Genomic DNA, 228,071 nt, shown 5'->3' with positions numbered 1-228,071 from the left:
ACAATTTAGATTGAAGTTATCAGGCTAACTCTGTACTACAACAAACAAATATGGAGAAACCAAAAGTTTTCAAAATCACCAAAATAAAGCTATAAAAAACAATGTAACGGTGATCATAGGAACTGTGATTCAAATTTAACAATAAACGATATATATAACATGTACGACCAAACTTTGCAGCCATAGCTGGCTACATGAGTCACTCCATAACAGCAGGAGTATCAGTAGCAGTATCAACATTTTTCAATACACCTTTAAAGATCAGCACACTATAATCAAAACATACGAGGGAGTAACGCTCATCACTGGCATCTCCCCGTCCAACACCTAGCAGTCTCTTGCCTACAACGGCTTGCAAGCTCCGACGGTTGCCCATGCAAGTTCAGATCAGGCTTCTGAGATCTTACGAAGTTGGGATCATTGTGGAACTTTATCGGGAGGAATTTAACGCTAATTAACAATTATCTGACGAGGCGGGGCTGTTGCCAGAGCGGCCGATTCAGTCAGTGGGTTGCGAGTTGAAATCCCGTCAGGGGTTGACCAGGCCTATCACGGATATCACGTTGTGGGAAGTCAGCAGTGGTCAACCGATTAACGACTACTCCCTGCCATGAGAATGTGGAATGGCACAGGGCGTTGGACAGATGTGCATTGCCCTATTGCTTGCTTGAAGAGAGAGGCACTGACTTGTGGTGGTATTGGCCATGACATGCATTTTAGATATAAATTATTTACACAATGAATGTATTATTCATGCATATCGTTTATATTGTAATTCATTTTGCCATTTTAATTGTCTTATTCCAATTTGTGAAAATTAAACAGAAAACCTTTCCATATTAAAAAAAATATAGCAATTGTAATTCTAACATGAAAAAAAATCTATATTAGAAAATGTCAGGCTGCAATATAAAATAATTAATGCGATGTTATTAATTAAATTTCCTATTGAAAAACGTATCTAGCCAAATTTAGACACGAAGCTCATTCCAATTTTAAAGTAAAAAAAAAATCCACACAACACGATGAGAACGAAGAAGCACTCAATTCACATCTAAAACTACGTCCATAACAGATGCTCAAAAAATAATTCCTTCCCAGATTAGTTTTTTCCTCCCCACCCCACTCAATCAGTGGCCACCGTTTATAACCAGGTGACAGCCCATTGAGATAGAGGTCGCCTTAGCAAAGGAGACCTGGGGCGATAACAGCAGAAGTGCAATACACGCCCATGCCAGATCTTTTTTTTAAGAAGTTCGCTTTTTTTAATTATTTCTAAAAGTGTCAACTGCGTAAGTTATGCTCCCTGAATGTTCACCTTGGGTAGAAGTGCCTTCTGCATTTGGGGGACTTCACAGCCAGAGTCATTTATCAGCCACAGTCCCGGCGCAGAGCGCGGTCGCCTCTCAGCCGTGGCTCAGGTGCAATGCGGTCCGCGTGCGGTCTCCACAAAGTCATGAGCCACGTGCGTGTGTGGGCAGTGGTGTAGTCGAGCGGTGGCACAGTGGTTAGCGCGCTGCGCTTCGAACCAGCCCAACCCGAGTTCGATTCCCGCTCGCGAACACGAACACAAAATGACGATTTCTGAACCGGTCCTGGGCCTCCCCTAGGTTGACTCATCCTCACGTGAGTACCTTGTGTGGTGTAGAAACATCGCCACTGGGGAGACAAAGGCGGCCGGACTTGGTGCTGACCACCCAGCCCCGCGTGTGCTGTGCCGGTAGGTCGTCGCTAACAGCAATTGACCACAAAGTCTGTTAAGGCTACACGGGGGATCTTTGTAATGGAGATGATTGCCATCGTCATCAGTTGCATCTTTATCAAATACTGGCAGTGATTTTAATGTATCCACCACAACGCTAGCCAGCATCATCATATGTACATTGGCATTAGCACGGTTGGCTAGATACGGTGCAAAATAAGTTCAACATACATTAATTAAGTATATACGATCATCGTCAACTAAGTACAACCACGTTCTCAGGGTGCAGCAGTGAATTGATCATGGACGATTATGATGATCGTGCATTATCATTTTCCTTTCCCTATAATCATCATCACGAGTTCAATAACCCGACCACCATGACCCCTTCGTCATCAAACGTCCATGATGAGGATTACCATCACCAGATGCATCATCATTTTCATCATTATCATCATTATTTTCATCATTATCATCATCATTATCATCAGTATCATCATTATCATCATCATTATCATCATCATTATTATCATCATCAACATTATCATCATCATTATTATCATTATTATCATCAACATTATCATCATTATCATCATCGTTATCATCATCATTATCATCATTATTATCATTATCATCAAGGATATCGTCAGTGCAACGTCAAAGACGTTGTACTGACGATATCCTTGTCAGCTTCGATGTGGTCTCTTTGTTCACCAAGGTCCCAGTACCTGATACCATTGAAATAATTGAAAATTTGGTCCAACATGGACTAGACCCCGATACACCTGCACTGGTTAGGCACTGCCTCAACAATACCTACTTTACTTGGAATGACTCCTTCTACAAACAAAATGAGGGTACCCCCATGGGATCCCCCTTGTCACCAGTGATAGCCAATATTTTAATGGAGAAATTTGAATCAGACGCCATCCAGACTTCCACCCTCAGACCTTCCCTGTGGAAGAGATATGTAGACGACACTTTCGTCATTTGGCCACATGGCCTCCCGGCTTTGAACCTTTTCCTAGACCGCATTAATTCCAGACACCCCGCCATCAAATTAACCATGGAAGTGGAGAAAGATGGCAAGCTGCCATTCTTGGATGTTCTGTCACCTGACCAGTGAATTAAAACATGTACATCTGGCCCTAAAAAGGAATGGATACTCTGACCGTACCATCCGCCAAGCTGTTTCTCCCTCCATACAGAAACAACCACTTGATACTCCGATCAAAACCATCACACTACCATATATAGCAGGCGTTACTAAACGATTTCCAAAATTCTAAACAAACACAAGATCCTGGTCCGGTTCAATACAGTACACAAAATCCGTGACTTGATCCCTTCCGTGAAGGATGTCATTCCTGACTTACAGTACCCCGGAGTTTACAAATTGATTTGCACCTGTGGTGACTGCTATATCGGGGAGACGAAACGACATGTCTCTGACCGAATTCGCGAACACAAATCAGATTTGAAACACGGCAGAATGAATTCTTCTGCCGTAGCTGATCACTGTTACAACACTGTGGGTGATCACGATATAATTTTCTCCGGTACCAAGGTTCTTTGCAAACCCACGGGTTTTTATCAGAGATTTGTTCACGAGGCAATTCAGACACAATTTCAACCGAGAGGATGGTTTCAAATGAAGCAACCATTGGAAAGATGTTCTGAATCAAACCAAACATTAAACAAATTTTCAATGGTACAGTATATTTTTTCAAGTAGTGGTATCCCAAACTTTCGCAGCTGCTTAAATTCCCTTTTCACACCATCAATATGTAAACTCCCCCCTACCCTCCCCCCCTCGCTGGTCTGCATATGCTCCCCTCCTGTACATCGTTCATCATGCTAAGTCCGCCAATTAAATGCTAATTTTTATGCTAATTCCTTTGTCAAGGCGCTCTGCTTCCTCTCACACAGCTTAAAGGTCGCGGTCTGAGCTTGGCTGTGTTCACTCCAGCGCTGTCCTCTAGACAGTCTGGTCCCTTCACCTGATGAAGGCCACTTGTGTTGTGGCCAAAACGTCGTGAATTTTTTTTATTTTTTGTTGTTTTTTACGTGACTTTACCGAATAGAACCAAAGAGTATGGATCCTTGCAGTCACGAAAGCTTTAAATCTAGAATTATCATTATCATCATCAACATTATCATCATTATCATCATCATTATCATCATCATTATCATCACTATCATCATGATCATTATTATCATTATCATCATTATCATCATTATCATTATTATCATCATCATCATTATCATCATTATCATTATCATCATTATCATAATTATTATCATCAATATCATCATTATCATCATCATTATCATCATTATTATCATCATTATCGTCAGCATTATCATCATTATCATCATTGTCATCATTATTATCATTATCATCATTATCATCATCATTATCATCTTCATCATTATCATCATCATCATCAATGTTATCATCATCATTATCATCATTATTATCACGCATTGTTAAAATGCCACTAGAATAATCTTCATCCTTTATATACTGTATCATCACCATCTTCTTGATGTACCTCCTTAATGTTATGCAGCATTAACATTTTTACAAAATGCGATTAACAAAATGCGATTAACAAAATGTTAATCGCATGCACCACGATAATCAATCTCTATCGATCATCATCTCCATCAGCAGCAGAAGCTACAACAGTAGCCGCAGCCACATCGGCATCACAATCATGTATTATGCACCAGTAGTCTAATCATCAGCCTTCGTGAGCCACCACCATCATCCATCCATCATGATCATGATGATCATCATTATGCACGCACCAACATCATCACGCACCACCATCATCATGCACACACCACCACCATCATCATCATCATCTGCCTCCATACATCATCATGCACGCACCACCATCATCATCATCTGCCTCCATACATCATCATGCACACACCATCATCATCTGCCTCCATACATCATCATGCACACACCACCACCATCATCATCTGCCTCCATACATCATCATGCACACACCATCATCATCTGCCTCCATACATCATCATGCACACACCACCATCATCATCATCTGCCTCCATACATCATCATGCACACACCATCATCATCTGCCTCCATACATCATCATGCACGCACCATCATCATCATCATCTGCCTCCATACATCATCAAGCACGCACCACCACCATCATCATCATCGTCGTTGTCCTGTTCGTACCCCCTGTCCTTGAGCGCCGTGAGTCGCATTCGCTCGGCGTCAGCTGCGTGCCGCGCTCATACAAATCAGCCGGGCAGCGCCGCCACCACGGTGGTGCAGTGCGGAACGTGCAGCTAATACCACGCGCACCATGCACGTTTACGCGTGTGTGTTTGTGTGTAAATAGGTGCTCGCTAACAGCACTTGCCCCTACAGTCTGTTAAGGCTATATGGGGGATCTTTGTCTTTGTTTGTGTGTGTATGTTGAACTTGTTTCGCGCCGTACGTGTAGCCAACCGCGTTAATCGGAGGTGCGGGGGAAGGACACAACAAACTAACACACAACAACAACAAGAAGAAGAAGCAGTTCTGAAGAAATTTGTTTGTCAATCTAGGTGATTTAATAGTGCATCATAGCTCACGTGGCTTCCTAATATCGGAAAGAAGAGCGTTCCAGACGGCCGCAGAAGCGCATCTGAACGCTGGTCTCGGAATGTTAGCATCCCACAGTCATCCCGCCTTATTATGTCACGTTTTTGTTATTATTATTATATGATTATAATACAATAATATATATTTATTATGGATAGGCATATACCTGGGAACTCTAGTGATAGGGCCTTACACCGAAAATCCCTACTCCGAGCCAGCCCAGCAGCAGCATTTCGAAAAACACCGAGCCCTGCACGTCATTAGAAACTAAACAATTAAACCATCTATTTTTACCAGGTAAGGGCCAATGAGCTATTTAGCTATTTTTCAGAAGCGACCTGGCCACAAATGATTGCTCACCGAAGTGGCTTATCACGTGGAAATAAATATAAGCCAAATACTCTTAGCGCACGTTTGTTCTAAATGTGGAGGGACAAACTTTGATGTTTTTCCTGGATTTTTCTGTTACGCGTAGTCACTTTAAGATGCTTCTTGTTCGTGTTTTTGTTTGTTGCGGTTGCACCCGAGTCAAGAGCCGCATGGCTCACAGGGTCATACCTAATAAATGAAACTGACACGGAATGCGTGGCTTCTATCCAGGGTCTCCAGTTGAATCCCAGCTGAAGCAAAGAGCCGCATGGCTCACAGGGCCATACCTAATCAAGGAAACTAAAACTAAACTGAAACCGGAGGACCCGGATAAAAATCCACGCGACCACAGAGACAGAGAGACACGCAAACTCCAAATACACAAGGCGTCAGGGTAGGGCTCGAACCCACGATCGCCTGTATACCAGGCGAGGTTAGTTAGCAGCTCGCCACCGTGCCATCATCATACCACTCCCGCGAAGCCCCATCCTTCCTTCCTGCCGTGGACCAACTCGCCCTGTGGGCCCTCTTTGCACCAACTGTGGCAGAGGAGGCTCAAAGGAACGCCGAGACGAGCAAACGATGGGCCGGTTTCAACCCTCGGTGTCTCATCAGCCGCGTCGGGCTTGCTCGCACCAACGCTGCTGAAAGTGCGCAGCTGCCCAGAAGTCCGAGTGGCTGCCGGGATGTGTGGAAAAAAAAAAACATTATTGCGCCATTGTATGTGGAGGAAAAGATATGTAAACGGGAGGCGTTCTGTCTCTCGATGTGTTTGTTCACACTCGTTCACGCGTACGTGGGTGACGCGTATGCGTCTGTGCGAATGCGTTTTGCATGTATCGTACGCAAATGCACGTGGACACGTGGAATGCCAGTAAGTGTGTCTACGTATATGCCGTGCATATACACGCGCTTGTGTGTGTGTATATGCGTGTGTGTGCGTGCGTGTGTGTGTGTGCGTGTGCGCGTGTGTGCGTGTGTGTGCGCGTGTGTGTGCGCGTGTGTGTGCGCGTGTGTGTGTGCTTCAAATTGAGGATGAACACCGGCCAGCAGATGGGCTGTCAGGACCCTCTCTCCGCTTTGAAATACGAATCCCATGGCGCTAATAAAGGAGGGTGATTTATGACCTCAAATGCCCCGGTGCATTTGGCAAGGATGGATACAGTGGGACGCGATGCACTGCTGTTTGTATATATAGCCACACACTGTATACTCACAAAGACAAAGACCCCCCCCCGTATAGCCTTAACAGCCTGCTGGGGCAAGTGCTGTTCGCGAGTAGCGCCTATGAAGGCCGGCACGGCTCACACGAGGGGGTAGGTGGCCAGCACCATGCTCCACATACTTCCCCTTGCAGCCTTGGAGACTGTAGGAATAAGTTCTGTTAGCGAACACCTATTAAGGTCAGAGTCCTCTATGCACCTCTGCAACTATCAACATCCCCTACACCACCGATTAGCACGTTTGGCTACGTGCGGTACGCAAGAAGTTCAACATACATCCCCTACACATCATGGACATGCATGCTGGCAGTGGTGGTGCTGGCCCATTTGAAGCCCGAAAAAAAATGAAAATTTTAGGGCCCAACATTTTTACTTTATTGTTTTTGAACTCTCGTGAAACGACAGAAGAGATACAGACGCCAGATATATAGAGACCTATGCAGCGAGATGAAACGATAGCGATACATACCCAGGCGGGATTGAACTGCGCAGATGAGAGAGGTTGCAGTGATATAAGACAATACTATAACGGCAGCTAATCGAAAGATAACGTCGCTATTTATTCACGAATCAGGGTGGGGGTCGGGGGCTCATTGAGCTACCCTGGGTGCCATAAACTTTCGCTCTGTGTCGTGTGTACATATTACACACCGTCTGTGTCGTGTGTACATATTACACACCGTCTGTGTCGTGTGTACATATTACACACCGTCTGTGCACACAGGGCGCTGATTAATCGCGGTGACGCTTGGGCAGATGAATCGCCCTGTCGTCGCCGGGAGCAGCCTCCTGCTGCTGATGTGGAAACCTTCTTATCGGCCTTCCTCGTGGCTGCCTGCGCAGCAGACACAAATGAACCACAATACCTCGCTGATCTCGTAAAGGAGCATAAACCACCACGCGAACTCCGCTCATCCTCGCAGCTGACATCGAACAAAATGCGGCGGTCACCGCATCGCGTGGCGCTTTCAGATGCGGTTCTGCGGCCCTCTGGAACGCCTCTGCCTTCACATATTAGGAAGCCGCTGGAGCTATGACACTTTTAAATCACCATCTAGATCGAAAACTCATTTCTTAAGAACTGTTTTTTTTTTGTGTTGAGTTTGTGGTGCATACCCCCGAACCTCCGATCAGCACGGTTGGCCATGTACGGTGGGAAAAAAAAAGTTCAACAGACATACGTACAGCGATGGGCCCAGAATCCCTATAGATCCTGTCTTTGCTTTGGGGACCTGTGAAGCAGCGGCCAGAGACTGAGGTCTGCACGAGGACCTCCTCCTGGGCAGCAGTGAAGAGCCCTGTCGCTCAGTCCTCCAGTACAAATGAAGATTCTGATTGCGAGGATATTGTGCAGCGTGTATTATTTTCGGAACGGGGACTCGGCAGTCAGGTTGAATGGATGAAGCAGGTTTACCTTGCGCCGTAGAGGTGGCGGGACAGCCGCGGATTGTTGAATTTGTGCGGAAGATTAACACCGACTCGTGGAAAGACGTCAGACGGAATAATTCATTCGCGTGCTTGTGGAGAATAGAAGCAAGGACATCGCTGAGCGGACAATACGACTTCCTTCAAATAGTTGTCTCTGCACGCTAAAAATAAAAAGTACTTGTACACATCCGACCAGACAGATAGCCTTCGGGGAGTGCATGATTTCAACAGGATCGGTCGACAGTGGAATAGTTTCAGCATCTATTATCTCATCAGCAGAGCAAGGCTTTACTCAAACCGACGCGTGTGCACGAATAATACTAATAATGCCCTTAGCTATCATGCTAACAATTCATATTATTTATAATAGTGCCAATTATTTGCTCTCGAAAGCCTCGCCGAGTCTCAAGACTCTTCGGAATGGGGGTCCTGCATTAGGACGCAGGGCATGTGGGAGGAAACCAATTGCAAGAGGGATGGTGACACTCCGAGCTCCGCACAGAGACATTAAAGTATCCTTGACCCTCCTGTCATCTCCTGGCCACACCGACGGCAGGCCCCGTTGGTCCCCCAACGCGAGCGTTAACTCGCGTTGTCGGTCTGGGCCACGGTGCAATAAATGAAATGCCCCTCCCTCCCTCCCTCTTTCCCTCCCTCCCTATCAACTGGTTCAATTTCTCCTCTCTTCGTAGCCAAGGCTGGCCGGGGCCCTTGCTTGCCCCGTGGGCCCTGGTCGTGTGGTCGCACCGCCTGCAAACTCACTCGATAGCTTTTGCCATGATGGGTTTAGTCTCAAACCCCCTGCTGAGTTTTCCGCGCTCCCACGAGACCGGGCCATTTGGTGGCAAGGCAGCACGCCACCCTCAATTCTCACGTTGGCTGCCCGCGCTCCACACAAATGGGCTATCAACCCTCAGGTCCTTGGGGACCACCACTGCAAAGCCCTTCGCGAGTCAGCCTCCAATCTATTCCATCCTGTGATGGGATGGATGCCCATTCATGTGTAAAGTATGTTCTCTCCATTCATTATCGTGTAGATGTGCTATTACAGTTGCAATGTGCGCGGTCCCACTCGTCGCTTTTGCTCCGGTCTCGGAGGAGCGGATGTTCGAGGGTGATCTGTATTCTGCAAACGAAGGGGCGTGTGCACACGCATAGGGAAATATAAATTAAAATTATGTATCGCCTCAATCATGATCAAAGACAACGTTGTAAATGAATCAAATGTACGCACCGTTGGGTAATGTTTCAAGGCAGCGGGTTGTTCTTTGTTGATAAATAGATCAGTCGGCCTTCTTCGGAAATCTTGCGAACATAGACTCCACATGTGGAGCTGCCCTCGGAGGACGATGGCTCGCGCGCGCTGGTCTCGCCGTCACGGGAATCACCGGTTTGATCCCCTGCCTCTGTCGACGTTTCAGCACAGAGAGTTATAGCACGGTCAGTCGATCAGGAGTTGGCACGTGGTGGCAACAACGCGTAGGTCTCATGAGATCTCCCTCTAGTGGAGCCCTTTCCCCCATGCAGTGCCATGAACAAGAGCCAGAAATTCCAGGGCTCCGCCTTTACATCGACAGGCTCTACATCCCAGCGTTGTCCAAACTGCTCCTCGGGACAACCTACAATTGAGCACTCTCTGTAAACACGTCTTTTTCACGTTTACCAGTCTCTTCCACTTGGAATACGAAGTGAAGCCGTTGGACACTACACGCGCCGGATGATTGCCAAACATGTTCCGCGCGACGCAGAGAGAAGCTCTCTGCGTCAGCTACACGGAAGATCTTAATCGTTATTTGGATCAGCGATCTCTATGTCACGTGACAAAGATCCCCCGTGTAGCCTGTAACAGACTGTAGGGGCGTGTGCTGTTAGCGAGCACCTATGAAGGCCGGAACGGGACACGAGGGGGTGGGTGGTCAGCACCACGCCCGACCGCCTTTGTCTCCCCAGTGGCGATGTTTACACACCGCACCAGGTACTCATTTGAGACTGAGTCGACCTAGGGGAGGCCCGGGACCGGTTCAGATAATTGTCACGGATGTTGGCCGTGAGCGAGACACGAACCGGGGTCGCTGGGTTCATAGCGCAGAGCGCTAACCGCTACACCACCGCTCCCCACATGAACACACTCACACACACAGACACAAACACCCGGATGATATCTCGATCGTAATTTGGATCAGCGCTCTCTTACGTCACGTGGGGCACGTTTAGCATTCATCAGGCGCGGTGCAGCCTGAATTGTAATGACAGAATTTGTCTTTGAATGGAGAATATTGGTCAACACGAAAAGGCTCGACTGTGCAGCGCACCGGGCAGCGTTTGTGTTAACTTCGTGGAGAAATCGTTTGTGAGAACGTCGTTGAGCTATCGTTTGTGGGAACTTCGTGGACAAGTCGTTTGTGAGAACTTCGTGGAGCTATCGTTTGTGAGAACGTCGTTGAGCTATCGTTTGTGAGAACTTCGTGGACAAGTCGTTTGTGAGAACTTCGTGGAGCTATCGTTTGTGAGAACGTCGTTGAGCTATCGTTTGTGAGAACTTCGTGGACAAGTCGTTTGTGAGAACGTCGTTGAGCTATCGTTTGTGAGAACGTCGTTGAGCTATCGTTTGTGAGAACTTCGTTAAGCTATCGTTTGTGAGAACTTCGTTGAGCTATCGTTTGTGGGAACTTCGTTGAGCTATCGTTTGTGGGAACTTCGTTGAGCTATCGTTTGTGAGACCTTCGTGGAGCTATCGTTTGTGAGACCTTCGTGGAGCTATCGTTTGTGAGAACTTCGCTGAGCTATCGTTTGTGAGAACTTCGCTGAGCTATCGTTTGTGAGAACTTCGTTGAGCTATCGTTTGTGTTAACTTCGTTGAGCTATCGTTTGTGGGAACTTCGTTGAGCTATCGTTTGTGAGAACTTCGTTGAGCTATCGTTTGTGAGAACTTCGTGGAGCTATCGTTTGTGGGAACTTCGTGGAGCTATCGTTTGTGAGAACTTCGTTGAGCTATCGTTTGTGAGAACTTCGCTGAGCTATCGTTTGTGAGAACTTCGTGGAGCTATCGTTTGTGAGACCTTCGTTGAGCTATCGTTTGTGGGAACTTCGTGGAGCTATCGTTTGTGAGAACTTCGCTGAGCTATCGTTTGTGAGAACTTCGCTGAGCTATCGTTTGTGGGAACTTCGTTGAGCTATCGTTTGTGAGACCTTCGTGGAGCTATCGTTTGTGAGACCTTCGTGGAGCTATCGTTTGTGAGAACTTCGCTGAGCTATCGTTTGTGAGAACTTCGCTGAGCTATCGTTTCTGTTAACTTTGTTGAGCTATCGTTTGTGAGAACTTCGTTGAGCTATCGTTTGTGTTAACTTCGTTGAGCTATCGTTTGTGAGAACTTCGTTGAGCTATCGTTTGTGAGAACTTCGCTGAGCTATCGTTTGTGAGAACTTCGCTGAGCTATCGTTTCTGTTAACTTCGTTGAGCTATCGTTTGTGAGAACTTCGTTGAGCTATCGTTTGTGTTAACTTCGTTGAGCTATCGTTTGTGAGAACTTCGTGGAGCTATCGTTTGTGAGAACTTCGCTGAGCTATCGTTTGTGAGAACTTCGCTGAGCTATCGTTTCTGTTAACTTCGCTGAGCTATCGTTTGTGAGAACTTCGTTGAGCTATCGTTTGTGTTAACTTCGTTGAGCTATCGTTTGTGGGAACTTCGTTGAGCTATCGTTTGTGAGAACTTCGTTGAGCTATCGTTTGTGAGAACTTCGTGGAGCTATCGTTTGTGAGAACTTCGCTGAGCTATCGTTTCTGTTAACTTCGTTGAGCTATTGTTTGTGTTAACTTCGTGGAGCTATCGTTTGTGTTAACTTCGTGGAGCTATCGTTTGTGTTAACTTCGTGGAGCTATCGTTTGTGAGAACTTCGCTGAGCTATCGTTTGTGGGAACTTCGTTGAGCTATCGTTTGTGTTAACTTCGTGGACAAGTCGTTTGTGAGAACTTCGTTGAGCTATCGTTTGTGTTAACTTCGTTGAGCTATCGTTTGTGTTAACTTCGTGGAGCTATCGTTTGTGTTAACTTCGTGGAGCTATCGTTTGTGAGAACTTCGCTGAGCTATCGTTTGTGGGAACTTCGTTGAGCTATCGTTTGTGTTAACTTCGTGGAGCTATCGTTTGTGTTAACTTCGTTGAGCTATCGTTTGTGTTAACTTCGTGGAGCTATCGTTTGTGGGAACTTCGCTGAGCTATCGTTTGTGGGAACTTCGTGGAGCTATCGTTTGTGGGAACTTCGCTGAGCTATCGTTTGTGAGAACGTCGTTGAGCTATCGTTTGTGAGAACTTCGTTGAGCTATCGTTTGTGGGAACTTCGTGGAGCTATCGTTTGTGGGAACTTCGTGGAGCTATCGTTTGTGGGAACTTCGCTGAGCTATCGTTTGTGGGAACTTCGTGGACAAGTCGTTTGTGAGAACTTCGTTGAGCTACCCCCGCCTCCTCCCTATGGAAAAAAAAAACGCATTTCCGGTCTAGGGCTGTTTCATGGCTACAAAACAAAGACATCGTTCCACCTGTGCGGTCTGCATAGCTCGCTGGGGGCAAGTGCTGTTCGCGAGCACCAAGACGGTGGTGACGTTTACGCACTGGTCCGGGTACTTACTTGAGGCTCAGTGGATGCAGCGAAGGCACATGACTATTGCAAATATCACTCGCCACTGATGTTAGCCGTGGCTGTGGAATGAAACCCGGGTCACCCGATTCATAGTATGGTATGCAAAATGTCACCACACAGCCCTTCACACACACACACAAGTGTAGCTTCCTATTAGGAGATACATTACGGCACTTATGCAGTTCTATTTTTGCTGCTCATAGGTGAAATTGGCCAAATATTCCATTAGAAGGCCCTCCTGGTTCAGGTTTTGCTGGATAAATAAAAGCCATTACAACCCGCGTTGCCAGTGTGGCATGGCAAGCCTTCATCCAGCTGTGATATAACAAGGGCTGATTTAATATAATTTCACCTTTTCATTCCCTGTCTCCTGAATGAATATATTTAAATGTAAAAAAAACCCCAATGACGTGTGCATGTTTGCTCTGTCCTGTTATCTTTTATCACAAGAAAAGGTTAATGGACAAAGCCACTGAGAGACACGTGCACATACATTGGAATATGGAATTTCCACACGTGGAAATGGTCATCACCCAATGCTCATAACTACATCACGCCACGCCGTGCTGATGAAACTCCGAGACTTTGAAACAAATCCAGATGTTTGTTGCTCAAACACCGCTGGAAAAAAAAAACACAACAACTGCGTTCCGCAAAGTCCCGTGGTCGCGTGGATTTTTCTCTGCGTCCTACGGGGTTTTCCCTCCACATTTAGAACCAAGAGTATTTGACTGCTGATATACATTTCCACGTGATAAGCCACTTCGTTGAGCTATCATTTGTGGCTAAGTCGCTTCTGAAAGAGAGCGAAATAGCTCAGCGGGTCTTACCTGGTAAAATAAACATAGCAGTAGTCGTAATTATATTACATTTTTTTTGCCGATGATGATGAAGAAGGCACTTGTTCATTTGTGAATTCGTGGACCCATCGGTGCAGTGCACTGGTCACGCCGTTGCACAGTTTTCACAGATACGTGAATGCGTTCGCTGGCTCGGGCTGAGAGACACTGCCAAGCTTCAGAGATCAAAGCTGTAATGGGGTCATGCATCCGTACATCTTCACCAGAAAGAGGCTCTGACTCATAAAGAGTCAATAGACTCCCTGCCAGTAAAGGACCGAACCTGTCTATCCGGTGGTGCGATGCTATCGTTTTAATGCCCTTGTCCCTGTACGCGGTAGAACAGTGGTGCAGGGGTTCACACACTGCACCCTGAAGCCGGCAACCTGAGTTTGATTCCGGGCCTGGTGACCGATATTCTGGGTACCCTCTTCACCAACCTGCACTGATCAGCCTGGTGAAGTAGGGTCAAACAACCCCCACGACCGACACGCTATGGCGTGGCTTTTATCCATCAGTGGATTGACAAACACCTGTAAATTGCTTTAATTATACTGCTCGCATGCACCAGTATCACATGCGGTGTCTTTGCCCGGTGGTTAGCATTGCAGTCAGAACACTAAACTCTCAATTGGAAGGTCGCGAGTTGAATTCCCAATCGGTAATCGACTGGGTCATCAAAATGAGTGACACTTTGTGGTACTATCATTTGGACGAAGCATGGGGTTCTCCCGGTCATTTTAATTGGGAATGTTCAACTCTGGCTCGGATGAGTGCCGCTCCACAATCGTTTGTGAGGCACCGTGAGTCTTTGTTGTTCCGTGAACGAGCCTCACGATTGGACATCCGTCTTACCGCAGGATGAATAGATTTGGAGGCTGACTCGCTAAGGGCTTTGTGGCGGTTGGTCCCTGAGGGCCTGATGGTTGATAGCCCAATTTCTAGAGCACGCCGACAGCAACGTGAGAATTGTGGGCGGTGTTGCTGTCTGACACCAAAGTCGCCCTCAATGCACCCGATCCCGTTGGATCTCAGACAGCTAAGCAGGATGGAACCTCGATAGTGCATGGATGGGCGACCCCCATGCAGAACAGCTGTTACAGGCAGTGGGGCTAAGTCGGAGGGCATCAGAGGGCATTATAGAAATAAAATCGGTGTGGATTTTAAGATCATGCTGTTAACATACAGTGAGGGAAAAAAGTATTTGATCCCCTGCTGATTGTGTACGTTTGCCCACTGACAAAGAAATGCTCAGTCTATAATTTTAATGGCAGCTTTATTTGAACAGTGAGAGACAGAATAACAACAACAAAAATCCAGAAAAACGCATGTCAAAAATGTTATGAATTGATATGCATTTTAATGAGCGAAATAAGTATTTGACCCCTCTGCAAAACATGACTTAGTACTTGGTGGCAAAACCCTTGTTGGCAATCACAGATGTCAGACGTTTCTTGTAGTTGGCCACCAGGTTTGCACACATCTCAGGAGGGATTTTGTCCTACTCCTCTTTGCAGTCATTAAGGTTTCGAGGCTGGCGTTTGGCAACTCAAACCTTCAGCTCCATCCACAGATTTTCTATGGGATTAAGGTCTGGAGACTGGCTAGGCCACTCCAGGACCTTAATGTGCTTCTTCTTGAGCCACTCCTTTGTTGCCTTGGCCGTGTGTTTTGGGTCATTGTCATGCTGGAATACCCATCCACGACCCATTTTCAATGCCCTGGCTCAGGGAAGGAGGTTCTCACCCAAGATTTGATGGTAAATGGCCCCGTCCATCGTCCCTTTGATGCGGTGAAGTTGTCCTGTCCCCTTAGCAGAAAAACACCCCCAAAGCATAATGTTTCCATCTCCATGTTTGACGGTGGGGATGGTGTTCTCGGGGTCATAGGCAGCATTCCTCCTCCAAACACGGCGAGTTGAGTTGATGCCAAAGAGCTCCATTTTGGTCTCATCTGACCACAGCATTTTCACCCAGTTGTCCTCTGAATCATTCAGATGTTAATTCGCAAACTTCAGACGGGCATGTATATGTGCTTTCTTGAGCAGGGGGACCTTGCGGGCGCTGCAGGATTTTAGTCCTTCACGGCGTAGTGTGTTACCAATTGTTTTCTTGGTGACTATGGTCCCAGCTGCCTTGAGATCATTGACAAGATCCTTCCATGTAGTTCTAGGCTGATTCCTCACCGTTCTCATGATAATTGCAACTCCACGAGATGAGATCTTGCATGGAGCCCCAGGCCGAGGGAGATTGACAGTTTTTTTGTGTTTCTTCCATTTGCAAATAATCGCACCAACTGTTGTCACCTTCTCACCAAGCTGCTTGGCAATGGTCTTGTAGTCCATTCCAGCCTTGTATAGGTCGACAATCTTGTCCCTGGCATCCTTGGAGAGCTCTTTGGTCTTGGCCACGGTGGAGAGTTTGGAATCTGATTGATTGATTGCTTCTGTGGACAGGTGTCTTTTATACAGGTAACGAGCTGAGATTAGGAGCACACTCTTAAAGGGAGTGCTCCTAATCTCAGCTTGTTACCTGTATAAAAGACACCTGGGAGCCATAAATCTTTCTGATTGAGAGGGGGTCAAATAATTATTTCCCCCATTAATATGCAAATCAATTTATAAAATTTTTGACATGCATTTTTCTGGATTTTGTTGTTGTTATTCTGTCTCTCACTATTCAAATAAACCTACCATTAAAATTATAGACTGATCATTTCTTTGTCAGTGGGCAAACGTACAAAATCAGCAGGGGATCAAATACTTTTTTCCCTCACTGTATATGGTTTTAAAACGGCTGACCCCACATTACTTGCCGGAACTAATACATTTATATATTCCATCAAGGTCCTTAAGATCTTCTGATCTCCAACTGCTCAGCACTCCCATGTCTACAGGTCGCGCTCTTGTGGTGCTCGGGCTTTTGTTTGCGTGGCAGCCAAGCTTTGGAACGCCTTGCCACTTGAAGTCAGGCAATCAGGGTCGGTAGATAGATTCAAGTCTGCTGTGAAAGCCATCTCTTTAAAGTGGCCATCCCTCTTTAGTTTGGTCGGTTGTCCTGGTTCTGTTTGTGTTTCCTGCTTTTCATGCCATGCGCATTAGAATCCCAACATGGAATGTGCTTTATACATTTTAATTGTTATTTTATTATTTTATATATATATATACCCTTTGCCTTCCCCAGGCAGCGTGGTGAAATATAGTCAAGTCACCCCCATGGCTTATGGCATTGCGAGCCCCGAGTCCAGCAGTGCATGTACGATGTTCCAATTGGAGATATGGCCTGGATGTGACACCGGCATATGCAAACGTATGCTGCTCAGTACGCATGTATCGCACGTGTTCAGGGAATGTTTCGCGGAATGATGTATCGCTCAGCTACTTCCGTCGTGTACAGTATGCACCTTTAAATCTAAATAGAACTGCTTTTTGTGTTCAGTTTGTTGTCCTCCTCCCGCACCTCCGATTAGCACGATCGGCTACGTACGGTGCTAAATAAGTTCAATATGCATACTCACCTTAGGCTGAGTAGACATAAGTTTAACGCGTAGGCTGTCGCGATCAATGATTCATGATAAAGGTTTTTGGGTTCGATCGCGTTCGTATAAATGTGTCGTGACCCTCCACCACCCGACACAGCGAGTAAGGTTTGTCATGTAAACAAAACGTGCCAATTAGTTTACTACTTAAGCCCACCGGTGTGTTGGAGAGTAAATCCACAACATTTTCATTTTGAGCAGTACGACATTTCGCTGGTAATTACATCCAGCATCATTGGGCGATTTGGCAGAAGAGTGAAGCAATCCACCTGCTTCCGGTCTTAAATAGAGAAAGACGACGCCTCTCATAGAGACCTAAGACCGTTTTAACGATCATTCGACACTGATGTTAGCCTTGGCCAGGAATAGAACTGGGACTGATGCGTTTGTAGTGTAACGCGCTAACTACTACGCCATAGGCCCACCGCTCCCCCCACAACGATATAGACAACGATCCGCCCGTATAGCCTCTACCAGATTGTTGTTAGCTATCAGTATCAAATATTTGAAAACGTTTCCTGGGCCTCACCTATGTCGACTCAGACTTAAATGAATATCTGCATTAACATCAGCATTGGAAATAATAAAAACATAAAACGCGGTCGGGCGTGATTTCGGCCACGCGCCGTTGCCGGCCTTAATAGGTGCCGGCTAACCGCCCTGGCCCCAACAATCTGTGTCAGCTACACGTGGGGGGCATCTTTGTCCCTTGTCCCACAAGGACAAACGCACGCACGCACGCAAGCAAAGGGGAGCTTGCCGCCTCGCTTTGCCCACGTGGCCAACAAAGCCACGTGCTTATTATGATGATGATGCGTGCCTCTGGCGGATGCACGTTATGGTCACGTGATGTTCACGTTATGGTCACGTGATGTTCACGTTATGGTCACGTTATGTTCACATTATGGTCACGTTGTATTCAAGTTATGGTCACGTTATGTTCGCATTATGGTCACGTTATGTTCGCATTATGTTCACGTTATGGTCACATTATAGCCACGTTATGTTCACGTTATGGTCACGTTATTTTCACGTTATGTTCACGTTATGTTCACGTTATGTTTACGTGATGTTCACATTATGTCCACGTTATGTTCACGTTATGGTCACGTTATGTTCACATTATGTTCACGTTATGGTCACGTGATGTTCACGTTATTGTCACGTGATGTTCACGTTATGGTCACGTGATGTCCACGATATGGTCACGTGATGTTCACGTGATGGTCACGCGCGCAGTGGTCGAGTGCCAGGGAAGCAGGAGGCGCTGTGAGAGCTCGAGCAGTCCTTCGATGGCTTCACGTCATAGCGTCAACCCTCAGGCTACCTGGGAAGTTCTGGGAATTCTAAACGGCACTTAACGTTCCCAGTCAGCCTGGCACGAGTCACTGCGTGAGCCAAGCGCACGTGTTATATGTGTGTGTGTGTTGCCCTCATAGGTGCTTGCCAACAGCACTTGTCCCAACAGCCCGTTAACGCTATACGGGGGATCTTTGCATCGGATTTTTTTGCTTGTGTCTGCTTTTTTTTTTAAACAAATGACAAGAATAATCTTAGCTCTTTCGGTAAAGTCACGTTGAAGGGAAACAATAAAATAATAAAATATATATAAAACTATAAAAATTCTCACGACGTTTCGACCATCAGGTGTGCCGGTTCGCATTAATTAATTTATTTTTAAACGGTTTATTTATTTATTTATAAAAAACGCCAGCGCCACGCGCAGCGATTTGGCAGTTTATTTAGAAGGACTAGTCCATCTATGTTCTGAAAAGAGGAGGGGGGAGACGAAAAATTAATGTATGCTGTCTGAAAGCCACCATAAGCGTGAACAATCAATTAAGACCTGAAATGGTTTATCAAATCTTTCCAATGATTGCTAAGCCAGAATCCATCTTCTCGGTTGAAATTGTCTCTGTGCTTGTATATGTGGATAGCCTCATGAACGAATCTCTCATGGTAGCCAGATGGCTTACAAAGCACCTCTGTCTTGGAGAAGTCAGTGTCATGTGAGCCTACTGAATTAAAACAGTGATCTGCCACGGCCGAGGTGTTGGTCCTACCGTGTTTAAGGTCTGCTTTGTGTTCACGAATGCGATCCGAGACATGTCGTTTGGTTTCTCCAATGTAACTACTACCACAGAGGCAACTTAGTTTGTAGACACCAGCTTTAAATCAAAATTTAAAATGACAAGAAATTCAACTGCCGTGTCATCGAACCGGCGATCTCTGGATGGCAAGTCCAGTGTCGCGAACGAGTGCGCACACCGGCATCGCGACTTTAGAATAAGTCTTGCAGCTTGATACCTTTGTCCGAATTGTCACGTGGGTACATTAGGGACCGTCCATAAATGACGTCACGCACCTGGGGGGGGGGGGGGTCAGACATTTGTGACGATGTGTGACGAGGGGGGAGGGGTTGAGAAATGTGACGTCATATCAAAATGCCCAACTTTAAATAAATATAGACACGTTCTACTTAATTCAATATACTTTTTTATGTTTTCTCCTACAACAGAGTGCAGCGCCACATTAAATACGCACTACAATGACAATAGTTTAAAGCGATATGAAGCGTATATATTTTTTGGGGGGAGGCAGAGCTTTGTGACGTCATATTTGAGGGGGGTCTGACTTTTTGTGACGCCCTGTGACGAGGGGGAATCGTCAAAAATCGCGTGACGTCATTTATGGACGGCCCCTGACTTGATACCTTTGTCCGAATTATCACGTGGGTACATTAGTCACTTGGAATTGTGATGTTTGTGGTTCAGATGAAGATATAAACAACACACACACACATCGCGCTGTACCTATGACGGGCTGGTACCGGGGAGTTTTATAGGGCAGCGAATTAATTAAACTTTGTCACGCTAATGACGTTGGGTTTTATTACTCAGCAGTAACAGAGCTCGGGGCAGGGTAGCAGAGTGAGCATTAGGGCGGGCGGATGCATGTCCATAAATGGGCATTGCTCTTCGAAACGAATTCTCACTTGGCATCGTGCGCCTTCGGGTCTGCTGTGTACACGTGACTTGTGTGTGTTGTTGTACACGCGTGTCGCTGGTGTGTACACGTGACTTGTGTGTGTTGTTGTACACGCGTGGGGCTGGTGTGTACACGTGACTTGTGTGTGTTGTTGTACACGCGTGGGGCTGGTGTGTACACGTGACTTGTGTTGTTGTACACGCGTGGGGCTGGTGTGTACACGTGACTTGTGTGTGTTGATGTACACGCGTGGAGCTGGTGTGTACACGTGACTTGTGTGTTGTTGCTGTACACACGTGGGGCTGGTGTGTACACGTGACTTGTGTGTGTTGTTGTACACGCGTGGGGCTGGTGTGTACACGTGACTTGTGTGTTGTTGCTGTACACACGTGGTGCTGGTGTGTACACGTGACTTGTGTTGCTGTACACACGTGGGGCTGGTGTGTACACGTGACTTGTGTGTGTTGTTGTACACGCGTGGGGCTGGTGTGTACACGTGACTTGTGTTGTACATGCGTGGGGCTGGTGTGTACACGTGACTTGTGTGTTGCTGTACACGCGTGGAGCTGGTGTGTACACGTGCCTTGTGTTGTACACGCGTGGGGCTGGTGTGTACACGTGACTTGTGTTGTTGTACACATGTGGTGCTGGTGTGTACACGTGACTTGTGTTGTTGTACACATGTGGGGCTGGTGTGTACACGTGACTTGTGTGTGTTGCTGTACACGCGTGGGGCTGGTGTGTACACGTGACTTGTGTCTGTTGTTGTACACACGTGGGGCTGGTGTGTACACGTGACTTGTGTGTGTGTTGTTCTGTACACGTGGGGTTGGTGTGTACACGTGACTTGTGTGTGTGTTCTATACACGTGGGGCTGGTGTGTACACGTGACTTGTGTGTGTGTGTTGTTCTATACACGTGGGGCTGGTGTGTACACGTGACTTGTGTGTGTGTGTTGTTCTATACACGTGGGGCTGGTGTGTACACGTGACTTGTGTGTGTGTGTTGTTCTATACACGTGGGGCTGGTGTGTACACGTGACTTGTGTGTGTGTGTTGTTCTATACACGTGGGGCTGGTGTGTACACGTGCCAGTCGTGTTTCTCGCGGGCGGCACGGGGACTGTACCACTGTGACATCGGATGGGGGTGCTACTGAGAGGTGTTGCTGGAAGCTGCACGGACTCTCTGCGTATTTTGTTCGTGTGCTTCCCGTATATTTGCACACCTAGCCTGGCACGCAGTGACGACGTCACCCCGGTTTGCGTGCGTATTAAACGTGTTTGTTTTGTATGTGTTTTATCATCAACGTGTGTCTGTTTTACGTATTTATTTGTCATCGTGTGTGTGTCTGGGTATGTCTTTGCGTATGTAGATCCACTCAGCCTTAAATGGCATGGTAGATAAATACTCTGGCATGATTTGAGGCTGAGTCGACCTAATGGGTGCTCGCTCACAACGAGTCTACGTAGGCTATACGGGAGGGTCTGTATTCGGTACGTGTGTGTTCGTTAAAACAATGTTGTCATCATCAAAGTCGCACATCCACACGTCCTTCAACGTCTGATTTGCAGTTCAGTCCATCTCATGAGTACAGGCAAGAACACACACAACATAAATACATACATGCATGTTGAACTTCTTTCCCACCGTACGTATACATACACATGCACTCAAATGCATACATATACATTGCCCTTACAGCCCCACGTACAAAGCAATATACGACCGTCATTCGCCAGCAAGTGGCGGTGACGTCAACCCGCGGCGCTTGTACCAGGCTAGGTGCACGTTGGTGCCACAGGAAAGTGTCCAAGGCAAGCTGGTGGCGGGCCAATTGCCATGCCCCAGGTGTTATGGGTTAGCTGAATGAAATTACTGGCAGATGTCAAAATTGTGTCTTGCCAATATACAGGGTGGCCCAAAAGTCAGGACACATTGTTATAATTATTTTAACAAATAACTACATCTGGTTATGTCATATATTTTTTTACAAATGTTCAAACTGACTACCATTAACATGAACGCACGCGTGAATTCAATTTTAATTCCCAGTGGCGACGTTTACACACCACACCGGCTCCTCATTTGAGGCTGAGTCGACCTACAGAACCGCCGATTATCACGGTTGGCTATGTACGGCGCGAAAGAAGTTCGACGTACAAACATGCATCGGTCCTTTGGGATGCAACGTGGCCACCGAGTTGTGAACGACGTACAACCCATAGGCTATCGGACAGCAACACAGCCTCGTCTCTGCATTGACTCCCCACCGAGACCCCGCATCAGTAAAACATCCGTGGCAGCAATCATCACGATCGTCGCCATCACCATCACGAGCGTCGTTATCATCGTCATCGTCACCACCACCACCACGGCACCACCGGCGCCGTGGTGGTGGTGGTGATGGTGCCGTGGTGGTGACGATGGTGCCGAGGTGCTGGTGACAATGGTTCGTGGTGCTGGTGGTAGTGACGATGGTTTCGTGGTGCTGGTGGTGGTGACGATGGTTTCGTGGTGCTGGTGCTGCTCATAGCGGTCACGTGCACGCGAGCTCCAAAGGCAGACGTATATACATCCGTGTCGCGTGCGTATGCATGGTTAGTGTGCGTGTGTGTGCGTGTGTGGGTGTCTGCGTGGGTGTCCACGAGAGTGTGCGCTTGCACATGTGGGGAGCGGTAGTGTAGCGGTTTGCGCTACGAACCTGGCGTCCCGGGGTTCGATTGCCGCTCGCGGCCAACACCAGTGACGATTATCTGAATCGGTCGTGGGTCTTCCCTAGGTCGACTCAGCCTAAAATTAGTACCTGGTGCGGTGTGTAAACATCGCCACTGGGGAGACAAAGGCGGTCGGGCGTGGTGCTGGCCACCCACCCCCTCGTGTACCGTTTCGGCCTTCATAGGTGCTCGCTAACAGCACTTGCCCCAGCAGTCTGTGAAGGCTATACGGGGGATCTTTGTCTTTTTGTGATTGCACATGTGTGGGTGTGCGTGATTGATCGTGCGCGCACGTGTGTGCGTGTGAGCCTGCCTCTGTGCATGTGACTATCTTAACCGGTCCTGGGGTTCCCCCTCGGTCTAATCAAGTCTCAAAAACGAGTACTCTGTGCGATGTGTAATCATCGCCACTTGGGGAGACAAAGGCGGCCGGACGTGGTGTTGGCCACACGAACCCTCCTCGCGTGCCGTGCCGGCCGTCGTAGGTACTACTCGTTAACAGCACTTGCCCTCCCAGTCTGACAGGCTATACGGGGGATCTTTGTCCTTGTATGCGTATGTGTGCGTGCGAGTGAGTGAGTGCGAGCCTACCTACCTATGTGTGCCTCGCTACATCATCAGCACGTCCCGCCTCCTTTTCATGGAGGAGGCTCGGAATACGCGGCGATGATGGTGTGAACAGACGTGACTCCGTGCCATCACCTCTACCACCACCGCCACCATCATCATCACCGCCACCATCATCATCACCACCATCATCGCAGCAGAAAAAAATAAAACTCAATTGCAACGACTCATCGGCTAGCAAGCAAACGTTGCGCGCGTGTGCGCGCATCTCACGTCGGGAGTGCGAGAGGGGGGGAGGGAGGGAGGGAGAGGGGGAGAAGAGCGAGCGAGAAGGGGGAGCGCGAGGAATACGCGAGAATGATGGCGCAGATATCAGGGGCTCCCGTTGCTGGCGCGGTGTGGCGCACAGGACGCCCGTGAAAGCCAGGCCGAGGCAAGCGAGCCGAGCCAGCGAGGGGAGCCAGCGAGAGGAGCCCAGCCCTACGAATGCCTCTCTGCGCGCTATTGCCCACGGAAGCCGCCGACGCCGCTGTTGTGATGTCTGCCGCTTCGCGAGCCCAGTCGGCGGGACGCGCCGAGGCAGAGGCGCCCGAGTCAGGCCGGCGAATTCCATCTGCGGCAGCGGCGGCGGCGTTGGGGGCGCAACTGAAGCGCGGCGGGGATTCCTCCCGCATCGGAGACTGAATTGAGCAAGCAAACGTGCACGCGTACATACACACACGCACACACGCGTACGTAAAAACACACACGCGCGCGTTACACAGACGTACGTAAACACACGTCTACACGCATATATCCCACACACGCTCTCAAACAAACACGCGCGCACACAAAACAAGCAAGCGAGGAGCCCGGGGCTCGCATCTCAACCCACGGACCGAGGACATCCAAAGCACAACGGGCTCGACTCCCTCTGCTGCGTACACGCGCCGCTCTCTCCGGGCTGGAAGGGTTAACTCGGGGTGAGATAGGGGAGGCAGGCCAGCCGGCCGGCCAGGCAATTGAGGTGGACCTGGTGGCGAGGTTGGACTCCAAAGGTTTGTTGACCATCTCCGTCTGCAGGCGGCTAGCTTGCACGGTGCGTGTCTGTGAGCGAGCGTGCGCGCGTGCGGTTCGTGAGTGAATCTCCGTCGCCGCTGCCGATATGGGCAAGGATCAGGAGCTCGTACAAGCCGTGAAGAACGAAGACATCGCCACCGTCCAGCGCCTTCTGAACCGGAGCAAGGCCGGGCGAGCGAGTGAGTAGACGCTACGGTGTTTGCGAGCGGCGCTCTAATTGCGTCGTCATTGGCCGTTGAGTTGGCACGACCCCTTCCTTATTCCTCCGCCTTCTTGTCGCTTGCGGCGTGATCATACTACAGGTGTGCAGATAGGCTGCCACTACTCGCGGTTATCTGGAACGGCACCGCAGCTGCTGCTGCTGCTGCGCGTTACGCACACCGACGCGCAGGCGACGAACACGTTGTTGCATGCATGCGTCGTGTGCGCACAGTGCGTTTCCGTATGTCGGTTGGTTCAAAGCGGATGATGGTCATTGAATGTGTGAAGTGTTTGGTTGTGACACTTGTAGAAATGTGGAACTCCGGGCTGAGCCAAGCGGATATGGAGGGAAACCCATCAGCCTCAGTCCACAGGTTCTCGTGTGTGTGTGTGTGGGATCAAATTCGAAGACATTTGGTTCATGTGTGTGTGTGTTTTTTTTCCTCTATAGATTTAAGCACAGTAATTATATATAGCTACCACGTCGTAGCTTTCTAACCCTTCTGGAACATCGTGCGACTTTCCACCCGTCACTCGCTCGCTCGCTCAGCGCCGCTCATCCCCCAGGCAGGCGTCTTGGATGTAAAACGTCGTGCGTACGTAACACGCGAAACCTTCACAGTCGGAGCGATTGCGTCATTTGCGAGTGAAGCTACGCGTGGGTTATTAGCGCACGTGCGCCCAATACCCAACTGCGTTGTGCGCTCATCCCTGAGTGTGTGACCATTCATGCACTCGGGTTGGCGTTGACTCTGTTTAACAAACGCACGACGGTGTTGCGGATTACGTGATGTTTTCCGAAATCATAACACGTCGAGGAAAGTACAATTCAAAAAATTGTTAACGTCCTTCATTAAAGCAGGCGAGTGACAATTATAATTTATTTTTTTATTTTTTTCGTCTGGGTAAGTGACCCCAACCCCCCCCTTTCCCCGCCCGGCCGTCTTTGTCTCCCCACTGCTCTTCCCTTCTTGCTTCTGGCAATACGTTCAGGAGCTAAATGCCAATGGCCGATGTCTGCTCGCCACGACGAGGAGGGCTTCGGTAGAAAGCGGCTGTGGAGTTGTTTGCTGTTTCCTCCTCCGTCGAAGGGGCCCAGATTGCGGTGGTTCACGATACGGAGTATCGACTCCAAAGCCGATGTTGACCATCAGCCCGACTGCCCATCCACGGCAGGTGCCACGGCTCTTCATGTTCCCGACGAGTAAATCTCGCGGTGGCTTAAACCGCGTTCTGCTGCGTGTCGACGTGTACGGTCACGAGTCGCGTCTGGGCGTTGGGGGCGGTGTCGTGCAGAGAGCGAACGCTACGCAACCGATTTCCATGACATCACGCACACACACACATCACACACACATATCACACACACACATCACACACACATCAGACACATCACACATACAGCACACACATATCACACACATCACACACAACACACACAACACACATTACACACACAGCACACACATTACATACACAGCACACACACCACACACATTACACACACAGCACACATACCACACACATTACATACACATCACACCCATTACACACACATATCACACGCACACGTCATATGCTACACACACATCAGACAAAACACATCACACACATACACAGCACATAACAGAAACACAACACGCATACAACGTATCCCTCGCAACACGTGAAATAAGACACAGACACGACACATGATCGCTCCCATAGCACATCGAGCACGGGACGCTCAAGCTAACACCGCTCAGTGTACGCACGCAAAGCAAATGCACGCCACAAAAGCATCGCACATTATGAATATCGCGCACAGCACACATCGTACTCCCATCAGGCACAACACGCAGCAGCACACTCATAGCATCGCGCAGTGCTAATTGGTGGCTGTGTTCAACAAAGCGGGGACCGTGATGTGAACTGACAAATGTTTGACGTGGCGCCGAATGTTATTTCTCGGTTGGCTACGTACGGTGCGAAATATGTTCAACGTACAGGCAGCCGGAGGAGGGGGTGTTGAGTCAGCACTCCCCTTACCCTCCATGAAGAAGGGCCATTGCCCGAAACGTCGCCTACATATTATTTTCTGTTAAGCCCACAGCACGGCGGCTTAAGTCACCGCGTGGTAAATATGCCTTGGTTTGTCAGTGAAAAGGTATACGTGCAACCGTGCCAGTTCCTTGCCTGCTCGCGTCACTGCTGGTGGAAGACCCTCCGCTAGAGGGAGCACCAAAGGGTATTTGGCCTACTCTTCCACGCGGGCCAGACGTCTTGAAAGAGGCTGGCGTATCCACAGTGTGCTCGCCACGAAACCGTGGCCATTCCCTTCGTTCCTAAGTTTTAAGGTAAACATGTTTCGTTTGTCGCTAGACGTGGCTATATATACACACGTGAAACCAGCAATCGTTTTTTTAATCGTTTATTTTCAATGTTATTTATCATGAAAACAAATCTACGTTTACCAGCCCGAGTATACATGCATTGAATGATTCTCATATCCACGGTGCATTGAATGCGCTATCATACAGCCGAACGAGAGAGGCATGCTATCAGGAGGACTTAAAATGATGAGTACCTGGGTTCTGATATGCCAGGCCGTGAGTAATCTGAGTTCTCATGCGTTGTGAGTTGATTGTCTCGAGCGATACAAACGCCCCTTCCCCAGAAGTTTTGCCGCACCGAACAAGTCCCATGGTGTTCATAAAGTGGTCTTGCCAATAATAACATCAGGCAACACGACAGCATTTGTTTTAAACAGGCCACAGTCGACCGACGAGCCTCGGGATATCCAAAACCGGGCCAGAATTTCCATGCAAACAACAACGCTGCTGTAGCACATTGATGGAGAGGGTCTCTCAGAGAATGTTGTTCAAATGTAGCCTGGCGCAACAGACTAACCGTCAAATCATTATTCCCGATCCACGTCGCATCATATTTGGCTTTTCACAAAAAAAAATATTCTGAATATTCTCGCTCCGGAGATTTCAACTCGGTTCGATTGTGAAGCCAATTAGTGAGAGGCCGCTCGACATGAATGTGCCCAAGAGGCAATTGAAGCGACCTAAGCACTCATCCTGCGACGTCACCTTCCAGAAATCCCCTTTCCCTACGAACAAGGGGCGATGTTGAGCCACGCTGTGCGAGAGATATCCCCAACAAGAAACGTATCCGTCTAAAGACAGGCTGATGTCAACATCAAAATTCTAATTCAAACGGAAGAGAAAAACAATCGTAAATATCGTACATTATGGGTTTCATTCCCAATTTAATTCATTCATCGGGTTAACTCCAAACCTGTTAGACTCAGATTGTAGAGAGTAGGATTGTGAGTGCGATATAGGATTCTATGTGATCCGACTTGCCACTGTTTGTTATGCTCTCATAATCTCATTAATATTCAATTGGATTCGGTAGACAGAGCTCCTTTAGCATTCAGATTTACCAGCGCTAACAGCGTTAACGCGTAATCGGATTCGAGCTGGATAGGATGGCTAGCACACAGATTAAACCTTTGTTTTGTATGCCAGGTCTCACTCGCAAAGGGTATTTAGTCTCAAAATGCTCTCACCTGGATATACATGAAATTAAACCACGCACGATGCATGTGAAATGTGGAGACGCAGCCCTGCAAGTTGCTTGCTCACGCCAATGCTGGTGGAAGGGCCTCCACTCGAGGGAGCTTTACAGTGCCCCACCAGATGATATTTGGTTTCGTCTTCCACGCCGGCTTTACCCCACCACGTGTGAGCAGTTCACGCGCGCACGCACCTGTGGTGTACGCATCTGCAGTGTACGACTTTCTGTTATGCATTTGAAGTTCCTTAAGCAAATATTTCCACCATCCACTGTGATTCCACGTGGCTAGGCGTGCCAGCACGCAGTCGGATTCCATTAAGACATTTAGGCCCCCTTTCACGCACTGGCAAATGCTCCTTTTCCTTTGCTGTTTTTTTTTTGGCAGAAAATAAAATAAACACGCCGACATCTCCGTCAACGACCCTGGGGTGAATTGTCAAAGTGATGTGTTTAGTTTTTTTTTTTTCCATTAGTCTCGTCCCACGGGCTTATTATCAATATTCGGATTCACGAGCGCCAACGTTGTCACACGAGGTAATGCGTTTTGATTCCACGTGGCTGGCCTCGGCGCAGCACGCGAGCTGAATCCGGTGAGCGCTAAGTGGATCGCGACACTGATGCCCCCGTGTGTGTCAGAGCTTGGCGCGCCCTGCGTTCGATACCCGGGTGCGACGTGCCCACTGTGGAAGCCCGGCGTTGGAAAGTCACCCGGCGCGTCTCGCCGACTCGTGTGTTGAGATGCAGGTTGCAGTCATCATCATCATCACAATCCATGGCCGAGATACCCCGTTGGTGTCCACTGCACATTTCTTCACGTATTTCCACTTTCCTTTGTCGTGTTCCCAATACATCCACAATGCAGTCTGCTTTAGGCTGTTTCGATGTCACTTGTCCCAACAGAGGCGACAAAGTTGAAAAAGGAAGTTGCCGACAACTCCATGGGACTGACCCCTCAAGAATCCCCCTTTCGATCGGACTGCCGTTTCTCTGAAATTTCCCATCCACGAACGTTTCAACAGAGAAAGAGCAACCTCCGCTCCCAAGCGATCGCACTCCACAGGGTCAAGACTCGTTAGTATGCGCTCGCGATCCGGAGGCGAGCGCGCTGGTAAATTCAGGGCACACTCGCAGGGACAAAACGGGGGAGGGTGGTCGGGGTTTGGTAGCTGCGAGCCCAAAATCCCTCTCATTACCTCCAGCGTGCAGTGGCACTGGCCAATACCTGTGAAGGAAGCACGGTGCAATGTCTCTGTGCGATAACCACGCTCTGACAGAGCAGCCGGTGGAATACGGCTGCGCTGGGTTTTTTTTTTCTCTCTCATGACCGTTTTGTCTTTTACCTTTAACTTGCCCTCGGGCGCAATGCTCAGGTGTCAATGTGGTCACGTGATCAGAGTCGGTGTCAGTCTCCCTGCTCAGGTGAGCAGTGGGGCAGCAACTCTTGTACAGTACAGTGATTGCGCTGAGTGGGAATTCTACGTTCCCATGACGGGGGAAATGATTAATAATCAGAATTAAAACAAATAATGAACAGATGTTTGTCAATGCACTCTTGGATTGGGACCAGACTGTCTGTGACTGACACAGCATGAGGCGGTCTGCATCCAGCAGTGGATTATTTGTACATACTCTGCATGGGTAGTGGTTTGACACACCGCATCAGATACTCACGCAAGGCTGAGGCAACCTAGGGGATACCCCAGACTGGTTCAGATATTACACTCCACTAATGTGAGCTGTTGCCAGGGATAAAACTCAGGTAGCCATGTTTGTAGCGCAGTGTGCTAATAATTGTGCCATCACTCCACCATCAATAATTTGGAATGTGTTTACAATGTAGGTTGACTTGTCATCATAATCATCATTATCATCACATCAATCATGATCACCCCAGGATCAAAACAACCAGCACCAATTTGTAGGAATGACAGTCGTATGAACTGAGACATTCCATTAATAAAGTAGGAGAATAACCATATTAATAACGTCATAAATAATTCACAGCCATTTTACAACCAATGCTCAACGAAGGCCTCCCCGCACCATATCAGCCGTGGAGGTTGTTTGAGCATACTTCACCACGCTGGTCAGTGTGGGTCGGTGAAGGAAGGGGTCCAGGACCGGTTCCAACATTACTCGCCACTGATGATAGCCATGGCCAGGAATTGAACTCAGGGTTCCAACATTTAGCGGAGGAGGCCTTTTGTCCAACAGTGGACTGTCAACAGGTTATACATTATTACTTTATATATTAAAAATATATATTTAATTTTATGGCATTCCCTGCAGTGAACAACACGAACAAGACAAAGGGTATGGTAGCAAACATCAGATCAACTTATCTAAAAATCGATGTACTGAGTAATAACAATTTGATAATTAGAGATAATAACCAGGGGGTTTTTACAGTCATTGAGAGGACAGACAGAGTTCAGCGTTGCAGCTGATTGGGTTTGTCGCTATTCACAGCGCACGGTCAGTAACAGCGAACAAAATAACACCCCAATAATACTGAGAGAGAGAGAGAGGAAGGCGTGGCCTTTTTCTTTAGCCACGATAAGGCCTCACTGAGTCTCCAGACTTTTTTTTGTTTCAGAGGGCCCTGCTTTTAGATGTTTGGCCAATACAATCCAATGCACGGATGGCACGCGGTAGGAGTGTGTGTGTGTGTGTGCGTACGGTGACAGCACTCAAAGATCTGGACAGATGATTGTCAAGAATATGTAGTTTGTTGTCACGAATGCAGCGAGAACAAAAACGCGACGATACCTTACACATTTGTGTGCATACACAACATACATACACAAATGCATTATGCACTTTTTGTGGAGCGTTATGGGTAGTAAAATAAAACCTCTCTTCGTACCGCCACATAAAAATGAAATATTTTTGGTTTATTGGGGAATGGGAGGATGGAGTATCTGGCAACGCAGCAGTCTTTTTCTCAACAAGCCAGACTTGGCTGATGAGACCCAGAAGGTTAAAACCACGGAAGAAGTTACTGCCCTAAACAAATACTGCTGGATAATGTTAGTCCACAAGGCACGGAGGTTGATTGACTAAAACACATTTTAATCCAGCAGTGGATTGACTTTGGGACGTGCATCATCACCATCATCATTATTATTATGCACGCATACATGCACACATATGCAAATTGCACATCACTCGGTGCACCGTGCCGTTCTTCATGATGAGCAGACGAAAAGGTCGCATTCACCCGGACGTCTGATGATCCCACGTTAATAATGAGAGCGACCTCAGCCAATGATGGGGGCGAGCGAGAGATGGGGTGGAGAGAGGGGAGAGGGGGCCCTTTAGGCTACAGTCGCAGGAGTCAGCGTGCTCCCAATTCATCGCAATAACAATAAATCCTGCCTGACACTTAAGCCATCAAAATGCATTTATAAGAGGCTTCTCTGAACCGACGGGATTCCACATCCGGGCCCTGCATGGACCACGGTCCTAAATCTCAACCTTACAAAACATATCGGAGTAACTACGTGCTTAAACGAGAAATGTCCCTGTTTTTTTTGTGAACGTTTACAATCTCGGCATCATTCACTGTTTGCCGCAGGCAGTAGTGCAGTAGCTGTCCGTGAGATCTTCATTATAATCGATAGCTTAATTTTGGACCCATGATCTCATGTCTGCTGTGCATTGCTGGCTCCTTATTTATTTATGCATACATTTATCCCACCAGGGTGCCACTTAGGCCGGCGCAAAAAATGCACATGTCACCCCTAATTGCTGGAACCTGTTGTAGGGCACGGCTGCAAATTCCCAGCTAACCACCGTGGCAGGTGAATGCTGATTGATCAAGTGTCGTTCGGTGTAGGATTTGGAATTTAAAAAAAACGCCATTATTTACATTTTGGTTCGTACAGTACTTTAATTAGACAGAATTACCCGCCGTTTTTCATGATTTCCGACGAGTTATCTCGTTTATCTTTACCATCTTGACTTTGAGAGCATTTAATCTGACATTACCGCACGGCCTCTGTTTGCATGGCCTCTGGAACAGCAAGACGTAGCCCTGACACCACGTGGCTCGTATCTTGTGGACACACAACGCAGGTTGCACGTTCCTGGCTGCTCAACACAACTCTGGTTGCTGTCCTCAAATCATCACATTATTCGTACATTGGCATTCGCGCCATTCTGGACTGGACTTCCATGGTAAAACTGGACTCCCATGGTCACATCGCTTACCACCGTCATCATCAATCCCACCACAAGCCTATCACCAACACTGCTGCCACCATTGTAACTCCACCACTAAAACCACACCATCCCCATAGCTACCAAGGTCACCATCACAACCATAAACACGACCACACAGCCACCACCATCACCACCACCAACACCGTTAGCGCTAGAGCACTGAATGCCGCGCTAGATACACCGGGATTTTAGTGAGTGCGGTCCTGTTGAAGCCTGTCGAAAGTATCACCACCGACACACAAGTTAACCGTTATTGAACCATAAATTCGCATCATTGCACCCTTGCATCGTCATTACACTATATAAATACGTAAATAAAACCTTTATCACAGGACCCACGTGGGCTAATGACATCATTCAAACTTGTTAAGAAAAGAGAGTGAGTGGGCTTGGACAGGGACACGTCCGTCGCTAGAAGGGATTACGGCAGAGGGTCACATATAATAACAAGAAAGGCAGCCTAGGGATGGAACACATCCGAGAATACGTCAACCCGGGAGATGGAGCGACGGAATCGGCTCGTGCACACGCGTAAAGTAGAATGTTTCATCGAGAGATAACATCGGCTCCTGGGAGGCCTTCATCCAGCAGTGGATTGATCAATGCAATGATGATGATAATGCACTATCAAATTGGTTGTGATGCTCTTTTTATGCAATCAGGGGCGAAGCACTTATGCAATCAGTGAGCGAGTTAGAGTCACGTGATCACGTACGTCGTATTGTGACCGTGTGTGTGTATGGAGAGCTGTGATGTAGTGGTTAGGGCACTGTTCAACAAACCCGGTCACCTGAGTTAGATTCCCGCTCGCGACCAATGACAATGGCACATATTTGAAACGGGTCCTGGGACTCCCCTAGGTCGACTCGGCCTTAATCGAGTACCCGGTGCGGCGCGTAAATGTGGCAGTCTTGTTGTCTGGGACAGCCGCCTGCGCCGGATCACCGCCGTACGAAAGACGGTGACCACAATGTGACATCGGCAACAACTTTGTTGAGGTCACGACGACGACAACAGCGACGGTTTCGAGTCAATGCCCATGACTCTTCACGGCCCTGCTGCACCGCGGCCCTCCATCGTGTTTGCGGGTTGTGCCCGGCGCGCGTTGTTTCCATCGTCCAGGTCATTCACAGTTATCCTCCACAGCGCAAGTGGCCGGGGTCCGAAGAGATCGGGGCAGAGCCATCGGACGGTTATCCTTTTCTTCATCTTAGGCCACAATGGAATTTTAGTCGGAGCTCTCCGATGTGTTTACCGCGGGGTTTTTGTTGGTTTGTTTTCGAGGAGCTATTCATCTCGTGAACCAATTCAGTCGCAGAAGAAGTTCCCAGCATGTGGAGCTGAAACGTCTGACATCGTGGGGGGGGGGGAACAGAGCTATTTTGGGGGGGCCACCACAACCACGTCGTACCAGGGCCCCGCCACACACACACACACACGTGCACTCTCTAATCCTATATTGAAAACTGGGGTTCAGATTTTCAGTATTTCCCTTCGGGAAAAAGCTAAAGATAGAAAGTCAATACAAGTTGCAACACAACGAAAAAGCTGGAAAAGGCTTATGTTGCAGTCGAAGCATTGACCATCTCAGGTTTTTAACCTTCCAACCTCCGATTCCCTTTCCTTTTTCTGGCTCGTAGGAAGTAGTGATGTAATATAGAATTGAAGCTTTCGTGACTGCATAAATTACTATACTCACCTCTGCAGCTTATTTCAGCACCGTTGTTGTCCGGGTTGTTTGCTCATCCATGTGCTATTTCTGCGTAGGTTCCCATTGTCTTCAACAACCCTATATCCTTTGTAGCTTATTTAAGTCTCTGTCCGTCATCCGTCCAGTCCTTTTTGTCTCTTGGTGTGGTGTTACTCTGGTTGTCCATCTGTGCTGCCCAATATATCTTTCCTTGGATGTTCTTCCCTATGTATGTATCTCTGCTACCTTGTACCTCGTATTTGTTCACTCTGTCTATGCTGGTGTGTTCAACCCAGAGGATGAACACGAAATTTAGCAGTCTTTCTGAAATTCGTGGTTAACCAGGTCAGTGTCTAACTGTGTTGTTGGCCGACTGGTTTTGCATCGCGTTATTTTTCTTAGGGTTGTTGAGTTTCTCGTCTCTCATCTTCTTGTTGTATTTGCCTCCGTACAGTTTAACGTTCTCTATGTACGTGATGTCCCCCTATGTGCTCCCTCACTATTTGTTTTACACCTGATGATGATGGCTTGTGTTGCGTTCGAAACGTCGTGATTTATTATTATTTTAATATAATTTTCTACATACATGACTTTACCGAAAAACCAATGAGTATAGTAGCGATGTACCCGAATTCCAGTGCGATCCGAAAATCCTTCCACCGCGAAAATTAAACATCCGGCTTCATTTTGATTTAAAGCTTTCGTGACTGCAGTAATTCATATTCTTAGTTTTTTCGGTAAAGTCACGTTGAAGGGAAACAACAAAATAATAAAATATATATAAAACAATAACAAATTCTCACGACGACCGTTTGAGTTATGGTCGAAACGTCGTGAGAATTTTTTATTGTTTTATATATATTTTATTATTTTGTTGTTTCCCTTCAACGTGACTTTACCGAAAAAACTAAGAATATCCGGCTTCATGTTGTACAGGCGCAGTTGTGTCCACTAAAATCTCCTGAGAGTGCACTGTACTGAATTACAAATTGGTGTTCTTGCATGTATTAATACGTAAGCAGCTGAAGCGATGTCATTCAATTTGCTTATATATATTAAAAAAAAACGTCAAGAAAGTGTGAGAGGACAGGTGTTTTCATCTCTATATGTAGAGATGACAAGCGTGGTTCACTTCTCAACAAACTGGTAGAAATGTTTATCAACCCTGGGGAGGAGGGGGGGGCGGTGATGGGCTGGGATTTGAATTCACGACCTTCTGATCGTGAATGACGCCCTCTCCTGCCGTGCCAACTTCTCACAGAGTATATTCCCTGTTACTAGATAATGATAATAAATGAATATTATGTTCGCAGGAAATCTCCACTGAGAGTCAATGCTCTTTTTTTTTCTTCAGAAAGGTGCTTGGCCAATTCCATTGCACGTATGTACGTAAGTAAGTACATACGTAAGTAAGCACATACGTGCAATGGAATTTTTATTTAGCACCGTACGTAACACACCGTGCTAAACGGAGGTGCAGATGTAATACTCACGGTTTAATTTGAATGCGTCGGGTGCTCATAATGGTGTGTGCAGTAGCAGTGGTTGGGGTAGTGGTTGGGGAGGGTAATGAGTGTCTTGCATTGGTGCGAGAGAAAATTGCAGAATCTGGAGAAAACCCACACACAAAGGAGACAACACTAACCGATCTGCACAGATGGATTCTGTTCACAGACTCAGGCGGCGAATGAGTGGATGAAATCTATCCGTGGACCACACCCATTGCCCGTAACTTCTACATCCTAGCGTCTTGCAGCCCTTGCAACAACCACGCCTCCGATCTCTGGAAAGCCCGAGATGTGACCCATCCAGCCTCGAATGAGGTTAAAACCCTGCTTAGCTTCCGAGATCCAGAGAGGTCGGGCATATACAGGTGGATTTGTTTTTGCAGTTATTTGTAGAGCCCGCTGGAAAAAAAAAACATGAATGCACTATGTATGTGTATAGCGTGTTGTGTATACCTATACGTATATTCCTAACGTTTAACACAATGTATATGCATTAAATATGCCCTACTGTCCATTTAAAATACACAGGCGAATGTGTCGTTGTATGTGCACACACAGGCGTGTGCCTGTGTTGTCAATGAGTTCCGTGCAACGCGTGCATTGTGTGTGCGCGTGTGTATGCAATGCACTGCATGCATTATGCATGCACTGCGTTTGTTACGTTGCACGTGCTTGTAAGCGTACGTGCATTGTGGTGAGCCCTGTTCTGACTGTAACTTGGAGGCGGATATGCAAGGGCTTTAGTTCATTACTAATGCATCAGATTTTGAGGCGCATTTATTTATTGCTTTAAGAGAGGACTGCAGTGGGCGGCTGGGTAGGTGGCTAGGTGGGTAGATGGTTGCCAGAGTGAATGGCTGGGTGTGTGGCGGGTGGGTGACTGGCTGGTTAGCTGGGTGAAAGCATGACTGAATGGGTGGATGGCTGGCTGGCTGGGTAGCTGGGTGTATGGGTGGGTGGCGACATGTTAACTACCTCGCCTGATATACAGGAGGTCGTGGGTTTTATCCCGACCCTGACGCCTGCTGCTGTATATTTGGAGTTTGCGTGTTCTCGTGGTCGCGTGGATTTTTCTCCTTCAGTTTTCCCCTCCATATTCAGAAACGTGCGTTTAAGAGTATCTGTTGACTTAAAGCTTTCGTGACTGCAGGAATTAATATTCTTTGGGTCTTTCGGTAAAGTCACGTAGATAGGTTCAAAGAAAATAACCAAAAATGTACGACAAACGGTGTTGCGATCGAAACGTCGTAGTTTTTTGTTATTTTCTTTGAACCATTCTATGTGACTTTACCGAAAGACCCAAAGAATATAAGAGTATCTGCTTTCTAGAAATGTCCATATGATGAGCCACTTCTTTGGGCTATCATTTGTGAGAGCCAGGTCGCTCCTGAAAAATAGCTGTATAGCCCAGTGGGCCTTAATTGGTAAAATATGAAAGTAATTGAATAGATATCCAGCTAGCCAGCTATCTGTGGGCCTCCGTAGGAGGTGTTAGTATGCTTGGGGAGATGGCCATCATCACCACCACCACCACTCTCTACACCAATCAGGTTGGAATGAGGCATTGCTTCATCCCTTAATATCGATCCTTCTAGCTCACGACACACACGCATCGAATGACGTGTGTAAGAATCAATATTTTTTCAATTCGAATATGTGTTGCATTCAATGTTCTCATGGCCCCTCCAGTCAATAGAGGCTGCTACATTTACCACAACTGTTACAAAAAAAATCATCAAATCTTGAATCGAAGTGATGCCTACACCACCAGCACCAGCAGCCCCAACACTGAGAGGCAACCTGCAGTCGTGAAGCCAGCCCTGACGTGCCGTTCACATGCTTAGGCTTTGATAATACTTCCAATACCGCCAACCACACCAGCGACACGCTTACCAACTCCACCCAATTAGAATGAATGTCACCGCCAGCAACACGACCTCCAATAGCCCCACCGCTTACACGATCGGCAGTGGCCACGCTGCCACGCGTCGATTAGAATGTGTTCTCCTCGCGAAGTGGCACGTGGATCGAATCACGTGAATAAAGAAGCGGGTCAGGTTGATTGCTCATAGTAATACTGATGTCAAATCGTAACGGGCCACAAAGGTGCTCACGCAACTCCCGGAGTGAGCAAGCGATTCGGTGGCGGGCGCGAGCCGGAACCACAGACAAGCGGAAAGGCAGCAGCCCAGCTCTGCCATCCTCTATGTACGCAGTATTAAGATGTTTTCTGCCAATCGGTGAGTGTTTATGCACGCGGGAGAAAACTGGAGCACCCAGAGAAATACCACGCATGCGAGGGTGCAACCCTCTATCCCATGCATAATGGTCCACATTTTCCCCATACCGCAATGACAAAACTGTACAAATGAGGCGGAAGAAATGAGCAGTGGTACAACATGAGACGCTGATTATGAAGCTAAACAGGTTGATGGACTGCCACTCGCTCACAGACAACTCTTCGGGTACAATGTGTTTTTGGAAATGTCATGGGAAAAATAATTTCACAATACCGGAGGAGGGGAGAACTACGTGTGAATGCATTGTCTTGGGTGCGGTGTGTTGTAGCAATTATCATGATTACTACTACTTCGCAACTGGCAACAATCGGGACTCGTGACGTCTCGGGAAGACTTACGCAGATTTCCCGAGAGAGCTACCTCAACAGTGGAGGACGATTCCTGGGGAAAAAAAACCGGGCAGGTGGCGAACCAAACACACGAACGCCGCGCGCCCTCACACTGCCGTGACCCCCTTCCTTGTTTTTGCCGACCCAGTGGGAAGTGACTGGGCTTCTTGACGATCCTTGGGACGCCACGGATCCAACCACAGCCGCCCCCTGCGCAGGGAGTGGAGTGGAGCCGCAGTAGACGCGTGGACTCCACTGCCTCTTTGGGGGGGGGGGGCAGCTGCTACCCAGCCACCTAATTAGCATATCCCCCAGGCCCACCCCGCCCCCCCCCCCAATCCGCACACGAACGCCTTATTCCTCATTTGGCATTGACTGACAGACCTCGGGCATCCGTCCATTTAATCGGGAGCCTGTCCCCACCCCCCGCAGGCTCAGCGATTGTCTGACGGTAATGTCCTCAACCCCTAGATTTGCCGATTTGATTCCTATATTTTTAGCCTCTTATATATTTAAAACGTTGTTCCATTCACTGATTCTACTTTAAACTTTTGTTGGCAGCGTCATGCCACAAGATGACGATGAGCTCGTGTGGACAGCGCCACGCCTGGCCGCCTTTGTCTTCCTGGAAATTCGACATTCATGCGGCGTAGGATGCACACCTTCCGGTGTCACACAAAGTGGTTCTTAAAGTATTGACCCGAGAGGTTTGATGAGATGAGTTGACCCCCAAACAGGACGAGTGAACAAATGATGAGAATGATGAACTCAATCATGAGTGTGCTGCCTTTGTCACTTGGCTGGCCCATTACATCAACGTGAACACGTGGTCAATTATTAATTCCATTATGAATAAACTCATTCGAAATCTCGATAATCTGGTGAATGCATCTTTAAGAATTACGGACTTAAGATGTGTATCATGGTTGCTGTGCGCTGTCATTGGTGACCCAGCTCAGACCACGGAGTCTAAACCACCATTACATGAACTCTGATCATCCTCGCAGCAGCGGATTTTTGCTGTTAGCCATTGAACAAAGACGGTCAACCGCATCGCGCGCTTTCAGATTCGCTACTGTGGCCGTCTGGAACGATCTTCTGATATTAGGAAGCCACTGGAGCTGTGCACTTTAAAATCTAGATTGAAAATATCTTTTTTTAGAAGAACTGCTTTTTGTGTTTAGACCTGCTGTTCTTCCCCGGCACCTCCGATTAGCATGGTTGGTTACGAACGGTGCGAAATAAGTTAATCATACATACGTACATACATCAAAATCACTGCGTTTGTCAAATTCGTTACTCTCGGGTCGGGGTCGGGAGTTGAACCCAGGTTCTCAGGGTTCTGGCTCAGTGCTATGGCACAGGCCCAGCATCGTCATCTCAGCCACCACGCTTGTTTTATTAGCGCAGCGCCTGCATGAAAGCGGTAACAGCTTTAGACATGAATCAAGAGCACTCCTCCACCCACCAAGTACTTAAAGCTGTGAGTGCCTTTTTTGTGGTCTAAGTGGTATGTTTATGCCACCAGCCCACCCACTTCCTTCTGCCTGCAGAAAAAAAAGACATCTTCCATATAGTCTGAACAGACTGTTGGTGCAAGCGCTGTTTAGCGAGCACCTCTGAAGGCCGGCATGGCACACGAGGGAGTGGGTGGCCAGAACCACACCCGGCTGCCTTTGTCTCCCCAGTGGCGATGTTTACACACCGCACCAGGTACTCGTTTGAGGCTGATCGACCAGAACACACATACACGTCCACATATGCACATGCATTTACACAAAAACAGAGGTCCCTTTGTTTGCTGTAAAGGCTATAGAGCAGTGGTTCTTAACCTGGGTTCGATCGAACCCCAGGGGTTCGGTGAGTCGATCTCAGGGGTTCGGCAGAGCCCCCGCCACGGAGGTCCGGACACACTTGAATTATTGTGTAAATTTGTGATGACACACACGGCCCACTTGGCCATCACTGGCTGCAGATGATCATGCTACACTGCTTGGCCAATCAGCGCTGCGGGGAATTTAGTGCGTACTCAGTAGTCAACGTGTGACTGTTGTTGTCGTACGTCGTGTGATTTCTTTAATATTTTATCCATACTAACTATGTCGGGCAAAAGAAGAAAGTGGTCGGACGAATATGTACAACATGGATTCTCATGTATCACGGAACGTGATGGGAGTGAGCGTCCTATCTGCATGATTTGCAACGCCAAGTTGAGCAACTCTAGTCTTGCACCGGCAAAACTAAAGGAACACTTCTTGAAGCTGCATGGAGACGGGGAATACAAGAACACAACACTTGCTGAATTCAGGGTGAAGAGAGCCAGATTCGATGAAAGGGCCACTCTGCCTGCTCTTGGATTTGTACCTGTTAACAAACCGATCCTGACAGCATCGTACGAAGTTGCTTACCTGATCGCAAAGCAGGGCAAGCCACACACCATTGGTGAAACACTTGTGAAACCAGCTGCATTAAAGATGGCGAATCTGATACTCGGAACAGCGGCCGAAGGTAAATTATCCCAAATTCCCCTTTCAAATGACACTGTCAGTGACAGAAAAGAAGACATGAGTAAAGACATCTTGGCTCAAGTAGTCGCGGATCTGATTTCAAGCCCGGCAAAATTCAGCCTTCAACTCGACGAAACCACAGACGTTTCTGATCTAAGCCAGCTTGCTGTTTTTGTACGCTATGTGAAAGACGACATGATAAAAGAAGAGTTTTTATTTTGTAAGCCTCTTACAACAACAACGAAGGCAGCCGATGTGAAGAAGCTTGTGGATGACTTCTTCAGAGACAACAATCTTTCATGGGATATGGTTTCTGCAGTTTGTACGGACGGAGCTCCAGTCATGCTGGGAAGAAAGTCTGGTTTTGGTGCGCTAGTAAAGGCCGATGCACCACACATCATTGTGACGCATTGCATTCTGCACAGGCATGCGTTGGCAACAAAAACCTTACCTCCAAAAATGGCAGAAGTATTAAAAACTGTGGTGGAATGTGTGAACTATGTGCGAAAAAGTGCTCTGAGGCACCGCATCTTCAGTGAGCTGTGTAAAGAAATGGGCTCTGAATTTGAGGTACTTCTGCTCCATTCTAATATTCGGTGGTTATCCCGGGGACAGGTGCTGAATCGTGTTTTTGCCATGCGTGTGGAATTAGCCCTGTTTTTGCAAGAGCACCAACACTGCCATGCAGATTGCTTCAAAAATCCTGAGTTCATTCTCATTTTAGCGTACATGGCTGATATATTCGGAGCTCTCAATCATCTCAATCAGCAGATGCAGGGTGGTGGAGTCAATATCATGGAAGCGGAAGAACACCTGAAGGCTTTTCAAAAAAAGCTACCGTTATGGAAACGACGAACAGAGAACAATAACTTCGCAAACTTCCCGCTTCTGGACGACTGTGCAAGTAAGATCGAAGATGTGTCTGGAATCGGAGATATTTCTGTATCCACGGAACTGAAGCAAACAATTGCCACGCACTTAGATGAGCTTGCAAAGTCTCTCGACGGATATTTCCCTACAAGAGAGTCATATCCAGCATGGGTGAGACAGCCGTTCACGTTTGCTGTTGAAACAGCAGATGTCAATGATGAATTCCTCGACGAAATCATTGAAATTCAGCAGAGCCAGGTTCAACAGCAACTCTTCAGAACAACAACGCTCTCAACGTTTTGGTGTCGACAAATGAACAAGTATCCAGTTATTGCTAAGAAAGCCCTGGATTTTTTTATACCATTTGTTACAACATATCTTTGTGAGCAATCCTTTTCGAGGATGCTGGACATAAAAACGAAGAAAAGGAACAGACTTTGCTGTGAAAATGACATGAGAGTGGCACTTGCCAAGGTGAAGCCACGCATATCTGAACTGATCTCTCAAAGGCAACAGCAGAAGTCACATTGATTTCCAGGTATGTAATTTGTTGTGAGTTTATGCATTGTGTTGGTTTTATTCTTTGAACAAGGTAATGTTCATGCACGGCTCATTTTGTGTACCAGTAAAAAACATATCTATGTCTTGAATTTTAAAAAAATCACATTTTATTTTTCACTAAAGAGGGGTTCGGTGAATGCGCATATGAAACTGGTGGGGTTCGGTACCTCCAACAAGGTTAAGAACCACTGCTATAGAGGCACGTGCTCATAGCTAGCATGTATTTGGGCCATAACAATGCAAGTGGGCGTGCTATGGCCAGTGCCATGATTGACTGCCTATGTCTCCCAAGTCGTCATGTTCATAAACTACCAAATACTCATTTAAAGCAGAGTTGACTTAGGAGAGGCACAGAACAGGTGCGGATGCCACTTTCCACTCGCTTTATTTGCGGCTGGGAATTGAATGAAGGTCGCTTGATTTGTACCACAATGTGTAAACCACTACACCATCACTCCATGCAAAGCAATAACAACAAACATTGTCTGTGTACCCTTTCCTCCGACTGTTGGGGCAAGTGCATATTATCTTAGAATGTACTTTCTTACATGTTTGTCCTTTTCACCAATGTAATCCCCATTGTGTCATGAAATAAGGAATATATTTGGAACTCTCACGGAGAAGTGCAACCTCCCCGTGTTGGAGAACGGCCCACAGAAGTGGATACCAGAGAGCTGTCTTTGAGATCCCTTTAAGTTACACAATACAGGGTGGCACTTTCGCACGCACCCTTGGAGTTATGTTGCTCGCACGACACCGAAATCGATATTTTCATACTCGGAGCAGGAATTCGTCTGAATTAAGCACGGAGCCAAATTGTGACGAGACTGTTTTATTTTTTTTTCCGCGTGCGGCTATCGGTGACCTTAGTGGCCGAGTGCACGGGTTCGCCAACAACCCTTGCTTGATGCACCGGGACGAGTAAACGGGCCCCAGCACAGCATGTCGATGGCTGTGGGAACGTGGCGTAAGCCCTGCGCGCGGTGCTGGTTGATGAGTGACTCCGGAAGCTCGCGCGGTGCCGAGCTCGCAAAGGGGCACAGCGGCCGTGCCCCATGAAGTTGCTGTGGAGGGGGAACATGGCGCCTGGGGACCACGGTGCGTAATGATGACTAAGTGGCAGCAGCGCCAGGGGGGTGGACGCGAGTTGGGAAGTTATTTCAATGAGTGTCTGGTTTAAAAAAAAAGAAACGTAGATTTGTTTGTGTTTGTTTTAGTGATTTGTTTACCTTTCCTATGCTTTGGGCTTTGCTTTGTTTCCGTGTTGTTTGTCGTTGTGGATTTCTGACCCCTCTGTGCCCCTGCTGGACATCTTTGAAACGTTGCTTTGTAGCTCATCCGATTCCTCCAGTATGACGACATATTCTGACTCGGAATATGGAGTGGCCGTAATAGCAGCGTGTTCGCGCACCGTGCTGATGATTCACAACGTCACACCAAAGCTCCTCATTTTGGGCCGAGTCAACCTAGTAGGGGCTCACGCCAGACTCAGCTGCCACAAGCATCGGCGATCGCGGCCGGGAGCTGAACTTGGGTCACCGGTTAAGAGAATGGCGCGACTACCCAAACGACCCCATCGTGATTTGATTCAAAATGACGTTCCGCGAGTTAACGAAAACACAAAATATACGTTTAGTTAAAAAAAAAATTTCTTCGACAAAGTTTCGTAGCGAAAGAAGCCGGCCGTGCGGTCAGCTCAGGCGGAACGATTGTGCGCGGTCAACGGGGGGGCTCCTTCAAACTCGCCATCAGACCCGAGGCAGGCGTGACGCTGGAGCGGCGGGGGTCCCTCTCGGTCTTGCGGGGGGGGGGGGGGGACTCCCCGTGGGGGGCGATCGCCGATGGATCGCACAGCGCGCGTGCGTGCGTTTAGCCGGGCTCTCAGCTGCGATTGTGAGTGTGCGCGGAGCAGGATGAGCGCGAGGAGCCACGGCCCACGTCTCGCCGGTGAGGTCGCCATCGAACGCTCGGGGCGCAGGAAGAAGGGTCAGCGGTCTGCGTGACGCAATGCCGCATTAGCGCTCCGGAGCGAGGAGCGATCCATAACTCTCTCTACCTGTCAGCGCTCGGCGGGAGAAGTGCTGCCCTCCCTCCCTCGCTCGCTCGCTCGCTCCCAGCCCGCCCGCCTCCCAGGAGGCACGTGCGAGTCTCGAGATGGCGAGCAGTGGTGGCCTGGAAGTCGTGAACGAGGCGTCGTGTCATTCACCTTGGCCGGTTTATGCAGTGTCAGCAGCAGCATCATCATCATGATTATCGTCGCCGTCGTCGCTGTCGGCGCCTCCGATTATCACGTACGGCGGCAAAGGAGTGCAACAGCCATCCATCCATACGGCGGCGGCGTAATGCAGCTGCGTCGTTGTTGTCGTCTGCAATCGGCGGGTGCAGCAGCAGCAGTTGAATCAGAGGAGCGTTAGCCGCTGCGTCGCCATCGTTATCGGCGGTAGCCAATTTGGTGTCAGCATCAGCGTTAGCAATTGCATCAGCAGCACGATTCAGCGTCGTCGGTAGCGGTGGCAACGGCAGCACAGCAACAACAACAGCAGCAGCAGCAGCATCGCCATCGTGAGCAGCAGCACAGTTACATTTGCACCGCATTGGGAGCTTGGTGACCTGAGTTCAACACCCCCCCCCCCCCTGTTTTTTGCGAAACATCAGTGCTAATTGGCATCAGAACCAATCCTGGCCGCTCCTCCCCCCAGGTCGCACCTCCGATTAGCAAGGTCGGCTACGTACAGTGTGGAAAAAGTTCGGCATGTGTATACATACAGGTCGACTCAGCCTTCAAAGGAATGCTGCTGTACCTGGTGCGAGGTGTAAACATCGGCACTCGGGAGAGAGATGTTTCATGCAGCATTACTGGCATGGTGCTCCGTGATGAATGGCTTGCGTTTACATTAGTGTCCCGAATGTGACGTTCACTGCATCCCAAATGCATTCATTGAAGGAAGTAAGCAATACTCTAGATGGAAAACTCATTGATAGAGAACTGCTTTTTGTGTTTAGTTTGTTTTCCTTCCCCCGCGCATCCGATTAGCACGGTTGGATACGTACGGTGCTGAAGAAGTTCAACGTACATACAAACTTAAATAACGTTTTTGTTTTTGCAAGGACGTTTACGCGTTTAATCATCCCGTCAATCGTATGAATGCATGGGACTTATACGAATATGAATTGTAATTGTGAATCACTCTTGCTCATCAAACACCAGTCTCCTCCCGTTGCAACTTCAAATGCATTACAATGTCTTCATTAGGAAAATATTTTTTTTCCCAATCTGGATGCATTCTTCAATGACTTTCCTCTGATGACCAAATCACCGTCACTGCACCTAGATATTTAAAGCTAAGCAGGCGGGGGGAGCCTGGTTATCAGTGCTTCGGATAGTTGACCACCGGTGGATAACCAGGTGTTGTATGAGTGGGACTGGGAGTGCTAATCATGTCCACGGATATGATTAGTCAGAGTTTGGTCTATATATTGAATTTATTCGCGTGAATGTTTGAGCATTGTCCTCTTAGCTGGGTTCTCTGGGGTCCCCCCCCCACCACACACACGAAGGCAAAAAAAAACTCATCATCATCCGTGGAATTGGTTCAACATCCCATTGCAGAACCCTCTTGATAAATAATCTAGAGACTCATTGAGGCTTTCCTGGGTCAATAATGGCGCATTACTATAATTACTGCATGACTGTAAAGGTGAGAAGAGCATGGATGCCGCCAGCTCTCGAGCAAGTAATTTCAGTCTTTTAAATGCACCATTTCCTAAACGACGGTTCACTCTTTCGGTTTCTGTTAACACGAATGCCTGCTGTTGATGCATTACTTGTGTGTAAAGAAAGTATCCGAATGCAAGTAGAAACAAATTATCGATTTAAAGCTTTCGTGACTGCAAGGATTCATCTTCTTTGGTTATTTCGGTGAAGTCACGTAGAATGAGAATAAAATAAAATAACACAATAAAATTCTCACGACGTTTCGGCCACAACACAAGTGGCCTTCATCAGGTGAAGGGACCGGACTGTCCAGAGGACAGCGTTGGAGTGGAGACAGCCAAGCTTGAAGGACGCGACCTGGGCTTGGCTATCTCCACTCCAACGCTGTCCTCTGGACAGTCCAGTCCCTTCACCTGATGAAGGCTACTTGTGTTGTGGCCGAAACGTCGTGAGAATTTTATTGCGTTATTTTATTATTTTATTCTCATTCTACGTGACTTTACCGAAAGAACCAAAGAAGAAACAAAATACTTTAGTTTCCTCGATTTTCTGATGATTGTCGTCACAACCCAGAGACACTTTACCAGCCAATCATTCAGTGTAGCAACACCCTCCTGATAAAAAAGAGTCTTGAAACTCAGCAGGGCTTTCCTTTGTAAACTATTTTCCATTATTATTTTTAGTATCATCACGCTAATGTATGCCTATTGGCAGGACGCGAATGGCTCTGGATGTATATCGTAATAAAAGTCAGCTTATATTTTAGTAAGCGAGCCTTCAATGGACTCGTGGAAACACGTGAACAATCGGCCTCTTAATTTCGTTTGAAAAGCGTTTTGCCGGCGTCTCGTTAGCGGCTGTGCCGAGTCTCTTAAACGGGTGGCTCGCTGCTAACTTAAATAACACCTGGACAATTAGCAGGCTATCAAGCTGGCATTCATACCTTTATGCGTCACTTCAGTGTTCCAGCGCTTATTAATTTTAAAATAAATCTTACGCGATGATTGCCAAGCCTCTTGCCACATCGTCTCGGCAGCGGAAATTTAGGACCGATTTGAGGGTAGAAATTTAGCAATGGTTCTTCTGTGGTTGAAGCCTGGCTCCTGCCATAGTAATGTGGAATTTCCACCACTGGCTCAATGGAACGCCGCATTCCCCTCCTCTGTAAAGTCGAAGAAAAGAACATTGGGGGAAATGAATATGTACTGTGCAATAGAAGTATACCTTAGGCGAGATCATTGTTGGGTGATGCTGCATCGACATCGGTGAGCAAGCCCAAAGAACAAAAGTCATTGTTAATAACACTGCCTTAATAGGGATTAACAATGTATATTATAAGTCAACCTGTTCGCTGCACTGATATGCCACTTAATTAAGGTGCTCGCGGTTGTCACACGTTCATCACATCCCATTGTAGTCCACCAACCCTGCCTCCAACTCACAGGATCACAGATTGCCTACACTCTCATGGTCGACGTTCTGATGATCGCAGTGACACGTCTCAGTGGGAGCTGCAGAGGTACGCGGTTTTGAAATAAGCAGGCCGCCCTGGTCAATACCCTGGGTGCATTGACCATACAAGTACGCGCCACCTGCTTCACAGCGTACGTGACCATCTCCATGACAGCATTTGAAATGAATAAGCCATTGCCCCGTGTCACGGTCCAAATTTGGCAAGTTACAAAAATGACCCATACATCACTTAATTAGGATTACCTTTAGCAATCATTGCCCCCACTCACTATTAGCAGACTAATGCCCACTGGCAGGCCAGGTGCTGAATCAATTTGTTCTGCACAGGGACAGCTGCCACTGGGGGTGTCTTTTGAAGTGTGTTGAGATGAGGATTGATGTAAGGTGGTAATTGCGCGTAAGGCGCTCAGAGACGGCCCCTCGGCATGGAGGAGGGCGGCTCTATCAACAACAAACCGTCATCCTCGTCGTCATGCTACTGGCATCTTGAAATAATGGTGAATCTATACTTGGGGAACTTTTGAGCGATAGACTTTAATCAAAACCAATGTGTTCCATGCGTCTTTCTCAGTGCAAAGGGAATGTCTCTTGTGTACGTGTGTGTACATTTGTTCGATTCCCGCTCACGGCCAACACTTGTGATGATTATCTGAACTGGTGATGGACCTCCCCTAGGTCGATTCAGCCTAAAATTAGTGCCTGGTGTGGTGTGTAAACGTAACCACTGCGGTGATAAAGGCGGCCAGGCGTGGTGCTGGCCACCCACCCCCTCGTGTACCACAGTGCCTGCCTTCATAGGTGCTCGCTAACAGCACTTGCCCCAACAGTCTGTTCAGGGTATACGGGGGATCTTTGTACACTTGTATTAGGGGTTTTGGCCAGTGTGTCATATTTTTGCAACGATATTGCATTCAAGATTAGTTGTTTTTGGAGCCTCAACAAACATGGCATTGTGTGCGAGAAACGTCCCGTGCCATCTTCGCTGGCTTAAGGAAGGGCTCAGATCTCTGCCAACTTTTTCCACGAAGGTCATTGGGTGTTTGAAAATGTGCTCGTTCTCTGGAGAGAGAAAAAAACAACAAAACAAAAGGCCTGGCCGCTTTATGTTTTGATTTGTAAGCTTTTGGGTGTTTGCTCTTTAAATGCCTTGGCCTTTGGAGAATATCGTTGTTTTGGTTGAGTCCCCTCAGCCGTTTGTTTTGCATTTGCCCATCTCGGTTGGAGGTTGTGGACGTGAGTGCGTGGCTGAGCTAATAATGGCTGTGAGAGATGTTTTTGAATTAAAATAAAACAAAAACAAGAAACGCCGCGGCTCTAGCAGATGGCAAACGAGGAGGCATCGGTGCTTTGCAGTGGGTAATCGCACATATGTTGCGTATCGTTCGTCTCAATTTACGTGAATTGTTATGCGAAGGCAAATGATAGGGAGACGTTGCCCCTAGCCGTGCCGCAGTTGTGTGCGACTCGGTGTGAAGGTTAGCGCTGCGCTGCGCTACGAACCTGGCCACCCGAGTTCGACTCCCGCTCACGGCCACCACCAGTGACGATTATCTGAACCGGTCCTGGGTCTACCCTAGGTCGACTCAGCCTCAAATGAGTACCTGGTGCCACGTGTGTAAACAATCGCCACTGGGGAGACAAAGGCGGCTGGGCGTGGTGCTGGTCCTGGACCTCCCCTAGGTCGACTGAGCCTTAAATGAGAGGCTGGTGCAGCATGTAAACATCAGTGGGAAGACAAAGGTGGCCAGGCGTGGTGCTCCCCGCACCACCTCTCGTGTGCCGTTCCAGCCTTCATAGGTGCTCGTGAACAGCGCTTGCCCCAACAGTCTCTCAAAGGCTATACGGAGGATCTTTGTCTTTGTTGTCACAGAGTCAGGGTCTCCATAGACGGATCGCGCCCCTGCCATGGGAATGTCGAACTTCTCCCACTGGCTCAGAGCCACCAAGGGAGACCGGGCGCTGTCCCATCACTCTTTTTGCACATGGAACCCGTATTTAAGTGCTTACATATGGCAACGATCGTGTACTTCACGACATCATTACGCACTCCACTGCGCACCTCCGATTAGCACAGTTGGCTACGTACGGTCCGAAAGAAGACCAGCATACATACAACATGTGGTGCTGCTGATGATGATGATCGAGAAACTGGCCCTGAATTGACCTTGGTTGGGGTTTGAATTATGCCACTCGTGATATTTACATGTCTTAGAGTGCGTATGTTAGAATCCGAGAAAAGGGCATTTCGCATAAATACTGACTTAAAGCTTTCGTGACTGCATGAATTAATATTATTTGGCTCTTTCGGTAAAGTCACATAGATATTTTATTTGAACCTATCCACGTGACTTCACCGAAAGACCCAAAGAATAGGCATTCCCCATGTTCAAAGAACATCCAATGCAAGGGATCAGCCACTTAAATTTTTTTTTTTATTATTCAACCGACAAGAAGAGACAAGTTTTATAAAATGGGAGGTGCTGCCCTGGTGGTAACGGTTAGCACATGAGACGTACAACCCAGAGGTCCCCGTGTCAACATCGTCTCCCCCCACCCCCTCCGCTTCTGTCCACCCAGCAGTGTACACACCATGGTGAACGTGTGGGCGGCGTGGAGGAGTAGGCCAAATGCCCTTCTAGAGGGTCTCTCTAGAGCCCCCTCTCGTGGAGACACTTGCACCGGCAGTCGCGTGAGCGAGACATTGCAGGGCTGCACCCTCCGTTATTTATTTATTTAACACGGCAATTCCTGTCGTCGAAGTCACGTGATGGTGACGACGGTGAGCAAGACACAGGTGTGGCGAACTTGGCCCCACTCATACTGTGTAGGAACCTCCTGGTTACACCACCAGCCCACAGGGGATTATTGGGTCCGTCCATACGTCGTGCATCCAAAAATGGGAGGGGTGGAGCTGGGTGGGGCTGGGTGGGGAGGGGAGGGTGGGGAGGGGCTGGGTGGGGAGGGGCTGGGTGGGGAGGGTGGGGCTAGGTGGGGGGTGGGAGGGGTGGGGCTGGGTGGGGAGGGGCTGGCCACCCCGTGGTGCCCTTATAAAACTCAACGTTTAACCTACTCACGCCGGCTTGTGCCCGCCCTCACAGTCGGGAATATTTGCGGAATACACCACGTGGTGCCGCCGTTGACCCTGGCCATTGACCGAGCAACCCAACGTTCCTACCAGCTCCCTCCGCAGGAATGTGTTTCTCGTTCAACAGAAATGGGCAACATTTTGAACCCCGACTCGTATCCACCCAGGAAGGTCTCTGATTATAAACATCTGGCAGTTCACCAGCATTGATTCACGGAAGCCTGACTACTCATGAGACGATGAATGTCAAAATCGATCCAGAGTTTATTTGTGTTCAACCGATGTTGCTGAAACAATGCACTCCTCTCAGAAGGCCATGTGGCTTAAGGGATGTGTAAAATATGTGTGGAGGGACAGATATGGGAAGGAGTCGTGGTGACTATATTTGATCCTGTATATAGGCAGGAGGAAATGGCATATACGGATAGGAGGATATGGCATCATGATGAAATCCGGCATGCTGAAATGTCAACTCCTCCCTTCCGGCTAATTTCTTCATGAGCCCGAATGCAGACACATACAACGCTCGGTTAACCTCAGATAACACAGGAATGTGCTGTTAGTGAGCACATCTTACGGTCAGAACAGCGCCCAAAAAGAGTATTTTTTGCAGTAACGAAAGCTTCGAATCTAGTTTGGACCACCTCTACGGGGAGGGTTTACACACAAGTCACACTTTACTTCTAATTTAGCAATCTTTGGAAGATCGTTCATCAACCAGGCTATGCGTTAACTGTGTGTTAGCCGACTCTCTGTGTTGCATTGCATTACACTTCTTAATTTTACTAAATTTGTTTTCTCAAACTTTAGATTTTCTTGCTCTAAACTATTGTCTCTCCTCCAGCCACTGTGGTCCGGAATTCCACACTGCTCCCAACCCTTGTCCCTCGTTTTTCTGCCCCTGCCCCTACCCCCTATTTAAGGCCTCGGCACAGATTCGTTGTCCTTCTGTTTGTCTTGGTGTGTGTCTCGCCCGGTGTGTCTCTGCATGTGTGTCTGCCTACGTTGTTTCCGTGTCTGTGTTTTATCATTCATTCTCACCTGATCATGGCTGCTTGTGTTGCAACCGAAACGTCGTATTCTATTATTATTTTATTTTATTTTCTACGTGATTTTATGGAAAGAACCAAGGAGTAATTCCTGCAGTCACATAAGCTTCGAATCAAGAATTGTTTAGTTTAACTCAGTGTGTGCGTCGTACAACAGTAGATGTATTACAATGTATGCAAATTATATGCAAATTAAATGCTAACATTGCATTTAGGATAGAAGAGCAGGCACCACTGTAGTAAAACAAAAACAACTCGGAGCAAAAGAGAAACGCCACCACTAGGCTGACAAACTTGAGAGAAAATATGTTTGAATTACAATTCATCGAACCACCACGCGTGATGGGGGGGGGGGGGTAAAACATGGCACAACGAATGCCTCCTAAGACGGCGCCCACAAATGAAACGCCCAGCGAATGAATGGCCCAGCGAATAAAACGCCCCGCAAATTGATCGACCCGCGAATGAAACGCCCAGCGAAAGAATTGACCCGCGAATGAGACGCTCCGCAGTGTTGGCCGTGAATATTCTCAGCGACGATGGCCATCGGACCTCCTCCGCTCGCTTCAAGAGGCGCATCAAACAAGATACACATTCTGTTGTGACCAGATTCTCTTTGTCACTTACAAGGGGGACGGGGGGGGGCAGGCGAGAGAAGGCGGAAAAGGTTAACTGAACCCCACGCGTGGGATGGGGGGGGGTTACGCAGAGTTTTTTTTAAGTCTGGCAGCCGCTTAATGTGCATTGTTCGTCGGGCTCAGCAGAATAAGCTGCTGAATTGGTGAATTATAATGCCGTTTTTGATTGATGAGCGGGGGCTGCGTGATATTTTGAACGTGACAAAGGGAATAAAAAAACATCACGTATAAATATGATTTAAATGTTCCCCGTCGCACTGCCACACACACACACACACGGTCACCGGTAGATGGTGCGTTCGTGTGTAAGTCTGCGGAACTTCTTTCGCACTGTACATCGTCGACCGCGTTAAGCGGAGGTGCGAGGGGGAGGGGCAACAAAGCGTACAAGTCCCTTCTGTGGAGGATGGAGACTCCTGGTCAGTGGAACCAGGGATTATAGCATAATAGGGCAGTTTAAATTGTGTGTGGGGGGGGGGTGTTTGCATTAATCAGACGTCTCTATTTTGATGGCAGGCTGATTTATTGGCTTGGCGGCTGGGTGGGCGGGTGGATGGGTGCTTGTGTAGGTGGGTGGCTGCGAGCTTGTATGGGTGGATGAGTAATTGGATGTATGTGTGATTGTGTCGATTGGTGGCTGAGCAGTTGCTTGACTGGTGGCTGAGTGGTTGCATACGTGGGTGGCTAGGTGGCTGGGTGGGTATTTGGCTGATGTGGCATGTATGAGTAGAACACATTCCTGCGGAGGGAGCTGGTAGGAACGTTGGGTTGTTCGGTCAAAGGCCAGGGTCAACGGCGGCACCACGTGGTGTATTCCGCAAATATGCCCGACTGTGAGGGCGGGCACAAGCCGGCGTGAGTAGGTTAAACGTTGAGTTTTATAAGGCCACCACGGGGTGACCAGCCCCACCCCACCCAGCCCCACCCCTCCCACCCCCACCCCTCCGACCCAGCCCCACCCTCCCCACCCCCCACCCAGCCCCACCCTCCCCACCCAGCCCCTCCCCACCCTCCCCTCCCAGCCCCTCCCCACTCTCCCCTCCCCTCCCAGCCCCTCCCCACCCTCCCCTCTCCACCCCACCCAGCCCCACCCCTCCCATTTTATCCGGGTGTCCGGATACACGTGGACAGACATCCACAGACATACACAATTAATCCCCTGCCTCCTGTGAATTAATCACGGTTGGGCTTCCAGTCCACTACGTTTCCTACCAGTATTAGTGATTGTTTGGAATACTGGTTGACTGAGTAGCTATGTAAGTGGTCGTCTAATTGCCTGCAAGGCTACACTTACACAGCTAGGTGTTTGGATGGCTGGATGATTGGTGGGTGGTTTATTATATCGGTGGTTTGGTGGCCTTGTGGTTGAGTATGAGTGGGTTGGTTGACTCTGTGAATGAATGTCTGGGTATGTGGATTGCGGTATGGTTGTTTAGATGTGGGAGTAGCTAGGTGGCTGTGTAATTGAGTGGCTAGAGAGCTATTTCTTTGGATGACTGGATAGTTGTTTGAGAAATATGGATGGCGGAGTCACTGAATGTCTAGGTAACTGGGTAGCTGGTTGGGTCAATGGATGTCTGGTAGAGTGGTTGGCTAAAAGTAGATGAGTGGTTGAGGAACTATATGTCTGTATGGTGGTTGAGTGGATGGTTGGCTGAGTAGCTGGGCGGTTGAGTGGTTGGATGGCTGGATGTCTGGTTGGGTGGTTTGAGTGGTTGCGTGGCTGAATGTCTGGTTGAGTAGTTGGGTGGCTTGGTAACTGGGTGACTAAGCAACAAGGTGGATGAGCAATTGGCCAGGTGGGCTACTGAGTCTGAAAATCACAAACTACCACTGTGGACTGTTGCGATGGTCCGCTTGGCGTGGCATCCATCTGAAGCTTGCCACGAATGCAAGTGGAATCGAGAGGTTGCGTGCTCACTTCGCATGACAAACGGAGAATAAATACCAATTCAGAGTGTTATATTTTCCTTTTCAAGCTGCTGGGTCAGAACGAGCGCATTTGATGTATGTTCCCTTCAAGCTCGCAGCGGGCTGCAGGCAGCAATTGCACAAGTTGGCAAAAATGCGTGAAAATGAATTAAGTTTTCGCAAAAAACACACATCTGGGCATTAAACACATGCTGACCTTTCCCCGTGTAACACAGAGAGAGAGAGAGAGAGATTCATGAATAAGTTAGCGCTTTGTGGCTTCTCTCTCTCGCTCTGCAAGCTTTGACGAAAATATTTTTCCCCATATTTAATAAAAAGTTGGAGGTGATGGTGGCATTTTAAAGTGACTTTCATAGAGATTTACCTCTCACAACTGGGCTTAGCATTACCACACAGCCAATGATAGGCATGGTCATGCAAATGAGTTGCGTGAAGTAATTACAGCTTGGAAACATTTTAAATACAATATTGCGAAAAAAATACGAAAGAATGCTTTGAACATTTTCTTTATTTCCCCCCTTGAAAACTTTGATGTGTATTTGCTGTCGGTTCAAAAAGGAAAGTGGCATTTTATTCATCTTCACCTCCCACTGAAGTTCAAGGAATGATTCATGGATTACCTTGCTAGGAACTGCCCTGGAACTGGGAAGCTGGAAGATAAATCCCAACGTCTAATGAAAAGAAGTCCACTACCTGCCGCATAACGTTAGCGCGCTGTGTTTGTCCGTCGACCACGCTGTGGAGGCCTCATACAGCATTCAGTATCGTGTGAGCAACACTTCCAGAGGTTATCCGGAAGGCAACGGTGGTTCGTAATGGCTGTCTCCAAGAACTGAGCCAGCACTGCCAAGATCCTGGGTGCAATTCCAGGCCTCGGGTTCCTGAGATGAAATGCACACACACACACATACATAAAAACGACCCCCCATGAAGCTGTATAGACTGCTAGAGCAAGTTGATATTCTCAACACAGTCACGGATAATGACTTGTCACGCAAATACCTTCACGTAAAAAAATATTCACCCTGGGGATCAGTGGCGAAGTGGTTGTCGCACCGCGCTATGAACCCAGAAATCCTAGTTTGATCCCTGGCCATGACTAACACTGAACAGGTTCTGCACCTCCCCCCCTTCAATCCACACTAAGCCAGCATGGGGAAGTATGGTTAAAGAAATCCCCATAACCGACACGATGTGATGGGGAGTACTTCATCCAGCCGTGCGTCGACAAAGGGCTGTAAATGACTTAAGCTCTGTGGAACTGCGCTGGCAGTGGGAGATAAGCGCAGATTAAAAACTCTTCACCACCAGCAGCGTCTGTGTTAACACTGCCATAACATAAAATTGTAATGCGTTTTAATAGGCTCATGTTTCATGCAGTGGGCCTTCTCTCTGCTAAACCGCCCTCTTCTCAATCTGAGAGGGCAGACGGACTGTACTTGTGGTGAGCAGGGGGCTGTACACAGTATGGATCTTGTCATATTTATAGCTCCTCGAAAGGCGAAACTGAGAGTGTGTGTGCGCGCGTGTGGGGAGCGGTTAGCGCGCTGCACTACGAACCCGGCAACCCGAGTTCGATCCTCGGCCAACACCAGTAACGAGTGTCTGAACCGGTCCTGGACCTCCCCTCGGCCGACTGAGCCTTAAATGAGAGGCTGGTGCAGTATGTAAACAGCAGTGGGAAGACAAAGATGGTCAGGCATGGTGCTCGCAACACCGCCCCTTCGTGTCATTGCAGCCTTATTAGGTGCTCGCTAACAGTATTTGCCCCAGCAATGTGTACATCTGGGGGGGGGGGGGTTCTTTGTCTGTGTTTGTCTGCATGCTACTGGAATAATCTCATTCCATGTTGGCAGAGGAGAGGGCCTCTTTAATGTTATCCTTTGTCAGTCAGCATTCGCAGCCTCGCTCCTGTATCACAGAGTCTGTGCGGATGCTCCTCTGCCCTGAACTTGAAATCCTCCACGTCAAAGAGATACAATTAAATATTTTTGTATGACAGGTCAATTCCTGGGGTTGTTGTTAAACCGTCGTTCGCTACATAAAGGGACGCCTTTCCTGTTCGGGTCGAGAGGGGGCAAGTCTCGTACTCGCGAAAGTGTAGGAGAGTTAAAATAAGTAAGTGCATAAATAGACGCATACTGCCTAAGGCTACTCGAAGAGTCACGCAGAGATGCATGCTTGGGATTACATCGAGAGACGGAGAGAGGAGCGCACCGAGTAAATAATGTTATTGCCAGTTAAAGATATTCATAAAATTGTTTGGAAAAATTAGTGGGCTCGATAGGATGCATGCATGTTGAACTTATTTTGTACCATACGAAGCCGACCATGCTAATCCGAGGTGCGGAGGATGAACAACAAAACTAAACACAAAAACAGTTCGAAAGAAATTAGTTTTCAATCTAGATTTAAAAGTGCATAGCTCCAGTAGCTTCCTAATATCAGAAGGAAGAGCGTTCCAGACGGCTGCGTGCGCACATCTGAAAGCGCGCGATGTGGTGACTGTCTTTGTTAGATGGCCAGCCAAAAATCGCCGCTGGGCGGATGACCGGAATTCGGGTGATGGTTCATGCTACTAGATGAGATGAGCATGTTATTGTGCTTCAGTCGTGGCAAGCACTTTGTGTGTGACGAGTGCGACCTTTTAATGCATTCGTTCGGCAACCGGAAGCCAATGCACCTCGGCGAGTCACGGCTCGAAGGGGCGATGGTCAAGGGTAATGACAGACTGGGAGCCAAGGAAGAGAAAGCGTCCGATAGCACGTCCTCCCCGGGAGATGGAGTGATGAAATCAGCTCGTGTGTGCAGGTGCTGAGCGGATTGTTGCATCGACAGATCGCAAGGGGAGGACTTAATCCAGCAATGGATTTATTATGGCTAATGACGGTCTGATATTTGTAATTAGGTGGCAGCCCATTGAGACTGAAGATTTTGTTTTGTAGCGAGGCCCGGATAGTCGCCGAATAATTGAATGTCACGTGGCAACGCTCATCTCCACCGTTGGCATCAGAATAGTGATGGAAATTCCAGATTCCCACGATGGAGGCCAACTTCTCCACAACATGCCAGGAAAGTGCTACTCGTTTCGTCGACCACAGAGGGCCGATGAGCCGAGTCGATTCTCGACCAGGATTTGAAATTCCGGTCGCAAGCCGCCGCTCGGTCGCTCTACCGGTGAGCCACGTGGAGGGACCAAGTTGCACGGATGGCCGAGTGACTTAGTGGGACTGACGGCCATGCGAGGGGCACGAGGGGATTATTCGTCGTTGCGATTCAGGGGGCCACAGTTCAACACGACAATCAACCGTCGTTCGTGTACGGTCACGTTTGCGCATTTTCTTTGAACAATTAGCATTCCCATGACATTTGCATAATGCCTGCATGAACCAAAGCCTGAGATTCATTCTCATTCACGCAATTTTGCGTAACGCCTGCATAAATCATACACGTGGATTATTATTGTTTACGCAATTTTATGCACACATACTGTATTAATAAGAACATAATAAAATTCTCACGACGTTTCGGCCACAACGCTAGTAGGAGGTCCTCTCTCTCTCTTTTATTCCGGCCTTCACAGCCATAGGGGATAACTACACACGGGGTCGGGACAGCCAACACGCTGCCAGACCCACAGCTAGAAGAGGGCGAAGATCACGATGACGACGGCATGACGAGTTCCACTCCAGACGGCAGCAGCCCCGACTGTGAGTCGGAGCTCGCCTTTTATCCTCCCCAGCGTGGCCAGGCTCCGCCCTCGGCCCCGCCCTCGGCCCCGCCCTCGGCCCCGCGCCCCTCTGGATCCCCCAGAAGGCTCCGTGCCTTGCCCACAGGTCCAACTGGTAGAACGAGCTGCTACCTCCAATCCCATTGGCTACCAATCTCCCAGCAGCATCCGCTACAGTGACTCATTCAATGTCACTACACAGGTCTCAGTTGGGCTGAGACGATTATCATCCTGGTTTCAAATCCCGGTCTCAGCCACTCATGATGAAGCCAGTTTTCCAGGGGAAGCGAGTGGACGGTTTCAACCCGGTCGTCAATGATTGCACGTACAAAAAAAACACCCCATTACATAACATGCGGTCCATTGGTTAATTCCGCTCCCGTACTTGCATGAATAAAATACTCTACGTTGCATTATTGATATTCGGAGGGCTTTCTTTGCAAAACGTGCCCAATCCTGTTTGCTGTCCTCCCTCATTGTACCCCTCCACTGGAATCCCTTTTACATTAAGCAACACTGCCCATAGATTCAGCACTGCCCATAGCCTCAACCATGCCCATAGATTCAGCACTGCCCATAGCCTCAACCATGCCCATAGACTCAACACTGCCCATAGACTCAACACTGCACCATAGACTCAACACTGCCCATAGACTTAACACTGATACCCATAAACTCAACACTGCCCATAAACTCAACCATGCCCATAGACTCAACACTGCCCATAGACTTAACACTGCCCATAGACTCAACACTGCTCATAGACTCAGCACTGCCCATAGACTTCAACACTGCTACATATAGACTCAACACTGCTCATAGACTGAGCACTGCCCATAGACTTCAACACTGCTACATATAGACTCAACACTACCCATAGACTCAACACTGCCCATAGACTCAACCATGCCCATGGACTCAACACTGCCCATAGACTCAACACTGCACCATAGACTCAACCATGCCCATGGACTCAACACTGTCCATAGACTCAACACTGCCCATAGACTCAACACCGCACCATAGACTCAACTATGCCCATAGACTCAACACTGCCCATAGACTCAACCATGCCCATAGGCTCAACACTGCACCATAGACTCAACACTGCACCATAGACTCAACACTGCACCATAGACTCAACACTGCACCATAGACTCAACACTGCCCATAGACTCAACACTGCCCATAGACTCAACACTGCCTCTCGACTCAGCACTGCCCCTGTACATTGATCAGTCCCCCTCCTTCACCTCCTTCCTTTCCTCTCTGAAAGCCTCACCTCTTCTCTATTGCCAATTCCCTTCCTCTTCTCTCCCCTCACCCCTCCCCTACCCTTTCGTGATCCCCAAGTACCCTCGATTCCTCAACCCTTGTGGCACGCCCCTGCCATCTAAGCCATTCTATTCCGCCACTGTTGTTGTTTCAACGACACGCCTTGGGTGAAGGTTCTATAGGTAAATATAACATAAGATAAGATCAAAAGAGAATCCTTTCGACAGTGACACCAACTCCATGTCCGAAGTACCGTCTTCTGGGTCTTTTATACAAAAACGATGGAAGACTTCGCAAAGAAGACGTAGCCTATGGATAAGGAACCGCAGCGCTTTGAGATCCTTGATGAAAAGTGCTACATAATTGCAATTATTATTCATCATCATTATTATTAACAGCAATCTTCAAGTTGGAAGGCAGCAGCCGGGCAGTTGAGACCGGCACGACCGGCAATTAGTTCATAGTTCATAGTTAGTTCATAGTATAGCCCTGTGAGCCATTCGGCTCTTGAATCGGGTGCAACCGCAACAAACAAAAACATGAACAAGAAAAAACATCTTAAAGTGATTATGTGACTGTGCAAACAGAAAATCCAGGAAAAAAAACATCAAAATATTCCTGAAATAGCACCGTACACCAACGCTGTGCGCAAAAATCGCAGTGGGATGCAAGTCAAATAACAACAACAACCACAAGACAACTAAGATTAAGGCCATCAGTCTAACTCCGTACTACAATAAACAAAAACATGGCCAAAACCCAAAAAAACGTTTTCGAAATCACCAAAATAAAAGCCATAAATGCAATGTAACAGTGACCATAGGGACTGTGACCGAATTTTTAACAATAAACTATTGCGCCCGCTCTGCGGACCTCGATGTATTAAGACGTTTTCGGCCAGTTAATGAATTTCGTACATGTGGGAGTAAACCGGAACTGCCGGAGAAAACCCACACGTGCAGGGAGGGGAGGGCGAGGCACCAAGGGGTGGACGATAACTTATCGCACCCCCTTGCTCTCTCTTTATCCCCGTCAGTGCATTTGTCTCATCACGTGCACTGTACAGCAGTGATCACTTGCTTTGCATCGCATTGATTTTTTTCTGCGCTGTTCTAAATTTTCTCCCCGCAAGTAAGGAGAGAAACGTTTCCTGCCCATCGATCGACGCCCCATGGAAGCGGTAAATCACGTGTGGCCACCACGAGGAGCTCCCCCTGAACTGGAGCTTTGATTTCAAAGCGTCCCCCGCTCACCTCGTTACAGCGCTGGCGTTCCTGCTTCCTCGCTCACTTAATTCGACTGAAGCTTTTTTTCTTTTTCGTCTGTATATGGGGATGCTGCCATCGAGGGTAATGGGATAGCACGCCGGACAATGCAGAGGTTGCCAGTGCAATCCATCCGCTATGCCAGTTACAACAACGTGGCAAGTTACTTAACTACAGAATCAAGCATCTTTATTTAGACCGGAGAAATCCAATGAGCCGCGGCGCTCTTGTTCACCAATGTGCACTGTGGGTGGCTACACCGCTCACCCCAACCTCGGGTTCACCCAGACGGTATAAATGGGTTCACCACAGCCAGTCAATCGTGTGTAGTGGGGTGACGTGGGGGCAATCGCAGTCCATCCAAGACATCCGGCCAGCATGAAAGGAAAGGGACAATATCCACCAGAGGGTGTCTCGAGATTTCTCCAGTGGAGGCCCTTCCGTCATCAGTGGTGAGAGCAGGTAATTGCAGGGCTGCACCTTTGCCCCTATTGCTTCAAATGAAGTTTAATAATGACGATTTACAGGCTGTTTCTATCCACTTCTGGATGAAAGCCTCGCCACAATTTTCAGTCATGGGGGGGGGGTTGTTTAACCATACTTCACCGGCCTAGTCAGTGCTGATTGGTGAAGTTGGCGGGAGGGGGGGGTGCAGAGTATTTGGCTGCTGTACATTTCCACGCGGTAAGCCACTAAGTTGAGCTATCATTTGTGGCCAGGTCGCTTCTGAAAAAGCCCCAAAGAGCTTATTGAGCCTTGCCTGGTAGAATAAAAAAAAAGATTATTATTTAAAACCATTTCAGACATCACTTGGCGCTGCAGGTGAGCCGTGCCGAGGAATTGCCTTGAGGGCACCGAGTTCGTGCGGGTGGCCTGCAATCCCGCACTGTAGGGGTTGGTGGATCGCACAGACGTTATCCAACTCCCTTCCCAGGGGTGTCCAAGTGCCATACCCTGGCTCGCCACGAGAAGCTGGTACAGCAAGTGTGGACTAACCTCACATCTGTCCCATCGGTATGGGATAGAGTGTGACCCCCTCGCAGGCGTGGGCTCTCTGGGAGTTCTGGTTTCCTCTCACAATCATTAACTGGCCAAAAGTATCTTAATATACATAGAGGACTGCAGAGCTTGCAAAGTTGTTGGTAGTGTCGCCTCACTGCTTGGCTGCTGCCTTCCAGCATTAAGTCTGTGGTTACTCAGACATTGTCAGATGCAATTTGTATGATCGATGGCACTCAATGAAACTCAAGAGTAATATCATTCGTAGTGCGGTGCTGAAACCACTGTGCCACTTCCGTCTCATCGCTGTATGTGTGATGGTAATATCGAATTTAAATGTTTCGTAAACATTCCAATAATAACTTAATACTGCATTTGTCACCATATAGAAACAACTAAGATTCACATAATCATCACAACATTTCGATTTTTTTCTTAAATTTTGGAATGTGTTCTACTTTAATTCGAGGACAATTTTCAGATGTTATTTCAACAGTGTCTGTGATAAAGTATAGGTTTATGAGAGTGGATGACATTTAGACAATTACTGTCTTTCCCAATTTAAGTGAAAATGGGAAACCCGGTCCAATTTAAACGCACTTTGTCCTCGGAGGCAGAACGAGACATCACTTGGAGACATTTTAATAAATGTTCAATCGTCTAGGAGTTTGGAAGGTTTCTTCCTACATCGTTGCCATGTCTAATTGATTATCCAATGCTTTACCTGTCTCTCTGCCTGATGTTTGGTGTGTCTGTCCGATTAGCCTTTCTAGTTATCCATCAGTCTGTCCGTCGACCCATCGATCTGTCGAAGCTTTGGGTCTATCAATCCACGTCCATCTTATGACAAATTAGTTGCTATGTCTCTTTGTCCGTCTGATTATACAATCATTTGTCCCATGGTCTATCAGCCTGTCTATATACATACATATATATCTTGCTCTGTGTATCTACTGTACTATTTTATGACATCTTTAAATATCCACTTGCAGGATGGTTCCTCGTAACCACATGGAGTCTGTTTACAATGAGAGCTTGTTTGATTTACGGCTGAGTTTAAAATAGGAACAGTCCATGAACCCATGTATGGTTTGTTTACACATGGGCTATGTTTGGGGTCTTGAGAATATTTCAACTTACAGTAGGCGGTAAATTTGGCCACAAGTTTGGGCCGATATAGCATCGAGAATGCACTGAGTTGCGTGTGATTTTCTGGTTGTTTGGAGGCTGAATACGGATGATGTTTGCATAATCCAAGGTCAAAGTGTATCCCCCTACAAATAAGCAATGGGGCAGTGGTAATCTTTACTGATGGCTTTGAGGATGCGGTGAAAATTCGACATTATCATGCTAGGGTCTAGTTCATTCATAGTTTCTCCACTGTTGGTAAATATGAAGGTACAGCCCTGCAATGCTCACTCACACCGCTGTTGGTGGTGGAAGGATCTCCACTGGATGGAGCTCTCAAGAGCTCCGACAAGAGGGCACTTGGCCTACTCTTCCACGCTGGCTAGATGTCTTGGAAGAGGTGGGGGAGTATCCACGCTTTACGGCACCATGTTTGATCCGCTGATCGACTCTCTGTTGACTTTTCAGAACGTAGTTGACCCTTGACAAGATGACAGCCTGGGTTGACCCCTGAGTATGGAATTAACTCACGGCCTTCAGATTGCGAGCTGTGCTTCAGTGCCATTCCACGGGACTAATTTAAAGAGCTGTGATTGAATGAATCTCTAGAGTGGGCCACATTTACCCCCCTTTGTTAAGCTGCTGCTGGATTAAGGCCTCCCACTGCGATGTCAGCTATGGGGGGCTGTTTGACCATACTTCACCACTGTGGTCACTGCAGGCTGGTGAAGGGGACTGGTTTAGATATCACTCCCCACTGATGATGTTAGCCATGACAGGGTGTTGGGTTCAAAGTGCAGTGCGCTAACCGCTGCACCACTCTGTACAAATGTCAGAACCACATTCTGAAAACTGTGAATTACCTGTATCCAACTATTCTAAATAAAATATCGCATTGTTAAGGATTTTTCTCACATGTGCCTGTTTAAAGGCATAACGAAGTTCACATGGCTTACCGAGTTTAAATATATGAAATTTAATTTAAATTAATTTCAATGCTGTTATTTTTGCTTGAGTTGTCTGACTTCACGGAAAATCATCTGCAACTTATTCCTTTAAATCAATTGGTTTGATTGCTATGCAGAAGAAAAAAAAAACCCCACACTCTTTGCACGACATTAAAAGTTGTTTCCCGAGTGTGGATCTAGATGTACAGGCTACTCCAAGTTACTTTGGGAGTGGTTCTGTGACCTCAAAGGGCTGTCGTTCTTTGAACCAGCGAGGTGCACTCCCGCTGCCGCGGAGCCGTGAACGCGAATTGCCTTGTGTCGTGCCGCGGCACCTAAACCACAATAACGATTGGGAAAGCAAAACAAAACAAAAAATTCACTTGTACAAACTCCAAAAACAGTTATTGGTTGAAGAGCAATAATAATAATACTTTTTTTTATTTTGATGCTGAGATGGAGAGTGTCTGCTGCTGCTGCTGTGTCCTGTACGGGCGCTTTGAGATTATTGATGAAACGCACTATATGAATGTTCTGTGGTTCTTTCGGTAAAGTCACGTGGATAGAAAAAAATAACAATAGAATAATACAAATAAAGTGAATACAAATATCACATTATTTAATTGGTGTTTTTTCTATCTACGTGACTTTACCGAAATAACCATAGAACAACAAAAACCACGACGTTTCGGCCACAACACAAGCGGCCTTCATCAGGTGAAGGGATCAGGCTGTCTCGAGGACAGCGCTGGAGTGAAACACAGCGTGGCTGTGTTTCACTCCAGCGTGTGTTTCACTCCAGCGCTGTCCTCAAGACAGCCTGATCCCTTCACCTGATGAAGGCCGCTTGTGTTGTGGCCGAAACGTCGTGATTTTTGTTGTTTTATTTTTTTACCTACATGACTTTACCGAATAGAAACAAAGAGTATGGATCCTTGCAGTCACGAAAGCTTTAAATCTAGAATAACCATAGAATATGAATTCCTGCAGTCACGAAAGTTTTAAGTCAAAATATATCAATGTTATTATTAGTATTACTTTACACGTCTAAATCATCTTTCACCGGAGGTCACAAGGCACTGTAACAGAGAGAAAAAAAAACACATGCAGGCATACACAAATAAAATCCAACCGCGAAACAAATTATTCAAGAGGGAGAAATCCATTAAAATTCAGTGGCGTCTTAAGGCACGATTTGAATAAAGTGAGTGGGGACCAAGGCCGAGTGAGCGTCCTGTCGAAGTGAATGCCACAGCCTGGGGGTCACGCGAGAAAAGGCCCAGTGACCCATCATCATCATCATCGTACAGAGACGTGACCTTGGTCACACACAACCGGCCACGCTTGGAAGTGCCCTTGTTGGAACATATGGGCCAAGGAGGCCCCGTGTATATGTGAGGGAGCAGCATCATTGAGGGCCTTTGTAGGCGAGGAGAACAATCTTGGACTTCACCTGAAACCGCCAATGGGTTAAATCTGAGCGATCGAGAGACGGTTATATATATAAAAAAAACGAAATTAATGATCTGTACATGCCTTGACAACAAATGTGTAAAAGAGTCGTCAGGGTTAACTTGGTTTCGCTAATGGACTTGCATCTCTGTGTGACCCCCCCCCCCCCACCGGCCCCCCTGTCTCGCAGAGCTCCTGGGCACAACCAAGAAACCGAACGTCAACTTCCAAGACACAGACGGGTACGTGGCGCCTGACCGCCGGTCACTGAGCAATGCTCCGAGAGTCCACGATCCTCATGTAGAGATGGAGCGGTGCTACGACGTTCAGTTAAAAGTCACGAGTAGAATATATTTAACATCTTTAAAGTAAAATTTTCATCGCGATAAATGCTATTTTTTTGTGGCGGGGGGTGGGGGCGGAAGCGGTGGAGTTTTGAGTTGATATTGAAGGTTATTTGATTGATGGAGGCATCTGACATCCAGATATATCAGGAATCGGAAGAAAAAAATCCATGGCTACCAGTGCCGCCCACATTCACCAGGGCTGAGGAATTGGTCCTGGGGAAAAGGGAATGCCTTGTGCCGATGAAGCGACATTAGCAGTGAGCTGTGAGTGTGAGGAGTGAGACACAGAGATCTTCCGGGATGGGATTAATGCCTTGAAACGTCGTTGTTGGATGATGATGGTGATACTGATGCACCAAATGTGCTGCACTTTAAGCGGACCGTGTAGAGAATGGCATGACTTCATCAAGTCCACTCCTTTCTGTGAGCGCGTAGGCCTTCTTGATCGATGGTTTGGCTTGGCATCGTAACTTATGCAAGGCGCCTTGAGCAGAGCCACTATGCTTCTGGAGCCTTTGGTTCATTTAGATCCAGTTGATTGTGCAACAGATATTAATTTAACGTGCGATGTAAGGTGCGAGGGTGATTTAGAGAGAGGTGGGCAGGTTCGCGAATGTTTAAGAGCAATGAGCCAGCTCTGCTGAGTCATCATCATAATCATCATGCCACACTCTTTCTATAATTAACATTTGCAGAATCGTCATCAGCATTTTCAATACCTACACTAGCATCATTATCACCACCAGCCTCATCATCATCATCAGCAGCAGCACCACGATCACTCACACTCTCAACGCTATCACAGCCACCAAACCGCTGCCGCCACCATGGCCATGGAGCGAGCAGGCATCGCCGCCACTCGCTCGTCCGCGAGCATGCGCCATCGCGATTCTGCTCCGCAGTGGTTCCCCGCTGCCAGATGGAAGCGTTTGCCTTCATTATGTTTTGCAAACGCACTGTATGCCTCCCGGGCCGTGCAGGGGTGAGAGAGATGGAGGGGGGGGGGGGGTGCTGGAGTGGCTGGCAGGGGGCTTCCACCACTGTTTGCCTAATGCAGTGCGGCAGGGGGCGCTCCGTGAGACCAACGTGGAAAGCAAGGGGGCATTGGTTCATCATTGTGCCGCTGGGCACTGCTCTTAGCGAGCCCGCCGGGGTTGAAGAGCAGAGTAGCCGTCGTGCGAGCCAGGGGCACAACCACACGGTGGATCGTTGGGGGTATCGCCACGAGAAAATTGTTCCCGGTGGTGGTGGTGGTGGTTGCTGTTGGTTAGATTACAAACGTGGACCACCGCAAAGTCACAGACGAGAATTGAGTTTTCAAGTCGCAGTAATGTCATGCTCAGACCAGCGGCGGAGCGGTGCTCATATCTTGTTTGCAGCCCTGAGCCAGCGGCGGGAATTCCGCATTCACACGGCAGGGATGAGTCCATCCGTAGGGAAACCGCTGTTGACTTCCCCGACAAAGTGGCACTCAAGTTTTTGATCAACCCCGGAGGGATGATGGGCTGAGTCAACCCCCAAGCAGGATTTGGTCTCGAAACCTTCGGATTGCGAGCCGCGCGCTCGCTCGCACTACCGCTGAGCCACCGAGCTGGAGCGGAGTTCTGCTGCAGTGCAAATTATTTTAAATCTCCCCCAACTCCTGATCCGACTGTTGACTCAGCACTGAGCCGACTGCTCGTGCGCAAATTGTGTATTTAGAGATTGCGTCATCAGCATGATCAGCATTTTGAGTACGTGACCTTGCCGAAGGAAGGGAAACGTGGACTCCAAAATGCCGTGGTTTTCGTTCAGAATGTTGGAGGAGGTGGAAGTAGGGGGTGGGGGTTCTCTTAGCCATGTATAAACCTGCCGTGGGTATCTGACGTCTATGTGACACCCACAGTGGCTGCACCACCTCGTGTGATTGTATTCTCAGGTTAGCCAGCCGGGTGGCACTGGGGTTGGATTCGCGTTTGGCTCACAGGAGGCCACGAGCTCAGATCTGCGGTCAGCGGCCGATTTAACTGGTCATCAGTCAGGGACTGATACGTGAAGTAACGCTTTGTGGGAAGTCAGTCGTTTAGCGGTTAAATCAGCACATCATCCTTCAGGGGCTGATACATTGTGAGTACCGGTCAACAGAGGCCACCACATGCGTTTAAATAAGCATAGCTTCTCGCCATAGGATTGTGACATTTCCAGTATTGGGGCAGGGGTAGGCAACCAGATGGATGCTGCTCCATTGGTTGTTTGAGCAGGGAGACCATTTTGCCTGAAGTTAATTATCAGATTTCCAAAGGCAGGCACTGGCAATTCCGAAAATATTACTCCGATTTCAGAGCGTAATTAGATTGCCATTGCTTTGCACGTCCAGGTTGATTGCTTGTATATGGCAATGAAACTAAGAACAATGAATAAGGGAGAAATAATGTTGCGAAGTGGCTTAGGCTTAAACAGGAACTGCATCAGTTAATGCAAACAGAACATGACAGATAGCATAGGTCGCAAGCTTGGCTGTGTCTGCTTATTTGTCCCAATGCAGGGTATGGGAGTAATTCCATCGATAGTATATTACTATGTATTACAGTATCTGCTGGTCTGTGTGTATCTGTGTGTGGGGGAGCAGTAGTGTACCGGTTAGCGTGCTTAGCTACTAAACCGGCAATCCGAGTTCGATTCCCACTCACGGCCAACACCACTGACGATTATCTGAACCGGTCCTGGGCCTACCCTAGGTCGACTCAGCCTAAAATAGGTACCTGGTGCAGTGTGTAAACATTGCCACTGGGGAGACAAAGGCGGCCGGGCGTGGTGTTGGCGACCCACCCACAAGCGTGCTGTGCCAGCCTGCATAGGAGCTCGTTAATAGCACTTGCACCGACAGTCTGTTAAGGCTATATGGGGGATCTTTGTCTGTCTTCTTGGGGAGCGGTAGTGCAGTGGTAGTGCAACGGTTACCGCGCTGTGCTACATTATTTAAAGCCACGTGAGCAGCTTGAAACCCTTGTTGCGGAACAACTCGGCTCATCCAAACAATTAATTGCTGAGTTATCGAATCGCCGGGGTGTGTCAGTGATTACACGATTGTTCTCACGCGACACTGACGCCTGATACAACGTTACAACTGAGCAACGGTCTGGTTTCACCAACAATCAATTCACCCAAAACCGGGGGCAGTTATACAACTGACCAGGTGGGTGTTCGCTTTGGAGTTGAAGGTTGTTGTTGTTGTTGAATGCCGGGGCGGGGGGGGGGTGAATCGGTGCCCCCTTTACAACGGGAGCCGTGTATTAAAACTATATTCTTGGTTCTTTCGGTGAAGTCTCTCGCGAACTCCAAATATACAGCAGCAGCAGCAGGCGTCAGGGTCGGGAACTAACCCACGACCTCCTGCATACCAGGCGAGGTAATTAACTTATTCCCGCCACCGTGGTGCCTTGTAAGCCCCTCCGTGCGGTGCCCGAGTGCGCTCGTTGCTGAGAGCACACGACCCCACAATCCGTGTCCATCGCCGTCCCCATGCGAGTGGTTTCACGAAATATACATCAGACTATTTCTTTCTCTCTCTCTCTCTCATTGTACGTTTGTTTGTTTCGTACCGTTCATTGGTCATTGTTGGAGATGCTAATTTACTCGAGTGGACTACAGAATTGGCACGGTTGGCCACGTACGGTGCGAAAGACGTGCAAGAGAGACGACATTAGCTGCATTGTTAAAGAGACTTGAACAGACATGAGTGTTGTTCTCTGCGTTACTGTACTAATTGCAGGCTGAGTTGACCTCGTGGAAGCCCAGCCCCCAGGTCTGACACAAATTCTAACTGGCAGCATGCATCCCGTTGGGAGCGGGGGAGGGAGGGCTGGATCGGATCAGATATCATTCGCTAATGATGTTAACCTTGGCTGGGAATCAAACTAATGTCGCCAGGTTAATGGAGCGGTGCGTAAATCGCGGCCAAAGGAGACGGAGCGTAAAGAGAGCAGGCCCACCGCGGAGACGGAGCGATGAGATGGGTTTGTGTGCCGCACTGGAACGCGAGGAATAGTGACGGCATGGGGGAGGCCTTCGTCCAGCAGTAGATACACAATGGCTGATGATGATGACGACGATGCATAAACCCTCGTGCCTCCGCTTCCCACACACACCGCTACAAAGACAAAGATCTCCCATACAGCCTGTAACAGACTGTTGGGGCAAGTGCTGTTAGCGAACACCGATGAAAGCCGGCACGTCACACGATGGGGTGGGTTGGCCAGCACCACGCCCGGCCGTCTTTGTCTTCCCAGTGTCGATTTTTATACACCGTTCCAGGTACTCATTTGAGGCCGAGTCGACCTAGGGGAGGCACCATGACTGGTTCAGATAACCGTTGCTGGTATTGGCCCTGAGCGGGAATCGAACTCGCGACCCGCCGAGTTCTTAGGGCAGCGCGCTAAACGCTGCATTACCACTCCCCACGCTGCTACAACACACAATCACACACACACACCGATACACAGTACATACGCGATCGAACACTCGCATGCACACCAAACCGCGTCTATGGAATGCATCATATGCACTAGGGGAAATTGGGGGTGATGAGGTGAGCATTATTGCGAGCAGATTTTGGAAGCTGCTAACTGCTGGTGTTCGAAGTCAGTCTTTAGGGACCTCTCCTGAGTTTGAGTGTTCAGTGTCTCCCAATCAGCAGCATTAAGCCGTGCGCCTGGCTTCCATCGATCCGTGAGATTATTCATTTAGACGTGCGTGAAGGCATTTCGAGAAAGGAGCTTGTTCTCCCAGTGCCTTGCTGTTACAATGTCACAGCATCTCTCATAAAATATGAACTAAACTATAAACTATCTTTTTTTACCGTGAAAATATTTTAAATACTGTTTCATTTTCCCAGGTAAGGCCCACTGAACAATAAAGGTCTTGTTCAGAAGCGAGCTGACCACAAATGATAGCTTAGCGACGTGGCTTATCATGTGGAAATTTTAGCAGCCAGATTATTTAAACACATGCTGATTCTAAATGCGGAGGGAAAACCCGGAGGTCCCGGTGAAAAATCCATGCAACCACAGGGAGAGCATGCAAATTCTAAACATACAGATATCAGGGTCGGGATCGAACCCACGACCTCCTTTATACCAGGTGAAGTAGTGAGCATCTCGCCACCGTGGCGCTAACGTGGGAAGCCCTGCAACTGATGGAGAGGCCTCCAGAGGGTAATTTGCCTCCTCTTTAGAGGTATGAGTACCCACACTTTACCCCACAACACGCAACCTGTCGAGTGACCAACTCCTGCTGGTTGGACAGAAGTGTTTTTTTTTTCCCATCCACGTTTAGATTCAACGTGCGTTTCGAGTATTTCGCTGCTTTATCCACGTGATTAGCCACTTCGCTGAGCTATCATTTGTAATAGCCAGGTCGCTCATGAAAATGAGCTCGAAGGCTCAGATGGACCCTACCTGGTAAAACAAAAACAATTGTTTAACAGTTTATGGAGAGTTCCAAGCGGACATTTCTCCGTCTCGCGACGGGGACGTCGAGACCACAGTTGGAATAACGTTGGGGAGAAATCTGAAGGAGATTGAATGAATGACGGCGGCTCGTGCCCACTGCCGACGTCCGCTCGGGCGCAGAGTTGGCAAGGATGTCGCGCGGAGCGTGGTGCGGTGTTCACCCCCCACCCACCCATACCCCACCAGAACCTGCCAAGGGGCAGCGGCACGTGGCAGAGGAGGTTCAGTTTCATTTTTTATTGGGGTGGAGGTGGGGCTCATTGTCTCCCGCGTGGCGGAGCGCACGCCCGGAGATGCGAGAATTAATCTCTCGTAAACGGCGTCGCATTTGTCCGTAGATACAGTCTCGCTCGCTCGCAGGATAAATCGTGGTAATGGATCCCGCATCTCGCTCCCACGCGCGCTCTCGCTCTCTCCCTCCCCTCCCTGTGGTGCTGTGTTATGCACACAGAGGCTCGACCACACACCTCATCTGCAATTCTCTGCAGGGTGACGCGAAGGTCGTCGCGGTGACGTACAGTGCTGAGAAAAAAAACATATTTTCGGCGTCTCAATTTGACACTCGGATCGGTGGGTGGGTGGAACGCGTGTGGGCAGGATGGAGGAGGGCTGGGTTGCCGAGACGGGGGATTGCAGAGGTGGGCGACACAGAAAGAGGAACCAAAGCCAGATAGGGATGGTGATGATGTGACGGTGAGAGTGGTCTTCCGTGGGGCGGGACAAATTGTGTAACAATGGAAAGACCCAAAGACAGGTGATTGTGGAGGAAGATCGGAACTTGGGATGTTGGTTGTCGATCGAGCAACGTTTGTGGAGTCTGGCAGGATGAAGTGAGGTGTGCTGGTCATCAGCAGTGTTGACTTTGATCACCTCGTGACCTTGATCTCTGGCTCTGCTTTCATGTCAAAGGGCGTCTGCTCCACCGGCTATGTTATAAGAAATGCATCATTGCCAATTGTTACTTTTAACGATAATTAATGTTGTTGACTCAATACAGAGTTTCGAGACGCGTTTTCAGTCACATCCTGTGTGGGAAGCTTGTGCGGTTTCTCAAGTACTTCCCAACAAGGGGTCAAACACACCCCATCATCATCAATCTTGTGGGATCAATACGTTGAGTTCACACTTTGTGGGACGTCAGCAGTCGGTTGTCATACGCAGAGCATGGCCCCCACCATAGGAACGTCGAATTTCCAGCGCTGGCTCGAGTCCGCCAGCTTGAGATGAGCACCGCCAGACCCTCAGGTGAGAAAAGGAGAGGATTGGGATCTGGCTGGCCTTTGGTTCAGAGCGGGCATGCACCGACGGATCGAATAATCGACTACGTTCCGATCGTTTGGTCGCGATTCATACATCGAATTGTGCATTTAAAAATCGATTATTTGCAATGCAGGCGAATGGTACATGAAAACTACGCTCGTGCTAGATTACGGCTACAGGAGTGAACAACCCGTGTACAAGCGAGTTCATTGAATTGCTGCCAGAGGTGAATCGTGAGAAGCTTCCAACTCTCGCTAACTCTCGCCTTCTGAGAGAGGGGTGGTGATGCACGCGTGCTTTAGCCCAGGGCAACGACGCATGCTAATCGCGCAGCCTCCATCCCTCCACGCCCCGGGCGCTGGAAGCCTCGTGTCCAAAATATCGCCCGGACAAACAAAGACACACACGCGCATGTGCGCGCATCAGCATCACACACAGTGAGTGTACTGCTGATGCACACACACACACACACGCGTGCGTGCGTGTGTGTGTGTGCGTGTGTGCGCACATCAGCAGCATCGGCAGCTGGTACCGGACTCTGACTCATTAGGCGGGAAGGCAAAACGCACCGCGTCAGGCACGCCGGCTTGGAATTAAGCAAGTGCGCTCCTCCCGCATGCTCGGCCACCTTAACCCAGGCTGGCGCTTACTTGACAGTGATGTCAGCGATGGTCTGGTGCGACGCTCCGCGAAAGCGGCTCACGGCGTTTGTGGGAGGGTGGCGAGCGGCCGTTGTGCGCGTTTGGACGGACGGACGCGGAGCCCCGTTGATAGCTGGTGTGAGCGCCAATTTGGGTTCCACGTTGGGTTGCTGAGCTGAAGGAAACCGAGAGTGCGAGAATGCTCGTGCGTGCATGGTGTCTGCGTGTTGGTTGAGCGGTAGTGCAGTGGTGAGCGCTACGCTGCGCTACGAACCCGGCGAGCCGAGTTCGATTCCCGCTCACGGCCAACGCCGGTGACGATTATCTGAACCGGGTCCTGGGCCTCCCCTGGGTCGACTCAGCCGCAAATTAGTACCTTGCGCAGTGTGTAAACATCGCCACTGGGGAGACAAAGGCGGACGGGCGTGGTGCTGGCCACCCACCCCCTCCTGTGCTGTGCCGGCCTTCATCGGTGCTCCTCGCTAACAGCACTTGCCCCAACAGTCCACTGTATGGGGAATCATTGTCTTTGTGTTAGTTGAGCACCGACCTTGATGGTACCACTGAAGTATTGTGATGTTTAATTAGATTAAGTGCACTGCGCGTGTATTAGGTCGTGTGATCAGTTGCAACATCGTATTCTGAACCCTAACCCACCCAAACTTGTGCTGTGTGTTCATGCAGTTCGGCAAAGATCCCCCATAATTACCCTTAACAGACTGCTGGTGAAAGTACTGTTAACGAGCACTTATTAAGTCTGAAACGGCACAAGAGGGGGTGGGTGGCCAGCTCCATGCACGGCCGCCTTTGTGTCCCCAGCACTGATGTTTACACATTGCGCACCAGACACTTAAATGAGGCTGAGTGGACCTAAGGAGGCACACCCGGTCTTAGCCGCGAGTGGGAATTGAACTCACGTGGCCGGGTCAGTGGTGCAGTGCGCCAGCCACTACACTGCAGCTCACAATCTGTACCAGTATACACATCTGGTCACACACACATCTACTGGATTATATGTCGCACGTTTGCCTTAAAGTAAAGGGGGAAAAGGGTTTTCATCGAAAGAGTGCCGTGAAAATAAATATTTATCTTCATGTAGCAACTTAATGTGAGGAGTACAGGAACAACTTTTTATATCTAACAGCAGTGCATACTGACTGTGGTGGTGCCTGCTATGATTACAGCAGTGCATACCGACTGTGGTGGTACCTGCTATCACTTCAGTAGTACATGCTGACTCTATAGCAGTATTTATCGACTCTATAGCACAAAGTACTCACCTGACAGAGTGGCGTGGTGAGGCCTAGTACCGTGCAGAGCCTCCGGCCTTGCCTAGATTGTCTAGCCGGCCGAGGTGGCACCTTGGCAGGCTGGGGCTGGGCTGCAATCCACCCCCCAGCCACGATCTCCCCGGCTGCTCTGCAGTAATATCTATGGCCTATAGTGCTAGCATCTACCGACTGTATCAGAATCAGAATCAGAAAGGGTTTTATTCGCCATGTAAGTTCACACCGACACGGAATTTACTTTGGCAGGATGGTGCATACATTCAACATATAGGAATCTAAAATCTTAAATAAGTTTTAAACAAGTCTTACTATAATAAAGGTTAAAAGTCTAACACCAAGGGGCTGAAGTATATAAAATTAAATAAATATCGAATATAAAATAGCTTTAAGATATAATTTAAAAATAAAAAATACAAATAGGGTAACATAGTTAATATCGGCAAGGTGTCATTATGTAGATCAAATGTTAAAAACAGTGTTAGCCCTTGGCCTTGTTTAACAGGCCAGCAGCAGATGGGAAGAAACTGTTTTTATGGCGTGAGGTTTTGGTCCTGATGGACCGAAGCCTTCTGCCGGAGGGGAGTAGCTGAAACAGAGAGTGTCCAGGGTGGGAAAAATCGGCCATAATCTTCCTCGCTCGCCTCATGGACCTTGTCGTAGTAATAACAGCACGCATGGGGGTGGGGGGGACATCACAAGGTGAAGAATTAACGCCAGCGTGTAGTGTATGTTATAGCATTTTTAACGAAAAAGAAAATGTCCCTACTCTTTGGTTCTATTGGGTAAAGTCACGTAGGTGAAAATAAAATAACAAAAAATCACGACGTTTCGGCCACAACACAAGCGGCCTTCATCAGGTGAAGGGACGAGACTGTCTGGAGGACAGCGCTGGAGTGGAAGAAGCCACGCTTAGATCACGACCTTTAAGCTGTGTGAGAAGAAAAAGACCAAGCGACTTGACAAAGGAATTAGCATATAATTTAGCATTGAAATGGCTCATTGAAATAGCTAAGTTAAAGTATACACATCCGCAGAGGTACCCCTTGACAAAGGAATTAGCGCTGGAGTGGAATGTCCCCCTCACTCCCACTGAAGGCGTGCGACTTGGCATGGGCCATTCCCCCCCACCAAAGGCACGTGAGTTGGTATGGTCGTGCATGCGTCATAAATAAATACATAAAAGGAAAGCACACAAAAACTGCAATAAATCGCTAATTAAACTAATTTAAAGTTTACAGTTGTGAAAAAGGAATAGCGCTTGCTCACGTCGGGGGCTTACGGCGTGGAACCTGGCGATTTTTATTTTACGTAAACCCCACCGTTGGAGAGCGAAATCGTTTGCAAGCACGTGAACAACAATCGCCATTCGCCACTAAGTGGCGGTGACGTCACCACGACGCTTGTGCCAGGCCATGTGCACCTTGAGGCCACATGAAGTGTCGAACGCCCGCCGGCAGGAGGTTACAGGGTAGACCCAGGTGCCACGGGTCGACTGACTGAGATGATTGGCTGATGCACCACCTGTGCCCTCTACTGTGCCAACTTGCTGTGCTTTAGCTACCCGGCGCTCCGCTCGTTGTTGTGAGCATCGTTCCTCCGCCCTTTGTTGTTGGAGGGCGACTGCCTCCAACTGCCCAGTAGCGTCCTTCACGAGCCTCCTCCACATAGGCCGATCTTGACACCGCTGGTACCAGTCATCGGTAAGTCCACTCAGCTCCACATCCTCCTGTACCACGTCACTCCATCTCTTCTCTAGCCCGTGCCGCACCCGTTTAGCCCCCTTGATCCGGCCGAACAAAAGCTGTTTGGGCATGCGGTGGCTGGGCATGCGGGCTATATGGCCCAGCCAACGCAGCCTTGCCTGCTGTAGGTGCTCACCGATGGGACTTTGTCCAGATCTTTCGAGGATTTGTGAGCTCCTCACACAATCCAGCCTGGTTAAACCCAGGATGGATCGTAGGCAGACCAGCCTAAATGTTTCTAACCGGTGAAGATGTTCCATTAGGGGGGGTCCACGTTTCGCAAGCGTAGAGAGGGGAGGGAATGATTGTGGCCGAGAAGACCCAAAGTTTTGTGCGGAGCGACAGACCAGGTAGCTTCCACACAGTGTTACGCAACTGATGAAAAGATAATGCCGCTCGACTGATTTGGAGTGAGACCTCTGCTGTTAAACCAGGGCCGGTCATGAGCACACTGCCCAGGTATGGGAAACTCTTCACTCTCTCCACAACTGCCCCATCACCGATTGGGAGTTGTGGGGGTGGAGTGCCCTATGGTACAAAATACCCAGGCAGGTGCTTCGTTTTGGTGGGGCTGATAGTGAGGCCCCACCTCTTAGTGGCACACTCCAGTTTCAGCAGCAGCGCCTCCAACTCCTCCTCTGAGTGAGCTGCAATTACCAGGTCGTCGGCATACATAACGTGGTTGACCAATAGAGATCCATCCCTTGACCACACCCAGGCATCGATCAGCCTCCCATTGTATCTGTACCAGATGGAAATTCCTCCTGTACAGCTACTGAAGGCTTCACGAACTACGTGGTCGAAATAGATGTTAAATAATGTTGGAGCCAGAGGACATCCCTGTCGCACCCCAAGGTGTACAGGGAATGGCTCAGACTCACAAAGCCACACACAAACCCACAGACAATTTTTTACTTTTATATAGATAGATAATAGATAATACAGCGGAAACATCAAATAACACGACGCTAACCACAGCAATTGGGCACATAAAACAGTAAAACATTACACAAAAGTATTGTGCTATTTATAATTACATATGTTAAAGGCAAAATACGCCACTCTGCCGGACACGTGCAATTGTGTGCTCACCAGGAGAAGCCTTATCAATATTTTTTTTGAACTCCCTACAGGTAGTAATAATAACAACAATTGCTTATCGACAAGGGTAGCCACACTGAGTTTGAACACTCTCTCAAGAGTGTCCTGCATTTGGGAAGTTTGGACAAAATCAATGAGACCGTTTAAAAATATATTTATTGATGTAGGTTTTTCACGGCTCGATGAATGGGATATTCCCTTAAAAGCCGCTCTTTTGGGATAGCCGTGGCGAGCTCTGCTCCCTGGCGCAAGCGGCTGGGAGAACGCCCGAGTCAGGAGTCGAACCCCGAGCAGCCTCCTCAACCCGCGTGGCACGGGCGATGTGCCGCTGCTCTGCCGCCCTGCCGCGACCCTGGAAGGTGACGGAGCAGAGCCGCCCGGGGCGCTTGGAGGCACCTCGCGGGCCGGGCTTCTCTCACCGCCAAACAAGAGGCGCGGCGCTCGTCATTACCCGCTGTAAACCGTTGTGACAGCGCTCGCGCTATCAATCAATCAGTCAAATTGCTTATTTATGAGCGGCTGAGAGCCCACCGAGACCGAATCGTCTCTTTTTAGAAGGGAGACCCGGCCGAGCAAAAGCACTGTACGCAAAGACAGAAACGCCACTGAAGGAGGTTGTGCGCCTGCGTGTGAGAATCTCTTCGTGTGAGTTGCAGCGGCCTTCATAGGTGCTCGCTAACAGCACTGTTAAGGCTATATGGGGGATCTTTGTCTTTGTTGCATGTGTAGGTGGAGAGCGGTAGCGCAGCGGCCAGCACGCTGCACTACGAACCCGGAGACCCGAGTTCGAGTCCCGCTCACGGCCAACACCAGTGACGATTACCTGAACCGGTCATGGGTCTCCGCTAGGACGACTCAGCCTCAAATTGAGTACCTGGTGCTGTGTGTAAACATTGCCACTGGGGAGACGAAGGCGGACGGGCGTGGTGCTGTCCACCCACCTCCTCCTGTGCCGTGCCGGCTTCCATAGGTGCTCACGAACAGCACTTGCCCGAACAGTCTGTTAAGGCTATACAGGGGATCTTTGTCTATGTTTGTGTGTGTACCTGTTTTTTTGACGTGTGTGTCTCTGCGTGCATGTGTGTATGGAGCAAAGCTGCATACGTTCGCACACTGCGGTATGACCTCCAGATACCCGCATTCAACTCCCAGCCATGCACAACGCGGGAAGAAAATAGAATCTGTACAAATCATTCCTGATGTGTGAACATCGGGAATGTGGAGACAAGGGCAGCCAGGCATGGATGCCGGCCTCATGACACCGTCTTGTGTCATCCTGACCCTAATAGGTGCTCGTTAGCAGCGTTCTCCCCTGTGGTCTGTCATGCTGATTGGGGGCCGTGCATGTGTGTGTGTGTGTGCGTGCGTGCGTGTGTGCCCACTAACAGCACTTGCCCCGACAGTTTGTTAAGGCTATGTGGGTGATCTTTGTCTAGGTTCTCCGCGCTCCACCATGCGGCTCTCATGGGAAACTCGGAGCTCATCTCCCTGCTGCTCGATGCCCAGGCAGCTGTGGACCTGCGTGACAACAAAGGTACGGAGCAACTCCATCGGGAAAGGCGCCCGAGTCACAGTCGGGGGTTACAGCTGGTGCATCTGGCTGGCGGTCATCTCAGTCAGTCAACACACGGCACCCGGGTCTGGCCAGTGGCCTCCTGTCAGTGGGCCTTGGACGCTTGACGTGGCCTCAAAGTGCACCTAGCCTGGCACAGGCGCCGTGGTGAAGTCACCGTCACTTAGTGGAGAATGGCGGTGGTCTTGGTATAGGAGCACTGATGTCCACACATTGTCACAACCCTAGCCGGAAATCTAACCCCCAACCTTAACCCTATCTGTAACTCTCGCCTGAACCCAACCTGAACCCTATCTGTAACTCTAGCCTGAACCTAACCTGAACCCTATCTGTAACTCTAGCCTGAACGCAACCTGAAACTTATCTGTAACTCTAGCCTGAACCCAACCTGAACCCTATCTGTAACCCTAGCCTGAACCCAACCTGAACCTTATCTGTAACTCTCGCCTCAACCCAACCTGAACCCTATCTGTAACTCTAGCCTGAACCCAACCTGAACCCTATCTGTAACTCTCGCCTCAACCCAACCTGAACCCTATCTGTAACTCTAGCCTGAACCCAACCTGAACCCTATCTGTAACTCTCGCCTCAACCCAACCTGAACCCTATCTGTAACTCTCGCCTCAACCCAACCTGAACCTTATCTGTAACTCTCGCCTCAACCCAACCTGAACCCTATCTGTAACCCTAGCCTGAACCCAACCTGAACCCTATCTGTAACTCTAGCCTGAACCCAACCTGAACCCTATATGTAACTCTCGCCTCAACCCAACCATAACCCTGTATTTAACTCGAACCTGAACCCAAACTCTTATCCCAATTTGATTCCTACCACAAACTCTAACGTCAACCTAAGCACTACCCCAAAATCTAAATCTTTACCCAAACCTGAACCATTACTCCAACCCAAGCTCAATTTTACCACAAATCTAACTCCTAATCCTACCCTGAACTATAGCCTTAACAGTTAATTATAATCCTAACCATAGCACGGGTATTAGCATCAGTGACTTTAACTTAAACCCAAAAGTGCCACTAACCCAACACTCAATTATAACCATAACTTTATCCATAACACTTCATTCTAACCATAACCCCTAGTATTCAACCTACTCTTTAGCTTCAGTCCCAACACTAACCATGACTCTAGCCCAACCATTATATTCCACTAACCTAACACATAATCACAACTCTAATCCTATCCCTAGCTTTAATCTCGTCTATAACCAAACGCAACACACCCAAAACTAACACTTAATCCAAACATCAAACATTACCCGAATCCTAACACTTCCCCAATCTAATAAGCCTGTCCCGAACCCCATCTCTAGCTTCATCTTATCTCTGTCCCAATCATAACATAAACTCTGGCCCTGTTTCTACCTCGTTACGCAGCACATAATGATCACGATTATTTAGAGCCCTTTCTCAAACCACCGCTAGTTAGAGGCCTTCGCAAGCCACATCAAGTCACGGGTTTGTTTGAGAGGACCACCACCACCACCACCACCACCGCGTTTGGAGCAATGAGTTCACCTCGTGTACAGGAGCAGAATGGGACCCTGGCGTCGCAGGGGCGTGAGAGGATGTCGACAGCAGTGGATAGAACATGGCCGTGCCTAACTCTGGGGGCATGGGGGGGGGGGGCGTGCGCAGGAATGCGGGCGCTGCACCTGGCGGCGTGGCAGGGCAAGGCGGAGCCGTCGCTGCTGCTGCTGCGTGCCGGAGCCTCCGTCAATGCCCAGTCCGAGGAGGGGGAGATCCCCCTGCATCTGTCAGCCCAGCACGGCCACCACCAAGTGGTGAGCGTGCGGCGCTGATGCCCGCGACAGTTGCCACCGCTGCCACCACCGCCACCACTACTCGCGCTGCCACCGCCGCCAAGCACGTCGCTCAGCCCTCTCTCATTGTCGACACCGCCATCATCACCCTCACCACGAGGTGGTGAGGGTGATGATGGTGCTCTCGCCGAAACTACCATCACTACGGCTACCACCACCACCACGAACCACTGCCACCACCACCTCTACCAAAACGCTTATCACTATCATTGTCGACACCGTCATCACCACCACTAAGTGGTGAGAGAAAATGGTGGCTCCACCACCACTGCTGCTGTTGTCACAACAATCACCACTACCTACCACCATCTCAACATATACCATGGCCAAGTGATCAGAGAAAGGGAGAGGGACCGCAGTAATGCCACCAGCAATCACTTTCTCCGCAAAAAAACACCACCGCCACCACCACGATTCAGAGGTGAGAGAGAGAGAGAAAGAAAGAGCTGCACCTTAGCTGTGACTTTGCTTGCCTCAACCATCAACTCCTCTGCCATCATCGCCATCACTACTACCACTGTCAGTATTGCGTCAGCCGCTAGGAAAGCAGCAATTCACCTTCTCCACGAGACAATTAATTGTCACGATTTCAGGTCACGATTTGGGGTCACGATTCAATTAATGAATTAATTATTTGTTTGCTCATTGTTTAACGCCCTCCACGGCCTCTGCTACTGCTGGCATCGCTACCACCATCATCAATGCCACCACAGGCACCGCAATTATCGCTATCATCAATGCCACCACCACCTCCACAGCCATTATCACCTTGACCATCACTTCCACTGCCATAACAACCACTCTCAAGCGATAAGCAACGGAGCTGTCATTCCCCTACTCTGATCGCCATTGCCACCACCACCTCAATTACCACCGCCATGACCACCACACAACTGCAAATTGGAGTCCGATAGCTTACATTATGGTTATTTTTTTATTTGTTTTTGTATCATAGTGACTAAAGCATACTTGGGAATAAGACTGAAGTCAAATCATTAGCATCGTTGTGGGGAATATAAACAACACACTATATCATAATGATATATCACCAGATTATATTAAAATTCCATTCATTCATTCAAATATTTTTTTTTAGTAAAAACTCGCCCCCACTAAAGAGGGCATCGCAATACTTTACAGGATGAATTAAATGAAGGTAGTCCGACATATAAAATCAAGACATATACAAAAAAAATATATCCAAATGAGGGCGCATACTCAAGGAAATTTCAAAGGAAAAAAATGAATCTTGCTGAGTTTCCTGAAATGTTCGATGCTCGGAGTAAATGTGGAAGAGAGAACAATATCTTAGGCACCACACTCGAGAAGGCCCTACTACCCAGCAGAGAATGTCTCTCCACGTAAAAAAAAATACATATTCTTTACACAACCCATGGCCTTCTGGGAGTGCATAATTTCAGCGGCATTGATTCAATGGAAGCAATACTCTGGACCGGTTTCGACAGAATCAATGCCGTTGAATTTGTGCACTCCCGGAAGGTCGTGAAGTCGATGTGTTGTTTAAAAAAAGAAAAAACAATGTGTGTGGAGACATATATATGAAGGAGGCATCGTCTGCTTGACTGTTTAGTAAATAATAGGTTTGGAAACATTGCTTATTTCACAATGTTCCTCGTACTTTGAGCAGTATTGCATCTTTTACATTTAAAAACCATTACCTCGCAGTCGGAGTTGAATGGGCAATTGGGCTCATTGCATGGACAATTTGAAAGCAAGCGCTTTTGAACCATGCCCCATCCAACGTTGTTATTCACATTTTTATCGACAATTAAATTTTTGCGTAATATGTAAAACGTTGAATATGACTAGGTATTTTCTAGAATGTTTGCCTTCTTAGCAGCTAAACGTAGACCTTGTATACTTTAGATTGTTTTTCCATATGTATTCTATATTTCTCTCACAACCGAAATATTCGTTTAAAAAAAAATGTTGGCTTAAATGGTCTCTCATCATCATCGTCAGCCTGATAAATCCACTGCTGGATGAAGGCTCCCCCAAACCAATGCCATCTCTCACTGTCCGTATGATACAACAATTCATTCAGCACCTGCCCACGAGCTGATTGAATGCTCCATTTGCACGGTGGACGCCCTCTTCGGCGCATTCCCTCCCTTGGCCGTTATAGCTTTCAACTAGGTAATAATAAAATGAAACAAAGATTTAAACGTACACATAGACACGTCTGCACGTGCCGACTACACAGTTTGTACTTTGCACTCATGCCGCACTCTGTATGGCCTTGTGCACCGTGCCCTCTGTGTCTCTGCCCTCTCTGCCCCCTGCCCTCTGTTCCTCCCTCCCCTTTGTGTCTCTGCCTCATGTGCCCCCCTATCGTCTGTCGTCTCTGCAGTCAGAGATGCTGCTGCAGCACCAGTCCAACGCGTGCATCGTCAACAGCGCCAACAAAACCCCGCTCGACATGGCCTGCGAATTCGGCCGCGTCAAGGTCAGCAGCAGGATGAGCGAACATCCTTCTTCACCCCCGTGTGGGAATGGAACATTCCGCAGCGCGTGTTTATACCCCAGTATAACTGCGCGCATGCATCCATAAATTACGTACCTGTGAGGAGCTGTGAAACGGCTGGCCGGTTGTGCATAGCACTGCTGAATTAAGATTTCAGCCTTTTTATTTTTATATTCCTGCGGGGAATTGCTTTGTGTTTATTTTCACAATCTCCCTGTGTTTGCCTGCTGATGAGATTGTTTCTTTTAGAAGTCGAGGCATGTGTGTGCACGTGTATAGGGAGCGGTTGTCTGGTGTTCATCGCGTTGTGCTACAAACCCGGCAACCCGAGTCCCGATGCCTGCTCACGGCCAACATCAGTGATGAATATGTGAACCGGTGCTTGGACTCCCAAAGGTCGACTTGGCCTCAACTGAGTACCTGGTCACAGCATCTCCTCATGCGCCATTCCGGCCTTCATAGCTGCTTGGTATCAGCACTTTCCCCCAACAGCCTGTCTGGGTTATATGGGGATCTTCATCTTTGTCTTCACGCGAGCACAAGAAGAGCGGCGGTGCAGTGGTTTGCGCACTACGCTCTGAACCCGAGGACCTGAGCTCACCGGTTATTTGCTCCCCCTAGGAACCAATAATTCTAAAATATCAGGGAATATCGAGTCCCCTCTTGACTATCTTTCCTGATCAAAGTCACATTAACCCTAAACCCAAACTGGAACGGTTGTTCACTCGTGGGGGAAACAAATTGTCCCCCCTGGGGGTACAAATATTTATTTGACACAGGCCAAGGACAACATTAGCAGCTCGTGATGTCTGCCCCTCCCACCCCTAGGTCGAGTCAGCCTTAAGTGTGGTGTGTAAGCATCACCACTGCGGGAGACAAAGGTGACCAGGCATAGCATTCCGCTGTCTAAGTCACTGCTGTCTGTGCCCTTGTCACGACCCACGCCGGCCGTTATGATTGCTCATGAAACAGCGCTCACTCTTACGGTCGGAATGGCTACACGATGGATCTGTGTCTCTTTTTGCGAGTCGTGCCAAATCTGTGCCACAGTCCCATCAACCACAGTTAGATTCCTGGCTTTGACACACATATCGCCGGCAGACATTGAAATCTTAACCTGGCCTGTTCTTCCACTAGGCCCACTTAGGTTACAAATTAGAACCGAGTGCAGTGTGGTCGGTGTCACTCATGGGAAGACAAAGGTGGCCAGGCGTGTTTGGTCTGATCCCAGGGGCCGGCAACCTGCAGCTCCGAAGCCGTGTTGGGCTCTTTAAGAGTTACTTCGTGGCCGTTATTTATTAAGGAGCACCGTCTCGTATTCACATTGCGTTGTATTGATATGCTCTTGAAATAGAGGTTTTTATTACTGAATTCGAAAAAAACAACCTTATTTTGTTTACTGACCCCTGCCCAATCCACACCACCCTCTCGTCTGCCATACTGGCCTTGTAGGTGCTCACTAACACCACTTGCCCCGGCATTCTATACAGGTAAATTGAGGATCTTTGTCTTTTGATCTATGCTCTACTTTTATATGCAGCCTTTGCCCATGATCCATTTCAAATTCAAAATCTGATTCACTTCAACATGTCAAATCTCGGAAAGTAAGCCGGTATGGGCCTGTATAGTGCCTGGACAGGTAGATACCATCCATAAAACAGGCTTTGTAGGGTGCTGTGAGGCCATGGTGTACGCGGGAGATGGTGCAACAAAAATCCGTTATTGTACTATACTATTTCCCCATGTCTATGCTGCTCGCCTACACCAACAGCCCGCACTGACAAGCGTGAAGTGCGGTCAAACCACTACCACAAAACTCGCGATGCGGGGAGGCTCTCATCCAGCAGTGGATTGACATGAGCACCGTACACGCGCGATGCAGAGGAACGTGCCTTAGCGTCCCGGGAGAATTTTTTTTTTTTTTAACTCATGGATTCTTTTTCATGCTACCGCAATCGTAACTCGAGCCAGCGTGAAAGATCCGCCTCGGATTCCGAGACTTATTTAAGACGTAAAAAAAATAACGCCGTGAGCATGCAACTGCTTACAAGTGTGCGAAAGCCATCGCGGCAGCAGTATTTTCTGGCCGCGATGCATATTCAAGTATGGAATAATGCAGCATTGCAGTGTGAACAGTGTGAATGCAAAGCATTCCTTGACATAGACTGTTAATGCAATTTTAGATGTTTTTTTTTTTCCTTCGCAGTTTATTTAGTGTACGGGGAAACACCGCCTTGTCCCGGCCCGTTCGGAATGCTCCGTCAGTCGAGGTTTTTAGGGCTCGTCTGAAAACGCGTTTATTTTCTCCTGCGGATCTGTCTGTGTGGGCTCGTTTTCCTCTCGGTTTGAACGTTAAGGGTTTTTACTGGGATTGTGTTGCAAAGTGCCGAGGCCTTGTGTGAATGGCGCTATATACAACTGAGTTTTATTTACTTAAAATAAAATAGCCCGTCGACCTACACATACTGGACATCTGTGCAAAAGAGCTTCATAGTTTTCATCGGATTACTTCCGGTCTAAATAAAGATTCTGATTCTGAAATTAGCGAAGGGTGGCACTCTACTTCGATGGCGACCTTAAGCGATTGGTAGAAATTCCACATTCCCATGGCAGGCTTAATGGACACATTTGCTATTAACACTGCCTCGTACCACAAAAAATATACCTTAGGTTTACACAGTAAGCAATGCCCCTTGGCAGAGAGAGGGCAGAGAGATTGCCTGACTTGTAGATGGAAATCACACTTTATACATCGTGGGGCTCTCAGGTCACTTGAATTCTGGGGTCAAAATAATTGACTTTCTATTGCATTCAAAAACTTGTTTTTTAAGCAATTTGTTTGTACCTTAAAAATATTATAACTGCTATTTCATTTGAACAGGTAAAGCCCACTGGAGCTATATAACTCATTTTCAGAAGCGACCTAGCCACAAATGATAGCCCAATGAAGTGACCAAATCATGTGTAAATTGATAGCAGCCAAATACTCGAAGCACGTTTATAAACGTGGAGGGAAAAACTGGACAAAAATCCACACGATCACGGGGAGAACATGCAAACTCCAGAAATGCAGGCATAAGGGTCAGCATCGAATCGACGACCTGTATACCAGGCGAGGTAGTTAACATCTCGCCATCGTGAAATGTTAGCTGTTAAGAACAGCATCACTATAACCCTCTTCGCCAATGACCAAATAACCCGGGCTTGGAATGCACTCGATCTGGTTGGACCTCGAAAGCCAAGCAGATCTGAGCATGGACAGTGTCTGGATGGGTGTCCACCATGCACACACATGTTGTCATAGGGCTTCCGGGCGACGTTCTGTTTATATCGAGTTGTACTGTACGTCTATGCTGCCCCCCTTTACCAATCCGCACTGACGGGGTGAAGTATGGTCATTTTGGCAATGAAAATAGGGATAACATTACGGCATTTAATTCTAAATCATGATCACAGTTGTCACCAAGGTTGCGCTCAGCGGATCGGTACGGGCATGACAACGCGAACGATAAGATTAAATCTATTACGATTATAACTATGTCATTATTTTAACAATCGAAACAGAAGGAATTATTATGGCAATTGTTGGTCTCGCGCTGAGGACAGCGAAACAGCAGTGGCCGCTCCGGCGGCATGACGAGTGGCGAAATTTGCGCGCCTCTCATTGGTCAGAGGCTCCCCGACAGCCGCTCTGATTGGATGAGACGTTTGCCCTCGTGGATGGGCGTGACCATTCGTGATTGCAAAAAAAACAGGTGGGGGGGTAAAATATAGGAGTATTAATAATTATGAAAGTTAAGTGAAAAACGCGAATAGGCACATGATCGGCGGGATCTGGACCGGTCGTTCTAATAAAATCTTGAATTTGCACGCGAGGACGAGTCTGTGTCAAAAACTTCAGCTCGTTTGGCTTCGTAAGACCGAAGGTAATAAGCGTCAAACATGTGAAAGGCTATAAAACGGACAACACGGCAGGTTGAATAAAAGTGTCCAAACAGCTCTCCTCCGTTGTGTGTCTCGGGTTGTGCCGCGTGTCGGCTCGGCGCAACGCCCAACGTTTCACTCTCAATGCTGGAAGCTTCTTCGGGAAAGTGCATCGTTGAGTGCTTTCCCGTGGAGCAAACCATCGCGCGCCAGTGGACAAAAGGGGGAGGGGGGGTGATCGTGACCGTGGTTGCTCATCCTTTCTGCTCTGTGCGCCCCCCCTGTGCCTGCGTGTGAAGGTGGCCCAGCTGCTGCTGAGCAGCAACATGTGCAGCGCCCTGCTGGAGGGGAAATCGTCCGACATCACGGAGCCCAACAGCACGACTCCCCTTCATCTGGCCGCCAAGAACGGACACAAGGACATCATCAGGTGGGGGTGGGTGTGATCACAGGCCCAGATCTTTAAACGGTGGGCTCACCGGTGAACATCGCGCGCTTTGAGACATGCTTCTTGCGGCTGTCTGGAACGCTCTCTTCCTTCGGATAGTATGAAACCACTGGAGCTGTGCACTTTTAAATTGAGATTGGAAACTCATTTCTTCAGAGCTGCTTTGTTGTCCTTCCCCCTACCCGCACCTCTGATTAGCACGGTTGGCTACATGCGGTGCAAAAGAAGTTCAACATACATGCAGGGTGGCAAAGCGAGGTGCAGAGCAATTTACATTTGTTGTTTTTTTGTACCTGATTTCATAAGGCGGCTATGTGAAGGCCTGTAGAGGACACTGCAGCAAAATCCTTTGTTTTACCGTACTTATACGTTTCCACACGTGCGTTCCCTTTCAGTTTCACAAAGCCACGCTGATTAGCGTGGTGAAGTATGGTCAAATAACCTTCACGACCTGTACTGGTATGGAGAGGTACTCATCCAGTAGTGGATTGACATAAAGGGGGCCATATGACATCGAGATCTTGCGTTCAGGCATGTGTGCGTTTGATTTTTTTAACACCATTTCCAAATAAGTTTGAAAATCATGTATGCATTAGCTCCGTCCGTATGTAATGGGGGAAATGAGGGAAGGGAGAACGATTTATCTCTTAAATATAATCCAAAATGCTTCGGACTGTATCGTATAATAGTACTTCGTTACTATCAGGCATTTACCCTAAAATTCGAAACAAAGCATAGCTCAAAGAACTGTTTGTAAATATGGGAATGGGTGGGGTCCTGACAGGCATCAGTTGGTATTTGTACCGCTAATTAAACGCTTCTCGAAGAATAACACGTGTTGGAAAACATTACGTAACAAACATGAGTATGCGTGGACTTTCCTCCCTTGTTTTATTTAACCTCAGTTGCTTCGCAGGGCCTCTGAAAGTCCTTACTAGCCGCAGCAGAGACAATTCGCGTAAATAGAGTAAAATAAAACGCAAAGGGCTCTGATTCAGAGCAAAATAATGGCTAAAAATCATTGCCTTGCTGAGCCTGCAGATTGTTGCCAATGGAGACACGAGCACTTTTTTGGAACATTTCGAACACAAAGGAGCCTTTGCTGGCACATTAATTGAGCCCAAAGTGTCTCCCTGTTGCAATGATTTGGCACTTGAACACAGGTGTCTGAGACGGATGCTAGGAGTTTTGTGTACAAGATAGGATAGGCAGGGCAAAAATCCATATTGTAACATGGCCGGTAAGAATTGTAAATACAGGGTGTTTTAAAAAGATGGACCCGATTTCAAAGCAGTACTGCTTTATGAAAAGCCAAAGAAGGTTTCGTTGGGTAGGACGTGTGTACAAAATGGAGGATGTCCGGATTCCGAGAAAGGCATTTGAATGGTCTCCTTCAATTCAGCGATCAAGATGAAGACCCAAGACCAGATGGTGGGACACTGTTCGGGCAGATCTTGGAAGTTAAGGTATCCGCTGTATGGTAGCTGTAGGATCTAACAGAAGGGGTTGGCGAGGTGTGGTGGCATCAACAGCTTTGTCCGTGATGACATCTTCATCTTGAACCTGATCAACGAAGCCTGAGCAGGCACTCAAGTACATTCATGGCCTGGTATCCGCAGTGGAAATTCCACACTTGCATGGCAGGATTCGGTCTTCTGCTTCCTACAGAGTGATACTTAATTTAACAACCGCAGGTGGTCGAGGATGGCCTGAGTAGACGCCGAGCTTGCAACGTTCTGATTTTGAGTTGAGCACTACTACGCACTGCTACACCCCGGGCAGATGATGACTTAACCATCATCCCTTTGAAATAAGAGACACCGGCGCTGTTATGGAGTGCTCATGAGTGTTATGCTTCGGCTGTTTGCGTCCTGAAACGCTTTTTAAAATACTTTTGGGAAATTCGCTGGAGATGACTTAAGGGAGAAAAAAATACCCAAGTCTTATTCATCTGCGCTCCTTCATTTGCAAGCCATTAAGAAATCTGGCGAGGCTTAAACATAATAAATAACACGATCAATTGGTCTCCTAGCAGTCCTTAAGCGTGACCAATTGAAATGGCCAATTAAAATATGCAAAACCTCCTTAGACACTTAATGAAGATAAATGATGGAACAATAGCGAGTTGCAAATGAGTGATTGGTGTATTCGTGCAGCGAATAATTGTGGAAATATCAGGTGGGTTTTGAACATAATTAATAATGACAATGTGATTCATTTAAATACATGTGATTTTTATATATATAAAAAAGCGTCATTCATGCAAATCGCATCTATACACGTGCAGTCGAATTTGTATAGTGCGCAGTTTCCCCCCCCCCCCCCCGCATGGAGACGCCAGGAAATCACAACACGGGCGAGGCAGCCAGAACCAGCGCCAATAATTCCCACAAGCTTTGTTTGGAGGTTTGGTCAAAAGCGCCGCGTGGCTGGAGATTTGCGCGCTGCTGATTGGGCCATGGAATTTATAACCCCCCCTCTCCCCCACAGCACTACTTTAAATACGTTTTCTTTCATATGGTAATGTCAGCAACAGTTTGTATAGATGCCAGTTAAATGTTAAGGTCCTTCAACCATTCCAAGGCGGCAGTAGCTGCTGTATAGATTGAAGCGATACAGCCAGGGTGTTGCGTGCATGGCGCATTCGTCGGCTAAATATTAAAGACTCGTATTAACCAACGAATATTTTATTTTTCTTCTCGGATAAAACATTCTTAGCAAATGCATCCCATTGTGGGCGATTGCTTTTTCTCTTTTACTGACTACCCCTCGCGGATAAGAGTTAAATCACGGGTAACCCGAGCGGATCATTGGATCCGCGGACATTCATCCTCCATGACACTGAGGATCATTTATTCCCGGTGAGTGCCGCGCCCTCTCGTGGCTTGCAAGGGTCACCACGTTACTCAGATTATTTTAAAGAAACATCGTTCATGGCACGTGTGGATTTTGCCCACGTTACCGTAAGCGAATGGGTCGATGTTTATTGATGAATACGATGCACTGTTACGGTCTTAGAGTGCACAGAGGTGGCTCCGTTTAAGCAAGGTGGGGGCGGAAGAGCCAACGGCTGGATTTTGAGAACGTTTACATGAACTCTTAGCTGTCAGTGTGTACGTAACTTAACGCTCCCACTGGTGTTAATTATTGCTTGGGAGCCTTTGCTGGAAAGCTGCGTTGCCTTTCGTACCATACGCGCGAGTCCTGTTTCACTGCAATGTGTGCTTTAACATAAATCTCGTTAAAGTGCCTTAGTTTGGCTCTGTGGGCCTGAGGCATTTCCGTTGAAGTGGAAGATTCCGAAGAATAACAACAGAGTGCTGGGTACTGTAATTCTGCCCTCGGTAAATTCAATTTGAGATTTAGAGAAGCTGGGGCAGATGTGGGGACAAAGAGAGATAGAGACACAAAGGATGCCAACAGATTGAGTGGGGAAATTACTTGGTGAGTATGAGAGTGAATGACTGCCGTGAGCTTGCTAGTTGGTGAGTTAGTAGATTAGTGCCTTATTAAGTAGCTGAGTGAGTGGGTGAGTGCGTGGACAGGTGAGTAGGTAAACGAGTGGGCAAGCAAGTGCAAACATGTGCGAGTTAGTAGGTGAGTGAGCACTTTATTAAGGGAGTACATTAATACATAGGTGAGTATACCAGCAAATAATTGAGTAGATGAGTGAGTATGTAGGTGAGTGGATTAGTTAGCAAGTGAGGGAGTCAATGACTGAGTCGGTCAGTGTGAGCTAGTGAGCAAAGGACGAGACTGGGTGTGTTCGTAATCGAGTTGGCGCAAACATAATTGACCCGGCAGGTAAATGCACGAGTTCGCGACTGAGCATGCAAGTTAGAGAGTGAGTAGCGTAGCAATGGTCGAGTGGCCGAGTGAGTGATTGTGTCGGTGAGTGAACGAGCGAGCGAGTCAACGAGAGCGCAAGCCCGTGGAGTGAGCGAGCGATGAGCCTTGGGGCGCTCGAACCGAAGCGGCAGCACTCCTTCAGCCGCCCCTCATGGAAACGCTCTACGGCGAAATAACCCACAGACCAAATAACCCTGGCTCAAAATAAATCCCCTGTGTCCAACTGCCAGCACATGTGGCCTCTCCTGTGCCATCGCGGTGTGTGTACATAACCCCGGGCCGCTGAGTTCTCTCAGTGGCTGACGGCGGTGGCTGCTGTTTTGAGCCCACCTCTGTGGTGGAGGAAGCTGCCACGTCGCCGTAACCCCTGGGATAGGACCACACACGCCTGACCCACCTTTGCCTTCCCATCGTTGACACTCACCACACTCCGCTAGGTACTACTGCGCAAACATGGAAGAACGGGCCAGGTGAAGATAGCACTTTCTGCCGGCGGTGCGTGTCGAAGCCGCGAGTCTACCTGTGGTTGATGGGACTGTGGCACAGACATGGCACGACTCACAAAGAGAGAGACAAAGATCACTCTCGGCTGTTTTTATTATCGCTCCGTTTAGAACGACCGCAATGAAAACAACTCCGGCTGGCTCGGGGGGGGGGGGGGGGCGTTCATGCAGCTGCCGTGGGGGTGTTGGGGCGACCGCCTCTGAGATGCCCCGCTCAGACCTAACAAAAAATATATTCGCAGTTTTGTTTCAGCTTGCTTCTGATGGCTTTGCCGCACAATTCCACGGTGAAAGGGCTTTTTGAGAGTACATTTTCTGGAACCCAGCTCTGAGAGTAGTAAGGCATCAACGATATATACTGCAGCAACTCAACTACGCATCTAACGGGTTCCCATCTATAAAGATATAAATTCCAACACCAGAAGTCATGTTATTTCTGCTGCTAGGAGTAGGCCTCCCAAAATTAAGTTTCATTCTTCACGGTCATATTTTCCATCTTCTGGCATTTTCCCCACTCAGTCCTCTCCATCCACCTATTCTTGCCATGTCCACCCTGGTGCGTCCATGCGCAGCCACGTGCATCACCTTCTTCCGATATGGGGTTTCCTCTCTTCTTACGACGCGCCTCCCCAATTGTGCCTTCGTCACCGTATTTCTGACCTGACTCGGTCTCCTCATCGCCAAAATCCACGTCTCCATCGTAAATACCATTCCTGAGATGAACCTCTGCTCACTCCCTCGGTGTGGGAGTCCCAACATTCATCATGCCCATGTTGTACTACTGTCTTATGTACTTTCCCCTTCAAACAGAGGGATAATTAATGAATCAATTACTGCACTAATCATACGACAATAAGTATAAATCTGATAGCAATTAGGTGTTACAGTAATGCCAGAATTACAGCTTTCTACTTAACCTAAATGCAATATAATTGTATTAGAATTACAATTGATGATAGCAATGGTTACGCAGCACTACTCTAGTACTGATTGTAACAGGAATACAATATTATTAGAATTGCTACGACATATAGCATTGGTTATGAAAACTGCTATATTTTCTACTGTAGATTATAACTGTCCAAAGCTCTATACGTTGTGCTTCATACATGTAAGTTATTTTATATAATAACAACAATGTTAGCTATCTGCAATTTGTCATACCTCGCTAATCACACATTACATAATCACGCTACGGAATGATCAGTTTTTTTTTTTATTTCAGCAAATCAAATGAATATGTAGATTAATTAAATAAAACTACTAAGCTAAATACAGCGCAATAATAATTCAATCTATGATAAATATTGTATGCTAACCCCGTGCAACTAAATATCATTTGTAACGTTTAAGCACGCAGGAATTAATTATTTAAAGAAGCCTTGCAGCTTGCTGGCTTGTAGAGATAGGAGCAGAGCCACCACCAATCAAGTGTACAGTCTTGTTATTAAATGCTTGTGTGTCTCAATCTCGTGCAATAGTAATAATAATAATGCTGATCTCATTTCCAGGCAAGCCTCAAGAGACCTTTTTTTCTGCAGCGAGAATCCTCTTCTTAACAAAATAAAAAGACACATAATAATAATGTTTCCACGCAGACCTACTTTTGTGAAATTCTCAACTCGTATATCTATTCTTGACCATTCAACAATTCACATTGCAGCAAAATACACGTAGTGTATGTTTGTATGTATGTATGTTGAACTTCTTTCGCGCCGTACGTAGCCAACCGTGCTCATCGGAGTTGTGGAGGAAGGCTAACGAACTAAACACAACGATCAGTTCTAAAGAAATTAGTTTTCAGTGATGTATAACATCAATGTACGCAGGCTAACACAACGCAATTAAACGTAAACATGCGAACGTACATGCATTGACGGCGTACGCACTTTGGTTGATGTACTCTGCGGTGGAGGATTAAACTTTAGGCGATATCGCAAGAGTAACGGCACGGTGGAGTGCAAAACTGGATCTGCACGGGTGTGCAGCTGTGTCGGTGACAAGTTGCCGTAGCCCTGTGGTGCACCGTTCAGTATGTGGCGCTTCGTGACAGCTTCATCATATTCCTTCTCCGATGTTTCACCCCCCCCCAACGTCCCACTCCCCCAGCCCAATTTTAGGAGTCCCTCCAAAATGAATCCATTCTCCATGGGACGTAGGTTCATCCACTCTTGTGATTTTTTGAGAACGAACTGCAGATGTGATCGACTCACTGGAGTATTAACCCCGCTCATGGGTAATATAATAACAATAATAATCATCGTTATCCCACTACTGAGTAGACGTTTACCCCACTGAGTGCATCTGGAATGAATGGCTAATGGCCACTGGCTGTGCATGGGCTGTCTGCCCAAAGGAAATACCGTATTAAAGAGCTGCATCGGTACGTATGTGTGTGCACGTGTGTGTGTGCACGTGTCCAGGATGGGTGCGATAGGCTGGTAACCCCTCTACCTTCAATTAATTACCACTAAACCACGACCACAAATTTTTTATAAATAAGCTTGTGCCGGAGGCCCCGGGGGGACAGGCGCCTATGACGTCTCCTGGCCAAACCCCATTTGGCAGAGTCAGGAGACTGAATCCTTACCCTCGGGGTTCCTCCAGAAACAACAAAAAACCACTACGTGTGGCCACGTGGAATGTTCGAATGCTCACTGCGGAGGAGAGGCTGCCACTCCTCTGTCGGGAGCTGGACCGGTACCGCCTTGATCTCTGGTCCAGGCGGCACCGGCTCTGGCTCCTGCCACCATGAGGGGTGGACAGTCCTCTTCTTGGGGCAGCAGACTGCCAAACAACAGGGTGTGGCTCTTCTTCTGAATAAAATAATGAAGGGGTCGTGGGAGCGTGGCGGTGAGGTGTGGGAAGCTGTAAGCCCCAGGCTACTTTGGGCTCGCCTTCCCATCAACCAAAGGTGAGGAGTGGTGGTCGTGGTTACTTATGCCCCCACTGAAGACGAACATCCATGGAGGGATGCAGGCAAGGCCGATGAGTCAGATGCCTTCTATGACCTCCTGACACAGGTGCTAGCTAAAGTGGCCCCTCGGGATAGAGTCATCTTGTTGGGTGACTTCAATGCCCAAGTTGGTCATGATGCTGGCACCTGGTCTGGAGTAATTGGAAGGCATGGGCCAGATCAGCTCAATAACAAAGGCAGGAGGCTACTAGATTTTTGTGCAGCCCATGGGCTTGTAATTACCAACACGCTGTTCCAGCATCGGCGCATCCACACCACATCATGGATGCATGCCGGGTCCAAGCAAGAACATCTGCTGGACTACATAGTGACGGAACAGCGGATGCGGGCCCATGTCCTTAACACCAGGACCTACCGTGGAGCTGATCTGCCCACTGACCGTCGACTTGTCATCTGTAAGATGTGCATGCCATTCTTCCACTCCGGTGGAGGTTGTACACCCAGGACCCCATTCAAACCCTTAGTGCCATGGTCTCAGCTAGCTGAAGAAAGTTGCAAGCGAGAATTTAATCATCGCTTGCTGCCGGGTTTGGCATCGTCCCCCACTTCTCCTGATGTCGAGGGGAAATGGGCGAGGTTTAGGACTGGCTCATGCAAATGCAATGGCTGCTTTGGGTACACGGTCCAGACCTCCCCAGAGACCCTGGCTGACAGAGGAGGTGTTCAAGCTGGCTGAGAAAAAGCGACAGACCCACTCTCATCGGCTACAGTATCACCACGTCGGAGAATGAGGAGGCTTACCGCAGCCTTCGCTCGGAGGTTTGGAGAGCCGTGAGGCACTGCAAACATGGGTGGTGGTCTCAGGTTGCTGAGGAGATGGAATCTGCCTCAGTGGCTCGCGATCACAAATTGCTCTTTAATTCCATCAAAAAAGTAACCTGCAGCACCACACCTATTACTATCATTAGGGGAAAGAACAATGATCCAATCTCCGACACCCATGAACAGGTTTGCAGATTTGTTGAGCATTTCTGTGAGGTCCTGGGGGAGGAGAAATCCCTCATCCAGGAAAACAACGTGGGACAAAGTGGGGGATGACCCTGCTGAGGCTGTGGTGCCTCAAATATTGGAAGAAAAAGTCACCCCCTGTGAGTGGCTGGCTGAGGTGCCATCTGTTGAGGAAGTACTGAGGGCGATCCGGAGTCCGAGACCAGGAAAGGCACCGATCAGAGATGATCTCCCAAGCGAAATACTGAGGGGGGGGGGGGGGTGGCGTTTGTGCGCAGACTGCCCGACATGACATCATAACAACAGTCTGGACCACTGGACGGGTTCCGCAGGATTGGAAGGGTGCCCTGGTGGTCCCCCTCTTTAAAAGGAGGACCGCACAGACTGTAACAACTACAGGGGCTTCTCACTCCTCAGTGTGCCGGGAAAGGTCCTGGCAAGGATTATTCAACATCGCCTTGCTCAGCACGCTGAAGAGAGGCTTGCGGAGCCCAAATGCGGTTTCAGGAAAGGGCGGTCCTGCACAGATGCCATATTTTCTGTCCGTCTGCTACAGCAGAGGTGTAGGGAATTCCAACAAGACCTACATCTCTGCTTTATTGACCTGGTCAAGGCCTATGATACCATCAGTAGGCCTTGGCTCTGGGTTGTTCTTCGTGCTTTCGGAGACCCTGACCCTCTGCTCATGATCATTAAAGACCTTCATGATGGTGAGCGGCCCCGGGTAAAACTACGTAGCCGGGAGTTAGAGCCATTCCCTGTACACCTTGGGGTGCGACAAGGATGTCCTTTGGCTCCAACATTATTTAACATCTATTTTGACCACGTAGTTCGTGAACCCTTCAATAGCTGTACCGGAGGAATTTCCATCTTGTACAGATACAATGGGAGGCTGATCGATGTCCGGATGCGGTCAAGGGATGGCTCTCTATTGCTCAACCATGTTATGTATGCCGATGATCTGGTAATTGCTGCTCACTCAGAGGAGGAGTTGGAGGCGCTGCTGCTGAACCTAGAGCTTGCCACCAAGAGGTGGGGACTTTACCATCAGCCCCACCAAAACTAAGCAACTGCCTGGGTATTTGTACCATCGGACACTCCACCCCCACAACTCCCAATTGGTGATAGGGCAGTTGTGGAGAGAGTGGAGAGTTTCCCATACCTTGGCAGTGTGCTCATGACCGGCTCCGGTTTAACAGCAGAGGTCTCACTCCGAATCAGTCGAGCAGCATTATCTTTTCATCGGTTGCGTAACGCTGTGTGGTCTATTGCTCTGCACGAAGCTTCAGGTCTTCTCGGCCACAGTCATTCCCTCCCTTCTATACACTTGCGAAACGTGGACCCCCCTAATGGAACATCTTCGCCGGTTAGAAACATTAGGCTGGCCTGCCTACGATCCATCCTGGGTTTTAACCAGGCTGGATTATGTGAGGAGCTCACAAATCCCATCGGTGAGCTCATCCGGTAGGCAAGGCTAAGTTGGCTGGGTCATGTAGCCCGCATGCCCAGCCACCGCATGCCTAAACAGCTTTTGTTTGGCCGAATCGAGGGGGCTAAACTGGCTCGAGAAGAGATGTAGTGATGTGGTACAGGAGGACGTTGAGCTGAGTGGACTTGCCGATGACTGGTACCTGCGGTATCAAGATCGGCCTCTGTGGAGGAGGCTCGTGAAGGACGCTACTGGGCAGTTGGAGGCAGTCGCCCTCCAACAACAACGGAGGGCGGAGGAGCGACGCTCACAACAACAAGCGGAGCGCCGTGTGGCTAAAGCACAGCAGGTTGGCATAGTAGGGGGCACAGGTGGTGCATCAGCCAGTCATCTCAGTCAGTCGACCCGTGGCACCTGGGTCTGCCCCGTGACCTCCTGCAGCGGGCGTTCGACACTTCACGTGGCCTCAAGGTGCACATGGCCTGGCACAAGCGTTGTGGTGACGTCACCGCCACTTAGTGGCGAATGGCGGTTGTTGTTGTGTGTTTGTGCTCGCTCTTGCGTAGTTGAAGTAGTGGGGCTCGGTAGTGCAACGGTGAGCGCGCCGCGCTACCAACTCAGCGACCAGAGTTTGATTCCCGCTCACGGCCCACCAACACCACTGACGATTGTCTTGCACTGGGCCTCCCCTAGGTCGACTCAGCCCTCATAAACGTACCCGGTGCGTTGTGTGAACATCAGCACTGGGGGAGATAAAAGCCTTCAGGATGTGCTCGCTGAACAGCGCTCTCACCCCGCCATGTTGCCTCTTAGAGGCTACCAGCGGCGGGGGGATCTGTAGCTATTCGGCGGCTGCGTACAGCCGTCCACGTGCGTGTCTAATGCTGGGTGAGTGGCGTGCGGGCTGCATTAGCAGCTGCATGACTAATGCAGCTGATAAGCGCCTGTGTCTGGGAAATGTGCCCGCCGCTGCTGCCAGTCAGCGGTGGGTCGGCAGCGACGGCGCTTGACGGCGCAGACGAATGACCCCGTGGTGGTAGAGGCACGCAAAGACAAAGATCTCCCGTGTAGCCTTAGAGGACTGTTGGGGCAAGTGCTGTTAGCGAGCACCTACGAAGGCCGGAACGGTACTCGAGGGTGGGGGGGTGGGTGGGCGGACAGCATCACGCCCGACCGCCTTTGTCTCCCCAGCGGCGATGTTTACGCACCGCGCCCAGGTACTCATTTGAGGCTGAGTCGACCTAGGGGAGGCCCAGCACCGGTTCAGCCAATCGTCGTCGGTGTTGGCCGTGAGCGGGAATCGAACTCGGTTGGCCGGGTTCGTAGCGCAGCGTAGCGCTAACCGCTGGACGCACGCACACGGGAAACCCTAAATAATGTTGGGGGCAAGTGCTGTTGGTGAACACCTCTTAAGCCCAGCACGGCGCATGCAAAGAGGTAAGCGTCGTGGTCAATGCCACGACCCAGTGGCCGACGTTTAGACACTGCGATGCCTCGTACGCGTTTAACACCGAGGGGACCTCGGCGAAGCCCAGTCCCTGTTCTGATATCGCTCGCCACCGATGGTATCCATGGCCCAAGTCGGCATGTTGTTGTTGTTATTGTTGTTGTAGCGCAGTGCGCTCATCACTGCACCGTAGATCCACACCCCACACACAGATGCGCGCCTACACGTGCACACACGCGCATGCAGCAGCAGCAGCAGTATGCTCACGGGTAAACGCGTGTCAACACAGGCATGTGCACCGACACGCAAGGCGAGTTCACCCACACATATTTACGTACACGCGAGAATGCTTCCGTGCACATCGATGCGTTACCTTGATGGGTGTCTATTCATTAACATCACCATCATTTATGAGGCACAGATTGATCGACTGATTCGATCGTTGCGACTTCAATGCACGTGCGTCAATTTTTTGTTGGAAGAATTATTTATATTTGTTGCTGCAAATGATATGTGAATGACACGCGAATGTTACGTTTTATGGTTATGGAGCACAATTAGAAACTGGTACAAAGAAGATGAAACAAGTGAGGAAATAATACAAATGAGATGGCGAAAAAAGGGTAAAAACTCTTCTTATTTTTTCACACTTTGATACTGGCAAAAATGTCTCATTTTGTAGCTGCTCGCCCTGAGCTATAAATCCTCTGATAGTGGCATTGTCCTTGTACTGGTCGCCTTTAGGCGTTCTGTTGTCTGACACTGGTAGTGAGACTAGGCCCTAAAGAAGGCTGCCTCTGGTGTATGCCAATCAGTTGTGGCTTTATAGAGCAGATCATTTTCTCACCTGAAGACGGATGCTTGTGTTGCGACCGAAACGTCGTGATCTATTATTATTATTATTTTTTTTTTCTTTACCTACGTGACTTTACCGAAAGAACCAGAGAGTATGAATTCCTGCAGTCACGAAAGCTTCAAATCAAGACTGAATGCCTATACTGTATCGTTAGAGCGTGTTTGCGTGTTCACCACAAGTACTGTGCGTGGTTAATGCAGTAACTTGATTCCTTGCAGAAGAAGGTTTTTATTTGGTGTTTGAACATCTTAACACCTGTTTTATTGCCAGAAAGGGTAAAACCTCTTCTTATTTTTTCATACTGAGATGGCGAAAATTTAGACGGAAAAATATCGACTCTGTAATTGAACAAGAATGCTTCATTGTGACAAATTATTGAATCGCTGCAGGGCCGTGTTGTTACCTGCCCAATCATCTTCATCATCAAACTATTTTCTCTGTTTACCTTAATCATCCTTTGTCCATAATAGTATCTGTATTATGCAATCATCATTTATCCACCATCGTCATAAAGTATGCGGATGATAGATTATCATCAGCATCATCATCAATCTGTATGGTTGTCATGTATAATCGTTACCATCGTTAATTATCATAATTGTCATCCCTTTATGTGTTGTAAGTAGCATATTTAATTACGATAGTGGCAACCAGTACTCTCACCATTCTCATCGTAATTATTAAAATACATTTTACAATGTATATTTGTTTAACAGCAAACGCTGTTGGTGTTTTATTGTTTGCATGCACGACAAAATGCGTGCGGGCAAGGTTATTTTTCCTTTAAAAAAAAATGAAGTTATGATTTTAAAGTTCTAACAAACGCCACCCATGTCTGGGAAGTAATTTACTGTGCTATTAAAGGATTCATCAAAACTACAAGACCACAAGCAATGATGAAACTTGCACAATGAATTTACTTTTTAATTAACAATGATAGTACAGTGACACTTGCAATTTCCAGATTAAAGTCCACTATATTTTCCACAAGGCTGAGAACCATGAAAGAAAGAAATAAAGCGATTTTAATTTAGATTTAAAGCTTTCGTGACTGCAGGGATTCATATTCTTGGTTCTTTCGGTAAAGTCACGTAGAAGGGAAACAATAAAATAATAAAAAAATATAAAAAGAATATAAAAAAATATTAAAAAAAAATTCTCACGACGTTTCGACTGCAACACACGCAATCATCATCAGGTGTGAAAACCACAGCAAGAAAATGGTATTATTTTGTTGTTTCCCTTCTACGTGACTTTACCGAAAGAACCAAGAATATAATAACGACTTGTCATTAAAACCAACAATTTGCAGGTCTAGCATTCTTCTGCATTGCCAACAAAGTAGTTACTGAATTTTTCTCAGTAGATATGTATTATGGGGTTTTCTTTACATTAAAATTCGTTTAATTTCTGAGATGGATTTTCTTTTTTAAATTATTGATACGTGGGAGTAAATGGTGGCACGTGCTCGTTATATGAACAATTCAATTATTTACAACGTTTAATCAACCTCATGCATGTGGATCTATGCTGTGCGTGTTCCCCCCCCCATCCAATCAGAAGCAGCCTCGGCCGTGCAGGGCCAAGCTTGGCTCAGCCCCGCACCAATTTCCTCTTTCTCATCCCACACTTCACAGCCGTGCGGCTCTTCAGATCACCCCTCCCCTCCTACCCACCCCTCCCCTCCTACCCACCCCTCCCCTCCTACCCACCCCTCCCCTCCTACCCACCCCTCCCCTCCTACCCACCACTCCCCTCCTACCCACCCCTCCCCTCTTACCCACCCCTCCCCTCCTACCCACCCCTCCCCTCCTACCTACCCCTCCCCTCCTACCCACCCCTTCCTCCCCTCCTCCTATCCCCCCCTACCCTCCCCTTCCTCCTACCCACACCCCCTCCTCTCCTACCCACCCCTTCTATCCCCCTCCTACCTACCCCCCTTCTCCCCCCCCTCCTACCCCCCTTCTCCCCCCCCTCCTACCCACCCCTCCCCCTTCCTCCTACCCACCCATCCCCCTCCCTCCTACCAACCTCTCCCCTCCCTCCTACCCACCCCTCCCCCTTCCTCCTACCCACCTCTCCCCCTTCCTCCTACCCACCTCTCCCCCTTCCTCCTACCCACCCCACCTGTTTGCCCCCCCCCCCCCCGCCTATCCGTCTCTGTTCCCTCTGGCTGTAGGAAAGCGATTGTAGTTGTGTAAACAGGCTATTTGGTTGATACTCGCATTGGCAGTGATGCACAGCTACAAATAATGTGTACTCAATACGTGCAGAAATAGCACTGCGTGAATTAGGAAACATATGCTATGGGTGACATTTCAGGTGATGGCCTTTCTTCAGAGCACGTTTTGAGTACACATTCAAGGCAGTGTTATTGAATATTTTTTTTGTTGGATTTAAATACATATATGTTTATTACTAACACGGTTTAAGGTATGCCTTGGTTAACGTATATTATCCCAAGATAAAAGTTGTTATTTTGTAACATGAGCACGAGGTTTTGCAACATTGCCCTGAAATTGACCTGATTGCAGGACGCGTTGACCCTGTGACCTTACGACTATTTCCAATGGCGGCTCATGTAGGGTCACCACCTTGTCCACTGCATATTCCTCATTCAGCACGAGGTCTATCATCAGAATTGTGCAGGGAGACTGATAAAGTTCAACACAAATACCAGCGCCATGTTGCGGCACAAAGCATTACCTGCTCCCTAAACACTGATGCCAATTCCCAGACTGCACGATGTCAAACCCGGGCAAGAGGTGGCAGCCCTGAACTCGGCTGTACGATCCTGAGAGCGTGCAAGCGGGCTTAGACTGCTGCGGGAATTCGGGTCGGCCCCACTCGGCCTGTTTCACAAACCGAGCCGGCTCACTTCGAAGTGACCGTGGAAAAGCCGCATTGAAGAACGCAAATCAAGTAATTAAACAACTTTGAAAGTACGAGGGGCGATTGGAGATTTTCTTGAGTTTTGCCTGACGTTAAAGGAGTGGCACTGCGAGGTTGAATTCTCAGGGTCATATTTTGCAGGTGTCTGGATTCGTTTTGTTGAAAATTAGGAGACGAAAAAACAGCCCAACTTACCAACCCATCAGCCAACTAACCAACCAACCAATCAACAAGCTGAGCGGCCAGCAAACAAATGCAGTGGCTAATGTGCGGCTCGAACACTGTCCGCAACGGATTGCATATGAAGTGGGACATTGAGGGCTGGAGCTGGTGGCCGTGCACCCTGGGTATGACGACTTTGCAGTTGATGCAACCGAAGTGGCTGGTGGCTCTGCCTGTAGGACGTGGAGAGTGGCATCGAGAATGGGGAAAGAGAGTGCTTGGCATGAAGTGCCCGATGAGCGTTGAGATAAGTTCCCACGTGATGCCCCTCGCTGCTCTCTCTCTCTCTTAAAAAAAGTGCCGCGATGAGATCCTGGGTCGTTCCAGTTTTGCGAGCACTTGTCTGGAGGGAGGCCTTGTGGGCGCGCTGCCGTGGCCACGGGGTTCGCTGGGAGCAAGCGGCCACCGCCCACAACCACCACCCGACATCGCTATTCGTTTGGGTAGGGATTTTATGGTTTGTTGGGCTCGTAGAGGGGTGATGTTCTATGAATGGAATGCGGGATATAGCGATGGATGTGGCTGCCGCGTTGGGTTACCGGGTTGCAGCGCTGAAATGTCACGATTCCAAGTCGAGCTTGGGTTCGAGAGTCTGGTATGTATTTTTTTTTAACACTGCAGAGAATGGCAGTATCTCTAGTGGGCTGCAGGGGCGTAACGTGACCCCATGGACGTTGTACACATTGAAAATCGTTCATTTATACACAGGCGATTGAGTGCATGTATCGTGCGTGAGCTGAAGAAATTCTGTCACTGAATGAATTTATTTTTCATGGTTCCGAGTTAGTAATGTGTTCGGTGTTGAGGTATCGTGCTGGGCTATAGTGCTGGGCTAAAGTTCTGGGATAGATGCTGACTGCAGTGCTGGACGTTGTGATGAAACTCTAGCACTCTCTGTCACGTTCCAGTGGTGGGTGCTGCTCTTTCGTACTGGACAGGGTGCTGTCGTGTGCTTGCCGCCTGGGTATGCAGTATTAGGCTATAGTGTGAGGTTATGTTTATTTATCTTAAATACATTTATGCTCTTCACCCAGGAAAGACTCGCTGAGTCTCGAGGCTCGTTTATCCAGAATCGAACCCAGACCCTTGTCACTTTAAGTGCTACCACTGCAGCACCTTGTTGCGTTAGAGTGTTTGAGCTGTAGTGTGGGGCTACAGGGCCCGTTCATCGTTTGATTTGTATTGAGCCATATATTTAGTGCTTGGGTTCGAATGCTGAGTTAGGTATTGGGATAAATGTGCCAGGGTGTTACTGCTCATATTGTGATGGTGCAGGGTACTGCGTTAGGCTCTGTGCATTATTTCAGGGTGTACGGCATTCCATTGGGTCGGAGGAATGAGCCCCAAAAGTAAAATGTGTGATGGAATTTAGGCGGTTTCCTGAACGTTGTTTTTCGTCTTTTTCTTTTTTCTCAATGGCAAGATGGAGCATACGACGCTCTATGTGTACATCGCGGTTATGAAGCCGTTGTATTTTATGAACGTGTTGTTTAACATTCAATGCATCATTATCTACCCAGTCACGTGAAACAGCAGGAATATATGGTGGTTAAGCAATAATCTTTTAACACTCTGTGTGTAGCTGCTGATGTACACTGCATAACAAGCATGAGATGTCACGGATATTTTATTTTTAATCTGCTCCGTAATTATGTTTTTTTTTATAATAATTTTCATTATCATTGCTTTTACAGTCTATTACTCGTAACTGCTCTTGGTCTTCGCCCATTTCTACCGGCTTTAGCGTCACGCTCTGCGAGAGGTGAAATATCCAGTTCGATGCCGATGGTGATCGTATGTTTGTACGTGTTTCGATTTAAAGGGGTTTATACTGTTTGGCTGACCATGCCTTATGAGTAAAACAAATTAACCTCTTGGCCAAAATTTCCAGTGACTAAAATAGTCGTATTTGTGCTAAGTTTCATGTTTCTAGATCTTCTGGACACCAATTACAATGTACATCGGTCACTAAGTCACGACCACATACGGGATACTTATTGAATAAAACTGAGTAACAGCAGGCTGTGATGGGCGGGACACGTGTGCGGGGTGGAGGACAGAAGTTTACCAAACCAGGTACCGGAGTGGCACGCAGACGTTTCTAACTCATCGTGAACCCCAGATGGCTGCGATGAGATTATAGGAGAGGTCCTCAATGGGATGAAGCGATGGCGTCGGTTTCATGGCTTTGACGCTACGTACCTATGTGTATATGACGTTGAATTTATTTCGCACCGCACGTAGCCAACCGCGCGAATCGCAGGTGCTGTGGAACTGCGATCGCACGCACCCTTACTTGCGCTGCACGGTTGCGGGAGGCTCGCCGTGGCCGCGGTTTCGCGTGCGCGAGCGCGACTCGGAACGTGCGCCGTCTCCCCCTCGTCCAGGCTGCTCCTCAACGCCGGCATCGACATCAACCGGCAGACGCGGTCGGGCACGGCGCTGCACGAGGCGTCGCTCTACGGCAAGACAGAGGTGGTGCGCCTGCTCATCGACGTGAGGCCACACGTGGATAAACACGCGCTCGCACGCACACGCACACACACACGCACACGCGCACACACACACGCACACACACGCGCACGCACACGCGCGCGCCAGTGCGTTTGCAAACAAAGACAAAGATTCACCCCCAACCCTCCCCGAAAGCCTGTTGGGGAAAATGCTGCTCGTGAGCACCTATGAAGGCCGGCACGGTACACGAGAGGGTGGGTGGCCAGTGGCAATGTTTACACACTACACAACGCGTACTCATTTGAGGCTGAATCGACCAAGAGGAAACCCAAGAAGAGTTCAGATAATCGTCACTGTTGTGGGTTGGTGGATCGCACAAATGTTGTGAAACTCCCTTCCCTTGGCTCGCCAGGAGGTGGTACAGCAACAACAGTCGACTCTACCTTATCCGTCTGTAAGGGATAGAGTACTCTTTGGTTCTTTCGGTGAGGTCACATAGGTATAAAATAAAATAAATCACGACGTTTCAATCGCAACACAAGCGTCTGTCATCAGGTGAAACAGATACAGCAGGAGAACTGCTGACATAGGAGTAAGAGCTGCTGCAACAAGAGTTTATATTGGATTTTTGTGGGCTCAACCCAGTGGTAAGTGGGCGGAGCTAGAGAAGGAATTTGTACGTAACTGTGAGAGATTAGCATATCAATGTAAGAGATATTAGCATGTCAATGTAAGAGAGATGAGCGTGTCGATGTTAGACGGTCCCAGCCACCGGAGGTGGTGGGGATCCTGTGCCTGGGCTGCTTCACCAAAATCCGATATAAACCCTTGTTACAGCAGCTCTTTCTCCTATGTCAGCAGTTCTCCTGCTGTATCTGTTCCCCCTGATGACGTCTGCTTGTGTTGCGATCGAAATGTCGTGATTTAATTTTATTTTATTTTATACCTACTACGTGACTTTACCGAAAGAACCAAAGAGTATGGATCCCTGCAGTCACGAAAACTTCAAATCTAAAGGGATAGAGTGTTTACCTCACGCAGGTACAAATATTATCGCAGGTCTAAATATTATCGCAAGTCTAAATATTATCGATTCAATTGTGCAGTTTTTGGTAAGCGAAAATATTCCAGTTTGTGCCTCCCAAACGGGGATATTTTTCTATCTCTCAAACCAGGAAGCAAAATTGTGACTTTTTTTGTTTTTAAACCTGGGCCTAAGTAGGTTTGCATATAAACGTTTTTTAGGATGCTGCTAAATATATGCGATGGCATCACAGTTTCAACAACTCAACATTTTGGGTCATTTCCAGAAGAGAGTAAGTTAAAGTCATTGGTACAATAAACGGTGTCGTCTTCGGCGACCGTAGGCTGTAAATTAATGATCGAGTTGCGTCAAGCACTTCAAAGGCCAAATGTGTAAAAAAAAGGAGATTTATCACATTTTAATTGCTTGTTCAAGGATGCATTAAACTCAACACAGCATATTTTTCGGGTTGTGCTAAGAGTGTCATTAAATATGCATTGGAAAGCAGCATTAAAGTACATTCGAATATCAGCGATGCGGTGATTTCCTCAGTTAAACTTTGCCGCGTAATGCTCTTTGTTGGCAGCCTGTCTGCTAAATTGACCTGTGTGTGTATTTTCACGTATTACGTTAAACTGCGAGCAGGAGATGAAACTCGATTTTACCCAGAAAAGCCTCCTCACTGATTCTCAAGGACAACTATTTTTTTAAGAAGGTCCCGCATTGTGCTGCTTAACTGATTTTTTTCATTGAGTAAATTTACCTGGAGAGTGCGTGGAGAAAACCCACACACACACGCACGAGAAGAGAACACTCAAACTCCAATTTCAAGGTAGGTGAGCGGCTTGCTGAACTCATATCTAGCGGTCAACTTTTAGCCCTGCTGGCATGTTACTCACACACAATGATCTCGAACCCAGTCAATAAATCACTGGATTGTATGTATGTATGAATGTTGAACTTTTTTTGCATCGTATATTGCCAACCACGCTAATCGGAGGTGCGAATTACACACAGACGTGCTCCACCACTATAACCACCACAACCGCGCTTGGCTGTAATATTCAGCCATCTAATGATGTGCCAGCTGATTGGTTAAAATTTATTCTTTGGCTCACAATTAATAGTTACATACGTCGGCAGTGACACGGCCTGGCGGGAGTACGTTCGCCACTTACTGCAGAGGTGCACGGTAGGAATCCAGCGGTCGCCCCAACTATAACTGCGGGTGCAACAATCATAATGGATACGCTTCATCTGCTTCCCAAGTGGATGTTAAAGGTCCCCAGACATCATTCGTCTGCTGAAGTAGGTCATCGTGTGTGCCGGACGTCACGGTCCAAAGTTGCCAAGAAAAAACATGGCCTGCAATTCGGGTTATGTTTAAAACGTGGGCTTTTGCACCCAATATTATCCATAATAGAAGTTTTTGGGTTATATCATGTCAAAATAAATGTGTCGTTAAACCCGCCACCACCCGAGACAGCCGATTCGTAAGGTTTGTCATGTGAACAAAACATGCCAATTCGTTACGAGTGTAATGAGCGACTTCTGCGACACGTCGTGTAGAGGGGACTTCTTCTTTATCACTCACACTGGGCACAACACAGGCCAACACTGATTCTTTCTCACACTGAGTATAACGCTAGATATAACCGTCTCTACTGGCTACACACAGCCGATCACTCGGCGTGGTCCCATCTCCCTCACTCGGCTACGCCGCTGGCTAGCGGCGTCACGGTGACGGCGATGGAAACCCCGCAGGAGATCTTCCACGTGGCCGGACGACGGAGAGAGATTTCGGCGAGAAGCAACGCAGCCAGGACCCAAGACCCCGCACACGAATGCCGAGCCCCGGGTCCGCTCCCCCTTATATCCCCCCAGGCGTGGCTTGGCCACGCCTCCGGCCACGCCCTCTCGTGGAACCTTCGAGCAGGTTCCCGGAGTATCTCGGCTAGCTCCACCTTACACCTTTGCCCCAGATAAACCTCCTTCTCTGATTGGTTGGTGCTTAACCGTGCCCGTACCCATGGTTCCCCTTCCAGGCCAGCAGGTGTCACCCTGTCATTACACTAGTAAAGTTTGTACACGTGAATTTTGACTCATTGTTTTTTTTCGGTAAAGTCACGTATGTAGAAATACAATAAAATTATATTAAAACAAAAAACAACCACGACGTTTCGATCACAACGCAAGCGATCTTAATCAGGTGTCAAGAACAAATCACGGAGGTAAATACAACAAAAAAGATGAGAGGCAAGAATTCAACAAACCTGAAAAAACATTATGTGAAGCACATCCAGTCAGGCCAACAACACAGACACTTCCTGGCGGACCACGAATTTCAGAAGAGTGTTAAATTTCGTGTTTAACCTTTGGATTGCACATACCAGCATAGATAGAATGAAAAATACGAGGTATACGGTCAGTAGAAATACATATACAAGTCCACCAAGAGGTAAGGAGGGAGGAAAGACGGACAGGGAGGCAGAGAGAGAGAGAGAGGGGGCAGCTCAAAAAAGGACCACCTCTTGTAAATACAAAACGGCAGCTCAAAAAATGACCACCTCTTGTAAATACAAAACGGCAGCTCAAAAAATTGCACATCTTACACGTAATTACAACGGTAACTTCCCCGTAGAAGTGTGATAATAAAGTATTAAAGCTTTATCACACTTCTACGGGGAAGTTACCGTTCTCACCATGGGAATGTGGAATTTTCATGACAGAGCTTGGGGTCACCAAAGTCGATCTCCTTCTGTCGTACGGCTGCTGATGCAGAGCAACAGCTACGGTGTCACATTCAGGTGTTCAGGCCAGACAGCCGCGTCAGGAGCAGCGGAGCGTACCGCTGTGATGTCTCCTTCGTATTTGTGTATCGGACGTTGCCCCGTGAAACGTTCTACGGTCTGTTCTGGATGACCACGGTCGCACACCACAGGGTTTAACATTTTTTCCATTCGTGCGTCGGGAATGCGCATCTGCCACGGTTTGTACGGCTGCGGTTCAGGGTGAACCAGGGGCGATGAGAACATCGCAAATGGCTCGCTCGAGCGGTTTTTTTGTTCCCTCGTCTGGAGTGCACGACCCACACTGCCGCAGCACGGCGCGCGGCGGTTCGCGCTGCACTCGGCCCTCCGTTGCATTGCCAGAGCCTCGTGCCACCGCGCTGCTCAATGCGTGGCTACGATGGATTGCAATCGACCTGGGGGGAGATCCCTGGCAGTTTGGGAGACAGACTCGGTAATGAGGGTAACGCGCACGCCTCTCCGTCCATTACCTGCCCCTAATCGTCGGACCAGGGTCCTGTGTGTTGTGGGGTTTATTTTATGTAGTGGGGGGTGTGGGGTGGGGTGGGTTGACCGATGATATTGGTTGGTTTCCCAGCCCGCAGTCGACTTGCTCGCTCACTCGCCCGCCCAGACGCGGTGACATCTCGTCCCCTGTGGGCGTGCCGTGGCTCTTTGTTTGCGCTCGTGTGTGCACGTGTGGATCGGCGGTGGTTTGTGCGCATTTTGCGCACCATTAATTCGATATTAGGGCGTGTCTGTGTGTGTGTGTACGTGGGGAGCCGTGGCGCAGTGGTTAGCGCGCTGCGCGAGTTTGATTCCCGCTCACGGCCAACATCAGTGACGTTTATCTGAGCTGGCCCTGGTCCTCCCATTGGCCAACTTAGCCATGAACAAGTACCCATTATGATATATTAGCGTTTGCATTGGAGAGACAATATATGTAATTGTGTGCCTTGTGTGCCTTTTGTACATTATTCATTGACTTGATCTAAAGATATGCACGAGCGTTTGCATTCAATTTGCGTGCATTATTCCCGAATCCTGCAATGACCTTGAATCAAAACAGTTAATTTAATCCCTTGGCTAGTGGGTGATGCAGGGATGCGACTATGTCAATTGTTACACCCGATGTATATAAGAGACCTTAACCAATGGAGGGACTGTGCCCTGCCATGTGAACGTGCAATTTCCACTGCTGGCATAGGGATGCCAATGCATGTGAGCGCACATCATGATCTTCGTTAGAGCCGACACAATTTGACTTGTTCATTAGAGCAAAGCACGAGAATTATTCAACTGCAAGAGTGTGCGGAGAAAACCTACGCTTGTTCGGGGAGAACACGCACAATTTACCGCGTGGGCACATTATAAATCTGCTTGCTCTACGACTATATCGCGACCATCTCGCAGCCTTCCCGGCAGGTTTATTTCACACCAGCAGATTTGGAGTATTGCACGCATCATGGATCACTGTGTGTGATCTGCCAAACCCCGCTTCGCTTTTTTACCCCCCGCCCCGCCCCGCCCGCCGCCTACGCAGGCCGGCGTGAACGTGCACATCCGGAACACCTACAACCAGACGGCGCTGGACATCGTGAACCAGTTCACGGGATCGCAGGCCAGCAAGGAGATAAAACACATGCTGCGCGGTGAGTCCACTCCGCTTGTTCGCAGGTTTAAAAAAAACATTATTATTATTATCACTGGGATATTTTATTCGGGATTGTGTTTGGCTGCTCCAATTGTTGTTTGCTGCTCCAACAACAAGGCTACATCATTGTCAGCAGAGGCCAAAAAAAATCGGTTGTCATGGCTGTACATCGTGACATTTTTAATCGTGTCACGTCGCGGAAACTCTCACTAGTAGAATCTCAACTCCAGCCAACGAGATAAAGAAGCAGATTTCCCGTAATTAGAATAAAGTCGATCCGTGTTGATTTCCTAGTTTCCTTGTAAAAAATAAATAAGAAAAATGTGTTCATTACTTTCCACGCATTGTGCTGGCCGCAAACTCTTAGCAGATGCTCATTTCTCTCGTTAATCCGCTGCAAAATTTACCAAGCATCTTCCCGTCTCTCCTTTTTGCATTTGTCAACCATGACGATGTTGCCCTGTGTTTTACGCTCGATGAGTAGATGGCGTACACTGTATATTCAACACATTTGGTCCACTTCATCATCATGGCATGTTGTTGGAGCATGAATTTGAATGATCTCTAACTTGTAACGGTTCTGGAATCCTTAATGTTAGCTGGGAAACTCTATCTTGATGTACTTATGCTTTAATCTTTTTTTTGCCAAACTGGAAATAGATTTGAGAGAATAAATTGGGACATAGTTGGCATATCGGTGAGATGAGAAGAAAAGTGGCAAGCTTCTGAAGCATAGAGCGAGAGCTGATGATAATTATAGAGGAGCGGGATCCTTAGTCTCTCTGGGAATCAAATGTAGAGCTTTACGTTTCAATAGTTCCTATTATTATTATAGAACTTTAATAATCAATCATTAAAACTGTTGTGCACCTGCAGTAATGAGACGCCACTGCAGTGAGTAACAGTTTTAAGGGGGCCTACAGGCTCCTTATTGCTGTACCTGGCAAAAATTGTTACCTTCCATCCATCCGCTCCTCTGTGAGTGCGTGCATGCAAGAACACACGTGCTGAACATGTGCGTCTGTCTGTCTGTGTGCGTGCATTTCCACGTGCAAATTTATTGTACGGTACAAACCCTGAACAAAACAGAGGATCTCTTAATGGACTGGCTCGCCCCATGTTCTGTTTAGTAAAAGGTTACGGTGCAGCCCTGCAATTGCTTGTTCACACCACTGCAAGCAGAAGAGCCTCCACTAGAGGATGCCTCTGGAGGGTATTTTTGCCCTACTCCTCCATGTTGTCCAGACGTGTTTAAAGAGGCCGGAGTACCCCACACTTTACCCCATTACACACGCGCTGCCCGATGATGCTGGATGTAATTACCAGCGAAACGTCGTACTCAACCATTGTAAATTATCTACATCATGGGACTTCCTTTGCCAGTACCAAAATATGATAATAGGTTTTTCTGCTTTAATCTGGCAACAAAACAGGTGTTAAGTTGTTAAAACACCGAACTGAAACCTTTTTCAAGGAATCATGTCTGCATTAACCACAAAAGGCCTTTAGGCGTTCTCTGGTCTAACACTGTTTGAGACGAGGCTCCAAAGAAAGCTGTCTCTGGTGTGGACCAATCAGTTTAATAGACAATGCATATATTATCAAAGTATTTTTTTGTTTGCATTTTGACCACAAGTAATGTGGTTAATGCAGACATGATTCCTTGTAAAAGGTTTCAGTTTGGTCTTTTAACAACTCACACCTGCTTTGCTGCCAGATAAAAGGGGAAAAACCTATTATCATTGTAAATGATGTTGGTTCACTCTTCAACACACCGGTGGGCTAAAGTAGTGAACTATTTGTCTTTTGAAAACGTGTCACATGTTTTACTGTTTGGCCGTGTCGGGTGGTGGAGGGGTTACGACACATTTATAAATAACGCGATCTAACCCAAAAACCTTTATTATGAATAATATTGGTCGCGAAAGCCTACGTGTTAGAACGTGGTGAATCTATTCATTGGCATTGCGTGGACCAGAGGCGGGAGGTACTCAAGAAACGTGCACCGTTGTTTCAAATGCCGCGCCGAGAGATCTCACATTACCAGCAACGTTCGGATTGACGGCGTGATGATCATTATTCCTGGGCAGCATCCACTCGCTTTCGTGCGGGGTGATAATTGCCATGCAGCTGATCAGGGTCTTTATAGGCTTTAATCAAGGTGCAATCTGCACATTTGTGGTGGAGGTGTCTGGTGCGGGATGGAGTGATTGGTCAAACGTGCTGCGTGTGGTGTGCAATTTAATCAATTTAAACAATCTAAACAATTTAAACACTGCCTCCGTCATGGAAAGTTTTCACGGCACAGTTTCAGAGTTGAATTTCGCGCACACGCCGCGTGATATTAAAGTCTTTTTCGCACTCTGTGATGCTTAAGGCTTCAGATATGTTAGATGCTGATTAATTATAATTGCACTGGGTATTGTGGTATTTGAACATTTAATGAAAGTGCATTTCACGTGCAAATGTGAAAGTTCAAATGTATTTTGGGTATTCTGCCATGGTGAAAGTTTGAGCACCCTGGAATTGCAATCTAGAAGCCACCAGTATATTTGACATCATGATAATCATCTTTAAATCCCAATCAGTGCCTCCAAATTTTATACAACTCCAACCCACTGTTCCATTGTTATTCCCGAATAAATTATCATCTCCTTGTCTCTGTTTCTTTCACATCGCGTGAACCTGTCCACCACCTCCAATCTCCCGACCTCCGTCCCATGCACAGAGGCCTCTGCAGTTCTGCAGGTGCGGGCGGTGAAGGACTTCAGCAATGTATACGACCCCGAGAGCCTCACGGTCAAAGCCGGGGACACCATCACGGTGAGTGCCCAGTGGACTCTGCCATGTGTGTAAAGGGCGCGTGTCCTTGTGTGTGTGTGGTGTTTGGGGAAGAGTAGTGTCGCGGATAGCGCTACGAACCCGGCGACCCGAGTTTGATTCCCGCTCACGGTCTTCACCGATGACGATTATCTGGACCGGTCATGGGCCTCCCCTAGGTCGACTCAGCCTCAAATAAGTACCTGGTGCGATGTGTAAACATTGCCACTGGGGAGACAAAGGCGGCCGGGCGTGGTGCTGGCCACCCACCCCCTCGTGTGCTGTGCCGGCCTTCATAGGTGCTGCTCGCTAACAGCACTTGCCCTAACAGTCTGTTACGGGCTACACGGGGGAATCTTTGTCTGTGTGTGTGTTTGTGGGGAACGGTAGTGTAGTGGTTAGCGCGCTGCGCTACGAACCCGGCCCGGCGACCCGAGCATGGTTTCCCACTCACGACCAAACAGCAGTGGCGAAAATTTGACCCGGTCCATGGCCTCCCCGTAAGTCAACTCATCTGCAAATGAGTACCTGGTGTGGTGTGTTAAACATCAGCCCCGGATGAGACGAAGGTTGCCGGGCCTGGTGCTGGCCACTCACCACCTCGTGTGCCGTGCCTGCCTTCACAGGTAATCGCTAATAGCACTTGCCCCAACAATCTGTTGAAGGCTATAGGGGGGATCTTTGTCTTATTTGTTGCTGCTATTTGCGACAGCCGCTACTGCTACGACCATTACCAACTGACACAACGGCTTTGACAGCTATTGCTGCTGTTACGGTCGCGGTGGTCGCTGGCGCTGCTTCCCCCGGTTGCTTGTGCAGCTTCGCGTTCTTTGCCGGCTGCAGGTGGTCGGGCAGCACCTGGACGGGCGCTGGAAGGGGGTGGTGCAGGAAGCTCGGGGCTCCGATCGAGTCGGTTTCTTCCCTCCGACCATCGCCGAGGTCATCAACCGTCGCACAGGTGCCCAACTAGCCATGGCCCTGACGCTATCACTGACACTGACCATACCGCTGGTAAGGGACGTTAACACCGACGCTGACCCAACCGCTGCCGCTGAACCGAACAGTGACCAAGACCCTCGTGCTGTCACGGGACACTGATCTTAACACTGGCACTGACCTTGGAAGCATCACTAACACCGTCACTTTATCCCAGCATGTTGACGGGGAACCTAACTTACACTTTCACTAACACTGACACCGACTCTGTACTTAATCCTCAGCCTGACGCTCTGACACTAGCCCTGATGCTGACCATAATACGTACCCTAACTCTCGCATTCTTCTTAATCCTGATATTAATCTTAACATACATAAGCAAAATATAATTGAAGGTATGAATATGATTCATGTCAGTATTATGTACAGCACAAATTCAGCTCACACAACACATTTAACTTGAACACTGATCGCAACGTTTTGATATGCACTTATAATAGCCACGAGCCTGGCCCTAGCATTAACCAAAGCAAAAAACCCAAGCCTAGGCCTACTTTATTATTCATTTTCAAGTGACAGATTTTCGTTTCTCAAGCTGGATTAAATATGTTGTGATGTTTGGTATTCTTTTGTTTAAATCAGTTACATTTTGCACGAGGAAGAAGTTCATGTAGGCCTCATTCTTGTCCAAGTTTGCCTGTCCCACTATACAAAGCTGTAATTAGAAAATAATGGAAATTTTTAATCGTTTTAATTTTCTGGGACACACGATTTCAATCTTGATTCATCACTGCCATGTTCAGAGTTAAGATCGTCAGTGTGGAAAAATGTATATGCGATTCCAAGTTTTAATGTGAAACGGGTGCACTTACATTTCATCTGTGGTGTAATTGGACACTCAAGAATATGATTTTAGAAAAAGATGCACGTGTTTATCCAATCAGGACATGAATACTCCGTTGCCAATAATTCAATTTCCGAAGCCTTCCCAGATCATTATGAACAAGATACGTTTTTTTTAATCACCTCCTTCGCTGCCAGAAATCAGGATGTGATAACCTAAAAATAACAGGAAAAATATTAAATAACAATACAACCAAAACTGTAATGGACACACGCAGGGAGTCTGGTCTTCATAAAATTGCAACCTTCCAACTCATTAATCCGTGCGAAGTGCACGAGGAACTGTAAAGTAGGAGACTCACGATTGCTTCTGCCGCAAAATCACGCGCGTGCCCCGTGAAGGGGAAATTAAACGAAGCTACAGTTCCACGGTTTTGTTTTCTGCTGCTTGATTTTGGGACGAGCAGGCAAAGATGCAAAAGGCACAGCTTAAATCGTCTCACTCTCGTTAATTAAAATTTTTGGTTGCTGTGCGGCGACACAGGGGTGGGGTGACTTTTGAGACGTAATTCCATCTCTCGGATGCAACTCCCGGGATTCGAGTGAAGAGCCGTCGCATTAACGGGCAGATGTAAACAAAAAAATCGTACTCTGATTCGCAATTTTTTTTTGTGGCAAATGGCGGAAAATGTTTGTCGCAAACCCACCTCCACCCGACGCAGCCAATTAATAATTTTGCCACGTGAACAACCGTGGCCAACGTATTACTGCTTCAGCACAGAGCATTTTAATTGGTGTGACACTTCGCTAGAACAATTCTGGCAAATGCCTGATGATGCTGGTTGTAGCTATCAGCGAAACGTCGCACCCACGTAAATGTTGCGTTTAGCACGGTTGGCTACGTACGATGCGAAATAAGTTCAAAATACATACATAAAACAACACCGATGGTGCTGCTGAAGCCGTAATAAATATACGCGTTTGTTCATCACGTGACAACGTTATTAATTGGCTATGTCGAGTGGAGGCGGGTTTATTACACACATTTTCTTGATGCGATCTGACTAAAAAAGAAAATGAATGATGAATCATGTTGGCTGCAAAAGCATTCGTGTTAAAAATCGTCCCGTCCATTGTGAACCTTTTTACAGTACTTTATGTCGAATGACTCCAAATCCTGAGTCTGCTTTTGCAAAGAAGGTGTTAATGTGTGCGTCTAGCGCTGTTCACCTGTGTGTTACGTGGAAATGTAATATTTGTAAATATGATGGCCAGCTCTAAATAGCTCGTAATCAATGCAACAGATCTGAACGCACGGACGGAAATCCCCGGCAATCCATTGTGAAAGGTCAGCATAATGATCTGTGAGCTTTCATAACATTTTTATTTCGTACGATTTCACCCACGTGTCTTTGTTCACATCTATCATTATTTTTTATAGTTTTATATTCATGCTTTTTCTTTTCCCTGGTGTTTATTTTTATTTGTTTTGACGTCTTCAATTTTTGTTTCGTTGTCAATGGCTGTCCCATCCTCAGCGCACGTGAGTCCCATGAAGTGCCGTCATCCTCCACAGCCCGTCGCCGTGGGCGCCGGTAACCACGGCAACCCCAAATCTCCCAGCATTCCCTGCTGCGTAGCCAACGGCAACACAGCCGTGCGGCCAGGTACTGAAGCGGCGCAAAGGGTTCTGGGGTCGGTGTGAAAGGAACAAACAGACAAAAGCATGTCAAATTAAACGTTCAATTTCACAGTATAAGGTTACACGTTGGTTTTCACATGTGTGCACGTGTACGTGTTTTTTTGTTGTTTTGTGCCACCTGCTCTCTCTGCTTCCTGAAATGGCCTGCGTGAACGAGCACACTGGGAAACGTCTCGATGAGAATTCACGATGCCCGCCGTTTGGTTTTCAGCTACGATGTCATGCCAACAAATCGCCTCTGACTGTTTAAAATTCCTCCCCATTCCGAGGGTATGGCCAACACAACCCTGAGAGCCCTCTAAGCGTAAACACGGGAGAGAGATTTAAACCGTAATTTGCTGTTAGTGGAACGATGCGAGTTTAATTGGCACTCGCATAAAAAAGCCAACTTGTATTGGAGAGCTGGAATTTCGCCCATATAAAACTTTTTACCGCCATCATGGAAGGTTCCAAGGTTTTTTTTTAAACATATATGTAAATATATAAATTAGATTTCGAAATGGAAACCTGAATAATTGGTTATTATTATTTCACTTCTTAGCCATTTCAGAATGAGCAGGATGACAAATGTACATAGTCAATGGGGGAAATGTAACAGTATATGTGAATGTGCGTAATCCGTTTGATACATATGCTTAACATTTATATAATATTTTCGAGGAACATTCCTCACAAGAGCTACAAGAGATCCTCGTCACTTAATGTTATCCCTCAATCATTTGGTGGAGCTGCAACATTTATATTGAACTTTACACATGGGCTATGAAAAAAAATCTCCCCCGATGCATCCGATCTAGATCTCACCAATGTTGAGCCTAGTTTGTAATTGGTTGGAAGACCACCTGGGAATACCAGGTATTATAGGTTCATGAGACTGCTAGGAGATGGCAGTAGATCATTGGAATCTTGAATATATCCGTGCAGAGCTTTTGGGTGGGTTTTGGTGTGGATGCATGGGTTTTCTTAGGGTATTCCAGTTTCTTCCCATTTGCCAAAACGAAGCCCATTCATATAATTGTCCAAACACTCCGATGTCCAGGACCCAACTGAAAAATAATCTTGAGACTCATTGATGATTTCCCTGGGTACATAAAGGACATCGATAGCATTCTTATATGATTGGGGAAAGTTAAGTTATCGGACACGTTATATTTACCCGAGATGGTCGAAAATGAAACGATGTGAATTATAACTGTGCACACACTTGCAAGTTATAATGCATAAAACATGGTTGCTGTATGTTTAACATTATATGTACAAATGTGTATAATTTTGTGATAAGCTATACAAATATATGTTTGTGTTGAGGGCTCCGTCAACTTTATAATGACCTTACTGTCACACTCCATGAGAGGTGACCTACTTGGTTGACTGAGGGGGATCAAATTTGCGTGTTTAGCTTGAGAATTAAAGCAATTTAGATGCTCAGACTGAACCTGCCCTATGAGTGGAACTATTTTGGGGCCCCAATTTTGAGGTTTTGATTTTGTCAACGTTTTAAGTTATGAGCAAAGACTAAAACAAATATATGCGTGCCAAATTACAGCATTCCCAGCCCTTTAGGACAATACCATAATTTACATCAGTCGGTTGCTCAGTTAGACCATCCACACGTACAAATGCGACATAAGTAGACACGTGCCTGTAAATTCCGCAACACTGCTCGCGAGACGAGTATTTTTTTTACATCACGACAGTCGAGAGAGAGGGAGATATCTTCAGGACATATTCCGACCAGCATATTCAGACAGGCCTCTATTTATTATATATCCATTTGTTTAGGAAAAATGAATGCCAAGTGAATTAAATAAGTTCCTACGTTTTAAGTTAATTCCTTAACATTTTCACAGTGTTTTATTCATGCATTTTTTTAAAAATTTCATCAGCATGAGATCCCAAGGCTGTTTTGGCTCAACTGGACCTACTGTTCGCGTTTACACACAGCTCCTTTGAGTCTGTGCGGCTGAATTCAGCTTTGTTGGGCATGCGGCTCCGCTGCCTGATGGATCCCAGCCATGGCTGATGCTTGCCTTTTCCCGAGCTTTGTATTTGTCTATTTACCCGCGTCGTGGATGTGAGCTGAGTGAACTGGAGCATGGTGAGATGTGGGTCAAACACCGTGCCTTGAGCCCCTAAACCTGGGTTCGAATCTTGGCCACGATGGACATTTCCACTTTGTTCACTCGGACTGAATGTTAGACTGTATGTATCTATGTTGAACTTCTTTAGCATCGTATGTAGCCAGCCGCGCTAATCGAATGCGGTGAGGCTTTGCGATCGTCGGTATGCGCAGTGAAGAGACAAAGGTGGATGGGGATATACTCAGGGTTCGAACAATTGATCGATTTATCGATTGATGTCGATTCTTAATCTCATGATACCATGCATCGATTGTATAGGGTAACGGGTTCGTGTCACCGTACAGCCACTCTCGAGAGGCCACCGTTCGCCACAATTGGTTTTCTTTCATTGAAGCGCGACCTCAAATCGATGAAAATTCATCGAAATGCCAGCGGTGGGCCACCCCTTGCACGGTGCGTTTGGTTTGGTCCGCGCCACTCTCCCGTGCACACTGCTGGTTTCCAGTGACTCGTTGATGCACCTCTACTGGACATCTGAGAAGAAAAGAGCTTTGTGGTTCACCGGATTCCTCCTCCCCCTGCGGTCTAAATAAAGATTATGATAAAGATTCTGAGTAGGTGCTCACTCGCAACATTTTCCCAACATTCCATAGATTTTTAAGTAGATCTTTAAAAAAAAAACCCGTTTGTATGCAAAACGTGTTTTTTTACTTTTGTCATGTGTCATTGAAAATACTCTGTTTTTGTTTTTGTGAGTTGAGGGCTGGATGGTGATTTTTTTTCGTTTTTACAAGAACCTGGTACGAAGCGCGAGCGATAAAAAAAAATCAAAAGGGGGCGCTCAAAATTCCACGGGCAGGAGCCCCCCCAAAGCACAGTACTAACAGGCTGGGGTGTGATGGGGGGGGGGGGGTGCTCGCTACTGGTGATGGTGCATTTTAATAAGAGTGACAGTTCATTGCAGATCGTTTCTTTTAGTGTGTTGTGTTATGATAGTAAGGTCCTGGGTCTCTCTCGCCCGCCCCCCTTCACCAATCTACGGGAAGCAGTATTGTCTTGTATGGGAACATTGTTCTAATGGCCAACAAGGATTTTGGGTGGGGGGGGGGGGCATCTCTTCAACGGTGGATTGAAAATGGGTTGAAAATAATCAATATTGATCATTGGTGCAGTGTCAGTCGAACACATACATCTCTACAAACAGCAGAATGCTCAGAGAACATTAAAGAGTATATCTAAACAGAGATAACTTCTGAAAAGCAAAGCCTAACTTCTACATTTGCTTGGGGTGCAAATACTGTATGTGCTGTCCTTGTAATATAATTATTGCGTTTCAGGGTCGCGATTGTGTTCAAAAATTGGTTATTTTGATCAATGTCGGTGAATGTAGCAGCCTGCAGTGGCTGGATGGGTCCCTTGAACACATTGCCTGCAAAAAAATGTGTGCTGTCCCCATACCTGCTTTTTTTACATGCGCAGTTCGATGCATGTATTGTGAGCTTTTACTCTGAATGACTTTGTGCTTGGGCTTCCATTGCCACAGGAAGGGGAGCACATGGCTTAGAGGACATACACAACCGGGTCAAAGACATCGTTTTGACTTCATAAAAGTAACTGCACTAGGGGGGTAGGACTCGTCGCTCGAAGGGAGGATGGCCTGTGGGCAAGAATGAGAGCAGAGTGTGCAGCCAAAGGAGGTAACGGGCCCAAGAGGCTGTCTCTCATGGGAGATGGAGTGGTTAAATTGAGCTAGTGTGGAGGCGCTAGACCAGGGGCGGGGAACCTTTTTTTTCTGCCAAGGGCCATTTGGATATTTATAGCGTCATCATTCGCGGGCCATACAAAATTATCAACTGAAAAATTTGCCTGTTATATTTGGTCAAAACATTTAATTAACTCGCCCCTAATGTGATGGGCTGGAACTGCTTCTCTTTGGTGAGGCGCGTGGTGATGTTAGCCGGTATTGACGATATTGCTACTCGCAACTGCTTTTCCAGGTTTGCTCCTAGATGTAGTGAATTCGAGTCCCGCCCGCGGTTGCCTTGGCAGGGCCACACCAAATGATTTTGCGGGCCTCATACGGCCCGCGGGCCGGACGTTCCCCACCCCTGCGCTAGACGGATTGTTACGTTGCAGGGCAATGAGAGATGCCTCGAAGAGGCCTTCATCCAGCAGTGGATTCATTATAGCTGAATATGATGATGATCGTGATCGTGAGCTGAACGAACAATATAAGGCGATTAAGCAGTGCATCATTCCACCCCTAAATGTGTCGTAAGAAATCATGAATAGGATAAAACACTCAGTGTTCCTACGGGAGTAACAACAGGAAAGAGACATACTGCGTTGGCAATCTTGTAATGTGTAAGTTTCATTTCGAGAGAGTGACTCTTGTTAATGAAGACTCAATTAACTTTACATTTCGCTGGTAAAGTAGTGCAGACAGATCCCTTTGAGAATTTGCTTTGTAATGGGTAACTGGTTATTTTGTTTTAAAAGCTGTTTGGGTGCCTCCAGATAAAAAAATAAACTTTTTGTTTTGTGATTTTAAAAAAAAAGATAATTTGGGGCAGGATCATGTGAAACGTAACCATGAAGCCTTTGGCCCAGCGAGTCTGTCTCCATTGTTCTATCATCCAATTTCTAGATACCTCTCGTATTACCTTTTTATTAAAGCATCACACATAAATCTTGACTTAAAGCTTTCGTGACTGCAGGAATCAATATTCTTGGAGCCTTTCGGCAAAGTCACGTAGACAGGTTCAAAGAAAATAACAAAATGACAAAAAATCACGACGTTTCGATTGCGACACACGCGGTCGTCATCAGGAAAGGCGGTGACGACCGCTTGTGTTGCGATCGAAACGTCGTAGTTTTATGTTATTTTATTTTAACTTATCTACATGGCTTTACCGAAAGACCCAAAGAATAAGCATCACACATGTTTAAATGTTTAAGAAACACATGTACAAAAAACCTAAAGTTTAGCTTTTAGGACTAAATATTGCTTTATTTATTTTCGTCCTTCCGAACAGTAATATAACTTCACAGTTTTCCCTCCTATTCCTCCGAATATATATAAATAATAATCACAAGTAAACAAAGTACATTCGTCACCTAATAGTATTTCAGCCAAATATTGATGAAAAATGCAGCATTTCATTTGGCGATGCTTCACTGGTAGTGATGCACAATAACAAATAACAACAGACTCAACACTATTAAATTGTCTTAAAATTATGAATATATAACTTTGGGCATTGGTCCGTAATAGCAAAAGAGACAGTCCAGAGAGATAAGAGTGACAACTGGTTAGAGACTGAACTGTGTACTGATCAGAAATAAATGTTAATACGTTTCACGACGAACCGTTTTTTTTTTATTTGCGTGTGAATAATGAACTATTATTAGACGTTGACTCGCAGACAGACCCTTCAATAATATAAAAATACATTGTTTTATACTCATATATATTTTTTATTGTTTTATATTTTTATTATTTTATTGTTTGCCTTCTACGTGACTTTACCGAAAGAACCAAGAATATGAATCCCTGCAGTCACGAAAGCTTTAAATCAACATTTTTGATTGTCATTATTGAAGGGTCTGTATATTTTTAAATTATTTTATTGTTTCCCTTCTACGTGACTTTACCGAAAGAACCAAGAAAATCAAAAATATATTATTAGGACGTGAACCTCATTTGCGTTGAAGGTGAAATGAGTCGTCCGGGATAAGGGAACACTTGATGGGATCTGAATCGAAGTGTGTCTGAGAAATCAACTTGAGCAGAAAGCGTTCCCTCTTAACGCGAGAGGCTCGATGCTGCTGCTGCTGCTGCTGTGCGCGCGAGTTCCAAAGAGACGTTCCATGTCGTGGCAGAGACGGGAGATGGCACAATATGAATACAGCGCAAATGAAATGAGACGGAAAAGAATAAATAGGCGGCTTCTGTCACACGCATTGCTCCGGCTATTGCAGGATTGCACGAGCAGTAGTTTCTGTGCTGTCACGAAGACCGTATTAACCCTTGGACGGATTTTTATCAAGACGAATGGGACCTCTCACATTGCAGTCGCACGTGTGCACCGTTCTCTACGAGCCGCTTCAGCTGTTGTTGGAGACACAATGCAATGCCGATGCAAGGGACACGCTTTGCCTTCGTTCTTTCGGAGAATGCATCGCACAGATCCTTGTATGTACGTGTGAACGGAATGGAGGACGCATTATTGCATGTTCGTTTTAGGATATTTTTACTTAGTGACATAATTGTAGGTGCGTGGCTCTTGTTAAACGTATCTGTTAACAGTCCTGTGTGCGTGTGTGTCTTTGTGTTCGTGTGTTTGCACGTGCGCGCGCGCGTGTGTGTGTGTGTGTGCGTGCATGTGTGCATTGGCCAATTGCTCATGAGTCTCCTTGCATGCCTGCTCACGTGCATACTTGCACATGCGTGCATGCGTCTATGCGTGCGTGTGCATACACACATACCTGTGCGCGTGTGTAAACATGCATTCAACGCGAGTGTACACCTGCCGATGCATCCGTGTGGCCATCCTACCTGCTCACCTGACTACCCCACCTATGCGGTTGTCTGTTTATCTGCAACCGTCACACCCGTCCATATGCCCACCTACATTGACCATCTCACCTGCCTTTCTGCTTACTCTTGTCACCTTCCCCACCTATCTTCCCACCTGCATTAACACCCCACCCACCTATGTGCTCACCCACCTGTACGTCCCTCCAATCTGCTTACGTCTGCCCACCTTCATGTGACCGACTCAACTGCCTGGCTATGAACCTGTGCGACATGCTACCTGCATGCCTGCCCGCCCACCTGCCTGCCCGCCTGCCTGCCTCCTGGCGAGCGAGTGTGCGCGTGCGTCTGCGTGTGCGCGCGTGCGTGTGTGTCTGCGTGTGTGTCTGCGTGTGCGTGTGTGTGCGCGTGTGCGCGTGCGGGCGGGCAGGCTCCCCATCCATCCAGCGGGTGGCGGATGGGGGCGGCTCCGCACAGCCATCCCCCTCCTCCAGTGAGGACATCTGGGTTCTGCGGAGGCCCCTGTCAGGTATCGAAGGCCACCTCCTCCACTGTTACGAACCTCCCGATTCCCACATTTGTCAAGCCATCCTCCATACCATCGGTCCTCCTCCACATGAAAGCATTGGCGTACGAGAGCGCAAACAGATACGGTTTGGCATCGGTTCTGTACGTTTACGGTAAAAATAAACGTGGATTTTTACCTGTAAACGCACAAACGTGTCCCTTTGATGTATTGAAATGAAGGACGTCTTAGTCAACCTGAATTGGTGCTTCCAGATGTATCTACATGGAAAAGGGTGTTGACAATGATGTCTACAATGGCAAATGAGATTCCCGCCTCAAAAGGAGCGCTTGATTTGGTCATCAATCACGTCCTTGCAACATCACCATCTCGAACGTGCACCGCCAATTGGAAAAAAAAAATATTTCATGCCAGGTTTCCAATCCCATTTGCTTGTTCGAATAAGTGCTGCCCATTAAAATAAAAAGTTGGTTGGAAAATTGGCAATCGCACAATCGAGATACAATTTGGCAAGCGATAATGTATATAGCATTATAAGGGCTGCAGAGGAGTGCAGCAGTAAGTTCTGTTCTGTATGGGTTACCTCTGGGTTGTCCGGTTCCTTCCATAGAGGCTAACCCCCCTTTTCCTGATGACGACCGCTTGTGTTGCGATCGAAACGTGGTTTTTATTTAAATTTTAGTATATATTTTTTATTTTAGTATTTTTCTATCTACGTGACTTTACCGAAAGAACCAAAGAAAAGATCAGAGTAGACACCATTTGGAGACTGGACTTTACATAATGGGGCTTGTTAACAATTACATGTGAAATGTTTCCTGATGAACCGTTTTGAATTCGGCATTTGCATGTATGTTGAACTTCTTTCGCACCATACGTAGCAAACCGTGCATAGCTACCTATTCGTAGCTATTGAGTACCAATTCCTTCAAATGTCGCACTCGAATTGTAGATGTTGCGGGTTTATTCTCCAACACACAGGTGTGCTGAACTTGTAACGAATTGGCATGTTCTCTTGATGTGACAAACCTCACTAATTGGCTGTGTCGGGTGGTGGCGGGTTTAACGACACAATTATATTCATGTTATCTAACCCAACAACATCTATTATGGGTAATCGTTTCAATCCTTCGATAAACAACATTTTTATTTGAAATCAACTTATTTGCATTAAAATAAAAAATCATAAAATGTCGCTAGCACAAAGCATTATGTGTAGAACTGTTGCATCGAGGTCAAAGCATAATGCACAGATGTGCTGCATTCCTAGGCCCAATTTGATTTTAATAGGAATAGGCAATATTTAAAGAAATGTAAAAGGGTGACAGGGAACAAATTGTCCTGCAGCTGCTTTAAATTCCTCACCTTGCAAGAAGAGGGGTACAGGAATTTACGGGGGGTGATTTACCATCGAGTTTTATTTGCGTATCCAATTTGACTTAGAAAGCAAATTTGCTGGGTAAACAAAACGTGTGCACCTTAAGGATGGGTTTTTGGTCCGCGTAGTCACTCGTTGCACCGTTCCCTGGCTGCATGGGGAAGCGTCTGCTTGCTCGTGTTATCGCTGGCGTTTTACATTGCACTGTGTACTAGCAAGTCCCTGTGGTTTGTGTATCTGTTTGTGTATCTGCAATACAAAGATACACAAATGTATATCTGCAATACGCAGGGACCTGCAATACGCAGACACACAAATGTTGGCCGTACTTGTGTCGCTCCTTCCGTTATGAAAAAATGTTAAGGGATTACTTTTTTGATAGCCAGATTTCAGAATCAGAATATTTTGTTTTATACTGGAGGAATTCGATTGGCTATGAAACTCTTGTTTTTTTCTCACACGTCCAGTTTGATGGGTGGGTTTTCAGGACAACTCGCATCATCCCCTGTGGCTTTAGGCTAACTGGTTGGATAGTTCTTGTCCACTGAGGAGGTACGTTGGCAGGACGTATCCAACTACCTCTTCATTTCATCATTGCTTTTGTTACTGAAATCTCCCATCGTTGGAGGTTTCCACCGTCGCTGCATACGCGACGGAGCCAGAGAATCTGTGAAAATGGTGTTGCCGCAGGGTGTAGTGATGTGTGCAGCAGGTCGAAGCGTGAGCCTCTCTTGGTTATCCCATTGAATGGAGTCTGATATACTGAAATGATGGGCTGTCTTCTGTTATTAAGCGAGGACATTTTATTGCTGGATGACAATGGATGTAACGGTGTAGCGCGACACCCATAATTTTCACGTTATGGGGAGTACGAAGGCAGTGGTGCACATACTCGAGCCGGGCACCCGAGCAAACGGGATTATTACATCTCGCGGTATTTTCCAGGTAAAATATTTTAATAATAATAAAAAAGAAAACCTTGGCAACTTTTAGTGTAATTCCTGGCCACAACTAAAATCGGTGATGTGTGAACGTGTCCGGGATCCCGTCTAGGTTAACTCAGCCTTAAATGTATACCTGGCATTAACATCACCATGGGGGAGACAAAGGCGGTTGGGCGTGGTGCTGGCCACCCACCCACTCGTGTGCCGTGACAGCCTTGATGGGTGCTCGCTAAAATCAGTTGCCACAACAGTCTCTGTTAAAGGCAATTTTGGGGAGCTTTATCTTTGTGTGTCTACCTGTGTGTGTAAGGGGGAGCGGTAGTGCAGCGGTTAGCGCGCTGTGCTACGAACCTGGGAACCGAGTTTGATTCCCGCTCACGGCAACACCAGTGACGAATATCTGAACCGGTCATGAGCCTCCCCTAGGTCGACTCCGCCTTAAGTGAGTACCTGGTGCGATGTGTAAATGACGCCACTAGGGAGACAAAGGCGGCCGGGCGTGGTGCTGGCCACCCAACCTTACGTGTGCTGTGCCAGCCTTCATAGGTGCTCGCTAACAGCACTTGCCCCAACAGTCTGTTAATAGGCAATAGAGGGGGCGCGGAGGTCCTAGTCTCTGTCATATATAGAACGTTTGTCACAAGACTTGCCGCTAATTGATTCATTGATGGAAATAGAACAGTACACTTATAACGTGTCACAGTAATTGACCCCTTATCGATCTCTAGCAGAGAGGTGCGGTGGGAAGTCATTGTGTGCGAGCAATTACACTTGAGCTGTTCCACTCAGCGTTTTGACCGTATAAATTCGCACGAAATTGCACATTGTGTGCTTAGGTCACATTGTGACTCGAGAGACGACAGCGGTACAGTACAGCAAATGTGCACTGTGAACCTGCATGTGCAGACCGTTCTTCCCATTGCTGTGGCCTCACGTGTGTAGGGTTTCTCCGGAAGGAAACCAGAGTACACGCTTGCACAACATTAAGGCGCTGGCCAAGCAGTCCAATGTGAGACCTGCCCCCCACCTCGTCTAAGCTGCTCTGATTCAATGTTACTGTTACAACGAACAGTGGCCGAGGTCAATGTTTTAACAATTGGGTCCACCCTCGCTTTAGATTGACATTCTCGAGAGAGTTTTTTTTGTTTGTTTGATCGCGTAAATATATATAAATGTCACGTAGAATGAGAATAAAATAATAAATTGATAAAATAAAATAACACAATAATATTCTCACGACGTTTCGGCCACAACACAAGCGGCCTTCATCAGGTGAAGGGACGAGACTGTCTGGTAGGACAGCGCTGGAGTGAAAGAGCCACGTTCACTCCAGCGCTGTCCTATCAGACAGTTTCGTCCCTTCACCTGATGAAGGCCGCTTGTGTTGTGGCCGAAACGTCGTGAGAATATTATTGTGTTATTTTATTTTATCAATTTATTATTTTATTCTCATTCTACGTGACTTTACCGAAAGAACCAAAGAAGATGAATCATTGCAGTCACGAAAGCTTTAAATCGAAATATATAAATGTGTCGTTAAATTCCACCACCACCCGACACAGCCAACTAGTGAGGTTTGTCACGTAAACAGAACGTAGCAATGTGTTACTAGTACAGCACACAGGTGCTCAGATTGTAAATGAATAGTAATTGCTGCAGTCACGAAAGCTTTAAATCAAGATTGTAAATGTTGTGGCTTTGCTCTCCAACACACCGGTGTGCTGTACTAGTAACGAATTGGCCACGTTCTGTTTACGTGACAAACTTTACTAAGTGACTGTGGTGGGTTTAACAACACATTTATATATTTATGCGATCTAACCCATAAAACAATATTACGGATGATATTGGTCGCGAAGCAAATGTTTTTACCATTCTATAGAGAATGTGCGTATTAAATGATGTTTCTGAATCCAATGAGATGAGGGTTCTACATCGAATGAGACGTGGCTTCTGAATCATGCGAGTGGCGTGTCGTGTCTGACAACACTGACATCGAGAACCACAATTTACTTTTATGAAGTCAACCACGACGAGCAACCATTTATTACAACCGCATTTATGCAGAGTCAACCACAGATACAACCACAGTCAACCAGAGTCAACTTGGGCAGCCGCAGCTAACCATTTGTGTCCTAAATGACAAAGGGCTGTAGTTGTAATGTACAGCACATGCTGAAAAGTAGTGTCTCTCTTACAAATATGTTTCCATTGCTAAATATAATACTCCAGCAGTAAGTTTTCATTGTAGCACATTCATATCAGTTTACTGTCATTCCCAATGGACCACTTCGTACGAATAGTGAGAAACACATTAAGGCTACTAAATCAGTGACTCGACGAGTGTTTGCGGTATCGATGGCATGCGGGGTAGCATTCGGGTTGTAACGGTTCATTATCCATTAAAGTTGTCACAGAGGTTTCCTGCTCGTGACCGCTGAGGGATTGGTGCTCATTGCCCGTTCACAGCCCTGAACCAGCGGTGGCAGTGCCACATTCCCACAGTGGGCGTGCATTCTCTCCGTAGCACAACCGCTGTTGACTTCCCCACGAAGTGGTACTTAATCTTTTATACACGATGGGTTTGAGTCAACCCCCTCGAGGATTTGAACTCGCAATCCCTTCTCACTGTGAGTCGCTCGACTCTGCTGCTGATCCCCCCTGGCCAAGCAGCATCCGGCCGAGCCAGATACAGCACACTCTGTAGCCCTCTTACCCATGTGACTGCCAACCGTTTCTTCCCGTTGTCTCCCACCATTGTCCGTGTGCCCATTTTTGTTCCCCATTCCAACTCTTGTGCTGACGAGAGCACGTGACTCAGGTGTGCTGGAAGATTGATCCTGTTGTCCAAGCGTTCGCACGGGCGAATCGCCCAGACGCGGTCTCCCAAAAGTGCTGTATTCATGCTATTACCTGCAATTGAGGTTTTTCTTCGGGTTAGTTCGCGTAAATAGAAATGTGTCGTTAGACCCGCCACCACCCGACACGGACAATTAGTGAGGTTTGTCGCGTTAATAAAACCATGCCAATTAGTTACTAGTTCAGCGCACCAGTGTGTTGTAGAGTCACAATTAGAAATGGTGACACATTCATCGTATTGCTCACGTTAGTCTGTGCCTCATTTTTTTTAGATAAAACAAGTATTTTGTGCAGAGAAAAAACAGTTAATAGCTTGCACTTTTGGCCAAAGTACTTGAAATCATATATATGGTGTGTATATATATACATACACCATACCTGCAATTGTACACTCACACACATGTACCATGTTTTGGCATGTCGTGACGACAGGGTCCAATTAACCTTGACAAAATTCTTGCCCTGTCTCCCACGCCCTCTTCTCCCTCTGTGTATCTCTTCCGACACCCGCTCTGGCTCCGTCTCCCCTCCTGCTATCGCCTCCACCACCCCCAGGGGACAGACGCAGCAGCGGCAGCACGGGAAGCGCCGTGAGCGTGCGCAGCTCCGGGAGCGGGCAGAGCATGGGCAGTGCCAACGGGCCCCCACCACCGCTCTCGGGCCCCGCCGAGGGCAGCAAGGTGAGAGCGCTGTCCAACCTCTTGACACTACATTTCGATTCGAAGCTTTCGTGGTCTGCAGGGATTCATCTTCTTTGGTTCTTTCGGTAAAGTCACGACGTAGAATGGAAATAATGATAAAATTCTCACGACGTTTCGGCCACAACACAAGTGGCCTTCTTCAGGTGAAGAAACAGGTCTATCCAGAAATACAGAGCTCATTCAAGCTCATTCAAGCTCTGACTTCTGGATAGACCTGTTTCTTCACCTGAAGAAGGCCACTTGTGTTGTGGCCGAAACGTCGTGAGAATTTTTTTATTTTATTTTATTTTTTATTATTTTATTTCCATTTTACGTGACTCTTGACACTACACAAGGTGGACGGAACCATCGAGTTTAGAGACGGTGGGGGGGGTTATCGTCGTGTGGATGTTCTAGGTTAATGAGATATTGGGACACGGTAGAGGGAATGCATTGCAATTGCTGCACTGTACCGGGTAATGGTTTACCACAATTACAGTCAAGATTTGCGGTTGGTGCCATGCTTGCCTTGAGATGGAGACATTCACTTTTGGAAACTCTCCCAACTGAGGCGGTGCACCACCTCGCGTCAATGATTGGTTCCCCGGCAGATGTTCGATAAATACTTCCCAAGATCCTTCGGATGGATTTTGGCCACATTTGGGGTCAACTTGTTTTGTTATGCGCCACTGTAATGATTGTCAGAGCTGGAATTGAAACGAGTGAAGTCACGCAACAATTTGACAGTGGTTATTTTTCGGACCGTCATTGTGACCAAGTATTTTGACTTGGTGATCGTGGGCAGAAGACAATGACCAGACAGAATGTTGATTATAGAGCTGAACGTGCTCAAGCATAATAACGGCGTTCGGTATCTTTAGCACACTTATCTGTTGTTACTTAAATCTAAATTAACGTGTAATAATGTTATCATGCAATACAATTGTAAGTCTATAACTATAAATATTCAAACATCGATTCGTTTTTTTTTTTATAAATAAGAGCCTCGCTGAGTCTCAATAGTAATTTTCATGAGGATACTGCATTGGGTATGTTTGGCCAGTTGGACTTGAAGTAATGTGTTTTATTTCGATTTAAAGCTTTCGTGACTGCAGGGATTCATCTTCTTGGTTCTTTCGGTAAAGTCACCACGTAGAATGGAAAAAATAAAATAAATGTATGTTTATTTTTGTTACTTTATTTCTATTCTACGTGACTTTACCGAAAGAACCAGAAGATGAATGTGTGCTTTGCTTCATGTGGGGAGAAAGAGAAGTACACAGAGAAAACCCACGACGCATGTCAGAGGATTTCACACAAAGTTCCACACACACGTGGGTTCACGAACCCACGTATATATTGACGTCTCCTGGCCCAAAAAAAAAAAAATCTGAATTAATCAAGATGAGAATCTGGCTCTTTGAATCTGACGTTAGTGTTCAGTCCCGATCCACGTAACAGAGCTAGAGCAGCTTTTGACTAAAGCACGTTGCCGCCATCAAACAACTGCCTTCCAACTGAAGCATTAATCCCGCAGAGCACGCAGTGCCCCTTCTTCAGACACAGAGAGAGAGAGATGGAGACGAGAGAGAGACGAGAAACATTGCACGATACTGTGTGCGTAGTCTGGAGTCGGCCGTTTACGCCAATAACATGACAATATTAACTGTAAATATTGCTACTTTCTAGATGTTTTCCAATCCACTGCTGGTTGAAGACCTCTCCCAAACTACAATATGGTTCTTAAAAAGACGTTCAGTTGAAATGCTGAAAAATGAGCCCTTTAACCAAAACAGAGCTTTTAACGCCTGGGGGTCACCGTTGTTTTGATGAATAGGTTTCGACTACGGCAAAGGAATCTTAGTTATCATCAACCTGAAATTTCTCTCCCATTTAATGATGCTTAAGTCGGCACAGCAGAGGCCATCAAGGGAAGAGACTGGGGATGGGGTGCTAGCAGCTATGCATCAGAATTATAATTTGTATTTATACTGGAGGAATCCGACGAGCCCTGAAGCTCTTCACTCAACCAAAATCTACAGCTGTGTGCAACGACGCATCGATTCAGCGGTTAAAAATGTATTCTTCTGCTCGCACTATGCAAACAGTATCGTGCACGTAAGCGTTGCAATTGGCATTTGGACTCATTGGCGGCACACCGGTGCGGCATAACACATTGGTCCTCATAAAACAGTCTAAAATCAAAATTTTAACTGACATTCGTCTTCCGACTGCTCACGAGAATTGATTTTGACGCCATCCGCAAGATGGGGTTGTGAATCGCTGGAAAATAAATAATCATAGCGATTTTTTGTTTTGTTTCACCGTGCACCAGGTGTACCGCCAATACTTTAATTTGCTGTGTGGAACTGGTTCACTTAAATCCCGCAGCCACTGGAAACGCTCTGTGCACCACAAGGAAAACCGATAATTAATTATTCAGTCTCAAATCACGGCAGGGGGGGGCATTGTGCCACGGTTGGTGTACATAGCCGCCAACTCCATTCACTCCACTCCCCGCCTTTGGGTCCTGTGCCTACTACAGCCCAGAGCGCTAGTGGGTAGACTCACGGACTCCTTTGCTGTAGTCAAAATCATCTCTTTTGTCGGACGGCCAGGTCTGCCCCCAGTGGTTGCCATCAGCGCTCATTCCCAGCCACCCTTTGTATATTAAGATAATGCTTAATAAGCCACCGTACATTTGTTTCTAAAACTAATTGTGTGTGTATGTATGTTGAACTTCTTTCGCGCCACACGTATCCAACCGTGCTAATCGGGGGTGTGGGGGCAAGGATAAACAAACTGAACACAAAAAAATGGTTCCGAAGAAATTCGTTTTAAATGTATTTGTTTATTCTTTATTGGCAGTCGTGCACAACGCACACATAAACTAAAACAAAGCCCATTGGACAATACCGCTTCCTTAAATATATACTGTTTTATTTAATAGGTGATGTGTCAAGCAATGATGGCCCTTCTTCATAGCACATATTTTTTTTCATGTAATAATTTAGAGTTATTACCTGTAAAGGTTTCGTGTTACAAAATGGTTACTCGAGGAGAAACATATTCTGACACCTTTTATTTTTTTAAACCCTGAAATGTAATACACTTCTCATGGCACCACATTGTAAGGTGTCATATCGAACTGTAGGCCACACAATTTTTCTTTCCTTCTACGTCTCTCTCTGCCCTGAATAAGGTGACCATACTCAAAATATTAGCTTGTCGTGACATAATACTTAATATTAAATAATAGTTGATTGTAAATAATATTTAAAAAAAAGGTTCCAAGAATGCCTGTTTTATCAAGAATATATATTAGGCAAAGTGGTTGTGCAGTTGTTCACAAACCTGGCAACCGAGTTCAATTCCCAGTCACGGCTAACATCAGTGACTAGCGATCTCTGAACAGAACCAGGGCCCTCTCGCCCATTCAGCAGCCCATACTTCCCTGCATGGTGAAGTATGGTCAAACAACCCCTCCCCCACGAATGACACGGTGCAGGGAGGCCTTCAACCATCACCAGATTGACAAAGGGCTGAAAGTAATTACTATAACTTATATAAATTTATTTCACTTCAGTACATTAAAGATAACCTTTTCCTTTCTTTTGTAAGACGTGACTGATGTGTTTCCAATTTCCATTATAGCCTGGTCTTAGGTTCCATTTCACCCCACCAGCGAAAGCTGAAATTGTTTTAGCCGGAGCCTGGTGTCGGCATTCTCTGGCAGATGTCGAATGTCGCACATTGCGCGTGCATCCGAGCAAAGGCACAATTTAATTTCTCAACCGAGCGGTAGTAATAATAATGTCTCCTGGTGTGGTAGTGGTGCCATCGCATAGCAGGACACATTCACCTGGACAGCACCGTTAGTTATCGGGGAGGGGTTAAGATTTCGGATAGGTGCCCTCTCTGCCACATTGCAACTTTAACTTGGTAGGCCCGTCTGCCCGTGTGCCTTGCTTGGGTTGTGACTGCGGCGCAATGTTCGAGAGCTAACATCAGTCACGAGCAATATCAGAATTGGTCGCTCGCTATCCCTCCATCAACCCACACTGACCTTCCGTGGTGAAGTGTGGTACATAATAATAATAAAATGCATGATCGACATGGCTTTTTGGAGGCCTTCATCGATTGGCGGATTAAGATTGGGTGAAAGGTCTTCATTAGAAACGGTTAACACAGGATGGAGCATTTGGTACAGTTGTCAGTGCACTGCACAATGAAGCCAGCGACCGGGATTCAGTTCCCAACCATGGCTGATGTCACGTCAGGGGTTAAAAATACACTGCACATTCCTATGGCAGGGGCAGGTCAATCCATAGGACAACCACAGTTTACTTTCCCAGAGTAGTGCACAATTTATCGACCTCGGCGGGATGATGGACTGAGTCAATCTCCAATCAGGATTTTAATTTGCAACCATCAGTCAGTCGACTGTAGCGCTGAGCCATCTGGTCGGGTGGCTAAAATAATTGACGAGTGATATCCAATCAGGTCTAACTGCACTGACCAGAATGGTGAAGTATGATCTAACAAGCCTCCATGACCAACGCCGCCTGGGCAGTGAGGCCTTCATCTAGCAATGGATTGACAAAGTCTGTGAATTTATTTTATTTATATAATGGTTACCACGTAAGCCTCCAATCCCAGGAATGCAGGTTTGATACTTGGTCATGCTCAGCTGAGTGGCAGGTGGAATCAGCACCTTGACAGGGAATTCTCTCTAGGTCTGCTGAGCATAACATGAGAACTTGTTGCAGTGTGTGAACATCAGTACTGGGGAGACAAAGGCGGCCAGATGTGTTTCTTGCCACGCCACTACCACCTATTGCACCATGGAAAGATGCTCGCTAATGACACTCATCCCGGCAGTCTATAAAATACAGTAGGGATTGTCATCTTCATGATGCAAGGAGTGCATTGCTTGTGTGTGGGTAGATGTGCTTGAGAATGGTCCCTTCATTTCACGTGAAATGAGTCACTTATAAAGGCTTCACCAAGGTGAAGAGGTATTTTTTTAAAATATAAAAATGCTCTTTTAGCACTTTACACCTTTTTCACGAATTGCAAATTAAACGAATGTCAATTTCAAGTGTTCACACCTGACGCATACACGATATATGTGTGCTCATTGTTTTACAGTCCGTTAAATGTTCAAACTCAGTCACACGCAAGTGCACATTTAAACGAACAATCCATGTTCCAATGATGGACCAATAGTCCGCCATTGGTTTTCCAAATTCCTGAGCGCACTTTAGATCCAAAAATATAATAATTACCCTAATTACAAAACCCACGGTGGATTCTGGGCCACCGCAGCCGCGGATCTTTCCCCTTGTGGAGGGTTATTTTCTGTCGTCTCCGTTGCTGTGTGGGTTCTGCCACCCCGTTTGTCTCCTCCTCGCTCGTTCCAAGCTCCCGCACCCATGTTACTGCTCAATGATGCTGCATGCCGCCACCGCAATCGATCGCCCGCTTTCCTTCCGCGGCAACTCCCGACAGTTTTACCGTCGCCCGGCTCTCTCAACGCCGCCGGCAGGGAGGGCAGGGGGGGAAGAGGAGTGTAGAAATCCACGGAAGCTTCGCCATTCCCATTTAACACGACCCCCCCCCCACCCCCCTTCAAACGATACAAGATTCAGGTCGTGACGAATTTAACCAAATTAACTGAAAGGTTTGGCAAGTGTAGTAGTAGTTGGTCATATAATGCAGGACAGTTACAAATAATTAGCTGCGCAATCGATTAAGGTTTAGTTGCATTCCTCATGGAAATTGTGCGTTGAATGTCGCTCCATTTGACAGTGGAGTAATGTCCAATGTGGGTTTTACACGTGTGGTCTCGTAAGTGATGTGTGGGTCTCACACTTTCACATGTTGCGTCCTGTTAGTGATGCAGCGGTGGTCGCAAACGCACTGCACGTGTGTTATGCCGCATAACACGGACTGGATTAGTTTTCCAGATGGAGTGGGAGTGGATCTGGAGCAATAGTTTGGCATCTGCTTATTTGATATAATATATTCTAGGCCTTATTGAAGGGGATTTTTGTTCCAGGTTTTTTTGTCCTGTGCTTAAATTTCAATAAAATTCTCAGAAATGTAAGCGGTTGGCATTTAGATGGTAAAATGCACTGTTTTGTTTGTAGTACTGTAATGCAAAACAGTGTGTGTATATATATATAAACAGCGTAGCTAATCTTCCTCATCAATCGTAACATGCTCATCTTCATTAATTATATGACAGAAATCCGTTAATAAAAAAAAACTGTTACCAAGTGTTCCACAAAAACATCGCCATCGCCGTCATAGTTGTAAGAGGCATTGCGTGACTCACATCTGGGCCCTGTGTATTTCATTTGACATGTGTACACACACACACACAAATGCGTGCACGGTACATATGCGAGTCAAACTGTTTCCTTGCTCAAAACGGGGCATTGGGATCTGTTGGTGGCCCTGACCCCACGATGGAAACTTCTCCACATTCCCCCGGGCAGGGAGACGACCGCCTTTCACCACCACTGAAAAGGCACAATAACAGATTCAGTTTTTAGCCAGACGAGCTTGGCGCTTCCGAGGATTTCTTCCCCCCCTTGTGATGTTACCTACGTGAAGATGGCATTGTGCATTGGCTGTATTAAATCGCAGTGTGTTACTTTCTCTGCCTCGTGTCAGTGTGCTTGGATTGCTGAAGTAAGTGGCCTTCAAACTAAGTGATGCATGTCTCTCCTGTGCACACCTACTGCTTTTATCGTTTCAAATTTCCACGTTATATTATTATTTGTTACCTCATTCAACGTGCCCTGCTTTGTACCCCCTCTGCCGTCCCCTCGCTCAAATACCTATATACCGTTCACCAAATGGGCCATATGACCATCGCGTGTTGTGGGATAGACATCCATCTCTGCTCGAATATTCGTGGCGAGCCGTTTTCGGTGGGAGACTTTGTTGGCTCCTTCCCGAACCCTGAAGCGCAGCCCATCTGCCTTGCGTGTCTCGTCGTGCTCACAGTGCCTTGGTTGAAGCGTGTCACGTTTTGTTCATTGTGTCACTTCGCCGAGCACTCCGCAACACCATGCCACGCGCGTGCGCCCGGGTCGTCGTGTGTGCATGCCCTCGTGTGCTTGCGTTTGGCCTCGATGGAATCACCTCTCATGCGCCAGCTCATTTCAAGGGCGGCTCCACACCCGGAGAGATCTGTTGAGCAATCAAAACGCTCTTGCAAATCGCGCAGCTCGATCGTTTGCCCGAGTTTCACGTGGACAACTCTGGTGGCAGAGACGTCAGCGTGTAGGCGATTCAGTGGCATGCAGCCAAGCGGCGTGACAGATCGCTCGGTCATGGACCAACCCTGACGCTGCTCACCACATTGTAACCACCACCACCACAACCAAGGCATCATTGTGGTGGTTCAATTGTATTGGGGCTATCCTGTGCTGATGATGCCTAAACAGGGTAAATCTGGTTGCACGGTTGCCGTTGTGCTTTACTGCCGTTTCATTTAAATAGGACACACGTTCATGTGGAGAAGTTTTTTCGGCTTGCCGTGGCATTGTAAATATTTTCAAAAATGTTTTACATGTCAAGGACATATTGCCCAGAGCAATTGTTATGGACAGATTGGGAAGTCAAAAGTCAAATTAATGCTTGTGGAAAAGTTTTGAGGCCTGCATTGTATTATGAACTTAAATTGTGTTATAGATAAACCTTGCCTACTGATGTAATCGGTGTTTGTTCCCGATGTTCAGGTTAATAACGAATCCAAAAATCGGACCAAGATGTTAAATTTCGGATGATCTAAAAAACTGATGTCACAGGAAGTGACATCACTTACATGACGTCACGGCCATCATTTCCCCACCAAAAGTGGTGTCACTTGTTGAATGAAGGCATCAATTATTGTGCAATGTAAATTACCCAAAAATATGAGAAAAACCTTTTAAAATTGCAATTAAAACAAATCTCAATTTCCAACATGTTTGATTGTTTATCCAAAACCCATCCCTATGATATAACGTTATCAGAGCCGTGAGCTTAACTTTATGAATGTGTGTCAGGTGAGGTAATACTACAGATCTCACCCCAACTACGAATCATCAGGACAGCATAGTGTGCTTACTTTATTGTCACAATGTGTGTGTGTATGTATACGTAGGCTACTTTGTCTACGTATCACGTGAGTTCATGTACCGTTGACTATGTCAATGCTTTTACAATACAGGAACCCAGATGGACAACTCGCATTCAAATAAACAATTGAAGAACTGCATTGGCGGTGGTACACAAATGGAATAAAGAAACAATTAACTTAGTCTTATGGGACAAATTTGCAATCCCAATTTCTGGTTAATAGCTCTTTTTAAAAGTAAAAATAGAGAAGAGAGGGGGCAGAACGATTTGACCAAAACGTTGATTATCTTGCAAAGAAAATACTTTCTTCCCAGTGTTTTCAATTTGCCGGTTAGTCTTGCTTGCCCCCTCTCTCTGCTGTCAAGAAAGGCACGCTCTGAACACCACGAATAGAGTGGCTTAAAAACTGCAAAGGTGAGAGGTTATAATGGAGTGGTGGAGCAAACACTTTTGGGAAGATAGCACGCTTGCCATCCAAAAGCTATCCCTGCCCTTCCCTCTAACCGGTGAGCCAAGCAGCCACTCGTATTACCCCTATCAATAACCAACTAGCTTCCAGTGACAAGTTCCAGCCTTGTCACTGAAGCTAAAAATGACCAACTAGCCAGCTAGCCACGACTACGACTAATCCTCCCACTGACCATAACCCTAACCAACAAGCCAACCAGCCCCTTGTACTAGCACTATCACTAATCCTAACCACACTAGCTATCGAAATGCCAGCCATACCCCTAACCCTAGCCAACTAACCAACAAGGTTATAGCACTAAGCCCTAAAATTCACAATGAGCCAACTAGCACGAGCCCCTCCCGCTGAAACTTAAGCCACTCATAGCCCCGCTACTGGCGCTTTGTCAAGGCCCCCTTTTCACTCCGTGTTGGTTTTGCAGTTGTTTTGTTCCGCAGCACCATAGCCAGAAGCGAGACGCTGCCGCTTCGCACATCTCTCTTGTGTGCAAGGCAGCGCTCGTGAATACGGTGGACAGCCTGGCCCAATTCGTTAAATGTTCACTTTAAGCGTCCGTCCACCTTAGCGCCCACCATCGATACCGACCGTGGGCCGGTGCAGAACCATCCCGCGCTTCGTTTCAAACGTGCGCATCAGACGGTTCCATTAACTTCCCATTCATCAAATTGTGTGCATCAAGTCCGCCTGCCGAAGGTTTCTCGCCCACCATAAAAGTCATGGCTCTTGTGGCTCCAGTTCGGTGGGGTGACGCACTCCACCTCGGGGTTTTCACTCCCCTAGGCGGGGTGGTTCAGGTAAATAATTGCAGAGCGGCTGGCATTGGCTTCGTAAGAGCTGCCTCCAAGCGAATGGCAGCATCAGCTTCATCTGGTTTTGCAGGACAGCTAACGAGCGAGCGATGTTCCCGGAGTATAAGCGAGCCTGGTACGTAATCAGAATCCTGGATTGATTGAGTTAGAATTTCTCATGACGTTTTGACAACGGTAGGCATTTCCAGTAAATGTTTTTAGAGGTCCATTTGGCGACTTTCCGCTTGAATAAAGTTGGCAACACTAGTTTGTCACTGTGCCCAAATAGGAGCCACAAAACAGCCATTGCTATGACATCGCGTTCCTGTTCTTCGTGGCCGGTGTGCTGCGTTCAGACGGATGAGGTTGCCCCATCGGAGACAGGGGGAGGGGTTGACCGTACAGGAGAGAGGGCCACTCTCGATGTTTGACCGTATGTGACTGTTCCACCGTCGGCAGGAATTAAAGCATGAGATCAATGGAAAGGAACGATAACGATAAACGCTGTCGGCTAAGCCCAAGCGTGCGTGCGTGTTTGCATGTCTGAGACTTGCAAAATCATTAATAACTATATACGGCTGAGCATGTAAACTCATTGAGCTGTCATGAAAAATGTATTGGGAATATTAAAACGAATAAACGGACAAATGGGTTTTGCCTTTCCACGTGAAAAAGTGTGACGTAAGCCGTCAGACGATGGGTGTTCCAGACTAATGTCATCCAGCGGCAAATGCTGAGCAAGCCTGGCTTTGCTGATGTAGTCCAGAAAGGTTGACATCGGTCCAGAGTTGTCTTTTGCTGGACTACATTTTTCTGTCATGTACAGATGGACATGTGTTACTTTATGAAATACACACGCTTTGTCTAACTGGGCAAATGTCTGAATGAAGGTTCTGTAGTTCACCTGTTTGTGTTTGATGATGTTGCATACCTTTCAACCCATACGATTTACCCGTATTTTTGTACAGGGAAATTGAGCAAAAAAAAGTATGTATTTGTTTGTGTTTCTCCCTTGTGATGGGACTTTGTAGGATGAACGTTGATATTTATAAGGGGCACGGGGTGACCAATAAAGTCATAATTGGTCGGTAATAAGGTAGGGCACTGAGAAGGGGTTGACAGGTATGTAGATGTGTCTCCCTCCCGCCTCCCCCCGTGCGTAATGTACACACAGTGTGTATATTAGTGTGTAATGTACACACAGTGTGTATAATAGTGTGTAATGTACACACAGTGTGTATAATAGTGTGTAATGTACACACCCCGTGTGTATAATAGTGTGTAATGTACACATTGGGTGTGTATATTAGTGTAATGTACACGCTGGGTGTGTATATTAGTGTGTAATGTACACGCTGGGTGTGTATATTAGTGTGTAATGTACACATTGGGTGTGTATAATAGTGTGTAATGTACACGCTGGGTGTGTATATTAGTGTGTAATGTACGCACAGAGTGTGTATATTAGTGTGTAATATACACGCTGGGTGTGCTTATAAGTGTGTAATGTACACACTGGGTGTGTATATTAGTGTGTAATGTACACATTGGGTGTGTATATTAGTGTGTAATGTACACACTGGGTGTGTATATTAGTGTGTAATGTACACGCTGGGTGTGTTTATAAGTGTGTAATGTACACACTGGGTGTGTATATTAGTGTGTAATGTACACACTGGGTGTGTATATTAGTGTGTAATGTACACATTGGGTGTGTATATCAGTGTGTAATGTACACACTGGGTGTGTATATTAGTGTGTAATGTACACGCTGGGTGTGTATATTAGTGTGTAATGTACACATTGGGTGTGTATATTAGTGTGTAATGTACTCACCCCGTGTGTATATTAGTGTGTAATGTACACATTGGGTGTGTATATTAGTGTGTAATGTACACGCTGGGTGTGTATATTAGTGTGTAATGTACTCACCCCGTGTGTATATTAGTGTGTAATGTACACGCTGGGTGTGTATATTAGTGTGTAATGTACACATTGGGTGTGTATATTAGTGTGTAATGTACACGCTGGGTGTGTATAATAGTGTGTAATGTACACATTGGGTGTGTATATTAGTGTGTAATGTACACGCTGGGTGTGTATATTAGTGTGTAATGTACACATTGGGTGTGTATATTAGTGTGTAATGTACTCACCCCGTGTGTATATTAGTGTGTAATGTACACATTGGGTGTGTATATTAGTGTGTAATGTACACGCTGGTTGTGTATATTAGTGTGGAATGTACTCACCCCCTGTGTATAATAGTGTGTAATGTACTCACCCCCTGTGTATATTAGTGTGTAATGTACACGCTGGGTGTCTATAATAGTGTGTAATGTACACACTGAGTGTGTATATTAGTGTGTAATGTACACGCTGGGTGTGTATAATAGTGTGTAATGTACACACCCCGTGTGTATATTAGTGTGTATTGTACTCACCCCGTGTGTATATTAGTGTGTAATGTACACACTGGGTGTGTATATCAGTGTGTAATGTACACACTGAGTGTGTATATTAGTGTGTAATGTACACGCTGGGTGTGTATATTAGTGTGTAATGTACAAACTGAGTGTGTATATTAGTGTGTAATGTACACACTGAGTGTGTATATTAGTGTGTAATGTACACGCTGGGTGTGTATATTAGTGTATAATGTACACACCCCGTGTGTATAAACTTGCCAGTGTGTGTATAGATTTTGGTGGAAACTTACATCCGTGGCCAACATCAGTGGCGATTATTTGAAACCGGTCAACTCGGCCTTACACGAGTACATGATGTCGTATGGTATAATGAGAAGGGTGCATAATTACATGGTTAGAGTCATTTTTAATAGTATCAAAAATCAACAGTTACAGCGTTGTGTGTAAGGGACTCCTCTACTTATGAACACGTTATGTTCCAGAGTTCTGTTCGCAAGTCGATTTATCCAACTTTACTCCTGTCGATTCCAAACATGTTGCACGGCGTGTACAATGAACACGGGGAATTTATGCAAGCGCTGTATAATTTCTTGTAGGCCTAGGTGCCACTGGTCCTTCGTGTTCTGCAGATGTAGATGCCAAACTTGATTTGGTGCTTTCGTGACTGCAGGAATTACTCTTTGATTCTTTCGGTAAAGTCACAGTAGAAACAGGAAATCAATTCATTAACTAATAGCATACGACGTTTCGATTGCAACACAAGAAATCATCATCAGGTACAAATGAAAGCGAAAACAAACCTATTAAACTTAGAAATATAGTGCAAAACAACACAGAGAGTCGGCTAACATAACAGTCAACACCCTACCTGTGTTATCGCTCTGCTTGTGTGTCTGTCTGTGTGTCTCCGGTTCTGCCTCTCTCTCTTAAATGTAGCAATCTTTGGAAGAACGTAATCAACCAGGTAGGGTGTTGACTGTCATGTTAGCCGACTCTCTGTGTTGTATTGCATTATATTTCTAAGTTTACAAGGTTGGTTTTCTCTTTCATTTGTACCTGATGATGATGATTGCTTCGTGTTGCAATCGAAGCGTCGAATGCTATTGCTTAATGTATTTTCTCTTTCCACTGTGACTTTACCGAAATAACCAAAGAGACGTGGATGCCATCACCGCCATCTGTTGCGCGGCGGTTGAACTTACGACCCTCGCTCCGAACAGGCGACTTGACATGCGGGCCAGGTTTGTTCGTATCTCTGGCGGTTCGTAAGTCACATGTTCGTGAGTAGAGGAGTCCCTGCATGTTGAACTTATTTCGCACCGTACGCGGCCAACCGTGCTAATCACGAGGTGCGAGGGAGGGGCAACAAACTCAACACAATAACCAGTGTCGTACAAACGAGAAGGTAAAGTATGTTTTCTGTTCTGTATTGGCAAGTGGCTCGGTGGTAGACAGAGCAGCTCGCAATCGGGAGGTTGCGACTTAAAATCCCGGGTGGGAGGTTGTTTGACTCAGCCGATTAATTATTCATCTGCAGTCGCGATACAATGAGTACCACTTTGTGTAGAGGTTAACAGTGGTTGTCCTATGGAAATAAAAATACGACAATACCTCACCCCTGCCATGGCAATGGGGAATTTCCACCACTGGCTCAGGGCTGTGAACCGCCGTGATGCTCAACGCTCATCTTAGCAGGATTCATTTCTCGTTTACTTTTCAGTTCATCACTTATTCACAATTTAATTGAGTTAAAATTTAGACATTTTGTTTTAGATTCTTCGTGCGAATGAATGCATTTTCACGTATGACATACCGCCTTAAAGTATTTTGTCAGCCGTTAACCATTTTTATGCGTAAAATAAATTCATTTCAATGAAAAGAGATGGGCGATAATGCTGTACAACAAGTTCAATTCGATTCCATTTTCATTGCGACGATTTGCAATTGTACCGTTGATTTCCAATTGTGGCTCATGCAGTTTCAATGCCCCGATTCAATGGTGCAATCCCCGGTCTTTTTGTGTGTGCATAATAAATATACATAATGACCGTGTGTTTACATTTGTAACGTGTATGCACGCAGGTACCGTACGTATGTTTGCGCGCGTGTGTACGTATATATCTACGTGTGTGTGCCGCTCATTGCAAGTGCACCGTCCTTATCCAGGTGGTTGTTACGGTGGGTGTGCGTGCGTGTGCGTGTGTGTGCGAGTGACGTGCCGTCTCTTGTCCGTCCGTCCCCTCCCCAGGGCTGCCTGCTGGGTGTGTCGCAGCCCTCTCCGCTGCTGAGCCCGGCCGTGAACGAGCACGGAGAGCCGTCATCAGGTACGCAGGGGACCACCCCCACACACGCCACCGTTCGTATCCGACACTGAAATCCACATTGAAAATGCAATCCCTTTAGAACAGCTGCTTGTTGCTGTCTTTAGTTTGGCGTCCTTCGCTCAGCCCCCCCCCCCCCCCCTGCGCGCCTCCGATTAGCACGGTTGGCTACGTACTGTGCAAAAGAAGGTTCCAATACATTCTAATACGTCAGTTTAACACGTAGGCTTTCGAGACCAATATCATGCATGGTATAGGTGTTTTTTTAGGGTTAGATCGCAGCTAATTAGTAAGGGTTGTCACGTAAACAGAACATGCCAAGTCGTTACTAGTACAGCAATCTGAGTACGACGTTTGGCCAGTAATTACAACTGCATCATCAGGCGGATAGCCAGATGTAACAAGAACAAACCCCTGTGTTATGGATACTAATGCATATTCCCATCTGGCTGGCTCCGTAGCATGCGGGGGGCTGCAGGGGGATGGAGGGGGCTGCCCCCCCCCAACCCCCTTCCCCTACTGAATTCTCACCCCCCCCTTCTCAATTCTTATACGCAAGTAGAAAAATGTTGGTATAACATCGGGGGTGAGAGCCAGAGCAGGATACGTGATGGACAAAAGCCAATCGTACCGTTGCTCATTCTGCCCCGCGTTTAACATTGGTTTGAGGTTTGTTTAACGTCGCCCGTGTGATGTCGCCCTGAGATTATTTATTTTTATCTGGCCGCCCACTGAATCGGTCTTTCTGCTGGAGGGCACTGAACTGGACCTGAGGTTAGAGCGCTCATATCATATTAAGATGGCTGCGAGTTCAAGTCCCAGTTGTGGGTCAACTCAGGCCATCGTTTCGCCGGTTCGATGAATTGTAGAACGATGTTGTGGAAAATCAACGACGGTTAATCCCACGGAGAGATTCACTTCCGTCAAAAGAATGTGGAATTTCCGCCGCTGGTTCAGAGTTACCAACAGAAATGAGTGCTGCCCCCGTAGCTCATTGGCGCCGGGGGGACGATGACTTCTAGCCGCTAGTCTCACGGCCGGGGGCAGGAGTGATGGGTGACGCAGTGGTTAGCGCACCGCACTATGAACCTGGTGAGCTGGGTTCAACATCCCAAGTTCTTGCTAACAAACATCAGTGGCGAGTGGTATCTGAACCAGTCCTGGCCGCCCTCCACCTCACCAACCCACACTCGCCAGCATTGTAAAGTATGTTCAGCACTCGGGAGGCTTTCATCCAGCAGTGGATTAACACCGGGCTGTAAATAATCGTGAAATGTTGAGACGTACACCCCAACAGATGTCTCTCCCTATATATAGGGCCAGATTCACATCTTGACAAAACATTGTACGTACACGTCAACGCTTTGGAGAATAAGCCCCACTGTCGCTAACAGCTAACACGGGACCAAAATGAACATCCGTCGAGAAATTGTGTCTCTCATGTGCTAGCCATTGGGCGTCCGAGCAATCCAAATATAACGCTGGCAGTGAAAGGGTTACGTTTCACAGGTGGCCATGGGCGCGTGTCCGGGCGTTTCGCGACTAATTTGTAGTGATCGCACACGCGTGGGCCCTCACACGTTTCGCATTCACGGTGGCTAGGTGTTGATTGTTGCCTCAAATTAACTTGAATCGTCAATTGATTGAAGTGGGTCAAAAAAGACGGGGCAGGGCAATGGCGCAGGTTTGGCGCACAGCAACCTGGTGGGGCTGCAAGGCGCGATGATGCACGGGTACATCGCGCATGCGACCTCTGTCCTCGTAGGCTTTTAGATAAGGTCACGAGATTCACAGACGAGCCACATATAGAGCATTTCAGAGTCCTCTGTCATAGTCTTGTCTTATGCGTAATTCACTCCAACATTTGTCTATTCGTAGATAGAGTTCCTTTATTTTAAATCGTGGGGGGAAGCAGCGGTTCAGTGGTTAGTGTGCTGAGCGAAGATCCCACCAGCCTGGTTTTGATTCCCGTATCCAAATTACATCAGTGGCAAGTCTGAATCAGTCCTGGGCAACCCCTTAATCGAATTGCACTGACCAGCGTGGTGAAGTATAGTCAAACAACACCCATGAGGTGAGGAATAATTTTTCCCCAGTGGATTGAACAGAAGTCTGAAATAATAATGTAATGTTCATCCAAAACAAAGTATAAGAGATGATACAGGATCGATAAAACAAGAAGTGCAACAGGTAGAGATACAAAAATAAATAATTGGTGCAAAAATAAAGTTCAACAAAGTATATACAAATGCAATCTAGTAATAACACAAACAATAAAATCAATCTTGATTTGAAAATCAAGTTACGGCACATTTACATCACTTAACCCTAAACAAACTTTATCATGAACGCAAACGCTGATGACGAGGTTGATGATAGCAATAGTGATGATCACTGCTACTGCAGCTATTATTGCTGCATCTGCTGCTTTGGCTGTTGATGATGATGATGAAACTCCTGTTTTTCTTGATGATTAATTTTATTCTGCAGCTGCTGATGATAATGTTACATTCTTCTGTTGCTCTCTGCTGCTAATTGTTTTAATTTATTGTCCTCACCCCTCTTCAATTCATTCTCTCACCACCTATCCGGTGCAGGCAGAGCCCACGGTGCAGGAGGCGTCCCTGTGTGTGAGCAGCCTCAGGGAGACCTCACCAAGAGACCCCATCACGTCTTGGAAGGAAAGGTTTGTTAACTACAAACGTATACAAACCACACAAAGATCCCCCGTATAGCTTTAAAAGACTGCTGGGGCAAGTGCTGTTAGCGAGAACATATGAAGGCCAGCACGGAACACGAGGGGGTGGGGGGCAAGCGCCAAGCCCAACCGGCTTTGTCTCCCCAGTAGCGATGTTTACACACCACACCAGATACTCATTTTAGGTTGAGTCGACCTAGGGGAGGCCCAGGACCAATTCAGATAATCGTCACTGGTTTTGGACCTGAGCGGGAATCGAACTCGGGTCGTCGGGTTCGTAGCGTAGCAGTAACTGCTACCCTACCGCTCCCCAATACCAAGGCCACCGCCATTCGCCACTAAGTGATGATGACGTTAGCACAGCGCCTGTGCCAGGCTAGGTACACTTTGAAGCCACGTGAAGTGTCGAAGGCTCGCTGACAGCAGATCTCGGGACAGACCCAGGTGCCATGGGTTGGCTGACTGAGATGACTGGTCGATGCACCAGCTGTGCCCCCTACTGTGCCAACTTGCTGTATTTTAGCCACCCGGCGCTCCGCTCGTTGTTGTGAGCGTTGCTCATCTGCCCTCCGTTGTTGCTGGAGGGCGACTGCCTCCAATTACCCAGTAGCCTCCTTCACGAGCCTCCTCCATACCGCTCCCCACACACATGCACACGCGCACACACGTCATTCTGCGCGAACCACGATGCCGATTCAATGCACGTGGGATGGAATTTTTACTGCGGTCGTCAATCTTGATGCATTCCCTGCAATCTCCGGAGCAGCGGTACATTTAAATGTCCATTAATGCGCGCCTGCATAATGCGGGTACGCCGAGCGAGCCATGCCGATGCCCCTGGTGATTTGGCAGCGCTGCGCTGAGTGTGTGTGTTGAATGCACTATATTGAGTGCGACTTGGCCAGCTCCCAATGCATTATGTATTTGGTGAATGGCATCCCATTATCAATGGATGAGTGGCCACTGTTTGATATATGAATTGTGAGTATTTCATAAGAAGAAGAAGAAGAAAAAGTAGTTGCTATATTTTGGGTATTATTTTCGTCATTATTGCTGTTGTCGTATTTTTTTTGACAAGTCCATCACGCCTCGTGGGATCATTAAAATCGGCACCGCTTTGCGAGAACTGGAACGCAGGCAGGAGCGCTGCCTCGTTGCTTATCGTTTTTTTTCTTCTTCTTTAACTTAACCAAGAAAAAAAAACTCACTGCATCCCTAGGCTTTCCTCATGTGGCGATTCGCGTGCGGAAGGAAACAAAGAGTACTTTGAGAGACCCCTTTGCGTGCCAGGTGCTCACAAACATCTTGGCAACCCGCTTGCTGTACTACCATCTCTCGGCCATGCTGTCGCCCTGCTGATTGGTCATTTCGGCATTAGCCAGGCGACACCGCGGCTGCTGACTTTGATGCCACCTGCAACCCCAGTGTTCATTTAGTCGGATGTATCTCACTAGCGTTCATAGTCTAAGTTCAGCTGACACAACCTGTGGAATTTGAGTCATCTTTGTCTGTGGATTGATTTTAGTGACTCTCTTCGGCTAGTCGGCTAAAGTAATCAAACATATTTAGTCTGCTCTTGAAAACAATGAATGCGACTTTTCATGAGTAAATGTTGGGTTTTAGTCAGAGTCTCGGTCATTCACTAAGAATATTCTCAATGAACAGGCCACAGGCTTTAAAGCGCGGTACTAACTTTGCAAAGTTATTTTTTGTTTCGCTGATCAGCTTCTGCAGAATTCTCCCTGTGCAGCATATAAATGTGCACTTCATTGTTTAATCACTGCTTAGCTTCCTCCAAGTGTAAATCCCTTCAGCTAGTGTTGTAGCTGCTCACGCAGCAGACAGGGAGTGACTCTCGCAACGGATCAGAGAGCTGGACCCCCCTAACTCAGAAGCTCGACAATTTGTTGCCGGCATTTGAGGTTTTTGAGAGAGATGCTGGGATTTTCGTGGCAAGGCAGGAAAAAAGCCGTGCAATCGTCTGGAAGAGAACGTGGCAGGTGAGTGCCTTAGATGTGAAGAGGCACAGAAAACCTGGTTGCTCTGGGTGGGACGCGTGTGCAGGATGGGGCAAGGTCGATTGTCGACACAGACTCGTGTAGAGATATCCACGAGTCCGGTGACCACGAGCAAGATCCAAGAAGGCCACATGGTGGGAGATGTCTAGAGCAAAATGTTGGAGGGCGCGTGTGAATTTCGTGAACGAATTCACTCTGCTTCAACCCTTTCCCGACTCTTCTCAGGACGCAGAGGCGATCTTCCAGTGGCTCAGCGACTTCCAGCTGCAGCAGTATGCGTCCAACTTCATCAGCGCCGGCTACGACGTGCCCACCATCAGCCGCATGACCCCGGAGGTCTGTGGCACCGATCGGAATACAAAGAAATGGAGAAATACCTTGAATGAGAACTTTGTTAAGTCAGCTACAGATTGAAATTAGATTCAACATTGAGTTTTTTGTGTTAGGCCACATTTGTGCGGTTAGTCAGAAGAGTCAGAAGTTTATTTGCTGAATAATGCCCATTGAGATACGAGGGCAGACCGCATCAGTGGTCAGACAAATCACGTTGTCTCGCGCACGAGCGTCTGCCGTGCCAATCACGATTGTTTCTGTTCGCCAGTAAGTTGAAGCCCAATTCTCACGAGCACATTCAGCAATTGGATTTGTAACATTCTTGCTTGAAACTACAGCAAGCATCTTGAGGACAGGTTCCAGGAAGTCAGAATAAAATCCAGGAAGTTGGAAAATATCTGTGCCACCTGAGCCAGCTTTGGAAGATGGGTGTCATGACTATGGCGGGTGGTGGAGACTGCTGGAGGGTTTTAACGACACAGATTTGGCCAGATCATTGCTTAGGACTCACTCAAAAATCAATCATCAATCTGGATGATGACAATATAGGGGTTAAATTTGAAATTGGGTATGATGTATAGTTTTAAAGCACTCTCATTCATTTTGCCCGAGTATCGAGTCAAATTGTCCATGACAGCTTTACTGGGATGGGTTCGGCGTTCTATGTAAGAGAGACGTAATATTGCTCACTGTGCAATGAGCACCGACTTCCACATGTGAGAATTATTTCCCCTTGCTACGCTGCATAGGAACGCCGAGGCACATAGAACATTGCAAGGGCTGAACTTGCGGCGTTGATCGTTTGAATGTATATTAGTTGAGTGATTACAGCCGCTGGGATATGTTGTGGTCTTGCGCAACAGGACCTCACCGCTATCGGAGTCACCAAGCCCGGCCATCGGAAGAAAATCTCCGTCGAGATCGGCAAGCTGAGCATCCCGGAGTGGCTGCCAGACTACAAGCCGGTGAGTGTGTGGCTTCGCACACAACCGACGCTGGGCTACGCGAAGACACAGCGCAACGTACAGCACGGACAGGTGCCCTTTGAGTTTGCATGCGTGTACGTTGATCTCCCTTTGGCGCCGTACGCGCAGCCGACCGTGCTGTATCGATGTGCGGCCGGTGACGCGGGCGCCCTAGTTGTAGCGCGCCGCTCGTCGCTAGAGGCGCGCGGTTCAAATCCGCCGGGCCTGCCCTGGTTGTTGCCGCGGCTGTGTCGTTGAATCATTTCTTTGTTCATGCCTTTTTTTCATTTTGCGAAGTGCCTCAATTAAAGGCGCTCTGTGTATACAGTGGTCCCTCGTTTATCGCGGGGGATAAGGTCTAAAAATAACCCGCAATAGACGAAATCCGCGAAGTAATCAGCTTTATTTTTTTACAATTATTATACGTGTTTTAAGGCCGTGAAACCCCTAGCCACACACTTTTATACACTTTTCTCAGACAGGCATTAACATTTTCTCACATTTCTCTCTTATTTAAACACTCTCAAAGTTCAAACTTTCGCAGATTTAAAAAAATAAGTACAATATTAGTAAATGAAACCAAAGATCAAAACCTGTTTTCAAGCCCAAACATTTTTATAAATCTGGCTAGCCGAACGCATTCTGTACTCCCTTAGCTAATCAGGACGCAGAACACACGTGCGGTTCTCCCTTAGCCAATCAGGACGACGAACACAATGCGCGTTCATACTGTACGCAGGGAAAAAAAGCATGCAAAATTACACTAACAAAAAATCCGCGAAAGGTGAACCGCGTTATAGTGAGGGACAACTGTATATAAAAAAAAAGAGATGAGACGTTCACCGCCCTCCTTGCGGTGAACGCCAAAGATCCGCTGGCGTCACTCGGAGCGAGTGACGTTCACCGCCCTCCTCGAAATACTGCGCTCATTCTCGTGGTGGGGGGCAGGGGGGGGGGGTGAATTTTCTTATCAAAACCATCTTCCTATCAAAACCCCCGTTATTCAATGAACGGCACTACATTTATCCAAGTCACAGCCTTTAATGTTATTTCTAATGCCTTTCCGATAAAAAAAAAATCTATACCATTTTTGAATATTTAAAATAAAAAAATACTTTCCTTGCTTTGCCAGCACCGAAGAAGACCGCAGGCCGATTTGGGAATGTGCAATAACAGTGATACCACTACAGTGGCCATTGTAGAGTAGTACAGTAACCAAAGTGGGGCTCCCTGCTTCGTGACGTGTCTGTGCAGCGTGGAGACGCAACTCGCAAAAGAGGTCAGCGAGCCTCAGCGGTTCCATCTCTGAGCCTCTGGAGTGCGAGTTTCCACTTTTGTAGGGTCCTCCCCACCACCCCCTCCTCCCCCCCCACAAAAAACAAAAACAAAAGAGATCTGTCATACGCTGAGCATCGTTTCTCCACCAACGTTATTTCAAGGACTCACGCGATTGGACACATACCGAAAGCAATGCTCGCGACGATCAAATGATAACGAATGTCTCATTTTCCGCTCTACCCTCTGTATTATTTGGGGGTCAGTTTAAATTGGCACCAGCGAGGCGATGTCACGGGCTCCGTTTGATTTGGCCTCTCACTGTTCACACGGCGGCTCCTGTGTGTGTCATCACGTGAGACTAATCGTGTGACTCATTAAACCCGCACGACCCGCCACCGTGCGGGTCGTGCGGGTTGTTTGGGCCAGACCTTCGCCAGACTGGTCAGTGCGGGTTGGTGAATGCGAGCAGCAGAGACAAGGAAGCACTGCCCCCTGCTGCCCCCGACACGGTAAAAAAATAATAATGACTTAGAGGTCATGCGCAACAGCGTCCAATAGCGCAGTCACAATCACGCCGGCTGGGGTGACCTCACCTCCTTCAATGGATTGGAAACCTGTAGCGATAGCACTGTTTCCTGGACGATGCATGCTAAGATGCGATGAGTGCCGCACTTTTGAACGTTTTTTTTTTGTATTTCGTACGCATGGATTTCAACTCCTGCATTGCCATGGGTGGACGTTGTCCGTGCTCATTCATTGCGCACCTTCCTCTGCTAGTCAATTGACAAGAGGGCAGAACACTATCATTACTGTTGAATCTAAGATGTGAATTATTACCGCGTCCCATTACTTCACAGTTTGGAGGGCGGCGCTTCTTGGCATCGAAATGTGAAAATGTCCTCGTCTCTCTCTCTCTGGCCCGCTAACAGTGGCGGCCACCATCCCACGCTCATCATTTGAGCGGGGCGCAACACTTTACATAGAGGCTTTCTTCTTCTTCTTGTGTGTTCAGTCTGATGATTCAGTGACGAGAGCACAACTTTGCGTGCAGGCCACTCTGAACACAACCCACACAAACGTTCACTAAGGGCGCTCCGATAACCAAAAGGACCCCGCTTTTTCAGAAGCGCATTTCATTTAATTCGACGCGAGCGAACCCGGGACCGGGTGAATGAAAGAATCCATTGCATTGTTTCGCAAGCTGCGGGGACGCTCACTGAGATACAATATCTCCGTCGCACCCGGAGCCCTGGCAGACAGCCAAGATGCCGCACTCACTGCTGCATTGAGTGAGGCGCTCAGGCATGATGCTCCAGCCCAGGGGGGGGGGGGAGGAAAAGCGATGGATGAAACCGATGACGTGATGGCGGCCGTGAGAAAAGTAACCCGCGACGAGATACCTCGAAGCGCAGATGGGGTGGTGCTGACACCAGCGAGTTGAGTGTTCGCGATTGGGTGGTGCTTAATGCATGCGGCACACTATGGGGGCATGGTTTGTAATGCTCATACTAACGCCTTTGTTCAATCCAGAAAAAAAGAACCCTCAGTGATGCTCGAGTGTGTGCGTGTGTTTCAGTAGGTTCTTGCACTTGGATTCTTGCCCAATTCCGTTAATGAGTGGGGGAGAAAACCAGAGTACCCAGACAAGGGGCTGTTATTAACTCAAAGCTCAGATCTATAGACTTTATTGCTGTACTGCCATCAAATGGTCAACTTGCAGCATGGGTTTACAGCATACAGGAATCCCAAAGCAGCTTCACCTTCCAAAGGTGGAGTAAGGTCCCGGCTGAACTTTCCTGAGCTTCTGAGATCCAACCACTGTTGAGATCAGTTGAATTGAGAGGTCATAGGCATAGTGTTATTAGAAAAATGCGTTTAGGGTTATCTGGGTCTTTCGGTAAAGTCACATAGATAGGTTCAAAGAAAATAACTAACCCCCTTTTCCTGATGACGACCGCTTGTGTTGCGATCGAAACGTCGTAGTTTTTTGTCATTTTCTTTGAACCTATCTACGTGACTTTACCGAAAGACCCAAAGAATATGAATTCCTGCAGTCACGAAAGCTTTAAGTCGAGATTCATGCGTTTAGGGTATTTGACTGTTGTAAATGTCCACGTGATGAGCCACTTCGTTGAGCTACCATTTGTGGCCAGGTGGCTTCTGAAAAAGAGCTACATAACTCAGTGGGCCTTACCTGGTAAAATAAAAAAATAGTAAAAAATATGCATTAAGAAGAATTTTTCTGCCAGTGGTGTGAGATTGATTGACTTTTACATTTTTATTTTATTTCAAGTCGGGGAGAGCCCATTGAGATGGAGAAATGCTCATGATCAGGCACTAGAGCACACGTAAATAAAATGCACAATCATCACACAACGATTTTGGAAAACTAATTTCTTTAGGAATGCGTTGTGTGTTTTATTTTGTTGGCCTTCCCCCGCACCTCCGATTAGCACGGTTGGCTACGTACGGTGCGAAATAAGTTTAAATACCACGTACTCTGGATGTCACTTCAGCCTGTGATCCCTCTAGGGTCGACTAAACGAGTACCACATTGGGACGTGGAAGCTCCAGCGGCAGCTTGAGGGCCGCCGACAGACGCGGGTATCGCCCCACGCTGCTTTGAGCCGGGAATCGAGACACTTTGACCTCTGAATTTCTGACTCTCCGTGCCACATTAGACCTGCGCAAGTGAAACCATTTGGCGGGGCGTTTGATTGCGTTGCCATGAGGCCATCGGGTGGGCCAGGCGGTGGACCTGTCCTCTGCAACAAAATCCAAATTCATCATCTCTGGGTGTGCACTGTGGAGCGTGGAGGCAGGAGGCCCGGGCATGGCCGGAGGCTGGGGGGGGTGGGGTTATTGCCGAGCTCTTGGGAGTCGAGGCGTTCATTTATTTATTGGGCCAGCTGTGGTCGGCGCCCAGAACACGCGCACAGGGGTCCCTTCTGCTTGATGGCTGCAGGAGACCATCACCACGAGGCGTTGGCGCGTGTGTGTGCGCGTGTGTGTGCGTGCGTGTGTGTGCGTGTGTGTGTGTTTGCGCGTGTGTGTGCGTGTGTGTGTGCGCGTGCGTGCGTGCATATTTACGTTGAACTCTTTTTTCGCGCCATACGTAGCCAGCCGTGCTGATCGGAGGTGCGGGGGGAAGGACAACGAACTAAACACACAAAGCAGCTCGCGGCGTGCGCTCGTACATGGCGTGCGTGCGTTCGTGCATGGCGTGCGTGCGTTCGTACATGGCGTGCACGCTATTTGATGCATGGTGCTCCGTGGGCACAGGCTTTCGATGAAAGGGACCTGGGATCGCGCCGCAACAGTCCCAGCCACCTGGCTTCTTCAATTCCCAGTCAGGCTCGTCAGAGAATAATGGCCTCTGAATCTGTTCCAGGCCTCCCCTAGGTTGGTTCAGCATTAAATGACTACCTGGCGTAGTGCGATTTAACGTGGAGTGAGATGAGTGGCTGAGGGATTGGGTCTGGCCACACCACCCCCTCGAGTGCCAGCCTTAATAGGTGCTTGCGAATAGTATTGACCTCAACAGTCTATACAAAACAAAAAACTTCTGTCTGACTCATGTAACCATTGCACAATGACAGGTAGGATATCATCATCGTCGTCGTAAGTTTATGTCATGGTTTACCTCCCACGCCACAGCGATTTAATTAAGTCACATAATTACGGATTAACATTGATTCAATGGTCAATTATTTTCCGTCTTATATTTGCTTTACTGTTAGTCTAATTTGGATCGATTTTCATTCTGTCACTTGAACAGTATTGGTCACTCAATAAACCCCAAATGTAAGTGTAGTTATAAGTTGCATGAATTGCAAATCACTCATTCTCACGCGCGTAACTCGCCACGTGTAGCGTTCTTGTAAGAATTTACTTGAAGTGATGAATCTATCCGTCGTTACTTTGTCAATCATAATCATCATATGTTTGAACGATGTGCAATTCACAATACACGTCTAAATCCTTCAATTACACATTTATGCAGGTTTACTGGTATTGCTTTTCAAGAAAAACCAAGCTGGCAAGCCACTCTCTTAGCAGAGCCTCCGTTCCATTGGGTACGCACGCTTACACTCAAACGCGCTCTGCTCTGACGAGGAATGTGACAATGCACCACCCTTGTAGGTTCATACACCCCCATTATTCGATGAAAGCATTGGTCATTTTGTAACGTTGCGGTGCATTGGAGCATATTTAGTGTTTGCAGAGGCCAAGAGAACAAATTGAATGTGACGTATCAACATTATCAGCCATGATCAATCCACTGCCGGATAAAGGCTCCCCCAAAATTGTCGACATCCCTCACAGTCCCGGGATGCAGCAATCCACCCAGCACCTGCTCACAAGCCGATCTCATTGCTCCATCTCCGCAAAGGATTAACCTTTTTGAGCGTTTTCCTCCATTGGCTGCATACTCAGGAATCGGGTCGTTATCCGTGCCCAATCGTCGTCATTCCCTCTAGCGACGGCGTCCTGCCCAAGCCCACTTATTTGAACAGATGGAAAATGGCAATCGAAAATAAATAGATTTATTACACGTGATTCTATGCGTGTGTCATGAGCGTAGGGATCAATTTTATGCAGGCATGTGATGATTCATCAGTACATCTCTTGGTCTTACGTTCGTTTCAGCATTCTCATAGCCGAATGCCATCACGTTACAGTTATGCGTACAAGCATTCTTCGAAATTTACAAAAATATGGTTTTTTTTGCCTGAAACCTAAGCAGCTTTGGACACTGGTATTGGTAGACCGTGGAGTAGCTTACACCTCAACTGGTTCGTGGATTTTGTGGTTTTCATAAAAGGCATTTTCAGTGTGCCCTTGACCAGATGGATGCACATATGGACAGATGGACAGACAACATGGCAATAAATAGCATTATCAGCCACCCTAAAAATGGATTGAGTTAAAAATGCACCGGACGTAATTAACTTGCACTGTGAAGCAAAGGATGACACGAAAAAAACAATCCGTAAAGTGAACTCGGACAAAAATACATCGTGACGTACCAATGAATAGGGGGCCTTGGAGATTGAGACGTGGCGTTGGGGGGAGGAAGGAGAGGGCGTGCGATCACGGCCTTTGGAGCGTAACGCGTGTGGGTCGTGCATGGGGGTTGTGGCAAGGGGGGGAACCTGAAAGGGTGCCGAGCATGTGGCCGGGGTGGGTGGTGGGGGTTCTGGTGGGTGGCTCGTGAGGATGAGGCTGTTGAGCACAGTGGTCCCCGGAGAGGGCAAGGAGCTGTGGACGCTGGGGGCCCGCTGGGTGATGGGATGAGAGCTCAGCTGGAGTGCGTGTGTGTGTGCGCGTGCGTACGTACGCGTGTGCGTGCGCATGTGTTTGTGTGTGTTGTAGCGTAGAAGGGGGAGCGGTGGTGTAGCGGTTAGCGTGCTGTGCTACAAACTCGGCGACCCGAGTTTGATTCCCGCTCAAGGCCAACACCAGTGACGATTATCTGAACCGGTCCTGGGCCTCCCCTAGGTGGACAATGCTTCAAATGAGTACCTGGTGCGGTGTGTAAACATCGCCACTGGGGAGACAAAGGCGGTCGGGCGTGGTGTAGGCCACCCACCCCTCATGTGCTGTTCCGGCCTTCAAAGGTGCTCGCTAACAGCACTTGCCCCAACAGTCTGTTAAGGCTATACAGTGGGTATTTGTCTTTGTGGATGTGCATGTGTAGATGTTATGTATAGGTGTACAGTATGGAACTGGTATACAGGAGGTCATGGGTTCGATCCTGACCCTGACACCTGTATATTGGGAGTTTGCACGTTCTCCGGGTCCCCTCCAGTTTATAATCAACGTGCGTTTCGACTATTTGGCTGCTATAAATTAGCACGTGATAAGCCACTTCGTTGAAATATCATTTGTGTCCAGGTCACTTCTCAAAAAAAGAGCTATACAGCTCAGTGCACCTTACCTAGTCAAATAAAAAGTTTAGTTTAGCACTTGCTCCAGCAGTCTCTAAGGCTACACATCAAGGATATTTGTATACTGTATTTGTGCGTGGACACGTGAATTGGGATTTTCGATGTGTGTGTGTGTGTGCACATTTGTGACACCAGCAGTTGCATCGAGTGTATGGTGGGCTAGACGTACGCTCGACGCCCGCCTTGCGTCCTACAACAACGGGATCGGCAGGGGGTGGACGGTGGCCCGTGTTCGGATCTGTCGCGCGACACGTCGCCCTTTTAGCACTTCACACGCTGCGAGTGCTGTGCCGGGGAGCAGAGAATTCTGAGTGGCGTGGGAGGAGGCGGGGACATCGTCATTACTGGGGGCCCATAAGGAATCATCGTGGGGTTGGGGGCTGCATATGTAAAGTGTGTGTTTTTTTATTTAATCACAAAGCGGGGTGGTGGTGGTGGTGGAGTTCTTTAAGGGGTGGGGAGCGGTTCTTTTTTTTGTTGTTGCCGGGTTTTTTTGTTGTTGGTCTGTCACATGATAGGCCGGGCCGAGCCTGGGTCGCGACACAGCCAGCCTTTTGTGCTCTTTCTTTTCGCAAGCCACGGGCAAGAGGGGAGAGAAGCCGGGATCTCTGCTCCGCTGCCCATTACGCTCCGCGGACGCCCAAGCGCACGTTCGCACACACAGTTCTTCGCATTTGCGGTCGCGCGATATTCACGGATCGCCAGACGCACGCCCTCCGGGAAAGCGGTGGATTTTTTTCCACGGATGCTTTTCGCGAACTTGCCGAGACAGGGAATCCACGCGAGGGAAAGATGTTGACCTTCGCATCGACAAAACTGAGGTATTGTTGTGAGCGTTGCTTTCAATTCGTCGTTGATCAACATCGTTGTCGCGTTTTCTGTGATTGAGCTGAGACGAGCTCGCGGACAACTTTTAACTTTGGCCAAAAACTTCTGCTCGATCCTCCTTCTTATAATTTCTGAGCTGGAGCAGGGGTAGGGGGTGGGAGGGGGTGAAACCTGGATGTGCCATGTGTGGAAAGAACGTTAGTGTGATTCGTAACAGACGGACGACCAGGAAATGCTTGGAATGTTAGCTTCACCCTCATGTTTTGATTATGGAGTTGAATTTGTAATTTTGATTATGGATTGTTATCATACGTTATTTGTATCGTGCATTATTTAATATCTTTGCTGGCCGGGTAATATACTTATGCCTAGTTATAAAATATTTACAATATATTTTATTAATTAGAATCCACGCGCGTGTAACACCACGTTATTTAATTTTATCATTGCTCTGCTTAAATGATTGTTTTTTTTTTTAATTAAGGGGCTTAGCATACTCGTAAATATTCCTTTGGAATAATAATAATGTAGGGTAATAAGAAACAGCATGCAATGGAAATCCCCGCCACGCATTATGTTTTCATCAGTGATAAACACATCTTGGTCCTGTTTCAAAATCGGAGCGTGACTGAGCGCGTGATGGTGGAATCGCAGCCTAGAATTACAAAACTATCCATTTTTATATTTTTTTACCAGGTAAGGCCCACTGATCTATAGAGCTTTCTTTCAGAAGCGACCTGGTCACAAATGACAGCTCAACAATGCGGCTTATCACGTGCCAATTTAGCGCAGCCAGATACTCTAAAACGCGCGTTGATTGAAAATGCGGAGATACAATCTGGAGGACCCGAATGAGAAATCCACGCGACCAACGGAGAGAGACACGCAAACTCCAAATATACAGCAGCAGGCGTCAGAGTCGGGATCGAACTCACGACCTCCTGTACACCAGGCGAGGTAGTTAACATCTCACCACGGAGAGAGAGACACGCAAACTCAAATGTACAGCAGCAGGCGTCAGGGTCGGGATCGAACCCACGACCTCCTGTACACCAGGCGAGGTAGTTAACATCTCACCACGGAGAGAGAGAGAGACATGCAAACTCCAAATATACAGCAGCAGGCGTCAGGGTCGGGATCGAACCCACGACCTCCTGTATACAAAGCGAGATAGTTCATATCTTGCCATCACAGCGCCTCCTTTGCGATTCTGTGATTATTGTTTTTTGCCATGGTTTCTGAGCACAGTTCCTGAGCGGCCAGCAACAAGCAGCGCTTGTGGAAGGTGTGAGACATGGCAGAGTTACAGGATTGCAGGCTCGTCGGAAGGTGCAGCCGCATAAGCGGTCGCTTGACGGGAGCTCAGAAGTAGTTCTGTGAAATCTCCTTCTGTCAGCAGGTGGGAGAAGGGGGATAGGCAGGTGGGAGAAGGGGGATAGGCAGGTGGGAGAAGGGGGATATGCAGGTGGGAGAAGGGATAGGATATGCAGGTGGGAGAAGGGGGATATGCAGGCGGGAGAAGGGGGATATGCAGGTGGAAGAAGGGATAGGATATGCACGGCTACTGCTGTGCCAGACCACTGAATGGATCGTTTGTCTCGTGAAATTAATGCCGATGGTACAATGGGAATACAATTGAAGGTGGGGGGGGGGGGAAGACCAAAGCAATCGATTGTTCTGCTTGTAGTGCATATGTGCTTAAAGTGATGCAGGCAAGTGCGTGCACTTTGCTATTTCTGTAAATTATATGCAAATGTTGCTATTCACGGTATTGGAAAAAAAGTAAACGCAACGCAGAACAAATGACACACACAATGCAAACGAGCCAGCAGAATGCGTATTCTTGAATCAAATGACTTCACGGCACCCATGCGCGGTGTCGTATGAAGCGATCCAATTCTTACATTCTTTGAATCAAGTCCAGGCGGTTCCCAACCACGAATCAACCCATGAGCATGCATCCGTGTCTTCTTTGATCCCTTCCCCTCCCAACCTCACCCCGTCTCGTCTTCTTGGCAGCGCCATTCCACACTCCTCTCCTCTCTTCTGATTCCTTTCTCCCCTTTCCCATTTCTCGTGACGCGACCAGACCACTTCAGTCAACCGAGAAGGGGTCGCCCTACGCTGCGCCGGTTTCGTTGAATTGCGTCGGGTGGGAGAGGAGCTGTTGCATCTCTAGTCCGCTATGATTGAGGCTGCGTTGTACAGGGGTGCCTTTAGATTCAAAGAGAAAGCCCTTGGCAGCAAAAAAAAACCTACGGGAACCGGATGACGAGGTGATAGTGTCGTACCTCGCTCTAAACTGCCAAGACCACAAATCGAATAACAGAGACACGCGATTGCAATATTGATTCCCTATTACAGTTATGCTTAAGCGAGCAAGGTCGGGTGACTCGTCCTGATGAATTAATGAACAGATTGATTAGTTTTATGCCAGCCTAAAGGTGGGGTGGGTGTATCGAGGCTGTGGGGAGTGTAGTTCCAATGCATGTTAGCTGAAAATTTTAATGCTGTGCGGTTAAGGGAGATTCAGAATCAGAATCTTTATTTAGACTGCAAGAAGAATCCGATGAGCTCTGAAAATCTTTTTCAGAGATATCCATTATGGGCAGGTCCGCGAGTTACAACAGCAAACAATAAAAAAAAACACGATAGGAGTGCAAAATAGAGACAAGTCACTAATTATAAATAATACGTACATTTATTACGTAAGTTAGATTTATCAATATTGGGCAAGGCAGCAAGAACAACAACAAAACAGACCCAGACAACACCAAGATAACACCACACAGTCCCTCACTAAAATGGCACATTAACATTGAACTATCGATTCAAAAACAGGCAGTGACCAAAGTTACAAATAATATTTGCAAATGTGACTGCTGCAGGATATATATTTTTTGTCTGAAGGAAAATTTACGATATTAAGGGTTTGAAACAAGGTCGTTCCAAAACGCTGCCACTGCCATGGGGCCGTATTCTCGGTTGCAGCTCTGCTCTGGCTCGGCTGAGGCTGGAGCCTCTTCAGTGGCTTCAAAAGACGCACGAGCGAGCGGCTCAAACCCTGGGCTTGGGGGCTCAGCTCTCGTGGAAATGCTTGGGACCATGCTCAGAAGCAGCTCACCTGAGCCGGAGCCAGGCCTGGGGCGGGGATGTTGGCCTAAATGGCCTGCGTGAATTTAAAGACGTGGGGTGAAATCGATGCGGACTGTGCCCTCGCTCTCCCGCTCGCTCTGTCTCTCATGTACGTGTGTATGTTTAACTTCTTTCGCACCGCACATAGCCAACCGTGCCAATCGACCGAATCACCCGATTGCGTCTGATCTCGTGGGATCTCAGAAACCAAGGAAAGTCGAACACAGGATGGGCAAACACCAGCAGTGCTTGCCAGGTGTTGTAGGTTGCGGGGCTGTAAGGCCTGTGGTCTCCATTACAGGCGGAGCTGGGAGAGTGGCTCTCCATGATCGGGCTGTCTCAGTATCAACGACTGCTGGTGGAGAGCGGCTATGACAGCGTGGAGTTCATTACGGACATTACTTGGGAGGACCTGCAGGAGATCGGTATCACTAAGCTAGGTGCCTCTTGCACTTACACTTCAGCTTGTCTTTCCCTCTGCCTGTGTATTAGTCTGTCTGTCCATCCGTCTGTATGTCCATCTCTTCACCTGCTTGTCTTACCATCTGTCTTTTCGTCAGCAAGCGATGTGTGTTCCCTATACCCGCAGAGTACCCGCAAGCCTGCATGGCTCTATATCTACCCAAACTATGTGTATCCTCCATCCAAATCAATGTCTGTCAATCGTATGCGTTTGCTTCACCGTCCGTGTTTGTTTATGCACGTGGTCCGTAATCCAGCACGGTGGAAGCGAGGGTCGGTGAATCACACCGATGTTGTCAAACTCCTTCCCGTGGGCATCAACGTGTTGCTATACCCTGGCTCGCCAGAAGTACGGCAAACACGTGCAGTCCCAGCTGTTCCGTCTGAATGAGAGAGTGTTCCACCATGCGCGCGTGGGTTTCCTGCGGGTGCTCCGGTTTTCTCCGAAATGTGAACACTTATTAATTTACTGATAACACCCTGATATATAGAGGAACTCAGCGCTTGGGCATTTTTGGCACCACCTCACCGTGTGGCTGCCTTGCCGCTCTTTCGTGGATCCTGGCACCCCTGGGTCGTTTTCGCTCTTTGAGCTCATTGCAAATCGGAAAAAAAAGAAGACATTGCGTGTCTGCCATTTTCCCTGACTTTGTCACCATCTGTCTAAACGTCCGTCGGTCTCCTCCACCCGTCGTTTCGTCGTTTTGTCTGCGCTTGACGCAGTCCACGTAGTATAACCACCGGCCTGCAGTCGGGACAACGGCACGCGCATGAGCGGCAAATAAACAAATCTCGCATTTTGCACTGTTGTTGAATGTGAATCGGCCACCCTTCTTGGCCAATAACCCGAGGCGCACGCCGCCACCGTCTCGCCTGCCCCCACCCGGCTACCTGCCTGCCCGCCCGCCGCTAGGCCACCAGAAGAAGCTGATGTTGGCCGTGCGCAAGCTGCTGGAGTTGCAGCGAGCCGAGCGAGCCGCGTCGGGCGACGCCAACTCCCCCGAGCGCCGCCCTCCGCGCAGGGTCCGCCTCGCCTCCGCGAGCCAGGACAGCGGCGAGAGCCAGGACGGGCGGTCGGGCCGCGCGGGCGGCGCCCGAAGGGCGAGCAGCCCCCGCGTGGGCCGCTCCGGCACGGAGGGCGCCCTCCCCGAGGATCCTCCGTCGTCTCCGTCGTCTTCGTCGGCGACGCTCCCCGGCGGAAAGTCGACGGGCATGCAGGGCAAGCCGCGGAGCTGCGGCGGAGGCGGCGGAGGCGGCGGAGGCGGCGCGTCGCCGTACAAGGCCTTCACGCCGCCGCAGACACCCACCCGCTCCCGCCCGGCCTCGCCGCTCGTGCGGGCGGCCACGGGCGGCGCGCAGCTCGGCCTCTGCTCCCCCGAGCGGCCGCAGACCCCGCCGCCGGCGTCGGGGGCCGCCGCGCCGCGCCTGCAGTCGCAGCGCTCGCTGCCGCAGTCGCCCACGCGCAAGGGCTTCGCGTACGTCCCCGCGCAGCACCTGGAGGGCGGCGTGGCGCTCGTGGCCACGGGGAGGCTCGCCCAGCCCCAGCCGCAGCCGCCGCCGCCGCCGCCGCTGCCGCCGCCGCCCGGCGCCCAGGCGCTGCCCCTGCTGCGGCTGCCGGCGCAGGGCGCCGAGGAGGAGCTGGGCGGTGCCGAGGGCGGGTGGCGGGCGGGCGTGGCGGAGCCGTCCGACCAGCTGCTCGGCGAGCAGCAGGCGCACTGCCTGGACCTGGCGACGGCCGCGCTGCACCAGCAGCAGCAGCGGGTGAGCCGCAGCCAGTCGGCGCGGGCGGGACAGTGCGGCGGCGGCGGCGGCGGCGGCGTCGGTATCGGCGTCGGCGGCGTCGGGGGAGGCACGGTTGACCGCAACGTGAACCGGAGTCAGTCGTTCGCCGTGCGGCCCAAGAAGAAGGGGCCGCCGCCGCCGCCGCCCAAGCGCTACAGCTCGGCCATCACGAGCACGCAGTTCGGCGACGCGTTCGATCGCGACCGGGCCGCGGAGGCCGTCGCGATGATCGCGCCGCGTGGGGAGGCCGACGGCCCGGCGGCAGCAGCGGCCGATGCGAGCGAGGACAGCGGCATCGAGACGGCGAGCGCCGGCAGCGTGCGCAGCATCGCCGCCAAGCTGGAGATGACGTCGCTGGGCGGGCGCGGCCGGGGGTTGAGGCCGGGGCTCCTGCAGAAGCCGCTCAGGGTGGACAAGCCATCCCCGGCGGCGGCGGCGGCGTCGGCCATGCCGCCCGTTGCCATCGCTCGGCCGCTCGTGGCGAGGGATGGCGGCTCGGACGCGGAGCAGCAGCAGCAGCAGCAGCAACGGCACAGGGCCAAGGCGGTCAGCGTGCGCAGGGAGAGGTCGGGCGACCGGCCTCCGCCGTACGAGACGGCGACGCTGCCTCGCGTCAGCCGGCTCTCGTCGCGCTCGAGTGTGGACAGCGAGGATACACTGAGCCTGATGCACGCTATCAAGCCGCTGCCCACCGCCAGCCTGAGCATCGACGAGCCCAACAACCACGTCGCCGCCGCCGCCGGCGTCGTCGGCACCGCCGCTGCGACCGTCGCGCCATCACCTTCCGACGGTGGTGGCAGCCGAAAGCGCACGCTCAGCGACTCCAGGTCGCACTCGCTCAAGGAAACATCACCAATTAAAGAAGCATTGCAGCAGCAGCAGCACAAGGACGAGGCTAAGTCGGACACGGAGGAGGAGGAGACGGCGGTGGCGGCATCGCTGGGCGGCCCCGCGGCACTCGCCGAGCGATCGCCCGCCTCGTCGCAGAACAGCTCCTCTGAGTGCATCCCCTTCGCCGAGGAGGGGAACCTCACCATCAAGCAGCGGCCCAAGCCCAAGCCCAGCGAGGACGACGACGACGACGCCGCCGCTGCCGCAGCCGCCGGCGACGGGGACGGGGACGGGTCCGCCGCGTTCGCCGAGACGGAGCGCGGTGCGCCACCGCCCGCCGTGGGGGGACAGGCGGAGGAGCTCGCCGCGGGCTCTCCCGACTCGGAGTCGGAGTGTGCGGGCCTGCCGGAGTTCTATCTCATCGAGTCGGACACGGTCAAACGCAGGCCCAAGTCCAAGGACCAGAGGGAGCAGCCTCAGCAGCAGCAGCAGCAGCTGCTGCGGGCGAGGAAATCCTCCAGCGGGGGAGGCGAGGTCGTGGAGCGAGCGCTGGCGGACTGCGCCGTCGATCGCTCGGCGATGAGCGGCGGGAAGCCGGCGCGGCAGCGGCCGTACACGATCGCCGAGGCCGGCGCCGGGGCAGAGGCCGCGACGACGACGACGCCGCCGCCGCCGCACATGAGCGGCGCGCGCACCGACTCGGCGCTGGCTAGTCATGCGGCGGCGGCCGCCGGGTCGCCCGTGGCCCGCGCCGCCGACCTGCTGGGGGCAGCCGGCGCGGAGGCCGGGAGGCACGGCGCGGAGGCCGGGGGAGGGCGGCCGCCCAAGCCGCCGCTGTCGCCGAAACCGGCGCTGGCGTCGCACGCGCTCAAGAGGCTGGGGCCGCCGGCGCCGCCCAAAAAGACGTTGCTCCTCGCCAGCCCAGGTGAGTGCCCTTGGGTTGGTGGGGGCCGTGAAACTGATGGAGAGGCCGGGCCTCGCTCGTTTATAATCATTCCTCATCCATTTTCTGATTCCAGGGATTTTAAACATTCAATTTTTTTCTCTTTTTAGAATTTTGTAAGAAGACCTTTACTCTTTTTTCAAAGAGTAAAGGTCTTTTTTCAACAGGATTCTGCCGGGAAATGTGATTTCCTTTCTCGAACAAAATTCTTAATTACATTACAATGGCGTTAAAATATTAACTCCATAAAAAAAGTCATTCACGCCTATTTTTGCATGATTTATATTCGTATTAGTTGGGGGACAATTCAGATGCGATCTTTTGTAAGACTGTGGTTTAATTACATAAGCCCTGCTACTGACGCACACGGTCTGTGAATGGTATTGGTTCGCTAGACATGCCCTACTCATAGGGCAAGGTCAGACTAAAATTCTACATTGCCTTCAGTGTTGTGTACTAAACGCAGAAAATGCATTAGCATGTGGAGTGTAATGCTAAAATAAAAAAGGGGGCAAAGGCACGCAAGTTTTGAGCATTTAATAATCTGCAGGGCAGCGAGCTAATTACACCATTGCCTAATTCAAACACACCCACACACACACGTAATTGTAATCAAGTAATTCCTAACGACAACACAATAATTGTTATTTTAATTAACAACTCGTCGTACAACTCAAACACACAGCAGAGAGCTGCAGAGCACAAATGCAATTAACATCCGTAGCAAAAAATCATGATGACCTTACCGTTGCTGTTATCTTCATTGTAGAGTTTCGGAGAAAAGGTGTACCACCTCCAGTGGCCCCCAAACCTCCGCTAGCCTTGAGAGCGGGAGTGACTGGCTGGTCTGCTGGCACCCACCAATCAGTACCAGCGGGACAGCAGCAGCAACCACAGCAACAACAACAGCAGCAGCAGCAACCACAGCAGCAGCAGAAACAACAACAACAACAACAACAGCAGGAGCAGCAACAGCCGTCATCCGCGAGTGGTGGCACCGGCGCCTCTCCGTCGCCCAACAAACCCCCGCTGAGCTCGTCCAGCAGCCCCCCGTCGGCGGCGTCCAGCCCGGCTCGAGCGGGACAGGCGGTCCCGTCCGCGGCGGCTCCGCGCAGCCCGCCCGCCGCCGCCGAGACGCCGCCGCCGCGGGCGCCGGCAAAACCGGCGAGGGAAGGGGAAGCGGCGGCGGCCGACGCCGAGGCCGGGAGAGCCGCGGAGGTCGGCGCCGAGCCGGGGAAGAGCGGCGCGCGGGCGACCGCCGATGACGGGGCGAGGGCGAGGATGGGGAGCGGTGGCGATGGAGCCGCCGCCGCCACCGCCGCCGTCACTGCCACCGCACCGTCGGAAAACCCACGGGACGCCGCCGCCGTCGCCACCAAGTTGGCCCCCGGGGACTTGGCGCAGCAGCCATCGGCCAGGGAAGGCACAGGTACGCGTGCGTTCCTGTGATAGAGGCGGAGCGATTCATCGGCTGATGTAGAACAGGCGTGGTCGAGCGACAGCGCGGTTGACGCCTGTTGCAGAGGTTTGTGGTTCAAGCACAGCGGCCGCCATGGTGGCGAGCGGTGGTGGAGACACAGTGCCCTCGCCTTCGTTCAGAGGCCACGAAACCTGCAACGTTCTAACTGCCGTCCACTTTCACAGAGGTCTCTTCGACAACAAACTAGGTGAACAATCTCATGGAATAATCTTACTGCGGTCATTGGTAACCAACTCGCTACACTTGGGAACACTGTTTCATCACGGGCAGATGAAGCCCAGATTCGAACTAAGAACCTCAGCAGAGACCCTTGAGCTACCCGGCCACCTAACTAACCCGAATGATAACGGTCATGTTAGTTTAGGGGAACACTGCAGGGCACAAATGCAACACGAGGGCTTATGATTGAAGCTATTAATTTGCTGGGTGTCACTTACACTGATGGATGGATGGTGGTGGTGGTGGTGTCTCCTTGCGCCCCAGGTGAAGCCAACCATTCCGGCAAGACTCCAAGCAGACCCGAGCTGTCTCGGGACGCCCCTTCCCTAGAGGAGCGCATTGAACAGCTGCAGAGACCAGAGTGAGCCCAACGCTTGCACACACATACACACAACAGCCAGACAAAGATCCACAGTGCAGCCTTTCAGTAGGCTGTTGGGGCAGTGCTGCTAGCAAGCCGGTATTGTCGTGGGTTGCCAGCACTGTCCTCTGCCACGTTGGTCTCCCCAAACACTGCACCAGGTACTTAGGGCTCATTTGACCTCGGGAAAGGCGCAGGACCCGTTTGTCACCGATGTTGGCTGCGTGCAAGTGTACACACACACGTGAACGCGTGGTGGTGTGGTTGACGTCATGCCCTTGGATCTCTGGTGCTGATGTTCACACACTACACCATGCACAACAACTCAGATGTACGGCCACTGCCTGTCACCGGGACACTTGCCTTTGCCTCCCTAGTTTTGCAACTAGGGAGGCAAAGGTGGCTGCACCAGGTACTCATTTGAGCCTGAGTCCACCTAGGGGAGGCCCAAGACCGATTCAAATAATTGTCATTGGTCTTGGCCGTGAGCAGGAATCGAACTTGTGTAGCCAGGTTCATGGGACAGCGCACTCCGTGATCACGCTCACACATAAAGTGAGGGAAAAAAGTATTTGATCCCCTGCTGATTTTGTACGTTTGCCCACTGACAAAGAAATGATCAGTCTATAATTTTAATGGTAGGTTTATTTGAACAGTGAGAGAGAATAACAACAACAAAATCCAGAAAAACGCATGTCAAAAATGTTATAAATTGATTTGCATTTTAATGAGGGAAATAAGTATTTGACCCCCTCTCAATCAGAAAGATTTATGACTCCCAGGTGTCTTTTATACAGGTAATGAGCTGAGATTAGGAGCACATTTTTAAAGGGAGTGCTCCTAATCTCAGCTTGTTACCTGTATAAAAGACACCTGTCCACAGAAGTAATCAATCAGATTCCAAACTCTCCACCATGGCCAAGACCAAAGAGTTATCCAAGGATGTCAGGGACAAGATTGTAGACCTACACAAGGCTGGAATGGGCTACAAGATCATTGCCAAGCAGCTTGGTGAGAAGGTGACAACAGTTGGTGCGATTATTCACGAATGGAAGAAACACAAAATAACTGTCAATCTCCCTCGGCCTGGGGCTCCATGCAAGATCTCACTTCGTGGAGTTGCAATGATCATGAGAACGGTGAGGAATCAGCCCAGAACTACACGGGAGGATCTTGTCAATGATCTCAAGGCAGCTGGGACCATAGTCACCAAGAAAACAATTGGTAACACACTATGCCGTGAAGGACTGAAATCCTGCAGCGCCCGCAAGGTCCCCCTGCTCAAGAATGCACATATACATGCCCGTCTGAAGTTTGCCAAGGAACATCTGAATGATTCAGAGGACAACTGGGTGAAAGTGTTGTGGTCAGATGAGACCAAAATGGAGCTCTTTGGCATCAACTCAACTTGCCGTGTTTGGAGGAGGAGGAATGCTGCCTATGACCCCAAGAACACCATCCCCACCGTCAAACATGGAGGTGGAAACATTATGCTTTGGGGGTGTTTTTTCTGCTAAGGGGACAGGACAACTTCACCGCATCAAAGGGACGATGGACGGGGCCATATACCGTCAAATCTTGGGTGAGAACCTCCTTCCCTCAGCCAGGGCATTGAAAATGGGTCGTGGATGGATATTCCAGCATGACAATGACCCAAAACACACGGCCAAGGCAACAAAGGAGTGGCTCAAGAAGAAGCACATTAAGGTCCTGGTGGCCTAGCCAGTCTCCAGACCTTAATCCCATAGAAAATCTGTGGGGGGAGCTGAAGGTTCGAGTTGCCAAACGTCAGCCTCGAAACCTTAATGACTTGGAGAAGGTCTGCAAAGAGGAGTGGGACAAAATCCCTCCTGAGATGTGTGCAAACCTGGTGGCCAACTACAAGAAACGTCTGACCTCTGTGATTGCCAGCAAGGGTTTTGCCACCAAGTACTAAGTCTGTTTTGCAGAGGGGTCAAATACTTATTTCCCTCATTAAAATGCAAATCAATTATAACATTTTTGACGTGTGTTTTTCTGGATTTTTTTGTTGTTATTCTGTCTCTCACTGTTCAAATAAACCTACCATTAAAATTATAGACTGATATATTTCTTTGTCAGTGGGCAAACGTACAAAATCAGCAGGGGATCAAATACTTTTTTCCCTCACTGTACACATACAAGCAGGCACACACACAATCACAATTTTATCGGTCAACAATAATTTTAAAGATTTCTTTAAAGAGACCGCATTGTAAAAGACGTGACGACTTGTCTAAACCCACAGCAAAACGTTGAAACTCACGCCGATGTGTTTGTCTGTGTGCGCGCATGCACCCGTGCACAGTGTCGCCTCGGGAGAGCACAAATCTACGGGCAGCATTCTGGACGACATCGGGACCATGTTTGACGATCTTGCCGACGAGCTGGACGCCATGCTGGAGTAACGGAGCCGGTTGGGTGCCTCCCTGTGCCACGCAGCAAATGGCCCCGCGAAGGAAGTTCCACCACCACCACATTCCACCTGCCCCTCACCACCGCCACACCCCACCGCACCCCGTCCGGCCCCACCTCCCCTTCCCTCCAACCCTGACCTCACCCCTAACCTCACCACTGACCTGATCCCTGACCTCACCCAAGACCTCACCCCTGACCTCACTCCCGCACCACAGTTGCCCCCAAATCTTGCCCCTGGAGCTTTCGCTGTGAGCGTGAATGAATTTGCTCCTCTCGCCCCCTATCATTTTATCCAGTTCTTCCTTTCGGACTCGCTGCGTCGTTTTGCTGGACGTTCTCTCTGAAGCCCCTTGTCTCCGCTCGCTCTCCGGTCGACTCTCACCGTTCACGTCCCGTCACCGTGAAGCCCATAGAGGCAGAGGGCCGCTCGTGAAACGAGGTGCAACGAAAGAGGGAAGAGACACGGACGGGCCTGAAGTTTGATGGGGGGGGAGCGGGCGGGGGGGGGGGGGGCTTCTTGTGCGCCCTCACGAAGCGAACGAGCGCCGTCAAAATTCGGGCCTTGTATTGCCGCTTGCGCCTCGTTCCTGCTGGCACCAAACCTCTCCCACGACCCCTGGCGAGGCCTCCCGAGGAGCAGCGTCATGGAGGAATTTACCAGAACAGTCTTTTTCACTGGCACGTCACTTCATTGTCTCACTCCTAACGCCACTGTCAAGGTCATCATCGCTCTTAGGAGCTGCATGCCGTGATGCCACCTCAGAGTTGAGGACGAGGTCTTCCACGCCTGGCCTTGCTCTTCTCAACCGCGCTGCTTCCTACTGCCTCGCTGCAGAACAGAATCTTTCCTCATTCTCCTCCTCATCTCCCCGCACGGCTTTACTTTGGAACTGCCGTCCTTCTGCCTTTCCGACCCCAATTAAGGCCATCAGCCCTCGGCCCAGCAGTCTCGCTCGAGTTCTCACCGTTGCTAGCCACATCGCATTGAAAGCTTCAGGGACTCTACTTATCAACTGCATTTTGGAAGCACAGGAGAACTTCACTGGGGACGATGGCTCAACGGTTGCCGGTCGGTGAAGATGGGAGGGCTCCACAGAGTTACGTTCACGAGCTTCGGACCTTCTTAAATGGCACGTGGGAGTTGCGCCTGGGGAAGGAACAAGCGTGGGGCAGTGCGGGGAGTTTGTGTGTGTGACACCGGGTGGCACCGGGGAGTGGGGGCGAGAGAAGAAAGCAAGTGGAGGGGCCTTGGAGGGGGAAGTATTTTGCGTGCTGGAAGTCTTCGGTTAGTGCAGCGCAAGGGAAAGAAAAAACACAAACGCAAACCCAGCGAAGGCGATGACCATTATTGGGTTCTTCACGCCAAGTCTTCAAAAGCATTCGCACGTGACTATGAACGACCACCCCCCCCAAGCTTCAGCTATGATGTGCCCCAAACTAAACCGCCACAGGCTTTGCATTGGGAACTTTCCATGGGTGGTGGGTGGTGGTGAGAGGTTTCAAGCTGCGGCATCAGAAAACTCACCTCGTTTGACGCTGCAGCAACAACATCATCGTCAACGAATCACGGGGGGCGGGGGGTTGACATTAAGAGAACCATGGAGCAGATGCTGAAGATTCAAACTGACTTGTAAATGAAAATATCCTAGCAGCGACAGCAGAAAATTAAAGAAATAGAAGGTGGGAAGACAAATTGAATAATTCCCAGGCACCGGCCCTGTGTTGTATCTTTTGCTCTGCCGTGTGGAGGTGATGTCTGTGTTGTTTCTCGACGGGGTTTTCCGCTTTAGTCCGAGTGCCACCGTGCGAGGCTGCTGCTGCTGCTGCCGCGTGTTTAGGGTTTAGCGTTCGTGTCGCCTGTTTGAGCGCAGAGCTCCACGGACAATCAGCCAATCAACGTTTGCACTTACGTGGCTTCTTTCGTTTTTATATTGTGTTTGCCATCATTTGCGATTTGATATTCGGTGTTGCATTCTATTATTATTATTTGTTGATATTTTATGAGCAGACGACTGTAAGACAGAATGAAATACAGTCTTTAACTTTTTTTGTTTCGGATGTAAATTGTGCCTTTATTTTCCATCATTTTCATTTGTATAATATGACTTTAATGGTTTTTTTTTTCTCCAGCCGTACAATGACTGAAGTGGTTTTCCTGTCAAGTGTTCATAAAAGCTGTCAGTAATGCCCCACCTTTTTTTTTGGGGGGGGAGGGGGGGATCATCTTGTGAAAGCAGCACGACCTAATGAAGTCACTGTTTTTACTGAAGCACACATTGCACACACTCGGGTTGATGGACCACAACTGCAAGCCGCAAATGCTTACACATCTGGTGAGCAAATAACTGAGACAGCAGCACAAGTGACAGATGGACCCAACGCATTTGAGGCGTCGGTGGCAACTTGGCTGCCGTTACGCAGTGGCATTAATCCCGGGTGGATCCGGTGGGAGAGGATCAGGTGGGAGAGTGACGGCTTTAATCCAGATGTTTGGACACTCACAGACCACAACCGCTTGAGGTTGTCTGCTGACTGTGCATCCTCTGGGGGGGGGGGGGGGGGGGGGCTGGCAGGAGGCAGGAAGCAAGCCCGAGGCACAACATTGGTCACGATGATTCCGACTTTGAATTCAACTTGTTCTGCCGTGAAGTGACCGGATCAGAGCGATACCTTTGTTAGTGGCAACTGACAAAAGGGCCTGTCCATTTCTTGTAGGCATGTTACAAGTAATCGCTTCACGCTCGGATGAATTATCAAACGCAAAAACCCCCCTTAAGAAAAATTAATTTTGGTTTATTGTGAGTCTGTGAGTAAAATAAAAGCCCCCGAATGTGTTGAAGAAATGTCATTATACTTTCATAGCATTCGTATTAAAGCATAGCAGTCCACTAGAGTGGACATTAAGCATCAGAGGGTTAATATGAGTTATTACAATCACAATACATGCTTGTAAGAAACAATAATTATACAGCCCTTGGTCTATCCACTGCTGGACGAAGGCATCTCCACACCGCCGCATCGCCCACGGGAGTTGTTGGACCATACTTCACCACGCTGGTCAGTGCAGGTTGGTGAAGTGGGTGGGGCCCAGGACCGGTGCAGATATCATTCGTCACTGACGTTAGCCATTGACAGGAATCAAACTCAGAACGCCAGATTCATAGCCCAGTGAGCTAACAACTGCACCACCACTCCACGCCCAATTTTTTTTATCCAATCACATGGAAATTCAATTCAAGTGATACATTTAGGCTGATGGAACACCTTGACACAGTGCAAAAAGAATGTACAAGAAAAGTGATGCTGATGATTTATCTAAATGAGGGATAAATTAATCTGGAATCAAATCCTGACATTGCATAAAATGGTGAGGTTAGGAAAATTGTTCCATACATATTGTAACCTCGGAAATAACCCTCTGATAACATTTGATACCGTGCAAACTTCCTGAAGGGGTGAAGGCACGTCACTGTTTTGTTTTGATCCACCCAGCGTTGAGGTGAGAAGCCTGGCCGATGAGCCGACGCGAGAGAGGAACGAGGATCTGGCACTGGCCTCGTCCAAATGCCTTCGACTGAAAGACGTCGACCTGTCACGAACCCATTCGCCAATCGCCACCGCAGGTCCAAGACTAGCGAGGAGTTGACGTTGGGACTGAACGTTAACAATCGTAGTTGCGCAGAGAAGGCGACGGTTGTGGGTGATGAGTTCGACAGTTTATCAGCAATGGCTGTGAATAACGAGCCATGGTTGTTTGTGTAGCAGAACATGATTTTGGTTCTGTATATACTGTACGTTGAACTTCTTTCGTACCGCACGTAGCCAACCGTGCTAATAGGAGGTGCTGGGGAAGGACAACGAACTAAACACAACAAAAAAACAATTCTGTTAGCAACACGTGCTTAATGACTGCATTCGTGTTAGTTTAAATTACCCTCGTTCCGTACTACTAGTCTTCTGATTAATTGGGCATTTGTTCACAATGCAATCTCTATTGTAATTACAGCCTCGTTCTGGTTTACATCCATTAAAGCCATTGGCAGTTGTATTGTGAATTTGCCGTTGTGGGGTGTAGGTGTACGTGATCAAGTTACATTCGATATGCTCGAGTTTGTGTAAGATGCAACCGTGCTCTGACATTTGGTGTTAAATGTTTGATACCCAATCAATGACTCGAGCCTTTTTGATTTCGAAACGCTCCATAGCTTACCGCGAATAGGGCTGCCAAGCATTCCAAGCTGAAACACGACGTGAGAAATACCCCTGGCTAAACATTGAACTCCGTTTGCGCGGTAAGCCGATACTTAATATTATTGAGCACAAATCTTCACGCAGTTGGTGGCCTAGCTGCATAAATAACCCACCTTATATTTTAATGAGAAATTAAAGAATCCATTCCAGTGAAGGCGTCTTCTTCAAGCAGCCACAGAGTCACACGGGGACATTAAAACGCTTGTTTTTGTGAAAAGTCGGGTGAGATGGTTTTGTGTAATTTACAGGCAAATAGTGGCCGATGCATTATTTTGTTCAATAACAATGTGTTGATTCATTACGTAAAATCGATTTAACTATCAATGCATGCATAAAATTGAGCACGAATTTATGATTTCCCATTTATGCCAATTGTTTTACAAATAATCAACAACACTGCTGTAATGGTGCAATTTAGGATAACAGTAGAAACGAAACTATTACACACAAGATGTAATTAATTTGGGAAAATAAAAAAGAGAAGGTAACATTTTTACACATTTTATTCTTAAATATCACCACGACACGACAGTTAATGGCATCGCTCGTGGGAGCTGAAGCTGAACTTAGAAAGTCGTTGAGGGCCAAACGATCCGGACAATTATCAAGATTCATATCCATTCAATAGAGCGACCTCTGGTGGCTGTGGAAATCACATGGACCCATTACATACAACGTGATTGGATGCACGGTTGGAAAAACTGATTTGAGTATGAATCGATACATTGTTGCAGCTCCACTCGTGATCAGCTCATCGCCAAACTCGACTTCAATGCACAGTGTGTTCCTGCAAACGCAGCTTATGACTAAATTTAGGGCAAAAAACTGTTGTGACTGTTACCATTTTTTTTTAATCTCTGAAAGGTATTGTGTGATTTTTATTTGAGCAAGGGCCGCTGAGAACTATGCGAGTTAATTTGAAAGTGTCACCTGCGATAAGAAAAGAAACCCCGTGTTTGTTTACTCCCTCTCTCTTTCCCTCTACTCCCTATTTTTTTTATTTATTTCATGCGTAATGTTATCGACCATTCAAAAGGAAACGACAATCTGAATCTGCTGATGTAGCGTGGCACCTAGCGGACGGGTGTGTCCACGACTCGCGCGGCGAGTAAGCTGTGATCACAGCAAGCGGCGCGACTCTCTCCGCCTGAGTGAAACCTCACCGATGGCACGAACCGATTTTCCTCGTTCATATTGGGGCTCGTTTTAATTATTTAACGAGGACAAAAAGTACCGCTTCTTTTGAGAAGTCCATCGGGTCATTTGGACAATCCGCCTCCTACCATGGGAATGTGGAATTTCGACCACCGACCGGCTCAGGGCCCCCAACAAAGATGAGTGCCACCAACGCAGCTTCAGCGGGTCACAGGACTCGCGTTCAGTTGGCTCCGACCTTCGCTTATTTTGACCAATAAAATTGCATTCTCATGTAATTGTGCACGTGGGAGGACAACCCAGAGTGCCCGGAGAAACTCCACGCATACGAGGAGCGAGACGGATAGCTAGACACCCCTCTCTCCCCCCAATAGAAAATGCATATCTCAAACTCACATGCTCTCTGAATAGAGCTACGGGCAATGCTTGCGGCAAACGACAGGATGAGGCTTGTAGTAGTGTGGGCCTTTGTCGATTAACTGCGATCACCCTTTCGTGTACAAAGCACAAGGCATATGAACGTATGGACTCGAGCCCACTTAAAGGGCCTTAGGAGCAAACACCACACTCTTTAACTGCCTTTCTGGGTCTTTGCTTAAAAATAATACCTTGCACAATTTCTGCTGGTCAAAACTCGGCCAGCGGGGTAAGATACAATTAGATTATATATTAAATATGATAATAATAATGAAAAGTATACGTATATTAAAAAAAATAATTATATATTATACACACACCGAGAGGTTGTGGACAAATGGCCGGGAGAAAATATTTACAAGTTAGACGTATTAACTGTACAGATACAAAAAAAATGAAGCACAGATGAGTAGTTGAGCGTAGCGCGGGTTCAGCTTTGTGTGTGTGTTGCGGTGTCTCGCGTGCACGCGTGCGCGTGCATCAGCGCGCGTGCCCGTGTGTGCGTGTGCAGCATGTCAACGAACACAGCCAACGGCTGGTCGTGTTGCGGGCTGCTGCGTCTATGTTGTGTTGTTTTGTTTTTCTCTATGGGAATGTGGACGCTGGGCGAATGGGGATGATGTCCGGGCAGTTCTGTAATATCGTTGTGAGATGGTAAAAAGGCGACGTTGTGTTACTTTTGTCTTTTCGATGTCGCTAGCCCTCCGAACGTGGGATTCTTTACTGAGGTGGTGTCAAAACTATGTTCTGTGTTGCAAAAGAAAATCACGCAGGTGACCCATCCGTTCATTCACCTGTTTGGTTTCATAGGGCTGTAGGGACGAGCGCTCTGTGAACGAGCGCCTATTTAGGCTAGCACGGCACAAGTGATGGGGTTTGTTTGGGCATTCGGTGTGAATAACTTTACATCGATTGATGTATGTCGATGTTTATGCTTGCGATAGATACCTACATCGAATCGCGTATTACGTTTTTTCTTCTTCTTCCTCTTCTTCTTCTTCTTCTTCTTCCTCTTCTTATTCTTCCTCTTCCTCTTCTTCTTCCTCTTCTTCTTCTTCTTGTAGTTACTAAATTCGCGTAAGCCCTGCAGCCCCAAGAGGTGCTAACCATTCGAAGATAATATAATGGTATCGCTACCCTGAGACGAGTAACCCACTGAATCGTGCGGGAAGAAATTGGTTAGAGCCCTAATGGCCAACAGAATAGCTTGATTGACAGTGGGATCCAATAAATATTCGGATGGCGAATGATAATTGCCACCGGGCACGGTGGCCATTCGGACGCAGGTCGCCATACGCGCAGCGCAATGCGCTCAAGCACTGCAAAGCACCCCCGCTTCACGCAACCACGAGCGCGCGCACAAGAACGCCGGCACGCGGACGCTTGCTGACCTCAACCTGGCACACCACATTGCCTCGTTGTCAGCATCCGCGATGAGGGACATGGCTCCAGGGTTCGAGCTGACCCGCCACTGAGCGTGGTGTGCTCATCGTTGGCCCGGTCGTGTTGCAAGCACGGTGGTCCGCTCGTGCTGAGCGGACCACCGTGCATCTCTGTCGGCCTCAATGCTGTCAGACGTGCAAAAAAAAAAAAACAACCACGCAATACACACAAAGGAAATGTCACGTAAATGCTAGGTATGACAAAAAGATAAAAAAGTGTGAAAAGGTGTTCAAAACGAGACACGCAAAAAAAAAACAGAGAAACCGAATTCCAATTGTTATCGTGAGGTGCGCTGTGTATTATGTGGTCTGTACATTTCAATGTTTGCTAGGACATTCGCTTTGTGCAGAATTCGCACGCAGTCTGAGCTGACAGTCGATGGCTACCCTAGGTTGTTTTATATATATAAGATGTGCGGCGATCGATCATCCCTTGCAAGACTCCCCCCTCCCCATGTATGGAGTTCAAGCAGGGTGGGAGTAGGGGCCTTGTGAGCAAACATGCACCCCCAATGAAATCTCCGGAACTCCCACTCAACCCCGAACACAATACAAATAAATGTAAGCTAAGGATAACGATGCTCGTGAAGGTGTGTGTCGCTCCCTTCTTTGTGTGCATCGCTCTGCTTTCGTCGATTCGTGCTCGCGTCTAAGGGGGGGTGCGTGGGGAGCGGTGGGACAGCGGTGAGCGCCGCCGCGCTACGAACCCGGCAGACCGAGTTCGATTTGCCGCTCAGGGCCAACACCGGCGACGATTATATTGAAATCGGTGCCTGGGCCTCACGTAGGTCGACTCAGCCTCAATTGACTACCTGGCGCGGTGTGTAAACGTCGCCACTGGGGAGACAAAGGCTGTCGGGCGTGGTGCTGACCACCCACCCTCTTCGTGCGCCGTGCCGGCCTTCAGAGGTGCTCGCTAACAGCACTTGCCCCAACAGTTTGTTCAGTCTATACGGGGGATATTTGTCTCTGTGTTGCTCTACACAGGAATCAAGCCGCCAAGAACACTCCCCTATGAGTACCCATCAAATCCCTATCGGGTTTTTTGGGCGAGACTGTCAAACCAAATTCGAAAAAGAGTTGTCCGTGAAGAGAGGGGCAGCACTTTCCCATTCGTGGAATTTGCCAGACATTCACAATGGAGGACCCGACTGAAAAAAAGAGTCTCAAGACTCACTGAGGCTTTTAAAAAATAATAATAATCTTGGTGTCATTCCCTGGCTCTTCGGATGTTAGCTAAAGTTTGCTAATATGTGGTACTCTACTTACAAGCTTTCGACTTACGAACTTTCAGAGATACGAACAAACCTGTCCGTATGCCCAGTTGCCTGTTCGGACCGAGAGTCGTAAGTTCAACCGCCACACAATATATGGCGGTGGTGGCACATACATCTCCAGAACATTTAAGAACCAGTGGCATCTACAGGAAATTATGCAACTTTTAAATCCATTGCCCCTGTTTAGTGTACATGCCGTACAACAAGTTTGGAATCGACAGGAGTAAAGTTGGACTTACGAATCACATCGACTTACGAACAGACCTCTGGACCTAACTCGTTCGTAAGTAGAAGAGTCCCTGTATCAGCTGGACGCTCACAACGCCTTGGCTTATAGTAATAGGTTTTACCCTTTTAACTGGCACATAAACTGACACCTTTATTCAAGGCATCATGTTTGCAATAACCACAACACAAGCAGTCAAAATGCAAACAAAAGATACAACTCTGATGATAATATGCACTGTCCTTGAATTTGATTGGTCCACACCCGAGACGGCTTTTCTTAGAGCCTAGTCTCCACTGGTGTTGGACCAGAAGACGCCAAAAGGCGTTGAATAAAGGTGCCAGTTTTTGTGCCAGTTAAAAGGGTAAAACCTGTTACTATATCTCGTTACTGGCAAAGGAGGTCTCATAACGGTTTGGCTGTCTTTACTTTCCTAGTCCACTGGGCGGCGCTGCAAGCGGGGACCTGCCCTGTGGACGGAAACAGACTGCCATGCTTTGTGCTTGAATTGAGTACCGGTCACTTTCAACATTGGTATCTTAATTTTAAGATACGAATTATTACTGCAATGTGTTATGCTGTATTCTGCTTCATATTCAGCTGGTGGAGGAGAGGTGGTGCAGTGGTTAGCACACTGTGCTATGAAGCAGGCGATCTGAGCTCAATTCTTAGCCACGGCTAACATCAGCGGCGAGTGATAACTCAAAGTGGTCCCTGAATTGGCTCCCCTTTACCAACCCGCACGGACCGGCATGTTGAAGCATGGTAAAAAAAACACCCATATCTAATGTAGCGTGAGGAGGCATTCATCCAGCAGTGGATTGAAAAGGGGAGAACCTTTCATTATTTAATTCGTAATCAGCGGTTGCGATGGTGGCCAATTGGGGGCGCCCCAGTGCATGCATGAGCCCCTCCCCAATCCTTTCGGTGTATAAACGACTCCGTGAGTTTTCAGTTTTCAGTTGATTTATTTTGGTATAGCCCTGTGAGCCGTTCGGGTCTTGAATTGGGTGCAACCACAACAAACAAAAAAACAAAAACACGAACAAGAAAAACATCTTAAAGTGACTATGTGTGACTTTGTGCAAACAGAAAATCCATGAAAAAACCCAGCAAAATATTCCTGAAAAAAGCACCGTACACCAACGCTGTGTGCGAAAAATCCCAGTGGGATGCAAGTCAAACAACAACAACAACAACCACAAGACAACTTAGATTAAGGCCATTAGTCTAACTCTGTACTACAACAAAACAAACATGTCCAAACCAAAAACTTTTCGAAATCACCAAAAAATAAAGCCATAATTGCAACGTAACAGTGATCACAGGGACTGTGACCGAATTTTTACAATAAACTACATAAATAACATGTAACACCAAATCCTAGAGCTATAGCTGGCTGCATGGAGTTACTCCACAACAACAGAAGCATCAGTCGGAGTATCAAATTTTTCAATGGACCTTTAAGATCAGCACGCTAAATCAAAATACAGATAATACTTTGCAACGTCATCCGGAGTGAAACATTTTAATTTATTTTACGCCAATGAATAGCAGTGGCAGCTAGGGGTGTACAACTCCTCTAGAGCAGTTTTGAGAGAAGCTCTCATTGGTAGCGATTCAAGTTGCAGTTTATTGGCAATAGCATTCCAGACCCTGGGGCATCAATAGCAAAGGCCCTTCCTCCAGTTTTTGTACGGCAATAGGGAATGTGAAGCTGGTAAATGAGCGAAGACCTGAGGTCAAATTTGTTCTTTGAAACAGAGAGGAGATCCAGCAGGTAGTCTGCGGATTTTTTTGTAAGTACATCGTGAATAAATAAGATCTGGTGCACAAGCCGTCGAACATTAAGAGATGTTAAGTTTGACCCAATGTAGAGATCACAGTGGTGAGTCCTATATGGGCAGTTCAATGTAAATCTTAAGGCCGAGTGATAGATGGAATCAAGCTTCTTCAGTACAGTAACTGGGGCTGATTTATACACGATGTCACAGTAGTCAAGTAGAGGCAGTATGGTAGCTTTTATCAATTCCAAACGGAACATTGGGGGGAAGCAGTGCTTGTGTCGATACAGAAAACCAATTTTTATTTTTGTCTTTTTACCAATATAATCAATGTGATCTTCAAAATTCAGTTTTGAATCCAGGATGACCCGAAGATACTTATAGAACTTGACTTGCTCTATTTGATAATTATTTAAGGAATGTAATTGGGGAAAAATAACTTCCTGCTTTAGTCCTGGTGAGAAGCATAGCACCTTGGTTTTGGAGGTATTCAGGACTAGTTTAAGAGCAATTAGCTGATGTTGTAGTTTGTTGAAATCACCCTGTAGCTTAGCAATCACGTCATCCGGAGAGCGGCCAGCAGTAATCAGTATCGTGTCATCTGCAAAAAGATTTACCCTGGAATGATCCAGGTCAGTGCCCAAGACATTGACATAAAGAGAGAACAAAAGGGGCTGACGATTGAACCCTGTGGAACCCCCTTTGTTATCTTAACACTGTTTGACCTCCAACCATCTGTGAACACAGTTTGGGTGCGAGAAAAGAGGTAATTTTGTAACCATTTTACTGCGTTTTCGGAAAAACCGAGGCAACTTAGTTTACTAAGTAGGATGTTGTGGTCTACTGTATCAAAAGCTTTGGACAGGTCTAGAAAAAGACAGGCACAGTACTGCTTATTATCAAGGCTACTGTAAATGTGATTCAGAGAGTCTAATGCAGCAGATGTGGTGCTGTATTTTTTTCGGAACCCAGATTGTTTTAGATGTAGTAGATTGTTGCTGGACAGGAAACTGCTCATTTGGTAGGTCAATAATTTTTCAAAAAATTTCATCAACGTGGACAAAATTGAGATAGGTCGGTAGGTATTTGGATCATCTTTAGGGCCCCCTTTGTGAAGTGGACGGACATAGGAATGTTTCCATTCTAGAGGAACTATAGGTTTGTATATTAGGTGACCAACAGTTAGTAGAGCAAAGACGGGAATACTATCTGCTCCGGTAGAGGAGGACCCTTTGAGGTAGGACAGTTGTTTCAGAACATTACTTTCGTGGATTGGCTGGAAACTAAATTTGTTTAATGTTTGGACAGGGGTGTAGGAATTTGCATGAGCAGGGGTGACTCCCAATACATTATCAAAAAGATAACCTACTTCAGAAAAATGAGATGACTGTCCCGGATTTTTTAGGTTGGGTCTTGTGGGGACATTTATTAATTGAAACAGATTAAATTCATCTGCAAAATGTGTAGCCACGGCCGGCAGGTTTAGCCAATTTCAATTTAGATCACCCACCAAAACTATTTCACCTTTAGGGAGGCCCCCAAAAAGCTCTTTCAGTGCAGATGCAGCTTCAACATCCTTCCCACTAGGCGGTCGATGGCAGCACACTACCAATATCTGTTGATTATTTGGGAGAGTTATTTCGAGAGCCAGACCTTCAAAGCAACATTTTTGAAACAAGGAGTGAGCTAGTGAACATGCAATAGTATTACGAACACAGATTACAATTCCACCTCCTTTAGATTTTCGGTCAAGCCGAAAAAGATTGTAGTTGTCAATCGCAATCTGCAAGTCATTGACGGCAGGAGTGAGAAATGTTTCTGTTAGGCAAAAAATGTCCGGGTCAAGATTTGCCACTTCTAGTTTTAGTTGACTTAATTTGATCACAGGCCCTCTGATGTTGACATATAGAACACCAACACCTTTCCTGCCAGAAAAATCTACGTAATTACATGAGTTATTTTCATTTGGGCCAGGATGAAGCTCAATACCACCCAGAAATAAGAAAAGTAGAATTAATAGTTTGCACAAGTATTTTCTGTGAAAGGATGAAGAGCGGCGAACCTTGGACGAATAGCAGTAGCTCGCAGATGGTGTTATTTTTAAGAGCAGAATGAAGTTTGGAAGGAGTTCTGGTGAAGTAATGGGACAAAGATAGGGTTTAAAGGATACAATGATGTAGTGTAGAAGTGTCTATGAGCTGTTTCATTAGCAGGTATAGTGGCAAATCGAGCAACAAGTATGGACGCAAAGTAACGAGGGTAGCTGTTTGTAGAGTTGAGTGTGGCACTAGATATGGCCGGGAGGGACAGCAGTAGGATAGAGAGCAGGAGAATTGCCATCTCTAAAATATCCGGGGTAAACACAGATTAACACACAAGCGGAAAAGTTAAAGACAAGCGATTGAGATGTAAGTGAGATGAGCGAAAGACGTGCGGTGAGATGAGAGAGTAGAGAGCTGCAGCCAGGATAAAGATGATATATTAATTCACCTTTTTCTGATAATTAAATGTGTACAAGAAACCGAATTTGAGCTGATGTTTGTTGCACCTCAATTAAATTTGTATTAATCTGGACTCTTTGCGTAACTTGGGGCCCTAAACTCTTACTTTGTTTGCTTATTCCTATCACTCCCACTGGCCACATGCAATGTGTAATTATTACTGCAGATATTTATACACATATGCGATATTTAGTTTCATATTTCTACTTTAATAATACTTACAAAAATAATTACGTGACTACTCTAACCTGCGCTTTAAGCTGAGACACTTTCCATCGGTACGACCCGAAAACACTTTGGAGCGTTATGCAGCACAACCGCGGAGAGCTATGCTTAAAAAAGCACATACGCAGGCGTAAATATAAATGTGTCGTTAAAGCCGCCACCACCCGACACAGCTAATTAGTAAGGTTTGTCACGTAAACAGAACATGCCAATTCGTTACTAGGTATAGCACACCGGTGTTGTGGCTGATGATGCTCGTTGTAATTACTGGCGAAACGTCGTATTCAGATTGTCAATGTTCTGGATTTGCTCTCCAACACACCGGTGTGCTGTACTAGTGACGAATTTGCACGTTCTGTTTACGTGACAAACCTTACGAATTGGCTGTGTCGGGTGGTGGCGGCTTTAACGACACATTTATATATTTACACGATCAAACTAAAAAAAAACCCGCATTATGGATGATATTGGTCGTAAAGGCCTGCTACGTGTTAAACTCACGTACACAGGCATTCGCAACGCAAATACACGACCAAAAAGTGTTTACATGCATCTACGAGCACTCAACGGTGCTCATTTCGGCGCAGGCTCTTTGAGAACAGTGCCTCATTGCTACGTTGAGGACCAGCTCCTGTCCTAGGACAAACGCTGTCGTACACTCAAATGCGTCAGTGCACAAGACCGGGGCACGTGCCACGAAGCTGCCTTCTTACATTTAAGACGCGATCGTAAACACATGTGTCGGAGGTGTTTTTGTTTATTTTTAAACATCAATTTTAAGTCTTGGCTGCCCCGCATGAAATCTTAAATAACATCGAATGGAGACTTTACTTTGTCTGATCAAAGTTTAAACCTTTCAATTTCCTCTGGCCTTTTCTCCTGGAAAGACACAGCCCAATGTATGTCTTCTGTATTTGAAAGTAGCACTACTTGTCAGTTCCAGATGGAATCACAATTTACCGTAACCCTTCCTATACTGAGATTGTCTTGGGTGAGTGAAAATCGATCAAAAGTATTTTGAAATAGGCTTGGGTTACAGACGCATCAATTTCACGAGCCTTGACACTGTTGCTCAGATTTATATCGGTTTATGCAGCAGATACACGCGAATCGCCTTCGAAGCGTGCTCCCTATATACTTGTGGTGAATTACCAAATGTTGCCCTCCGTTACTTTATTTTTGCATCCCTCCTCTTTTGCCTTTGTCCATTTATTTCTCTCCAAAATGTTGCGATGATCGTCAAGTGGCACGATAAAGCAACGTCAAATCGGAGCTCTCCAAGAGCAGTGCATCACGCTGTGATGGAGATATCGCCAGACTACTTCTGGGGTCACGAATGCGAGACGCACTTTGTAACGTGCCGTGCAACAGAGATGTTCAATTCCGAATTAAGTGGAAAACTCGATTCAATGAGATGGAATTTTTGTGTGCAATCATCGGTTATAATTCTGAGACCATTAACTAACTTTACTTGAGGACCTGGATTATTCAAGAGCGACTGAAACCTAGACTCACACCCAGGGCTCAGTAGTTGCCAAATCTGTGTTCTGCCCTCTGAGTCACCCAGCCATATCTGAACAGCTCCGTTCTGTTCTTGAGTGGATATTAACGATCCTATGATATCGCTCACAAGAGGACATTATTGAGAGCCAATTGCATAGCCCAAATGCCGTTGTTATTCATTTGTAACCCATCAAGAGGGCAGCATGGCTAATGTTATGGATGTCACCACACATCACTACTCTTTGGAAACAATGTGGATTTACATTTAGGGACCCTGTGAATGCAACCTTATCTCATGGTGCTATGCAAAACAGTGAGACATGCACACCACACTTCTGGAGTGACAAAAGGTTAGATACACTGCCCTTCGATTGCTCTTTCACGCCACTGATGGCCAAAGGGCCTCCAATAGAGGGAACTATAAAGGGTGTTTGGTCTACTCTTCCATGCTGGCCAGCCGTGTCGACCGACTAACTCTATCATAGGTACCATTTTGTGTGCAAGTCCCTGCCATCTAAAGGTGGAATTTACAACACTGGCCCGGGACTGCCAATTTAGATGGGTCCTGTGGAGATTTACAGTTGGCTCACAAATCCACAACGACCAAAATTATGAATGCAGCAGAAAACCAGGTTAACTCAATTAAATTATCCCTTCAGTGATTAGTCAACGTAGAAGTGGTTCTTTAGAGTGAGTTGCATAAGCACTGTTGATTACGCATCAAAGGGTTCAATCAATATATTAAATGCTGGGCTTAGAAATGTCTCATTGTGTTCCATGATAACATTATTGCAATTTAATGAAATTCAATCACACTTAATTTTTTTTTTTCACTGGCGTGATTATCATGCATTCAGCGGAATAAATTACTGTGATTGTTTCTGCTGTGCATTTTACAAAAGTGGGCTCTGTCAAATGTCTCAAGGCCAAAGAACGGTTACTTTCAGTGAAACATTATATCTCGCAAAAGGCACTTCGGCGATCAACTTGTGCCGTGCGTGACGCGGGTCGGTGTTGACGCGACATCCGAACCGATCCGGCAAGTCGCCCCTCGCCAACCCGCCACTGACCATCGTGGCGAAGTATGGTCAAACAAATTCTCGTTTTTATCAACCCAAATAATGATTGACGACGACGACGACGAAGATGATGATGATGATGATTGACCGATGATATGAACAGGTGACCTGGTTGTGTAAGAGTGTGTGGAACTCTGCTGCTGGTGGAGGGGGTGAGGGCGTGAAGGCAATGCCAATGTTATCATCGATGATAATAAGGTTTTCCCCTTCTTTCTGGCAACAAAACAGTTGTGTTAAGATGTTTAAACACCGAACTGAAACCTTTTACAAGGAATCATTCTGCATTAACCACAATACTTGTGTGCAGAATGCAAACAAAAAACATACTGATAATATATGATGCATTGTCCTTGAAACTGATTGGTCCACACCAGAGACAGCTTAGTCCCAAACGGTGTTAGATCAGAGGACGCCAAAATGCGTACGAAAAAAGGGGAAACACCTATTATCATGTTTTGGTACTGGGTAAAGGAGATTCCATGATGTTGTCGATCGTTGTGAATGTAAACGTGTAAAAAACAACAAAGTAAACATAACACACGTTGAGTGCACACACAAATGGCATGTTCATTTATTTATTTATTGGTCAAGCAACATCGGGTTCGAAGAACTGAACATCTGCGATCGTTATTGTGAGGCCGACTTTCTTGATCGTTTTACCCCCGCACGTTCCCCTCCTCTCTCCCGTTTTCTTCTCGCGACCCGTTCTCTCAAAAACCTCGCACGGACGCGCCCTCTCCACGTCCCACTCCTGTTGCCCTCTCTCTCGTCTCTCTCTCTCTCACTGGGTCCCTTCTATTATTTTGCTCTCCCCCCCCCCACCGCCCCTAGTAAACTTCACTATTCGAGTCTCTCTCAGTCCCAATCTCCCCGCACCCCCTGACCATCCGGGTCAATCAGGCAAATCCTCTCTCGCGCCGCTCGCGCAGGAGAGGCACAACTCAGAACACAAAAAAAACCACACACACACACGGGAAACCCGCCGTTCAATCGCACTGCCATTTGTAATGCCCCTTTCACGAGTGGGAGCCATGGAGATGATGCGTGTTGCCTGGCTACTAATGCATTCTGCAGCCACAGAGAAAGCTCGTGACATATTTTTTTCTGCTTCTTCTTCTGTGTGCAGCTCACAACACGTTTGCTTGTGCTGTTTAATAGATTAGTGTGAGTACGAGAGGCACGGAGCCTCTGTACTTGGGTTTTCCGTTCCTGCATTATGGGTTAAGAGTATTATTACTATTCTTGATTTTGATTATTGGTGTTGTTGCTGTTGCTACCACATTGCCGTTGTTCGATACAGCGTTGCTGAGCGCCGCTGCGGTCGGAGTCCTGGACTCGCAGCCAGAAATTCACGAGTTCAGTATCCCAGTCAGACCTCGACTCTCGGCATCCCATCATCGCCGCCCCCCCCCGCCACCACCACGGTCGATAAATGAGCTGGGACATACCACTTTATGGGACAGCAACAGCGAGCATGGTTTTGGATAGTCTGGCCCCTTCCACAAGAATGTGTAATTACCCACCGCTGGCTCAGAGCTGCCAATGGACGCGAGGTCTCCCTAACACGTGCTGTGTTGCACGATAAAGCCACTCGAAGGTTTTTCCGACTGCTGCTGGAGTGGTTAACGTTCATTGTGTAACAAATCGCACGCCGCAGTCTCGGCGAATTGCATCTGATTTATGCCGCCTCACGTGTATTTTTTTTATTGTTGTTGGAGGTGCTGGCCCAAATTAGCACATCGCTCACGTATAATTAGCACATCACTCACGTATAATTTGGTTACATCTGGAATAATAAATTCTCACCCATACTATTCCATAGACGTATCGCGACCTTGTTTGCAGGCAAATGTGCGGCCCTGCAATTGGGACCTCTAGAGAGCCGTTACAGAGGGTATTTGGCCTACTCGTCCATGCCGGTCAAGGCATATTGTAAGAGGTGGGGGAGCACCCAGACCTTACCCCGCCACCCATGGCCTGCAGAAATTAGTACAGCGCGCCCATTCACACAGAGCTGGAGGGATTTAATCAATTGTGTCCCCGTTGTTTCAGCTGCAGTGCGACCTCCGGATTGAAGGTCTAACCATGACACCACGGAGTGGCAGCGTCCGCGAGTGAATTAATCTGCTCTCAATCAATGCATCGATGAATCGATGCACCCCCAATAAACACAGGGCACTGAGCTGATCAAACCGTGTGGATAGCCACACCAAAAAATGGCGGCGTGACCTTGTGGGCTAAACCTTCACTACGTTGTGGGCTAAGCCTTCACTATGGGGTTGGCTAAGCCTTCACTATGGGGTTGGCTAAGCCTTCACTATGGGGTTGGCTAAGCCTTCACTATGGGGTTGGCTAAGCCTTCGCTATGGGGTTGACTAAGCCTTCAGTATGGGGTTGGCTAAGCCTTCACTATGGGGTTGGCTAAGCCTTCACTATGGGGTTGGCTAAGCCTTCGCTACGGGGTTGGCTAAGCCTTCACTATGGGGTTGGCTAAGCCTTCACTATGGGGTTGGCTAAGCCTTCACTATGGGGTTGGCTAAGCCTTCACTATGGGGTTGGCTAAGCCTTCGCTATGGGGTTGGCTAAGCTTTCGCTATGGGGTTGGCTAAGCCTTCACTATGGGGTTGGCTAAGCCTTCGCTATGGGGTTGACTAAGCCTTCACTATGGGGTTGACTAAGCCTTGACTATGGAGTTGGCTAAGCCTTCGCTATGGGGTTGACTAAGCCTTCAGTATGGGGGGCATGCGGTGGGTTTATCCCCCTCGAGCCCCCCCAAACCCTGTGGGGCAAAGCCCCCACCCGATGGTCGAGATAGCTACGACCCTGGGCAAACCAAAATTGCGAGAAGTGCCATTTCTTTCGAATTCAGTAAAACAAAAACAAGAAACCGCCACAGTATTTCAAGAGCAGCAATGCACGTGCAGGGCACGATGACGGCGGTCCTGCATAAAGAACGTGACGACGAAGCGGCCCTCAACGGGGCCGCATTCGGCTCCGGAGCCGCAGGTTGCCGACCCCCCTGGCTGCTAAGACGAACCAGACAACAGCAACAACGCGCGTTGCCTCCTCGCCCCGTCGTGCGCGCTCAGGCAGCGCGAGGGCAGAGTGCGCAAACACACCCGCAGCCAGGGCTCTGTCCGCACGGGAGGGAGGGGGGGGGTCTCTCCCATCGCCACGTGAATCTTATCTCATTCCGCGTTCGCACACCGTGTCCCTCCCTCCAGTCTGCAGACTAAAAGCGCAAGGTCCCGTTTGCTTAATTGGTGAGCAAATATTGTTCCACCCGGCCATCCCATTAATGCGTTCACGGGAGCGAGCGGTGGTGGTGGGGGGGTGTCACTAAACTTTGGAAGAGCCGGCCAGAGGAGCCTTATTAGGTAATCGCCAAGCCGCGCGTTTCGTATGGTTGCTGATATACGGCGACGCTACGATACATCGTAAGGACAATGAGGTCCACGGCAATCGACCCCCTCTGTGTGCAATATTATCGTTGTATAAAAAATATAACAGGTTGTTTTGCAGAGTGCGCGCTGTATGCCGGGACATCTCAGAGCGGTTTTTTTTACACACGATAAGCGACTTACATCTCATGTCAACGCATTGGAAGTGCACCCCCAGTAGAAGCTGACCCTGTGTGGCACGAGGAGTCTGAGCCTGTTGGCTGGAATTGTTTTGTCAGAAGGGTTGCAATGACTGCTATGTGTAATCCCAATTGACTAATTGGATGTATCATTTGGCTCACGTAGTAATTTTTTTCGCATTTATTAATCCCTGCCAAATGTTAACGGAATGACAAAAGCACAATGATTAAAGTAAAAAAAAACATGTGGCTATGAACAATAATATTAGGATATTCGATGAGCGTTCTGTGGAATTATTGAAGGCGTGGCGATTATACAACCTTGTCTTTTTAGTAGTTAATCACTCATTGAAGAATATAATTGTGTAATTGACCGCATGTGCATTATAGATTACAAATTTGCAAAGATTAAAATATTGGCGGAAGTAAAGCAAAGCACAAAAACTAATATAATAAATACGTGAAATACAGATTGCTACGGTATGAGAACTGATATCGCGGCAATTGTCGCTAAAAATATATTTTAACATCGAATAGTGAAAAATGATATCGCGGCAACCCAAAGTGATTAGTTGTGTTCATTAACATAGCCCGGCGGTAGCGCATTTGCATATTTGTTGCGAGGTTTGTGGTTCTAAATCGGCGGTCCGCCCTAGTTATTACTGCAGATGTATCAACCGTCAACTACGCTCCACATCGGCTTCACAATAGACGATACGAGATCGCGTGGCGTCAATATCAAACAACCGCTTGGCCATTGTGCGTCGGCGTTATGGTGCAAACGTGAAACATTTCCCCGCACGTTACTCAATCGGGATGACACACAGCAACACCGCCCCCCCAAAACCCCCTCCTCCCCCCACGGTGAAACTACTGCAGACTGTCTGAGAAGCATAGCCCCTGCCTTCGCGACAGCCTTGCTTCACGACAACGTTGCACTACCAGGAGGCATTAAAATCGTCCGCAATTGTGGCGGTACATATTTGTTCCACGCTTGCCGGCAGCTACGCGCGCGCACCTCTCCGATGCGCTCGGTTGGCTGCTGCGTGCGGTGCGAAAGAAGTTCAACGTACACACACACGCGCACAGGGTGTAGGGGCTGTGTCTGCGATGCCCGTGTGTGTGTGTGTTGGAGTTGCGGGGAGCGGTAGTGTAGCGGTTAGCGCGCTGCGCTATGAACCTGGCGACCCGGGTTCCATCCCCGCTCACGGCCAACACCAGTAACGATTATCTGAACCGGTCCTGGGCCTCCCTCTACGTCGACTCAGCCTGAAATGAATACCCGGTGCGGTGTGTAAACATCGCCACTGGGGAGACAAAGGCGGTCGGGCGTGGTGCTGGCCACGCACCCCCTCGTGTACCGTTCCGGCCTTCATAGGTGCTCGCTAACAGCACTTGCCCCTACAGTCTGTTAGGGCTACACGGGGGATCTTTGTCTTTGTTGGAGTTGCGTGTCGTGTAGACGCCTGCGTCAGCGTGCCACGAGGGGTGCTTCAACCCCTGCCCCTGAACTCCACTTCAAGCCAGGGAGATGTCGGAGTGACTCAGCGGTTCAATGGGCGCGCTCTCTGTGGTGAGTCGGCACTGATGAGAACGTGGGTTTCCGACGATAGAAGAAGTCCCTCGGTTTAACGGTGACATCTGTGAACGCTCTTTCAGTTAACGATTCGTCTCACATAGTGGACCCACCCCACCCCCCACCATGGTTTCGACAAACGCTACAAATGTTGATGTAACGTGTTGACGTGATGCACGCGGACGCTAATTTCGGCCAATCCGAGCCATGCCCTCAGGCAATCGGCGACGCCCATTTATGAGCGTGACAGACCTTGACTGGGCTTTGTTCAAGATTGCGTTTTCTGTTTTGGCAGTGGAAACAGCTCTCTTGCAGTCTCGGAGATTTTTACTTAATTTTTCAACTTATAGGCGAATTCGATTCCCAGTTATTTCGGTTGACAGTTTTGGTGGAACGGATTAAAGATGCAAACGGAGGGACTACTCTATCGAGTTTCACTCACGGTAACAATGAGTCAAATCGTCGCACTTATACGGTGCCACATTGAATGCCTCATCAGCTCAAATCATCTTACATCGCATTTCATCTCGGAAAGAAATATATATTGGTGGGGCAGTGGCAGCTGCTGTCCCTGCGTGGCACAAGGCGACCGCTCAACAACAGCCTGTAAGTGGGCAGTCGTCGTGGCAGTAGGGGGCGACGCTGACTCGTCCCGACACGTGGCAATTGCTGCCCATGCCTTGCAGCAAACAAAACCCAACGCGTGAGTTTAACATGTCGTAGGGGTCGGGAACCTTTTTGGCTGAGAGAGCCATGAAAGCCACATATTTTAAAATACACTTCCGTGAGAGCCATATAATTGTTTTTAACACTGAATCCAACTAAAGAAATGTCAGCTAAGATTTATTTGCGAGCCAGATGCAGTCATCAAACGAGCCACATCTGGCTCGCAAGCCATAGGTTGTCGACCCCTGCGAGTGATTTTTTTTATTAAAATTAATAAAATTAACAGACGTAGGGCTTTCGCGATCCAATATTATCCATAATATACGTTCTTAAGGGGGTTACATCGCATAAATATAAATGTGTCGTTAAACCCGCCGCCACCCGACACAGCAGTTTAGTGAGGTTTGTCACGTAAACAAAACATGCCACAAAAACAACGCACTGCAATGTGCACTGTGGTGTACGCGTAACAACAGAGCTCAGCATATACGTCAAGAACGCTTCCTTAAAAGGAAAACAATATAGTCATCTAATTGATGACGTGGGCTCCTAAATAGAGGCCACAGAGGTAGAGTCTTTCTATGCGCCATGAATTAGGGTCATTGCCCGAAACATCGGTCATTGTGTTTTTTTCTTTTGAAGGCAGTGGGAGGGCTACCACACATTTGAAACCATTGAAGGGTTTGAGAGCAGCACGATGACGACGACGACGATGATGATGATGATGGGTGGAGGGTGTTGTCACGTGCTGTGTATTGTTGGGGGTCGCATGGCAGGGGTCGTGCTAAAGGCCACCAGGGGGCCACTAGTGGCCCGCAGGCCTTGCAATTGTAGTGTAATAGCGCCGGCTGGTGGCCAGCAGCGGTAACTGTGGTGGACAGACTGTACACACGCCGGTGAGCATATACACGGCTGTGTCGACAGGGCGGTGGAACTCGGGCAAGGGTCACGTGGGGCCCCATCTGGAAGCCCCTGGAACCTGCTGGTGGGTTCGAGAAGGGCGGCGCGGCCAGGACGGAGCCAGGCATGCGCTGTCTTTGCTCGACATTGCGCTGCTGGATAGTTGTTGGCTGTCTCCGTCAGCGCCGTCGGTGTTAGATGGCTAGAGTTGTGCATAGGCTGACGACTGTAGAGTGAGTGCAGCCGAGATCGTGAGTGTTCAATAAAGAAGGTGCCTCTACAAACCTCGTCTCCGACCCACTGACGTTACACAATGAAGAACACTGCTTTCGAGGCCCACAGACTTGAGTCAACCAGAGGGCGTGTATTTAAGCCACCAAAACTTAGACCTCGGTGTCTGATGATACCGGTTGCTCTGCTCTCCCGACGTGAAAGTAAAAAATGGGGACCACCATCCTTGAGCAAATCCCCGCCGCCACCCCCCCACCCCCAGACCTTTTGCTCATTACAGAGGAGGCTGTCGGTGGGGCGCCATAAAAATGCTCGCGCGCCCACGGCGAGCAAGCCACGCGGAGCTGCCTCTTAAGCCTGCATCTCAAGAGGCTCCTCGAGGTCCCACTGCACCCCCCCTCCCCCCAGTAATCAAGGTATCTATCGCGAATGCCTCTAATTAACTTCCATTCAAAGGGATACGGGTGTGTGTGTGTGTGTGGGGGGGGGTCGCTGCTTCTCCTCAGCTGACCCCACAGCCTGGAACCCTTTCCTCTTGGCAATTTCTCAACTGACTCTCTTTTGCACCCCCCCCCCCCGCACCTGTTTGGGAATTTGCGGATCGTAAAGGAATCGCATTTTACGACTGTGCAGGTTTTCGCGGTTGTGTCGATTCACGGCTCTCAGGCGTCTTCTCGGGGCTTCCTTGCGAATGTCCGACGTTTCGCTCCCCAGCACGTCGGAGAGAGGTCATATTATCTTACTGCGAGACAACACGTGTGGCTAGGAGATGACGGTGCAGTGCGTGGGTTTCGTGAAACCCGCGTGTGTGTGGATTTTTCTTTTTACGAGTGAAGAAAAATCCATTTTCTCCCACAAGCAAAACAGTCGTCAAGCAGGGATTGTTCAAACAATACAATGCAGGGCCCTCCTGAATTAGCATTAATATTTAGTGTTAACCTAGTGTTGTTTGAAAAAAAAAACCGCTGGGTATCTGCATGGCTTAAATAAAAAAAAGTGTGGATCCAAGGAACAGAACGTGAGAACGCCGACCGAGGAGATGGAGCGATGGATAGGCTCGCGTGCGGGTGCTGGGTAGATTGTTACGTAGCAGGATCTTGAGAGACGGGTGGCGGGTTGGAGATGCCTTCATCCAGCAGTAGATTGATCATGGCTGATTATAATGAGGATATGTATATGGTATTAATTGCTCTATCCATGACACGATGATATGCCACTATTTTGCATTGTAATGTTGCTATTCTCTGAATTTCACTCACGATGCAGTGCATGGGATTTGACGTGGAACAATGCAATCAGTCGAAGCACGATGCCATTTCATTTCCAATGTATCGCGATGCAGCAGGTCAAATTGAGCCAGAGTAATGTCTCGACTGTCACAGAATTTGACACGATAAACATCAACAGGCATGCATGATTGCTTGCAGCATGTAGATTTATACATTGCCTGTGTGTTTGCGGAAACCCTGGCTTCTTGGACACGTTTACTGGTGATTGACTATTACGTATGGTTACCGAAAATAATGTTGAGTTATCTGAATTTATATTTATCAACCTTGCTTACTCAAAATAACCTCACTGAGTCTAAAGACTACTTTTAATTGGATCCTGTCTGAGAGGTGCGACTGGTAAGCTATGACGACAACTCCCTCCTCTGTGTGTTCGGTCTCGTCCGACCTATGAAGCTTTGCAGCTTAGATCCTGGTTAGTGCTTTGATTGGTGAACACCAGGACATGACAGGTATTGTCGACTCAAGGCCGCAAGGTAGCCAGGAGATGGCAGCACAACAATGGGCTGAGTCCACGTGTAGTGACATTGAATGAGTCACTGGGAGATTGGTAGCCAATGGGATTGGAGGTCGCAGCCCGCTCTACCAGTTGGACCTGTGGGCAAGGCACGGAGCCTTCTGGGGGATCCAGAGGGGTGCGGGGCCGAGGGCGGAGCCGAGGGCGGAGCCGAGGGCGGGGCCGAGGGCGGGGCTGAGGGCGGAGCCTGGCCACGCTGGGGAGGATAAAAGGCGAGCTCCGACTCACAGTCGGGGCTGCTGCCGTCTGGAGTGGAACTCGTCATGCCGTCGTCATCGTGATCTTCGCCCTCTTCTAGCTGTGGGTCTGGCAGCGTGTTGGCTGTCCCGACCCCGTGTGTAGTTATCCCCTAAGGCTGTGAAGGCCGGAATAAAAGAGAGAGAGAGGACCTCTTACTAGTGTCCGTGGATTAGTACACTACACACGTATAGATTCAATCAATTGAGTCTGTCTGTGGCGTAAATCCATCGTGCAGGGCTTATATCTGTGGATTTTCTTTTTTCCGGGTCCTCAATTTCCTAAACAAATTATAGAATTAGCTCAACATCCCGCCGCGGGACCTTAAATGTTTTTGTTGAGACTCGGTGAGGTTTTTCTGCATAAACATTCGATCATGTGTATTTTTTTATTATTATTGTGCACTGGAATCGAGGGTGCCTGGATAAAAACCCATGCATCTGAGGGAGAAATGCTCAAAGTCTGCTACACAGATGGGTCAGCAACCTACTTTCTGTACGCCCTCCAATAACAACAATAATACATGTATTTATTTATGGAGCACCTTGCATGCCACAAGGCTTAATGCACTTCAGACATGTTAAGCACCACCTCGTCGCCCCACACAATACATATTAGTGCGAACCACCAACCCCATATCCACATTTCTGCAACGCAAGCAATCAAACACGGCTAAGAATAACCATACGTGGTTTGATTACATCCGTGGCTCAATCAAATATCGTTCGAATTGTTTTTCGTTTGTTTCCACTCTGACATCCCGAACCTGATGCCAGTCGCTTACCTGAATGTTCCCACAACCTGCTACTTTTTATGTTTATGCTTTTACAATTTCCGCTGAGCATCAAACGGCACGCAATGTACCCGCGTGCACCCATATATATTCCCTCTGTAGTCTTACAGACGACAGAGACTGTTAGCGACACACACTCTGCGCACGCTGGTGTGGCCAGAACACGCAGGTGTGGCCGGGACACGCCGGTGTGGCCGGGACACGCCGGTGTCCCCGGAACACATGCATAGCCACACGTGTCTCCCCCACTCCCACCCCACCCAGTACTGATGTCTATCAAACTACACGAGGTACTCATTTTAGACCGAGTCCACTCGGGGATATCCAGGACAAGTTCTGATAACACTTGCCATACTGATGTTAGCCGTGGCCGGGTATCGAACCCATGTTTAGCGGAATCGTAGCAACGTGAGCAAACTGATGCGCCACCACTCCCCCACCACATCCCCACCCCTTTTACACATGCACACGCAAGTCAAAACAAACAGACAACGATCCCCCATGACGCCTTTAAGAGACGATTGGGGCAAGTGTTTTAATTAGTGAGTACCTATTACATGGCCGCAACACGGTAGGTGGCCAGCACCACGCCTGGCCACCTCTGGCTACCCAATGCTTATATCTACACACTGCAACCAGGTACTTATGTAACACTGAGTTACACGACGGAACGGGTTCAGATATCCGTCGCTGATGTGGGCTGCGAGCGAGAAATACAACTCGGGTCGTCAGATTCGTAGCACAGTGCGCTAACCACTACACCCCCCCCCCCACCACACACGCGCGCAAAGACAACGATCCCCCCCAAACCCCCCGAATATAGCCTTTAACAGACTGTTAGCGCAAGTGCTGTTAGCGAACAGACAAACACACACACACGTGTGCAGCCCACCCTGCTCTGTGGCAGCACCGGACTTGACAGCTGTGTCGTGGGAGGGGAAAAAAATTGAGTAACGCTGGCACACGGCAAACTCTTGTAAACAGGTTAAGTAGAAAATTGGGAGCTTGAATCTCTATCTGTGGCACTTAAGCCAATTTTGGGCGGGTGTTGTTTAGGGATGAAGTGGAGTCGAGATATGGCACTGCGGTAGGGAGAGCGGAAAAACACATTATGGGCTTGACCATTCGCGGCTCGGAGTTTGAGCTCCAGCAAACCACGTTCGATTCAACTCGCGTCTCAATAGTCAGTGGGGAAATGCACGAGGCTGAGGGTGGATGAGGTTCTACAAGGTATCGCTGCCCCAAAAGCAAAAAAAAAACAAAGCTATTAACTGGAAGGGAAAATAGTTCTCTTTGATGGGCAGGTGTGACCTAAGATTTGACACACCGTTCTACTGTGTAATTTCTTTGCCCATACAAATGTCAGATGTGTTAAAAGTATGGCAGACAAAACGTGTTTTTTTTTACATTTTCTCATACCATTGCCGTAAAAGCAGCGTTCGGCTCAAAGTTGGAACGTTCTAAGTTCAAACCCTGTCACGTGGTTTAAATCGGCCCATCATATCCCTGGCCATGGACGTGGAATATCCACCACTGGCTCATGACCGCATGACCTGATTTGGCGAGAGAAAATGATTGGCAACTGCGCTGAACTCTTGCTGATTGTTGTCTGCACGGAGCAATCTCCATGGAGTAAAAGATACGGTGTGACTGTTAGCGGTCACAATAATAGCAATTATTATCATTATAGCATGCAATTCGTTTCTATGATGGCGTTTATCTGGAGCTAAAACTTGGCTTCTGGTGATAAGACTTGAAAGTAAATCTGACAAAGCACAATGAAACCGCCTTCACGATAGCCACGGTGCAAATGCCAAATGTGCTTATCGACTTTATAGTCACAACATGGAGTATGCAAGTCGTGCTTCTGTAATGGGCACGTAAGCACATCTCATTTGTGCTAAACGCATTTGTTTCGTTCAGGATTAAACAAAAACAAATCTGCGGGGAAGAGAAGGGCAGGCTATTGCGCGCCACTCGTTGTACAAAGGCACTTTGGCTGGACGCAGCGAATCGGCAGAGGAGATTTGGCGCGTGACCTACCGGCACACTTAGTGGCAGATCGTTAGATAAGGCGTGTCCCCCATTGCTTCGGGGGGTGCAAAAGTTCAATAATAAATAAATAAATATCACGTGTCCTTCACACAGGCAAGCCCTTTGTAGATTAATCAAATAAGGAAACCAGGTCATACGTTTTTTTCTTTTTTACGGAATAAATGGAGAAAAAAAATGTGCAAACATTCATCACCATCAATCTTTTCGCGAGCACGTGCGCGCTTCGACGAGCAGCATCATTATTGGGTCAAGTCCTTTAACCCAAAAGAATATATAATATTCTGGGTGTTCGGTCCATCAAAAGTCTTTGCTCGGAGGAAAAAAAAACAGCTGCCTGTTGATCCGAGCTAACGCCTCGAAAAACCAAGGCGCGACGGGTTAGCCGAGGTGATTCGCGTTTCTTTATCAGCGCTTGCCGAGCCTCCGGCGACGATTTCTGCGACTCGCTAACCTGTGGGGCATAACGTGCGAGCGGCTTGTTAGGTGGCTGATATTGATCTGTGCCTTTCCGCAAATTTCTCGGCTGGCTGTGCCTTCGTGGTGAGTGCTACGAAGAGGAAAAGCTGGAGTTTAGGCCAGCCCCGCAGCAAGAATATCAAATGGCAGAGCATGAGACTATTCGGCCAAATGTATGCATGTTAAACTTATTTCGCAACGTACGTAGCCAACCGTGCTAATCGGAGGTACGGTGAAGAACAACAAACTAAACACAAAAAGCAGTCCTAAATCAATGAATTTTGAATCGAAACGATGTAAAAGTGCTTAGCTCCATTGGCTTTCCAATAGCAAAAGGAAGAGCGTTCCAGACGGCCGCAAAAGCGCATCTGAAAGCGCGCGATGCACTACCGTCTTTAAATGATCTATTCTCTGTTTTAGAAGGTTCATCCGAATTATTGGTGAGTTTGCAAAAGTAACGTTAGTTTCAGTTCCCTGTGACCAGTAAGGTGAAATATAGTCAAACGACTCCACGTGACTTACACAGTTTGGGGATATCTTCATCCAGCAGTGGATTGACAATGGGATTCAAATATTGCATATACAGTATATATAAACTAAAAAATATATATTTTTTTAAATCCACGAACATCGTGTATGCACGTGACCTGGCCAGACCCTGTGCTCCATAATTAGAGAGGCCTGCGCATGACACAGCCTCAAGCAATAGGCAGGGCACGTGATCCCCCCCTCCCCACTATAACCCTCGGCACCAACAGGCGCCCTGACATCAGCATCACTTTGCCCCCTCTGGCAGCAACGAAGCGCGCACGGGCGCCTTCTCCCACAAAGCAAACGCGTTTACGGGAAGGCGCCGCCCACGTTAAATCCACCATTATTTTCACAGACACGCGGTCAAAGTGTCCTCCTGCTGAACTTGAGCGTGCAAAAATTGCCACGGTGGCGAGGTTCGTACGAAGTGGGACCAACCATGGCATCCTTCCGATCCTGCAGAATCTGTCCTGTGGTCCGAGCGGTCGACATGATGTCACGTAAGGCAAACCTGCACACAATGTGTCACTCTCCTCCAGCCGTTCACTTGGGAGGTCATTCCTCTTGAGTGCTTTACCTGGTCTCGGCCTCTGGATCGTTCTCCGCACCTCCTTGGCAAATCACATGTACGCCGCTCACAGAGAATCATTTTTTCCTCCAGTTTTTTTTTTAAAATGCGGCTCAAGCATAGCCAGCATCACCCCCTGGCCTATGAAGTTGTTGGGCCTGAAGGGTTCCCCCTCCCTGAAGACTTCACATAAATGCTGACCTATTATGCATATCTCACCGTGGGGGGCCAGAGATCGTACTGCCATTCTCCCACTTATCAATGGCAATAGCAGTGGTACAGAAAGTTTATTTTCCATGGGATTCATTTGCGGTCGTGGGTCCGTGAGACAGCTTCCATCTTCTCGACAATCCACGACTACCACTCAGCACCATACGGCTCTGTGAAGAACTCCTCCTTCGTGAGCTATGGTTTCTGCAGAGGTCTAGGCTGGGGTGTCCGGTGCAAGCATAGCAGTTGCATGATCTGCATTTGTGAACCTCATTCCTCCCCCCCCCCCCCCCAGCGTTAGGGGGAGGGAAGGGAGATCCCAACCTCAGCTGCAAGTGAGGATTACACTCTCACATGCAGCTACCAACAGCGAGCTGTGGTTTTGAATTGGTTGCTATTACTACAATGGCAAGCACACTCCCCTGGCTCTGACACGTGATCGTTTTTTTGTCAACATTATTTTATTCACTTTCCGTAGTTTTCTTGCAAGCGAACTGTAGGTCAAGGAGTTACAATCCCCTCATACAGTGGACCAGATCTCCTGTATGTGATTGTCGTGGACGTGAGTGCGCCATAGCCGTAGCTCGCAGGCTACCAACACATTGCTCACAACCCGCCACAGACTGTCTGGCACAATGACGATGTGGAGGTTGATTTGCTAAACACCACCACATCACCTAAAAACAAAGACACCGATCCCCCGTGTAGCCTTAACAGACTGTTGGCGCAAGTGCTGTTAGCGAGCACCCTATGAAGGCCGGCACGGCGCACGATGGGGGTGGGTGACCATCACCACGCCCGGCCGCCTTTGTCTCCCCCAGTGGCGATGTTTCCACACCGCCACCACCCCGAGCACCTCCAGCGTTAGGATTATTATTGTGTCGAACCAAAGTGCAAATGTCCAATTCCAATGTGGCGATTAGCAGCAGGACTATGGGGTCACACGTGCTCCGGATTTCGATGTCTGTTCGAACGCCACTGATGCCATCGTCGCTATGTGATCGCGTGCGCTGCAGAACCGAAGCGTGGGATTGGCTGACGGTTGTTATGTGGCAGCTGTCTGGTTTGCAAGGAACCCATAAAGGTTCTCCCGTGAAAATGAGTCTACGGAAGCCTGTGTTTATTAAAGGTCCTACAGCGGGAGGATAAATGCGTTTCATGCGTGCCTTGAATGGATGTAATTCAGATTGTCTTGCCTTGTTTATTGAGGCTTGCAGCCAGATGCCCATGAGAGGGCTCAATTAGGAGAAGGACAAAAACACACACACACACAGGAACCAGAGAGCCACGGAGCAATTTTGCCAATAAGATGTTTCCCTCTGTAGACGTAATTGCTTCTTAGGTAAATGGGAAAGGTATGGGCAAAAACCTGGTTCTGCATTGGAGCAAAAGCCAACGAGACACGCTTGAATGTATAATTAATATTGTGAGTAATTGGATGAATTAAGTGGAAAAGGGCAGCGAGCCCGGTCTTGGAGAGAAAGAGAGAGGGAAAGCAAAGGAAATGTCCCTCTGATTGCCGTTTGCATGCTGATTTGAGCGGCTATTATTTACAGCATCGGCGGGAGGCGGCGCGTGCTTCACATTCTACATTCCTGTGTTCGGGTTCAGTGCGGTTATGTCCACGGACATGATGATGATGATGGCGATGGCCTATAAAGTGCAGTGCAATGACCGTTTAATCACGCGCACGATGTCCACCTTTAGTTGTCTGCGCCGAATCACACGCTGCCCAGGGGGAAGACAATTCTTTTTTGAACTCTACTTAAGCGGAGAGCGTTTGGGCTTGAGGAATGTGTTATGCTATTCCGTGACATTTATCACCCCCTAAGTAAAACGCTGAATCCCGTGACTCGCGGGAGGCGGCGAGTGGGGGGGGGGGGGTCTCGTGGTGTGTGATAAATGAGTACTGGAGCATATTAAAAACGCGGGCGATGTAGCTGTGGGAATAGCCGTGGATTCGGGTTTGAATGACAATGAGTGAATAAAGGAGCGCGGTGCGACCGAGCTGGAAGCCAACCCGTGTGTGTGCGCGCAAAAGGGGGTTGTTAAACAAATGGAAGGACACGTTGTTTGCGTGACAGCAGGCAGCCTGTTGCGCATTACAATATGTGAATAATGACACACGCGCCCGCGCGCGCGCGCGCTTAGAGAGAGAGAGAGAGAATACAGGGGCTTGATCTGGAATTACAGAACAAAGGACAAGATGGCTCATTGGCCTATTTACGAGGCGAACGAAGGGCACACGCACAATGGAAACTGCTGACCGCATTCATTGTCAACATAATATGTATAGTTAACACAACATAACGCGATATATAGGCACGAGGCATTCAGAGGTGGAGCGGTTGCCTCTACACTAGGCAGTCCATCTGCTCCGGTCCGCGTCGCTCTGAACGTAGGGCGCTGACAAACAAAATGGGAATTGGGACCTTTTTGCCAGTATCAAAGTATAAAAAAAATATATAAGAATAGGTTTTTACTCTTTTTGGAAGTTAAACAGGAGGTGTTAAGATGTCCAAACACCAAATATAAACCTTTTGCAAGGAATAAAGTCTGCATTGACCACACGCACTGGAACATGCAAACAAACACGCTCTGATAATAATACACCAGAGGCAGCCTTCTGTAGGCCCGAGTCTCACTACCAGTGTCAGACCACAGGATGCCTAGAGGCGACCAGTACAATGGCAATGCACTATTAGAGCATTTATAGTTCGGGGTGAGCAGCGGCTGTAGGTTATACCGTTGGTGAAGGTGGTGGTAGTGGTGATGGTGGTGATGGCTGCAATTGGAATCCAGTGTTTTGGTAACAAAGTGGTGAAAATACGGTGCCCTTGAGAGGCAGTACAGCGAGTCTGTTATTGATACACATGTGCCGTGCTATTGATTTTTAAATGTCATTTCTTCTTACACGCGCGCATTCTCCCTGCACGCATATTGTGTTCAAATATATTCTTTCTCAGGAATTCACGGCCAAACATCCCAATTGTAATCTTGATTTAAAGCTTTCGTGCCTGCAGGAATCCATGACTTTACCGAAAGAACCAAAGAGTATGGATCCTAATTGTATCTTCCTAAAAGAACGATTTGAGACTCAATGACGCTATGCTGAACAAATGAAAGCCTATCCATCAGTCACGGGCTATCCACTGCTGGCTGAACGTCTCACCACACCATCACCATCCCTCATAGCCCCGTGATGCCCACAATCCATCTCAGTCCATCTCTTATAACTCCATGTCGGCGGTGGTCATCCTGCCGGGCCTGTTCCATACTCGGGCTGCCTTTCCATCACTGCTCTTGTCCATTGGCTGTCATCGCATCCAGCGATGTGTCTCGGTGAAGCTCACTCACGCTTCTTAACAGCCAGCATAATGTCTCTGATTTGCATTTGTCAATGATCCATGTGACCGTCTTCCCGTCTCGCAGACTAGTTCCTGCAATGTCATCTCTCCCTGCTTCCCTGCATACTTCTCGACCATTGTTCCACATTCCTCTTTGGTTAGTTCGGTAAAGTCACGGAGAAAAAAAATAAATTAAATAATAATAGAATACGACGCTTCGATTGCAACACAAGCAACGATCATCAGGTACGAGTGAATGAGAAAACAAACACAGCAAATATAGCAAATATAATGCAATATAACCCAGAGAGTCGGCTAACACAACAGTCAACATCCTACCTGGTTTATTAACGTTCTTACAAAGAATGCTACATTTCAGAGAGAGACAAAATACAGACACGGGGACACATAGACAGACACACAAGTAGAGAGAGACTCACACAGAGACACACAGAGAGAGACACAAGTAGAGAGAGACTCACACAGAGACACAGAGAGAGAGACACACATATAGGCACACAGACAGACACACAAGCAGAGAGAGAACACACAGAGACACACAGAGAGACACACACATAGACACACAGACAGACACACAAATAGAGAGAGAACACACAGAGAGAGACACACACATAGACACACAGACAGACACACAAGCCGATAGAGACACACACAGAGACACACACATAGACACACAGACAGACACGCAGTCAGACACACAAGCAGAGAGAGACTCACACAGATACATACAGAGAGATACTCACACAGAGACATACAGAGAGAGACACACACAGAGACACACAGACAGACACACAAGTAGAGAGAACACACACACTGACACACAGTGTGTCTGTCTGTGTGTCTATGTGTGTGTCTCTGTGTGTCTATGTGTGTGTCTCTCTCTGTGTGTCTCTGTGTTGTCTCTCTCTGCTTGTGTGTCTGTCTGTGTGTCTCCGTGTGTCTCTCTGTATGTGTCTCTGTGTTGTCTCTCTCTGTTTGTGTGTCTGTCTGTGTGTCTATGTGTGTGTGTCTCTGTGTGTGTATCTGTCTTGTCTCTCTCTGCTTGTGTGTCTGTCTGTGTTTCTATGTGGGTCTCTCTCTCTGTGTGTCTCTGTGTGTGTCTCTCTCTATTTGTGTCTCTATGTGTTCTCTGTCTACTTGTGTGTCTGTCTATGTGTCTGTGTTTTGTCTCTCTCTGAAATGTAGCATTCTTTGTAAGAATGTTAATAAACCAGGTAGGGTGTTGACTGCTGTGTTAGCCGACTCTCTGGGTTGTATTGCATTATATTTCTAAGTTTGTTATGTTTGTTTTCTCATTCACTCGTACCTGATGATGATTGCTTGTGTTGCAATAGAAACGTCGTATTATATTATTTAATTTATTTTCTTTCTAATATGACTTTACCGAAAGAACAAAAGAGTAATTCCTGCAGTCACGAAAGCTTCGAATCAAGTTTGTTCCACATTCGTCAGATTCTTACCCACTGCAGGATTCAAACGTAGACTTTTCTATATAATTGCCTAGCTAGCAATAATGATTTTACCTCGCTAAACGTTAAAGCTCATTCAAGTATATGCTTTTATAATAGGCCGTGAAGACGCATACGTCGACCAAATGTATGAAGGAATTGACCAACTTATAAATGAGGACAGTACACACGAGAACATTACTGTGGGTGACCTCAGTGCAGAGGTAGGTAAAAGGTACAGAGATGAGAGGATGATTGATCCATCAACATTATTAACTCCTTTAAAAAAGAGGAGTCTATAATATATAGACATCGAGGAGTATGAACAGCGGAATTTTAAATGAAATTGCCTTGATTCTAATGGACAAAACGCCCAGATTACTGGAAATGTGTATTTCCATCCTCAGCAAATTTAACCTAGGAGGTGGATCACAGGCTAGTCTGACGCAAGTTACACCTCAATGTCGCCACAGAGAGAGGACGCTATTTAGAGGCCAGAACAAGACTGTGAGCGTTAAATATCGAGGTCAAGAGGAAGCCGATTTCAGACTAACTCTAGGCAACAGATCCAAATCCCCACAGAGAAGAAATAAGATTGAATGGAATGTCACCACTTCGTATAATGGCATAACCATAATTACAAGATTCATTTCTAGGACTATATGTGTCGTTCTCGAAATTGTATTTTGCGTTGACAGATTTCAAATAAACAATGCAGCAGCTGTCATTTGCAATCGGATACACATGCGAAATTGTCAATCAAATTATTGACCTCGGTAAGGTCGTGGAATAAAAAAAATAGATATGAATATTTTTAAGTTGATGATTTTCTGTCTAAATGAGAATTGCGGCGATGCTCATTTCCTGTTAACATTCCTGAGCTCTTGTGTGAAATTCCACATTCCTATGACGGGGTGCAATTCCATCCATAGGATAACCCCTGCTGACTTCCTCATAAAACGGTACCTATTTTATTGACCCCCCCCCCCAAAAGGAATGATGGGCACATTCAAAACTCCTAACCAGCAGTTGAACTCGCAACCTTCGCCGCTTGCTATCCCACTGAGCCACCTGTCTGGCTGGTAAAGGTTACTTGAATTTAAGTGGTATAAATATAATTTGTACTTCATATTTATCAGTCACCAAATCAACAACTCATTTTAACACCACTCCAAAAGTCAGACCAATAACACCATATGGCTTATATTTGCCAAGTGAACCCGTTGCTGCTATGCAGTAACATAACAACAAAAAATGCCCGTGTATCCTCTTGTTCGCACGCGTGCTTTGGGCACGACGAACAACCCTTTAACGGAATTGGACAAACAACGAAAATAAAGCGGGATCTTCGTGAAAAAAAAACATATCTCGAGGAGCCTCAGCGAGCCTTTCCTGGGTAAAGGTCATTATTGTCATTAGCTTTTTTGAATGTGACGTAGCTGGACAGCTGTCTTTATAAATAATGCACATCAGGATTTACCTGCTCACTATATTCTATGTGCTCCATTGGGAGCGATATTTATGAACCTTAAGCCCTTTTATTTGCGCTATCGCGAAAGGTCCCCTGTGCCCAGCGGTGTCAGCGTGACCTCGGTCAACACCACGGCGTGAATTCAAAATCAGCCTCACCTGGGGCGCGGCGTTAAGATTTTTTTTTTGCGGCTGATTTCATAAATTAATTCCTGTTATTTTTTATCCCTTTGTAAATTCATTGCTAGGCGAAGGTTCCCTCTCCCCCAATGCTGCGTCCATCATGAGCGTTGCTTGACTATACTTCACCGTGCTGGTCAGGGTGGGTAGGTGGAAGGGGAGGCCCGCCAACCGTTCGGAGGTCACTGTCTACGGATGTTAGCCTTGGCACGGTATTAAACTCGGGTCGCCGGGTGCGTAGCGCAGCGTATTATCCTGCTGTGCCAACCCCCGCTGCACCCATGACGAGCAAAAACTGAGACTCGCGGAGCCAAACAAAGGCACGTCTTCGATTCTCGAGCTTTGGGAGAACTCCCGAGGACTCAAAGAACCAGGTGAAGTCAGTGATTCATTGTGACCAATTGCCGCTCGATGTCGCCACACTTCTCCATCGTTTCCTTCCCTCTGCCAGATCACGCAGTTGTTGTTGTTGTTGCTGCTGCTGCTGTTGTTGTTGGTGTTGTGCAGTTGACTGACAAGCGGCTCTCTCCTCATTAACTGCGCCATCTGGCTTTTAAGGTCTTCTCTTGAGTAATCGTGGCATTCATCAAAAGCCAGAGGAGCTCTCAGCATGCCAATGAGGACCTGGCAAATAAAAAGAATCGCCAAAGAAGCAAATAAATTAAACAAATTGTTCAGGACGAATTTAATTGCACAGACGCGCATATTTCACATATCTCAAGATATTTGCCATTACAAAAGGTTGCGTTAGCCAGACGAATGGAACCATTGGGAAACTCTCAGTCAATGAGTGCTCGAGGGCAAGTGCATGGGCACTCATCTCTATCGGCAGCGCTGAGGCACTGGTGGAAATTCTACATGCCTATGGTAGGGGCCAGTCAATCCACAAAACAACTGTTGTTGAATTTCCATAAAGAATGGTGCTCTGAGCAGAATTCTAAAGGTAGCAGGAGAACTGTCCTAAGCCAGCCAATGCTGATGTCTTGTTTTGGATCATTGCACTGTTTATTTAAGTGCGCCATTTATTTATTAATTTATGCATCCATTTATTTTGCAGGTGGGTCAGGTAAGGTTCGCTGAGCCCGGGAACAACAGCCCGTGTTTAAACATTGCCCAGCCACACACACACACACACAAACGGGGAGAGTGCTTTTTAAACGCTGTTGCAATATTTCATGCACTTCGCAAGAGTGACATTTTTTTGTTTCCAAAAGCAATATTTTGTCAAACATTCAAATGCGCAGCCCACTCCGAGGGCACACCCGGAGGAAAAAAAAATGCAAACAAACACGCGCAAAAAAAAGAAGCCCCCACACACGTTCAAACGAATTGTGTCGTCAATGTAAATGTGAGGTAAGAGCGGAGGATGGAGAGCACACGAGTGGGGCATGTCTGGGTGGTCAGGGGGACAGGTACATTGTCGCAATTGCTGAAGCTGTCCACTGGCTCTTCCACCAACCTCGACAGGTGTGTATGCATGCATGTATGTTGGACTTCGTTAGCACCGTACCTAGCCGATCGTGCTCATCGGAGGTGCGCTGATCAGCTCCCTGCCATACGACGAAAGAAATATGTTGGTGATATGAACCTTGTGGCGGTACACCGGGTTACCATAATTCCCAGGCTCTCGCATAATGTCCGTGATGCAGTCATGTTTAGTCTGTTGATGGTCGGCGATGCGGCAATCGACTCGTCTCGACGAGCTGTACACGACGCACCACTATGGTGCGTACGAGCGTTCAGGGTTTCGGCACAATCGTCCTCGCTGAGTTTCGACATCGCGGAGTGTGGCACTGATTTCGGATTGATTGTTACCCCAGTCGCGGAGTTAAGCAACACCCCTGGAAAAAAATATTGTCCCAGAAATAAAATATTCAATTGCCTCGGCCAGTTTGTATTATTTGATAACGCGGGGTACCGCCTTGAGGATAATTTGCTGAATAATAGTTGAGGCCCTTTTTTAATGTGGAATAGCCATCACTGTCTCAGAGTCACCAACAAAGGTGAGTGCCGTCCCAATGCTCATTTGACCTTTGACTTTGCGTTCAGAGGTAGCCAGTGTCGCAATTGTTGCGACAGTAGCAGTCTCTTGGATATCGTGACGACTGGCATAAAAACGTGGAATTTCCCCCACTAGGACAGGGCTGTAAATACAGTTGAGCACCAGCCCGTGGCCATTTGAGCAGCAAGACAAGCTTACTAACGTATTGCATTTAATCATTAACAAACACTGTTTGCCAATGTTTTGCGTGCGTAAATATATGCTTGTGTTTTATTACAAAGCTGACAGATAATCACATATTATCTGAAAAGAAAACATCTGTTTTTATTTTTATTATTGTTAACACAAGTGGATTCTTTTGTGTGTTTAACTGATCTGGGCTGCTCCTAGGTCGACTGGGATTTTAAATTCATAAGTAATCGATGGCCGTGTAGCTCAGGTGTTAAATCACTGAGCCGGCACCACTGTCATACTGACTTTGGGTTTCAACCACCCGTGGATGAGTGTACCTCGGCGGTGTTTACAGCCTAGTTACCAATGGCAACACAGAAAACAAGCATCACGTCAAAGGGCCTTAACGTAAATTGACTTAATTCTATCTCTGAGAGTCAACAAAATCAATTGTTTGAATGACATCATAAACACTAATTTTGAGGAATTAAAATGTTTGCCCAACTTCAATTGGACAAAGAGACCAAATGGAATGACCCAAGAATTTGTTTCATGATGTCATTTTCCAAGGCACTCCTGTCACTCCCAAGCTGGATATTCCAATTGGAGATCTAATCTCATGACCTCGATGGCGATGGTACAATTGGAATGCAATTTAGTGACAAAAGCAACATATTAATACGTTTCACATTAAACGTGTGTTGTTAGAAGTCCCCCGAAAAACGAATGCAAAAACCTATCGAATTCCTCTCATTGTCATTACTTGATATACGTTAAATGTTTTGCTCCGGTTAATATTGCTGAAACATTCTATAGTTGTGATGGGATAACGAATTGTGAAAAAATATAACAGGTCCTTGCAGGGTGGGCTGGTAGGAACATTGGAAATGTTTTTACACCCAACAGCACGAGATTTCACTTCGTTAAAGTATTGAAAGGGGACGGACGGACGGATGGACACATTAATCTATTGCAGGCTGGTACACTCAGTTTAAAACTTCGTTCCTACCAGTATAAACTTGGTTTTGACTCAGGAGTGATGGCGTACACCTTTGATCCAACTCTTTGAAAGCCAGAGTTCGTCGCTCGTGCAAAATTGGTTACCGCTTGTTCACAGTCCCTATGATCACTGTTACATTGCATTTATGGCTTTATTTTGGTGATTTCGAAAACGTTTTTTGGTTTGGCCATGTTTGTTTTGTTGTAGTACGGATTTAGACTGACGGCCTTAATCTAAGTTTTCTTGTGGTTGTTGTTGTTGTTTGACTTGCATCCCACTGGGATTTTTGCACACAGCGTTGGTGGTGTACGGTGCTTTTTTCAGGAATATTTTGCTGCTTTTTCCTGGATTTTCTGTTTGCACAGTCACATAGTCACTTTAAGATGTTTTCTTGTTCATGTTTTTTGTTTGTTGCGGTTGCAACCGATTCAAGAGCCGAATGGCTCACAGGGCTATACCAAATAAATGAAACTAAATGAAACTGAAACCCATGAAAGCTTCAATGAGTCTCATGACTCTTTATTCAGGAGGGTCCTGGCAAGTTTGTGCTTCAGTAGGCGATGATTTGTACACACGTGTCCTTCATTACAAGGCCTGCAGGCCACTGGTGGCTCCTGGTGGCGTGTAGTGCAGCCCCCAACAATACACAATATGTACAAACACCCCATCGTGCTGCTGTCACTTCCAATGATTTCAAATGTGTAGTGGCCATCACACTGATGATGTCTTATCGGCGAACGTGCCCGTCCCCTCCTCTGAAATTTAGTAAAGATCACCGGCAAGGACGCGAAATAAATCCTAAATAGAATAGAATATAATGTCGCAATCGAGTAATTTTCAAAATTCGCAAATTTGGACCACGACGGCGGCACACAATGGCCTCCTCTTGCGAATGACGTCAAAGGATCTAAACATCCAGCTTGAAGCGAACGGCGCGTTAGTATTTCTTTACGGCTGTTGTTGCCCGTAGTAATGACCAGGACGGCCGCTGCAAACTGAACCGCGAACCTCTGCAACGTGCTGCCACCTCGCTGTCGCTGGGCCGCGTCACCGCCGCCTCATCACGTGGCCGTTGCTACAACCAATGGGAACGAACTCATTGTTGAATAATCGTCATTTTAATTCCCTCCGACGGGAAAAAAATGGTTTAAACTTCATGAAAGAAAAGGAAGTGTTCGAAGGTCTTAATAAAGAAATATAAAAGGTCGCAAATATGAGCACGATAAAAGCCACGGACGACGAGTTTCATAAACAATTTAAGATGTATTATTGGAGTGGGGAGGAGCTCAGCTGTACACACTTCAGAGTGTGTTCCTGGGGCAGCTCGTGAGAGGCGATGAACGATAGGTGAGGGCACTTTTATATAAAAAAAAACTGACCTTACTGTTGAAAAGCGACGCAGCAAGGTGACTAACGAACAAAGTGTGAGCATAACCCTGCAACGACATGCGTCACAAACGTTGGCATTGGCAAAACAAATTGAACAACAATTCTAGATTTAAAGCTTTCGTGACTGCTAGGATCCATACTCTTTGGTTCTATTGGGTAAAGTCACGTAGGTGAAAACAAAACAACAACAAAAAACAGATCTACAAACACAGACACAATTTCAACCGAGAGGATGGTTTCAAATTAAGCAACCATTGGAAAGATGTTCTAAATCGAACTAAACATTAAACTAATTTCAATGGTACAGTATATTTTTCAAGTAGTGGTACCCCAAACTTTCGCAGCTCTTATAAATTCCCTTTTCACACCATCAATAGGTAAACTCCCCCGCCTCCCTTCCCCCCCCCCCGCGCCAAACGGCACGTACACCACCTCTTTCCTAAAATCCGCCAATCAAATGCTAATTTTTATGCTAATTTCTTTGTCATAATACCTTGTTTGCTCGCACACAGTTTAAAGGTCCGCTGTCTGAGCGTGGTTGTGTTTCGCTAAATTCTCCTGTTTGATGAGTACTAGGTACCTCGGTGAATGTATATGCTCTGACTTTAACATAGCTATTTCTGTGACCAGTTACAAGCTAAATACTCAGCTATTTCAATGCTAAATTCTATGCTAATTTCTTTGTCAAGGGGTACCTCTGCGGAGGTGTATACTTTAACTTAGCTATTTCAATGAGCCATTTCAATGCTAAATTTTATGCTAATTCCTTTGTCAAGGCGCTTGGTGTTTTTCTTCTCACACAGCTTAAAGGTCGTGATCTAAGCGTGGCTTCTCCCACTCCAGCGCTGTCCTCCAGACAGTCTCGTCCCTTCACCTGATGAAGGCCGCTTGTGTTGTGGCCGAAACGTCGTGATTTTTTGTTGTTTTATTTTCACCTACGTTACTTTACTCAATAGAACCAAAAATAAATTGAACAACAGCTGAAGCATGGAGTGGCTTGAATAATTACACGGACAGAATGAGGAGCACGTGAATCAGAACGTATGCAAAGTTGTCAGCTCCCAGGACCGATTCAGAAGTCACTTGCCGCTGATGTTGGCTGGGCCCAGGAATCGAACCTACGACGCCGGGTTCATGGCGTGATTGCGCTAACCACTGACGCCCATCTGCACCAGTGTTGGTGAGCATCTATAAAGGGTGCGCGTGAGTGGGTGGCGTGGCAGGCACCGCTCACATTCGGTCGCTTCGTCTCCCCAGCGCTGAGAAGACCTCGCGGAAGCACAGACCAGGTTCAGATAGCAATCGCCACCTGTGTTGTGCATCGTGGCAGATTCGTAATGAATACACGTGGCATTCGCATGCATGTACACACACACACACGTGCAAATATATACAGACACCGGCGTAATCACACGCACAGAAATAAAGATGCTTCGTATAGCGTTAGCAGACTTTCAGGGTAAGTGCTGTTCGTGAGCACCTATGAAGGTCGACATGACACACAAAGGGCTGGGTTGCCAGCACCACGCCCGGCCGCCTTTGTCTTCCTAGTTGCGATGTTTACACACCGCACCATGAACTAATTTGAGGCTGAGTTGACCTCGCGAAGGTCCAGAACAGGTCCAGAAAATCGTCACTGTCGGATTCGTAGCGCAGTGAGCTAACCGCGGCGCCACCGTTCCCCCTTTAACGTGCGCACGCACGCACGCATACACACGTGCACTTATAACGCACACACACACAAAGCACGTTCTATATATATACTCGTGACCCCACACAATTGCACACGTGCGCGGCGTTACGTGAAAGGACGCGGACATCACTCATCAGCGCGGGTCTGTGGAGCCCTGACCCCTTCATTAGCGCATCTCCAGCCAGAATATCAATACAATGCATCCCACTCGATGTGCACTGAGCCGCCCAGCTCGCTTATTACAGGTCTGATACCCCTGTTCGGACGACCTTTTGTATTCAGTTCACGCGGTGGAAATTCACGTTGCAGTCAAACCCCGGGGCTGCATCGAGACAGCTGTGCCCCCGGGGCATCAGATAACACCGCGCCAGGGATTCTCATTTAAGGCTGAGTCGACCTAAGAGAGGCCCATGCAAGCGGCTCGTCGATCACTCACCACCGATATCAGCCGTTTCACCACAGCAGCAGGACAACTGCCGTGTACGGACAGGGTCTCCCGTGCAATACATGTTCATCTTGAGCTTAACGAGCAACGTGAAAGTCCTTTGCACGTGACCCTCCCTCCAGCCGGTCAGCCAGCAAAACTTGTTTTAAATAATAGAGAATGAAAGGCTGAAGGATGACCACACATGTTGCATTACAACAGTAGTGTCATCTTTTTTTCTCACACACAAAACCCCTTGTTGCTTAGGGGGTCGGCTGCTCATATTTGATCTCCCTGCCAATCCTTCCGAAGTCACACGCAATTGCCTCCCATCGTTTCTTTCCCCAAGCCTCTTATTGCTCGATTACAACGTTGACAGTTGCTGTTTGTTGCTGGCCGCTTGATGTGTTGGGCTTTTGAGACTGTGCTAAACGCCTGTGTGAAAGAAACAAAAAACAATCCACTGTCCTTATAACTTGGTCCAACGCGTTTTTTCCGTTGCACTTTCGGTCGCTCACTCGTTAATTCAATTGAAAACCCATTTCTTCAGAACTCCTGTTTGTGTTTAGTTCGTTGTCCTTCCTCCGCACTTACGATTAGCACGGTTGGCTACATACACACGTACTCACTATACGGTACATTTGTCCGTAACGTAACGACAACTATTGTGGTTCAGGGATCACAACCAGGCAGTGCTGCACTTTCCAGGTCAGCTCACGCCTCTCAAAAATAAAGCTGGCATTTTGGAAAGGAGCAATTTATATCGCAGGTCATTGGTGCGTTGCTCATCCTGGTTCCCGAGTTGTAAGCGCATTGACAAACATCTCAAAAGACATCAAAAGTAGCGCGGTATGGCACGAGAAATTCAGGATATTCCTGTTAGGCAGGCCGTCTCAACTTACCAACAGTCGGGGGGTCTAATTGACACCGTGATTCTATTAGATATAATCGATTCTTTCTTGAACATTGCGACGAATGTACCGGCCTCTAGTGGCTGGTTGGGTCACGTGAAACCATTATACAAGATACGAATCGACAGGCGTTGATTTTTGCGCACGTGATTGTATGCGTGAATTGTGAGCTCGAGGAATCAATAACGATCAATAGTAATAAATTATAATAAATCAACGCACCCTTCGTCCCTATTCACAATCACGTTGCATATCTGCATACATGCAGGGTGGCCCAAAAGTCAGGACACATATGGTTATATTTATATTAACAAATGACAAAGGTTATTTCATGTATTTGAACGAAATTGCAAACTGACTCCCATTAACATCTGACAAGAAAGAATAAGCATATATATTTAATAATAATATTAACTTAAAGCATAAATAATTGAAATGTTTTAAACCCAGCGTTAAAATGAATCAAGTGCCCAGACTTTGGGCCACCCTATTTATTGGACACACGCACAATATGCATAGTCATACACCGTTGAATGCTGGCTCATATAGCCACATATATGTATGCACTCTATTTTTTGCATACATACATATGGATGCACACGTGCGTACCTCTGCATATATATATGCATATGCATGCATATATACATGCAAATGCATCCGTGTATAATGCGTGGCGGGTCATAACCGTGATCCAACACTTTAGAACTTTAGAAGCTGGGGGTAGTTGCTGGATCGTATAGACTTGTGAAGGGGCGAAATAGATGGAGGTACAGCAAGTGGGTTCATAAAATCATCTGGGCAGCTGCGCTGAAACATCCCAATGTAGAATATGACCTTTCTGGAATAAAACATAATAATCTAGAGATGTAATAAGGCTTTCCCAGATTAATAAATTACATTGCCTTCATGATATTCGTATACGTAAATATGATCGTGACTGTCTATTCAGACTGTATTTTTTTAATATATAAGTTGTATATACTGTGGACAACTTACATTCGCACACACACAGACGCGTCTATGCGTATAATAACACATAAGCATGATAAACTATAAACATCATAAAACAACATTTCTCATTTGTACCCCAAACAAACACAAACCACGACCAGTGGGTTGTGTTGGTTGGTTACTTCTGCCGCCACTGATGGGGCAGGTTCAGCTTTCAGTCTCACTCTCCTCAAAGTAGCGCAGTAAACACTTAACGCACGTACAATCCCCACCCAACAGTACACCGAGTAAATCGCCTCCCAGTGGAGTGTGATGTTGAATCCAACAGAAAGCGGGCACTATACAAAAAGAATGCGCCAATGCATGGTAGGTCCTCGTTTAACGCGTGTTCGCACAACGCGTTTTTCGCTTGACGCGACACTTTTCAGGAACGCATCTTCCGCGTTAAACGCGGCCTTACAATACTCTGGTTCTAAGGGCAGCGCGCTAACCACTACACGACCGCTTCCCGATACATATTACAATGAAAAAGTTCCCCCGTAAAAGCCTTAACAGACTTTTGGGGAAAGTAATGTTAGCGAGAACCTAATAATGCCAGGACGGCACACGAGGAGGCGGATGGCCAGCACCACGACGCTCCGCCTTTGGCTCCCCCAGCGGCGATAGTTTACAGATCGCACCAGGTACTGATTTGAGGCTGAGTCGACCTAGGGGAGGCCCAGGAGCGGTTCAGATATTCGTCGCTGGTGTGGGCGGCGAGCGGGAATCGAACCCGGGATCGCTGCGCGCTAACCACTACACTTCTGCTCCCCACATTCAATACATATTAACGCACGTGCGCACGCGCATGGACGCACAGATACACGCGCGCATGCATATGTGCATTTCAATGGGACAGGTGCACGGGAAGGGTAGAATGAGGTAACCAGGTGACCCAGATGCGGCTTTCATTGCCTCTATTAGGCGTGATTTAGTGTCGCGGGGTCGTGCATGAACAACGCCGCCCTCGGGCTCCTCTCGCTGAACCGGGCACTGAGCCCCCACTGACATCTTTCATCGTGTCCACTAGTGGCAGCTGCTCGTCTGTCTGTGCGCGTGTGTGTGTGTGTGATCCGAATGTGTGTGTGTGTCTATGCACGTGTGTGTGTGTGCCTTCATAGGTGCTCGCGAACAGCACTTGCCCCAACGATCTCTTAAAGGTTATACGGGAGGGGGGGGGGGCGGTGATTTTTGTCTTTGTGTGTGAAGAGAGAAAGCTGAGCTACCCTAGCTCAGGGTTGTGCGGGGGGGAGTGGCTTTGGGTGCAAGGGGAGAGAGAGGGAGGAAGCGTTTGGCGGAGCGTTATAAAAGGCACAGGACACAAGACATCGGGGCACACACATCCTCTCTGGACTGAGAGCTGCACCTGCCTGCTGCCATCGCGTGCTCTGAGGTGTGAACGCTTTGGTCGCAAGGTAAATGAGGAAGACGTTGACGACCGACAAGACACGAGGCGCGGACTGTGTGTGTGTGTGAATTAGGGGGAGCGGTGGCGTAGTGGTTAGCGCGTTGCGCTGACGAACCCCGCTCACGGCCAACACCAGTGAAGGTTATTTGAACCGCTCCCTCGCTCGACTCAGCCTTAAACGAGGAGCTGGTCCTATGTGTAAACATCGCCAGTGAGACAAAGGCGGTCGGGAGTGGTGCTGACCACCCACCCCCTCCTGTGCCGGCCTGCAGAGGTGTTCGCTAACAGCACTTTGCCCCCAAAAGTCCCTTAAGGCCATACGGGGGATCTTTGTCTTTGTGTGGGAGATAAACTGTGTGGGGGTATACATTGTGTGTGTGTACGTGTGTGTCGGAGAGAGTGGGGCGCGATAGTGTAGCTGTTAGCGCGCTGTGCTATGAACCCGGCGACCCGGGTTCGATTCCCGCTCAACGGCCAACACCAGTGACGATTATCTGAACCGGTCCCGGGCCTCTCCTAGGTCGACTCAGCCTCAAATGAGTACCTGGTGCGGTGTGTAAACATTGTCACTAGGGAGACAAAGGCGGTCGGGCGTGGTGCTGGCCACCCACCCCCTCGTGTACCGTTCCGGCCTTCATAGGTGCTCGCTAACAGCACTTGCCTCTACAGTCTGTTAAGGCTATATGGGGGATCTTTATCTTTGTTGTCGGAGAGAGTGGTCGTGTCGCGCTATGAACCCGGCGAACCGAGTTCGAGTCCCGCTCACGGCCAACACCAGTGACGATTGTTTGAACCCATCATTGGCCTCCCCTAGGTCGACTCAGCCTCAATTTAGTACCTGGTGCGGTGTGTAAACATTGCCACTAGGAAGACAAAGGCGGTCGGGCGTGGTGTTGGCCACCCACCGCCCCGTGCCCCGTGCACCGTGCCGGCCTTCATAGGTGCTCGCTAACAGCACTTGCTTGCCCCAACAGTCTATTAAGGCTACACTGTGCATTTTTGTCTTTGTAAGAGAGAGTGAATGTAACGGTGCGAGTTGTGATTGTGTGTGTGAATCACAGTTGTGCTAGGGGTACATGTTGTGCTTGTGACATGCGCGATGCGAGTTTGAGCTGTCCTCCGTGCGCGGTTTTAGCCGCGAAAAGCATTCGTGTGTTTAAATTGCGCATTCGTGCGATTTGAATTGCGAGTGCGAATTGTTCTTGTGCGAGTTTTTTTTTGTTCAGTCAATGCATGCACGTGTGTTGCGCGTCAGTCCCGTTTGTGCACGCGCTGTGTTTCAAATGAATTTGTTCATATGGCACGTTTGTTTTGCACGAATACGTCATAGACCGTGAGCATTAGATATGCTATTAGCATGATTTTGCATTTCTTAAATTGATATTTACATTACCATATACACGTGTGTGTGTGCAATCATCTGTTTGCACGCGTGTGTATTTGCACGCGTGTTTGCACTTTTTGTCTGTTTCTGCGTGAATTGCTTGCGTATTTGAATAGCGTATGCGCTCGACTTGTTACCGTATCGTTTGTACATCGAGGAGGAGCGGTGACGCTGTGGTTAGCGCACTGAACCGTGAACCAGGCCACTTAAGTTCGATTCTCAGTCGGCCTTGCACATCTCTTCCACCCCACGCTCCTCTGGCCATAGTGAAGTACATTGAGTCTTCATACAATCCTTTCATTCGGTAGGGATGTAAATAATTAGTCTAGGATTATATATCAATTGCGGGTGTGTGTTTGAACTCTCTGTGTGTTTGCATATCAGTGTATATCGGTATCACAATATGTATTCATACTGGAGGAATCCGATGAGCAATAAAGCTCTTTTTAATAGATGTCCAGTAGGGGCAGGTCAGAACGTTACAACAACAAACAATACAATATGTGTGCAAAGTAGAGGAAAGGTACACAAATCAGTAAAAAAAATGATACAAATAAAACTAAATAATTTTCTTGTTTTATCTTACAAGGTAAAGCCCACTGAGCTATTTACCTTATTTTTATATTGCAGTATGTACGCGTTAATTATTTTGCGCGCGTGTATGCGTACGCGTGCAATGGTGTCTGTCTTAGTTGTTGTTACAACATGTGTTCATCCCGAAAAGCATCACTTTGAGTCCCAAGACTCCTTTTTTTCAGGAGGGTCCTGGCCAAAGTTTCCACAGTAGGGGGAGGGGCGATGCTGCTGACTGCCGCTGTGTGTCATCCCAATTGTGTGATTTGCAGTCATGGGATGTTTGGCCAACCCCGGTGATATCGATTTATTTTTTTACAATTGTGTGTTATAATTGTGTGTGTGTGCGGTGTTTGCAGGTGTGAATAGCGCGCGCGTGTGTGTGTGTTTGTGCGTGTCCGCGTGCACGTGCGTTTGTGCGTATGAACAAGTCTGCGCGCAGTGAATTGTGTGTGTGCATACACATTTACAGTGCGCGTGTGTTTGCCTTTGTGCAATCTTTATTGCGAGTGCTGCCTCTAACCAAACACCAGGGTTCGATTCCAGGTCATATGGAAATCGCCAGTGGCGATAGGTGCATCAAACCTGGCTTGGGCGTGCGCTGGGTAAACTCAGCCTTAAATTAATACCAGTTGCGTTGGTGTGGTCAACATCAGCGCTGGTAAGACAAAGGAGACCGGGAGTGATTGTTCTGGCCACTGCACATATCTCGTATGTACTGTGATGATCCTAATAGGTGCTCGCAAACAGCCTGGCACGTGATGAGATGTGTGTGTTGTTTTTGGAGATCGATGGTGCAGTGGTTAGCGCACTGCGCTACGAACTCAGCGACCCGAGCTCCTGCCCGTGTGCCGTGCCGACCTCAAAAGGTGCTCGCCAACAGCACTTGCCCTTTTACGAAAGGCTATTCGGGTGATCTTCGTCTGTGTTATTCTGGGGAGAGGTAACACAGTGGCTCGCGCGCGCAATGCATTACGAACCCGGCCACCTGAGTTCGATTCCCGTGCACTGGCAAGCATTCGTGGCGAGTGATATCTGACTGTGTCCTGGGTGTCAACCTTGGTCGACTGAACCTTAAATGTGTACCTGGTGCGGTGTATTAAACATCAGCACTGGGCGGACAGAGGCGACTGGGCGTAGCGCTGGCCACCCACCACCACCCTCTTTGTGCGCCGTACCGGCCTAAATAGGTGCTCGTTAAGAGCACTTGCCCCTACAGTTGTGACCCCACTCGAGTCGATGACGTCGCGTCAACCTGCAGGGCGCATAATGGGAGCATTACCCAAAACGAGCCTCTTCTCATCGCAAACGTGCTCAGCAACGTTGAACCTGTTAAGCACTTCAGTGGGTGACCACCAAGGCTTGCCACGTGTTGTTGACCACGGGACGGTGAAGTATGGCCAGGAGACGGTAGTGCTAAGTGCCCCTCCCTACCTCCTCACGCCGTATGCATGATAGGTTTTCTGCGCATACTCTGATTTCGCTCCACGTGAATCCAAATGCTCGTTAATGGCATTGGCCAAACATCCCAACACAGGGCATTCCTTGAAAAAGAGTCTGGAGACTCAACCAGGTGTTCATGGGTAAATAAAGGGAATAATAATGATTTAGAATAATGCCTTCGCAGAACTGTCTTTCAAAAGAAAATACATTCATTTTATTTGTCTGTGTGTCAGTCCTTGTATGTACGTGTGTCCAGCAAAAATATGTCTGTGTGGCAGTCCTTGTATGTACGTGTGTCCAGCAAAAATATATGTCTGTGTGTCAGTCCTTGTATGTACGTGTGTCCAGCAAAAATATATGTCTGTGTGTCAGTCCTTGTATGTACGTGGGTCCAGCAAAAATATATGTCTGTGTGTCAGTCCTTGTATGTATGTATGTGTGTCCAGACAGGAGACTGAATCCTTACCCTCGGGGTTCCTCTATAAACAGCAAAAAGCCATTGCGGGTGCCCATGGGGAATTTTCGAAAACACTCACTGCGGAGGAGAGGCTGCCACTCCTCTGTCGGGAGCTGGACCAGTACCTCCTGCATCTCTGCGGTATTCAGGAGGTCCAGTGGACTGGCTCTGGCTCCTAGCACAATGAGGGGTGGACAGTCATCTACTCGGGGCAGGAGATTGACAATCAACAGGGAGTGGCTCTTCTTCTGAACACAATTTTGAAGGGGGTGTAGGGAGGGTGGCAGTGAGGTGTGGGGAGCTGTAGGCCCCAGGCTTCTGTGGGCTCGTCTTCCCATCAACCAGAGTTGAGGAGTGGTGGTCGTGGTTACTTATGCCCCCACTGAAGATTAACATCAGTGGAGGGATGCAGGCAAGGCCAATGAGTCAGATGCCTTCTATAACCTCCTGTCACAGGTGCTAGCTAAAGTGGCCCCTCAGGATAGAGTCATCCTGTTGGGTGACTTTAATGCCCGAATGGGTCATGATGCTGGCACCTGGTCTGGAGTGATTGGAAGGCATGGGCCAGATCAGCTCAATTACAATGGTCGGAGGCTGCTAGACTTATGTGCAGCCCATGGGCTTGTAATTACCAACACGCTGTCTGTCATCGGCACATCCACACAATATTATGGATGCACGCTGGGTCCAAGCAAGAACATCTGCTGGATGATATAGTGATAGAACCGTGGATGCGGGCCCATGTCCTTGACAACAGGACATACCGTGGAGCTGATCTGTCCACTGACCATTGGCTTATCATGTGTAAGATGTGCCTGCCATTCTTCCACTCCGGTGGTGGGTGTACATCCAGGACCCCATTGAAACCAAAAGTGGCCTGATCTCAGCGAGCGGATGAAAGCTGCAAGCAATAATTTCATCATCGCTTGCAGCTGCGGTTGGCATTGTCCCCCACTTCTGATGCTGAGGGTAAATGGGCAAAGTTTAGGACTGTGGCTCATGCAGCTGCAATGGCTGCTTTGGGTGCATGGTCCAAACATCCCCAGAGACCCTGGCTGACAAAACAGGTGTTCCGGCTGGCTTAGAAAAAGTGGCAGGCCTACTATCACTGTCTACAGCATCCCATGTCAAAGAATGAGGAGGCTTACCGCAGCCTTCACTCGGAGGTTCGGAGAGCCGTGCAGCACTGCAAGGATGGTGATTCGATCTCTGACCCTCAGGAACAGGTTTGCAGATTTCCTGAGCATTTCTGTGGTCTTGAATTAGAGGAAATCTCTTAGCCTAGAAAACATAATTGGGCACAGTGGGGGTGACCCTGCTGAGGCTGCTGTGCCTCAAATATTGGAAGTAGTCACCCCCTGTGAGTGGCTGGCTGAAGTGTCATCTGTTTGAGGAAGTACAAAAGGAAATCCAGAGTCTGAGACCAGGAAAAGCACTGGGCAAAGATGATCCTCCAAGCAAAATGCTGAGGGAGGGTGGTGTTTGTGCGCAGACTGCCCAATATGACATCATAATAACAGTCTGGACAACTAGACGGGTTCTGCAGGATTTGAAGGATGCCCTGGTGGTCACCCTCTTTAACAAGGGGGATCGCACAGACTTTAACAACTACAGGGGCATATCCCTGCTCAGTGTGCCGGGAAAGGTCCTAGCATGGATTATTCAACATCACCATGCCAGGCACGCTGTGGAGAGGCTTGCGGAGCCCCAATGTGGTTTTAGCAAAAGGTGGTCCTGCACAGATACCATATTTTCTGTCCGTCTGCTACAGCAGAGGTGTAGGGAATTCCAACAAGACCTATATCTCTGCTTTATTGACCTTGTCAAGGCCTATGATACCATCAGTAGGCCTGGGCTTTGGGTTGTCCTTCGTGCTCAGACTGTCTGCTCACAATCATTAAGGACCTTCATGATGGTGGGCAGGCGTGGGTAAAACTAAGTGGCCGGGAGTCGGAGCCATTACCTGTTCACCTTGGGGTGCGACAGGGTTGTCCTCTGGCTCCCACATTATTTAGCATCTATTTCGACCACGTATTTCGTGAAGTCTTCAATGGCTTTACTGGAGGAATTTTCAACTGGTACAGATATGATGGGAGGCTCATGATGCCCAGGTGTGGTCAAGGGATGGCTCCCTATTGGTCAACCATATTATGTATGCTGATGATCTGGTGATTGCTGTTCACTCAGGTGCTGCTGCTAAACCTGGAGCGTGCCACTAAGAGGTGGGGCCCTACCATTGACCCCACCAAAACTTAGCACCTGCCTGGGTAGTTTGTGCCATCAGACACTCCACCCCCACAACTCCAAATTTGTCATGGAGCAGTTGTGGAGAATGTGTATAGTTTTCCATACCTGGGCGGTATGCTTATGACTGGCTCTGGTTTAAAAGCAGGGGTCTCACTCCGAATCAGTCGAGTGGCATTATTTTTTCATCGGCTGTGTAACACGATGTAGAAGCTACCTGGTCTGTCACTCCATATGAAGCTTCGAGTCTTCTGGGCCACGGTCATGCCCTCCCTTCAATATGCTTGCAAAACGTGGACCCCCCCTCTAATGGAAAATCTTCACCGTTTAGAAACATTTAGACTGTCCTGCCCATGTGTGAGATGCTCACAAATCCTTGAAAGAACTGGACAAAGTCCCTTCGGTGAGCTGCTCCGGGAGGCAAGGCTGCATTGGCTGGGTCATGTAGCCCACATGCCCAGCCACCACATACCTAAACAGCTTTTGGTCGACCTGATAGAGGGGGCTAAACGGGCGTGGCACGGGCTACAGAAGAGATGGAGTGATGTGGTACAAGAGGATGTAGAGCTAAGTTGACTTGATGGTAACCTGTACCAGTCGCCCTCCAGCAAGAAAGGAGGGCAGAGTAGCGATGCTCACCACAACGAGCGGAACACTGGGTGGATAAAACACAGGAAGTTAGCACAGCAAGAGGCACAGGTAGTGCATCGGCCAGTAATCTCAGTCAGTCGACCCATGGCACCTGGCTCTGTCCCGTGACTTGCCAGCGGACATTTGACATTTCACGTGGCTTTAACGTGCACATAGCCTGGCACAAGCGCCGCGGTGACGTCACCGCCACTTAGTGGCGAATGGCGGCTGTTGTTCTATGTACGGGGGGGGGGGGGGGGCGCTGGTGTAGCGGTTAGCACGCTGCACGATGAACCCAGTAACCCGAGTTCGATTCCCGCTAACGGCCAAACACCAGTGACGATTATTTGAGTCGGTCCCTGGGCCTCCCATTTGAGTACCTGGCGCAGTAAACATAGCCACTCGGGAGACTAAAGGCGTTCGGACATGGTGCTGGCCACCCACCCCCTTGTGTGCCATGCCGGCCTTGAAAGGTGCTCGCTAACAGCAAAACCATCACATTACCATACATAGCAGCCGTTACCAAAAAGATTTCCAAAATTCTAAACAAACACAAGATCCAGGTCCGATTCAGTACAGTACACAAAATCCGTGATCTGATCCCATCCATAAAGGATGTCATCCCTGACTTACAGTACCCTGGTGTCTATAAACTGAGTTGCATTTGTGGTGTTTGTTACATTGGGGAAACTAAACGACATGTTTCTGACCGCATTCGCGAGCACAAGTCAGATTTGAAACACGGTAGGATGAATTATTCTGCCGTGGCTGATCATTGTTACAACGCTGTGGGTTCTCATGATATTGTTTTCTCCGATACCAAGGTACTCTGCAAGCCGTCTGGATATCACCAAAGATTTGTCCATGAAGCCATCCAGATATACAAACATAGACATAACTTCAACCGAGAAGATGGATTCAAATTGAGCAATCATTGGAAGGATGTTATTAACCAAGTAAAAATTTAGCTGCCTCATAGTTTATATTTATATCCGCATCTCCAGTCTTTTAATCCCAGCCCTGCTCACTCCCACCACTTGGAAATTTGCCGTGCAGTGCTTCGAGCCTGCAGAGTTCTCACCCCCCCCCCCCCAACGTGTTACAGCAGTAGGTCGAGCTTTAGGACCATTCGCACCGCTCTCCTCCAGCCCACGCCCCGCCCCCACACTCACCCTGGCTCCTCCCCCCCCCTCAGCTATATAACCCCTTGTCACAGTCATCTCTTTGGCATACTTCAGCGATTGTTTTCACTGTGGTTGCCCCCACCTGATGACGGACGCGTGTGTTGCGCCCAAAACGGCGTGATTTAATTTAGTTTTCTTTTTTGTTTTATTTTGTTCAATTTTATTTAATTTTCACCTACGTGACTTTACCGAATAAAACAAAGAGTAACAGCACTTGCCCCTACTGTCTGTTCAGGCTATAAGGGGGATTTTTGTCTTCATATGTAAGTGAGTTTTATCCCTAAAGGGCAATTTTAAACAAGCGTCACGGACATTCTTTGATGTGCGCGCATTTAAATATGATTAAATCAGTGCTGATTCAAGGGAATGTTCAGTAGGGAACATGGCGAAAGAGAGATGAAAGGTGCTGAGGAATGTAAAACAACCTCGCTTTACAAGTCACGTACCGCGTGCGCGCCTATTTGATGGGGTTGTGCAGGATCACAGGCGACGGTGGAAGTTCCGTGGACCAGTAAGAGATCACCCACGTGTGTGGCCATGATCATGCATGGGGGTATGTATGGACAATGCTATTCACGAAGTGCTTGGCTTCACGTGCGAGGGAACTGGAGAGCGTCGAGAAGACCCCGCAGACACGAGGGGGTAACGTTCGAAGTTCTGAATCCATGGATTCAAGAAACGAACGCTGTGCTGCCATCTCGTGGTGACGTCACACGCCAAGCCTATAACACCTGGTATTCCCATGCAGGCGGTCTCTCCAAACTCGGATACTTAAGAGTTTGTGAGTCGAGGACGCTGTGAGTCAATGGTTCTCTGCGGTATGCAATAACCCTACATTGTATTGTATTCTCCCCAACGAAGCCTACCTAATGCCTATTATGTATTGTGCAGTTTCGCGTTGAACTAGCCCATTTCTCACAGCGGGGGACCTTGCCTTTAAACATCAAACAATTCACCAGCATTGGTTTAAGCTAAGCCTACCTCTGCCAGAGACGGTGAACGTGGAAACTGGTCCAGAGTTTTGCTTGCGTTGAACCAATGCTGCTGAAAAGAGACACTCCCAGAATGGCGCGTGTGGCCAATGTAATGTAGCAAGAAGTTTTCACGTTTTTTATGCGGAAAAACCAAAACGGGAAGTCGGCGTTACATCTGCTAAATGACTTTGTTCTCTGTAGTCTAGCCCCCTGTGCATTGCGGTCAAATTGCCAGCCAGCCATGTTATTTGACAGCATGCCTTTGGGTGGAGTAGTGGCGCGGTGGTTAGCACACTGCGTCCCGAGACCCGGCCACCAAAATTCAGCGTCGAGTGATATCTGAACCGGTTCTGCACCCCCCCACCCCCTTCCCCTAACGGTCATCCTACCGAACCTTCGCGGACCAGCGTGGTGGATCATGGTCAAACAAACTCCACGACCGACACGGTGTGAGCAGGTCTAATCCAGCGGTATATTGACAAAGGGCTGTAACTATTACTTTCATGTGCAACAGTCACCATCGAGGTGTTCTCGAGTGGCTCAGGCCAATTCATGATGGTCATCTCAGTCACGCATCACTTGCCCGCTGATAGCAGGGTTTGAGCAACCTGTCATTAAAAAGGTGTGGAGAGTTGAATGTCTCAGCCCGGTCACCAATGACAAGCGCATGGTCGGATCTTGCAGTATGTACCCGTCGCGGCGTGTGTCCCAAAGAATTGTGTATAATTTGGGGAGAAATAAATCGAGGACAAATATGTTTCGCCTCCAGGCATCTCGCCCTTCAGAGGCAAGGGGTGTGTGGATCGTGCAAAAATTGTAAACATTTCAAACACGCTTGGCTGCGAGGTGGCGGTGCAGCAAACGGATTGTTGAAATCCATCTGCGCGGACCGTTTAATATTCTCCTTCGTATGCATCGTTTTCCGTGGAAACTCTGGTTGGCCGAAGACTCCCAACTCGGGGCCCTCCTGAAAATGAGACTTGAGATCGTCAGACTCGGTGTGATTCTCCTTGGTAAATCAAGGGATTTATTATTGTTGTTATTGTTGTTTTGCAGATCCGTCACCAAAACACACGGGTTTCCTGGAAGGAAGAAAAAGAATATACATATAAGAAAGAACATCTGAAAGGAAAATCATCAACGGAAAATAATCAAAGTAGTACATCCGTTTCGAATAAAGAGTTCAAGAAAGAATATATGTACGAGCCAAAAATGTTGTAAGAATAATATCTACAAGGAAAGAAAGGGTAAACAAAATAAGGGCATCTGCTAAAAGACGAAAGCCTCGTCGAAGCACGACACCCAGAACAATAGAAGGCAATACAAATACCCGTACAAAGAAAAAAGTATTAGAATAAAGGAGAACATCTTCTGCAACAACAGGCCACACAACAGCGACGACCACAACAGGATACCACTAGCGCTCGTACTCCCCACACACGGGTTGGCACGAGCGAGGAGCTCGCCGGTGACCATGTCTCTCGGCGTGCCCGAGCGCACCCAGGTGCGTCTCGTCTTCCTGGGCGCCGCCGGCGTGGGCAAGACGTCGATCATCAAGCGCTTCCTCCAGGGCGCCTTCGAGACGCGCTACCGCCCCACGGTGGAGGAGCTCTACGCGCTCGAGTATGAGGCCGGCGGCTCCAAGATCAAGCTGGAGGTGATGGACACAAGCGGCAGCTACCGCTTCCCGGCCATGCGCAAGCTGTACATCCGCGACGGGGACGCCTTCGCGTTGGTCTTCTCGCTGGAGGAGCCGCAGTCCTTCGAGGAGGTGAGGAGGCTCCGCGAAGAGGTCCTCGAGATCAAGGAGGACAAGTGCCCTCCCATCGTGGTGATCGCCAACAAGGCGGACACCCAGCCGCCGCAGCCTCAGCAGCCTCAGCAGCCGCAGCAGGAGCAGCAGGAGCAGCAGGAGCAGCAGCAGCAGCAGCAGGACCTCCACCAGCAGCAGATCCAGGTGGCCCGTGCCACCGTCGAGCTGCAGTGGAACCATTGCCTGGTGGAGACGTCGGCCAAGGAAGACGGAGGGGTGACGCGGGTCTTCGCTCAGCTGCTCCGGGAGGTGAACCTCCCGAGCCGCCTGAGCCCCGCTCTCCAGCGCCGTCGTGAGACTCTGCCCGTGAGGCCCCTGCCCCTGCAGGTGGCGCGGCCGCCCATCAAGAAGGCCAACAGCTGCGTGGTGGCTTGATTGCGGACAAGATGGTCCACGTCCCTGCCTGCCTGCCTGCCTGCCCAGTGTCCACCCACTCGCTCGCCTGGCTCACGGCCTCATATGCAGTAGACGTGTGAGTGAGCCCAACCGCAAGATGGTTCTACGCTCACACGTGAAATGGTGTGGTGGTGATGATGGAAATTCCACATTCCCATGGCCAGGACATCCAATGTTGAGCTACAACACGCAACATTTCAAGTGTCTCACTGCTCAAACGAGCGATGGGCGGCGCTCATCTCTCTGTTGCAGTTCCTGAGTCAGTGGTGCAAAATTCCATATTCCCATGGCTGAGACAATTCCACGCATAAAATAACCGTTGTTGTCTACCCACGAAGTAGTCCTGATGTTGTCTACCCGGGTTGGATGATGGGTGGAATTGACTCTTGACCAAGAAAGATTAGCCACTCGTAAATTGTTTGAGTTGTGAGTCAAGCGCCCTATCACTGGGTATAAATGCAACGTGTTTCCTTTGTATTGTATGAATATAGAGCCCTCTCGATTGGTGTTCTCGTGGGTAAGCGTGGCTCCAGGTGACTGGGAAGAGGATTGGGTGTAACTTGGTGGTGAAAATTCCACAGTTTTATGGCTGCGACCAGTCTATTGTAGGGAGAGCACTGTTGATTTAAAAGGAGAAGTGGGGAGACACGTGTCTCCACTGTTGGCCCTAATTTATACCAGGTTTTCTCGAGGATGAATAGCCATAGGCGCGCTTTGGGCAGGAGGGTGATATGGCTATTTCGTGCTGATTGTCCATGAGGAAGGTGAACCAGTGTTCTACCCACTAGAACACCGGTTGATATAGCATTAACAACATTGATGATGTTCACGGAGCTAATTGGAACCTGATCTTCATCTGACCTCACTACATTCGCCAGAAATGTTAAATTAATATACAATAACCAAAACTATCACACATTTATATTATTGTGTGGCTCATTGAAATCCAGTTCGTGACTCCAGGTTGAAGAGGCAAGAAAGTCCACCTCATATTTTACAGTATCAGGTGATGTGTGTAGTTTGTTTAATTGAGAAACTGGAACACTTGCAGTGGCTTCATCACGAGCACTTTCTCACATCGACTTAAAGACTCACACGAAGACCCATAGTCTCATATAGACATCCATATACTAACACACAGACCAATACACTCACACATAGTCTTAAACAGAGATCCATATCATCACATAGAGACTCATAGACTCACACAAAGACCCGTAGACGCACATGGAAAGCCACAGATACATTGAGACACGTTGAGAAATTGGAATGCAGATAAAGTGGACTGCCCTAGCAATGTCGTCATCATCAGTGCCCTCCGTCATAGAGACCCATAGACTCGCACAGAGGCTTACAGCCTCACAGAGAGATGCGTAGTCTCACACAGGATGCGACTGAGAAAGTGGAGTGTGCTGGCAGTGGATTCGCCATCAGCGCTTTCTCGAGCACACGGGCGAACGCAGCCCACGCGGCTTCCCACAAAGAACCGGTCTGGTGGAATCCAGCATTGGTGCATGCGTTGCCTCCTCTGCCTTACAACAATTATCAATTTCCTCCAG

General features: G+C 48.0%; 2 protein-coding genes and 1 long non-coding RNA gene across 8 annotated transcripts in view; 2 read left to right on the top strand and 1 right to left on the bottom strand.

Moving 5' to 3' along the window:
- Positions 1-3,900: 3,900 nt before the first annotated feature.
- Positions 3,901-23,484, bottom strand: LOC142929169 (uncharacterized). Of its 2 annotated transcripts, XR_012945379.1 has the most exons (4): positions 23,055-23,484; positions 9,588-9,759; positions 7,635-9,479; positions 3,901-6,380 (listed from the first exon to the last, which is right to left on the bottom strand). It is a non-coding gene; the product is annotated as an uncharacterized LOC142929169 (long non-coding RNA). The 2 variants fall into 2 exon arrangements; XR_012945378.1 differs by lacking the exon at positions 3,901-6,380 and having other exon boundaries at positions 6,390-9,479.
- Positions 23,485-23,884: 400 nt separating this feature from the next.
- Positions 23,885-177,345, top strand: LOC116946079 (caskin-1-like). 5 transcript variants are annotated; one of them, XM_032960915.2, is made up of 23 exons: positions 23,885-24,872; positions 65,329-65,380; positions 78,444-78,541; positions 80,237-80,382; positions 82,793-82,888; positions 87,130-87,260; positions 104,789-104,897; positions 110,212-110,320; positions 113,051-113,145; positions 113,986-114,100; positions 116,460-116,588; positions 123,672-123,770; positions 129,504-129,628; positions 136,310-136,327; positions 143,699-143,774; positions 146,369-146,457; positions 148,713-148,823; positions 149,684-149,785; positions 161,279-161,417; positions 162,353-164,977; positions 165,765-166,424; positions 166,959-167,055; positions 169,382-177,345. In XM_032960915.2, the coding sequence occupies exons 1-23, from the start codon at positions 24,779-24,781 to the stop codon at positions 169,479-169,481; spliced, it is 5,415 nt and encodes a 1,804-aa protein (XP_032816806.2). In that variant the 5' UTR covers positions 23,885-24,778; the 3' UTR covers positions 169,482-177,345. The 5 variants fall into 5 exon arrangements, with proteins under 5 accessions (XP_032816806.2, XP_075925943.1, XP_075925942.1 ...); XM_076069828.1 differs by lacking the exon at positions 116,460-116,588; XM_076069827.1 differs by lacking the exon at positions 123,672-123,770.
- Positions 177,346-215,262: 37,917 nt separating this feature from the next.
- LOC116946256 (ras-related protein Rap-1b) overlaps positions 215,263-228,071 on the top strand; it is a 17,060-nt gene continuing 4,251 nt past the window's right edge. The window contains exons 1-2 of the mRNA XM_032961278.2: positions 215,263-215,421; positions 225,360-228,071. The exon at positions 225,360-228,071 is cut by the window's right edge and continues 4,251 nt beyond it. Coding sequence (XP_032817169.1) covers positions 225,778-226,491 — 714 coding nt within the window. The 5' untranslated portion in view covers positions 215,263-215,421; positions 225,360-225,777 and the 3' untranslated portion in view covers positions 226,492-228,071. The remainder of the gene's footprint in view (positions 215,422-225,359) is intronic.

This window comes from Petromyzon marinus, chromosome 26 (assembly GCF_048934315.1).
Source record: "Petromyzon marinus isolate PM22_M1 ecotype Great Lakes invasive population chromosome 26, UKy_Petmar_22M1.pri1.0, whole genome shotgun sequence".
In the NCBI taxonomy this organism is placed as follows: domain Eukaryota; kingdom Metazoa; phylum Chordata; class Hyperoartia; order Petromyzontiformes; family Petromyzontidae; genus Petromyzon; species Petromyzon marinus.
Note: the sequence above shows the minus strand (reverse complement) of the source record. Positions and strands in the feature narration are given on the sequence as shown.

Bases quoted from the DNA above. Each gene is read 5' to 3' on its own strand.
- LOC116946079 (XM_032960915.2), top strand. From the start codon at position 24,779: ATGGGCAAGGATCAGGAGCTCGTACAAGCCGTGAAGAACGAAGACATC. The intron at 80,383-82,792 runs GTGAGCGTGCGG...TCGTCTCTGCAG, and splicing joins AGCACGGCCACCACCAAGTG to TCAGAGATGCTGCTGCAGCA. The intron at 143,775-146,368 runs GTACGCAGGGGA...TATCCGGTGCAG, and splicing joins GCACGGAGAGCCGTCATCAG to GCAGAGCCCACGGTGCAGGA.